The sequence below is a fragment of the Achroia grisella genome, unplaced genomic scaffold, assembly GCF_030625045.1.
Source record: "Achroia grisella isolate CSIRO2021 unplaced genomic scaffold, CSIRO_AGI_Agris_v1 utg487, whole genome shotgun sequence".
NCBI classification, from domain to species: domain Eukaryota; kingdom Metazoa; phylum Arthropoda; class Insecta; order Lepidoptera; family Pyralidae; genus Achroia; species Achroia grisella.
The window spans coordinates 465,197-708,989 of NW_026712891.1; the positions used below are offsets into that span (position 1 = coordinate 465,197).

The 243,793-nt window shown below is 32.4% G+C and overlaps 10 protein-coding genes across 14 annotated transcripts; 5 read left to right on the plus strand and 5 right to left on the minus strand.

Annotated features, from left to right (window-relative positions):
- Positions 1 to 45,732: 45,732 nt before the first annotated feature.
- LOC131845939 (cilia- and flagella-associated protein 161) lies at positions 45,733 to 55,248 on the minus strand. 2 transcript variants are annotated; one of them, XM_059195104.1, is made up of 12 exons: positions 55,137 to 55,248; positions 54,547 to 54,636; positions 53,967 to 54,039; positions 53,436 to 53,598; positions 53,183 to 53,267; positions 52,727 to 52,885; positions 52,220 to 52,309; positions 48,620 to 48,782; positions 47,958 to 48,202; positions 47,393 to 47,551; positions 46,431 to 46,520; positions 45,733 to 45,863 (listed from the first exon to the last, which is right to left on the minus strand). In XM_059195104.1, exons 1-12 carry the CDS (start codon positions 55,194 to 55,196, stop codon positions 45,771 to 45,773), a joined length of 1,470 nt encoding a protein of 489 aa, XP_059051087.1. In that variant the 5' UTR covers positions 55,197 to 55,248; the 3' UTR covers positions 45,733 to 45,770. The 2 variants fall into 2 exon arrangements, with proteins under 2 accessions (XP_059051087.1, XP_059051086.1); XM_059195103.1 differs by lacking the exons at positions 45,733 to 45,863; positions 46,431 to 46,520; positions 47,393 to 47,551; positions 47,958 to 48,202; positions 48,620 to 48,782 and adding an exon at positions 51,089 to 51,250.
- Positions 55,249 to 57,287: 2,039 nt separating this feature from the next.
- Positions 57,288 to 59,605, plus strand: LOC131845938 (cartilage-associated protein-like). Its single transcript, XM_059195102.1, has one exon. The coding sequence runs from the start codon at positions 57,871 to 57,873 to the stop codon at positions 58,960 to 58,962; it is 1,092 nt and encodes a 363-aa protein (XP_059051085.1). The 5' UTR covers positions 57,288 to 57,870; the 3' UTR covers positions 58,963 to 59,605.
- Positions 59,606 to 60,730: 1,125 nt separating this feature from the next.
- On the plus strand, positions 60,731 to 66,036 carry LOC131845937 (zinc finger protein 687b-like). Its single transcript, XM_059195100.1, has 3 exons — positions 60,731 to 60,826; positions 63,362 to 63,504; positions 64,034 to 66,036. The coding sequence occupies exons 2-3, from the start codon at positions 63,374 to 63,376 to the stop codon at positions 65,838 to 65,840; spliced, it is 1,938 nt and encodes a 645-aa protein (XP_059051083.1). The 5' UTR covers positions 60,731 to 60,826; positions 63,362 to 63,373; the 3' UTR covers positions 65,841 to 66,036.
- Positions 66,037 to 67,782: 1,746 nt separating this feature from the next.
- On the minus strand, positions 67,783 to 70,112 carry LOC131846006 (E3 ubiquitin-protein ligase RNF4-like). Of its 3 annotated transcripts, none has more exons than XM_059195204.1 (3): positions 70,085 to 70,112; positions 69,305 to 69,547; positions 67,783 to 68,550 (listed from the first exon to the last, which is right to left on the minus strand). In XM_059195204.1, the coding sequence occupies exons 2-3, from the start codon at positions 69,485 to 69,487 to the stop codon at positions 68,314 to 68,316; spliced, it is 420 nt and encodes a 139-aa protein (XP_059051187.1). In that variant the 5' UTR covers positions 69,488 to 69,547; positions 70,085 to 70,112; the 3' UTR covers positions 67,783 to 68,313. The 3 variants fall into 3 exon arrangements, with proteins under 3 accessions (XP_059051187.1, XP_059051188.1, XP_059051186.1); XM_059195205.1 differs by lacking the exon at positions 70,085 to 70,112 and adding an exon at positions 69,655 to 69,787 and having other exon boundaries at positions 67,783 to 68,547; XM_059195203.1 differs by lacking the exon at positions 70,085 to 70,112 and adding an exon at positions 69,655 to 69,787.
- A 266-nt stretch (positions 70,113 to 70,378) lies between these two features.
- On the plus strand, positions 70,379 to 84,981 carry LOC131845812 (patj homolog). Its single transcript, XM_059194936.1, has 16 exons — positions 70,379 to 70,630; positions 70,707 to 70,863; positions 71,152 to 71,324; positions 72,171 to 72,300; positions 72,779 to 72,891; positions 73,432 to 73,568; positions 73,965 to 74,113; positions 74,574 to 74,651; positions 74,983 to 75,184; positions 75,935 to 76,096; positions 76,702 to 76,847; positions 79,296 to 79,481; positions 80,682 to 80,830; positions 82,296 to 82,431; positions 82,929 to 83,095; positions 83,187 to 84,981. Exons 1-16 carry the CDS (start codon positions 70,541 to 70,543, stop codon positions 83,370 to 83,372), a joined length of 2,361 nt encoding a protein of 786 aa, XP_059050919.1. The 5' UTR covers positions 70,379 to 70,540; the 3' UTR covers positions 83,373 to 84,981.
- A 762-nt stretch (positions 84,982 to 85,743) lies between these two features.
- On the minus strand, positions 85,744 to 113,240 carry LOC131845814 (very long-chain-fatty-acid--CoA ligase bubblegum). Its single transcript, XM_059194937.1, has 16 exons — positions 113,109 to 113,240; positions 102,233 to 102,332; positions 99,175 to 99,379; positions 97,342 to 97,476; positions 96,708 to 96,909; positions 95,473 to 95,574; positions 94,546 to 94,692; positions 93,823 to 93,932; positions 92,797 to 92,937; positions 92,267 to 92,332; positions 90,452 to 90,670; positions 89,527 to 89,761; positions 88,533 to 88,673; positions 88,145 to 88,270; positions 87,233 to 87,353; positions 85,744 to 86,516 (listed from the first exon to the last, which is right to left on the minus strand). Exons 1-16 carry the CDS (start codon positions 113,109 to 113,111, stop codon positions 86,440 to 86,442), a joined length of 2,130 nt encoding a protein of 709 aa, XP_059050920.1. The 5' UTR covers positions 113,112 to 113,240; the 3' UTR covers positions 85,744 to 86,439.
- A 6,415-nt stretch (positions 113,241 to 119,655) lies between these two features.
- LOC131845913 (Golgi phosphoprotein 3 homolog sauron) lies at positions 119,656 to 126,011 on the plus strand. Its single transcript, XM_059195070.1, has 5 exons — positions 119,656 to 119,966; positions 120,064 to 120,211; positions 122,080 to 122,181; positions 122,499 to 122,674; positions 124,498 to 126,011. Exons 1-5 carry the CDS (start codon positions 119,781 to 119,783, stop codon positions 124,744 to 124,746), a joined length of 861 nt encoding a protein of 286 aa, XP_059051053.1. The 5' UTR covers positions 119,656 to 119,780; the 3' UTR covers positions 124,747 to 126,011.
- Positions 126,012 to 128,738: 2,727 nt separating this feature from the next.
- Positions 128,739 to 164,877, minus strand: LOC131845864 (C-Maf-inducing protein-like). The gene is made up of 14 exons (XM_059195006.1): positions 163,745 to 164,877; positions 147,571 to 147,798; positions 138,880 to 139,008; positions 138,143 to 138,193; positions 137,978 to 138,049; positions 137,398 to 137,487; positions 136,774 to 137,012; positions 134,733 to 134,951; positions 134,124 to 134,394; positions 133,742 to 133,840; positions 132,659 to 132,814; positions 130,795 to 130,950; positions 130,433 to 130,577; positions 128,739 to 130,058 (listed from the first exon to the last, which is right to left on the minus strand). Exons 1-14 carry the CDS (start codon positions 164,411 to 164,413, stop codon positions 129,934 to 129,936), a joined length of 2,649 nt encoding a protein of 882 aa, XP_059050989.1. The 5' UTR covers positions 164,414 to 164,877; the 3' UTR covers positions 128,739 to 129,933.
- Positions 164,878 to 167,434: 2,557 nt separating this feature from the next.
- LOC131846034 (phenoloxidase-activating factor 2-like) lies at positions 167,435 to 170,328 on the plus strand. The gene is made up of 6 exons (XM_059195244.1): positions 167,435 to 168,055; positions 168,184 to 168,336; positions 168,618 to 168,715; positions 168,937 to 169,197; positions 169,623 to 169,824; positions 170,167 to 170,328. The coding sequence occupies exons 1-6, from the start codon at positions 167,435 to 167,437 to the stop codon at positions 170,326 to 170,328; spliced, it is 1,497 nt and encodes a 498-aa protein (XP_059051227.1).
- Positions 170,329 to 170,653: 325 nt separating this feature from the next.
- Positions 170,654 to 243,572, minus strand: LOC131845966 (zinc finger protein 423 homolog). Of its 2 annotated transcripts, XM_059195138.1 has the most exons (10): positions 243,520 to 243,572; positions 240,279 to 240,341; positions 231,713 to 231,757; positions 192,133 to 192,359; positions 183,972 to 184,114; positions 182,445 to 182,652; positions 173,846 to 174,487; positions 172,804 to 173,064; positions 171,909 to 172,235; positions 170,654 to 171,689 (listed from the first exon to the last, which is right to left on the minus strand). In XM_059195138.1, the coding sequence occupies exons 1-10, from the start codon at positions 243,566 to 243,568 to the stop codon at positions 170,868 to 170,870; spliced, it is 2,787 nt and encodes a 928-aa protein (XP_059051121.1). In that variant the 5' UTR covers positions 243,569 to 243,572; the 3' UTR covers positions 170,654 to 170,867. The 2 variants fall into 2 exon arrangements, with proteins under 2 accessions (XP_059051121.1, XP_059051122.1); XM_059195139.1 differs by lacking the exons at positions 231,713 to 231,757; positions 240,279 to 240,341; positions 243,520 to 243,572 and adding an exon at positions 201,523 to 202,049.
- Between the last annotated feature and the right edge of the window lie 221 nt (positions 243,573 to 243,793).

Sequence of the window (243,793 nt, forward strand, 5' to 3'; positions counted from 1 at the left end):
TTATACTATTTTCTTTACTATTAAAAGTAATTAAAATATGTATATCGCTGCATAAATAATAAAAAAAAATAATAATAATTAAAATATGTTAATATTGTTTTCAATACAATTAAATTTATTAAAGTTCTATTGGTAAAAAATAAGCACACTCATATAGTGTGTGTTTGTGTGTATATTCTACACGTGGTATGTACCTACTGTAATGTTTTATGAAAATTAATTATTTAGTTATTATAAAAAATTAATTAACTTTCTGCCCTTATTTTGCCAATTGTGATGTACGTAAAATTTTTGTCGCATATCTTTTAATTTACTAATATTATTTTTTATTTTGTCATAGTAATAGCATATAGTCATATAAGTAAGCAATCTGATCAATAAGGCTGCTACAATGATAAAAATAATATTTATGAGTACTTGCTTACTTATTTATTTTTGAATTCGTATTAGTCGTTATACTGAGAAGTTTTGTACGTGACCTCCTTGTATTATCACCCTACATATCGTCTTTTACTATGAAACGACAATTTAAAGGTAACCAAAACAGTGTAATATCTAGTATAAGGGACATTACCTACTCCTTTTTAGAAGTACATAATATATCATAACACTCACATTATCAAACCGTTCACTGTGAATTTGCTACGGTTAATTACTACTTGGATATGACAAGATAATCATTTGCATTTGCATATTCATCTACCTATCTCTGAAAATGTCTCTGTTTGACGGTATAATATATTCATAAGTATTCAGTCATTCATAATTTGGTCTAGAATAATTTACTTCAGTACCTAACGTCAAAAATATAACCTAATGTAACTTCATAAATTACATTAAAATAAGTTAATAAAGAGCATATTGTGTTTAAAATGTTTAATAATTATACCTAAATAAGAAAATGTTTTTATATTACACGTATTAATTAATCATTATTTTGATAGGTAGGTACAATTTAATACTCGTCTCGCTTTGTTTATTAGTTGCCTACGCAAATAATCGGATTTGATTGAAATAAATCAGAGCTCACGTTTGGTTGTCTTTGTTCAAATCAAAAATCAATAGCCATACCAGCCGCAAGGAGTGCTAAAATTTTAATCCAATTAGCGCGAGCTTTTCCTCCCCTTGTAAAATATTTTACCGTCAAAATTAATTTAACAATAAATTAATCCCCTTCTTAGACTTTATCAGTGTATTGTTTTCAGAGGATATTTGTAAGATTTTTCCGGAAGTTGAAATTAAAATTGGAATAAGAGAAAGGTAACAAAGCGTGCAAACTAAGAACTGGGGAAATCCAACGGAATTTTCATTTGTATAGGCTTTTGTAGATATTTGATCTTACGTTATTTGGTTTAGAAGGATATAAATTTAAAAATATATTTTATAATTTAATAATAAGAAATATTAATATACTTACATATTTTGACATACTCCTTGTCATAATTATAAATACCCTCAATAATGCCAATCGGAAGAAATGTACGAACACAGACATCAAATAGTATACATACACATATATGTGGCCAGTGTGTCGAAGGCGATCAGAAGATTTGAGAGCACTGTACGTATAGTTTTACTCTCCCGTAAATATAGCACGTGACCTAAGCTAGGGCCTTATACGACGTTGTAAATCCAGCTATGCGAAAATTCAAATAAAGAAGCTTTATCCTGACCTCCTGATGGATTGTCAGAAATGTTAACGCTGAGGACTAACCTAGCAATTTGAAATGTTCGTTACATATTAATTGAAAGATATGAACATAAAAAAATATATCTCAATTTTTTTTATGTAATTGGATTGACAAACAGGCTGATGGAATTATATTAAAGTAAGCGGTAACCGTTTCCTATATACTGAAAGGCACCACGGACATCACGTTATCATGCAACGCCATTATGATGCGTGGCTATTCCAGAGGACCGGCAAAATGTCATGCCCTTTATATAATTTCCCTACTTAATGTCAGGCTATATACATACAACACACAATCAAAATAGTGCTTACAAAGCAAGGTACCTGATACCTTAAATAGGTGAAACTGATGTACACAATCAGACATTTTTTTTACAAAATGTTCCTTGGTAAGCGTCATAAGAATGGAAATTAAGCAACGCGAGTGAACTAGGTTAGATAAATAAAGAAAACATTTAGTCAAAGTTTTGATAAATATTACACAATAAAATTTTATTTTTAGCGAGACATAAAACAAGTGTGTGCGTAATAAAACGCGTTAAGTAGGCCTACCTTCCTTAGTGTTAATAACATTAGTGTATCTTATTACGGTCCGCGGGGACCCTACCCATGTCGTAATTTGCGCCGAGCCTAGACACACTTCAGTCATCTGATTTATGTGGGTAAATCAACAATAACTATATATATTTGTATATATAGTATAGGTACATTTAATATGTCCACGCCAGTAACAAGCTCAGTTTATCAAAGGCTGTACGGTGATTATGGACTTCAATGGAAATGACGTTTGATTTAGCTTTGTGGTATACAGTCCTCCCTCGCAGGTAGGTATACACCTGTTAAGTGTACATGTATAGATGAAACGCCCTAAGTGCCAATCTAAGGTGCCAATAGAAACTATTGATCGGCGTCATGTAACAGTAAACTTGAGAATTTAACCTTTATATGTATTAGAAACTTATTCAAGAGATTGTGCCTTGTATCAATATTCATCCGTTGGGCTATGTACTTTGGAATTGATATTGATTTATATAGTACGAATAAATATTCTTATCAACTATTAGAGCAAAAATAAAAACCACCTCGAAATTCGTTACGTATTTAGTAGAAATATGCAGAGAAATGGCAAACGAAAAGGACAACGATATTATTTTGGGTAATATATGAAACAAATAATCTGTTCTAAGTTACTGCGAGAATAAGGATTTATATATATATTAAAAACTGTAAATAGTTTCTACTACTTTTTACGTTTCTAATACTACAGAACTAGTGCATTATTTCATATGAATTTAACATATAGGTACATATTTTGAATGAGTATATTAATCTGAATTAATTTGAGACATGCCGCTAATATGTATATATTTCAGATTATCTAGTCCTCTGATCGTTGCTTCGCTATAAAATAATTATTTTAGAATTAATAGATAATAGTTTTTGAGGCCTATATTTTTCCAGAACCTATTTATATGCGTCCCTTTTAGTACCTCTAAATCAGTTAACAAAGTAAGTAATGCTCCACGTGTTAGCGTTTCACATACCTTGGCGTGTATTTTATCTGTAATTGGTATAACTCAATCAATTCGGCTTGCGACGGGGTCAACACTGTCACTTCTGTGAGGATCTCAATCACAGCCGTGCTCAGTACCTCGATTTTCCTTAACAATATTACTGGGCAACGGGCGTATCCCTTAACTTTATTACGATTTCCTTGTTTCGGGTATAACAAGCGGCAGGGGGCTCGATCCCGCCATCTAATAGGTATCTGTTTTGTTATTAATGTCCTTATACGGATCTCCAATTATCTCGTAGCGGCGCACCTCCCGGTTCAATAAACGGTACCTACTGTTTTCAATGTTTAACATTATGAGACGTTGGTGCTTAATTGATATATTTATAACACAGATTATTATCCTAACGATAGAAACATGCTAGACGATTGTCATTAAGTGAAGTACCTAAACTCTACTAACACTAAAAAGTAGCATTGCATATCTTTGTACATAAACTGTTAAGATTATTATATTATTGTATGTAACCATATTATTAAATAATTATTCTAGTACAGATAATACAGTACTCATTAGGATAATAAACTAATCACAACTGTCGTTTTGTGTCTATATTAAGTTTAAGCATATATATATGGTGTTTTATTAATACGCACTGTCTACAAGCTGCACTAAAATCTTCTTCGCCTTATAGCAGCAATAAATTACTGTTGTGAATGTTAATCCACTTTGATATCTGATAATAAATAATCTGCAAATTCGAAGACGTCAAAGGAATATTTTACAAAATATATTATATAAAAATGTTAAATTGCTAGGTGTGACGCGAACAAATGCCTTGAACGTTGTGTACCTAAGAAAGTCGTCTGCAATTTGTCTCAAGCAAAGCCTTGGTGGCTCTGATTGAAATTCTTGCCGCTCTTTCAGCCATGCGCTGTCACGTGACTGTGACGCTAACGCTACGCGTTGAGAACACCTCTCACAAGAGTCTCATTCCATTGGAACAGTTTATTTTATACTGAGGTTCTAACGGTATCTACTGTTACTTATAACTTTCTCAGCATCGGTTTAAAGCTTATTATAAATCAATGAAACAATTAATACAAAAAATTATGTAAGGGTTATAATTTTAACATTTTTTTTTAATTTGTGCATAGATTTATGAGTAGACTCGTGTGAGCTCAATATCACTTTCAATTACGAGTATGTAAAAACAATGCATACAAACTCGTACGCAAAGCAACTAGAGAATAAGACTTAAATAATATCAAATGCAAGGTAAATATAGCCCACATGTTTTTGGTTTGCCGTTTAAATTTCATTTATAATATATATATATATATATATATATATATTAGTAACGTTAAATATTTTTTAATCCAGATAAAGCGTAACTCTGAAGTTCACATTTCAGTAAATTTTTTAAAGAACCTTGCTTAGTTTTCAAAGTGTACTTATGTATTCAAACGTTTGCCTTTAGCTTTGAAGTTTACAGTCTGAAAAATATGCTTTATTCAAGTCAGTGTAATTTAACAGACTTTTTATATGTTATGCGATAATATTCGAAAATACTGAATAAATTTCGTAAAATCGTACAGCGGGATGGTTTTGTTCTTATGATTATAGATAACTTATCTATATTTAATAAAAAAAAAAATTATATTAGATATTGACTAATATCAAACATTTGTATTATATTTCATAGTTTTTTATTAAAAGAGTGTTAAATTATGTTTATTAAGAGTAAAAATATACAGATATTACAAAACTTTACAGAACATACTTTGTAGCACGTTAACAATGAAGTAGTTCGCTGCAGGTACTATACTTTACCCGCGACGAAGGGTACTGCAATCTAGTCAAAACTTGGATCGAGGTGAATAATTTATTTACTAATTAATCATTGATGTTAAGATCAGACAAACTATACCTTGTAATAAAGTTTAAGTGGATTTCATAATGAAGGATACTAATAACAATACTCTTTTAGCACGGACAGACTCTCCGTTAAATAATTACACCTGAAAAAGGTACAACACAGTAAAATATGTGATTATGAATGGCCGGCCCACATCCTACGCACATCAGACAGTCCTAAACAAGCGCAAAAAGTTTAAAAAAGATTTTTATTACCTCTGAACAGGCTCAGTAAATAGGACAGAGAAATGTAGCAACAGCACCAAATATCACGAATTATTTCCATTTGCAATGTCATATTTCCATAGAAACAAAGCGGAGTTTGCAACTGGCCAAACAGTAATAAATAATTTACAAAAGCGGTCATGTGAAAGAGAATCCCCTCTTCAGTGGGAGTAACCATGCGGTGGTTAGGTATTTGAATTGCTAATGACTTTCCCGACCGAATAACTTGGCTACGTTAACTGGTTTTGGAGACACTGGATACATTGCCACTCGTTCGTTTCATTGCCAAAGTGGTCCACCGACACCTCGCTTCAGCAGCTATGTAGCTACTAATATGTCGAATAAAGATTGGTCCTGTTAAATTAACAAGTATGTTAATAGTAGACTTGTCTTTACTTTAATTTAGAATATGTTCCATTCTAGTTGAGTTTTTGAACAATATTGACGCTATGTAATTGTGTATGAAATTTGATGTCTTCATAAAAAATATACTTTTACATTTTTAATAAATATTTTTTATTACAAATTAAAAACTAATTATGTTAACTAATAATTTCAGTTAAACGTTTTAATTAAATCAGTGTACCTATTTATATACGTCACACTGTCCAGTATGAAGAATGAATATCGGCCAAAAATAAACTAACATAAAGACGATTCATTTCGTTCGTCTACTTTGACAATATAATGCTTTCTGAATGAGACATAATTTTTAAATTAATAATGAATTTGTACTTTTAAATATAAATTTCTGAGAAATTTAAACGATGAATGACTCGCCGTGAAACATATCACATTATTGGGCACCAGATCCACTGATAATGTGTGTTAATTATATGGTTTATAATTATAATTTAAATAAAAATTGCAGAATTTTATCTATGAATTACTTAATAGTTTTCAAATTAAGTTTTTAATACATTTTAAATAAAAAATTGCTTCATTAAGCTTATAAATTTCTTAATATTTCTTAATAAATTAAGTTTTCACATATGTACATTACCAGGAGCATTATATTAATCATCAGCGGAGCGAGTTCATGCTGTTATCAAATTAATCTACCTGAATATTTATTCTATTGACAATAGAATTTTAATAATGTTCAAACTTATAATTTTAATTAATTATGGTCGAATTTCTATCACTAGGCGACCACTAGTATTTATAAAAGCTTATTACCGATATATTCACCTCATTATGGAACTCTTAGTTCTGAATAGTAGTTGATTATAATATTCGATATCTCATTAATATCCATATAAACAAGGACACGGGTCGAGCGGGTCAGCGGTGGCCACCCCATTGCTGTAATTAATTGCAAATTGTAATAATTGCCCGGAGTCTGGCTTTCTGTTGACAATTCAGCTGCGGGCAGTCTCAATTCCAACATGTACCTTTATAGAGAATACTCCATAGACTGTATACTTGCAATAATTTAATAACACACTCTCATATAATACGTAAATTTGTGTAATATTTTAGTTGGAATTGTCCTTGACAATGTGTCTCTTCGTGTAACAAAAGCCATATATATATTAGCATAGCCCTACTATACAAATTTCATATATCTAATTAATCTAAGGAGTAGGTTATAAAACTAAAAGTTATTTTTGGTTAGATTTGTTCAATGTACTTTAACCTTTACATACAATTTATACTTCCCGTAATTACTCCTCTACTTTCCGCTTATATTATCTTCTACTTTCCATATCTGTTGTAGTACCTACTTTGTAGTATACACAATAATACACATACAAACATAGTTTTATTTTTAATTAATATAGTCGTGTCTTTATCTTGACTTAAGAAAAATAGAAAATTGTCGTTATGTATACAAACCCCAATGGAAATCTAGTCGCAACGCACGAAAAGAAAATACAGAATAATAATCATTTTCTTAGTAAATGGCAGTTTGCATTACTACGATAACACTATTAAAACATTAATTGTACCCGTAAATGACCACTAACAAAGTTCTAATAGGTTGAAAGAGCAAAAACAATGTAATTTATTCGAACATTGTTTGATAATAGTAATATAATCTTATCTGTGATATTAGATATCTATACATATAAATAAAATTGGATTGAAATAACCATTTTTTACTACATGCATATGAATATAAATACGGTAAATACACCAAAATTACATTTTTTTTCCATTTTTGTCTGTCTCTCTGTTTATTCCGGCTAATCCCTGAAATGACTGGACCGATTTTGACGGGACTTATTGGCAGGTAGCTGATGTAATAAGGAGTAACTTACTTTTATTTTAGAAAAATTCTCTAGTTAACTTTTTTGTATATTCCACGCGGACGAAGTCGGCAGTACAGCTAGTATGTAATAATATTCCTCTAAATTTCTCTAAGTGAACATTTCCTTATGACATCCAGTTATCCATGTAAGACGAAACGACGAAAGTTTTGCATAGTTTTACCTTAATTAAATAAGCGGGAATTCATTAGGCTGCTGCAGTTTGATTTCAATTAGACAGAGTCAACACTGTTACCAAGTGGATGGACATAATCGATTCCTTTTCGGTCACTCTACCGGAAATTTGATCGGGTATCCATTAAACAGAAATTATGGTTTATTTGAAGTTTTTAAGTAATACAATATTGGATAATGGGTTTGCCTTCGTTATACAAGCGTCTTATTGGTTCAAATTTACAAAAGTTCTCAAAACCAATTTGATATTGCAACTAACTGGTGTTGTATGTATCAGATGGTCACATTTATAAATTAATAAATATGTACAATAATGACCTAAGCTATATTCAAAGCTTCTTCAAAATGTTACGGAAAAATAAAATACTTAAATGGTTATAAGCTATACGTATATGTATATTCTTAAAGAGGCTTCCTTAAATAAAGGTATAATTTATATAATTTTTATTGCCCACAGAAATAGTAAAATTTTATCTAAGGTCCTAAAACATGTTTTTATCTCGAGGAGTACATAGAATGTAGTGAATTTTTTCCTTGTTACTATAAGAAATTTTTATCGTGTTTCTCTTCTAATATTTTGGATGATTGAAATGTAAAGCCTTAAAAGTGTACTAAAAATAGATTGTGTCTATTAAAGAGGAAAGGAAAAGCGAGTAGATTATTTTGTTGTCACTGTATACTTAGTAGGTATGGTATACAAATGAATCCCTATTTCTATTTATATCCAACAAGCTGTCACCCGTGACTTCTTCTTCTTCATATTGCATGTATTTATATAATTTAGCTTCTAGACATAAATAGTGTGATTACAATCAACTGGTTTCTACTGGTTGTAATCTGTTTTTGTCCTAATTTATAAATAAACAAATATATATAAATATAAACCATTGCCCATGTACGTCTTCGTTATATGGTCTATATTCCTATAAAATTTTGTTAATATGCATTCATCCGTTTAGTTATGAAAAGTAACTATTTGTTACTTTTCATGTAGACAGATACACTTCCGAATTCCGACATCATAGATAAGATTACATGTAAGGATTAAATTAGTTCTTACTGTACTGTATAGCACTTTAATTCCATTATTACAATTTAAAAATCAATTGTAAAAGAATTTATTTCGTTGCAAACACAATTTGTCGTGTTAGGACTGTAAATTAAGTTGTGGCTTTCAATGGTACGTAGGTGCCTGTAACTTAACGAGTCGAGTTAAATTGCTAGTGTCAGTACCATTGCACAAAGTTAACCCAATATTTTTAGTAGCGTGATTTTAGAATTCATTGTTTACCCGCACGATAGTTAAAGGTTTAATGTGATTAAAATAGTAAAAAGCAAACACATTTAAAAAGAAGATGTAATATATCTAAAATTTATGACCAAAAAAACAGTTTTTTTCTACTGCTTACTTTCTTTTTTACAACTAAGTATTTTGTTTCCTTTATAATATATAGATTATTAAACTTTATGTTCTAGAGACTTATAAATATGAATGTACACATAAGTATAAACTTGGTTGATAGTCTTTTTTAGGGAACCACAAAGGCAAACTTAGTGGCCACCTAATAGTAAAGCAACCGTCACTTAGGTACCTGAACAACATCATGGACATCACGTCGTGATGGTCATGCTTGCAGTACCTACCCTCATATGTTGGCAATGCATGAAGGGTAGGTACTACAGGCATTATGCAGTGGCACTATGGCACTATGGAAAATTGATTCGATTGTTGTCCTCTGCAGGCCCTAATTAAAGCGTAATGTCTCTTGCTTTCAACTTTTTAACTATTTATTAGGTATATTTCATAAAATAAATATATCAGTAAGTGAATTCTATTAACCACTCGAAATATCGTATCATCAGGTGAGTACGAAACCCTTTCTCGGGCTTGGCAGTTCCAGCGGAAAATTGAATTGTAACCTTTGCTCGCTGACTAATTTAGATATGGCAACTTGTCGGCTTCACATCACCGGTAAACACGTAGCTACTAGGCAAATTTAATTTCCTGTTTTATTTATATCGTACCTGTATATAAAATTGGATACATTTGTTATACAAAAGAATTGAGAGTGGCTGTATCAAATAGAGTACATTTTCTTGTTGTTTATATTGCATTTTTCCATTTTAACAGAGAATTCCCTTGTGTATCGAAAAAATAGTTTCATCTTGCGGACGCTCTCGGTGTAAATAAGTATCCAGATACGTATCACAATGTATTGTATATATTTATACAAATTGTTAAAATGGAACAACTATTTAATATTATTTTTTATTATATGTAAATTTACCGCTTTTAATGAAACAGTTTATGTGCATACTATGTTATAATTAACAACATGGGTAGTCTAACGATTTAACACACCGTCTTACTTACTTACAAATCGCGTAAGATCGCGTTTTCAATTCCTCACACTATGCAAATTGCGATTAATAAGAATGATTGCTTATATTGGTCTTCTATTCTATTCTATCTATATTATGTACGTATTTGCAAATATATTTATATTAGTTGTCTAGTACACATAACACAAACTCTGTTTAGATTGTTATTAGATATCGCTGTGATTATTATCCAGGGTTTTTTTATTATAATTAATACAAAACCTGTCTTCCACGTTAAAAACTCGTTGGAAAAAATAATGTCCTATTGACAAATCTCGTCAATGTTTTTATTATATTAAGGTATTTTATAAAATTCTATTTGTTTATCAGGCTAATCTAAAGTATATTATATTAGTATACGTTGAATTATAGTTAGTTTGCCGGATTAAAATTTAAATTAAATTTGTATCACAAAGTACCTATCTGAAATTAAGCGTAAACTTATAATGCTGTTGTTTCATAGTAGACCCCTTAAAGATTAATTATCTACCGTTTAAAGCATCTACTAAACAAAACTCTTCGTCTATGGTTTTCTTCAAATTGTTTCCTACAAACTAAAGTACTCAATTAATTAGTCAATTGATTTCTTCAAACCATAAAAAGGATTTTTATAAACTGTTACAAATGATGATAATACCAAGATTGAAAAGGTAAATTAAAAACTCATCAGCATTCAACAACTCAGGCAGACTGTAATAATGGTATTTAGCGAGGCGAGGAATAGAGGTACAAAGCGAGTAGATGTCAGGCTCGCCGTGAAACTTATTGCAACTTGTTTACTCGCCGTCTTCGGCGCCCTTTGTTCTCCTGCAACTTTGTAGACGCCCGCGGACAGTTACTCCCTATAAATATAATTTACATTCATTACTCAAGTCAGATCGAAATAAAAGACTCAATAATGCCTTCATATTGAGGGTCTAGCAGATCTATATTTTTTTAATTAATTTGTTTTGAATTAATGGTTACAATATCAAACTACCAGAGGCAGTGTTCATTTTGAAATTTTCACAAACAGGGAAATGTATATTATAATTGCTTGTTGTGGAGAAGTAATTAATAGTACGGGCAGGATTCTGCCAGGTCCACTACAATGTGGTCTCCTGGAAATCATAGTGGTTTCTTGTGTATTCGCCATAATAGGCTGACTGACTATAATGCTCCAATGGTGCCCAGTATATACTGTAGAGTATATAGCGCAGGCGAGGGAAACCACGATGTGCAAGATTCCATCACTACACACAAAGATAAATTATATTTTTTTACCTTTATTACTAAATGTAAAAAACGTGACCTACAAATTTGTATTGGTTTATTTAGGTAGGGAATTTGGTATAAAATAATAGAAGTTAATTATTCTGCCACAATTAAGCACCGAGTTTGTATCGTTAAACCCAGGTTCTAAGCCTAAGTATGATGTTTTATATATTTTTTTTATAAAGATTTTGACAGTTATATATTTTTCCTGTTATTTTCATAAAGTTAATGTTTATCTTTAAATAAGAAATACCAGAATAAGATGTTCAGTAATTTTAGGGATTACTTTTTTACGTAAATTAGTAAATAAGAAGTGGGAGAGTTTATACTGATTTTTGAAAAGAGACACTTAGTAATGGGGTTTTGCCAAAGATAGTAACCGTTTATCATCAGATAGGCTGTATGTTCGTCTGCCATAATCGTAGTATAAAAGAAGATAGCAAAGTTAACGTAGCAATTTTGACTAAATTATCTTATACATACATAAATAAAGTATCAAAATACAAAAGGCGTGTGTTTTACTATGTTTACTCGTTTTTTATAGTTTGAATGTAGGTCCAACAGTTCTTACGGTCGTTCGCTCATAATGACTAGATCAGTACTTACATAGTCAGTACGAAATACAAAGTAAAGTTACGTAAACTTTTGAATATACATAATATTAATAAACTGGTACCTAGTCAGTATCATCAAAGCCAATGTGCGACAGTCACTTGATAATTCTGAAATACTTAAATTATCAAACAATATGAAATGGCTGACGATAAAAAACTACTCCAGTTCGACTCCATGGATATTAAATATTTTAGGTGTAAGTTGGTTACTCTCGCAATATTGTGCTGTGTGCACTAAAAAGTTATTTACTTTGAGGAATTACACTAGCAATAAAGCTGCATTTCACTTGCCAAGGGAAGTGGTCGTAAAAGTCTCTTCGCGCGACAAACTTTGTAAGTAGAAACAACAGTCTATAGGTTGACTACGTTTTATACTTTGTTTTATTACTCATAATAATACCATGAATGAAGTAATATTAGGAACTATTTCAAACAAATCAGGGGTAAATCATAGAGACAATAAAAAATAACGGGATATTTTATGTAGCTGTTAAGTGACGCAGAATCTTTTGCTAATGTATAGAAAATAGTAAAATGGCCAGCAAGCGAAGAGTAAATTTATTGCCAGCAATAAAGCTAAATCAATCGCGCTGAGGAAGAGGGATTCCGCCGGCCCTTATCGGTCAGATCTCTTACAGAGCCACGTCCCGGCCTAATTCGTATTTACAATAGCTCCCCGTGCAAACCTCCTTACTTATCTACTATTGACCGGAGTAAAAGGTTCTTTGTTAATCATTTCAGTAGATTATAGTAATTTTATCGTAATATCAGGTAAATTGCTACTAATTTAATAAGTAGATTATAAACATTAGTAATTTGTATTTAAATTGCGATATTGACCTATCATCAGTATGCCACCTACCATCACTATGCCAGTCAGTCAGTCAGTTTTGACGATAGAGTAACGCTCTTGCCAGTGCCAAACTTCGAGTTTCTAGATCTGTTTTGAAATAAATTAGCCCAGTATAGCAAAATCGTCAAAATCAGTTTTCCAGGTAGGATCTCTTTAAAAGATAGGAATATAAGTATTAAAATGACAGTTTCTTTTTTGGGCCAGTGCTAGTTTATTTGACTATGATTGTTTCAATTATTCTCCATCCGTTTATATTCAGGACAATATGTTAAATAAACAGAAAGAAAATAATATACTTTTATAAAAGTAAAGAAAACATACATAATATAAATGTATACGTACATAATAGGAAGGAATTATTGCTGAAAACAATCTTCTCAAGGCAACCTTAGTATTGGCTTTTAAAGATTGGTTCCATGCTAATAGAATAAAAATATAACATTTGTTAATTGTTGGTATTAATAGTCAATATTCTTAACTTTCTACCGAGTTGTTTTGGTGTCATAATGAAATATAAAAAAGGTTTTCAAAGTTCCAATAGTTATTGCTATTTGTGAATCTTTGCATAATAACATCACACATCTTACGTGCGCTTTTACCTGGATCTGCCATTTTTTAGATAAAAGTTAGCCTATGGCTGTCCTCATAGTACAATTCTATTTCAAGTCCTTTAATACGCTCCTTGTAGCCTTCTGTAGCCTTATAGTCCGAAAGACACATTCTTACATATACGTGTATAATATTAAGTATGAATATGAACTATATAAAGCAATCTATCTCTATTGTATTGTAATATATTAAATTAAATCTTTTATTACTCTTTAATGGACCATAAACCCTAGAAATTATGCGTACGGCTTCAGTTTTAAACAAATCTAACTGACATAGCATTTTGTTGCGGAGTAGTCACCGGATATTTAACTAATGAAGGACACTCTAGTCAATCACGCGATGTTCCTTCTCTTTAACAGAATAGCTTACCATTTAGCTAGAGAACTAGTTTTGGGATCCCTGAGGGTAACATTTTTATTTAAACCATAAAAAATATCCAAGGTATATTCTCAGTAGATTTTATAACGTATTAAAGAATCAGAGAATATAACATTTCGTAAGTAAGTTAAATTATAGCCTTACTATATAGACGCAAACGGACTCGAAGTTTTTCATTAAACCCTACCATTCCAGTTTATCTGTACTGTTTTATTCTTACGCTAAAAGTAGTTAAAACTATCATTATACTTAAAATAGCCTTGTTAAGTTTTTACTGCAGAAGTAAATAAGACGTTTCTGTATTTTTAGCATATAGTCATGTGTCTTACGTAGGAATATCAGGGAATTATAACTGCGCGAATTGATTACACAATTACTTTATTATTACAAGAATAACCACTACTGTCAAAGTTAGTATAGGCTAATTATTTAAAAGACTTTTGTCTGTTTTATTATTCAGATCCTATTAGTCGTGATAAGAAAGTCCGATTATATATAAATATTGGCTATACTTTCAATTTTACTACTAATAATAATACTTTATGTCATCAACAGTGTAAATACAAGACAATGTTCTTAAAAATTGTTTATAATCAATATCAAGATATTCGTTCTCGAAAAATCTTATTCGGCAATTGATAAATTAAATGTGGATATTTATTCAATTTTTAAACAATATATTTTATTTTTTTAGTGTATATGTACTTTAACAAATGTAGCATTGCTATTTCCTACAGGACCCAGCAGTTTTGTCACTTCTTTTAAAACATGGCCCGTCGTGCTAGTTGATAGGCTCATCGCGTCTCCATCAAGGTTCGACTTAATCAAGTGCACTCCGGAGGATCCCTCCATTACCTTAACATATTGCCTCTCCGCCTTAACTGTCCTTTTTCCGGTGAAGTAAAAGCGTGCATACGATCCAATAAAAAAGGAAAGTGGTTCATTACTGCTTATTTGATGAGATTTGTTTGGTATTATGCGCTAGCTATTAGACTACGGAGTTTTCCGAATATGAGAAGTATAATTAGTTCAAAATAAAATCAAATTAATAAATTCATTATTAGATAGGAAATAGTAATCAATTAGTAATCATTTAGATAGCTATAATGCTATCCAAATATATATATCTGGATCAGCAACTTACTAAGTATAATTCATTAAGTATGCTACTAATAATATATTATCATACAGTGATCTAATCATATAAAGTCAAGCTACAAAAAAGGAAGACAGAGTATCTTTACAAATATCTATCGAAGTCAATTACAGATAGGTACAATTCTATTTATAAACGAACAGACATGTTTACTTGTTATAACTTAATTAGTAATAAAGACCTATATTCAAGTAAAATATTCAGTGTAGCGTATTTCACGCTAATTTAATACGCTTCAGTTCACTAACAACATAATGAGTGATTCGAGTTCAAGCAGCTCAATATTAGGTTTTAATGCGATTCAATAAAAAATAATACTGTTGAAAATTAAACAAAACTCATGTTTTTTATAATTGAAATGGCAAGCAAAGTGATGATAAAACCTGAAAGAAACCTGGTGGTATTTTGTAAGCGTCGATCCGCCCGTGTAGTTTCCCTGCGTTATCTAATGTTTCAAGTGAAACACTACCTACAAAGCAGCCTGCTTGGCGACACACGCAAACAACTAACAAAGAGTACCTTAATAGAATAAAATGCACTCACTACTACATCTACAGCAGGTATTACAGTATAGTAGATAATAATATTTTGTCTATAGTTTTTGTGATTTACCGAATCTATTCTGATATAATCTTGAATGTTTAGAGACATTAACAGATATTTCATTTATATACTAAGTCTAGGTATGCTCTAAAACGAAAATATAACGTTTATATTCTATTACTTAAAAACACCTTACCATATACCTTAAATACAATAAACAAATCTATAGACAGTTTATAATTATTATTTTATCTTGTTTTATCGTGTGCCAAAACCATTTTCTTTATCAACTTCCCATTTAACTTCAACAGCATCCAATTTAATACTGGCTTTGCGAATTACTTGCGTAGAAAAAGGAAAATATTCGTAAGAGCTGCCATGGTCCGAACCGTAGGGCGGCGGAAAGCGAGAGATGGCTTTGGTAAATTAATTCCGGTAACAGCTCTTTGATCTATGCTGTATTGTTGGCTAAGATAAATAAGCAGGAGCCTCTATGTGAAGCTGCTACAGCTCGCTGCCCCATGAGACACGGGATACAGTGGCTGGGAGTCATTTTAGGCTTTTATACTTCGTAATACAGCTACGAATGCTTCTATATTTTTCTGCAATTGAAATTTTTAGATGACTTAATATTTATCAAAATACTAAGGAACTTAAAAAAGAAGTTTAAGTTTAAGAAAAGAATTTGTACATATATTCTTGCATGTGTTTTAGCTACAATTTATTTTAATGTAAAAGATTTAGAACCATCAACTGGAGATAGGCATTTATACTACTACAAACATTAATGATGTACCCAATATTAGTCGCATATTTTTATTGAATATCTTATTTTAACATCATACTCATTATTCATCATCTTATTAATCCTCTTATAATTTGTGATCTAATTAAACAATATTAATAATTAGTTTATTATGTGAACTTATATGGTGATGTCCCCTATTACACAGATGTTAAGATATTACCTTATTTTCTCTTATTATTTTTTTTAAATGACAAGAGATTTTTCGGTATTCACTTTCAATATAAACCTGATCAATTTTATCGATGATAACTGATATAAATTCATATTTCCATTCTAATATACTATAATAAAAGCGAAAGTGCATCTGTCTTTCTGTATTTTTGGTTTTCAGCTTAACACGACTGAGATTGAGCTGAGTAAATTTTGACTAATATAGAATATTTTATTCTATCATAATAGTTCTATACTTTTTGTTACTTTTGAATAAAAAATTTTTATTATTTAACCAGTTTTGTAAACAATTCCTATTTAAATTATTAAATATCCACAACATGAAACATATAAACCAAAGGAAAAGTGACACCCTATAGAAAAGAACCGTCAATTCTTACATCATTAATAGCATCAATTCAACATGCAAACACTTGTGTTACACAGCTGTCACATACCAATTTTGTCAGCACAAAAAGTAATGTGATTTACAGAGTGACGTATATGGAGCACAAGGGGTTGTGTATTAAGGAAAATAGCGTTATCACTGAGCCGATGCCTTGGGTATGCGAATAAAAAATAACAAAGTATCTGTTACACGGGGATAAGCCAGCAAACGGGCAGCATTCAATTCGCCGTCACTATCTCTACGAGCCACAAAAAGATCGGCCTAAGCTCAAAATCTTTGTTGTTTGGGAAAATCGATGTCTATCCGTTTCGCCTTCAGATTTATCCACAAGTTTTTTTAATCAGATTAGAGATATTATACTAAATAGCATACACTATATTGTTGTATTTATTAGAGGAAATACAATGATATTCGAATGACGTATCATTATTTTATATTTAATACCTCATCTGGGTATAAATATAATCATATTAGGATTTTTTAACACTAATAACCTAAGTAAATGCTGAGAAAATATTTCACGAAATTTTTACTTGAACAGTATAAAATTCGCACGAAACCACGGGCAACGATTAGTCCATAATAAATTCTAATTAAAACTTTGAAAGGTAAAATATGGATACAAAGTTCAGGACATGGAACTTCTTTGAATTACAAAATACTTAGCTTATAAGCTGAGAAAATGACGTTTCTATCAACGAGACGAGTCTGAAGTTGAATTTTGAACGTAAAGTTGAGCTCGTATAGCACCGGCACACGCGCATTTGGCGCGGGATCGTAAACACCGTCATATGCTAGCTATCAGTCATTCACCTGCTATACTCTATAAACTAGTTATACGAAACTATAAAATATCGGATCTATATAATAAAATTCTAGTTTTTCTAAATCTCGGCAATACTCGCACTATCATAACTGAGGCGATCCTATTTGGGATATACGCAATAAAGGGAAGTTCGCCGCCTGGCAGGCGCTTTCCAAAGTCATTCCAGCCTATTTGCTGGAATAGCACCGATATTCTTCCACTAAATAGGGGACCGGCCGATACGACCGTGATCCCGCATTTCATTAAGCGTTTGCAACAAAAATAAATTTGTGTATGGACATTTGTTACTGCAAAATATGGCTCTAATACGTACTTCAACTGCTAAGTTTATTACTATTTAAGTCGAAACTATAATTGACTCAAACAATAATTGCATAAAATATTTGTTGTTAAACATATTTGTATTTTTTATGCATAAAGAAAACTTAGACAACTATTTGTTAAATTACTATAAAACTACGTTTTTAATTTAAATATAAAAAGATAAAATATTGTTATGACTTCATAGTAGTATTTATAAATAAGATTAGCAGTAATTATTTTACTTATTACAAGTTTTTAAAAGCAAAGGCGGGGTGCTAGTTAGGCGGACAGTAGATATGATGGAAGTGCAGATGTAACTATGTGCATCTAACATATACCGAAGAAATTTACTAAAATAAATGTAGTGAAAACCATAACTATACAAATCAACCAAATCCATGCCGTAGTTAAAAGATGTAAACGGAAAAACACATAGATAGACACACCGTAACATAAAGTTTGATTTATATGCATATATTAAGTATTATATTATTGAAGCTAAGATAAAAATATATGATCCGTTACTACTAGCAAAATATGGATAAAAATAGACCGAATTTTATTCGTGTTCGTAGATGATGAACAAACAAACAAATCTGTAACATTTTACATATATAATACTGATCAAATTTAGCTTATATTAATTTTGTTTTTATAATACTGATAAACTATTGTGTAAATATTCAATTATTTTTTTTCATTTCAATAAATATATCAATAAAATGAAAAATACCCAGAAGATAATGTATAAACGCGAGAACGAAAATAATAGAATGAACCAGAACACAATAATAACGACCTGCGTCTACAAATACCCTATCATTTCGTATACTTAATCTCATAATAATTGAACTCAATTTCGTTGTTATTATAACAACTGGAGACCCCTATAGCGAGTCTCTTGCTTGCCATGTCTATGTAGTAAATATAATATACACGTATTTATAAAACACATTTTATGTATTAAAATAATATAGTTATTATAACTATATATGTTAATTCGCTATCTGCGGCTGCATGCAGACACTCTCGTCTGCTGATTGACTGAACTAATTTCTTTTCATGCATGTGGAACTAAATGGTAAATATTAAATCACTGAGTGATCCACATTTATAGAACTATAAAACCCACAAAAATTCCTCTGTACCACACTTTGCCCGTTTTTTCCATATTTTTCATTGCAGCTCCGTTCATATTCATCTTAGCGTAATGTTGTAACTCTAACTTCTTCTATATATCTTATAACAATAAAATAATTTTCGAAACCCGTAGTACTGAAGATTCTAAAATTGTTCAACTAAACTATCTCAGTTTAAATTAATTTATGACTATCTCAATTTTAGATTCATTCAAGAACCAAATTAATTTGAACTGTTTCTTTTAAGTTAACATTGTTAAGATTAATTATTAGTCGTTAAAGTTTGAGTACCATCTCATTACCTTAGACATAATACACTGAACTGTAAAAGAAAGAAATGTGAAAGGTGATTCGGGACGCGGTATGCAGACCGGAAAATAATCACCTCCCCACCGGAACAGGACGCTTCTCAGTCTCCAATTGAAACTACGAGTGTACTGCTCTTGTAATTCGGTAAACATTTTTTATCTAATGTTAATACTTTTGCCTTATCATATTTAGATATACTAACCAGCAATAATTGACTAACATTAATTTATAATTTATTATCGGTACTTGGTGAAATATGGCATTCGTTATACATTAAGAAATCGGTACGCAATTGAACAGTATTAATTATATCTCAAACTTATGAAATATGTATCTTTTTTCAATAATGATAATTCAATTCTTTTTTTATCACTCTCTCTACCGTGCCAGTCTACATACATATATGTATACTCGTACTTCAGTTGAGAAGAACTGGCAAAAAACTCCACAAATATATTGATTTATGATTCACGATTGGTTGACTTGAGCTTAACTTGAATTATGAAATTCCTTCATAAATAAAAATCAAATGGTTGTAATTGTTGTTGTTACAATTTTGAGTTTACTGTTTACTGTACTAGTTGTTTACTGATTTATTGTAACAACAACAATTAAAATATAACATCCTCAAATAAAGATAGGTAACTTATAAAATACTTATAAAAATCAAATTAGGTTTTGTATTTTGAATGCGCAGTATATTAAAAACCAACAACACTTACTCGCTTTTTTTTGTATTTATATAAGATGTTCTAAATGGGCATCGCCACTCTCATTACTTTAATTGCACTTGGCCTTAATTATCCAAATGTTTCCTTATAACCATTACCCCAGTTATGTAAGTATACCTACGCATTCTTTAAAATAATTAAAGTATCTCTGACTCAATTAATAATGTCTTATATAACATAACTGACAAAATAACTATTTATGTAGATCACGACTATACTAATATTATAATGTTTACAAAAAAAATTGAATATTATTTTTGGAATAAGCACATTGTCGAATGATTTCTATTACAACTTTAGTATATATAGTACAAAATTTCCTTTGATTACAAATGGTGTATACAACAATTTATTAGTAAATGTAAACAATATATTATTATATATAACGTATTAATTTTATAAGACTTACTGCAAAGAAAGATAGTCTTGTTTGAAATTCGTCTGTCATCAATTTTTAACTGAGATTACGAATAAAGTTTTATAATTATTTAATAACCATCTTTAAGATGAAAATTCCATAATATTTTCTAGCAGCTCGTCCATTAGCTAAGCTCATAACTGAAGGAGTCTCAGTAAGCGGATCAGGGAATAGGCTTATGCGTCGGATAAGACGTTGAAATGGACGCAAAACTTAATGGACGATTTTCTATTAAATAAATAAATAAACAAATACAATATATAGATTTTATTTATACATCTTAAATACTACGATATACATTAAAACAGATTGCTTCAGTTTTTACGTATAGTAATAAAAACCCACCCACGACAAAAATATTTTTTTGTTTTGTAATGACGGCAGTCATAAATTTCAACTAAAAAGTGATAGTATCTGTCAGTATGGATATATAAAGATATAATAAAGTATTGTTTATTTAAACAAAAATCACATCGAATGAATGTTTTCTATCATTTCATTTATTTCACTCGACCTCTATAACAAAATCACGGAAAATAATATCTTATGAATACATGGGGATCTACGAAGATGCGGAGATTTTTCACGGGATTTCCCTTGAGTACTCAAACACTACTTTTGCTTCATAGTTCCTTATTCTATTCCGCATAGATGTATCGTAATATCGCAGTTTATGCATTGTTTATGACAGCCACTGTTTATTCCTATAATAACTTATTAAAATGTATTATCAACTCCACTGTACTGAATTACGATAAAGTATATATATATATGTAGGTATGTCTATTCTATCCATTTTTCGTAGATATTATTACCAAACAAACATCTTTTTTTTACCTACATGTAAGAAAATCATAAAATAATAACAAGTTGCAAAATTTATACATATGTTTGTGTGTTTTCACATAAAAGAGAGAATTTAGGAAGTTTTCACAGAAGAAGTTTTTGAATCTGAATCAACATCATATAGGCTAAAGAAAGTTATATTTTTATGAATACTTTCATTACGTCTCTATATTATGACCTATAATACTTCATGCATTTATTTATTAACAAAATAATATGTAGATACTTTATTTAGTAGTATCGTTTGATTATGGGCGTAGTCTATTAATATACACAGGCATGAATTCCTTTTGAAGTACGAACTCTAAAACGAGTAAAAATACTCGGAATTTTAATCTCCATAATCTTATTGAGTCTCATTGAGTGCACGGTACACTGGATCGACGAGGCACGGGTGTGATGTAAGGAAACGTTACGTTCAAAGAAACAGGAGCTAATGAAGACGGTACGCAATAAAGTTTGTGAGACGACAGGTGCGGTGAAGGGAACTCCGACACGAGTTTCGTTTTCAATTTCACAAGAACCTGTGTGTGAGATGCGGTAGCAATGTACTTAGGTACGGAAAGCTTTAATAAGGGTTCAAGTGAACTGAGATAGCGGAACAAAGTATATGTTCCACTAACTTCGTGAAAGACGAGGCTGTGAATTCAACTGTTTATATTTTAAAATTTTCGCTTTTCTTGTATTTTTACTGCGATAATTCGTATAGTCTGTCTATTATATTACTACCGTTGCTATATTAACTATAAGTCAATCTAACAGCAGTAACTAAAACACATCTTTGCATCATTCTGTACCTATAATGTTTTAAAGGCATATGCGTGCACTCTTTCGTCTTTAATTGTATAGAACAATAATACAGGTAGAAGTATTTCATACAAATCACGAGAAGAGTAATTTAAATATAACCAGCACAATTCCTAAAAGGCAGAATATTTTTCTTTTTACAGAGTATAAAATACGTTTATTTTTATTCTACTGCTAGATGTTAAAGCATGTTCAGCCTAAGAGGGTGAATAAAAGTGACTTCTGTTATTCTTTGCAAACAAAGGTAGAAATTACGAATATATAACACGCGACTAAATATATTCTTTGCATAATATCTATAGCTGTATATGCAAAATTATAGTAAAGCAAATTATGGTCATATATTATATTTTTAATTTACTCTTCGAATAAAATCAATCCGCTTGCATTAAGATATTACTCTAATCAGGCACCACTGGAATATAATAGGATAAGGATATAGGTACATTAGTTAATTCAACCACTACTTATTACAAATTAACTATAATGGGTGTTGGGAGAACTACGTAGGAATTGACCTAATTCTAACTCTACATTGTCAGGGTCAGCAATGGATGGATTATGGTAGTGGCCTTTACCAAGGCATGGTAGGCAAGTACATATTTCATTGACATTTTTACTTTTTCATTTATAAACTTTATAATTTAATTTTTAAATAGAGAAATACTAAGTGATTTGAACGATTTATTAAAAGTAATTAATGCTACCAAAGTCAACACGACGTTAAGAGGCTTCATGTTTACCGATGCTTCCGTATTTTCTTCGATAGCAAGTAGTTCAACCTGATAGCAGTTTATTTATATACTATACTATATTATGTTCCTTTACTTCATACTTATTCCTGTTCATATTTTGTGTGGCTTCAATTAATTATCGCATGTAAATTTAACCGTACAACAGATTCCATGTTGTAACTGATTACGATATTTTATACCTATTAATTTTAATTTGTCCAACAAAACGCTAGTACCGTGTTATGTTGTCTGTGCTAGTACTTGCATGATGGTAATCCCAGATTTTATTGTGTTAATCAGATGCTTTTAATAGACTCTATGTTGTAGTCTCTTTGATAAGACTGCTTGCTGGCATAAGACGTAACTAGGACAGACAGAACAGAAGACTACAGATCGATAAGATAAATGACTAAATATTTTAAAAATTATATTTTATTATCATCCTTAAAGAAAGATCTTCTCTTTTTTATTTAATATCGACGATAATATTAATAGTCCGGACAACCATCAGATAATTCACTCTCATTCTGTTCTCACGAGTAATGAATCTCTGAACTTTGGACTTTAATATAGTACTAACATATTTAATTTTTAATTAGTTCATTCCATATTGTAGGTTCATTTCTAGCCAAATATTTAGTAACCCATAATTAAGAAATTCTAAACTTTAATTCGCAAATCCGACGTTGTTAGCATGGTACGGTAACAATACCATATTGGTGTATAAAGATAGCTGTTTCTTTTTCATTCTTTTTTTATTACATTAGCATTGAAACAATAATAAACATGTACGTACTGAAAAGGGAAAAACATTTCTGTGAAACTTTTGTAGAGGGAATTTGTGAAAGCTGACTGGGTGGCCATTAGTGCGCTCGCTAATTACTGATGTACTGCCCAAATCCAGCTACACGCAGTTCACAAGCCTATTGTTCCCCTTTCGATTGACGTTGCTGGATATACGTAAATCCCGCTGTCATGTGGGAATTACGTTCGCTATTTAAAAATATAAAAACATATTTACACAATATTGTACATATACTTTTACAATGTTACAAATCTGTGCCTCTAGCTAGAACGGATTTCATTTAAAATTACCACATTTCAGGAGAATATAAATTTTTTACTCAGCTGTTTTGGTCATTAAAATATTAGTATACGCGATTAGGCGTTTCCTAATAATTGCTGTTAAATTTTGGCACTATTTCTTATGAAATTATATTTTTTGTGCATACTGTCTAGCTAGTTACCGATAATTAATACCGTTAATTAAATAAATTCGAAGACTGTATTAGTCATTACGTGAATACGGTTTTAAGTTTATATTATGTTCAAAGGAATCCATCTATTGTGTAAAAATCAAGTAAAGGTGTAAAAATCGGAAATATATAATAGTTAAAAAAAATTACTATAACAGTCAATATTCATTTGTATAGTTATTAGTTATTCCAATGTAGTCAAAGTAATTTAATATGGAAACAAAATTTCTTCATAAATTTTGTGGCTTTCGTATTTATTCACTTTATAGTAGCCTTATCTTAGCTAGTCACGTAGTTGCACGAAGAAAATTATTTTCGTAATAATTGCTAGAGTATCGCCGGATTTTCTACGGCTTAAGTTTTCCAATTATCAAGCAGGATAATTTAGATGATATCTTATATCGCAATAGAGCAATGGTATCCAATTCAATATAATTTGAAAAGAGAATCTTCTGTACAATTCGTTATTTTTAGATTAGATTTTAATTATCTTGTTGTCTACGTAAGTTAATATTTAAATATCATATAGTATATACAATGTAATTATTACATTAATTTACCATACATATATAAAGGTACATTATAGTCGATAGTCAACACCTAATTAGTGTGATCTTGAACGGATTGTCACAAAGCATCGGTGGGGTGGAGAGGAGGCTCGTTGTATTGTTCATTTGACAGAGAAATTAGGCAGGCTTACACAAGTCAGTGGAGCGGAGACAACAAATTCACGACTCATGGTAACACTTGCGCCATATTGTACCGACGGAATCGCTGTAGAGCGCAGATGTACTAACTAGTTACTCGTTCTATTATCTAGTGAATGCATGTTGCAAGTAATACTATCACAATTGTTGTATTTATGCATAAACTATAAACAACTAGGAAAGTTTTATCAAGTTCATGAATATATATTACTTTATCCACACAACCGCAGAAAATATACCTACTATACGAGTATATATACTCCTACAGCACCATACTTTACAGATTTATATTTTCCCATCCCTGAGTGGTGATTGGTAAATAGTATGTGATAAATGGCAAAAGCTGAATAATTAAATAACCGTATGACTATCACAAAATACCGACACCCTCTGATTCAACAATTTCTTCATATATCAGCATGTACCTCATACGTAGTGAACTCATTACAGTATCTACAATAATCATAATAAATATATGTATTGTCAAGAAATGTCTTTCAAACTTTGTCGAAAGAAATGTTCCATTTGTAATATATAGAATATACTAATATAAGACTATATGTATTATACTTAATTTATTACTAATTGAAGCAGCCGAAAAAGCTAAAGCTGGCAAATACAGGAGTCTAGGCTCCATATATGATTTTGTCCCACTTGGTATCGAGATCCTTAATCCGTGGGGTCTTAGAGCTACGGAAATAGCAAAAAGGTTAGTCGACATCACAGGAAACCGAAGAGCTGGCAACTAACTCGGACAAAGAATTAGTATAGCTATTCAAAGGGGGAACTCAGTGTCTTCGGAACCTTGCCTGAAGGAACTCCTCTTAATAATATATTGTAGTTATTATATTATATTTTTTAAGGTTTTTAGTTTTAGGTTAAAAATATTGTTATATTGTATTGTGTTCTTAGGTAATAATATATAATTAATTTGGCTATATGATATAGAATACAAATTGCTATAGTGGTATTAAATTTTTTAGCTACAATAGTATAATTTTATATTTGGAAATCTTTGGAAAAATTTACTACTTTATTTCTCAAACTACGTAGTATCCTAGGAGTAGTAGACAAAATAGGATTATGTACATATTACAGAATAGAAGAATCTCTTTTCAAAATATCTAATCAAATGCTTACCTACATGTTTTTTTACCTACGTTTTCATTGTAAACTCTGTGTAAACAGGAATTAAGAGACATTGAAAAGATGTGACTGATAGTACCCGATTTACTGCCAATACCCAGAGAGAGTCGATTTCCTTTCATTGTTATCAATAAATTTTCCTCTTCTTTATTTACTGTACTCAACTTAGAATTTGGTTTTTCGTAAGTATTATGTTTTTTGTAGGTCGTTTATTTATTCAAAACAGTAAATTGTGAACCCTATTTTCTACTGTCTATCGCAATTAATCTTGTAAACAGAAGTTAGAATCTATTTCAGATAGAATTACAAATTTAATGATTCTTTTGTTGAACTCTTTAATTATTATTTTTATTATACCTACTCTATATTTTTTGTTTATACATTACTTAAGTTATTCCATTCCATATCTTTTTTTATTGCAATTTGATTTATCTTCTTACTAAAAAAGTGTACAATAAATTATTATTTAAAAAACAGATTAAGTATCTTCCTGGTTTTATGAATGTAGCTATTGATGAAAATAGCCAAAGAACTCGCGGACAGATCTAATTTTCTCGTGAAGCTTGGCCTGCCATCAATACCCCTCGCAGAGCCCAGGCCACACCCCCCATGGCACCCAATCAACCACAGAGGAAATTAAACTGCTGAATTATTAACGGACCCTATGAAATAATAATATCTCTCCTTTGCTACAATATTGTACTCAATTTATATCGTTACTGCTCAAACAGACTAGGCTCTGTACTTAAGGGAATTTCGTATTAAGTCTTAAAGGAGTTATTTTATCTACCCGATTATTACGAAATATTTATTTGGTGTTAATAAACAACATTGTAGTTACTCGCCTTGTCAGATTCCAAGTTTAATCGTTTATTTTTCAATTAGCCACTGATGAAAGTTATTCTCTTGTACCTTTAACCCTTCGGACTATTTATCACGGGTTTGTTACAAAAGTTTAGTAGAAAGAGTTTTCAGAGTGGACCCCTGTGTCGTCCCTCTTCAAGATTGATGGCTTCTCTCAGTCAACTTGCTCTATGTTGTTCACTGTTCCCATTCTTTTCGACCTCATTCTTTGTTTTAATTATAAGTTGTGAGTTTTTATGCCTCAGTCTAATTGGTACTATTATGTTTCACATGTAGATTATACGGTTTAACATGATTTTTATACCTATCTACTGACTGGGTTTAAATTATGCGTAAAAGTAAAAATTTCAATTACCTGTGGATGATGATAAGATGAGCATGCGGTCAGTTTAGTTATCCCAACATGGCATTTTCGCCAGGAATTCATTATGGTGGTCTTCATTACAGGCACCCACATTATTTAAAATCCTCACTACACAACAGGCAATATTTTTTTTAATGCATGATAATGATAATGGATGCATCTGTGTTAACGGTTTACGCTGTCATATGGTATCACGTTATCATGTGATGCTCGTGGAACCATTCATGTTCATTGACCGGAAATTCCGACTGCGGCATGACAATCATTCATTGACATTCCGGAGGACTCTGATGTCACGGAGGTCCTATAATTTCACTGTCAAGTCCTAATCTTCAACCGAAACACACAACACACTTATATAAAGCTAGTTGTTTGTAGTAGAAATATTTCACGCTGAGGTGAATATTTGACCCACCCAGATGAATTTTGCTAAATTTACCTCGGTCAAAATCGACTCTTTTTCTTCTATCTTCCATGCATAACTTAGCTGTTTATAGCGCACATAAGACTTGGGTCCTTTTTCACTTTTATATTTTCCGTGGGATAGAGTTTACAGCTGTATGAATAATGCAAATTGAAATGCATAGCATGTTTCAAAAAGACACTCTTTTGGGGTTTAATAGTGATATGGTTTACAGATTCAGAATTTTAAAATATCAATTATACTGAAGATTTTTTCTTAGGCTTACGTATCTATAATTAGTATAATTAAGTGTTTGTATATAATTAAGTATCAATTTATTTTAGACAGATACATTTATTTTATATAATATTATATATATAAATACGGCATCAGAGTTCCCAGTTATAAAGAGTTTTTATCACAATGAAATAAGCATGTTTATGTAGTGCCGCCTGTATCGTGCAGATTCTCGGCTCGTTGTTGTGATTCGTTTCGCCTCGCCGCCTCACTGTAATCCAATACTTGTCGGTTTTTATCTCCCTACTTTACCATTGTAGAAATTGCACAATTTATATGTATTGAAGAGTATTACATTAATAATTGAAAATATTTGTTATAATATACATTTTTAATAATAATCGTCACTATCCAAACATGTAATTAACAAGCAAAGAACAAACTATCTACCCTTTTTATAGTATTAGTAACATAATTAAAACCGATTTATTTTCGTATATAACAAAAATAAATTATTCATACATGAGCAAACAAAGCTAATAACAACATAGACGGCACTTATTCAAGAATATCGAATATTTAACTTGATACCAATTACTGGCAAGTGAGTAATTTGGCACACCCGACCAATGTCATTAAAGCCTCCTTTTCCAAAGTTACTAGCATACTCACAGTAATGTAATATGTACCTAACTGTAATACTACACAATACATCTGCGTAATACAGTAGATCTGTGTGTACCAAAATCAATCACTCCGTTAACAATAAAGTCCTTAGGAGCAGGAAATCCAGTAGTTATTCAAAACACGTACTATAGGCGACGTGTTGAATACACCAGGTACTCTACACGTAAGCCTTAATAAGAATATTACAGTAGGTACCCACTACGTATAAAAATATTTGCCATTAAATACATTATATATTTATAAAATAAAGTATTATTTACAATTGGCTATGCCCGCGGATATATTATTGTAAAATCATCAGCATCAGCAGCATCCCCTGTTACTTCCACCCTTCATATTTTCACATTGTACTAGTATACCACACATCCGAACCACTGTAGTATTTTTCCTATTTTTAGAACGACACTTCTTTCAAATCCATTTGTTCGTGAGTTTCAATATTACGAATCCGGTTTGTAAGCCTTAATCTACAAATTCTGTGGAATGCACGTATTTCTCCTGCATATATACTACTCTCCGTCCCTTATATACCCAACTCGTAAAAAGATATACCTACCATACAGCGAAAACTATGGGATATTGTGTTTTGTAGTTATTATGGATTTTAATTTCTTATTTAAGTATCTTTAATCAAAAGTATTAAGTACCATCTACTGATATTCAAAGTATGTGGTCTTGTACATGAGTGTACATCTAAACATATACTAATAAATTTTCTTTAGTACACACTAAAACAATATATAAATCCTAATTTAATTTGGAATAGTGACTACACAATCTGTGACCCGCTATAAACCTGACGACTTGATTAATTTAATTGCCGTCGTACCTCCACGTACACGCAATAACTAATTCGTACTATTTACTTACTCTATTCAAATATGTAATAACTTTTTACCTCATGGGACGGCTATATTAATTAACCCGTTTTTTAATATGTGTATTCAGCGTACGCTCACCTACGTTATAATAAAATTGTCTTAGTAATTACTTTATTTATTATTTGTTCTAATAATTAATCTCTATGGCAGTAAGTATTAATTTTGATATACCTACCAACAGAGACTTAAAACTTTCTAGAGGAGCATAGGTTAGATTTTGTCTCGAAAATAAAACTATATGGAATCTGGTAACACAGATTTTGATAAGATGAGTAGGTAGGTTCTATTTTCAATATATAAACATTTCGAATTATGCAAGTTTATTTGTATTTATTTATTGATTTATTATATCTACGATTGGGAAGGTATTTTGTTTATTCTACATATTGTATGTGGACAATACAATACTATATAATTTACATCCAATTCGGGTGAAATTGGGATGGGCTACTATTACATATTATAAATTTGTAATTTTCGCCTCAATATCAAAAGCCATACGTCAATACACAAATTTACTCTATAAAATAAAGCTAGATTATCCCTAAATATGTTCGAAATACTGCGTAACCTATCTGTTATATTATATTAAGTTATTATTTTAACTTAGATATTACATATACTGAAAACTTAAATCATAAACTCAACATTAGGTAAACATATTTTTATAACATAGGACACCAACTAGTACATTATTAGTGTAAGTATATACGAATTAATGTTATCTACATTAGACGTATACTGTTTATCAAGATAGACATTTTAATGCCTATTTAGTCTTTTAATATATTATTTTAAGATAAAGTTGTGTTGTGTTGTAATGTAATGTAAATTTCTTACAAATAGGTAAACCTGTAACTATTATTTCTGTGAAATTGTAATCGAATCCGTCAAACAATCGTTTTATACAGACGTCTATTCTATCACTTGTACACATGTGTCTACGCTTAGAATGTATAATTTACGAGTGTCACACATAGGCTGCAACCGAGGCTGGGGTGACATTCATCACCCCCGCACATTCGTCACCCGAACGTGCCGTAAATCGTTGCAATGATGTCACGTATTTGTTTATTTAAATTTTATCGATTCGAATCTGCTCGTTCTGCTGTCTTTGGTAGTTGTTTTAAACAGCGGGAAACAACGTACTGAGTGTATTTAAAAAAACAGGTGTCTATGTTTTAATATTAACATTTTAGTTTGTGGAAAACGAATCGGTAAAGCGCTCACTGATAATACTTTGTTTCAAAATATTGTTTGGTCCTAATGGACCAGTACCAATGCTACCATTAAGATAATATAACATTTATATTACTTATATTACTCTTTTTGCATTATAGATTTATAATTGCATAATTAATACACGACATTTCGTTCTAATAAGACATGTTTATTTCATCCAAACTATAACTTTATTATTCTGAAGCGCACTACCATTAGTGCTCTTCAGAAAAATAAAGTTAAAAAAAATCAGAAAAAATAATTATAAATTAATATTTGCACCTTCAGAAAAATTAATTTGCCTTTAGAGTTATTGAAAAGTTAGTTAAAAAATTATGAAACAGCCAATTTTTAATATTGTAACTGATAATCCTGTATAGTAAGTAGCAGTAGTATATGTAGATATGCGCTGTGGAGGCAATATTAACTTCATATTTAGTTTTGTGCTATAACCATGATAGTTATTATAGTAGTAAATCTGCTATATGTCTTTCCTACATTTTATAAATCTAATATAAGATACGTTTCGCGACCCCGTCGTAAATAATATAACCATTTCAACAAGCTCTCGGTAACACTCGCAAAAATGTGAAAATTGTGTTATTGCTCGTCTTATAACCCTAAAATGCAAATCAAATCTATTTCCCCAGTATGGGGAAATATTTACATGCGGGAAGTCTGAAATAAGCTTAGCGGAAAGTACAAAATTGGCTTGGATATGTCGATATTATTTAATGTAGCGTACCCTCGGGCTTGCTTGTTGACAGGAAAATATTTATTACAGTTTACCTCAATTGCTATACTTACTTATATATTAACAAACAGTTAGAAATTTATATGAACCATTAATGTCACTGTTTAATAAATAATAATTGAAAATTGTAATTTCATGACATATTATTTCACGTAATAAAAAAGACTATAAATATATTTGGTTTTGAAACACCATGATAGAAAAATGATCTAAATACTAAAGAAAGTGAATGTTGATAGTGTATACTGATAACGTGATCTAAAAATATAGATATAATACAGATTTAAGAATATTGATTGACAAAGGAAAATTGGGAAAAAACATCTGCATCGGTACCTCAGTCTCCCCTATTTCAGCCGCCAAGTAACTTGCTTTGTAAGCTGGGTTTCAGCTGTAAGGTGCAGATTCATTAGTGAAATTATAGGATAAGAGTGATCATATCCTAGTCCTCTGAAATGGCAGCGCATGAATCGTATCGCAGGTGTCAGATGATGAATGTTCGTAGTAGTAGCAGTTCATGGATGTATGCGATGGACCTTCAGGTGGGCCATCAGCTCGCCACTTAAATTAGGTAGAAAAAATACATATAATATAAATATAACATCACATAATTAATCTCCCAAAAATAAATAAATGAAATAAGAAATTACCATATCTTTTGAACTTCAACTAGAGGGTAAAAATTGTTACATATTTTTTAACATGATGAAAGAAGAAAATGCTAAGAACCCCCAAAATTTGTTTATAATGAAGACTTGTCGTGTCTAAGTTAATTTACATAAAAGGCATGGAAACGAATAATATCGTTGATATTGGAAAACTTGGAGGCAGTATTTTGAGCTACGTATATTGAGCTAATAACCTTCGCCAAGACATCGTTATTTGCACAGTTCCGTTAGGGTTGTCAGCACGTTCGTGCGTCAAGTAGGTATGATTAATTTGAAACGGATACATAGAGACGTGGCTGGTTTTTTCACAGGTATATTGGAATGCTTTTATGTTATCGTTTGTTAGAAAAATTACTAAATCTACATTACAAATAAATAAAAAAACTGGCGCTCAAACAATACATGGAATGGTAATATGTGATGCAGTTATTAGATATTTTTGAAACCATAATCTAAACTTAGAAATTATAGATTTATTTTTCCAAATCCAAAATAAGGTCATACACTATACAGGTATATCTATCTTATTTTATAAAGTACTCTCCAATTACTTTATGGCATACCCAAGAGTTTATTTTATGTTTAAATGTTTAAACAGCTACCAGATAATTATATGAAAATATTAATTGCTAATATATTTTATGAAACCTGATTATGATTATGGGAGTGGGAACCTAATTTCCGGTTTTCAACGTAAAGCTTCCTGTATCACAAGTATTTAAATTACTATGATACAAGTAGTAATAAGGTTGAACATATACTATTTAAATATAACAGAGAATAATCTTAATTAAAACCTAAAATATAATATACTATATGTCTATCAATAAATATATATATATATATATATATATATATATATACATATAATTTCCCAACCCTGGAGAAGTTGCCTTTTGTTGTTTACCTAGACGCATCGTCTAACCACAAATGTCTTACACAAATATATTACATTATAGATATATGCACAGTTGATCTATAGATTTATAAAATATACTATCTGTATTCACGAGCAGACCCAGCGAGGCAATAAAACATGCAGTAAAAGCTTCGTAAATACCATAACGACCAAATTGGTGCGATTAGCAAGAAAAGTCATGCATAGGATAATAGTAAATAACACCACATTATCTAAATATTTGTGCGTACCTACAAATGTTATAACAACAAGAAACCTTAAATATCTAAATGAATATATATTAAAATCGTTTTAGAGTATCGTGTTTTATTTGCTTTTGACAGTCGTCTAAAAATATTATCTGCAAATCTACTCCATTGGTGTTGCAAACTATTTTTATACCTTTTTTATTGTTTATGTTTTTTTATAATATTTTATTGTTTTTATATGACATACGTCAATTTAATACAAAAAATATTCTACAACTACAACAGTGCCGTTTTACTTTTTGCTCGTCATCTTGATCTACAGCCTTCACATTTGATCCTTCGTTGCCGTTTTAATATTTGCTATAACCATGCAAACGAGATCCAAGACGCAGCAATGTACTCGAGCAAGGGATGCTAGCGATGTATATTCAGGGTCGGATATGCCTGTCGCAGATGGGCTCAGTCGGTTACCTGTAATTGATCGTAGACGAAGCCACGTTGGCATCTGCGTCTGGCCACCCTGAACCTGTTACATCTAGTCAGTATCCCACAGTTAGCACCGAACGTACGAATATTAGTGCCGGCTCCAGATCGCGTATATCGGGGTCTCTGCAGTCATCGTCCACGGTTAGGGCACGTAGGTTGACTGCAGAGGCACAATTAGTCCGACAAAGTATGGAACGGGAGCGTGAGCAGTTCGAACGTGAACAAGAGTTCGCCATGCAGCTGGCCCAGAAAAGGTTTGAACATGAACGTAAGCTCATTCAACAGGCGAAACAAGTAGAAGAACTGGAGATGGAAGCAAACCTAGCGGCTCAGGAATCAGAGCGCCGCTCCACTCGTTTGGTTAGTCCATCACATTCTCGTACTGCGTCCTGGGTAAACGACGCACATAATACTTTTACCTGTCCAAATATAGACATCAATGAGCCCGTAATGAATGCTAAACAAAAAGATAACGCTCATTTTTTACCAGATTCAATTCCGGAGCCTAACTATGTCGATCGGAATTATGTGAGTAATTCATCTCATCATATTTCGGAACCTATCAACCGTAATATTCCGACTATATTTTCTTCTGATAATGCTAAAAATCATGAATATTTGCAATACGTTGACAACGAACTATCTTTGACATGTCAAATTACATCAAAATCGACTAATAATAATTTATTTCGATCAACGTCAAATAATGTTCGTTTCTCTAGGCAACCTACATTGAACGATAACAAAGAGTTTTCAAATACATTGCCTAAGAACTTAGAAAATAAAATGGATGTTTCAAAGACGGTGTCACACAGAATGTCACATTTTCGTTTATTCATGTGCATGAAGACCTATGAAACATCTTTACAAATCGTCGAATATTCTTCAACTGATTGCAGAATAAAAAAATTACGACGCTTTATATTAGACAGAAGCATACCAAAATTGAGACAGTTCGATAGTGAAAGCCTTAAGTTAGCCGTGTTCCATTACCAGTTCGTGAGAGATTTCGCTGATGCTATGCACTATGACTGGAAATTTGTACCACCCGATTTACCGCTAGACATATGGCCTATGCCCTCATAGATACGTAGAATGACATTGTTTTTCCCGGGCAACGATGGACTTGATCGAGTAGCTGATGTGGCCTCCAAAGGGGGCACGCTGAGAAAACCCGTGCTAGACAAAAAGACCTTACTCCATGAAGACATAATCGTGTAGCAAATTGCTACACGGGTGGGACTATGTTGGAAACTATTTTATATACCTTTTTATTGTCTATATTTTTTATAATATTATATTGTTTTTATATGACATAAGTCAATTTAATACAAAAAAATATTCTACAACTACAACGGTGCCGTTTTACTTTTTGCTCGTCATCTTGATCTCCATTCTTCACAATTGGTATTTTTTGTGCATTATTACGAGAATTCTTTGACAAAACTTACAGAAATTTCTTTTATTTTTCAATTCATAAACATAAGTATATATAGGTATATTATACCAACAGATATTATATATTTATAACTCAAAAACTGTTTTTAATTAGTACGCCCGCCATAGTTGGTATCTTTGGTGTTTGCCATTGTATTTAGGATTACAGTGTTGTAATGTCACGAACAATCGATAGTATAGGTACCCTTACCCGTTATTTAAAATGTACGTACTCTTCTATGTACAGGTAATTCAGACTTCCATAGTGATATATGTAATACAAAACTATAGTACATTTAATAAATTTTCAAATTAGATGCACACATACACTTATTTTTGTGTATTATTCATTACTAGGTTTAGTAAAAAAGGAATGTGCGCTATGTCTCTCATATATTAGTAATTTAGTTTAATTTTACTCATTCTCACTTTGTTTTGTATAATATTCTGGTATTCTGATAATGCTCCTGAATATAAATGAACTTTCCCCTTCTTCTATGAATAACATTTAGATACTAAGAGAACAATTTGCATTTATTAAACGTTGTGCAGTATTCTATGAATCTATCCACAATTCCGTTCATTAAAATGTAAGTAGGGATTTAATATACGAAGATATACTTAAATCCACAAATCCTGATTTCCTCAGAAGGTATAATACTAAATTGTAAATTCAATAAGTCATCCACATTTTTTTTATAACCAACATCTATCTCTGAAATACGCAGACGCATAATATTGGCATATAGTATCACAGCTACCACCTAAAGCTAAAATACTTGTTTGAGTAATGTTCTTTCTTTATTAACAGGTCAAAATATTGCGGTGTAAAGGAAACATGCCCGTAATGAGACCAACGAGATTATTCGTGACGTCTTCACTGGGGTGAATAAAAATACGAAGACACATTTATCATAGTCTCACGAAATAAGTTTTAAAATATGAAGTAACTAAAGTTTTATCACAAATAAGAAAATGCTACATAATTTTACTAAAACTTAACTACATAAATATAATAACTATTACTTAACATTAAATCCGTATTTTAAAAAATGAAATCGTATTCGAACTGGCAACCTAAACTTTTATTTGGTGAGATGAGGTGATTTATGAGGGTAATTATATATAGTCAATAAAGAGTATGATATATATTCTTTATTACACTTTTAAATACAAAATTTCAAATACAAGTTAGAAATTTTGTTAGCAAAGGAGGACTTATCTCTAAAAGAGATCTCTTCCAGTCAACCTAAATCAGCGTAACACGGGAAGTGGTGTGTGAACTATTGGAGACGTAAAAATTTGGAGTACATCTTGTACTACGTGTTCTTTCAGTAAGACTAAGTGAATTTTAAATAGGTATGTAGAATTTTCACGTTATTACCAACACAGGGATAAGTCGGCTGTTTTCGTGTTACAAGCAGATCTCCGGGTAATAAGTTTTAATGATGTCTGAAGTTCTTCGCAGTGTGATCACCTGCATGCAAATTATGGCGCTCCGTTACTAAGTAACCGGAGATTCTCTGTTAAAGTATTTTTTGCAAATTCTCGTTTCAACAGGGGCACTCAAATTTCTTAAAGGAAAGAGGAAGTTAAAATGTTTCTTTGCTTGAGGATAAATTAATTTTGTGTTTTTAATGCTCTGCCTTTTTAAGATTCCAAGCGACTACGTAAATGTAAGTAAAACGTGGAAGGAAATTATTTATACTTACATATACACAAAATAGCTTTTATTTAATTTTAAAATTCATAACATGAATATGTTCTGTAGCATCGCTTCTTTATTATTCATCGCTTTATAATATTTTATGTGCTTCTACAGTGGTTTATTGTAATAATCTAAAATCTACGTAGGTAATCCTTTAAACGTGCATTCCAACATCAATTGTTGATGGACATATTTATATAATTCTATTCACTTATTTACGAAATATCAGGATAACATTTGAGGTAATAACTATTTTGCTTTCTTGTATTTAATATTTATAAGGAGAATTAAATGCGCCCATGTTTCTTTGCTTTTATCAATTCTAAAATTTCAGTATTATGTTTCTTGGACGACATTGATAATAATAAAGAATTAAATTATTTTTCAAGGTCAAGGTAAGGTTAATATAATTCAACTTGAATACTTTAACTTTTAAAACTACTACTTAATTGTACAAAATTTCGAAGATATATAATACATTGCTCCAACTATTAACAATGTTCTCAGGTTCCAAAATGGCTTTTAGTATAGCTGTTCTCAAACAAATGTTATTGTGAAACTCAAAGCCATGAATTATTCACGTGGGAAAGGTCACAGAATACGACCAACTGTAACAACCACCAATTTCCAAGAAAAACTTTGTAGTTTTATTTTTAAACAATAATTTCTTATTGTGACAATTTTATTATGATATATTATATAATAAATAAAAAGAAAAAAGTATATAATTAATTCTAACAGTAATTATAAAAAACATTCCATTAGTCTCTTCCTCCTATCTTAAATGGTTTCTTATTAGTGGCACTCCATATAGGTACCTAAATATTTATAATTTTTCTATTCCAAATATATATAAATCGAAGTTCCGTCACTATTTAGCTAAAGGGAAAGTTCTATCTATATATGTACTTAAATACTACTAGTAATAAATCACTATAATAATTGTTTTTTTACATCTCCGTAAACTGTAACATAATGTTTTCTTAAATTTGGGAACTCCAACAATAATGTATACTTACTATAAATAAATATTTTATTATAATACCATCTAATATATGACAATATCTTTTTATTGTTTTCTATCTTTGGAGATATCACAAAATGGTCGGGTCAAGTTTCCTCTGAAGCAATACAATCCGAAGCTTTATAAGATAGATACAATTCTAAATCTTTAAAACCTATATATTAATATAGGTTTTATTATAATATATTTTATTTAAGAAGTGGAGAAAGAAGAAAAATATACAAACAAATGCATACATAAATTACGTATCGAAATGGTAAAAACGGTAGAATCGTTATATTCTACAAGAGATAAGGGGAAGTAGTGAGAAAGGAACAAAAAGGCGCTAAAGACCCAGGAGGGTCGGAGTAAAATACGGTTTGTTTAGAAGTGTGGACCGAAGTTAAAATAACAACACAGTTACTTGGTGCTTAGCCGAGCAACTATATCTGTAGAAACACTATAAGATTTTTGATCTTTGAACGAACAAGTATTACTGATCAATCAAATCAAAGGTCAAAGATCCTTAGGATTTTAATGTCTTTTTGGGACAATAGTACCAAACTACTCATCAGGTCATTCAGTCACAGCTATTGTAAGTATTATACTTGTTTAATAATTCCTATATATATATGACTTAAATAGGTTAAATTTTACTTTGCAGAAAGAATCGAAAATAAAAGCATGAAAGGGAGAGGGCGCATGTTAAAAAAATACGTTCTTATTGCAAAGTGTCATATTATTAAGCTTGTATTCATATGTCACTCAAAATTACAAAATAGGCAAAACGTTAAACTTGTGAATTAAATGTGTTGCTTGTATTTAACTAACAACCATCGAAAGGTGAGTATTGCTACACTGCACCTCCAAAAAAGTATTAAGAACAAAACACATTTTCCGAAAATTATGTCTTAATAACGAAATAAAACCCCCTTTTTCGATTATAATTAATATCAAAAAGTCTATATCCATTGCTTTGTTTGTGTTAATTCTGCAAATGAAATTTGTGCTCACTGAAAATTATTTTGTGAAGATGGACTTTATATACAATTGCCCGCGTTTTCGCTCGCGTTAAATTTATAGCTTATGTGTTTTTCTGATGTATAAAAAAGCTATATTACTGTAAAGTTTCTTCAAAATCCGTTCAGTAATTTTTGCATATCAATCATACATTCATCCATATTCACAAGCTTTCTCGTTTATAATATTAGTAAGATATTGAATATTAAATGCTGAACAGACAAGTCTTTATATAACTATAAATACTCCTTTGGTGAGACCACTGTTACTCAGTTCTGTAATTGCATTGCTTTAGTACTACCACAGATAAGTATCTACCATTATACCATAGGTTGGTACTAATATAATACAAATAAAAACATTTAAAAATAATATTTTGTTACGGAGTAAGTTTGTATACAATCAGTTTGTCTGGACCACATAAACAAACCCACCCACATGCTGCTAATATGCATTCAAGTACACACACATGTCAAATACATTCTTACCGCTGCTGTCCTCCACACCATCACATAACCATTATTTAACACTTATCTGCTCATAACACTACCTCCCAGACACAACATCTGCATGCATATTGAAATCTATTTCCTCTGCAAATATCTTTATCTCTATTATTTTTGTAAGATACCTACATACAACCTTATTTAAAATGATCCTATATAATGTAATAGAACAGTTGGTTTGTTTAGTAATAAAATTTAAATTTGAGTTTACTATATTTTCCATGATCCCAAGACAATATTCTTACTATACATAAAATTTAGTTACTGTTTTGATGAACTTAGACCCATGCAAGTAGGAAAATATAAGTCTGGAAAATATAATTGGCTAATATTATCTTATCTGTGCCATAACCAAATAAGAAACCTCAAGGAATATCACTTTTTAGACTATAGAAAGTCTTTTTTAAGGATTGTGTCATTCATTGTCAGTTATTATTATATTATTTAATTTGACAGGGAGTTGATCGGGAAAGTCATATACTGTTTGTCCGGAAAAAAATCATTAAAATTATAAATATGTATATTTACATATAAACATTTTATAAACCTATTTTCTTATAATACTATACTTTTTCAGTTACGCTAAAAATATTAAGACTAACTGAAAATATTTTGAAATTATTTGAAATACACAAGCTTTACTGTTTCAGCTCTTTCCATAACCATTAACTATTCTGATTCGAGATTTACGCGGTTTCGTTTTACAGGCTGTTAATAATTAAAATTGAATATAATTAATTGCTGCATAGTTTCATATTCCATTACGAGTATTTTTATTTACGTTAGTGATCTGACGTGTATTATGGATTTTAAGAGGTTTTACGAAATCAAGGAAATTATAGTAAGTGGATATTAGAAAGATCTTCGGCATATTTTTGATAAACAACATCAGTGTTACAAAAATATAAAGAAAACTTAAATATAATAATTGAACCCAAATTATCCCCTTTTAGAGTTAATTTCTTGTTCATTTATTTATTTTGCTCTATCATAAAATACTGAACGGATGTTTAAAACTACAATTGAGAAGTTTATTACACTTACTTGTAACTATATAAATCGTTTAATGTTATCTGTACACGAGAAACATAACGACCAGTCACTTATTTAAAATCACGTACAACGTAGACTTTGAAAAGAGATTGATAAATAAAATTTCTATCATCATAAAAAGTTTCATATTAAATTTGTTTTGTGTTTCACTTAAGTGCGTCCATATTTTTTTACCATATGTTCCCATTTGAACAGGAACTGCATGATTCCTCGAATATTTAACGCAGAATACAGTATACAGGAGAGACTCAAAATATTAGTGCCCTCTCTACATGCTACTCGTATGTATGGTCCAGACTAAATGAAAAACACACTATCCCACGTTTGAACAGACACGTTTACGCTTTTCAAGGTTTTCAAATAATATTTATAAAATAATGAAAAGAAATGTTGATTGTTTTATTTCTTTGTTGTACTAGGTAATATACCTACGTAAAGTCGTCAGTATATAATGTAGTTTATAATATTATTAGAAATTACTAGTTACATGTTAAAGAATTTTTTCTCTACAATAGTACCTAATTTGTGTTCAATGGGAAAACTATATACCTATATGTATATCTAGATACCTTTTGGGATATGTTATGTATAGAAAGTATATTTATAAATAACTGATACTAATTACTGTGTATATTTATATTGTTAAGGGTATTAAAATATGCATTCTTTATAAATAAAAGCTACAATAAATTACACGACCAGTGTTTGCTACAAGTTAGCACTGCGTAATAAACTTCTACGTACCTTTAGCAGTGATCCGAGCTCTGTCGCAATGATAAACCTTTGTTCTCGCAGTGACGAGTTTTTAGAATTGTTATCGAGCCTATTGTCAACGTTAATGAACAACGTTTCACGGGAAATACCGCCTGAACAGAGATAAATGGAGGGCATAGCTGGTGGTAAAATTTGTGAAAATTATATTTTGTAATTTATGGGTAAGTATCATTTTATCTTTTAAACTGTGTGTTATAGTAAACAAAGAAAAGACTCTTGATAAGAGTTTTATTTAGAGATGAGCACTTAGTTTTAAAATTTTTGAGTCTAGTACAATGAAAAACAGCCTTAATATAAGTGTGTAATGTATTGTATATAACTAGATGAACATAAAATGTTTTTTTTATATTATTGGCAATTTAAATGCCTAATAAAGTGACAGCCCACCTGATGTTCAATAAGTAGGTATACATTCCGGAGTTGTCCATTCTGGAGGTCTAGATTACATGCTATAATTTCACTTTATCTCATCTTTCAATCGAAACACACCTTACAAAGCAAGTTGCTTGGCGCTTGATATAGGTAGACAGGTACCGACACGGAGGACTTTTTAAAAATTTACCTCTGTGAAATTAATAAAAAATGTAGATATAAAAGAAAAATATAAGAAGTTACGAAATCAAATCTATAATAACACAAAATATATAATATTTAACTATCTAAAATTCGTTGGAGTATATTTTTATTAGTTAAATTACAAACTAAAGCTATTACTCCTTGTATTTACACTGAACTGTAGCGCTAATTATACCACCATAAATTGGTAACCGTATAGTGAAATGGTAACTTTGCAACACACAGGCTTGGGCGTTGTAACGAACCATATCTCACTCGTAGGGCAGATAAAGGGACCGCGCTATGGTTTCCCTTCGTCCCACATCAGACAAGAGGTTAAAGAGCTGCTCTTGTTTTGTTTTATTGCGAGTACTTAACGTATTATTCTGATAAGCACCCTCTCATCTACAGAAATAGGAACATTCTTCCATATTTACTCATATTATGCTTACTTACGTAACTTCCTATGAAAATGTTATTTGACTCTTTCGATATTATGAACTTCGACAGTCCATTCAGTACACATACACGTTGTTTTATGTGACTAGTCACTATAATAATTTTAAATTATATGTTTTCATGAGTAAGAAGATTTTTGAGGTCCGTATTTTTACTATACTATTCACTCCATACTGCTCGCTAGAGTTTACCTAGAAAATACTACCAACAAAGTTACAATTTATATAGCAAAACAAGAGCTTGTTAATAAATTCTTAGCAGCAATCTTTTTTTATGTATGTGTTTATTTTTATTTTTTCTTTTAATTTTCGTACAATTTTTAAGCACATTTTTATTCAAAGGCATTGGCAAAAAAGCTTATAACTTGTATAATGTAAATATCCATATACTAACCATCATAACCTAAACGAAAGAGCAACTCGCTACCAACCTCAAGAATTAATAAATTAGTTAAAATAAATCAAATTATAACAATATATGTCTTTCATATTATAAATTAACTATCCAAACAGAAGATATGCGGTCATGTCTGCATTCCTTAATTGTGTATTCTATATGCGTGATTTTAGAACAGACAACGTTGGAGGTAGACTAATTAAATTTTCATATCACCTCAAGCATTTTGCACAAGTAAACCAAATGAATTCGTTCATGTATGACAATTTCGAGATACAAACATTATGCGTAGATACGTAAGATACAATCGACTAGCAATTACTTACAGAGGGTAATGTTTTGTAACTATACAGTGAAGCATTCTATGAACAAAATATGAAAAACTTCAAAGTGTGAATGTGTTTGAAGTCAAAATCAATTAAAACTGATCTTTTTTTGTTATTAGTTTCTTATTGCTTAATTTTTCAATTGTTATAACATAGGATATTAATATAAACAAACGTCTTCCTAATGCCTGTTAATAAAAGTCTCGGTATTTATCTACGTATGTTATCGTTATATTAGATTAACAAACGTAAACGGGCAGTTTTTAAAAGATGTTCATAAGCGACTAAAATGTCCTACATGAATAAATTATTTTTGATTTTAATTTTATATTCTGCGAGTTGTAGTATATATTTATTGTAACAAAAAGGATGCCGTTGAGTATTTTAACTTAGTCTTATTAACTCGGAGAAATACCGTCATAGATATTTATCTACGTATACTAAAAACTGCATAAAAATATAGTAATACATTATAGCAGCATAACTATTGCACTGATAAATTGTCGAAAGAAGACGAAAATTACTTTATAAGCATCAAAAAGCGGATACCGTTTCAAAGATACTAACAGGAAAATTAATTTTCTTAAGATACCCTGAAAAAAGAATATGTGTGACAATACAGAATTATATCCACTTCTTTATCCATTTCTTTTTTGGTTGAGTTGAAGTTCGAAAATTAACAATTCAATTGAGCTCAAATTCGGTGACTACGTTTTAACTTTCCAAAGAACCGAAGATATAACTACTACCGCCATCTACCGTGTTATGAACTAACTACCAGTTTGAGGGTTTTCTACATAGCAGCTAAAATTATTGTTACTATTATGATTTTTATACAAATTTAGCACCTACAGTTAAATTTGTCAAAATGAACTCAAAAAAACAACATAAATATGCACATCGCGCGTGTATATGAGTTTGGGATAGAAATTAAGAAAATCTTCATTGGCTTAAAAAAATCAAATATATAGCGCACCTATAGGTTTATATACTTATTGAAATAAAGAAAATGTTACAAAATACAAATTTGCTTTATTCTAACAAATTAAAAATACATTGCTTGTTTCTAGGATTTATCCAAATTAAATCTAAAGATGTGGCTAAGTATCTACAACGAACATGATATGAACATATTTCTACGGAGCTACGAGCTACGGCTACGAACAGATACGTAGGTATATACTACAGAATGCAGGCCCGAGGGCTGGTTATTACGTCCTTCGATAAGCTTTATGTTTTACTATGGTTATTACGGAAATCTATTATTTTTTTATGTTATAATTTCGACGATATTTCGCTACACACGCTAATACATAATTATAAAAATATGTAGCTTTTCGGTTATACATCTTTAAAATTTCTGACAGGTTTTTAGTTTTAACATCTCCTTAGGAAATCGAATAATAGTAGAGTAATTAAAGCCACTAACATAGGTATATTACATATATAACTGTACTTGAAATCTTTCATTTTTATCATCATAGAACAAGGAGAGGTCTTTTAGACTGAATATTTTTGGCGCATTAAAACATCTGCTATAAAAATGGCAAGTATCTTATTTAGAATATTTATGGTTCATATCTGAGTAACCGTTGACCTACCAATATCTCTTTAGACAATATACTCAGAGCTATTCTATTTATTGTAAATGTTAGGTTGGTAGGTATATATGTATGTAGATATATCCACCAACACTCCAATTGGCTAAAAATCGAGTGAACATTTATTGCTGCGGAGGGAAACTGGAGAATCGGTAACGGTTCAATTCTCAAATGGAAGAGTACACAATCAATGTCTAGATGGCTAAAAGAAATATAGAATAGATTCAGCAGATTTCATTTTTAACGAAACTTCCACTATGTTGAACAGCACAATATAATCTGAAAGTCAAAGAAATTGCCTCTTTATAGGACCGATATTGTTAATCCAGTCAACTATATAGAATGTTCGAGTATAAAATGTTGAAGCGAGTTTGAGTGCAAGTAAATTCGCAATGGCCTGTCTTATACGTATGTTTTCTAATTAGGAAATAAAGTATCTAAACTATGTACATTCGTCACAGAAACCAACGTTGTGAACCTTTGTTCATTAAAAAGAGGATAAAGAACTTATTATAAAAGATTGTTCTGTTTCCTAATTAGATATTAAACAATTATATAGATAATTGCCTAATGATTATCCATGTTATTTAAGCATCTCAAACATTAAATAAATACTCTTACAGATTTGATTACACAAGAAGACCATTATGTCATAAATTATTACAGTTGTGGTAATGGAATGGAATCCTTAGGGCACAAATATAAGCCAATATCACTAAAACTTGAAAATGATATGAGACAACCATGTTTATGTAATAAAAGTACGAACAAATTGTTTCCCGTCAAAACAGTTCTATATTCCCGCTATTTTACAGCAATTCTTATAACGAAGGATATGACTTATTCATGTTCTCGAAGGTAGACGCAATAACTTCGAAACCCTTAGATCTCGAAGCGTATAATCAACGAGGCGGGACAATAACGAACGTTCCAGATCTCTTGATAACATTTTAACCTTCGTAAAATTAATTTCTAACTTTGTTTCAGAAATTAAACACTGTTCATTGATGAAATTATATAATATATATATTTATGTTTTATCTAGAAACGTATTCCGTAAACTTTTATGATATTTTGGAGCAACTATTTAGCTATCGGAATATATATTTGCCAAATATTGTTCTGCTGTTCTCTTCCGTAAACATCTAAACAGGTCTTCATAATAGGAACACAAAACTGAAATACAATTTTAATTTAACTAGATGAACTTTATATAATAAATATAAGGAGTTCTACTGTAGATATCTTTCAGTTACACAGTAATTAATAAACATTATAAAATAATAAATAAATACAGATTATTAATAAAATTTGCCATAGGTAGTTGAATGAATTTTATAATAAATTTTATCTAAATAAAGATTAGATTTCTGAAGATACACTACCTGCATAAAAATTTACTAACTACTGGTTCACTGCGTCTTTGTTATTTTTTTTTATAAAAGGTGGCCTATATTTAGCCACGTGATACTCTCCATGTCCATATCAAATTTATTAAGAGCCGTTCAACTTAGTCGTGAAAAGGTAGCAAACAGACAGACACACCACAGATATATCACATTTATAATACAGTACAAACCTTTAAGAAAATTTTTTTAATTATATAGGTAGCAGCCGCCCTTATTATCATAATATTTTTAGGTACAAAACATGTTTAAAAATAATTATTATAATTGATAATAAACGTTCATTAACATGATCAACTAATTCGGAATACAATTTCAAATTATTATGTTAAATTACTTTTCCATAGAATCCTATCGCCCAACAGCCAACGTTTATTCCTAAATTAACATTCGTCGCACAATGATTTATCACGACATCTGTGTTAACCTGAAAATAAAGACGCTCAGTTAATTAAATTCCCCCCGAATATGAATTTAATGCGTGATATTTGAGAATTTCGCCGTTTTCTTGTCGTCAGTCTGCTTTGTATTATTTAATTACGAAGATAATTTGTTTTCATCTTGACTTCAAAGAAGCTCGACATTTACAAACAAGTAACGTACTACTGCGCAGATATTTTCCTTCACATTTACCTTAATCGAAAGCAACCTTAACAGGTAAAAAAATATTATGTGAACAACAATTACACGGTTAATAAAAGAATTATATAATATAATATAACAAAATATTGACATGTTTACTCTTCAAATTTTGAAAAATTATATTACGTTAATTTTTCAAAATTTGAAGAGTAAACATGTCAAAATAAAATTATTATAAACGCGAAAGTTTGTGAGTATGGATGGTTAGATAGGATATAGTATGGACGCATAAAAATTAATGAACAGATTTTGATGAAACTTTACAGTAATATAGCTTCATCAGAATAACACAGTCGAGACGTAGCACTAAGCAGTGCTACAGCTCGACGTTTCAGTGAACATTGCAACAATGTGCCTAATAGACGTGAAATAAAGTTGAAAAGTACCTTCTTGAAAACAATATTAATTTCTTTAATATTTTTTTCTTAGGCAAAATTTTAATATAACTTTAATGACCATTTTCGCAAGAATGATATTTGAGGAAACTACGGAAATATACTTACTTACTCATAATGAACAATATTGCTTATATTGTTTATTATTTAGGTACCTATATATCCTTCTTTATAGTACTTAAAGTATCTGGCAGCTGACATTAGATATTATTACATATTATGTGTAGTCAATATGTAATAGTAATTAGAATGAAAATCTTACATTAATAGGATTCCCTTCTTGTTCAAAACGGGTAATATTAGGACTTTGAGTCGGCAACACGCGCCAACGTGTATTCGACACTGCGTGCTTACTCAGGTATAAAGGGTACATTCCGCACAGACCGGGAATCGGGTTCGGATCGTACCTTATGTACAGCGGCTGAAACACAATGCACCTTTTACCAATACCTACCTATTTTACAGTAAAAGGGCTTATTGACATGAATGGAATTTCGTTCCCTTGTAAGAAATATAGCGTGTCTCACGATGATTGGATTTCTGCCCCTTGGTCACAAATGTTGTAATTTATTAACCGTTTTGAACAGACTGGCAAAAAAGATTTTCTCAATTTGATGATATTTCTTTTCGTATAATGTTAGGTAATAAATAATTATTTTCCAAAGCCAGCTCTTCTTATATTTTGTTTTAAAGTCAATAATTAAATATTATTAATTTTAAAACAATATTTAAGTCAGATAATTTCATCATTGCTCATGCTATTATCGTTTTATTAGGCGAATAAAAAATAGTTTTAAAGATTTTAGATATTTGACAGTACTACTTACTACCTTTTTCTTGGCAGTTGAAGATAATGTTAAAAGGAACTCTTGATTATATTTGAGCGACTCGTTCTCACGGTTACAATAATCTGCACTAGTAATAATAAAGGTGCTTCTCTCTGCTGGCTGCAAGTCCGAGAAGCCCGCCAAAGAACAACCGTCCTCCAAATCTTGGGAATAATTTATATCATTCGACGATATACGTCCACCCAGAAGCAAACCTTTTCTGTCTTGATCTGGCGAGTCTGACGCTGTGTGAGTATAAGTAAAACCATTATTAACAAAAAATAGGCCATAATTTCCTGTTTTAATAAACGAATAAATGTTTAGGTACCTAGATAATAATAATTACAACTCTGGACTCTGTATAGTTTATATTATGGGTATTAGACAACTGATTACAGTAAATATATATATATGGAGGAACCCTTACCTTAAGTACACAATGCATTTATTATACATAGGTATAGGTCAGAATAGTCAAGTCACCACTCTGTACCGCAGAAACAATTCTGATGAATAATTTGTATGAATATGGAGATTGGCGACATACCTATATTGATACCTATATTTTTTGTTAATATATATGAAATGAAATTGGAATTGGTATGCAAAAGTTTAATATTAAATTTGTACTGAATATATAATACTACATCAAGAATAGATACCTGGTACATGTGGTGCTAATAAAGATATCTTAGCTCCAAACCCAATAGTACTAGAACTCTGAGTGAGTATCGTAGGTTTATTTAAGTTCTCTGACATTTTGCGAAAACGCGCCAACATCAAATCTCCTTTTTTCATTTGCTCCAAGAAAATGTTCAGTTTGTACTATAAATATAAAAGCAAGGGTTGTGGTTGTAGTAATGTATCGTTTAAGTATCGTCACATCGAGCTTTGGAAAACAACTAAATCGTCGATCTTAAAACTATAATGCTAAATTACCTTTAGCTTAAATAATTTGGTAAATTCTGAATTACTAACTAGATAACTATCTAAGCCGAGCAGAATAAACTGTAATCTAAATTATTCTCACCTCCTCCAATTTTGTCGCCTCATACCAGTTACCGAGAAGTACACGATTACAATAAACAATCTCTTTATCTTCGACCATCTTAGACATTTTATGCATTAGATTTTCTATATGAGTAAAAACCTAATAAACACATTACAATAATTCTAAAAAAAGGCGCTTTTCAGCTGATCAAATAAGTGTACACTACAATAGAAGTTTTCCAGAAATGACACGACACCGCTCGATGTCAATGTCATCATTATGTTATTTTATTTACTTTTTTTATATACCCAATATAATATTTTCCACGCAACTTATACATTTATTATTATTAAATTTATTGTCATTGGGCTATTTTATACACACTTATAGAAACAGATTGTATTACCTACCTCATAACAATCAAAGGTTAGAGCATATCCACATTAGCTGATACGATCGGTCATATTGATTATGATCTGTATCTGACACTAATCCAATATCCGGACAAATAAAATCAATGGCCTTACTGGTCTCGCGGTTTAGCACATCGCTTTGCTTCTGCTAGTTGCACCTTCGACTCCTCGAACGCATGAATATGATTGTTTGTGTCGGTCTAGATATTTAACATGTATATTATGTATTTCCAAAAAACATATATCTTTTAGTTATATTAGTTGTCTAGTACCCATTACACTAGCTATTCTTAGCCTGGAACTAGATTTCGCTGTGTAAATTGCCCTGAGATATTATTATTTTTAATATATATATAATTTACATCCCAATCATAAATCGCAGTATATGTACTACCATAACCGCTAAATATGTATCAAAATACATTAAAGCCGGACCGCTCCGTAAAAAATATTCATTATGGTTACCAAACATAAATTATTACATCCTCTTCTATCAATATCGTTTGACATTATATTAATGTACCTACGTTCGGTCAAATTGTGTCACAACTCAAAATAAAAATTATTTTTTGTATTAATCGTACTTTTGCTCCACTATAAGCCAATAAACGTTTGTTAATAAAGTATGAGGCTCAATATAAATGTAAATATATAGATATAATGTATTTTTATTTGCATTATACAATAAATGACAAAAGTTATTTTGAAATATTTATACATTTGAATATATAAATATCAGTATGACCTCCGTCAGTAGAAAATTATTAAAGTACTAATACCACTGTAAAAAAATAAGTGTTGATTGTAGAAGGGTGTGAAAATTATGGATTGCATGTATTTTTAATGGCGAATCGTCTAACAAATGAAATAAATATACTTTTTTGTTGTGAGCCTTAATACTTAAGAGATATGAAAAATAGTTTACGTCCTACTCTCAGAGCTACTGAATATACACGCAAAAAATCAATAATATTCTTATTATTAATTTTTGCGTGTTCAGACAAGCCATTTTAGAGGAGCTGTTGGTGATAAACACTGTAATACGAGAATTTTATATATTATATAGAAATATGATTTTGTTGATAATATGGATTCTATAGTCGTGACATTGTGTATTTCAATTTATTATAAATATTATTTTAAAGTCTCGCAAAATAGTAAAAATTAGGATGTATGGTTTATTCCTTCGTACATCCTTTCGCCACAATGCTATATTTCAATAACTGATGATAATAATGCAATTCATTTCAATTGCATATCTATATATATGTATCTATATATTGTATCTATATGTATCTATATATTACCAATATCAGTATCGGTTGCAATTGTGTTTTAAATTTATAAGAATGAAAATTTAATTTAGTTTAATTAGATTACGAAATTTAAAACTAGTTCCTGTTTGAACCAATTGTTAACCGATTTTAATGCCATTTAGTTTTCGTCTTACGACGAGAGAAATGCTTGCTCAGTATATAAATTTAATCCGGTGAAGCTGTAAAGGTAGCTAGCTGCAGCCAACTGTGGCATTGCGATTGTTAATAAAAAAAATGAAACATTAATAACTTATGTTAAGGACCCATAACGAGAGTCGGTACTCTAAAAATAATTTCAATCTTTCAAGGCACACAAAGAGGTCTTAAAAGGCAGGTTCTGAAATGAACGTTTACTGAAACTGAATAGGATACAAAACATTGTATTCAGAAAGTTATTAATACATTTCATAGGTACTTGTAATTAATTTCATTTTATAGTATAAAATATTGTTGTAAAAATTCTGTTGCTCAGTCCGTAGTCTTGGTTTCGACGTCACTCACCAAAGTGAAAATATTTTCAGCGGTATACCTTTTATGAATATCTATGTAGTTGCGACAAGTGATACCGCATTCCTGTAATTACAAATATATTAGTAAAATACTCTGTATATACTCTGGACACCTTATATTTCTGTACTGTTGTTTGAAAATTTGCTCTTTTATCTGTGAAGCATTCAATTTACCTACTCATTACTGCATTGTGATAGAGATAAATGAATAGTTAATTGTGAAAGGCAGTGCAAACAACCTCGACGACGGTTAAATTACGGACTACAATTAGTGCAATATATAAATTTAAGAGCAACGTTCTTGTCAGTGGAGCTCTTGCCACTTTCTACGATCTACCATCATACTCTTTAAGCCTTGATGTAACTGTCCTTTGGCCTTCCTTTCCCCCTCTTTCCTAGTGGTTCTAGAATAAGTGTAGTGGCTCCGTGATTTTTTAAAAACTATCCAATGTCTCTATAATATTAGGTACTTAAAAACTGTAACTGCTATGATCTACATATTATGTGAGTACATAATACTGAGTATAATACTCACATCCTAGATCTACCTACCAAAATACAATAAAATACATACTACTTCACGTTAGAAATAAGTAAGCCGTAAGTAATTGCCCAGGCGTGTTGTACAAAACTTTAGGTAGGTATTATAATGTAAATTAATAATATTAATATATATTATATTTCTGTACTATTTTATTATCGAAGATAATTCTGAACGCATCAGTTTATATCAATTTGACGAAAACCAAGTATCTGCAAGAGTACTTGTTAAATATAGACATATAAAGATTACTAAATTCAGTCGCTTTTTAATAACAGAACTACTCATTAAATTGTTTACAACAATATCTCTCTACTCCCTACAACGCATTACATCGTTATATACGATATGTTTAATAACAGTACATGCTGTTTGTAGTTCCTATTTAGATATTCTACAATTCCTTCCTTTGTTAAATAAAATAGTATATATAGCAAATAGTTCGCATCCGGTAAATAATTTAAGATAGCATCAGGTTTTTAGATATCTTACGGGACCAAAAAATGTTTGCATCCAATTCTGATTCATAACGCACAAACTTTTATCAGCAACGCAATTTTTCACAATGAGCTTGGCACCAGTCTGAAAAATAATGATGTAGGCAAGTAACTTTTACGTAAGATTTGTGCTTATACCTACCTACTCGTTTAGTAGGTAAAAATATTAAAAGTACTTTTCCTTTTTTACATAGTTGTAATAATTAAAATAATACGTTCTGTTATGTTACAACAGTAACAATCCTTTTATTTGCAAGTGTTTACCAACTTTGACAATCATCAATTACCTACATTATCTTTAAGTAACATAATAACGATAATATGAGTGATATTGTTAAAGCACTTAAAGCCAACATATTAGTATTTAATTTATATTGTAAACTACTGCCGCGGTATAATAAATGAACATTAGATTATAAAAATAGACATTTGTATTTTTTTATGTAATTTTATGATACAGGTATAATTTATTGAAATAATTGTGAATAATATATTTTAGAACCTTCACAGGACTTCCCAGTCGTTCCAGTCGGTCAGCGGGCAATAAAGGCATGGTAGTCCAACGACAATTGCTGTCTTTTGTGGCACTCAGCCTGATTGGCATATGGTCTGCGGGGCCGGGCGTTGCTTCCGGCGTGAATCGGACGTACAATGGAACAGCCTGCAGAAGAACACACACACAATCATCATAACAAATTACACATTACAAAAATATACAATAGGAAACTATATGGTCAACTCGTTTACTACCCTTACTAATAGAACATGTTTGATTAATTCACATGGCAAATTTTACAAATATAGTTGATGAAAATAGAAAAAAACCGTAGATTTTAATTTAATTTTACTGATTAACTAATTCACTTACTTAGATATTATAACAGTAGTAGATAATATATTAGGAAACAAAAAGAAAAAGAGACTCGTCAACCTTCATCCAAATCATTGTTTTGCTTACATCTGGATCTCCATAATTTTCAGCTCTGAGAAAGAATTCGTCTCCATAGTTCATTTTTTCACCATGAGTAGATTCGTCTTTAGTACTGAAATATTAAGAAATTTATATTATCTATTACAAATTCATAAGTAAACACTAATTGTGTTTGGCGTCATCAGTAATATATGGTATCGGCAACTTTCCTGTGTGATGGTTCTACAAAACTGTGTGATAATAAAGAAAATAATAATGAAAATACATATTATGACACAACCTGAGTATTACGAAGGTGTTTCGGCAGCATGGTGTTGTGATAGGTGAAAGAGTCATGAGGCACCCATCATTAATGTTCTGCATATAGTCTACTTGCCTCTCGCTTACCAGGCTTGACATTGCAAGCCCATACTGTGATTTACCACACGCGCTTCTTAACTTTGCTACAGTGCACGGAAACAATTGCATGAATTAATGTAGAAATTTATTAGATATAGATATTTTATATCAAGCGCGTATATTGGTATACATCTATACAAGATTAATTCTAATTTTTTTAGACATTTATTTATATTTATACTATATATATCTGTATATGTAGTATATACAGATTTTGCTCTAAATGTAGATAGTAAAACCGTGCAAGATTTTCCTAGAAACAATGTGAATATTTGAAAATTATTTTCCCTTTCGTTCAATATTATATTTACTTACATAAGATAATATAACCATATTATTACCATAGATATATTAGTTAAAATATAGATTGATTATAGGTAGATACGAGTATGTATAGTTGAACATAAACCACCTGGCATATCTGAAGCCACTAATTGAACATTAAATCCGAACAACACAAAGGTACCGCTTATTGCCAGAGGCCTCTGAAACATAATAATTCGATATTTATTTTTCAAGAATAACTACGTTATATTATAATAATTTCTAATAGAAAATAACGTTTTGTCACTTCATAATTCCTCACAAGAATATTAAAAAAACTAAAACGCGTATCAAAAGCTAAAAAGTAATATTAAGTATTTTAATGATTATTGGTCACTTTAAAATATAACTTATCTATGCTCGGTATATGCTCTGGATTATGTTTAGTACTCCCAAATGTTTGTGCTAGTTTCTCAAAAAACATGACATTTTAGTATGAAAGTCAAGCATATATGATAATAATAAAATTGAAGAATGGTAAGAGCTGATCAGAAGTATGCTTACCTCTGATCAGCTCTTACCATTTACACAACGTGATACTGTCTTCCTCGATAATATTATTGGAGTACCTACAGTTTCATAATTTCTATTTGCTTAATAACTATATGTGTGCGTTGTAAAACTTAAATAAATTATACCTATAAGAAAGAGGTAAACATTTTTTGTACCTCTTTCAGTAAATTACTGAACAATGTTCGCGACCTTTGAAGCAGCAATTCTCGCCTGTCTCGTTTCCGCAAAAAAAGTTTGAACTCGGACTGTAAATAATAAAGAGTAAAAAATCGTATATATTTTTTAATGTTTTTAATTTTACGTATATCTAAGTTCGTTTATCTTTCGCTATGTATAATGCTAAATATATGCTAATCGACCAGAAATAGTGGAGCTTGAATCTAGTGTCATTTCGTAAATCTGTACGAGAACGTAGAGATTGCTAGAGATTGGTGACCATTCTAACGTTTATTTGCTCGACTTCTAATGTCATGATATTTAGAAGTCTCTTAAGAGGTTTAAAAGAAATATATACTCACTTACTACGTTACTTACAATCTTCAAAACTTAATTAATGGTTTTTCAAATCCGATATTTCAGAGAAAAATGTATTTATACTAACAGATGAACAAACTCTTTGGCTTTGTATATTAGTAGATATGTACCTATAGTTATTACCTAGTCGACTATTCCTAAATACCTTTTAGGTAATGACCAATATTTGATTGCAGATATATACCTAGATACAATGTATAGATATACATACCTCATTTTTAAGTCTTTCTTCACTCCAGTTTCCAATCAAAACTGAATTATTATAACTCATGATAAACGATTACTAATATAAATTTAATATTCCATTTTATCTACCTCTATTTGTCAACCATAGACACCAAGTTTAGCAAAAAGATTGATATAGATATAAAATAAAAAAAAGAAACCTACTTAATCATCCATTGATTAAGAATAATATCTATATATATATATATATAGCTCAAAGGTGACTGACATAGTGATCTATCAATGCACAGCCCAAACCACTGGACGGATCAAACTGAAATTTGGCATATAGGTAAGAAAGCATTTTGATTAATTTTACCCACAAGGGAATAAAATTCTGGTACTCTAATATGTAAATTCAAATGCAAGTTCCTTTGTTATTTACCTATTTTATATACTTAGTTATCGTATATTTAGCTACAGATATTTTAAAATAGGACATTCACATGTAGACTTTGCTGAAAATCAGTGGTTTGCTCCTCGAGTGATTCACCACGTTGAGCTATGAATCATTTTGTATTTCTGTAGCACAAACATGCAGGATTACCCATATTTCATTGGTCAAAATATTCTATATAGATATATACTATCTACTTGTAATTAAACCTGAATGTGTGTGTACTAAGAGACAAATAAAAAAATCTTAGTCACTAACAATTATTTTAATTTTGTAGATTAAACTCCTATCGCTAACAAGTAATTCGCCATACTAATTATCTTCTATTTAGATAATAACAGTTATTATTAACCAATAATTACCTATTTGTAATTTGGTCTGTAACACAAGTTAAAACATACGCTGTAGTAAAAATTGCGATACTGTAAGCCCATTCAACCTGTCTCATTTCAACAGATATAGAAATTACAACAGCCTGAGCTGAATTTCGAACCTTTTGAGGTGCACTCAAACTAGTTGTATCCGTCAAGCACAAGTTTGCCTACAGTCGCTCCATAAGTCCTTTCGCGGGTTTTGAGTGCTCTTTGCCCTTTCCTCCTGCTACTTTCATCTAGTGAAAGTCCAAAGATCTGCTGTGGGCAAAAACATTATGAATAATAGTTCGAAAAAAGAAACATTACCTATATTATCTTTTTTCGTTATTTTGTACTTAAAATTAAAATCGTGAGGGCGAACTCCGACTGTTAAATTTCATGCCCAAAATTACTTAAGTTTACTTTAATTAAAATAAAACCAGATAAAAAATAATTAAAATAGATCTAAAGTTATCAAAATCTATCGCTATAATCTAAATCTTTATCTATTTTAGTATATTACAAAATACCGCTAAAAATCAGTCGGCAATGCTCCCAGTAATGTATCGATAAAGCTTTAAAAAGTTCATTTATAATAGTGATTATTTGCTCACTGCTTCTTCGCACAGTACCTAAGAACTAGAACTGAAAGACAATACTGCCAACATGACATCTCTGAATCTGAAATTCTCCTGATCTTTAATTAAATCTCTAATTGTGTATAATTATATATTATTATATCATTCAAATGGAAAAAATATTACAAAGAAAATGTGCATTAATGTAATCCATTTAATTTTTTATCAGTTACATCAAACAAATTAAAGTCAGATTTAAAGTCGTGTCGTATCAAGGCTTAAAGAATATGATGGAAGATCGTAGAAAGTGACAAGAACTCCACCAACAAAAGTATATGAATGAATGAATGAATATCTAATTTAGTTTTAATCTGGAAACACTTACCACCAAGCAGTGATACCAGGATTGTAGTTTTCCCCAATTGTGAAGGTATTTCATAGTGCTAGGGGAAACAATTTTGTAACAGGGAGAGTATTAAATAAAAGTTTATATAGCATAAGGTGGTTAGTATTGTCCAAATTGGCTTTAAAAAACCAAAAATGCAAACTTTATTCCAAAAACAAACAAAAAATTCTGATACAGCCCGCCGAAGAGCTGATTATGAGTTTCATAAACTCATTAAAGTTTAATTATACTCAAAACAAAACAAGAACACGAGGCCTTTATTCTTTACAAAAGTGTGGACAGTTTTTTATTGGCAAAATTTTTCTTAAAAAAACTACATTTCATGGCAATTAATAATGCAATGGATTCAATTAGGGGGAATACCATATAAACATCTGGCAACATTCCATTTACCCTGATGTTTACTACCGTTTATTAGTTACAATTACTGAGCAAGTAACTCCTACGGTTCCTATAATAACAGTACAATATATATAAACTTTCAATCCATTATTACTAATACAAGTAATTTCAAAATTTTAGCCGTTTCTTTCCATTGTCCCGTTTTGTTTCCTGTTGTGGTATAGTAGGCAACACAAGCCTTCTAGCAAAAAGAAAAAAAATATTTTTGATTAATTTTTGTTCTAAGTTGTTTCCTTTTTCTTTTTAAAATTTATTGTATTCGTTTTTAAATGACTGATTCGATTTAATCAAAATTTATTTGTAATTTGTTCTAACTATAAGTTCTAAATTTAATTTTAAAATAATATTATTCATAGTTATATATAGTAATAATATTGTTCATAGTTTTTATTGTCTTAAAATCTTAAATATTCTGTTTTTATTATAGTTATGTCATTTTAATATATACATATACACTATAATAAATAGCTATCAATCAGAGTATAATCGACAGCTGATATAACATTAATAAAGCAGTGTGTGTCAATAACTTCGAACAAAAAAATTACATCTCATATAGATTTTATAAAACTCAATATAAAATTATGTCTGTATATATTATTTTATTCTTCGTCATACATAAAGTAGTGTTTAGTGACAGTTATAATCTATCTTCAGTTGATGAAACATACATTAAAGGTTATCAAGCTTACTCAAAAGAACATTGGGAAGAGTGTACAGAGTGGTTTCAAGAATCCTTATATTTGTTCAAACTTTACAAGACTATTATTATCAACTGCAGAATAAAGTGTAAAAATCAGTATCAGAAACCTGTTTTAAATGACCTTCATGATGATTTAAAAACATATGAAGTACTTTTCAATAGAGGACACTGTCTATATAAGTGCCAAGAAAAAGAATTTAAAAATAATAATTTAAACAGTGATATTTCTACTACTATTTTACACAATATGCAAAACAGAAAACCATATCAGTACTTGCATGTATGTTACTATCAAACTCATGATGTCCAAAGTGCAGCATCAGCTGCTGCAACTTTTCTCGCTTTACAGCCTGACGATATTGAAATGAAGCAACATTTGCAGACTTATCTAAATAAACCAAGTGTAAAAAGAGAAGAGGTAGTGGATTTGGAAAAAGAACACTATGCTATATTATTTGACAGAGCCTTAAACTTTTATAAGCAAAGCATCTGGGATAAGACTATTGATAATCTAGAGGAAGCTATTTTAGAGTATATATTTTGGGAAGAAAACTGCAGAGTAGAATGTGAACACCAATCAAAACGTGAGGAGGAACAATCTGAACTCATTATAGTGATGTCTAATTACATAGTATCATACTTAGAGTGTCGGCAAAGTTGTCAAAATAATCTAAAGTTAATAGAATATGACTCAGGTGTGCACTTCCTGGCAGACATGTTGAACTATTTACAAATATGTTATTATCATTTAAATGATTTTAAAAAGGCTGCTAAGTCAACAGCTACATATTTAGCTTTAATGCCTGATGATGATGACATGCTACATAATAAGGAAATATATAGCACTCTAGTTCAGTCTGAGGATTTCATTGAAAATGCTGATATTATTAATTACTTAAAGCGTGATAATCAAGAAAAGGAACTTCTGAAATTGTTTGATCAAGGATACAATCACTATTATAATGGTTCCTAAACCAAAATTCTGTATACTATAGTAATCAAAATTCTGCCGATGTAGAAAATTACTTAATGTAATTCCTAAGGGAAAATTACTTAATGTAGATATAAAAAGATATACCAAAATATTATAAAAATAAAAAGCAATACACTTATGTAATAATGTAAATTTTATAAATATGTGCCTTCTCTGGAGATAATTTCAAAATTATCTGTTTAATATTTTACTGTAGTGTAATTTAACCAAAGATTACATATGTAGCTAGTATATATGCCAGTGTTGATGTACCTAATAACTTTTATTAAATAGCAAACATTGTTTTCATAACAAATTTATAGTGTCACCAGGCTGCTGTTTCTAATACTATAACAAAATTTCCATTAATTTTGTTGTCATGGAATGTGATTAGAAAATTGAAACTAATAATTTGTAATTTTTTTAAATATATTTGTATAATTTAACTAAATATTACAGACTCCAAGACTATTGTTATCAGCGATTGTAAATTTAGTGAAGATGACGTGCCATATTATATTGTCTAGGACCAAATATGCTTATTATATTTTAAGTTTCGAACAATTTTTTATTTAACGTGAAGAAGAAGATTAAGTGCCATATTATATTGTCTAAGACCAAATATGTCTAATATATTTTAAGTTTTAAACTCTTTTTTATTTAGTACCTTATTAAAAATTTGTTCTTATGTACCAAAAATAATATCCAGTGATTGTCATTACCGATTATATGAATTCCTAAAACTGCCCGCTTTGAGATGGAATTTATATCTCATAAATGGACCTATTCTATAAAGACTACTTTACTCCTTACGATCCCCCTACGTCCTATAAACCATTGTGTTCCGTTTCTAGTGGAACTGCCACAATGGTCTAAGTGCTATGAATTTATGTTAATCTACTGTGCTAGTGCCATAGCAGCATATTAACATGTACCTGCCTGACATCGATTTAAACAGCTGATATCACTGTTTCAATATCAGCCAAGTGAAAACATTGCAATGTGGCTTATGGGGCCAAGAACAATATTTATATTCAATGTCATATTAGTCTGAAATGATGATATCAAAATTTAATGATTTATGTAATCTTTAACTTTTATTGCTGATCTTAGCTACTGTAGTGTTATTACAACATTGTTTTATTTGCTCTTAGACCTCTAAAATGATATGTTCTGCTACTTAAAACTTTACTCGTATCGCCCCACAAACCAGCGCTGGTGCTTAGTATTACCATCAACAAATATTTGACAGTTTAATTTAACGACACACAACACTTTTCGGTAAGGTTGCGTTAATAATGCTTAGTATTAATACCGAATAATAGTTATACAGCAATATTATGCAAAGTATATTAGAGCTTTTTAAATGAACAATGACATTTGTTAATAACAAAATAGCACAAAAAAGAAGTCACATTTATTTTATAAAATTTTAAAACATTTTGATTTTTGACTTGACTGAACAAAGTTATGAGTACTATGCATGTATGCCTTATGTCTGTAAAATAATTATAAATTTATTACTGATAAAAAGATGGAATAGATTTCATTGATGTTTTTTACAATATCATACTGCTAATTTTAGAGAAAATAGTAACGGCTACAGAATAAAAAGTTGAAAAATAATTCACAATATTAAGAAATGAAAACAGTATTAACTCAATTTTTATTTTAATCAGTTGAAATTTATTTCTTTTATTAATGGTAACATTTATTACTTTTTTATAATGGCGATACTTTATTATTTTCACTAAAGGACGTTCTCAATTTCATTGCTGTCAAAGTGCGTGAATAACTCGTGCTAATATTTTTATATTAATACGATCAAAAGTGGACGATTATGTAGTTATTATTGCACTTATAAGTAAGTACATAATATATATATATAAATAGTGTAGAAAGCACGATATTTTATACATTAATCAAAACGAGGTGAAATTATTTTTGACCGAACTATATAGTATTGCCATATCATTATGATTTTCCATCATTGCTGGTAAATTATGATATACGAAGTTATTATATAAAGGTTTTTCTCGTCGCTAGAAATATATGGACAGTCAGTGGTGGACTATAGATTGAAGCTAGTGTTTAGTTTAAGGCTAATGTTTCCATTATAAAGTTAACCCACGTCTGTAGTCATGGTGTATTTAAATAAGTGTTCAAGTTTGAAGTTAAGTCTTACATACCTGTAGTATTATAAGTTATATGGTATATTTACATATATTTAGTACGCATGACAACTTATTCCTCAAGAAAAATAAATCCAAACTGAATTGCCTCCCTGTATTGCAACCAGCAAATTTTAAACATACGTCAGTTAATAATCGTAATTTCGTAATTAGAATGTCGTTGTCGTTATTCTTTTTTTATTATTATTTCTTAAATAATAGAACATATTTACTTAGGTAGTATTTGTTACCTTTAAAACGAGTTTTCATTATCGATAAGTATTTATAGGGAGGGTAGATCAATCCGACTGTCCAACTGTGATTGAAAATGTACTGAGCCTGAACCATGTTTCGTACTCCTAGATGTGCCCTCAGACTAAAGCCGTATCCGTTAGACAAGACTACAGCTGCTTTATAGCGTAGCCTTTTGTTTGTGGAAGCTGTATAGGCAAGCTAAGGTTCTGGTCCACGCCATTAGAATAAGACGAAGAAAGCAAATTCCCTTGAGTTTAAAATATAAACAACAAGGCTTGTAGACACTACTAAAATTAAATCTAGATAATATAACTACAGTAGATTATACACAAATTTACAGACTATGCAGCTATTTTTATCTGAAAATAATTTAATTATGTCTACATTATTATTATATTTTTGATAATTACATATGAGATATGAATAATGCGTTAAGATAATTTTAGTAAAGTGCTGGCAACTCTCAACATCCGTGAACTTTAATGCGCACACACACACTATAACATTTGAACATGTGCATCTATTCAGTTAAGTAAATTTCAAAATCTAGATTATATAACATGGAGTACATTCTAGTTAATTGCGTTAGTCTACGATCGAATTTCTGGTATAGTTAAATGTACTTTTGGTTTTAGCACTAAATTGACCGAAAGAAAATCCATTGTAAAGTAGTATAGATTAACTCTTTTGCTATTTTTAAAGTATTTTCATGTAAATTATGAATAGAATAAACACTTGTTATCTAATATCTGCACATTCGTATTATTAATCCAACTTTAAAAACATCAGTTTCTGAAGTTGGGAATTATTTTTAACTAGCAGACCCGGCCACGCGTTGCTGTGGCTAAGGTTAAATAATATTGCGACTATAAATTGTGATGTAAGCTATCCTATCTTTCAAATTAGATCAAATTGCACACCATGTGCAAGTCAAATTTGACATTGGTTCAGTAATTTAGACTTAGAGTCCATCGCGGACAAACAACGTGACACGTAATTTTTATTATGTTATGTGGTTTGCGCGTAAATTATATATGTTACTAGCTGTCCCGGCAAACGTTGTTTTGCCTTAAAATTAAAATAAAAAATTTAGGGGTGGACTACCCCTAACAATTAGGGGTATGAAAAATAGATGTTGGCCGATTCTCAGACCTACTCAATACGCTCACAAAATTTTATGAGAATGGTCAAGCCGTTTCGGAGGAGTATGGGAACGAAAACTGTGACACGAGAATTTTATATATAAGATATACTTACAACTACACAGCGCTGCATATCGCCAACAGATTTTTTACGAATGAATGTGGAGTGGTACAACCACCTCCGCCAATGTTATACGCTGGCCAGGCACTAGGGCCGCGCTGCGCCGCATACAGACGTTAAGGCAATAGGGGCGCCCGGTAAAATGTCAGCGGCAATTATTGAAATTATTTTTGTTAAACAACATGTTTGTTATAATTTAATCATCAATCAAAGTTTTCTTTTCACTGAATGATAATGTTATGCTTGCGCCTGCGCTAACGGTTTACGCTGGCGCACCAGTAGATAGAGGATGAGGTTAGGTTAGGTGGTCCACTGTAACAAATTCACCAAGAATTTATCACTATGGTTTTCAGGGGGAACTGTGTGGATGCCGTACCATGCTCTGCCGTGCTACAGTACTAACAATCCCCTTCCCCCGTCATAAATAAGTAGGAGTAGGTTTGTCTCCCAAGACAATGTTAACTGTTAACCCATTGTGCTGATATAACCAGTTTCCAGGGGCGACCGGATGGGTATCAACCTAATCCACTAATTTCCACTAGACACCCACCCTTCCCCCCCCACACCCACTTTTTTCTCCCATTGCAACTCTTTGGTACTGAATTGTAGTGCTAACCATTCTGTATATTTAGGTATATCTAATTTATAGTTGTTATCCATGTCCATTAACCCTAAAACTAGGATAATAATGTATGAAATTTTTTTTTCAGATAAAACTCAACATGGCGGATGAAACAATTGATGAGCAATATAGCATTAAAAATCTTTTATTTTACCGAGCTACCCCACATTACGCGATACCTGTACCAACAAGCGGCTATAAAACTTTTGCGTGCAATGACTGTGGTGATAGGTTATTATTATTATTATTGCTATGCTTTAGTAACATGTAGATAGATCAATAGCATAATATAGAGAAAGCTAGTAAATGAGAACCTCTTGGCCCTAGTTTACTACCCCGACTAATTAATGCGCCTCCTTGAAACATTGTAGTAACATTATTTTTAGTAGTTGTTGCTGTTAAATATAAGTACATTGGACCCCCAGTTATCCGACAAACGTTTTGCAGGGCAGTGTCGGCCCATCGAATTTGTTGAATTATAGAGTGCTGCCTAACGGTCCCTATAGTCCGGAATTTTTTACAAAAGAGTATCTTGTAATCCAACAAATTACAGATCCAGTGATAAGATTCTATGTTATATATGTATGTACGTATATGCACTCTGAAGGATATTGTCAAAAAAATATTCAGTAATAAATAATAGACTATGTAGGATTACAAGGGGGACCGGATAAGACAGATATATGAACTTTTAGATCTGATAATTCAATAGTAATATACACATTTTCATTTTTTAACCATTCTACAACTATTGTTTCAGATTTGTCTTTGAATCAAGTTATGAACAACACGTATCGCGCAAATCAGTCAAAATAACATATACTTGTCGTCAATGCAACAACGTGATGATTTTTTTCAACAGATGTAATTTACTCGCACACATAAGATCACACACATTCAAGACTGCAACAATTAATGTTAGTGATTTGATATTAGAGCCTCTACCCCAAATTTATTTTCGGATTGATTCTACCAATGTTTCGAATCAGGGTAATTCTCAACAACCTTCACAATCTGATAAAGCAAAGAAAAAAATCAACCATTCGTGTTTTGAATGCAAAACTGATATTACTGTCACAGGAGTAATGTATAAAGACAGAGGGAAACATTATATGCAGTTCACAAATGAAGTTTATACGTGTCCTGTATGTTTATTTGCAATGCCTACAATATGTGGTTTAAAAGCACATCTTCGTATACACTTGAAATCGCCACCATATTATTGTCCCGAATGTGGTATCAGTTTATCAAATAAAGCCATACACTATCCATATAATCATGACTGCGATGGTTTCAAAATGATGAGAGCTACTGCTAGATACAAATGTCTCATAGCGGGTTGTAATTTATTTCATCCCAACGCTTTCAAAGAGCACATGAAAAAAGACCATCTTAAAAAAGTATACAAGTGTCAGTTTTGTGTTGTAGCGTGCTTTAATGAGCAGACTATACGTAAACATTTAAAAACACATGCTTTGGAATGTAAAGCCTTAATATTCTATCAATGTGAAATGTGTCCTGGTAGACTAGTGCTGCACAATCAAATGGATAATCACTTGAAGACTCACGTCAATACCACTATATACCCATGTTGGGGATGCGGCGATAAGTTTAAAGATGTCTCGCATTTGCTCCAGCACCATCTGAATAATCATAATCCAACTGGAAAAGTTAGAAATGTATATTTGTCTTTTGTCCACCATAAAACCGGAGATAAAGCAGAACAAAACAAAATATTCCGCGTGGTAAAAAAATGTTCAAGATGTCAAAGAAGTTTCACATACAAATGTAAATATAAAGAAATACCAGTTCTTTCAAACGAATGTCCATACAAATGTTCTTTAGGGATCACAAATTCCGAAAGTATTGCTAAGCTAAATGAAAACATAGGAACTGAGATAAAGTGTCATATGTGTGAAAATAAAATTTCTGAAAATTGGGCAGAGATAAAAAAACATTATGCCTTTAATCACAAAGAACACAAATGTGTCGACATTAAAATAGTTTTGGAGCGCACTGATGTAGAAAAACTATTTAAAAAGAAGAAGCAAATTAAAGAACACCCAATGAAAAAGAAGCGACCTAAAAGAACAAAGATAATGATAATCACAAACAATAAAATCTCTAACGACACACCGTCAAATACTACTGTCGATATAATTGTATCCAAGGATAATACTGTTTACTCCTGCAGTAAGTGTGATTATATATCTAAAACTAAAGCATTGTTTGAAACTCATATGGTGAGTCATAGAGACCCATGTATGGCATATCAGTGTATGGAGTGTGGACAAAGTTTTGTCGTGAAACCATCGTTTTCCACTCACTTGCTAGTAGAACATGGCATTGCTAATGCAGATGAATACATAACACATAAACAATGCTATAACGAAAATGCATTAATCAAATATCAAGACAATACTGATCTCGTGAAACCATTAAATGATAATCAATGTAGAATTTGCAGAGATCAGTTTGATAATCTTGATGACTTAGAAAAACACTTTAGAGTGCATGGCATGGCATTTCTTTTGAAAAATACTACTAAAAATAATACCAATATCTAACGTTACAGATAACCTCATGTTAATATACTTCCTATTATTAAAATTGTTGTTATATACAAAGAACAAATAAAGATAGAAATAGTAACCGAATGCCATAACTGCGTTAAACTCGTACCTCGATCTGCGTGTTAGTTCGCGCGGGTTACTCATATTCTGTACTGCATTTGAGCAAAGTCACATTAATTTAATTAAAACATTTATAAACACAATATTATTTTGTTGGATATGTAGTCCAATAATTAAATTTATGAACAAATATGAGGACTTGTTGTGCGTGTTGGCAATAATTTTTAAATAGTTTCATTAGTATCTTTCTATATACTTAATTGTTCTGTGGTAATATAGGTATATTAAAGATTAAATTCTATTTTCAAATCAGTGAACTGTATCATTTCAAATAGATATTTAGATGTTTATATTGCCGCTTCGTCAGCTAGAGATTCAAATTCAAACGCAGTTTAATTATTATTTCGGCATATATAGATATGCCCAAAATTTTGTAGTCCTGTTAGTCATTCACAAGTTGTTCATGGTCATATAATATTCTGTGTAATCTTTTTTTTCTACTTTTTAACTATCATAGCAAAATTGAGATTGCTATGATAGTTAAAAAGTAGAAAAAAAGATTACACATTTTTTTCAATATATACTCCATAGACTACCTTCTTCGGTAATATCCACATAATTGAGGTAAACCAAGTAATTGTTCATGAGCTTCTAAGATTTCTGTGTTGTCTGATAGTTTCTGGTTTTGTTTAGCGTCCAATACTTATGTATTATATGTATATATGTTCTAATAGGCGACATCTGGAAAATTTCTAATGGCTTTTTGATTTCCATAAATCAATTATTATCAATAATTTTAACTTGTGCTCGAAACTAGTAATCCCATGGGATGTAAATAGACTATGTTTTATGCTGTACATGTATAACACTATTAAACAGTAGATATAATTAGATGATTTGAAGTGTAGACATATCATTACATCTCTAATAGATATTATATAAAAATTAATACTCTAAATGTGAAAGTATGTCTGTACATTTGTTTCTCACAACTTATCATCTGAACGGATATTTAAGAAATTTGAAGTAAAGACAGGATCTTTCATGAGAACACACATAACCTATCTTTTGTTTAACCGTAGTTTTGCATAGGAATAATTTTGTAAGTTTTATGCAGAGAAATACTCATTTACATAAACACAACATTATAGAAAACTTATTTATTATTATCAATAGCTTAATTATTGAAACAGGGTATTTTATTTTACAGTTCTCTTTTTAAGATTGTTATACTGTCAAATATATGGGACCATAGTTATATCAATTTGTTAATTTGTGAAACTACTGATGTTGTAATAAAGTTTTATATTGTTATGTAGCTTATAGACTAATGAGATTAATTCTAGTTTCAAGTCTGTTCATGATACCAAAATATATACATAATATATGATCCTATATATTTGATAATTTACTACTTCCAATTGTATTTAGGATTTATATATTATGATACAGATGGCTAATAAGGAAAATATGACAGTAATATTAGTGTCAATACTTACATAAATAAATGTATTAAATTCAGTTTTTTATAAACATAAGTATTCCTAAAAATAATTTACATCAGGTACCTACTGGATGCACAGGAGCATCTAGTTGCAAAACAGAGCTTGTGTATTATAGATAAATACTTCAATTGGATGTTTTCTATGTCTATTAGGTATGAATTTTCAAAAAAATAATGTTCTTAAGTATCTGTATCAATTGACTAGTATCCATAACACAAGGTCTGCTTAGTTTGGGATTAGATGTTGGTGTGAGTTGTCATCTCAGGTTATTATTATTAAATTGTAGATACATAGAAAACACCCAGAGCAATTCAATCTCTCATACTCATGAATATAAATGTTTGCATTGTGCAAGGAATCAAACCTGTGACCACTGGAAATTATGCAGTGTGCAAAACTGCATGGGCACAAAAGCTGTCAAATATAACCATACATTATATAAATGTTTGTCAATGGATTTGAAATGTTACAAAATAATTAAACATAATATTAACTTAGCTCAGATTGTGTTGTTTGAAATTCCTAAAGTTATTATGTTAATAATTTTTGCATCCAAATCAAGTCAGTTCTTCTAATCTTAATTTTGATTTTAATCTAATACAGTTTTGTACTGTTATTCCAGAATAAATTTATAACAATGTCAGTTAGTTCCTTCATTAACCATGAAATTTTAATTAATACTAATATTAATTGCATTTTCATGGCAGATCTCATAAACGAATGTCTAATTGTACTTTTGAAATACACATGATAAGATAAAGGATTCAATTTGATGCCACTGCAACAAATAACTTGAATCTTCAAGTGTAAACCGAGTGTATAGACAGGTATGAATTGTATGAAAAAATTACCATACACTAGTTGTGTCTTGAAATACTTGTCACATTTTTTGTAGTGTTAATTCAATTTAGATTTAGGTACAGAGGATGATATCCATTTGCTCCTTTCAACACTTGCCTGCAAGTAGGACACTTCTTCTCAATCTTCAGATATTGTTCCAAACATTTCAAACAAAATACATGACCACATTTTGTTGACGCTAGTGGGTTATTACCTAATTCATCCCAACAAATAGGACAAGCACTAAATTTTTTAGACTCACTATCTTGTTTTGTAGATACATTAGAAGATATACTCTTCTGAAACATAGAAACAAAAATGTATTTTTGTTTGTATTTATTGACATTGGTCTATTATATATACAGAGAACAATATGGTTACAAGTGACATGATGAGAATATATACCCAAATGTAATATGAATATGATGAATATGTATTTAAAATTAATTACAAAATTGAATTCATGTAGACTGACTTTGTTGTTTCAATAAATACTACTATTTGCAAGAGCTCAGCAAGAGACAATTACTATGCTATAAAAGACTTACATCAGGCAAGAAAAAGATAATAAGTTCATAACACTTTCAGAAATAATTTCAGAGGGTATATTCTCACTCTACCCATACAAATTGCTGAAATACATTTATAATAATTATTATGTATGGGGTTTATTTATTATTAGAGATTTTGTGTACTCAATATTACTGAGGAGGAATATTACAATTCGATTTGAATATACAATTACAAATTTATATCACTTACAACTAAAACAATGATATAATTTTATTTATTTATTTATTGCAATGTTGGGTGGAGGAAATTGTTAGTAGTAGACTTGAATGACTTCATTGTTAGAAAAGTACCCTATCACTATTTCCCTTCCCTGTGGCCCTTCCTAAAACCATTAAGAATAATATCAGTGGAATTTGCCATAATGAGATGACTGGTCTGACTCCATCATTCTCATCCGGTGATACACCACTGGTGCCATAGGTAAGTAGGTGAGAAATAATATAAAAAACTGTGTAGCTATAAAGTAAAAAATATAATTACCTTTACTTTTACTGTCGATGATGTCTTCGAAGTAGTATGTCTTCTTTTTTTGCCTTCTCTACTCACAGGGGAATTGACAAATGAATCATCAGTATCCAAGTCTATTACTACATTTGATAGAGCACAATGATCAACTAAAGTGAAAGAATCCGTTAAATCAATAAAATCATCGCCACTAGTCATTTTAGAAAAAAATATTGTGCAATATTAGTGGTATTGACAACGATTCTGATAATAATGAATCTGAAAAAAAAAACAGTTCATTATATTATACATACAAAAGAAATAAACATTAAAAAAAACTATGAAATTCAGAATAAAAAATGTATATATAAAAAGATATTTAATACCGGTAAGTATTTCAAAGTTTATTTTGTTTGTATATGAAATAAAAAAGTATAGTTAGAATGTTTAAGTCTTAATAAGGTAATTATTAAATAACATAAAAATAAATTAATAAAATAAAACACTTCATGTCGGAAAATATGTATTTTTAAATTGATTGACGTTAAACAAAACTTTTTTTTTAATCTTATCACTTGTCACTTGTCAGTACAGTGAATGAATGAGTATAATATTCATAATAAAATTAATGAATATTCATTCGTCATCAATATTTCAATCGATATTTGATAAGACTAATGAGTGTTGAGTCTATTGAGATTGATAGATTTATTTACTATTGAGTTAGGAAGCACCGCATGTTTGGTTAATGGCGACAGAAATCGTCAGAACCAAAAGAAGAAAAAATAAAGAAATAAAAAGATTACACACACATACATATCTGAATTCGAAATTTCGAAGTATGTTATAGGTTTTGAGCCTTTATTTGGTTTATTGCTATCCCTATGATATTTTATCTCTTGTCCATACTATTCTAAGTATAAGTACCATAATATAATTAAAATAGTAACTAAACTATCATCCACATTCTTACTTTGGTAAATTTGATATTTTATGGCTTTATGCCAAATTGATCAAAGCGTTATTTTACTTGTTTTCGGCGAATAGTTCTGAGGTTGGCAACTTGTAAGAACTCAGAACACTAACTATGTACAGAGTACGATACTTTGTTCACTCTTTGTGTGCTAGTTTCCAGAACCTTAATATAAATTATAAAATAAAATCACTATAGAAATTGACAAACAAAATATTTTATTCTTAATTTCCTTTTTCTATTTCAAATAAACGCAAACTTATCAAAATTTGTTTTCATTGAAGTCTCCATTTTTCATTATGCATCTCGGAGTAAATATATCAAATGCGTTACAACAACTGGAGAGTGTGAAGGCTGCTGTTGACCAAAGTGATGATCCAAAATTAAAGGTAAGTTATTTCCTTTTTGCATCCTATATCTAAATACTGGACTATGAATAATTAGTAATCTTTTTTTCCTTGACAGGCTGCCACTAATGATGACTTGAATATGCTTATCAATCTTTTGGATAGTCCCATTTTAAGAAGTATTGCTACTCTTCATGACTCCGTGGGCATGCTCGCTACTCAAGTAGCTCATCATCCGTCTATTCTTCCTGGAGACTTTGATATAACACCAGCTGGTAATATTAATTGTTTGTATAAAGTTCTATTCAAAATATGACCACCTAAATCTGTTTTATTTGCTTTGGACACAAAAATAAGACTTCCCTTGTTGTGTGTTTATTGGTATCATTACATACATACATTAATGCATCAAGCAGCAGTGGAATACCATGCATATCATTAAACGATATATATCAAAGTACTAGATGTAATTAACTATTACTATGTAAAGAAATGTATGTTTTAATAATTGGCTGTCTATACTGTTGAATTATTGCCATAACAAATTATTTTTTATTTTACAGGTGATCTTGCTTTGCAAGCAAGAAATTTATATGGAGGTCATGAAGGTGAAGAAGAACAGAGAGTTCCTCAAGTTTCTCCACCTCACAGTTTAGAATTTGGATCTAATTCTGACAATGAACGAATCTTGGGCATTGATACTGCTTCTGTTGATTCCAACATGTCTCCTAAACAGGTAAAATGTCTGCTTTAGAATCAAATAAAAAAGAATAGATTTAGTTTATGTATTACAACAATAATTACTCATAGTTATTTTGTGAGTATTCAAAAGTAAGTATGATGTATAATATACCAACAATTGAATAATAAAATCTAGTATGGTTCTTTACTAAATTGATGAATGCCAGTACTAAACTATTAATTTTTGTTTGTTTTAAACAATAGATGATAATATGTAATAGTCACATTATAATATGTTTAGACAGTTATTATTAAAAATAGTTTTTATTATTGTATAGAGACACAGTAAGGCAAACTACTATAGAGATAAAAATGTATTTATATATGTCCGACTAAAACTTAAGAATAGCTGGACAGCTATTTTGTATAATTTTGGGTTTAGAATATTTGTAGAAATCTGAGTAAGTTTCATAAGGTGATAATAAATGAAAAAATTGTAATAATAACAAGTTTATTTTCCCACATTGTTGTTGATTGTTTAATGTATATGCCTAACAGAGCAATTGCAATATAACAAAAATTTAGAAATATTGTGACTAAATATTTGTTAACACATTAATATGATGACAAATCATATAATTTGTGTCTTGGTATCTTAAATAATGCTATTTATCATTAGTATAAAGACATAGTTTAGAAGTGTGTGAGACCCAGTACAAAATTTGTCAAGTCAGCAATTCATGAAAACCTATGTATTATTTACAGTATACACAAAATAGTAGTACAATATACAATAGGCAGGCAATTCTCCTGGTGTTGCATGTGCTTATGCATTATGCATTTGTCCCCTCACCTAGGAATTTATTTATAGGAATAAAAAAATATTATAATCTTTTTACAGGTCCATGGATTACTTGAAATGACTCGTAATGATGATTCCCTTCCTTCTACATCTCACAATATAGTTGCCAGCGATTGGGCGCAGGTTGAAATAATCAACTTAGTTAATGATGGCACTGGACTTGGATTTGGTAAAATACCACATTGCAACTTTATTTTTCAAGAATAATATTGCATTTGAAACTACTTGTTTATTTACAACTCCTACATTTTTTAGAAAAAACATAGCATTATTTTGTTAATACAATAATTTAGCAATTATGCAATAGGAGCTCAGTTCAGTTAAATACATCTTATAGGATCTTAAAACTACAATATTCTGATTTCATTGTCTTGTTTAATGAAACAAATACAGTAGCTAAAGCATGTAATGTAGCAGTATATGTCAATAGCTTTTACTACTGTATTTCTACTAAATTCAGATATTACTCTATATTAATTGTATTTTCTGTAAATATGTTTCTGCTAAGATTTAGTATGAATGTTCCACTTGGAAAATTTTTATATATTGTCAATAATGAGTCAGCTAAGTGAGTGACAGATATATTTATTTCATAGATTATATTAGAAAAATTCTTAAAAATTATACATTAAAAATTATGTTTTCAGGCATAATTGGTGCTAGGACTAGTGGTGTTATAGTGAAAACTATTCTAGCTGGTGGTGTAGCCGACCGTGATGGACGTCTTAAATCTGGTGACCATATCTTACAAATTGGAGATGTGAGTATGAATTCTGAACCTATGATGTGATAAATTCCTGGTGAATCTATCACAATGGGCCAACTGACTAGACCTCATGTTTGTCTTATCCTCCACTTGTGTGCACAAGTGGAGGATGATAAGACAAACCAGCCAGCACAAACTGTTAGTACAGATGGGTGCACCATTCCATAATCATCCATAAAAAACCTGTTTCTAAACAGGCAATAAACAATGTGATTATACAACATACTGAATAAGCTAATATCATCCTGATATATGCAATAATTGATTATCATTATCATTTATGAATATTATATAGATTAATTAACATTTTTTTGATGTAATTGGAATGGAAAACAAGCTAATGGCCCACCAGATTAAGTGGTAACTGTCACCTATGTACATGAACAACACTTCAGACATTTATGATACATTTTAGAGTCTACTACTTATTTTTTTCATACATGTTTTATATGTGTGAAAAAAAATACACAGTACACAAATGTAGTATATAGTAAAAAAGAGATGAAGCTTTTAGAAAATGGATGTGATATGCAGGCACACCTGATGGAGATGGGGTCGGAGCAGGTGGCTGGAGTACTGCGCGCGTCGGGATCACGTGTGCGGCTGGTGGTGGCGAGGCCCGTCGACCCTGCCGCGCCCCATCACGCCCCTGCGCCAGTAGTGCCCGCCAGGTACCACCACTCCACACGCTATCCACGACACGCCTCTTATTGAGACGGGTCGGAAAAGGTTACTGACGGGCTGTACGCTTCGGTATCGCGCGTGTGGTTGGTGGTGGCGAGATCCGTCGACCCTGCCGCGCCCCATCACCCCCCCGCGCTTCTTGTGTCCGCCAGGTACAGGGGTGTCAGGTGCTTTTGACGGCACAAACTTTTGTTGAATTACAGCAGTCTTTTTAAAGAATCTTACTTCTTACCTTACTAATTATATCAATGCAGAAATTTGTGGAGTCTACTTGAGATTACATTAATCAACCAAATTATAGAATTTGTTATTTTCTATACTCATATCCTCAAAATATGCGTCATAAGCATCCCATCATATAATCTCTGTTGAACGTTTTTCAGATTGCTATCGGAACCTGAAGCTTTGGATCGGTATCTGTTAGATGCTGGGTTCGAACAAGTGTTTCACACGCAGCCAACGTCTCTACCTCACACCGCAACTGCATCGAGATTCGTGTTCGATCAATCGATTACTCCACCACCCGATTCCGGTATAGATTTCACATTATACTTAAAAAAAAAATGTTTGTGTTTGTTTCTTTACGAAAGTCCGAAACTTTCGTACACAAATTTCAGAGATTCAGTATAGCAGCTGCAATCTGTACTAAGTCTGTGATATTCTGATACTGTAATAAAGGTGACAAGTTACATGTCACTACTTTAGCAATATTTTTTTTTGTGATAAATAATATACTTTAGTTTATGTTTGAGATAAATATATATATTAAAAAAAATAGGATTCGTCATTGAATTTATTTCTTATAACTGGCTGAGTCTCTTTGTCCTTCTTAGTTCTTATAGTTAGTTCCTTTGACTGGTTTCAGTAAATTTCACGATTCTAATTCCCCTGGAAATAACTTTGCCATAAAGGGTTGCCAATATTACTACGACAACAGATAACATTCTTTAATAGAATTTATTCTAATATATGTTACATTTGATATACTTTAGATGCAGAATCGCCAGAAGTGGACCGGTTTACTGTGCAACTAAAGAAAGATGAGAATGGCCTAGGAATTACAATAGCGGGTAAGCTAAATACCTAATTATACATATTGCAAATAACTATGAACATGAACTTTACTTAACTTTCTTATTCACTACTTCATAATTGTAAGATACTTATACATAAGTAGTGCTGTTGTTGAGTTGTTGGCTAAACACACAATAGCGCCACGTACGTGCATTGTGCTTTTATTCAGATAGAAAGAGTTGCTAACTGTACGAGAATCCTCGTTGTATAGGTATCTCTAGGAGGCGAACAATACCTTGGCTATATTATGTATATATATTGTAGACATCAAAATACTAGCGATTTTTTAGTATATCGCTAGCGCATCATATTTTTTTATATTTACAGGATATGTATGCGAAAAAGAAGAATTGTCTGGCATATTTGTAAAATCAGTAACACCTGGTAGTGCGGCCGCTCTAAGTGGAAGAGTGCGGGTCAATGATCGCATCGTCGCTGTCGATGGCGTCTCGCTTGCTGGCAAGTCAAACCAGCGCGCTGTTGATGCACTCAAGCAGAGCGGGAATATCGTAACCTTGGAATTAGAGAGGTGAACAATTATTGTATACATTCTCAAATTTTATTTTATAAGAATTTAACAATTTATCCTACTTTTGTAGCTATAAACCATTTCGCAATCTAAAATGTTTCAAGTCACTATACACTTTCTTTTAAAACGTTATTTTTTATTCCACACATTTTACTTTACAAAGACTCGATTAAGATTTATAAACTATCAATGACTTCTATAATTATGTCTTTGCTCCATAATATGCGTCATTTTTACAACAATTAATTACATAAAGCCGCTAAAAACGCACGATAGAAGGACGCGGGAGCAGACGGAAACATTAATTGACTTCAATAACGTAATAATGTTGATATTTATTTTAAAAGATTAATCAATAGGGACTAGCCAATTTTGATTAACAATGAAAGCATTAATGAAATCCACTGCTGCAGTTATGAAATCTCTTAAGATATCTTAAGAGATTTCATAACGGCCGCTAAGCTGTTTTCATCACAACCTTTGTTGCGAGTTGTGAGGTAAAATATGGCAGTGAAATTATATTATTCAAAGATAACACTTTTTGTCCTCAAAAATGGCAATGAATGGGAAGACCACAATGGTCACAGTTAATTCTGTGATGCTCTATCACTCGTGTGTATAGACAACGGTTTATATTTCTTGTGTGCAGTCTTTCTTGTTGTCTTTTATTGCATTTAAATTGTCACTGTTTGCTGCGTTGAAGCCGTTTTGCGCGTGAGAGAACATACGTGTAAAGTATCATGTGGGCAGGTACCTGCGTGGACCGAAGTTCGAGCAGCTGCAGCAGGCGATCGCGGCCGGTGAGAGCGCAGCGGCGACCGGAGCGGCGCCGGCGCATAACCCCTTCCTACACATGCACCGCGCCGACGCGCCTACTGAACACCACATACAGATGACACACTTGCACACTACGTAAGGCTATTTTTTTTAAATTTAATATTTGCTTATGTAGGCAAAGGGGCTATCTATAAATCATGTCACATGTTAAGTAGTAACATTGTATACACAGCTGTGACTTTTAGTGAGTGTAAAATGTACTCCCATTTTCAATGTCTGAAATTAGATTGATGTAATTCATTGATGATTCCAAACGAGGTTTAATAATATTGCACAGTATTGGAAAATAAAAATAAATGTATTTGTATAATTGTCTTGCCAACACAATTTTACACAGATTCTTTTTTTTTAAATTCTTTTAGGCGAAAGTAATAAACCATATAAATTTAAGTTTATAAATCCTAGACGTATCACATACTGCTGCTTTGTCTTAAACTGGCCACGTTAATAAATTGGAAAAATATTCAATATCATAAAAAATCTTTCATCTACACCATATTATCTGTGTGTATTACACGGCGAATATATCCGACATAAGAGCAAAAATTTATTTATATAATTTGATTCATATAATAATCAAGTAAATACTTAAGGTAAAAAATATTAATACAAAAAATTTGACTCATAAGCAGCTAATATGTCCTCTATGAATAAATGATTTTTGAATTGATTTATTACAGTATAGACGGGGCTTCCCCGCCGCACAGCCCCCCACCCGCGGCCGCCGCCCCCGGGCCCGTGGCGGCGCGCCCGCACCCGCCATTCGAGATGCCGCGCACCCAGGAACAGAAGGAGGCTATCAAGCGCAAGTGGCAGGCCATACTCGGTGATTGGCTTTTATTATTTTTTGTTCTATAGCTGCTTTTTCAAATGTCGTATTTGCAAAAAAGAGAAATATGTCTGTACTAATATATAATGCTGCATAATTTGTTTTGAATAATCTTATCCACAGATCCCCAAGGGTGTACTTTGATTAGGGTAGTTAAATAAATTAAACTACTGAAACCTTTCACAGTGGTTGTTATATTGTTTTATTAATCATTATTAAAAGACTATATATATGTATTCAGAAAAAAATCTAAATAGCGAGATGTAGATAAATGTATAAATCTAAACATCGCCATCTAGTGGCACACTTAGGAACTAAAACAAACAAATGTTATTTCGTTGTATATTGTTATTCTCGTTCTATGACGCCACTTGTCAAAGGTAACCACATCGACAGGTACTGTTACCGCTTCTAAGCCGGAGATTCTCTCGGAAGTCGAGGATTTCTTCGGCGAACTGTACGCCTCACACGTATGTCGGCCTGAATCACTTGCAGTCTTGCACTCTGACTCGCCATTACACTGAGGAGATGCTCGAAATTAGTCGTGACGAGATCGTGATGGCTCTTAAACAGCTCAAAAATGGAAAAGCCCCAGGTGAAGATGGGATAACCACTGAGCTCCTGAAGGCTGGAGGTACTCCTGTACTTGCAGTACTTCAGGAACTCTTCAACTCGGTTCTCTTCACTGGGAGAACTCCACAGCCATGGAGTAGAGCCACTGTTATTTTGTTCTTCAAAAAGGGAGACAAAACCCTACTCAAGAACTATCGGCCCATATCATGGCTAAGCCATATATACAAGCTATTTTCAAGAGTCATCACGAATCGACTTGCGCGAAGGCTTGACGAGTTTCAACCCCCGGAACAGGCCGGGTTTCGAAGTGGTTATGGCACCATAGATCACATTCACACAGTTAGGCAGATTATACAGAAAACCGAAGAGTATAATCAACCTCTGTGTCTAGCCTTTGTTGAGAAAGCCTTTGACTCTATCGAGACCTGGTCTGTTCTGGAGTCTCTGCAGCGATGCCAAGTCGACTGGCGATACATCGAAGTGCTGAGATGTCTCTATAACGCTGCAACAATGACCGTCCAAGTACAAAACCAGCGGATTAAGCATATCCACCTGAAACGTGGAGTAAGACAGGGGGATGTTATATCCCCTAAGTTGTTTACAACTGCGTTGGAGGATGTTTAGAATGCTGGACTGGAAAAATTACGGCATTAATGTTAACGGCGAGAACATCTCTCACTTACAATTTGCTGACGACATTGTCATTATCATGGCTGAATCGCTGCAGGACTTACAGTAAATGCTGAACGGCCTGGCTGAGTCGTCTCAACGCATCGGTCTTCGGATGAATTTGGACAAAACCAAGATCATGGTCAATGATCGCATTCGTCCGGAACCGGTTGGCATTAATGGAGTTCCTCTCGAAGTTGTTCAGGAGTATATTTATCTAGGGCAAACGCTCCAACTAGGTAAAAACAACTTTGAGAGGGAGGCCAAGAGGCGAATACAGCTAGGCTGGGCGGCTTTTGGGAAACTTCGTCAAGTCTTCTCGTCGTCGCTACCCCAAAGCCTTAAGACCAAGGTTTATAACCAGTGCGTCTTACCCGTTATGACATACGGTGCCGAAACGTGGACACTGACGATACGACTGGTCCACCAACTCAAAGTCGCTCAACGAGCTATGGAAAGGGCTATGCTTGGAGTTTCTCTGAGGGATCAAATCTGTAACGAAGTAATTCTCCAGAGACTAAGGTCACCGACATCGCTCTTCGTATTTGCAAGTTGAAGTGGTAGTGGGCTGGTCATATCTGTCGTAGAACCGATGCTCGCTGGAGTAGGCGTGTTCTAGAATGGAGACCGCGAATTGGCAAACGTAGTGTAGGACGCCCCGCAGCTAGGTGGAGCGACGACATACGTAGGGTTGCGAGTAAAAAATGGAAGAGAAGGGCTGAAGATCGTGCTCAGTGGCGTGCCTTGGGAGAGGCCTATGTCCAGCAGTGGACTGCATTGGGCTGATTATGATGATGATGTTATCTCGTTCGATTGTACAGTTTCACTTTGTGTTCAGGAACTACTGGTTGAATTATATGTAAGTATGTGTCTCATACATTATGAGACACATATTTACATATACGTACCTACTTGGGGATTGTTTAGGATATCACCTTGTTTCCGATTATCGCGGGTTCGATTCCTCCACGGTCTAAATATTAGTATTAATGAGTATTATTGTTTGTCTTGTTTGTATGATGAATCGGTCTGCGTGTTTCCTATGTATATATATATATATGTTATTATCTGATACCCATAATAAAAGCTCTAGTTAGCTTTGTTTTAGCTTTGTGTTTTACCAGGTGGCGTTATGTGAATTGTCCAGTGTTTTTATTATTATTATCTGACTGGTAGAGTTAACGGTATCGTTTCTGGATGTAGGCCCGGAGGTGGAGATCGTGGTAGGCGTGGTGGTGCGTGGAGGCGGCGGGCTCGGCATCTCGCTAGAGGGCACTGTTGACGTGGAGGGCGGGCGTGAGGTGCGCCCCCACCACTACGTGCGCTCCGTGCTGCCCGAGGGGCCGGTGGGGCGCGCGGGCGTGCACCGGCCCGGGGACGAGCTGCTCGGTACGTACCCGCCACTACGTGCGCTCCGTGCTGCCCGAGGGGCCGGTGGGGCGCGCGGGCGTGCACCGGCCCGGGGACGAGCTGCTCGGTACGTACCCGCCACTACGTGCGCTCCGTGCTGCCCGAGGGGCCGGTGGGGCGCGCGGGCGTGCACCGGCCCGGGGTCGAGCTGCTCGGTACGTACCCGCCACTACGTGCGCTCCGTGCTGCCCGAGGGGCCGGTGGGGCGCGCGGGCGTGCACCGGCCCGGGGACGAGCTGCTCGGTACGTACCCGCCACTACGTGCGCTCCGTGCTGCCCGAGGGGCCGGTGGGGCGCGCGGGCGTGCACCGGCCCGGGGACGAGCTGCTCGGTACGTACCCGCCACTACGTGCGCTCCGTGCTGCCCGAGGGGCCGGTGGGGCGCGCGGGCGTGCACCGGCCCGGGGACGAGCTGCTCGGTACGTACCCGCCACTACGTGCGCTCCGTGCTGCCCGAGGGGCCGGTGGGGCGCGCGGGCGTGCACCGGCCCGGGGACGAGCTGCTCGGTACGTACCCGCCACTACGTGCGCTCCGTGCGGTCATCTACCGACATTGACATCGCTGTTACTCCAGTCAACTTGTGACCACGGCTAGCACAACCTAGTTGAAACGTAAATTTTGCGTGTTAAAACGAAGTTAATATAAGTAATGTATATTATACACCAAAGTTTAGAAAGTATTAGTGAGACAGTTACAGCTGGAATCAATTCATTATTGTTTTTAATCTGAAAAATGTAATGTATGTAATGTAAAAATGTAATGTCAACTCTTATCATACGTGGAAATCGCTCTGTTTGATGAGTAGAGAGAGTATTTTTATTTTGTTATATTCACTTATATTATGTCACTGTATCTCGAGTTAAATCTGACTAATACTCATTCTGCAGAATTAAAATATGTTCAGCGAAATATTATTACCAAGCATAAGGCAGTGAAATTACAAGATAAGAAGTAAGACATCTTAGTCCTCTGGAATGTCATCGCGAAGGGTGTCACAGGCGTCACATGATAACTTAATGTATGTGGTCCTGTTTGCATGCAACGATTACCACTTACCATCAGATGTGTCATCTACTTAGACAGTCCAATTACCTTACTTAGAGCAAAGAACGATTATTTAGCTATAGAAGCTTTGAACGAAAATGATGATGATGAACGTGACGTAACTCTTGGTATAGAGGTGAACGGGCACCGGCTGCTGGGCATGAACCACCTGGAGGTGGTATCGATCCTGAAGGAGCTGTCAAGCGAGGTGTGCATGGTGTGCGCCCGCCCGCGCCCGCCGCCCGCCCTCGACCTCGCGCCGCCCGCTGCCACCCTCGTCAAGGTACCACTCGTTATCACTACCACCACCACTTTCATTCTAGTATATATGCATTTATATAAGAAACTAGCTACTCGCCTTGTGTAGTTTTTATTTTTTTTAATAACACAGGGCACAAACGAGCATACGGCTCACCTGATGGTAAGTGATTACCGCCGCCCATGAGCACCCGCAACACCAGGGGAATTGCAAGTACGTTGTCGGCCTTTTAAAAAGGAATAAGCTCTTTTCTTGAAGGTTTCAATATCGTATCGGTTCGGAAATACCATTGCTGGAAGGTGATTCCACAATGTGGTTGTGCGAGGCAAAAAGTTTCTAGAAAACCGCACTGTGGAAGACCGCCATTCATCCAGATGATCAGGATGGTATTTCAGTTTCTGGCGGGTGGTACGGTGGTGAAACTCAGCAGCTGGTAATAATCCGAACAATTCCTCAGAACACTCCCCGTGATATATGCGGTAGTAAATGCACAGAGATGCAACATCTCGCCGCAAAGCCAATGGGTCCAGTCTGTCACATAGACGTTGATTACCAATGATTCTGGCTGCTCGGTTCTGAATGCGGTCAAATGGAAGTAGCTGGTATTGTGGTGCTCCCGCCCAGAGATGAGAACAGTATTCCATCTGCGGCCGGATCTGCGCCTTGTATAATTGCAAGCGATGGGCCGCCGTGAAATACCGTCTCACTAAGCACACAAAGATTTTTTGAGGGTATTTTAGCCTTGTCCGCCAAATGACCGCAAAACTGAACGTCACTGGATATATCAACGCCAAGGACCTCGAGCTAATTTTTAATACAAGTACTAATTACATTTAGTACATGTACACCCGCTTCGTATATGTATTAAACCTTCCTCGTGAATCACTCTACCTATTGCTAAAAATTGCATTAAAAACCATTGCATAGTTTAAAAGATCTAAGAGAAAAGATAGGAAAAGCGACTTCATTTTATACAACGTAAAGATAATTAAATATTGACTTTCAAATTATATTGATTATGCCTGATTAAGATTTTATAACTGTTTTAACACAGTATAAGTAGAATGCAAATATACCGAGCGAAAGGTTGTGTATCGGCGTATCAAGTGTGTGAATTCATTTTGTTATCGATGTTTTATCGCGAAAAAATTGATAATACCTCTGACTACGCCACCTGGGATAATAGTCGTGTATCTTCATTTTATTATTTTTGTCGTTCTATTAAAATAAAGAATGCGAGACTGCTTTATTTCGAGCTTGATTAACAGCTTCTGTTTATCGTTTTTACTTAATTTCATCGCTCATACAAGAAGTATGGGTAATGTAGTAAATAAATGTGACGGGTCCTCGCGTGCTACATGTCACAAATATCTTCGCAAAAGATTGCATTGTTTCGAACTGGATTTTGCGTTTCTGTTTATCGTTATTACTGAATTTTTTCATTGTTAATGTAAAAGAAAATTGAGTATAACTGTAATGGTGTCTACAGGCGAAGTCTGACGGCAGCCTGGCGGGCGCGGGCGCAGAAGAGGGCGGAGCGCTAGCGGCGGCCGGCAAGGTGCGCTCGCGCAGCCTCGAGCCGCTCACCGGCCTCGCCATGTGGTCCTCCGAACCGCAGATTATTGGTATGGGTTACCTGTGCTCTAGTAATCGCATTCGTACTGCCTCCTAACATGCTTAGGACATGTCTATTCCAATTTTTTTGGATAAGGATTAATATTACATTTATAAAAACACTTCAGCTAGTAATATATTGTTGTATAAGATATTTAATTACCATAAAAAAAATTCATAGACATAACCGTAATAGATTATGTAAAGATTATTTAGAACTTTTAAAGGAGAACATTTCTGTGATATATAGTTTCAGCGTAACTTTAACCGTTTACAGAGTACACGCATAGGAAGCACTGGAAATCTTACTTTGCTGCTCCGCTTCTATCGGTCTTAGCGTTGTGTTATATAGCACCTACCGATAGGTAGGAATAAAATTCATACACTGTTATAAAAGAATATTATTCCCGGATAATATACCTTTATAACATACCCTGAAAAAAGAAATATAGAAACTTTATTTTTATAATAGTATATAGATAAAGAACACAAATAAACATATGTACAGAATTGGTGAAGGGTGAGCGCGGGCTGGGCTTCTCGATCCTGGACTACCAGGACCCGCTGCGGCCGGCGCACACGCTGGTGGTGATCCGGTCGCTGGTGCCGGGCGGCGTCGCGCAGCAGGACGGACGCCTCATACCCGGCGATCGGCTGCTCTTTGTTAACGATCAGGTATAAACTATATATTACATTATTATCTTCTCAAATATAAAATTCTCGTGTCACAATGTTAGTTGTTATGTAATGCATCTTGTATTTCTAGAATCTGGAGGACGCGAGTCTAGAGCAAGCGGTTGCGGCGCTGAAGGGCGCGCCACGTGGCGTGGTCCGCATCGGGGTGGCGAAGCCGCTGCCGCTCGCGGACGCTCCGCCCCCGCTACCCGCCTCCGCGCCCCCCGCACGCCCCCTCGCGCCCGCCGCCCTCGCCGATCACGTGCCTGAACCGTAAAACCAGCACCAAACGAGTACCGACTGAATTCACTCCCCGCGGTTGATACATTCCTTATGGTAAATATTTTAGGAATAATACATTTATTTTCTGTAAAGAAGAATTAAAAAAAAAGAATGAAGTTGGAGAACTGTTCATTTAACTAGATGAGGGAGACAGTAGCCCAAACTAGGTTTCCCTGTACTATGCGTCTTCGGCCATTTTTCTCTATATAAGACATAAGACAATACGAGCTAGAAACTTTCTGTTATTTTTGGCATTATATTTTTACATAATGAAATCATACTACTTATATAAAGCATATGATATATTTGCCAAGTCCATTAGTGTTTTTAAATTTTTTTGAACGAAATCGTTGATGAAGATCTTTGACAACAATCTTTTCAATTAATGGAAAACTTATACTTTCCTTTTTCTTTATAGGTGTTATTTCACTAATTTAATTTTAAGAAACAAAATGATTACTTAATGATATGATGGTTTTAAAATGTATAAATTTATAAAAAATATTGTTATTAGATGAGATGAGATTTATATTGTATAATTAAAATTTATATTATATTGTATAGCACGGATTTAAAATCTTACTGACATTCCATTTCTTTCAAATATTACAGTTACCACGTAGTAACGTGCCCGGATTATTTTAATTTTAGACGTTTATTGCGAAAAGTAATGGTTAACAGTATTCATTCTGTTTCATTTGAGTAGTCGAGTCTTTTTCCTAGTTACATTTTTAAATAGAATATGTAGTCTAAAATTGGGCTTAAAATTCAGCGTTTGTCGTTATGGACCGATCGCTTGCTTTTAATACCATACTTTATTCTCACAGGATAACGGAACCTTTTTTAATCTGATAACCACTACAGTGTCTTAAAAACCGATATAATCGTAGATGCAATGGTTAGGATTTGTGGTTCATGTAAGATAAACTGTATATGTTTATGTATATGTATACTTACATGAACCACAAATCTTCAGAGACATTCTTTAATTAATATGTTATGAATATTTAGTTATGTGACATTAAAATTGTTAATAAGGTATTGCTTCTAAAGTCAAAATGCAGATAATCATTGCCTAATCACATCTAAATGGAGCAGGGTAGTGATCATAGGATACATGCTATCGACTACAATTCGATAAAATGATAGTATTACCAATATTTTAGCATAAATTATTCGAAAACACATAAGAAGTTTAATTTTAAATTTAAATATTCGGCAACTCCTATAATTATTTAAATGGATTATTCTGCGCGGTTTTCTTATAGTTCGGTGAAATCTTATAGCTATTTTTATTATAATAATAAAATAAAATGAACTTTTATATTTTTTACAGGAATATCTATCAAAGTTCGGTCAATCATATTACACATAAATTTGAGTTGTAAAACTTGTCAAAGCAAATGAGAGACAGCTTGTAGATTCCTTTAAAATAATGGTCATTGGTGCAATGTATATGTCGCATTATCAGGTGAAAACCTGTAGTTATATTAAAATATAATTAGCATTTATATTTTCAAGTTCAAATCATAACAAAGTAAAGGACAAAGTCCAATCCAAAATGACCTGAAAACGAACGTCAGAATCATTCATTAGGCAATTTTTAAGTAATTCTCCATTTCATTATTACTTTGTTTTTTATTATTTGTCTGTATTAAAATTATACTTATTAATTTACACTTGTTAAAATCAATGCTAAAATCAAAGTTAGATATCAAACACGTGCACAGTGTTTGATATCTAACTTTGATTCTATATATGTGCTATTGTTTGTATTTATTTCTTATTATTTTTTATCATTATACTCAAATAAAATACAATCAGTCATTAATTGAAAGTGGCTATTATAGAACCTTTATATGCTTAGTCTCATTCCCTGATATAAGATGTATTAAATAGTATACTATTATACTACTGATATGTTTGATGACAATTGATTGTGTTTTACCCGATGATGTATTGTTTAATTTTTAAATAAGCTAAGCTATCATATAATGCAATAGCGTACAGCTGCATTCAATTGTTATATGAAATTGCGATAAGATTACAGCTGTAATCTTCCTCAGTCACAACTTAACAAGTGTATAAACTTATCTTGATGAAATGCCAATTCCATTAAAATAGTAATTCGCTGCATAAATGTTACGGACACAGGTTGTTTGGTTCGAGTACGGTATCAGTTCGGGACACTAACTTAGGGATAATAAAGCTATACCTATAATCCTTTTTGAGACTTGACATTTTTAATACTTGGTTTATTTACTAAACAATGTTGGCATCTTTTTTAGTCTAAATAGTTTTAATGTGCATATAACTATAATATAATAGAATAAAAGGTTGTGCCAAAGGAATATATATTTGGAATATTATTACTTTTTGTCTATTATTTAAGTGATTGATTTCAGTAAAGACACTAATTTGCTTATTAAATACGCCAAGTGTAAAAAATATCGTTACCCAGAAGTAAACTTCACATTTGCGCTACGCCCCAGACAGGGATATTGTAATATTGTTATGTAAAATTTGTCAATTTGGACGATTATATCTCGATATAGTGGACTATACATCAGATACTGGTATTGATGTGAAATGTCTAGCATATCTGTAGAACGAACTACGAAAGTGAATAAAAGGAGATCTTTATGTATATAGGAATAAAGTTTTTAATAGTGTAAGTAAAAATAACGAGTATTATTTTGTATAGTTTTCAATTGTGTTATTTATTGATCAATAATATTTGCACCTATTATAAAATCATAGTACCAATTTTCTTATAATTAAATTGTGTAATATAAATAAGTTTTACTATAATTACATTACTCATTGCAATTGAATTTATTAGTTTTAAGTAAAATAAAAATATAATCCATTAATTTGTTTTTAAATTAAACAGTCAAAGCAGTTTTATAAAATTTAATTTTTACGTAACAAAAATATAAGCTATGTATACCCCTACAATTAATATGAATCACATTAAGTCCCTAATTAATTGAGCAACACAATTATTATCATAATTTATAATTTACATTCCAATTCCCTACATTCTAAAAGAATTACCTAATTTACTCTTTATAAAATCCTTCTATAATATCTTTATATTTCTCATACACCACACTCCTCTTAATTTTAAGCGTAGGCCCTGTAACAAAAATAATTTATTACTCAATGAAAATAATTCATAATATACATTATATTATTGATTTTATTACTTTTTCTTTTTGTATAGTGGATTAGATTATAGTGTAAACATTGAATATATTTTAGTCTATGATGATTATCTAAAAAAATCGTGTGCGTGGTTACCTCAGTATTTCCAATCTCAGCCGCTAAGCAGTTTGCTTTGTAAGCTGTGTTTCGTTATTAGGGTGCAGATTAGGCAGTGAAATTATAGAAGGGGCATAACAACTTAGTCCTATAGATTAGCAACGCATTAATTGTATAGTAGGTGTGACACGATAACGCGATATCCGTGGGGGGAAAGGGGATTGTTAGTAAAGTGGACTGATGATCTTATTGCTAGCAATGTACCAAGTCAGATTAACCCACGCGGTTCCCCCTGGATAAAGGCTACGGTTGCCGCTTACTAAAAGGTGAACTGTCAGTTTGCATGCCATTTCAATTATATAAAAAAATGTAGCTAAAATACAAAATATTAATTGATGGAACGGTAAATATCAATATAATATCAGAAAGTACAATGATAATTTTGGGTTTAACATAACGCCTAAAATAGTTCTTGATTTTGATTACATTGTTCCTGGCTTATTATTCTATAATGTATTCCTACTTATTAATTTCTATCAAACAATTCACTGTGTAATTAGGTATATTTTAAATGTACTATGTAAAACATACCTAATTCTCCAGATGCTAACGAGAAATCAGCAGGGAGGATAGCGAACTTCTGTATCTTTTGTGCATTAGAAATGGCGTATTTATTTGCTCGCTTGATGCCTTCTTCAATTGCTTTATGTACCTGCAAGGACAAGGAAAAGATTAAAATACCGATATATATGTCAATTATTTTTAAACTATACATTCAACACTAAGAATCAGAATCCTACTTCGCTATGCTCATTTATCTTCAAGCTACGAGTATGTATAGTAGCTGGTTTATTTCCGCTTCAGCGTACCTATATTTAAGTAATATCAATAAATTTTAGTTCTCTTTTTTCTTTAATAATTAATTATAAGCATAGTACTTTTGTTAGGCGGAGACAGGAAATGACTAGGACGTGACGCTATTATACAAAATGTATTGCAAATAGTATCTTTATCTTACATACCTATACAAAGTATAAACTGAGTGGCTGATAAAGATACTGCCGAAACTGATAAGTCTAGAGATGCAAGCATATTGGTATAGATATAAATTTAGGTAAATTATTTTAAACTGTTGTTCGATAAATGAGATATCTATCATATCACAGTCAATGAAGGACTCGAGAGAACCCTTTCGATTGACTGTTATTTTTGTTTTGTACGAATTATATAAACGGGATATTTATCTTCATATTATTTATGAGCTCCCGGTATTTAATTGGTCGACGCGAGAACAGTGACGTTTGTGACAGTGTCGAAATATCGGGAGCTTATATATATTATTTTCATGGTAAATATCCTGTTTCTATAATTGTACTATTATTTTCCTCCTATAAAATCGACTACCAATTATAATGAAATATAACATATTTGAGATTAACTGTCATGTGCCTATGTTAACTGTTGGGTATACCCTATACTTATATGATAATAGTGTGTACTCACTGCTGGATCCTTAGATTTATAAATTTCACTAATTGTGGTAGCCTGGCTGCCTAGACCAGCCACCCATTTTCTGGTTTCGCTTTCTAAATCGTCCAGAGCTGCACCTGTATCCGTGTTCAGTTTGGCCTGTTTAATGGGAAAGGAATAATCATTAGTACTTAATAACATAAGGAACTGAGGATTCTGTGGAAAAGTAGTTCAATAGTTAAAACAATATGCATAGGTGCATAATAAGATATTCTTTTATTTAAGATATTTAAATATTATGTTTTATCTTGTTAGGTAAAAAATTAAAGCCTGGAACAGCATATAAAAAACGAAATATCAACGGTACATGTATGAACTTATATTTGTACACTGCAATTGCAAGTATGACAATAAAACTTACCTTGAGCGTGACGATTATGGAGAGGAACTTGCGTTTATCGCCGATAAGCACCGCATATCCAAGATGTGGCAGCTCCGCTTGGACTATCTGCTCGATGGGCACTGGCGCTACATTTTCGCCACCGGCTGTTATTAGTAGCTCCTGTAAACAGTACGCCAAAAATGTAAGAATACACAGTTACTACTTCTTTTCTAACGTCTTTTAGGTACATAATACATATCTATTGGAACAGATGAAATAATTTGCCCTTCATAAGTACAAGGTTCTGTGTGGTAATACACTTAATTAACTATTGTGATATTAATAGAATTTCTCTTAATTGTGCATATCCATTATAAGATTAACAAGACGATCGCGTGATAATCAGCTATTGAAATGATAAGGTAATGGGTAGCTATGTGCACTTAATAAATTCATTTAATTTTTTTCAGCTCTCACTAGATGAGATTACAAATAAATTATATAGCAAGAATAGCTGAGCTTGCTCTGATGTACCTAGATAGATGCGTAATTAACATTTATAGTGTTATAATTTAATAACTATGTGGATTATAATATGTATTATACACTATATTATATATATATATATATATAGATAAATGTCTATTAAACCTTGTACTATAACCCTGACCGGAATAAAACAAGTCGAGGCCCTTCCCTGTCTGAAAAAAGGTTGGTCAATGCTATTTTATTTTATATCTTTACTGATATAATATTTTATAAACAAGTACATATTGTCAACTGTTTCAATCACGCGCTCGGATCAATTATCCGATGTGGGGCTCTTAGGCAGTTGTCAATTTTGTCTAATACTTAATTCGGCCCTGGTTATAAGTACCTATGAGAAACGTGGCTGTGAACTAGAGCCAATTTGGAATAGTTCTTGTGCTAAATTAATCATACAAATAATACATAAGAGTTACAAAACAAACGTTAAAGCTGGCTTATGGTAGTGGTACACAATTGCTCCTTGGCGGTCATCATTATGTCTTACCTTGATTCTGCCAGTGATGTACAGCAAGTTGCGGCTATCGAGCCTGCCGATATCTCCGGAGAGCAGCCAGCCTTCAGAGTCGAGGGTCTCCAGAGTCTTTTCTGGTTCGTCGAGGTACCCCATGAGAACGTGGCGACCGTTCATCATGATTTCACCGGGTCCATTGGGACTTGGCGAGCCGCCAAACTTGGTTTCTGTCCCACCTAGTACTTCCCCACTAGCATCTAGCGAAAATCTAAAGAAGTAAGACGATTCTTTGAGTAATTTGAGTAAAATTATTTAATAATTTACCATACAATTCAAAAACTCTTCACAAGTTTACATTGTTTAAAACTATATTAAGGTCGTTTTAAAATAATAAGTTATGTTACTATTCTTGTAAATGATTATTATAATAATGACCACAAAGATTTCAGTTGACCAATTGCACTAAGTTTGTTGAGATAACCAAATTAATATAATTAAATGAAATTAAAATTATTTAAGTTATTATGCTTTAGACTTTGTAATTTGTATGTTATCCTACACAATTTAATTGTTTCGGATGAATAAATAAATAAAATTTTATTTCTAGATATTATCACTAACCTTCTCTGGCTAATTCGGTATGTTTTGTACTTGTAACTTGGATAGTGCCTCTAAATTCTTTATTACGTTGAAATCTACTAGATAGGTATATACCTAATCGGTCAGTGATCGATGTGACGAAATACGTCAAAAATTGTAATTACCGAAATTTTACGTGACCAATTAAGTATCTACTCTATTATTAGTACTGATTAATGTGCACGTGCAGACAGATAAAAAGTCACAGTAATCAATAGCAGCCATGAATTTGAACAGAACCATAGACAAAATAGATTGTATAGTCATTTTATACTTAGAATTGTAATTGTATGTAAACTAATATATAACAAAATATTACCCGGGATAAATACTGAGAGTGTGCGCGCCAGCGAGCTCACTCATTCCAAAGGCTTCCATGATTGGCATATCGAGAGAGCAGAAAAATTTCTTGATGTCTGCCGATAATGGCGCTGCTGATGTTACGAATGTCGTACACTTGTCTAAGCCCAGGGTCGCATGCACCTTATTAAACACCAGTGACTTCGCCATTTTGTATCCAAATGATGTGCCCCGCTGCCTGTCGTATGTCGTAATAATCATATAAATACTGAGGATTTCTAGGTTTGGCTACTGGGAGTGGATAGGACATTCAATAAGTTTGATCCGTTTACAAGAGTTAATGACTAGGTAAGGTACACACACTAGGTAAGGTAACACTTACTACATAATTTCCTTTAATTCCAAATATCTTTTTTTTCCTATCTACACGACAAATGGATATATATATATTACTATATGTATGTTTCGTGAATGTTCTACGATATCTCCGTCAACTGAGGACCGATTCTGAAATTCCTTTTTTATTTTAAAAGAGTCTATTTTTCACTAGGGTTACCACTCGTAGGTACTATACTATATATTTCCGTATTGTATTATATATAATATTAATATTGATAAATAATGTAGTACGAAATGTAGGTACTTCATTATCATTGCTAATTCAAATATGCTTATTTATATTAACGGTAAGCTGCAACGTATGAAAATATCGATGTTGATCATTTGTCAGTTGTCACACTAAAAGTTAATAATAGAACGTGTACTACAATGGTTTTTATTTAAAAAAAAAATTATATATATATATATATATCTAATTATATATGATAGGTATTACCTAATCACCGCCAGAATAGGTATTTATGTGCCTCAATGTCCCAGTTATCAAATCCAATATTAGGTAAAATAAATATTACCTACTGATATATATGGGTACCTATTATCATACCATAGCTTTATTCATTTAGCATTATGTCATTTGATAGGACGATAAAATTACAATTTACAATACGTCTTGTTGTATTTACTTATCTAAGTACCTAGGGATAGGTATACTAGTCTATCAACAATAAAATGCGCACAAAATAAAATAGGTAATTATTTCTACTATTAACGGTGTCAATCACGCATACGGTACGCCTGATTATCGATGAATGTTATGACGACGGATATTTTATAATATTTAAGAGAAATATTAGTTTTCGAACTACGTATTATAATGCTGTTGGCCGTAGCTGGCCTTTACAGTTTTACCGAATAATAAATATTAGGTATACATATTGAATTGTAGTGTTCTTTACTTATAATATTGTTAATTGGTCTCAATACACATCGGATAGTATAGTTATTTGGATGGGTGACCGACAAATTGCAAATTGTGGATGCAATGGAGTGTGGATTTCGGAGGTTATCTTGATCAGTTTTTTCATAAGAAAAATGTGAGTAGATAAATATTAGATAGGTACTTGATGTAATTATGTAGTTAATTGTACATAGAATTCTGAAAAGTATGCAAAGGAAAATTCGTTAAGGACGTTTCATTTTCAAGGTTTATCAGAAAAACCACGTATTACCTCCTGTTGTAATCTATGTAACCTCTACAATTTAAATGTAAAACACATGCAAAACCTATATTCAAAATACAAATAAGGATATTCTATTTTGTCGACTGTCAATAGTTTCTATGAGTAAAATAGGGGCAAATAGAGGATTGCAAAACTGCAACATGCATTTTATGCTACTCAAAAACATCTGGTATACTGGATAGCTACTTGTTACTGACTACAGTACAATCGTCATGCAGTCTAGCTACGCAATCTAATTCCACATGACATACCAGTATGTCAACATTTCGAGGGTAGAGAAGTCTATAGGAAGACCCCGCATTCCGGCCGTATGAAAACTGTTGCACAAAAGATTTAATAAACGCTCAGATTCATTGCATATACAATATTTTTCAGTATGTATTTAATAATTGTAGGGTTATTATATTTATGTATGTTGTTAATAAATAGTAAATATGTTTGTATTTTTGTTTAAGTATTTGATTTGTCTTTTGTATAAAACAATAGACAAGGCAATGAAATTATAAAACAAAACATTGAAACGTAATCAGTCAGTGTTATTTAATTCCCTATTTAGTAGCTACTTATACCAATTTAATAATGTATTAGTGCTAATTTTGTTAATTTGTGTTATAAGACATAAGACAACGGGGAGCCATTTTCGCTTATTATGTTGATCGTCACATAATTGTTTTGTCCAACATACCCTTATTAACATTTTATATTAAATCAGATTTGTAAGCCTGATATCAGAAAACAAATTTCAATCTACATTTAATAGTGATATTTGTAATAAACTTACCCATCAATCCTGGCAAGGTGGTGCTTGAGACCCTTGTCTCTAGCCCAGTTTGCAATGCATCTGGTAAGGAAACCGCTGGTGGAACTTACTGCTACAATCTTCTCGTGCATCTTCTCCCACACTCTAGGTACTCCCAAAAACCTATTGGTAACGTAAGAAAGGATCAGTTATCTGTCTAGAAGGAGATATTTTTGTATTTCTATTGTTACTGGCCTGATGACTTAACTTTTGTATAATATGATAGATTATTTTTCATTCGTACGCAATCAGTTCAGCGCTGTTAGCTTAAACTCGATTTTTGTTTTTGAAAATGAGTGTTAAGCCAATTATTGACATCTAAATATTTGTAGAACACGTGTTGATTTCCATGCGGTCCCCACAGGAGACCAATTTGATTACGTACTTATTCTTTTACCTATTCTTCATTGTTCGTTGCCAGGGTACTTACTAAAAACCAATTACGCAGATGGATTTACCCTTCCATAAAAATCCACATTGGTCACCAAAAATATATCTACAGTCATACTGTAAACTGTATAACATTAAAATAACTCAGAAATTGTATATCTACTCGGTACTTGCGGAAAATTCGCAATTGACGTCAATTAGCTAACAATGAGTTAAGCTAACATTATAAATATATGTGGAAGTGAGAAATGATCTTGTACTATACCTACTAATGTAACCTGATAAAACACACACTCAGACACTCCGTTTACAAGGTAAACTAATCTATTATATTTTATAATATAAATTAGAATATATATAACAGTAGTATACGTGTAGATCACTACTCCTATTTGAAGAAATCGTTTGAGTGATGACGCACTCAAACTAATACTATTTGTATTGATTTGAGTAATCATGATAACAAATATTTGTATCGAGCGAAAATTAAACTCATGACCATCATGGTGCTACACCGCTAAACCACTGAGGCAATCACTTAGACTAAATTAAAAATAATGTTCTTACTAAATATGCTAGAATACATAGTATAATAATAATCATGATGTACGTACTTACCTAGTAGGTCTTATTTCTTTTAGGGTCTCGACTAGACTGCCTTTTAATGCGTCGGGTTGAGCGAAAAATACAGTAACGCCGTGCATTAACGTAGTATAAATGTCCACCACCTGTTAATTAAACCACTATTTCATTTCCTACTCATACATGTAGACATATTAGTTTCTATTCCTAAATATCTATATATTTTGGAACTGAAACTAGAAATTCTAGGCATGTAACTTCTAACTGCAAGAATATTTTGTCATACGTATTCAAAACATACATTCCTATCTAGTGCGAGAAACTAATAAAAACTAAAGTAGTTAACATTAAAACACACTTTGTACTTTTGATATTAATAGTTTTTTTTTGACAAGACAATTGAAATAATTGATAAAATTCCTAATAATGACATTGATGCTTAAGTATGAGTTGTATAGAAAATAGGTAAATAATAAATAAACGTATCTCGTGGTAGGTTTACTGCTACCATCTTACTTGTTCTGGTGTGAAGTACAAAATATAATATTTTTGTATTTCTACCGAAATTGTATGACAGCTGATGTATGATAACATGTAGATAATATACAGGTAGATATGACTAACATACGGTCTATAGCATAATAGTAATATTCATGGCGCTGTAACCGACAATTTTCATTTTCCATCAGGTAAACCATTACTCGAAGTGCTCTCAATATATAGTATAAAAATAAAAGTGAAGCGTGAAAATATATGTACCTGCGCAGCGACGTGGCTTAGAGGTAGGAACGAAACCAGTTTCTCGCCGACGTAGACGTCGGCCACACGTTGACCGATGGAAAAAGCGTCCCAAGTCAGGTTGTCGTGAGACAGCATTACAGCTTTTGGCGAACCCACTGTTCCCGACTGAAATATAAAATCAATTTATGAATATATGAATCAACTTAGTATGTATGTAGGTACATAGTATATTAATGATTCTAAATTATTAAACAATTCGCGTTTGGTTGTTATCGTACATTAACTTATGTTAAAATTATCTTTATATATTTGACATAGTGTAAATACTACTGATATTAACTATTTTTGTTTAACCGTCAACGTCCATCTTGACAAAGGCGTTAGTTAGCATTCTATTAGTCCATACTATTATTATATATTCGAAAGTGTGTCAGTCTATTCGTCTGCTTGTTACTTTTTTCGCCTAAACGGTTCTTAATGAAATTTGACGTGCAGATACGTACATTACATAACAAGGACGGACCGTAACCTAATGCCAATTATTGGTGTGTATGTAGGGCTCACTTCAGAACGGCTGCACCTAAATATGTATTTGGATATTTTTATTGTTTTTATAATTACTAGTGCCATGTTTGTATGAAATAAAATGTTTCTTTCAAATATCATACCAAAGAGTTAGGAATTTTGGGTAAATTTCTCTATTAAAATATTATTGACCGATTTGACAATACTGTACAGGAAAGATTTAAGTCTCATTTACTTCATTAGTACCTATAGTTGTCCAAAGCGGCATGTAATTAGTGTAAATTAAAAATAATTGTTATTCATCGCATTATCCCCTTTTAACACCGTGTAAGGTCACAAATACGGACCAGAAACTAGAGGCTTGTTCTAGGATCAAATATCAACAATTTTGAAATATATTCCATTAAATCTGTCTCTTACCGTGTATACCAGAGTGCAGCATTCATTCACAGCCATATGTTTCAGTATGTAATCTAATTGATCATCAGGTTCCTTCTTTCCGATCTCCAGAATTTGGTCCCACTGAAAATTTCGCCATTATTACATTTACATACATTCGTATTTTATTTTATTTTATTCGTTAGGAAGATATTTTGGAACCATTTTGGGCTGAAAGACCTCAGTCTGAGGTGACTTACACCATTTCCGGACCTGTCTACCGAAAACGCGAACGAAACCACGGGCACAGCTAGTATATAATATTTAGATAACATGATTTAGCTGATCTGACTATATTTCAGTAAAATATAGTAGTTTACTTGAAATTTTAATATGAATATTAAAGATTAGTAAATACTTATTATATATATATATAAATACTTATTATTATTATTAGGTATTACTATTAAAAATAGTTGTAAGTGGTAAATATGGTGGCCAGTGACCAGAGACAGTTCATAAACAATGTTTTGTTTACAAAGTGAATTAAAATATTCAACATAAATAAAATACAAATCATTGTTGGTAATTATGTTTGTAGATGATCTGTATCAATCTACATACAAACAGTAGGTACCAATATAAAGTATTTTTATCGTAATGACCACAAGTTCACGCAATATGTACCTATTTGACGGATGACGATAAAGCCCGTAGTACTATGATGATATGTCAATAAAAGATTCGGTATATTTAGCTTCACCGTTGATATTACTGGATTGTTTTCGTTACTTGCGAAAATCCCAGACGTCTTATTTTAATGTTAAAATCCATAAATAAAAATCTAACAACAATGGTGTTTTAGTATATAATAAAGGCTGGGATCTGAATAACTTTACTTAGTATTAAGAGTTTAGTTGTATCAAATAATAAGATTATATTCATTGAAATTAGTACCTACTTTATCACTTTCAGGTGATCGGTTATCGGTGTGTATTATTGAGCTGTTTGCCAGTCCGCGAGAGTTAGTATGCCATTTGCTGATCAGATGTCATTAAACAGACATACTTTGTGCTTTCAACGTTAGACGGTTGATCAGCTGATCAACATGCTATACATACTATAAATATATTTAAAAACTTTCAGATCAGTACAAACATTACGTGATTACTAATCATTGCATTGTGCTGCGATGGAAGCCGCAGCGATGAAGACAACAGTATTAATCACCATACCACAAATGCTGGAAATATGTATACAGAATTAAATATACTCACCGAAAAGAGTCCTTGTATTGAAGTATCGACAGGATTCTCCCATTGTACAATAGCTTTTAAATGGGGCAATTTGTTTCGTACAGACAGTACTTTGTCCAGCTGCTTCTTGTCCTGTACTACACAGATGTTGGCGCGAGACGTCACTAGGCAGTGGAAACAAGCTTCTGCTGAATTTGTTGTGTAGATACCCGCAGCGAAACCTCTGTATAAAAATGTTTGATGTCATATTTATATGTTCGAGTATGAAAAACTATTATGCCCCTAAACTTCAGCATAGGATTCAGTAGTTTTAGATTGACGTAGGAATAGTAATATAGCAATTTTTAACTAGTTTAAGTATAAAGCTCGCATGTTCCAAAATGAATGAATTCCTTGCATTTGTGTTGTGAAATTAAAAGAGTCTATAGAGTCAAATACTATCTTATAGATTTTATTCTGTGGCATTAAAATGGAATGACCGGTGGTCAATTTATAAAAAATCGATTATATAGTTTTATATATGGGATCAATACATTTTAATATTTCGTCCATTTTTACTAGAATTTAGACACTACTATAACCCAGATACTCTGTAATATTTATTGAAGAAACAGAAAATATTTCTATGCAAAATTCTCTTATGCTTATTACTTACCCAGCATGAATCGCTGCTAAATCAGCAATGAACCATTGTTCAGTGTTGAAACCGAGGATGCACACTGAATGATATCTTTCCAGACCAAGTTTCAGAAAGGCTTTTGCAATAATTCGGACCTTCTCTCGATATTGTCTGAATGGTAAGAGAAAAATTCACATTTAATTTAAGTAAGAAAAGTATTATTTTATTTGTTTATACTTCTGGAACGATGAACTAGTAGGTATATATTATTATGATAGTGCTTAACCGGCAAGAATTTTTCGATACCGATCACGGACTTTGCAAACTATACTGTGACGCAAGTTAGTTGCCAGGATTGAAGTTTAACCATGTATTTTAACACAATGCCTCCGATAGTTCAGTTAATTACTGATCATACAAACATTAGTATGATTACTTGTTTTATTCTGGGTGTTATTACAAAATAATTTAAACAATTCAGTTCACTAAAGTTCCATAGTATAACCAGATATAACAATCTCTCTAATATGTAATATCCACGTGTAATTTGTTGTCTATTATTATTTTATAATAAATCTACAGATAATAGAGAACATACGTCATCGAATACCGTCACACCGTTTTTGTTGAAAGACATTTTTTACTTGTTGTGACCTTGCAAATCTAAACTTTGATCGAACAAAACGCTTGTGTTCAGTGTCGTATTGTGCACAAAGAAACTTAAATGTTATAGTTGCAGTGGGAGTTATATATTTAGGTATATTGGAAGTGAAGATATGCTTGTAGGTAAGTATTATTATCATTACAATTATTTATAATTACAAAGATCAAATAAAATACAACATGTAAAAGTATTAATGCAATCCCCTAAAGTAGTTCAGAATCACATATTGATTCGATATGTTATCAATATTACATTTAGATAAAGAACAGATGAAGTACGACATGGACTTTCAACCAGAGGGTTCCGAACAAATAGTAAAATAAACATCTTTTTATTTTACAGATATATGCTACATTTGTATATGCATATAAGATATGGCATGTATGAATGTGTAATAATGGATTCTAGACGTTAATATGATTTCTTGATCGTCGTTATTATACAGGTACAAATAATAATGAACTCCCACTTTAAAATCTAGAATCTTCGAAAGTAGGAACAGGTATATTTTATATTTTTCTTTTTCATTGTAAATGCGCTGCCAGTATATAAACTAAGTATTCTCTTACAATTAGATGGGCAACATCTAATTGTAAGAGGTATATGGGTCAACTAATCATAAGTTCACAAAAAATATATAAGTGCGAGTATCCCTAAATTTTCGTCAAATATCAACTACAAGCGATACTAATCTCTATATGTATATGTACATAATGTTCATGTTTTCATTACACATTGAAAAAATAAGTACATTGACTTTTTCTTATCATAATACCGCCGGGTGCACCAAAATTTTTACACGTGATCGAAGAGCATTTACATGAAGCAAACGATTAACATGTAATAGCTACCATGATTATTAAGGATTTATTACAGAATGAAATATAGATTTTAATCATATAATTAAACCTATAGATATAAACATAGTAGAACAATTGTTAAATAGAAGCATATAGAATGGTGCACATTTGCACAAGCCTACACCAACGGTATTCACATAGGTACTGTTGGGGGACCAGTCGAGAATTATAGGATGAGGTAATAATAAATAAGTCGATCAGGTTCACCGTGACAAAATCATCCAAAACTAATATCGATGGTTTTTAGAGATCAGTTTCCAGTCCTGGTCAGTCCCTATAACTATCAAAAGTGCTTGGACTTCATAATATATACTTAAATAATTTTATAATTTACCATATACTTACGTATATGTAAGTTTATGCCATTTTCCATCTTCCTTCTTCGACGCCAAAGCTATGGCATCAGGATATCTGGCAACTGATTGATTGAGTAAGCCCGGTACTGACAGTGGTCGTTCAGAAGCTAAACCTCGAGGAGCGATCCGTAGCTTTACTGCTCCATCAGCGTATGTCGTTATATAGCTAGTTGCAGGAAGCAGCTGGTCGGGGCCTGGAAATATAACTTTCAAATAATTTAGTTGCCCCCTGCTTAATAATATAATATTAAACAAACAGTAGATCATATTAAATACATCTTCATAGCATAATAATTAAACATTTTACAGATAAAGTGTCTACATGTAAGTTTAATGTAACCAATCGGTATTTACGTGAATATGTTCGTCATTAGATCTATCGTCAAAGGTCACATCATGTTACCTAACACGTTTTTGCTAAAAAAACTCGTCATAATACTCTATTGTAGTAATATTGTTATGGGGAACCCTATCCTTAATATTATAGATCACATTAATAGTAATAAGTAGTATTTTAGAGAAACAGTCATGCCTAACACAGATGTGGTTGCAGTCAGTAGGTAGTTTTCTTACGTCAGAAGCAAAATACTACACAGTGTGTCACAAATTCGATCTACATCGAGCATTTTTTTGTTTAAAGTAATATCTGCCGATTTCTTTGTGGCGAGATCCTTTTGGCCTATATCTTATTATAATATTATTATCCTGTATCTGTATTCCTAAGTTTTTCTTTCTCATTTAGGTATTCTACTTATTATTACTCAAATTATACATTAATATTTATATTAAATATTTTTTGGAATTTGGAAGCGAAAAACATATTACCGACCCCAAATAAATGGGATAAGGAAGAAGCAGATGATGATGATTTATATTAAATATTTTTATATCGAACTTGTCAATTATAGAGTCTGCTAACTAGTCTGTAGACATCAGAATGTAAATAATATGGACCATTTCTAGTATCCTCTAGGAATGACATGAGTTTGTAGGTTACTATGTCAAGAAGCAATGTCTGTGATTCAACTTATAATACAACGTAGATAACAAAACATATCTGTTAAAGTTTGACAGTTTATAACAGACACTATCCAATTTACAATGAATAGGTTACTTATTTAGATTTACCTACTTAGATTTAAAACTGTGGATATGGATTGTAATTAGTGTTAAGTGGGTCACTCACAAGACAATCTAATATTACAAAAAATAATATAACAACATCTACAACGTACTGCGTGAGACGCTTTAAATAAATAAATATAGGGAATATTAATATCTTCTATTTTATTGTCATGAAAAAAGTCTATTTTATTATCTCATAACGGTGTTATGTCTTCGTGGTCAACGTAACACCTACTTAACATGATTCTACTGAGTAGGTATGTTTTAATCCATAGGGGCAGGGGTGAGGCTCCCGGGTTAATTTAGTTTATCGTTAAATGACGTGTTGTTACAAAACTTATCTATTACAATGTTGTACGTATAAATATATCTATACAAATAAACCTACATGTAAGTATGTTCATTGAGTCACAATAATTGGTTAAATATTCGTTTACTATGTTGCAGTGATATTGTTATAAGAGAGAGAGAGTGAGATATTTAATTAAAAGAGTATTCTTGATTGATTTCTATTCTCATTATCTAGAAATATTGGATTATGTTAAATGCTACAAATTTTTTTACATAAAAACTACAGTATTAATGATTAAATATCTTAAATCCCTAAATAATCTCTTTCAGTATATATTTATTTCATAGAAAGCAGTGTGTTAGACATTTTTTTTATTTAGATAAGATATAGTAAAACTATGGATATAACGGTAAGAATTACTCGTAATTATTTTTCATTTTATTGTACTACTTTTTCTGGTAAGAAGTACATACAAGTCATTATCTATTATAGGTAAGTAAAATGTAAGTAAGTATCTAGTATTGATCACTAATAGCAGGTTGAGACCATTGCATTCACATCACTTCGATAATTATAAAATTAATTGTTTATATGTGTATCTCTAGGTTATGAACCCAGATACCAGGAGAGAGGTTTGATGGACAATGTTGTTTTGCAGAGAATGTAGAACTCACGTAAATAACTTAATATATAACACGTTAAATAATATTATGCCAAATTAATAAATAGAAATATAAGTAAAATACTACATGAAAACTGGGTTAGCTATCAGTATCTTCTTATCATAATGTTAATTTGAAATGTATAATAAAACCAGAAATATCATCATCATCATTCATTATCTGATGTCACAAGCAGTAACAAGTACAGGCTGTACATTAGGAGTATTTTAGTGACTAGTATTTTGACATACCTAATAAAAAAAAAATTTACAAATCAGGTCACAAATGATGAAGTTCCGACGTAGTAATCAGTAAAAATATAACCGAACTGAGAAGACCACCTCCTTTTTTAACCTTGGTTAAACGTGGTTGGTTGGTTAAAAATGTTCCAATATATACCTACTATTTTAAACAAACACTGATGGATGCATTATTGATCACAAATGAATAGGTAGGTATGTGTTCAGCCCTCATTGGCTGAGCGTTACTTTATGCAGGTATAAAATGTGATAGCATCATTTACACTTAGATTAGACTGGAGTATAATGATAACCCCGCAGAAATTCAATTTTTTTTTGTGTGGTATAAGATCAGAACAACTGTACAACTTTTTATTTCGTAGATATGATTTCTCATTTAGAATAATCAACCAACAATTTTTATGATAGATACGTAATAGTAACGTAAATACATATTCCACACGAGTCATATGATTAACGATTTCTTTTAACCTCGTTAATGACCGCTCGAGGTTATAAACCTAAACCATGTCATTCACGTTAAAATGTTATTCACCCTTAATAAGTTCATATACTGATACAGTGGAATATAGTACATAGCGAGTTCTCATTTTACGTGTCACGCACTAAAAATATGTTAAACACACGAACCCTTTAAATACTAATTCATTATAAACCAAGGAACAAAATTAAATTACTAAAGGATATTTAAACTAAAATGATACTTGCCATTCATATATGAGGTCCTATTAGGAACTGGCTTGGATATATGCATTTTATGCACTTTTACTATTTCTTCTCCGTTCTCCACGGTCACTGTTGTATTATCCTATGGAAAAAATAAAAAAAAACATGAGAAACTTTAATATTTCAATCCATAGTTATCTTTTATATCTATACATATAAATAAAAGGAAAGTGTCTGATTGTAATATTGAAATAACCGTTTTTTACTACATGCATAATATGCATACGGTACATACACCGAAATAACATTTTATACTATTTTTGTCTGTCTGGCTAATCTCTGAAATGGCTGCACCAATTTTGACGGGACTTTTATTGACAGGTAGCTGGTGTAATAAGGAGTAATTTAGGCCACTTTTATTTTAGAAAAATTCTCTAATTATATATAACTATTCTAAATAAATTATTCTAAATAAATAATTCTAAATAACTTTTCTGTTAATTTTCACGCGGACGAAGTCGCGAGTCTAGCTAGTTTAATGTATGAATATAGAATGGAATGAAACAATGTTATTGTATAAAATATATACGCAAGTTTTATCATTAAAGTCACGCACGTGTTTCCGTCGTCTGCGGTTGAGACTCGCATACAGTTTTTTTTATTATTAGACACAATATACATTCACTTATAGATTGATCTGAATATTTTGTACTGCATATATAAAACCCTTACATTAAACTATTCTATATTTCTAGGTATTCCGTAGTTACGTTTAGTCATAGTCTATATTTAACAGTCCAATATTAATTCTGTGTTTATAATCAATAGTTTTGATCAAGTTTCAAGGTCCCATTTGCCAATTCTCATTACATTAGCCGTCCGTTATTTTTTGTTGTAAGCAATCCAGATACACAAGATTTTTAATTTTCTTACTCGTTTTTCTTGTGATGTATGATATAAGAATGTAAATATATTGTTTATTAAATGCTATATAGTCTGGGAAAAAGTAAAATTTTATGTAATTAGTTAATTGGTACGTCAAACATGTATGAATCAACATTGATTTTTATATTATATATATTCAGATATTATAATATATATTCAGTTTTTTATTCTGTGTACGTGTCATTGGCTGGATAGGGTTTAGCCTAGATCGGCTTTATGTAAATGTATATAGGGTTGGTTATAATCGATATACAACGTAGGAATCCAATAAATGAATTGAACAATTTTAATCAAGAAGTTTAGTCAAAATATAGAAAAGTTTCAAATTATTAAATCGATCATGTTGCCCGGTTATGTCTATAGAAAATCTTAGAGTAAACTAAACCTGTATACCTATACTTAATATGCAATCAGAATTTAATTACGTACACGCTGTCTTCAGTTATTATGGCGTTTTTATAATCATAGGCAGAAGCGTGTAGCGTGACCAGTGAATATAAATTGTGGAAAATCTAGGTTGCCGCAATACTCAATTGTCTTATTACGTAGTACCTACCTACGATGCTGCAACTCATTTCCGTTGATAGTGCCCATAATTAAGATTGCAATACTTTACATTTCTATAGGTATAATATTTGAACATCATCACTGTGAAAACATACACATGTGAGACAACTGGCGGAGAAATTAGAGTGATTCAGAGATATGTCTGTATCATTCACGTGACATGGAACGCAATCGGTTTGTTAAACTGTATTTCAGTAACGAGGTACATTTCATTAGATTTATAGTACATAATTAATAAGTTTAAGTAATAAATAAACCATATAGTGAGAATTTCAAATAAATATGAAAGTCTTAAATCTTAATAACTTGTAATATTTAAACAAGTAATTTTAATTACTATTAAATATTTTATAAAAATAGAGTATAACGTATAAAGCGTATAACAGATACAAAAACATCACTTCAATCGGCGGTCGCCGTCAAATTTTATGGCTACTATCTAAAAGAACATTAATACTCTGTACTTTGTTAGAAAAAAATAATCTGGTAAAAATCGGTTTTTAGAAATAGATATATAGGGGCCGCTACAATACGCTAATCTGAATTATCATCGCTGTGAGTCGAATGATAGTGATAAAATATAATATACGATATTGTTGATAATCGGAAAATAGCTACGATACATACTCATCACATATACATCAGTATAATTTGACATCTTTAGTGACGTCCAAATTAAATGAATTGATTAGATGGCGCGAGTAATTACATAATCCCGTAGATAATTACAAATTTCTGGATATAATATTTATTATTTTCTTTGATATATATTTTTCACCCTTACCTAATTTTTAAATTTTTAAGTACACCAAAATGTATTCGTCATAATATCCGTGTAAAAAATGACCGAACCAAATAACTATTTCTTTGGTTCGGTCATTTTTTACACGGATATTATGACGAAGAGACATCTATATTTAGAACCAGTACTTTTACTGGTATTTATATTAGAATAGTATTAGTAGGATGATTACAGAATTTTCGTGAAAATAATAATTAATATTTATGATTCGGTACAAAATATCACAGTAGGTATTCATCATCGCCAATTCATGACTAAAAATTGGGCTCCCCCACAGATTACCACATGGAACGCCTCTAAACATCTGGGTTTATGTATTCCCCAAAATATGTGAGGTCATCGGTCTATGCAATGTTCTCGCACTTTAAATGTTTTTGATGATAAACTTTATGAAAAATTTGCATTTAACTTTTTATAAGCTTTACTTATATCTTTTTTAAAGCTTTACTAGATATAGTAAGATCTTCAAAATCGTTGATAAATTGCCAACAAAAAGAGTACCTAATTTATTTGTTGTAACGTATAATTGCTGGAAAGTTTTAATTATTATTTTATTTGAAAGCATATTGTACCTACCATGTCGAAATCCCACTTAAATTAACTGCATAAATAATTTATAAATCATGTGATATGTAGTATAAATTCTATGTGGATGTCTTAGTATCTTTTAAGAAGATAACAAAATTAACATTATTCGGACAAATATAGGTATTAAAATGTAAGTAGAAAATGGAGAATTTATATTTTTACACAATATATTTATAATTTCCCTAAAAAATGGAATAGTATAACTATGTAATATTATGTTATCTGTGGTATAACAAACTAATACAGGTTCCCTTTATAAATAATGTCATATTTATTTTCTTTAGTTTAAGTAGGTATATCTAAAGTTATAAAAATAAGATATGGTTTCGTTTTTTTAATATTACTCGGCTGACAATTGTTTTATGTCTAGCCTCAATAGTAATAATACACTATTATAATTCAAGTTAGATATATCGTAGTAAGTACAAGTATTTAAATATGAATACACTTCTCTACAAACTCCGTTCTATAATTTTGGAACTACTAACTATTCATTTGGAATTTCCAAAGGTTTTGCATTCGAATATGTGGATATTGGTGTAAATAGTAAATTATTATTTTGCATACTTACACTAGTTCTACCTACATAAACGAAGTTATATTTTTCTCATGCATGCATCATTGTTATGTACAAATTTAACAATAAATTGAAACTTAATGGAAATATAAACAGATTAAAACATACTAACTTGCGTTACCTATTATCACTGCTATCACGCTTGCCGTACCCAAAAGTGAACTTGTTTTGTTATAAAACTGTGATTAGATCGTGCTGCGTAGCGCTGACGTTAATATGGATTAGTAGATTATATTTACAACGAATTGAGACGATATTAATTCTTTTGTTTTCATGTTTCTAATTATATAATAGACCGTCACGACTGTAAAATCAGGTAGAGTAATCAGAAGCATTGTTAAGTGACCACGGACGCAATGCTTGACGTTTCTCTATTTCACTTAGTATACTTTATTAAATTTTAAATTAAGTGGTAATGTTGCCTCCTAACCTCTACTATGGTATCGTCATACTTGGATCTAATCCAATGAATATTGTTTTTGTTTGATGATAATACCTGCAACATTTCAGAAATTTAAATAATCAATATTTATTGACTCTATTATCTATTTACGTAATGTATTTTAATAATACGGATTTAAATTGTATGCACATATTAAGATAAAACAATATCCTTTATAAGACTTTATTATTATGTATATTACAAAATTAATAATAGTATCAATATTTACAGATTATTTTAATATATTTGTTTTTTTACTGTTACCTAATGTTGATACAAAAATTTACTCTAGGCTTTTAATCATTATATAGGACTCGAGTTTATTGTAAAATATAATTAGTAGAACAAAACAGAGCTTAATATACCAGAAATAGACTAGTATATATATATATGTACTCAACGTGAACATACAAAAACGCTCTTCACCAAAAATAACTGTTATAATTTTGAAATTATACTCTGCCAAGTAATCTTAACATATTAGTTATTAGATAGACTGAGCTAATGATACCAGTGAATGAAATAAAAAAACACTGGTAAGTGAGGCTGAGTTAAATTTACCATAAAGCCGGTTATTATTATTATTTTCTAAAAAAAATATATTATAATCGGTTCCCAGATCACGAAGATAGCGCGAACATACACAAAAATCGGTTAAATGTAATTACACCAATAGTCATATAAACTATTTACATAATATATAAAATACCTTAATTACACATGATGAACATATGTTTAAAATAGTGTTTATATTTACATACTCGGAGGTTCTTCATATAATTTTCCTAACATATACATCGTATTAAACGATGTTGAATAAAAAATATTAACAAATACTGTATTCAGTAGGTACATAATCTTTTTAAATTAATATAGAGATTATGTAAACCTAATCCTACATAGGTAGGAACCAACCAAGTACTAGGTTTTAAAATGATAACATTTCATAATCCAAGGGTTATCAGTTAATCAAAGTGCGAAAAGTCAATAGATTCCCTAGTACTACACTATAACACTAAGTATGTTTATTTATATATACATATATCTAAATCGTTTAAAAGAGCAACAAGCAATTTTCTTAATATTTAGACGACGATCCATACACTTCAACACAACACATCTCATGAATTAAATGACGTCTGAATTAGGTAAGACAGTGGTACACACATACGCAAACGAATTTGTATAAAGTCTAATAGAGATTTTTGTAAAGCCTTTATAGCACTGCTATAGTGGGCTTCTAAAGGCTTCTTATGTTTTATGAATAAGACCGTATTAGTATAATATTGTATAAAAGATACAAAGTTAGCGTTCATAGTAGTCTATATAGTACTTATAGTGCATTATTAACGTTCACATTGTACTTTGGTTCTTTTACTCATGTTTACATTGTTTTAAGTCTAGACATAAATCTCATTGGGTTCCATCCGGAAGCACCATGCCTATGACGCCAGTCCATTGGTATATTTCCAAAGAAAGCTTGGTATAGCAACCAATAGTGCAGTATCGTCGGTAAGGTTCGTTCGACTTTTATCGGCAATGTGCGGCTAGCCTTAAGCTTGCAGTGTCAGAGACAGGCGTCTCTATGTTTGTTTCTAAGGTCAGTACTGTGGAAACCGCACTATAATCTTTGTACCTGCTTATATTATCATTTAATTAATGCTCAGATATGTATGCAGTATAGATAGAGACATTACATATCACTTCGACTTTATTCTTTTTAGTAAATTTACTATCGATTAAATATCTTTACTAAACCAACACATAATATAAAAGGATAATAATATTAGTTATTGTCTGAATACAGAAATAACTAGGTTTTTTCATATAAATATATAGTATATAGCATTATAGTTTTTTAATAGCGGAAAGAAAAATGTGTATAATTTACCCGTAAGCGATGATAATGAGTGAGGTAAATGATAAAATTAAATGTGTCTACCTTGTGTATAAAACACAATTAAATACTGATAATATTTTTTAGTTCCAACGGTAATCTTTGATACCATTTTAGTATCAGCTAATAGTCGATTAGTATGCCGACCTTCGATCATACTTGGAAATAACTTTTCAGTTTTATAATATATATGTAGTAACTACCTACTACAGTCCTAATTAGCATTATAATATTAAACTGTACCCGTTTTGTTACCGCCTGTATAATAATGTACTTATCTATTACGAAAATCTATATAGATATATTATGCAATAAATAAGAAATGCTAATCTCATCTGCTTATATAAATATTTGGTAGAGATAAGAGACATCATCGTTGAATCGAAACCAGAACAATTTTATAAACAAAGTTTACACATTATTTTCTTTGTATTTAGACGACGGGGAATGCAATGAGAAGGAATTATTTGAAAAATCATTCACCAAAAGAGTAAACAGACCTTCGTAAATAACTCCAATTTAGAAAGTAGGAACATAACACAAAATATAACAAAAAAATGTATATTGGTACCTGAATACATATTTTTGTAAAAATGAATTAATTTAAACTTTAAACTTGCGAAATTATTCCTATAAAACTTAGAGATATCGCATGTGTCAATTGTGTTGTCGTATATGCTATCTTATGCCGTAATGGACCTTTTATGTATAGATTATTATAGGAAAAAATAAGAGATTAAAGTTGTACTTTATATGATTCATATTGTCGATTCAATTTGTATTCGCCGAAGGCGCCGGTGAAACTGTATTTAGTCAGATAGTACGCGTTTCCGGACCTAGTTCTGCTTGAAACAATTCCAGCAGCCATTTTAATCTTCTGTTCTTTTACATACATTTTATACAGAAATATTTCTAAACTTCAAAAGTTTTCAAAAAACAATAAAAACAACATCATGACAATATTCATGATGTTATTTTTTTTTGTTTTGTTAAGCCTTGTTGGTTATAAACCTAACGGTCAAAAGGATCTCCTATTAGTCAAGTCAGAGGTATTATGTTAATCATAAATTTTTATAGTGATAGTAAGAATTATCTATATTACCTCATATTTTTTTATAATACCAGATACTATTATCTAAGTTTTTGACAGTGGGGTATAATGGTACCTAAATACAATTTATTTGGTTAGAAACATTAAAATATAACAAAACCCTTATTTATTATGTAAGTAATTACTAATAAATAATCTGTTAAACTATATTACCTACACCTATTTTTCTTCTTCTTCGTGTGTCAAATTATATCCGAAAAATACTGGAGAATTAATGATTATATTCAGAAATAGTGAAAATCTTAGTTAGTATATTATAGTATTCATCGATCTGTAAATAAATACTATAGACATGCCTTTTCGATATAAGACTACCATCACCAGAGTAAAGTGGTGATGTTTTTTGGAAGTAAGAAAGGTTAAATTACTAATGATAATTTATTAATTTCTTATATAGTCTGTAAGTGATATTATTGTTTACGTCTTTACTAATAAAATCCGATAAATATACTTTCAACAGCAACTAAACTTAAAATATAAATAACTTATGAATGCAACGGTATTTCCGTTGTTACAAAAGAATACATATAAGGAAAACTATAATATATAAGTCCCTATATCAAGTCATTTGAATAGCGTAGATACAAGTGTTGTTATATTATGTCGAAAGAACCATACCATGTAATGGAGCGAACGATAATGGTTTTAATCTCAATCATTATAAAACAAGTGTATTAAAATATAACCTATTAGATTAGTGTCTACAGCACTGAGTTTTAATATATTTTCCTTAAGATATTCTATTTAAAAAATATTCTATATTAGTATTATTTTTCCCTCACAATGCAAGGCCAACCATGAGCCGGTTATAGCCTTATGAAAACATGCAGAAAGGTTTTTTTACTTGATCTTAATGATGGCTTGAGTCCATTCATGGTATTTGTAATAGTGAACTATTTGTTCATGCCAAAGGAAAGGAGGTAATACCCATACTAATGTTATAAACTAGCTTCTCGCCCCGGTTTCGCCCGTATGTAGATACATGTATTATATATATAAACCTTCCTCTTGAATCACTCAATGTATTAACCATAACCGCTACAAAATCCGTTGCGTAGTTTTAAAGCTTTAAGCATACATAGGGACAGGCAGCGATAGTGACTTTGTTTTATACTATGTAATAATAATGATAATAATGACCAGAGGGAAGGTATATTATAAGATCAAGTATGCGAAGAAATCAGGTAACAAATGATGATGCTAATGTGTGTAACATTAGCATAATGTTACACACATTAGCATCATCATTTGTTACCTGATTTCTTTTCATAAAAAAAACGGGATTGAAATGAAATTTAACTTTACGATAGATTGTATTACAAGGATGGACGTACAGTATCTTTTATCTCAAAAAAGTAAACCATAGACGTCGTAAACAGCTGTACGATTATAAATTTGTCTGTTTATGCAGAAATATTATAAAAAAATATTATTCTATTTAGTAAATATATTCTAAATGAAGTTTTTAAGTGATTGGTTTCATAACGTGTATTATTTTTTAAGGCCAACAACTTTCACTGTTGGTTAAGTAATTTAGTGGAATCACATATTGATAACGAAATGTTTGGTTTGTTTAAGTTCCTGTTATTATTAATTTCCCAAGTATTTCTTATTCATAATTATCAGTAATGTAATTAAATAAACTTACAGTCATGTTTGTACAAAGAAAACAATCCTACAACGAGAGTAAAAGAGTAAAAAGAAGCGGTACATTTTAGAAAGTTCCACAAAAGAGTGAACCACCACACAATACAAATAATTGAAAGTACATGTGTAGTAAGTTTATATCTTATGCAATACAGTAAGTTTAATTCTTCAAATTGACATATGGTAAAATCCACTTTATTACAACTTGGGTGGTTTAGCAGTTAATCATAGACCCTTAGTTACGATGGTCGAAGGATCGATAATTACTATAGGATACAGTCATGTTTATATTTGTCTGGGGTTTACCATGACTATTTATGTATATAAAACAAATAATTGAAAATATCACGCCAATTATTTAATACTATAATAGTGCTTTATAATTATATATAATGTTTACAAGTAAATTGTAATACGAATGTATACCTACACTCAGAAAATCTTAGTTAACGTAGTTTTGTGAAATGTTATTATCATGATTAAGGTTTATGAGTTCTAACCGGCGTATAAATAGGTATACTAATTTCTTGGAAGTATGTTAATTTCGGCAACACGGTCAACTAACGGGTGTTTACTAACAATAACGGACAACGACTAGACTTCACTAATGTAGCATGCTGCACGCGCGCCTCAAAGTGCATGGAAAATATTGTTTACAGAATTATATTTATAGAGTAAGCAGATGATAGACAAGAAAAAGCCCGGTAATGCTAGAAGCACATGTTGGAGATTACCTACTTGAGATATATATCTACAGCGTCATATGGGAATTCACTCACATGAAAATTATCACAAAAAATGTTTATGTATATCCTATATTTACACCCATTCAGATTAGATTTTAAAACGATTTTTGGCTGTCTGTTACGCAAAGAACATTTAACAGAGAATTATAAAGTCGTACCTCTATACAACAGCTGAACCTTCTAAATCGCTTGAATTCTAAGGATAATTTTGTTTTGAATAATGAATTATACTAGGGAAATTACCGAGTCCAAAGTTACCTTAATCTTTATGGTATCTAAAGATACTTTACGGGTGTGTCAGTACAATTTGTCGTGATATCTGTAGGAAATTCAAGTTTCACACACCGGCGTTTTACTGTATGATATACAAGACAGATTGTAAACTTACATGCAATTCAAATCATATAGAAATTACTCATATGTTGGTTAACTCCAACTGTAATAAATGATTTATATAATAATGGTATGAATCCACACTAATTTACGTCTTCAAATTTATAGTTATCGGATATACACTAGCAAACAATATAATATCACTGGGATAAAAATGTATTAAATATAGGACATCGATCGTTTATCTGTGTCAATACCATTCAGCTAGGTCAAAGTTATTTAATATCGGCCTACTGAACATTCTATGCTCTTCGCAAAACTTTAACATTTATAATTATACTACCTATTTTAATTACACATGTTTAAGGTATGTATATGAAAAACTCATTGATTTCACTTTTCTGATATTATTGACTGCATCGTGGGTAGATCTGTAGATACGAAGTTTAACTTCGCCGTATTCTTTCACATTCTTTCAGGTAGGTATGCATATTCATGATTGACGTAATTTATCATGACTCATTGAATGAGTTATTTAGTGAAGCATTTTATGATTAAATGAGTATAGGTATTTTCACGCTTTAAATTAGTGTTAGATAGATATCCATCTATATAGATCACGCATTACTCATCATTAGACTGGTTGGTCTACTTATATTACAATTCTAACATATTTAACAATTAGGTAAGTATTCCGTTTTGCATTTTTAAGAGTAACGATACAAGATTGTGTATGATTTAAAATTTCAGAAACTTTGTTTTTTCAGTACCTCCTTAATTATGAATTAGCTATTTTAAATGCAACACAGCTCATAGATCACAGATTTTAATTTATATCACATTATAGAAAATGTCCTATGCAAAATTAATGTGTACAGTACGAGTTGAGCCCGATTGTAGGTCGTCACGTCACGATATTGAACGCAGCTTTCTGCGACCGAAACGACGCGACTGCGGCAGCCAACTGGCGTTTTGCCTACTCGGTACGCTTGTGTACAACAAACAGACCATGCATATTTATTATTAACCTTCCCTATTACATATATTATACGGCTTATTTTGCAATGAAATATATTAACATCAACGAGAAGAGAGAATAAATCGTACGATACAGGTATAAAGTTCAATTCACAACCTATATGACATACATGAGCCCATTTCGCGTACTTAAAGGATAATTTTACAGAAAATATATAAGAAATATTTTATCGGAATTTATATTTAGATTTTTACGTATACTTAAAAAAATATGGTGATTCTTACCATGGTTTACTCTTGCTCCTGTGCCGTTTTAAATCGGCGTTTTGTAGTCACACCCGTCACGCAGCACGTTTAGGCAAACAACCGCGCAGATCACTGGGTGCGCGACGTGTGTATCGTATACGCGCGCGCTTGTTTTCTCAGCCCCAACTGATAAAATACAGTCCTAGCTTTGGATATCAACTTGATTACCACATCGGTACCACATAGGTAGATATACAAAGATTTGGAGCGAATCCGAGTGTTAACCAAATTAATATCTTATCTTTACTTATAAATAAATTTATATTGTAACCGCATTGTTTATAGGTAATCTTATTATTTAGCGCCAAGTGTATCCGCAAACTGGGTAGGTAGGTCTTATCTGATTTCAATTATTATTTTTACATTTATAGATATTGATATATTTATACTTCTTGGATCATCCAGCAAACGGTTGCACCATTCCACTATTATTAATAAAGAAATGTGCATGATGTTTGTATTTTATATCAGAAGCATAATATTATAAGACAATAGTTCTATCTGCTAAATGTTATCCATATATCTACTTATCTAACTAATAGAAGGTCATTATTACTACATTCGTTAGTTATTATTACGTTATTAACTATGACAGATATTATTTTACATACGTATTTAATTTAACTAATACCTACAGGCAAAAGTGATATGATTTCGCGCCTTAACTGCAGTTTATTATAGATTATGATGTAGAGGTATATAGATAGGTACCTAGCGACGTTTATAGGCTATTTTTGATTGCGAAAAAGTTGTGGGGGCGAACCCCTAGTTAGGGGGTGAGGGAAGATGTATTTTTTTAATAAAACTTTTCTATAGACCAAGTTGACCTAAAATCAATAATTAGCATTATATCTATGTATACTTGATTTTTCATATTGAAAAAAAAAAACTGAGTGGATATGAAACATAATTTAGATGTTGACAAAATCAACATTCGCACCGGTGATGCCAATGGTAAAAGTTAGTAAATAATATCATTACCTATAGACTGCAACAGCTGGGCCTATTAATATTATATATTATAACTATTCAACTTTTTTTTGAGACATATAACGTTGCGCCGTCAACGTGCCTAAGTATGTGATGATGGAGACACAAATGTATTATAAACTTCATATTATCACAACCAGAGACCAATAAATAATGGAGTAGTTACAAAGCATACATTTATACTTTCTATCATGTTTATCTTGGGTCAAACAGTTCAGGAGCTTTATACGCGTTAACGCATTAGGTATTGTTGAACCCAAGATCCCAAATCATCTTTGTATACGGGTAGGTATACATTACGATAAGGTTTTATTTCTGTTTAATTAAATTCTTTGTTTATATTTTCTTCATTAGGTATTGAGAGATTATCTGTAGAGGTCCATTTGAGGAAAGTTGTTACAGTTTCTTTATTAGACAAGATTTTAGGCAAGCGCCACTAACCCACGGATACACAGTATGTTATGTATAATAATATATATAATAATACTTATCTATTAAGGCTACTCATGCAAAACTACCTCCAGTTATCACTTTTATATGATTCATCTGAAATAGATAAGGTAATGCAAAAATACATAAAACTACGTTTTTTATCTAAGTAGATTTATCACTACAATATATTGTTTTCTAAAGCTATTGCACTCCAGTAATGGACTATCAACACATTATTCTGAAAACTCATCTACTCCAATCTGACCGACAGCAAAATTTACATGTTTATAAATTTCAATCTGGTCCTACAGTAATAGAAACCCTTTGATACAAACCAATTCAAGCTCTTATAGAGTCAATTGTCAAAATTTCAAGTCCCGTATATATAATAGAATTGAATGAACGTGAGTATATAGTATAGTAGTAATAATTACTCTCTTCAAAACGAAATCGTTTTGGAGAGAGTAATTATTATTAATAGAGTAAATATTATTAATAGGTAATTGATATAGTCGAAATGTGAACACTATTACACAACTACAGTATGTGTCAATTAAATTACTTTAGCATCAACACTACCTTATAAAAATAAGTATATTTTAATAGCACATGAAGAATTTAGTAATATCCGTCTATTCTTTGTTTTCATGCCGAGTTGAATTAATTATATATACATTTTATTAGAATTACCTAAATGTTCATAAAATAGTACTACGCAATGTTATTTACATCGTATTAATTGGTAATATTTTTCGCCAGGCGTTTATTGTTATACGACAGTGCATAATACACCTAAAATGTATTATACTTATTTTGATTTATTACTTACTGTGCCTTTATATTTAGTAGTTGTATTATTCATCCGAAAGGATAAAGTTCTAGAATTTGACTTTCTTATCTACTATCTGAATCTACATTACCTACATACGAAAGAACGATGGAATTATAAATGTCATTATTTAATTTTTAATCAATTATAGATTTCATAGAAATGTAATATACCTTAATAAATAGCAAGGAAGTGTAATTGATCCTATTCCTATATTATGTACCTTATCTACTTATTACACTACTTAATATCTGCAGATTAATATTTTAAAAAAATCGATAAATATACTATGGGTACTATCTTGACGAGGGAAAAAAATCATAATTTATGTCACTTTTTTCTGTATCTTTATATTATATGCGCTATCTTTTAAATTAGGATTTCACTTATGTATTGTATGTTATTTGTTTCATTGCAATACACGAAAAAACGAATAAAAGTTCACTCCGAGTATATCCTGGGCACACACGACGCATGACTAATTTATATAGTATGATATACTAGCTGAGCCCGCGGTTTCACTCGCGTGAAATTTCAATAAAAAATATAGTTTGTGTTATTCTGATGCTTAAGCTATATTATAGAAAAGTTTCATCAAAATCCGTTCATGACAATTGTTAGTAACAACATTACAAACACAAGCAAACATACTTAAATTGGCAGAATTGTGCAAATTAGTTTACAAATACATTTGTTTAAATACAAAATGCAAATATTATTGCATGTCTCATTTCTAATGCAGAATAAAAATAGTTTTTCATTTTGTATATATGTCAAATATAGCCTCGGTGGTCTAGCGGTTTACCACATTGACTTATCCAATCCAATGGTCGCGGGTCGTTTCTTAGCTCGGTACAACATTTGTATTCATGAGTATGATTGTATCAAATATGTGTTATGTAGGTACCTATAGGTATTTATATCATTTATCTAGTACCCATAACAACACTTTGCTTAGTTTGGGTATATAATATTATCTTATCTGTGGCTTGGGACTAGACAGCGCTGTGTCAGCTTTCCTTAGTTATTATTATTATATTTAAAATAGGTATATGCTATGGCAAAGAAAAGCGTCAAATAAGGCTTTGCGGCGGTTTCAAGGCGTCATCAGTCGTGGCGATTATAAAGACTTTCGATGTTTGAAATGGCAGCGAGGCGTCGTCGCAGAGCTTATGAAGGTGTCGCGGCGCTTTTAATCGTATTGCGGCTATAGCGTCAAGAGTTCCTAAAGCCGTGTCAGCGCTTATAAAGGCGCAGTGGTGATTATAAGGTGCTGCTTTCGCGCTTATAAGCAACATCGCGATTTTATATCTCCTAGAGGCTTTTCTAAAGCAGCGCTTTTAAAAGCACCGCGGTCCTTATTAAGTTTTTTTTATTGGGTTGTTTGGGCTATTGTCAGATGATTGTAGCACTGCGACCTACATAGATCTATTATGCTCGTCCTTTTTCAAAGTTCGCTACCTAGACCCGTCAGGGACAAGAATTGAAGGATATTCTTAGGAGCGATGGTTTTTATCTCCTCGGGAAAGAGTGTAAACTTTCCAATGGAGATATTTCGTTTGTGCATGAGTGGGCTACCACCACATAGGATGTCAAGCGGCGTTTCCTCTTCAGTTTGGCAGAATCCGCAGATTCTTGTCGTGCCTAGTTTAGCCATATGCTTGTTTAATTTGCAGTGAACTGTGAGGGCCCTAGCCATCATGCATATGTTGTTTTTACTCAATAGCAGTAGTCTATTGGAGTATTTGTTCGAGTAGGATATTAGGGCTTTTGAATGTGTTAATCCTGGCATTTCTTGCCAGTGATTCAGTGCTTCTCATTTGGCTATTAATTTGAGATGTCCCAGTTTTAGGCTTTTTCATTGCCTTCGATATTTGATTGCCCGGGGACCCATCTCAGTATAATATTATTTCTGCTTCCTACTTCATTTAGTAGTAGGATACAGTTTCTAATAAGTTTAGAACGGATTTCGTTCGAGTTGAGTGCTAGTAGAGCAGCTTGACTGTCCGAATAAATGTATATGTTCTGATTGATGTAGTTAAGGTTTAGGATTACTTCCAAACATCTAATTAAGGCGTAAGTCTCTGCCTGAAAGATTGAGGCGTATTTTTCTAAGCCTATGTAGTTGCAGATTTTGGGTTTTACACCGGATATTCCATATCCTACATCATCTCCTATTTTGTACCCGTCTGTAAACCAACTAGGTCCTGCTCTGAGTGAGTCGGTGTATGGTTATTTTGCCATTCGTCTCTTCCAGATATTTCGATTTTGTAATATTGTACAAAGTTACACTCTGGTGCCATGTTGTCTTCAGGCATTCCCAGAATGGGATCACTCATTATCGAGTCTTGTATAGTTTTTATGGCCAGGGAATGCCAAGATATCCTCCTTTGAGAACTTATTCTGAGCATATTGGCTGTCGCCTTTTCCTGTATAAATAAAGGAAGGAGCGTCAAGTCCAATAATGCGTCTAGAGCTGCTCCTGGCGTGGTGCTCATGGCTCCTGTAATAATCAGACAAGCAATTCTCTGTAGGCTGTTTAGCTTGGTGGCAGCTGTGGATTGGAGGGTTTTCCGCCACCAGATTGCGCAGGCATAGGTAGTAAGTGGTCTCACCACTGCTGTGTAAAGCCATAGGGCAATTTTGGGGTTAATTCCCCATCTGGGCCCCGCTACCCGTAGCAGACGCTTATTCCCAGAGATGTTTTCGCTTATTTTGTTGTTTTTGAGTTATGTTGTCTATGTGTGTGTTCCATGTCAGTTTTTGGTCGAACGTTACGCCCAGGTACTTGACTTCTTAGGAGCACTTTAATATTCTTCCATTTACTTTAGGCATGACAAGTTTGTCAAGTTTCTTCCTTTTTGTAAACGGAACAATTACTGTTTTATCAGAATTTACTGATAGTTCATTTTCCTTACACCATTTAACTATGATGTTTAGTGCTCTTTGGATGCGGTCTGATATGGTTGTTGCACAGAACCCTCTGACCATGACTACTATATCGTCTGCGTAGCCTTGTACCTCAAATTGGTTTTTGGTCATAACATCTAAGAGCTGGTCTACCGTTAGTAGCCACAGCAGTGGCGATAAAACGCCTCCTTGAGTGCATCCCTTGATAGGTCGGATTTCTAACGTACTGTTATGAAGAGTAGTTTTAATGGTTCGATTTGAGAGCATTGCTTTGATCCATTTAATGGTGGTTTCATCCACTTTCTTGCGGATAAGTCCCTGTGAGATGGTCTCTATGGACGTATTATCAAAAGCACCCTCAATGTCGAGAAATGCACATAGAGCTATTTGTTTATCCTCAAAGGCCTTCTCGACCTTGTCGATGAGTTCGAGCAAGGCGGTCTCTGTGGAATGTCCCTTGCGGTAGGCATGTTGATTCCTGTGCAGGGGAGCATTTTCGGGGATTGTAGCTCTTTATTAAGTTAACGCGGTGCTTTTAATTGCACGGCTGACTATTAAGGCTGACAAATAGACTCGTCTACCCAGCCCTCCGTCTGCGCTTGGATGGAAAGTTGGCTATAAATATGAGTCATGGACATTACAAAATAAATTTATGTTACGTTGTGTTTCCTGGCATAGGCATAACTATCATTACTATTGGAGTTCACTTTTTTTTCAGAATTAAGTAATGTTATATTATCATTGTTTTAGGTATTTAAAAATCTTCAAAAAGTATTTTATATTTTGAAAATACAAAATAAGTTTATAAATATGGTTCTAAAAAGTATCTATCTGAAATAAAATACAAAATGTATTACAATTACATTAAAAAAATATTTAAATAAAAAATGGAAATAGGTACTTTGTATTTTGCTTTACGTTATATTTATACACTACTTATTATTATTTTTAAAATCTCATCTGCAAATAGGTAGGAAAATAAATATCCTACGCATCTTCATTATTATTACTACATATATTATCTACACATAGACGATTTAATTATTTTCTAAAGTATTTTTAAGGGACTTGACTACATTTAGAATGAATTTAAAAAAAGTAGCTTTATGGGTTCTTCCAAGGTAACTACCAAGTAGTTCGTCTAGTTTTGTGCTGCAGATGGCAGATGGCAGTACTAGTATCTGACTGTCACTAAAATTTTGTAGTAAACATTATTTGACATATTAATTATAATTTAGAATACTATTTATATTATGGTAATTTGAGTCAATCATTATTATTTTAATAAGTTATTTGAGTAGTCTTTTTTCTCTTGTTCTTCGTGTATTAAGCGTATAACGAAACGTGAGTAGTCGGCCATGTTTAGATACATCACGTCGTATAGTAAACGTCAACCATTCATTCATTTTACATTTTTCTAAAAATATCATAATATTTGGCAGTGTATATAATCAATTTGTTTTTGGTTTGGGATTTGGTTAAATGTCAATATGAATCGAACCGAAGGCTTGGTACAACGAAGAAACATTATAAAGGACAGTAATTCTGACGGAGCCTTAAAGGAAAACCACGACGATGATAAGAAAAACGATAAAAATTATGATGACGGAGATTCAAAAGAGACGAGATTGACTCTAATGGAAGAAGTATTACTTTTAGGATTAAAAGATAAGGAGGTTGGTGTCCCCGTAATTCTAATAAATACAGTACATTGTGGTAAAATTTGATTTCTAAACTACCAAAATATTTGGTGATTTAAAATGTTTATTTCAGGGTTACACTTCTTTTTGGAACGACTGTATATCCAGTGGTTTAAGAGGATGCATTTTAATAGAATTGGGTTTACGTGGACGTGTAGAGTTAGAAAGGGCAGGCATGAGAAGAAAAGGATTATTATCTAGAAAAGTCATTGTAAAATCAGGTGAGAGCATTTATTGACACAAAATTTACCTAGGTATTTTAGGTATATAAATAAAACTTGTGTATAAAAGTACCTTCACATGTGTTGTGTTTTAGATAATATAAAACTATCACCAATTTCTCAAAGTTAAAAAGAGAAAGTTAGATAACTAATTATTATATTTATAACATAATTCAGAATTGTTTGACTCTTGCGAAGTGTGTGATTTGAACTATTGGTATATATGGAGTGTAAAAAATCCTAAAATTTAGTACACTATTCAATATTTTATTCTATACTCAATTATCTTATTACTTTGTTAATATACTTTGTTTTCATAATGTAGTCATTTTCTCCATTAAATACAATTAACCTAATCCTTCCAGATCTGGTAAGAAATAGAAACTTTAGGTACAATTGGAGCTATAATACTCTTAATACATTGAAATATTTGCTACTTCTGTTAAGTGTTATACACTATCCACATATTCATTTATAAAATACCTATACCATATTTTTCTTCTACTGCAAAAGACCTAAATAACAACTATTTATGAACTTCCAAAGAATATAATTTCTCTCATATTCTTATATATTATAATAATAATTTAAAATATGTAAGTAACTATTACACTATTGTTATCTGATTTTAGTAGGTATTGTCTAGATTAAAATAAATATCTTCTTTCCATCCTCATGACAAAAAACAAAGCATGTTACCACTGAAAGTTAAGATATTAAAAATGATTCAGTATTGAAAAATAATGGCCATTTATCAGAGATGAGGCCCAGTAAATATATAATCTTTACCAGGCATCATATTGTCAAAGATTTGGACAATTACTCGATTACAAATTATATTTGAGTGACAACATACAATTATGTCACTATTAAAATTTCAACAAATATCATTATATTCTATTTCATTATTTCTAGTCAATGAATCAAAGTTTGTTTAACAAAAAGAGTTTTGTTAAACACACAAATTTTAGTAACGGCTGATTCAAATTGAATTACTTTTTACAATATTATTTTAGTTTCATTATTCTTCAATCGGAAGACTATGGGGCATATAACATCACACAATGAATAATATATAGTAATAACACTAGTGTATGACTGTATGTACATAAATTTGGCAAATATATTGTGGAAACTATAAGTTTTAAAACAAATAATTTAAAATAAAAAAAATATGATTAAAGAAATCAGTATCTCAGGTACAACACTACCTACTCCGCTACAGCTATGTAACATTATTTGAAAATTAGACATTTACCTTATATTTAAACTTTAAAAGGTCAATTGGCATTTATGTCATTATGATTGTATTTATTTCATCAAAAGATTGCCTGCAGTTACATGTGAATGTGATATGTACATACAGTGGTTCTCACCTTGAATCTATTACTTATTTGAAAATGATATGACCTTGGCCTAAAGATTCTCTGCTTTGGACATTAATACATGTTCTAAGTTTTAATCTGAGTGGTGCAAACTTTAAATTTATGACTTTTTGTTCATCCATGGGCCAGTTTTATATAAATTGTTTAGGTTTGTGGTATCTTTTATCTATCATATCTGTAAAAGAAAGCTTTTCTATTTTTTAATACTTCTGCAGACAGATTTGTTGAAAAGTGTGGTGTGGGTGACATTGTATTCTATAATGTTCATAGTGATCCTTATTTGTATATACTAATATCATCACCAGTTTCCATCAACTTCTTTTAGTTACTCTCAGTAGTATATTCAAATTTCTCTAAATGAGTAATACTAATGAAGTAATCTGGGTGTCTGTTGATTCTAAAATGTTAATAGATTTCTAGACATGGTATAATTAGAATAATACTCTTTCTTTAATTGCATTTAAACTTTATGTTTATTTTCAGATACACCACCAGTAGGTGATGTGCTTTTAGACGAGGCCTTGAAGCATATGAAAGAAACTGATCCCCCAGAGACTGTTCAAAGTTGGATAGAATATTTAAGTGGTATGTCATTCTGGACATTTTATTAGATACTCTTAAATGTCCTTAGTTTCATTAGGTATTACAAATTTTAATTTATTTTATAATTGTTCGCAACCAGATTAAAAAAGGTGCTTAATGTGTCTTTTTGTTATGTGTATATGCAACACAGTATTTCCATCCATTTTTTATTGTTCGGAACTAAATACATGATTCTTGTGTAATCAAGAGTTTTGCACTTGTGTTGATTTCGTGTCTATTTTGTATTTGATTTTTAGGAAGAAAATCTTAATTTACAGAAATTGCTATATTACGCTCAATAATAACTTAATTTATTTCAGGCGAAACTTGGAATCCTATGAAGCTAAAATATCAATTGAAAAATGTTAGAGAAAGGCTCGCTAAAAATCTTGTTGAAAAAGGTGTCCTTACAACAGAGAAACAGAATTTTCTTTTATTTGATATGACTACACATCCCCTTACTGACAATGTGGTGAAATGTCGGCTAGTTAAAAAGGTATGTATTTTTTTTTATTTAGTATAATATTAAAGATCCTGTCAAAGCAGTAGAACCAGCTTGGCGAAAAATACTGTATTTAGCCACAAAACAATGTTACAATGAACTTTCGTTTTGCTTTACATAAGTGATTTTGGAATGGGTTGCGGGTAAAAGAAATACAATTATTAATTGGGCGAATATACCACAATTTACTGTGATTTGTTTTTAAATGCACATACTTAGGTCGTAGTTTTAATCTTTAGAGGGACCTAAGTACTCCTCATCTCACAAAGGGATCGTTTTTTCGAAAAATTTGTGTAACACGCTGTACTACAGTTTATATTGTAATTATTCTTCAACAAACGAGGATCTAGAGTATCACGAATAATAATAACGGTAATGAACCTTGTCATTGTTTTTGAGTTTACCTCCGAGAATTTTTGCACTTATGTCGGTTTTATAGCTAATGCACTATAAATGTTAGATATACCTGCATTAAATTATATATTTTAGGTAATGCGCTGTTTATCTTAGTACTACTTTTTAAACGTTTGGTCATTATATTTATTTTATCATTATTCAGATAGATAAGATAAAATAATACTGTTTAGATAATGTTAACTGTACTCATTTAGTATAAATTTAACTTATATAATAAAAATATGCGGCAATTTGCATTTGTATAGCAAGACAATGTTAATAGTCGTATATAATGTTTTATATGGAAATTATACAAAAATCCATGCATTTAAGAAAAAGCAGAGGAAAGCACTTCTTCAGACCGATACTCTGGTATAAAAGATCAGTGTTATTAATTGTTCAATATTCTAATACCGACTACCGTTTTTATAACATATGCAGACATCTAGTTTAATACTCGACGTGGAATAAAAAAGAGACTCATTTTTGACACTATTTACTTGCCACTAACGGAAACTGGCTTTAGAATAATGAGGACTGTGTACATAAACTCAGAAAGATATCACCCGGTGGGAAACGCTTTCTTGGGCACTTAACTTGACAACAATGTCCATCATGTTGGTTTTTATATGTGGAATTTACAGCATTCACCATCAATTGAGTTGTCATCGAATCGGCTGTCACACAATTTAATACGACCGCATAATTATGTAATAACAATATATTATTGTTATTTATTTTCACTTTTGTAATAATATAAAATATTTTAAAGTCCATTATTTATAAATAGTACGTGACATCTAAAGCAGTATAGTCAATTTCCTTTGCAATTCGACACTTCGCACAACAATACATTCTTTATAATGATATTGATTACTACATGCCGACTACTCTCATACCAGAATTAATATTGATGCTTGCCGGAAATAATAAAGAATAAATATTTTACTTTGTATGTTGTAAAATTCGTATAATAACAATAATGAGCTTATTTTCTCACACAATGGTAACAGTTTTTCACAAATACGAAATGAGATTGAACTGTTACATTAGGGAGGCACGAGGTCTGGAAACTACATAAGAAATCTGATGAGCTTGTTTTTTTTTTTCTTTTAAAGCTTACGGTACGAGAAGCCATACTTAAATATATCACACTAGCTATTTGTTTCGATATTCTTAGCGACTTTGTCTACCTTTTTGGTATAAAAGACAGCCTATCTCATTTCTCATGATATAATCTAATCTATCTTAATGCCAAATTTCATTAAGATCAGTCTTTTAGATGTGAAAAAGTACCAAACAGACAGATTTATAATAATAGTTAAGTTGCCCTGACCCACGGGATTTTAACATCCATTCATACTACATTATGTATAATTAATTATATTATATATATTTAATTTATTATTATCTATTTATAGGTTCAGGAAGCAGCTCTGCGCCGCTCAATAACCGACGTAGCTCACGCTGATAAGCGTTCGCTGGCGTTATTGATGCTCGCCCACTCTGCGGATGTCTTAGAAAACGCATTCGCCCCATTATCTGACGACGATTACGAGTTAGCAACGCGGCGCGTCCGTGCACTCCTCGATCTAGACTTTGAAGCTGAGGCCATGAGGCCCGACGCATGCGAAATCATGTGGGCGGTATTCGCAGCGTTCACTAAATAGCGGTAAAGTGCACTATTACAATAACCAGGATTACACAAAATTAATAATCAGATGTTAATATATGGTCTGGTTTTACAATCACTAGATAGGCCAACAGTAAATTCAATCAGTTATTTAACTATGGGGTAACAATGGCAGCGACAACACTAGACAGTGAATAATAATTACGAATATGCGTTGGTAAAAATATTTTTTTACAAACATTTGCCACTAGATTTGCTAAAAATTGTCTTATTTAATCAGTATTACAATTGTCTTCGTATTTTGTTACCCATTTCTTTATGATATGTTATGTTGGATATGAGTTATAAATAAAATAGTATAATTTTTCGGAACAGAATTTTGTTAACACTTAATTTGTTTTATGTGAACTGCTACGCCTTTCGCGCCAATTTACGCCAATCGTGGTGCGTTTAGATTTTTAATATACACAGCTATTGTGTGATTTTTAACGGTTATACTATTTTTTTGTTACTGGAATACACAAAGTTTTGTATTATTATACTTTTTATGTAAATTTTTCGTTGGGTAATATTGTAAGGTTACGTCATAGTATGCTGCCTAAACTAGATTTCGTTCAAATTTGCGTATGATTTAACATGTATGAAATATAAATTTTAACAGGTTTTTATTGTGTAAACAAATTATAGTGTGCACTTGTAAATTATTTTTATTTTTTAGTTATATTACTGAAAACGGTGGAAACTATACTTGCGATTAATATGTGGTCCTTGATAGCGAAATTGTAAATCTTTATTATTATAATTATTATGTACTATGTCTTAAAATAAGGTTTGAAATTAATTTAGTTATATTTTTTTGTTAATTACAGTAATTAATAGAAATACCTGTGTAGTAATAATTAAGATAATGGTAAAAAATAATTTATTTATTATAATTTCATTGTCAGCAACATGATCATTCAGTTTGCATTATAACGAATTATGGCTAATTGATACATCAGATTCCAAATTGTCTAAAGCAGCATTCCAGATTTCAAATGTATTAAAAGTGTGATTATGTTGATGTTACATATATTTGCAACATATATTTTGATTGTATATATATATCGAACTCCCACTGTACAGCTGATAACCTTTTTTTTATTATTACATATATTTACCACCATCACCCACTTGTAGACATATTACTGTGACCCTTGTTTAGAGAAACTAACTATTGATAGCCTGCTTAATAATATTGTCGTTGCTATTGAATGGATAAATAATTATTGCCCATTAAATGGATATGGTTGATAAAAGATTAATAAAGAAAGTAAGTAATATTTTTTCATTTCTGTGTTTTAAATAGTAGGTATAAGACTAATATATAATAGTATAAATTACAGGTTATAATGACGTGACAACTTAGTCTTTCGCAATAACACCACACGAGGGGCACAGTAACATGATCACGTAATGTCCTTGGTATTGTTCATGTATATAAATGGGGGGCTATGAGCCTGATTTTATTTAATCTATTGTAATATCTTTTATTTGTCAAGTCTTTGAATACTACGTTGTAATTTTATATCGCAGTTTTTTATAGCTAGTAGCTATTAAATTAAATTTACACAAAGTTTTATTCAAGTTTATTCCGTAGTGTTTGAATAATGCCTACATAGACAGGCATCTTTTGAAAACTTGTTTTGTAGTCTTACAGTCAAATCTAGAATATCATTACAAGGATTTTTTTGTAATAAATAATTATGATTAAGATTTCAAATCAACATGATTGTATGTGCCGAAAACTGGCGTGAAATCTGTCTATTGCAAAAAGAGTCAGAAGAAGAGTCGATATCGGATCAGAAAACATATAAATTTGTATTTGCGAATAGAACGTCTTCTATTTTATGTGACTTCCATTTAATACTTACAGATATTCAAATTACTTGAAAATATAATCGCCTGATACAGATATACTGTGTAAATAACAATCAATTGGTTTATTAACCCTGTATTTACTGTTATAGTTAGACACTGTTTCTATAATTAGAATCAGATCAGAATGAACACGCGGCAATATATTTTGAGGAAAACAATAAGTTCAAATGCAACTAAAAAATGATCTGTTCTGGAAATAATTAGAGATAAATAAAATAAGAGGTATTTTTTTATTCTTGCTGTTGTGATGTACATAACAATCGACGTGTCTACATGTTGTCGAGCATATTTGATTCCAATGTAAGACATTCCGGATTAGTTTGGTTTCTTGAGTATTTTTCATCACCGGAAAGTCTATTGCAATTTAGAACCTTCAAATGGGGAACCTACCATTGTGATTAATTAAAAGTAATCAAAACACCTATATTATAAATGTACGTATCGTTTCCGTTTTTAATCATTTTAATCTTAAGGTAAAGAATTATTGATATATTATTTACGGCACGTGTTTTTCGGTTGTATTAATCACTGTCACTTTATATACCTAGCATGTACAAACACGACAACCGAGTCCATTGTATTGTATGACGAATCACATGCGATAATTTTATTAATCCGCTCTAAAGGTCTTAAATCGGAAGTGTTTTATAGGTTCCTGTTGATATATTGCATATTATGTACATTATACCTAACCTAATCTTTCTTACAAGTAATTTTAAGTAGTTTGTTTAGATAAAATCTGTAATTATAAATTTTACAGATGTCTACTTTATTTTGAGATGTTTCGAAACGATAACATTTATTAAATTTTATTTACGTATTTGATGTTTTAATCATATTGTATTGAAAATTGTTATAAATATGAATTTAGTGCTTCTTATTATTTCATTCAAATTGTATATATAATAGATATAATAAAGATACATCAAGGTAATTCAAACGTAAATTTAATTTTGTGAAATTGTATAAAAAATTAAGCTATGAGATGTATCATACACATAGTATTGAAATTACTCAAATATATACCTTAATAATGTATCCGTTGATTTTTTTATCTTGTGGGAAGTATTTATTGCAGTGACAGGTCCTTCTGATAAGATACCTGTATCAAAACTAATGAGAACTCCTCCATCCAAATGTATTGATAGATATGTAAGTTATTTATCGACTTATACACTTATATTTATTTATTATTAATACAGGACTTTATCTCTGTATCCAACGGAGGGGCGAATATTTGAAAGGGAAACTTAAAAACATGACACAAGCACATTATCGGAACAGATTCTGACGGATTCTGGAAGTAATCGAACTCATGTGTTTATATAATGTGTCAAGTGTTTATTTTCCAAGAGTTAAAGACTGATCATTCAGGCTGACCATTTTTGTTTTAAATTCTGTTTAACAAGACTGACCCTCAATAGAAGTTATTTATGGAAGATCTTATTTTTATACTACAGCACTAAATGTAGATATTACATTTAAAATACCTAAAAAAAAAAATGTTTGTATCAAATTATCTTAACTTTCACGTAATCTATTGAAATTACTGGTAACTACAATGATTCGCCGAACAAGTATGTCTACGTTTTGAACGGTTAAAGGGATAGTTTTTCAGAGTAATTGAAATAAAAGTTCCGTTTTTATCTTCAATTGATTTTATTATAAACTTGCACGCTTCACATAGTGGATAAGTCTTATACCTCTTTATGACACTAAATAATTTCAATAACATTAAATTCAGTTCTCATTACATACATGTCATAGTTGTGCAACATTTAATATTTGGTATATTGTCCAAGATTAAAATTACGATCTGAGCCTCAGAACTATCTAGAAACACAGTGCATACATACTAAGACAGGTGTAGGCACATTTCATAACTGTTGCTGTTTACCGTGGATTGACATTTTTAAATATACTTGTAACTGACTGTAATTTAAAAGAACATTCAGTAATAAATTAGGTTTTTTTTTAAATTAATATAATGAAAGTTAATGAAGTGTAACAATGAAAGTTTCTACAGTAGTGAACCAATGTAAATAAATCAACTGTTTGAAGTCTATTGCTAGATTGTATTATTATAGATATTTTTGTAATATCATAATTATGATATTACAAAAATATATATTCTAAAGGAATATTATTTCAGTAAGAAAAGAATACAAGTTACAACATTTTATGAGAGCCAAACTTTCCACAATGTTCATACACTCGAGTTGGTTCTTTTTCTCACAGCCCAAAACGTAGGTAACCTTATAAATATTCCTAAAAATAACAATACTAAAGTGTAAGCGTAGATAGTTTTAATTTAAATAACATTTATAACTACCTATCGTTTGTACATCCTATCTAAGAATATTATTAAATAAATAAATTAGTGTAATAATATAAATACATCGCTAAGCGGTGTCCATCTTAAATCTCAAACCACAATTGTTTAATCTGGTAGCTACTACTAGAATTATTACTACATGCTAAAATCATAGAGATAATTAAAAAACAAAATGAAGACTATAATAATTTTCATGATTGCTTTCTAAACGGCAAGGGAACACGTGTATGATGGTAACTTGCTAGGCCGATATATACATTTATGTAAATATAACATATTTTGTAGTAGTACCTACCAGCAAAGTAAGAAATCTCAATAAATTGCAATATTATAACTAGATTGATAAGATCTGTGTGGGATTTCCGGCATAAATAACAATAACTAAATGTTTATCGTAGTTAAATTCGATTATTTTTAGATAATTACTTACAAACTATATAAGAACACCAGAACAATCATCAACGAGCCAGTCAGATAATTCAGTATTTCAGATAATAAGAATTTTATTTATTTATAACTTATTATGTTAAAATGCTTCTCTGTTAACCAATTTCGCTATACGGATCGTGATAAATCAACGTGATGTGATGTGATAAACATTGGGTTTTTTAGGCTTAGGTATATTCTGATTTAACACTGTTTGTTTTTTTAATTTACTAATTTCAGTGCATCATGAACAACACTAACCGCCTTATTCATAAAAAAAGAAAAACCCCCAAAAACTTATTTGACTATTAATATGTTTTGTCACTATCTTTTCAATTATAATTTATACTAGAAAGAGGAATACTATATTTATTAGACCAAAGAATAGTATACCAATAATTATTTAGCGTAAACGTTTCACGTTTTTATAAATAAAGGGGTTAAATGTTTAAATATGCATTATCTATAAGAGGATTCTTTTTGAGATCGTGCGTGAACAAATTATATGCTAGAAGAGGAGATTAGCCGTATAGACGTTCGCTGTCACCACGCCTCCGTGTAGCGAATGTCGTACTCCTGCAGTTGTGGCAGCCTCTGTCGGAGTATCTGGAAAGCTTCGGCCGATAGCTTGGTACTGTTTAGATTTAGCCGTCTAAGATTCGATAAACCTGAAAAGAAAATTATGGAAATTAAATATTGCGTATTATTAGGAAAATATTATTTAAAGGTATGTACGAAATATTTTAAAGGTATATCTTGTGAAGGACTTCTTAATTAGTGAAGAGGGGTATGGTACAGATGTGTAAACTTCTCTATTAAATAATTTGCACATAGATCAACGCTGATTTTTATCCTCCACAAAATGCTCATAATATCTCTAATTATTAATTTTATAATTTATACGACTGGTTTCTCCCTACTGATGACTACGTAGATACCTACGATATTCTAGATGCCGTAATTACCAGTTACAGTTTAACTTATTTTAATAGCATATTGTTTCAGTGTTACTGTTTGTATTTCTGTTTTGTAGTGATATTACCTGATAAAGCCTCGATGCCTTTGTCCGATACAGGCGTCTCGCAGAGATTGAGAACCTGCAGACGTGGTAGGTGCTCCGCGATCAGTTGTACTCCGCTATCGCCGAATTTCGTCGCCCACAGGTTTAAATAACGGAGAGATGGCAACTGAAATTTGAAATCCATTAATGTAATGCCTTTCGCTTTACCTCTAGTCAAGTAGTATATTTTTTATAGGCGTTTATCAGTCAAATTGCCATACGTTTAGCATAGTTGTAAATCAGTTTCAACATTTTTCTAATATTTAATGTATATTGTCCAACCTAAAATTATAATGCAACTGGCATTACAGGTAACAGGTAAATTAATATATATGGGTAGTCACCTTGATGAGATGATGTGCGCAGGCGCTGGTGACGCTGGTGAATGCAAGCGAGAGGCACTCTAGATTACCGAGCGCGCCGGCGTCCAGCAGCGCCGCCACATCCGCGTCCGTCGCGCGCACCGGCAGCGCCAGCCGTCGGGGACCGCCCTCCGCTTGCTGTGGGTAGCATATTATCTATATTAATATATATACTAACGAAAAGTTTGGTTGGTTGAAATCAGTGATAGTCCACGAGACAGTGATAAATTTCTTCAATCATTTCGAAATTAGTGTATAGACTTAAGTGCTGAATAGCTCATTTAGCGAGGAAAGTTATAGGCTATGTATAATAATATAGGTAACCAATATGAATCGAGCAGCAATGAAAAATGTCGCAAAAAGAAGGAAAGAGCGAAAATGTAACGTGGAGGAAGTTGAAGCCTGAATATTATAATCCCATCAAAAACATAAATGTGAAATGATAGTCGAGTTTAATATTATGATATATGCCTTGATTGTTGACTTCTACGACAAAAGAGGTGAGATCTAAATGGGTGCCAAGTTCAACCTAAACAAGCCGTGTCTGTCAAGTTTTTTTAAATATTTTTAACACTATGTTTTCATTAGCATAGCGTTAAAATTAATTTATAAAATATTACAATTATTTTCCGTTCGTTCAGTATCGTGTTCATGCTCGGTAATCACAGAAATGACTTAACTAATTTTAATATCGTTTTTATTGATTTAAAGTGTTTCAGTATTTCTTTCTCTAACAAAAATTGATAAGTTATTGTTATCCAAATACCACTGACACAAAGTCGTGAGCTGAACTAGTTATCTATATTTTGAGCAATAATTATATAACCGGTGATCACTCCATAGTGATCGTTTTTTTTTCGGACTACTATAATATATCATGCTGTTGGCTGCAGCTGGTATTTACAGCTTCATCGGACAATAGGGGGCGAGTGTAAATGGCACTCCAAACCCGAGGAAGGGCCTATGGAGCGGCTGAAGACCAACTCCCGCCTGGCGGATACGATTAGTTTGAAGGCACCGCTAGAGGTTCGAACCTAGGCTCAGGGCGTCGTAATTTCGATCCCCGTTTGAATTGGACGGGGGATCGACCGGGGACCGGGTGTGGAGCGCTGATTGCGTGGTATGGTGTGTTTGAGGTCGTCGTCTTCGCCGGCGAGGACGATGACGTGTGTGTGTGTGTGTGTAAAAGTGTGGTCGGGACGGAATGGGTGGACCCGTAGAGATTAACTACCAGTATGCGGCCGTCGGGATCAAAAAGAGACATAGTGATCATATCTACTTTCTATTATGTAAACGGCTGCGCCCTTCAGTCGTAAAAAACATTATTTCTATCTAAGATTAATGAAGTGGAAACATTTCGTGGTCTGGCACACAAGATAAATAAAAAAAAACGATTACAAATACAAACTAGGCGAAAATATCGCGTACCACATGTAAATACATAATAGAAAAGCTACTGCGATTAAAAACAATTTTTGACCATAAAATCAAAAGAGTGTGTTATTCCTAACTCAAAGAATGGTATATTACATATAGGTATACCTACCTTCTTGGTATATTTATTGTTTATAATTATTATTCATATTTCTACTTAATGCAATGATGGTGTAAAATGCTCACAACAAATTAAATGTCCAAGAATTGGATGTCATATTCCAAGTACGTGTACCTTACTAATTTAGTGTCAACAGTTTTAATCACAAATTACTTGAATTGACGTAGTTATATTGATACTAACATGACTAGGTATTATTGCGTAAACATTTGGTCATAGGTGTGTTTACATGATCATAATTGACTCATAGAACTATAGTAAGTGGGCGGAAACACTGAATTTTATGCTTACCAATCTCTGAAGATTTTGCTGTCTTTCACATAGATCTTTATAATACTTTTGTCCGAGCTCAGTGCCTTGTAATGCTGCTATTATTTCTAATTGTGTTTGTTCTCCACTAGCAACTTCCCATTCTAACATTAGACATAATGATTCCAATGCAGATTCCTGAAATAAAAATAATTGTTAACAAATGTACATTGATCGTTGTTGTACTATTATATTGTAGTGGAATCTGTGATGTACATTTTGGTTCAATACAATTTCAATATGTATAATATTAAAAATTACCCAGATTCAACAATAACCAAACCAATAAGATAATGGTTCTTACATAGATAGGTATTCATAATTCTAGAGATTAATAGATGGCTTACCTAATCAACAGTATTTAGGTGTAATGTTGCCAACATTACACCTAAATATGCACAGATCGCATTTAGACTTCGAGTAGGGTTCATAGGGAATTCTCGAGTCGAGAATTCCCGGGAAATCGTTGGGTTTTGTTCCTGGGAAAACAAGCTCGAGAAATCAAGTACCTATATAGAAATTGAATTGTCGTTTGTTTTGTTGCGTGGCGGCGCAATAATTCAAGATATTAACGTTTTCTTTAATGTAATTTTTTTTTTATTTTACAGAAACTATTTTTATTTACATGTTTAAGGTAATTTTTTCCAATAAATAACCAGCCAAAAATGGTGCTGTCATTATAAATATAAGTCTGAATAATATTAGATCCTAACATATGAAAGTGGTATTTTGTAAGGGAGTAAGTAACCTGAAGTATTTTTTTTTCAAAATATAACAATTTAATTTAATCAATAAAAGTTTTATAATTAATTTTATAGTTAAATTTTATATTTAGTATTTAACAAAAAATGCAGTGGTTTTCCTCTCAAATGAAACCACTGAGTTTTTTGACGTTATTGGAACCAAATAATATGAGAAAACGTACGTAAATGTAAATTTCTCGACAACCCGAGAAGACCCGAGAAATTTACCTCGAGAATTCTCGAGAGCCGAGAAATTGAAAAGCTGGAGAAGTCATGAACCCTAACTTCGAGGTATAAAAATTCTTAATACGGTATAACTTACATGTTCTGTTAACGCAACTATAACGAAATCTGGTAATTGCTTGCTAAGACTCTGAAGAAAACTTTTTCTTTTACAGCAACAATGCAGAAGACTACCGATCTGAAAAATACGAAGATTATATTTTATTGTTAACATCAATTCAATAGTGTATCTAAAAGGAAAATTTGTTTAAAGTCGCCCGAGCGCCTGTGCAAGTAAGGACCTACTTTAGAAATATCATCACATATCACAGATCCTGAAGAGCTCATGGCTTCAGAAAGGGAACACAATATTAGGAATAAAAGTTCATTTCACTATTTATGTCTGTAGGAATTTAATAAGTAGTATCAAATATTCTAAAATCATTATAAGTAGTATCAAAATAAGGAGATTGGATCATTACCATAGAACCCCAAAGCTGACATAATTTTTGCTGTGGTATCGCTAATAAGGGATCCGAAGGCGCCGCAGCTTTAAGCCAGGAAGGTGGCGAGGACCTGGCAGCGCGTGCTGGCGCTACGCATGCGTGGGCGGCGCAACGTTGATCTCGCGACAGTGCGCCTAACACGTTGGCCAGCCTTTGAGCGACCCGCGGGCAGCTCATCGCTCCCACACATAAAGGCACAGGTTGCAGGACAGCACCTACTACAACTAACCAATCTTCATATTCACACCTGTAACCGAGAGACATTTGGCATTATTTTTCAATTTATATTTATGGATTATCGAGGACCCTTCTCTACCTACTTTCCTATGAATGCATGTAGTTCAGTAGGCCCTGCTCGTTTTAATATGAATTGATCTTGGGTTAAATAAGGGAATGATGCCTACGGCCACCTTTTATTATCGCACCACTCGCTATCGACAGAGAATTCACCCCACATGCTGGAACCTGGAACCACGTATGATTGTTTTCCACTATCGTAGTATAAAAAAGGTGATTTTTGAGATTGATTTGTGAGGTGGGATTGGAAGATAGGTTTAGAGCGTGCAGAAGACTGACATTACTTACATGTGTTCTAAAATATCAGCAAAACATAAAACTTCATCTTCCTTGTCGTCACATTGGTGGGGTAGAGTGGAATGGCGGTAATACTCGTCGAGTGCTGCAAGTGCAACTGCAGCAAGGTTGGGAGCGGCGCGCGGGTGCGGGCACGAAGCACGTCCTCCGTGCGTCACCTCCACGAAACGACGCACGAGAGCCGCGCCCGAGTTGTGCGCGCTCAATGCACTACTCCCCATAAAACAAAAACATATACATAAGAAGTTGATATAAGATGATAAAATAGAAAGTAGGGATGATAAAGTACAAACCTTGTATGTATACCTCTATTTGGAGTTAAATTTTGTGATCTGTGGGTTCCATTCGGTATATTAGGTATATACCTACTGATTACAGAAAAGTCAGAATATAACGACTACAAAACAATTAAATATAACCGTCTTATTGTCCCTGGCGCCTTATATTGAAACCCACTGGCTTTTGGTACTATCTATAGTACCTAGATATGTCTTACACTTCAAACACAAATAAACGCAATGCAAAAAAATGTCTATCTATGAAGTTACAGTTTTTTTTATAACTCGTTTCAATTGTTTTCATAATGGTATATAATGTATCTGTAATAAATATTTCCGGTACGAGTCTGTTCATATTCAATTAAATACCGTATGTACCGTACCTATAATAAAGTATTTACCTACTGCAAGAATCTTGTTAAAAAGGATCGACAGTGATGTCAGTAACTAAGTGACCGTTAGACCGTACTATCAAGTTATTATCATGTACACTTTGTACCCTGGGGTTTTACTTAACCTTTCAGTAGTAGAGCGTAACTTCTAACAATCAGTACATAATGATGTTGTGGCAGACGATTGATCCTGCATATTATCAGCAGACCTTAGAGTAAATATTGTGCGTCAATGCATGTTACGTATAGTACCTACCTACTTGATAAAACTGACAGTAACTACACAGCTTCAATGAGATTGCCTTATCAATAGCAATGTGATAAAATAAGAGAGTAGATACGTTATTAACGAATAGGTACTTTGAAACCAGACAAGTACTATATTAGACTAACCAGACAAATATTATATTTTATATAAAAATATACGCTTACGAAATATTACAATCAATACAAAATAAAATTTAAATGCATGTAACGTTTCCAAATAACATATGCGTGCAACTTTTGTAGTAAAAATAAAGCAAAAGCGGCGTTACGTTATGTTAATATTAATAAAACTGCTTTTTTTAATTAAAGTCATACTATATGATGCACGTTTCACCATTATTGTTAACTACTTGCGTACTTGTAAATTCCACAAGGAAAGTTGGAGGGTAAAAAATGTTTATAGGTATGAATTTAAAACCGATCATTGACGTCAATGGAGCAACATTTGGTTAGACTATGACCAAACTAATTAGTGTAATAATATCGAAATGCGACAATGAGGTTAATATGTTCTAATAATCGGTTACACGAGTGGAATAGATTTACAATGTTCTCAGAAATTAGACGTATCAACGTAATAAGATAAAATGTATACTAAGTGTGATGACACGATTTTATTATTTTTGTTATCAACCCGTGTGTACAAATGACAAATAGTTTTATTACTAAATTAGTATCTATATATACCTATATAGCGCACACCTATTTTAATGGTGTATTTTGTAGTTTATATACATAAATGTTGGGTTCTACTAATATATTGTTTTTGCCCTATGTCATAATAACGTTCTCTTAATGTCTAATATTTAAATTTATAATTTTTTGGGATTATCAAACAAATTCACAATGACAACATCCTAACGAGAAAGAAATTTGGAAAGAAAAGCTCAGCACACGACTGTAGGTTTACCTATTAATGGATAGTCCTATGTAGTATTTACATTGAATACATTAACGTATCTTTAATATGTACCAATAGCCCACAAAGTGTATGTTGTTTTGATTATATTGCCATTTAGTTTTAAAGTGTTACGGATTTAGTACTTATTTTATTATCGAGAAAAGTGAAATGTCAAAGTGTTTTAGATAACATACCTGATATAATCTTTGACTAGTTGACGAGCGTTTGGTGCTCTCGCGAAATCCACGTTTCGGGTGAGGACACGGCGGACAGGCGGAGCAAGAGCGGGTAGCGGTGCGGCTCGCGGTCTTCTTCTACATAACCGCGCCAACAAAGCACATAGTTCACCTGATGCACACCGTTCCGCTAAGAGTGGAGCAGCAACGCTTGTTGTATTCTCTGCCCATTCTTCCCAATCAGGGCTTTCTTTCTTCTACCAAATAAAAATAGACTTCATTTAAAATGAATATAAGAGTAGTTTCGATAATATTGCTTTATATTCTTGTTATGTACATACTTATTTACATTATAATGGTTAATATTAAATTTTACGATACTGTTTATATATCGAAGTCCAGTTTTAAACGACTGAAATACGAATATATAAACTTCTGTACCCTATGTTTAATAGAATGAAATTTAGTATCGTCACGATATACATTAATTTTTAATTCCGAGAATATTAAAATTAATGTTATTTCTGTAATTAAACAACGAATTATATGTACATGTGATATAGGTATGTTTAATAATATGTACCAACAATTCTGAAAATTTATCTCGTAATTGATAACAAGAGATTTTTGACAGTATCTTACCTCCGATAATAAATTTGTGAGTATCTGAAGAGGGTCCCTTGTCACACTTTCATCTTGCAACGGAGTTGTCATGACGAAATCCACCATGTTCTACAAAATATCATAATGAATTAGCATACACTATCAAAATGCATCTAGAAACAATCTTGTGATAATATTACAAGAAGGGTTTTAAAACTTTTGAAAATGTCGATAATGTAAAATCAGTGCTAAAGTGTCACTAATAGGCTTTATGACCTAAAAATGGTCCAATGCAGGTAGATATACGACACATAACAATATATGGGGAAGTATTTGTTAGGACAAGATTGTAAATTTTTATTGAATTCGATAAATAGTCTCAAACTAATCAGATAGAAATTGTATTGTGTTAGAATCGAACGTACCACTCGATGGCAAGCAATAGGGTATACGGCGGTGCGGCTGGAGCACCGGGGCCGTTATAATACGAAAACTGTAGTATACCTATTTATCTAGTTAGTAATTCTATCTTTAATTAAACCGATATTTCGTTATTAGTTTTCATACTTTAATTGCTTTTTAAAATTGATCAGATATCGTTTCTATAAAATATACCAACCTTTAATTCTTTCATTACTACTTCCTTCCTTATGGTTTTGGTGAGAAATTTCTTGTATCTAATCATATTTCTCTGTAAATAATTATTTGTATTATTATACCATAATTGTAAATTCCAATTTATATGGAATTAATAAGTAGACAAGGAAAAAATAATGATATTTACCCTCCACACAATAGAATGGTACCATTGGTCCCTGGTATATGCGTCATTTGCCTGCAAATAACAAACAAACATTACGCTTTAGGTAATTAATTAGGTATTTAATATCATAGAGTGATTATCCACCTGTGAATAAATAAGTATACTTAAATAGTAACAAAATTATAAAATTCATAAGTACTTATGTTACTATTACATTCATTTTCAGTTTCAAGAAGATTGTAGCCGATTTTATAACTGATGATTTAATAGCACGTCGCTAGATTATTTACGTATATGCTGTCTAGAGCTTGCTAAAACAAACCCACTCTTAAAACCACAAACATTGATACGTTCACATAAGATACTCAACCGCAGAAATATAAACCAGCGATTGATCCTGATATGTATAGCATTTCAAACAAACCCTATACAACATTACAATTGTTTTTATGTATCTTTATTCTTGTAGGTGTAATTAAAGCAGACTCTTATGATCACAATAAACAGTACGGCAGACAGGCTGTACTGGCACTCTATATACATGAACCGCGCTTCATATAACATTTAACTCTAAAACCATATGATACTCAATCCTCATGCGTTGTCATTCCAGACTAAGTTGTCACCTTTCAACCGAAACCGAGCTTACAAAACAAGCTGCCTGGCGATTGATATATACTATTATATATGATCAAACGATGTGTGTATACAATGTCAAGTCTCGGTAAAACAATGTATGTATGTTTACCATTTATTACCTGCAATAATAGAGATCCAAGAGACATAACTATTCTTAAACAGTATTTCCTCGCTGAATCCCATCGCGATATACAGTACACTTCTTGCATGCAGCTGTATGATAAAGCTTGCTCAAGTAAACCAGAAGGCTGTAACAATTAAAAATAACAAGGATAATAATAATAACCCTGGATAAATCACAGCGTCATTTAGTCACTTGTTATGACTTAGAGAACTGATAGTAATGCTATGTAATATTATGTTATCTGTGGTAATGCTTAAATTATTTTGTAAATACAGACATAATACAAAACAGAAAACACTAAGATTAATACAACAATCATACTCATTAATGCACATGTTTGTATCGTGCGGGAAATCGAATCCGCGTCCATAGAAGGCGGTGTGCTAACTGCGAACCACCGCACAGTAGCGGTAATAAATGCTCATATATGTATAATAATGTATATGTATGTATGATTTTATACTACGATTATACGATCAGCAAGTATTGCAATAAAGTAGTTTTGTTACCAATGGGAAGCACTGAATCGTTCATATACTAATACTCCTCATATTTAAAGTAGATAATATTTAAATCATATTTTTATTTGCGCTAAAACATATACAGATATCTACAGAAATAAAAGTACAAAAATAATGGGAACAGTTACTTTTCATTATTAAAATGTTTAGCGGAATCGAATCTGCTATATTCAGAAGGTAAAAACAGTAAGTTAATAAACTAACCGTTCCTGAACCTAGGTCGACAACCATTCAATTCATAAAAACCTCAGTTGCTAATTCAATAACAACCATTTTTTTTAGTTAGTACCTACAATCAAGTTATGGCGTCACAATAAGTAATTTTTGTTTGTTAAAATAACACAATGCGGTAAAATTCATTAATATAACCACGTAATACACATATATAGACTATTAATACTAAACTGTGCTAACAGGTGCACTCATTCGAAATTGTAGTAATTTAACGCAATTAAATAGCAATTATATATATTTGCCATTGCTTGATGTCAATTTTTAACCGAGGATAAGGAGATTTTCAATTCGTCTGTATTTTTTGTGTTTGTAGCAAGATATCTTTGCAAATTAGGAACAGATTTTGTTGATACTTTTCAATCTAGACGAGATTATTTTTTTTATTTATCCTATAATACAATAACATATTAATCCAAATGGAAGACAGGTTTTTTAAGTTACTATTATATATGATCAAACGAACTTCTAGAATGAAGTTCGATTGAATTGAATAGGTATTATCGAAAATACTTTTTTCAACTAATTTCGTCCGCTATCCTTAAATATACTTCATATACCGCATTTATGCTTAATAATAAATTTAAAACGTATGGCTGTGTATGCTTAGTGTGAAAAATGCGTTCATTGGACTGTTATATAATTAAACAGTTTAGAATAACATACCATAATAAAAAACCAAGGTCAGATTTATCAAGTCGCAAGTTACTGTTTAAAAAAACTGTTGTCTCGGTTCTCTTTGAGGAAAAAGTGCTTTTTTTCATCTAAAGGTTGTGGGTTCAATCAACTTTTTAAACATTATTCTAATGTTTGGTGTTAAAATTTTAATGGAATTCGGAAGTTATGTTTAATAATCCAGCATAACTCACGCAGTACTCATCATCTACTCATCATCTACTCCTCAAAACTCGTAACTAAGGCGTACTTACGCATCGTGGTCATTATGCATACAGTGAGTGCTCTAATTACAATGTCAATGCCAATCATTCACAGTATATTGTTAATGTGAACATTTGTAGGTAAAATATCCTCAATTGCTTTGAATTAGTAAGGGATTTTATCGAATTATTTAAGCCTATTATTATAAAGAATCCGTATCACGTGTGTATTACTTTATCAAAAAAATGCTTAACGGCATATAAAATATACACCTAACTACGTCAGAAGACTAAGGTATGTTATTTCTGTTTGCAGATTCCGGGTTGTATTTGCCTTAAATATAAATACCTATATGTTGTATTACAACTTGTTATTTTCATTCAAAGTTTACTGTCTTACAGTCTAATAGATATCTATAGATAGATACAAACTGAGAGAAGTGATTAAAACGCTCGGTGAAAAATTAAAATCCACTACTCTAAATAGTTATAGACCAGGCACGGACCAGACTTAAAAAAATATTATAGTAACAGCAAACATTAGCTAAAAGACTGAACTATTAATGACGAAACGATCATGATAAGAGTCACTGACGACTGATATTATATATTTGTTTCTCCCTCACGTACGTTTGCGTCATAATAGTATACATAAATAACGAGCTAGATCTCCTAAACACCATATGCACGAGGATGTGAGCCTCAAACATCTTTGTATATACAAATTTAGGAGATATAACCAGAATAATCTATCCTGTGCAATTGAAGCACGAAACAAACATTTTTACACTGCGTATAGTAGAAAATTGTCCGCTGTAGCTACGCTGACCGAGTGTCAGTGATACTTGTAAAAAACCGTTTACGTTATGTTTCGATCTCAATTAGAATTGTGGGCATGCCCACCGTGCCCACAACGGTATATACGCGCCTGGTATAGACTTACACGTGGCAAAAAACAAAGTGAAAAAAACCGAAATATGGAATGATATGACATGCTAACTACGTGCGTAAGTCGCTGTTACGTATTATTTATTACTTCAATATTGGTGACTATTCAACACCAGTTCGTAAAGGTCGCGTGACGCATATAAACGATTTAACTGTCATGTAAGAAATTAATAAACTATAACGCTGTTTGTGGCCAATATCATCAACTCTTTATGACCTTTGCGATACTAACAGTCGCTCCCGGAACCCGCATCTAAATATTTATTTACTTATTCTTCTTTATTGAATAAAAAACTTTTGTTCAACAGGAAGCTTAAAACCGTATGACATTCTAGCCCAGCTAACCTTTGTGGGGTAATAGCGAAAATTTAAACAATATTATCCATACATCTTATTCATCAATCATCAAACTTTTCCTTTGCCGATTTTCTGTCATGTGCTTCAATAAGGACGACTTGGTTGTGTTTTTCGTATGTGTATTCGTAAGCATGTGATAGGTGAACGATAGTCAAAGTTAGTTCCAATGTTAAAATTTTCTAAATATTGAAATAATTTTATTGATTTGTTATTGTAATTACTTTTACTACTACTTACAGTACATATTCCAAATTTTAATAGCTGCTAATTAATAATAAAATTCATCTGCTCAGCAGTATGTTTACTAAACTACTTTGACTGAAACTACATTTCTTTCTTTCATTTCCATTTACACCGATGATTAATATTATATGAACATAATTATTATGAAACCTATTGCTAAACCTGTTATTAATTCTGTTCAGTTGTTTCGACTATTGACACGTTTTAAATGTAGCTATAGCTATAATTACAGAATATTGTAAGTGTTTTCTCCAGTGAATATAACGAAAAACAACTAACTTTGCATGAGAAAAACAAATAACTTGTAATAAATACTTTTACCAAGTTGTCCATCCATCCATAACAAGCCATTAACTCTACAGTATGAGTACACGGGCCTCTCCCCTTATAAAAGAAAAATATTAACCTATTATTGCAACAATGCCTAGGTGTATTGGTATAGTTATTCTCATCTGTATATAGGTAATTTAATTTTTTTTTTATTAATAGTGAAACCAATATTTTAATGTGAAATTATAATTATATTAGTGTCATATTTTTAAAAAAAGTTTAGAGGGCTACGGTATGTTGTCTGTTACAAAATTGAAATAACGACTTAAATATTCAGAACCAAAAGTTGTTAGACTGCCTATGAAGTACTCTATGTATTTCATCCACTAATCTTAATATTTAAAAAGAAATTTATCAATCTATTCGTAGTGTGTGCGGTAACAATAGGATCTCTGGATATATTTTATTAACATAATTTATATTTAGATCATTTATAGTCATAATATAAATATTGTGAACGCAGTTAAGTGGACGAGAGAGCAGCAGTTCCTTGATACCAACGACCTTTGACTTTGCAGTGCCACTGTGACGACATTTCAGACTGCTTGATCTATGACGCACGATTTATTACAAAAATAATACTTAAATAGGTATTAACCGTAAAATGTAATGTAAGACGTCTAAAAATGAAATACGCGACAATATATCATTATATTTATAAACAGATTAACAAGAAGTAATTACTAATTAATATAATTAAATACCTGGTAATATATATTAATAATAATATATATCATGAAATGTAAGTAAATTAGACATATGTAAGTTATATGGAACAACGTTAGTATTACAAAGAAATAATCGTAATAATAATCTATAATTCGAAAATAGTTTCACCTGTAATAATTTAACAAGGTACTGTAACGAGTCTTCCAAAGTTATTTTTACAAATAATTATAAAACTCAGCTCAAAATTCTATTTGTGCAAATATTTTCACTTTTATTGTATATATTTCTCAATTGATTAATACAAATTCTGCGTATCTGAAACTCCACTGTGGGTAAAAAATGAAACGCAAAAGGAATAGATATATAAGGAAAAAAAGTATCATAAAGAGGAAAGGAAAATATTAATTTATTGTAATGATTGTAAAAATAGTACAAATGCTTGCTGGCTTGCTTAAATCATTATAACTTAGACAGTCCAAAATTAAATCCAAAGTTCACTTCTGAATCTGTAATAGTCGCAGTCGTTCTCAGATTCTAACTGTGGCGTTATCAGCATTAGGTAGGTATATATGACGTCAAAGGAGAATTGTTTTGAAGGCCAAGATCCGTTTATGCAGGTAAATGTAAACGTTAATGTTTTCTTTCTTGTGCGATTGATTATAATGCAAGTAAAGTGAACAACATCTGACAACAAAAAGATATTTTTGGGACGGCGCGGAATGAATAACTTTCAACAGTAGGGTTGTCAATTTGGGTTACAACAGTAATCTTATTTTAAAGAGTATATACTCTTAATATTGCCATGTTGGTATGTAATAAATAACTATCACAAACCAATGATAATCTCTAAAATTTACAACATTATTATATTTTAGTTTACGAAAAGAATATACCTAATAATAATAAAAAATATATGTCATTAATGAGAGCATAATACTACTAAAATCTGATGTATCTGTTAAAATGAAAGTTTTACCATATTTATTTAACGTAATGTCGTAAAGAATAAATAATATGTACTAAGCCGAAAGCATAAAATAAAACACTCACGAAAATAAACCACTTTTACCAAGAAACAAAGTTTAATTCCAAAATAATTATGTACTTTTGTAATACGATTTAATAAAATTTAAATCACGTGACCGTTTGTATAAAGTATTTATTTTAAACCTATTTTCAATTTTCCTCTTTACATCTTGAAGAAATTTATTAAGTTTCATGAATAGTTTCACAGGCTTTCCCTTTACGACAGACCCTATATTCGTCATGTCATGTGTCATGTACCTAGCGATAAATCTGAAATAATTGTGATTTTCGAAAAATGCAATATACTTCCGCGGGGATATGCACAATAGTACCTAATGAAAATTGGAAACAATTGGATACATTTACTTGCATTAACGAATAGAGAACCACTTGCAACGTATACATACACACAAGTACATTTTAATATATGTCTATTTTAATTTAAGAGACCAAAATGCAACAATTATTTAGTTTGTGCACTAAATTAACTGCAAGTGTACTTGCTGGTATAATAAAAGTATCTTTGTTAAATGTATGATCGATTTCTGATCCGAATACTCATATACCTATAATATACCTATAATAAGTAACTCATATACCTGTAATAAGTATTCACATCAAAAATCGATCATGTGTACGTAAGTCTGTAAGGCGGATAATATTTTATACGTACAATGAATAATTTATATTTATGCATGGCGTCGCATAACTACATTATAAAACTATGCTAATAAAAAGCAGTGACGCACGAATCCTCTTATCTCTGATTGACCTCGTTATAGAGTTCATGATAAAATAAAATTAAAATAACGAAGACTAATTTGGATAAATATAAACTACATATCATTGTGTTTGCGTTTACAAAGGAAGTAGATTATAGATTAGATTATAAAAGATAATGCTCTGTCTATTCAAGACGTATATAGTAGAAAAGTTATATACAGATTCAATATTTTTTTTCCAAAAACCGACTTCAAATGAACAAAATAATATGTGAGAAATATAGAAAGAAATCTGTTTGAAAAAAGGATCATCAACACCAGTTTTCTACTGTAAAGTGCGCTGTATGTTTGTACAGCGCACTTTACATTTATAAACAATCGAATTAAATACCCGAATAAATACTAAGGCAATTCTTGCATATTTCATTTTGCAGAAATGTGTAAAATGTGAATAGTGTGAATTATCCTGGTTTAATAATATTATTAGTTATATTATTATATGTGCTTACATGTCTATTATACGTACTTTTAAAATTTAGTTTTATAATCATTTTAATGGTTACATTTTTAGTGCTAACAATTATAGTACGTGTACGTAATCCGTATTTTTAAACAACATAAAATAAAATTAGCATAAGGAATTAAATGCATAAAATATGATAAGTTAGGTAAAAAGCTCCTGTACCCAGTTTATTATACAATATTAAGTATGATAACCTAATACGAACTCACAATATGTACGTAATGCAAATTTCATTTGATTGGAGTTAGAAATATATTTCATGATTGACATGACTTTCAACTTAGTTTTACCTAATTTCTGTTTACGTTAATTAGTAAATAATGTAGTATTTTTTTGTGAAAAAAATTTGTTAATTGCTAGAATAAAAAATTATTACGTGGTAAATATTTTTTTTCATTATATCAAAAATTCATATTTGTAACATTAATAGATATGCAGGGTTAAAGTGACCTGTCTTAACTGGGTATATAACTATAACGGTTAAAAAATAATAGTACATTCGACTTAATGCGTCATTGTTCATTAAAATCTTATCAGTTATCAGATTAATAGTATGCGTGAGTTATTGATAGGAATCATGAAAACAGACCATCTGGCACGTAGGTTAGGTTAAGCTTAATATGTATATATATATACCTATACTTGATTTACCTAACCGGCGCGACTGTTCATGGTACAATAATTTAGCGCAAAGATAAACATTGAAGAGACATTTTTCAATTTATATTCATAACTTATAATTATCATAATTGAATTTATTCAGGCTAAAATAGTTCGATGCTAAGACAAGAATTACGGACTGACAGCTTTTGCTGTTTACCTACTTGTATATTCATAACTTATATTTGTCATTGAATAAGTTCATGGTTAAATAATTTAATATTAGACAGACATATTTGACTATTTACATTAGTTATTATTATCGTTAATCATTGACTATGTTACAAATAAAAATAATTTTTCAATGTGTCTTCTAAAAATAGCAATTTATTTAGTTATTTACTTTCTGTAACTTCTGAATATTTTAATGCTAAATTAATGAAACAGAATAAATTTCAATTACAAGGCCACAATATAGGTATTTGTAGTATAACTAGTGCCGCCCGCAACTTTTTTCGGGATACGTCTGATTCGTAAAGTAAGTTAGGGTCAATATATATAAATTATAAATCTGTTTGTAGTTCTTCCTCTGGAACAACCACAAGATTAGTTTTCCCTACCCCTGAAAACCCTTAACAAAATTTTTTTTTAAGTACCTACGGAAGTTATCTTTTGAAATTTCAACTGCATAACTCTACACAATCTACATTTAAAATATTTTTTTTAGAATCTAGGGAATATTAGTAATCGAAAAAAATTAAATGAATTTTTTGGGGGTGGATTTTTATATCAATCTTACAGTAGAGAATATAAAATTTTATAAAACAGTAGGTAAATGTAGTCAATAATTTAAGGCTTCATGTTATAACCATATGTCTAAAATAATTGACCACTGACAGCATTCCTATCTGATGAGCGTAAATAAAATGTATCAACAATTTATGAAAAATTCTATACAATTACAACGGCAAGTGATGAGTAATCGAATTGACGTATATTTATACAGATGTTATGAAGATTACAGGCTATTTAAATATATTCAATTGTCAGTGAAAGCATTTTGTGTGATCATAAAATATTTCTGAAATTTCAACAAGATGTTACCGTACCACCTAAATAGGAATTACGTTTTTAATAGATAAATAATTATTTACGAATTTATTTATTATACCCAGCGACTTGTACGTGTGTGTACTTAAGCTATAAAAATAATATTAATAAATTTATCGCCGAAAGTTTGTAATTATAGATGAATTATTCATTTCATAAATGATCACGTAAAGTCGTGGTCGCTTACTATAGACACAATTCATCCCACACAATATTAATTATGCACAAACCTAACTGTATAATTTTTGAGGTAAATGTTTAACTTTAAATAAGAGCCTCCACTAATGTGATCATTACCTTACAAGCTCGCAATCCCTACGTTATAATGATGTGTATGATATGAGTGACGTAGACAAATGACTCCAAGTCATTGTTTTCTGAAGAAACGATAATAACATGCCTAAAATAATAGATAGGTAAGCATCTAAATTATTCGAAGCATATTATTTATATGTATACTTTTGTAAACAGGAAAATTCTGCAAGCCAATATTTTTTTATTTATATAGATAAGCTTACATTCACTTACCGTTTTAGAAACTATGTATTCTTCTTGTAAGCAGAGTACATGCGTCTCCCATCTCCTAAGAAACTTAGCAGCCAAGATTTTGACAACCACTGTTCTCGTGTGTTGAAAGCAGCATACCCTCAGGGTGCCCTCTGTCGCTAGTTTATATCGAGGGCCTGGAGGAGGGACTGGCGCCCCTGGTGTATTTTCTAAACCCACACTATCTGTACAGCATTCTGGACTCGAACCCTGTAAAATAGAATTGATTTAATAAATGGGCCGTAATTTTAACTCTAAAATTTCTAGTCTAAATGTCTCATCCAAATTATCCTCAATGGAATTTAGAATGTCAATTTCAGAAAATTGTGTTATAAATTAATAGATTGTACATTAAACACTATAATTTTATTTGCAGTTAGCTTACTCACAGTAGGTTAAACTAAGTTTATAACAGAAATTAATCGCATTTCCATCAACGTTTTCGTATTTGTCATTATATTGCAGAACCCTTTTGCATATAATTTATTATTAAATACTTTATATTGGTTTTAAATACTTGTAATGTACGATATTTTTACTTTGCAAAATCATTTTACGTCTAAAACTACAAAACAAAGAGAATTTTAGAGAAACCTTTTTTTGTAAGTCACGTAACATGATAATTTTGTATTTAATCATTAAAGTTTCATTCAAAAAATCATAAAATTTTGGCATAATGGTTGGTTAAGTTAATAAACTATGTCTTTTCACATACATTATCCAAATGTTTATGTATCTCAATATTGACAACCTTTGCTACCTAAATTTTATAGTCGTAAAAAATATATTATTTTTATTAAAACCTATGTCCATATCATGTAATTATGTTCACTTGAGATGTCAGTCAATATTGACAAAATGTATCCTATTTAAAGAAAAATAATAAATTAGACATGTTAATTAACTGCAAGATACGTCTGAGCCGATGCTTGCATCAATTGATTAACGTTACCACTTTAATTAACGTCTAACAATTAACGTTTACTACTAGTTTGACGTCAGTTACGACCTTGTACTTTAAGTTTACAAATAATGTTATTTAAAATAGATAACAATTTAAAGGTCTGTGTAAGACATATATAAATTAGATAATTGCTTTCTAATTAAGAATTTCACCCAAATAGTCAACTTTTGCATGCATAGTTAAATTGGAGACGGTTTTTTAATTGGATTACTGCCAGATGGCAAATATACGACATAAACAAGCAATAAGACAAATCAACTTAATGATTTGATTCGTTTTGTTACTTGCCTATGTCGATTTCTGACTTCTAAAGGATATCTGCATTACATTAAGATTAAGACCTAATAAATATAGAAGATTATACATTTTTGGTATCACACATGAAAACTGATTTCATCAAAACGAACCAGTACAACTATCTATCTACATTTGACCAGAACACATAGGCAGTTGGTTATTTATAATAAAAAAGCAGCGGGTAAAAAAATATAAAATTAAACTAACAAAGGGAATGTAAGTTACATAAACACCTATGTGTTTTTAAAATTCCTTTAAGGAAACATTCATCTTAGGAAAAGCAGCCACTTCAGCCATATCAGATCAGCGAAGTTTTAATTGTAAATAAAATTCTAAGACAGAATTGATCTATAGCAATAACTCATAAGCAACCCCTATTCTTTGCAATAAAATTATAAGAAGAAATGGCGACGATATAGCAAAACACATAGGTAGAGTAAAAGTCAATCCACTTTGTTAAGTCGTATTACCTACATTAAGTTTCATATAAAGACAAAAACGAGAGTACTTAAAACACATTATAACGTAGCTTAAATTTTAAGACTGGCTTCAAAAATTAAATTTATATAGTTTTAGTGTAGTTTAGATAAGAGAAAATGCTGGAATTGTACATAGTAAATGCATTTATCGTGCGTAAATACATGGTATATAAAAAATATTATCTACTACTACTATTTAGTAAACTTATGTTTCAGAGGAGATCACTAAATGGGCAAACTCAATTGTCAATCTTTTATTCATTGGAATCTTTTTGTCACTTATATACGTCAACATTTTATTTTCGATCTCATTGGTAGCAATAGGACTACCAATCCCTATTACTAATACTCCCCTCTTAGGGTTAGTGTATATAAACCTTATGTAGTTGTTACATAGGTAAACAGAGCTGTAACATTTATATACTTCTATAAAGCACCATGGATGTGTGCTCTCGGGAGAAAGTAGGCACATGCCTACGATTCCTATTTTGTTTGAATTGACGTCACACTTGATGATAATCAGCATTCATTCTCATTTTTTACATGGCTCGATGAAGTAAGTATTGCCAACATTTCACATGTTACTAGTTCCTTAGGCATGGATCGATAAATATTAGAATAATTAGTATTATCGATGTGAAATCAAATGCCTGGGTGCCTGGCCATATGCTGTTGTCGCAAGCTACGCTATGACCCACATAGTGGTCGGTGTTCTGTGACGTCACTACGAAAATTTGGGTCATGAGGGCGCGCTCTCGAGGCACTGAGACGCCAAACGCGGCCGGCTAGAGGAGATCGACCCGAATAGGTAACAAACACAGTAGGTACATAGTACAGTTTGCATTCCTAACACAAATCACGAATTAAACATTTATGACGTTTGCAAGGCGAATGGGCTAACGTAATCGTAAATAAACTGTGTATTACTATTACATTTTCTTAGTAAAGAAAAATGAAAACATGTTTACTTCGGACGATGTTAATTTCGTTTTATGACAGCAACCTGAAGAGTTTCCATTCATCCATTTAAATAGAACAATAAATTCAATATACTTCAATATTCACATCGAACATTAGAACATTCTTTGTTGTTAACTGTGGTTAATGGATAATAACATTTTATAGGTATTATAAGAACCATAATGATTTACTAAAAATAACCTTGACTATTAAGGAAGTAGATTAAAACTAATTACTTTTGAAATGTAAATAAAATTAATAAAAGACAAAGTAATTCATGTACAAACATGGTGTAAATTATGTACCTATTGTGTTAGTAGTTAGTACAAGCGCTGGTGAAGACCATTTTATTAAAATGTCCTGAAACCCATGCAAAACATTAAGTGGAATAAGACGTCACGGTTCGAGGAAAAGATCTTAACTTTTACTTATAATGAAAACGGAGGCATAGGTATATCTTACAAGTATTTTGAAGACAATCATGTTTATATGTATGTAAAGATATCAATGTTTTATGACACTGTATCTTAATAATAAAATCTGTAAAGTACCTATACAACTTAGCACGGTGGGGGGAGGGGGATGTCTTACTAATCGTACGGTCATGTTTCATCTTTATCATTCTGTTTACATTTAAACATAAATGATAAAAAGTCAGTGGCTCAGTGCTAAGCAGAACAATGAATCACAAAATAATGTGCTATCAAAATACCTACTTTATCATTAGTCAATTAAGCTTAAATATTTCATAACAACTCCGTTAATAATTTTATATGTTCCTCTATCTGTGTATTAAAGTAACAAGGTAAATATCATTTGAAGGTATTAAATTATTGTAAACATTGAAGTCAATGAATCATATAATAGTATAGGTACTTCCTTGCTCCAAAAGTATCATTTTAGTTGTATTGAATAATGTAACATGTTTTGGGAAGATATTGTGGACAACTACGGATGGTAACTAAATTATATGGTTATTTTGATAATGTATGTAAAATTGAATTTATGTCCCCTAAGACAATAACACTAACCATTCTGGTGGTCAAATTGTGGCTAATATGGAGCTAACTTGATTATATAGGTGATAGAATATTTACCTATTATTTACAGGTGATGTTTATTTACTTTAATCATATCTACTATCACTGCGGATAACAAACGCATAAAATAAATATTGATTGCTATACGCTGAACAATAAAATCTTCTTTCTTAATATGGCAGTGCATTACCCGTTTAGATTTACTCTTCACTCATTCCAATTCGCAACATTAGGGTTTGTATTCTATTGTTTTATAGTGTCTACACATTTAAATGGAATACTTCTGTATTGTACGAGTAGCTACATCATTACGAGTGCCAATAAGAATACAAGTTGAATAAATTATATGTTTAAATTGTCTTTTTAACTTCGTAACTATTATAATTACAAAAGAAATATTCGATAAGTACATATAAGCATAAGTACATAAAAGATAAACTAAATTAACCGAAATGATAATATGATAATGTATATAATAGTAATAACCCACCTATTCACAAAGCACCATCTAGTACCAAATTAAGCAGAGTTTGTAGTACTAAATACAATTTATAAATGTATGATGTACATTGAAAACACCCAAACAATCATACGTAAATACAAATCGGATCATTGGAAGCAAGGCGATTATAATATAAACACACTCTTATAGGATTCAAACAATGTGATTAGAGAAATAGAAATAATCTTTATTCAAATAAACTTAATATAAGCAATTTTGAATAGTCAAGTTTTTTTATTCTACCGCTTATTGGGAATGTAGATTCATCACAAGAAGAATAAGCAAGAAACTTGTGTGTTGCTCTTTTAAATAAATATTGATTTACTTATATTTAATTAACAACAAGGATTAGGCATGCGACAATCAACATAGAAACCGCTACGCACTTAATCTCTGTTCAATCAGATAACATTGTCAGCGCTATGAATTTTAAGTTAGATATTTTCTACAAAAACATTATTATCATTTATAAATTCTTCAATTTTATAATAAGCTTTTTTATAAAGAAAATATTTTATGACACATTTGAATTTTTTTTCTGGCAAGAGGTAAGTGGTAGCCTATAATAATCTGTATAAAAGAAAAACTGTGCTTAGTTGTTTCATTATAGGGTATATGAAGCAAGAAGAATTAACAATTTAATATACTTTAGTTAGAGTAAACGTTTGAGAGGAAATCATAATCCAGTAGTAATCAGCCTATTATAAACCACTTTTTAAAAGTTACGGGTAATAACCACTTATTATAGTGGTTATTACCCGTAACTTCGTCTGTTTCTTGAGGATAAAACATACCCTATATATGTTCTCCTGATACAATCTATCTTTGTGTCAAACCTAAAGATTAGTTCAAATGTTTAATCGTGAACGGTAACATTAACATACTCTGTTTTTTTACATCAACGGTAGCATATGTCCGTACTCTAGATACAAATTACAATTTATTTTGTCAAATCTTAATCCGTTCCGTCAAAAATTAACAAACACTTTCGGATTTGTAATATGAGTATGGATACTAAAAGCTAAAAAACAATTCCTGTTGTTATTGTGTGTAATGTTATTAAAATAAAAAATCGCATAAGATTTATTTTTTATATAAACTAAATTGCTTATCGTTTGTTCTGCTTATAGGTAAATTTTGTTTATATAGTATGTTACATACACGTTATACAAAAATAATACATAAGTATATATAACAAATACATATTATGTCCATCAATGTCTAATTGTTACTAATTCAACAGAACAACGTCAAAAGTATACAGTTTTATTTTTTGTTATCTTACGTATAAAAGTTGCTGGTTTTTCCAGGAATATTGAGCAATTAATATTTGCCTAAGATGTCAATTCTATAGGTTCGACGTCAGTTAATTTACACTCGTAGACAAATGTTTATCTTTGTGTAATATTAACGCAGACCACGATTAGGCAAATACATAAGTGGCGCTAAAAAGAAACAAAGGTGTAGACACTACATAGGTCTGTAAAAGTAACGACATTTGTCGTTACTTTTAGTATACCCGTACCTACTGGTTACTAAACCATGTGATACTAGTTACTACAGTATTGTTGCGTTCCTATTTACTTTTAATACAATTGACAGCTACTATTTATTTAGGCCGTGATTGATCTAGTTTTAAAACCACATTCTGTATAAGGGAAGGGGATTGTTAGTAATTAGACCCATAGTACACATTACTGTACTCTATAAATTCTATTACATTATTTTCTTTATAGGTCGTATGACCAGCTATAGTCCTTGGACAGCTACAATCACTAAGTAACTTTCGGTATATGCACAGCACCTGTACACTCAATAGGTACGTATATACTATTTACAACAGCGCTAGTAACCGTCTTTGTTACATCTATGGCACCATTTTATAATGCCAGCAAAGTTGCCTACTTCACTAGTTGAATTAGGATAGGGAGTACGAGTAGTCTATTTTTTTCACGTTTTTTATTTTTTACTTAGAAAGTGATAATTCATTCTTTAAGATTTAGGCCTATATCCTTCGTCGAGGTCCATTTTATTACTATACTAAAATTCTACTATATTAAAATAAAAATGGCTTAGGGATGAAAAGTTAACAAACTGATAAAGAAATTTATAATAATACTATGAAATTGAAATTTTGCTGAAAAAAGAAGGTTTATGTATAATTCAATGTGGAACTAATTTGTACCAGTTCCATGTGTATCAAGCGTTTACGATTAAATTCAATAGGCAGCCAGCGATAATACATATAGTTGAAACAATCGATATCGGCGCCACGGGATGACGCATGGTAGGCATCATGCGAGCGCGTGCTTTTACCATGTTCATTATTAAAATGAGTTCTATTTTTTATTAAACACACGCGGTAACTGTACCAAAGAAATTTTGTAGACCACAAGTTGATGCCCGAGTTAAGTTTAAATGAAACATATTTTCGGATTCGTATAAAAACATCTCGTTTTTATATTGTGACCAAAATACTATATGGAACGAAATTATGATATACGAATATAACTTTTATTAAACGAAACAAATATTTATTGCTACACGTATGTACTTAATTCATAATAAATTTAAGTTCCCTCGTCTACCAAACGCCTAATATAACATTATATTTATATAATTTATCTATTCTTTTATTTATTCAATTCATTAAGGAGACTAAAATTACCTACCACCTGTTACAAAGATAAATATAGATAGGTAAGTACAATATATCTGCATTTTTTTCTGTTAAATAATTTATACGCTATGTCCGCCCTCAACAGACAGATATAGGTATTTGGTATATTAAAATATTACAATGGATTTATAATCAAAACTTTCACAAACGTGTTTTTATAGATATATATATGATTCGGTGCCTGTAGTTTATATGTAGTATTGTAGATATATATATACCATATATACAATTGGCTCCCATTGGGCTTTCTATAAATAGATATATTATTCTATTTTGAATGTTACGGATTTCAAATTGGTCGTGTGCATAGTATGTATGTGTGTGTGTATATATATATATAAATATTTAACGACGACCCCAACATGACACGGACGCACCGATGACGTCAGAAACTTGATTTTTTATGGTAATACCATTTCTTTTTATATTTACTTAACAAAGATGTACATGAGTTAAGCCTCTCACTGACGTAAACTTACGCGCGTACTTAATAATACCATTGCCATTTATACATTCCAAGAAAGTGATATTTTTTTCAATAAATAACCGCCATAATATCAAATATGTACGGCTCGGTTACTCTGTGGGACAACTTTGAAGAGTCTTATTGGTAAGTATTGTTCCCAAAGCGTAACTTCAAAAATAAATTAATCACATCTCAATGGTTATTTGTATTTTTAAATACCTATAATTTTCATAGGTTTTTTACTTTGCTATAATTTTTTGCAGTTTTGTGTAAAGTTTCGTGCAATATGTAGCTTACAGGCATGTGTCGATTAATATCATAGTGAAGTCTGTAATAAAACTGAATACGAAACTCTCAGTATTAGCTTAGTATTACAGTTTGTTTTCCTTCATATGACAAAAACATTTACAGATATCTCAGGACAGATGACAATTCAGTAATAACATTTTTAATAGAAATATTAATAAAATAAAATATAGTAGTATATCCAGATTATCATATGCGATTGAAAATAAATAAAGAATTAAATGCAATGGTCATTTAAACCCATAAAAGTGCTTTATTTTCTTACATAATATTCTTGATTTATTACACTTCATATCTTATTCCGACTTCGTCCGCATTAAACAATACGCATACTCGTAATTAATATTATACTACAATCTTTCTGTGATAACATATCTACAGTGAGATCCGTTTAAAAAGCTGTTACGTGGTTTATAAGATATCAGCTGCGAAACAGACAGATGCGGACAGCGACTTTATTGTATACCTATTTATTTAGAGATTAGACTTGTATTAAATTGAAAACAGTCAGTGATGTAAATAGATATTGAAAATAACAAGGGTTCATATACTCCGATTCTATAGTTCATCAGGGACGTTTGCAGAAACGCGGATTGATGCTTGACGCTTTCAAGCCATAATGCACAAAAACATTGCATCCCTAAGGCATACGACTCATCGATTCAGTAATATGTATTTACTTTTCGTAAGCATATACACACATTTAATATACATAAATAAAGTAAACTAATAGTAAGTGATAACCACCATTAGATATAAACACTGTTCAAATAAATAAAGTCATCAAAATTGTTTTACTTCATGAACCAACAAATTCTTTTGCTTCAATTGGTTCTATGCTATAAATTCAGCCATTCCTGTTTTTCTACATATGTATGCCGGATTGTCCACTTCAGAGTCAGTGGACATCATTACATTATTACGGACCCAGTTCATCAGGAGGTTAACAGACATTACATATGAACTAACCTGTTCATATTTTACTAACCTAATTTATGAGTTATTTGTTAACATGATGGCAAAGTTTAAACCATGGTATCAACATTTTGTTACTACGTTAGTCAAATCAATCAATGTAAATGTAAGAATTCTCAATTCACGAAGAAATTGTGTTTATTTACACAATTGTGTTTAAATAATATTTTTGCTTCTAGGTAATATGTAGCTAATAATAATAAATTATTAGCTGAATTATGGACTTGTATCAGATGAAACACACCCAAAATAGAACAACGTAAACAAACTGGATAGAGTAGCAACATTGAGAACACATAACGAGATCCGAAACATAGTTAAATGATTTTGTTATGTCTAAAGAGTAATATTACATTTTTTTTTCAGTATTAGTATTTTAGTGTATATTCAAATGAAGAACTTTTGATGTTCATATGTGTAGTTTGCCTTTCGTTATAGCAATATGTAGTTAAGGAATGACTCAAAATAATAATAAAAAATATGAAGATCATTAATATTAATAATACTAAATAAATATTAATAATTATTATTGGAAATAATATCTAATTATTACATTTTTATTACTATCAATTACTTTGTCTATCTTTGATGTTATACTATTATAGATGGCAATCAGAAGTTTGTCCTTAGTATTCGTGAAATGGAAAACTTTCCTCGACGTAGGTCGCAATAAGAATATACTTTTTCAATATATTTGTTATATATTTAGTTAATATTAATAATATGTCTGTATTCGTTTTGATTTTGTTTAGTTTTACATGTAGGTGCACTTACAATTAGAGTAGTTTCGAATTGATATAGAGTATTCCTATAATTTTAGCATGTTCCCGAATTTAGTTTAAAAGATTACACTGAAATTCATATTATCCAATCAACTCACTATAAATATTTATTAACTACTTAACAATTCATTAACATTTACTTTCATTAATATAAATAGCATAAAATTGACATGAAGATGTTATCTGTTATGAACTAGGTGGGCGGTGTCACTAAAAATAAAAACATTAATTTTAGCTCTCTCATAAATAAGTAATAAGGTTATTAATAATATCAATAATAATATGATACGAAGTTACGAGTGTACAAAAACAAATGTCTGCGTATGTCACGGTAATGTGTCTAATAGTGACGCAGCGAACAATATTTTTTTAATTTTCATTACATATATAAAAATATATATAATGCACAATAATTATCTATCCTTATATGTTATATATCCATAGTATATCAATGAAATGAGGTTAATAAATTATAGACATGTATAAATAAATTCATTTTAAAGTTTTTGCACGCAACGAATAATAAATAAATAAAAATAGCTTTACCGTTAAACGGGATTATGAAACCTGTAAAAGATTATTCTCACTTACTTGATTTGGAAATACGGTCAGCAGTTCCATTTTTGGTTCATAAACAATACTTTGTTGTAAATATGTTGAAGCACCATCAAGAGGTTGACACGGCGACTTGTTTATCGAATTGTTCATGCAACTAGACTGAAGTTATGTTATACATTGACGTAGTATGTATATACATACACGAGGAATAGATAAAAACATACCTACATATTTATGAAACTAATTGAAATATTTATATTCATAATTAAATAATAAACGGATATAGGTACATAGCCAGTCGCAAATACAAACAATAGCATAAATAAATATTCCTACAGGTAAATTGTAGTTTGAATATAACTATAATATAGATACAAGAAAACAATTTGTTTAAACGTACTAAATTTATTTTGAGGTTTTTTACGTTAATTCAATGGATAAATAATGTGAGCCTGAAATATAATACTCTAACACTATTTAAATTAAAAAATCCCCGTGAAACTATGCATCGATAATACAAGGAAATATTAACCTATGCACATTTTAATTTGATATTTTTTTCTTCACGTAGATATGTAATAATTATAATTTATATAATTATAAATATAATTTCAATTTCCCGTTGGAAAATAAAATAATTTCTTTTTTTAAAGGCTTCCAAGTGTTAACTGCTGCGTCTTTATCTATACGTCCGCCTATCATTGCGATCTATTTCATAAACTATAATAATGATGCTAGTGGAAGTTGAAAATATAACAAAAATACTCTTTGTTATTTGAAAAAGGAATAGAAAGACGAAGCTCCAGACAAAAATATTGCTACATTATATAAAAAAAATGTTTATATATGATTTTATTACTAACCCCAGGTGGGATAAACATAATACAGTGACTGGTTAGAGAAGTCGATCGGGCTTACATTATATTAAAACTAAGTTTTAAAACAGTACTGTATTATCAATGAAAGAGGTTCACGAGGTAATATTTGAGAATTCTTGTAACAAATTCATCAAATTATAGACGATACCTATATACATGCCAACAGAAGTCCTATGAGCTCAAGCCTTAAGAATCGAGTTAAGACTACCCGCCGGTTCCATATTGGGCTTGCTTGTTTAAACCTTATATTACCTTAAAATTTTATATTTCATTAAGATATTTGGTAGTATTCAGGATAAGATTATATACATATATGCTTAAGTGATGACTGGACGGTCAACGGTATTTTTTATAGGAAACCTTCGTGTCTGTACACATACGTCAGTAATATTTTAACTACACCTAAAGTTACGTCGCAGTGACGTCATTCATTTTAGGACTACTTCCAAGACACGTCATAAACACCTCATTCACCGCCATGACGACTTATGAGTTGATTAGATTGTGTAGATTTGAACTTCCGTATTATAAATTCCCTTTAAAGATTACTATCACCGCAATATGATAAGGTACATTTTCTGTAGAATTATAATAATAAATTGAATAATAAATGTACGAGTACATATATTATTTAATAATATTTTATGTAATATTTGTTTTCTATCTTATTAGTATTATACTTTATTTCTCGCAGAATGCGTAGTATGTATAGAACAGTGTTTTTTAAAGTGTCATTAATTGATGTTTGCAGCGTATAACACATTCTGCTTGCAGTGGGACTATATGGCGCTGGATTAATTGTCCAGGGTTATTTATTTATTTATTATTATAACTTACGTCGTAACACAGTCTACTTTCATCTAAAATTTCATTAAGATCCGTTAAGTCGTTACTTGTGAAAAAACAACAATCATCAACAATATTAACATTTATATGGATTGCTCCAAATTTTGACCCCACACATATTTCATTAAACGTCTTTTCATAATATATTAATTTTAATTTATGAATTCATGTTATTGACAAATTAAATAGTAGTAACTAACTTACCTAGATGTGAGATATATTCAAATCATTACATAGCATAAAACAAAGTCGCTGTCGCTGTGTGTCCGTCCCTATATTAAATCTTTAAAACTACGCAACGGATTTTGAAGCGGTTTTTTTAAATAGATCGAGTGAGAGAGATTCTAGATGAAGGTTTATATGTATAATACATATACACCCATGAGAAGCCGGGGTGGGTAACTAGTATATTATAAGACCCAATAGTTTTATGTATAGTGTAATATATTTTGCAGATATTTTATTATTTTCGTATTGGGTCAATAATTATATAAAATATCTTATGATCGGCTGGACCAATTCGGATAATATTATGTATGTAGGGATATTTGGATGATAGTTTGAACGAGAACGTATATCTAAAACAAAACTATACTCAAATGGGTTGAAATAAGAGAAAAAAGTTTATGTAGCTGAAGTCGCGGCTTGCAGGTAACATAAGACAGGAACTAGATGGATACACAATTGTTCGCGGGGTAGTAACAACGAGGATTCTATACGTGGAGATTTTACCCAAATCTATTGAAATATTTTGCATAAATACATTAATTATTTAATTTAATTTGAATATGACGGTTCGTTATGATTTTATCTCTTAGTGTACGACACCGTAGCAAAAGTGCGCAAGTACATTCGTTGCATAACCGTTTGTAAAACTGAGCCATTACCATAATCGATTATATTAGGTATTTCAGTACTTACTGCGTACTTGCAACAGGCAATTTGTAAAATACTATTTTAGCTACGTCTTATAATAATTTTATTATGAATATTATTTCACTGATGTAGTTTTTGTATTACAATGTATTGTTTCTAGTACAGCCCCAGTGGTGCAGCTTGCGTTATTGTTTTTAGGTTGATATCCGTGCGTCTCCCTTGTATATATATATAGGGGACGATTACCACTTATACCGTCAGCTTGTTAAGCACACCAATGACATAAAATCAATCAATTTATTTTTCTCGTGACACAATCCATCTTTACAGCTTTCATAAATATCAGTTCAGCTGTTTAGTCCTGAAAAGGTAATAAACAGAGAGACAGACACTTTCGAATTTATAATGTTAGTATGAACTAAATAAATATTTATTATTGTCTGAGGTCTAAATATTTCTTACCTACGTATATAGTCATATATATATTAAGCTGTTAATCATTGCTATTAGATGATAATATTGGTTAGTTACGAAATAAGTAATTAAAATGTTAAATATTTATTGTGTGTATTAAGTATTTTGCTTTAGAAACGACTTCCAAAAGGGTAAAGTTCTTATTTATTCGGTTTCACTATCATATTTTAGATTTTGATGATTCTTGTGTTCCACAACAGAAGATTAATGTATACATAAACAACCAAGACACAAACACTGTTCTAATAAATCAAATGTTTAAATTGTATTACTTCATGTACCAACAAATGGTTTTACCCAAATGAGTTCTATGCGTTAAATTCAGCAATTCCCGTTTATTTTGTTTTATTGACTTGCCCACGTAACGGAACATAGTCTACTAGGAATATTGTATTACGGTACGAAGAATTTAAATAATCTGACTTTCGTACATGGAAAAGCAACTAATCAAGAGAAAATGATTGGCAGCGCAATGTTAATAATCGAATATTTATGAATACCAGTTAGTTACATAAAACTACAGTCGAGTTTGTTAGATAGAATTACAATTACATACTTTTGTTTAACTCCAAATATAGATAACTAGCTACTCGCACGGTTGTACATGTATTTTATATACATATAACTATAATATATGTAATATAACCTTCCCCTTGAATCACTCTATCTATTTAAAAAAACCACTTCATAATCCGTTGCGTAGTTTTAAAGATTTAAGGATACATAGGGACGGACAGACTGCGACAGCGACATTGTTTTATACTATGTAATAATAATAATAATAATGATGAGAGGGAAGGTATATTATAAGATCAAGTATGCGAAGCCAGTATATTCATGTAAGGAATCATTACCCGTTTTCATTCTCAGAATGCTGTATAAGGTGAAATACAAGAGAAGAAAAACTTTAAATTTTATCGTATATGAAGCCGATTATCCCACATACATACTATGTCACCAACACTATGGACAAGAATACCTTGTAAAGAATACGTACAGCGAAAAATCCGTCCTTCCGTTCTTAACAGTCAGTTTTTGTGTGCTACAAAATGTATACCATTTTTTTTACATCATTATACAACTCGGGATCTGATGTGCTCCGAGTAATAGTTGATTGTAAAAAACTTTGCAAACCACAATACACCATATCACTATCAACACATATATGTGAATGTTTGTACTAAAAAAATACCTACAAATGTATTGAGCTTTCTTTTCACAACTAAAAAAAGATGTTAAAAGAAATTGTACGAAATGAGACTAAAACTCTTATTCATTTGAAAAAGGAATTATTTAATAAATAAATAATGAAAATTTGCATCAAAACATATCATCTCAAAATATGTATTAGGTATAGGTAGGTACTGGGGAACTACCCTTTTGAAAAGTAAGATAAGCATATTTATTTGTTTATTATTTTTTATTTCTACCTTCTACTATTAATTAAAACTAAAATGAAAAATGTAATCTGTAACTAGGGAGATATACGCTCTAGCCTACTATTATACTGTACTAAAGTATCTATACCTTAGTACAACATTAGTATTTTGTTCTTCAAAACAATAGTCTAAGTAGATAACGTAATTATATTTGTATTGAATTTCCGGTATTAATAATTACTTATTGTATGTTTGTAATTGCACAGGATATTCGGATTAATACATACGTATCTAATATTAATCTGAATATACAACTGCGTTTATTTTCGCTTTATGCATATCTGATATCAGATACTTTATTATGTTGTAAGTACATGAGTTTATTCGAGTTTTATTTATCTTGAGAATTTAAATATCATTATCAATGTACCTATTCGTATCTATTGATCAAAATATGATTATTATTTCTGTTAATGAATCTGCCAGGCCGTACTTACGTTGAGGAAACGCGGATTGCGTCTGGAGTACTTTTACCAACCCGCATGCCTAGGCCTGAATTTTACCAGTGTACCCAATAGAAGATATATCCGAATAATCATAATAATAATCCTGGAGTAATAAGTACCACTTAATGTTATTTGACTAGTTCTGCAACGGATAGGAACAAAGAAGAGTATTCTAAATTTTAACAAGTTATGCAGAGAGCTATCACGACACCAGTGTCGTCAAACTATTATCCAATCACATTGACCTAAGGTGAATGTCCAATCATTATTATAAAACGTGATGCGCATATAGACGAATTGTTTGAATTATCGAAAATTTCGACCAGGAGTATGACGGAAACGTTGTAAAAATGTTCCGCAGCTCTATTATTTTATTTTTTTTTTTACTATACGATGAATTATTTTTATCAGTGACAAACCGAAAATGATGATAGTAGCATGTTGCTAAAAAATAATTTTAACAAATTATAAAAAGTACAATAAACAACGAAGTCGCTATTAGTGTTGTTACTTATAGTATACGTTATCTTTAAGATTACAAAAATAAAACAATAATTTATGTATTTAAAGTTATTTATATCGTATCATAAAAAGCTAGATGGAACTTTATTAATAGTTATTTATTGTACATATTCTCTTTGGCGGAATAAACGCATTATTTAGTAAAGCATTAACCAAATTCAATAAAAAAATATAATTGTTTTATAAAAGTTTGTTTGCTACTTGTACCTTGTACCTTTTGTTTCTTATCTTTGACGTAGAACCTATATGCGATACAGACAGATATACCTGCAGCCTACAGGTATATTTTAAGCAATCAAAATTTCCCGCTCACGCTAAAGGCTCGATTAAAAACATACCCCCATATTTGTAATAACTTAGAACGGCAAAGTCTAAACAGAAAACTAATTTACCATTCAATTGTTGTCTTTTTCTTTGAAGGTATTGTTTTCTTTTTTTCATTTAACAAAACACCCCAATAGTGATAAAATTAAATACGTTAATGTTTATAACATTAACTACTTACTTTCAATTAAGCATGTCTAAGGATTGTGGATCATGAATTAGTAATCCTTGTTCTAAGAGCTTCGATGAATCTACTTATCTAACAAAATAATATTTTAGTAATTTACGACCTTATCTAATACATTATCTGCTTACTACTTATAATTTTTTGTTAATACTTACAAAATACTCTGCAGAACTTTGATCTGCCAGGGATGGTGAGAGAAGACAACCAGGCGACGGTGGCGCTGTGGCTGCAGGCGGGGGCGGCGCCAGTGACAGTAATTCACCAGCTGATGCCGACATATTGCCGGCTGCAGCCAAGCTTCGTAAACGATCAGCTAAATCCGTATGACCACTATTATTTGTTTTACTAACACCTTCTTTTACATCATTTACACACAAATTGTCTATGATTCGCGGCCGACGAAGCTTCCGGGACGCTGCTTTCCAACGCCTTAGACGGCATGCGGCGTTGTTCAGTACGTCGTCAGTGTCTCGCGCCAGCGGCTGCTCCTCCTCAGACTGCGTGGCGTCATCTACATGTTCATCAATATATGGAAGAGTTGGACCAGCATTAGACTGTGAAGGTTGTTCGCCTTCATTGTCCAGAGCACTGACCACAGTACTTGAAGCTCCAAGAAAATCTCGTAGTGCGAATGCTATTATTTGATTCGGACTAAGCCCCACTGGTGCACTATTTGAGATATTCTCCGCCGAGGCATATTTCCTTTCTTCTTTTTTGTTTTTATCGTCTGTCTTTATAGCACCATTCTCATTAGAATTAAGATCTACATTTATTTTTTGGCTGTACGAAGGCATTCTGAGTGAACAGTCGATAACAAAATTCATCAACAAACAATAATCCACATTTGTATATTTATTTTTACCTACAGTTTAAAGTACATAATTGTAATTTTTACTTGAATCAAACTGGCGTATAATCTAGACAAGAATGAGTTGTTATAATAAACGCATCGCATATTTTTATCTGAATATGAGAAATTACCACTATCAAAGCCAGAAGGGACGTATCAGGTCAACTTTTTATATCTAATCGATGATTTAGGTAGCTGTAACACTAATTTTTGGCTCGATGGTTATGCACTGAACTAAAATCTATTAGCACGCCAAAGGTAGTGTATTAGAAGAAGTCGATCATTACAGGTAGCCGCGGGAACCGTCCTGATTTAATATTAAGTTGATGTACACGCACAACTAGCGTCAAATTATACGAGCAATTTGCACAAACTGAACTGAGCACTACTGTACTGGCTGGCGCTGTCATCGTGAGCTATACATATTATATTGTACGCATACGTCTCGATAGCAGTCTTCTTGTTTGTATTGACGTACATTCGGCGTGCGCAACAAGGCCTGGCCGCCTGTATACTACAACTCCCCCTAGCGTCTGGCATGTAACGCACATATTCGACATCAACAGCGCCATCTACATAACTTATATATACACACTTATCGGATTCACAGTCTGCTTCCTTCAACGCAAGTACAATTAGTAGTATTCAAGTAATATTTCAGGTGGCGGTATACAAATAATAGTAGATATTTCTATATTAAAATAAATAACACGGCTTAAACATGCCATCTCATGACAAATAGTTCCGTAATATGTTAATATTATACTACTAGTTATATTTACTGTAATATTTAAAAAGATTATTAGTAAATAACTAACCAGTATATTTGACGACCACGGTGCTAGCGGTATAGGATACCGGTTTTCATGCGATGGTCGTAGGTTTAGATTCCACGCACGTTACAAACATTTGTATTCATAAGTATGATTGTTTGTATCGATCTGAGTGTTTTCTATGTATATTAGTATTTACAAAATAATATATATCTAAGTATTTATATCAATTGTAACACAATCTCTGTTTACTATTCTGTTATGAGGGTAGATGGCGCTGTGTTAAGTGTACAGGGTAATTTATTATTATTTTTTAAAAAAGAAGATATCACAATTTATTTAATTTTACTCATATTTTCAAATAATATTTATGATTACCGCCATATTCATAGTACAGAGTCAGATGAGCAGAATGAGCCATACACGCTCATGGACTTCAACTTTGTAATTGTTTTGAAATCAATTAAATAACGAATGACTTTCTGTGAAACAATAATAAAATAAATTACAACGAAATAATATATATTGATACAATTCAACAACGAAATAAGCAGTAGTTATATATAAGCGGCATGCATTTATCCAACAAGTTATTCTTATTTTATTTTACACTAGCTACTCGCCCCGACCTCGCACGGGTGTGCATGTATTTTACATATAAACCTTCTTCTTGAATCACTCTATCTCTTAAACAAAACCGCTTCAAAATCAGTTGCGTAGTTTTAAAGATTTAGGCATACATAGGAACAGACAACGACAGCAACTTTGTTTTATACTATGTGTTTATGAAATTTGAGTCAGTGAACCAGACGACGATGGTATCCAAAAAGCCGCAATAGAAATATATTGAAAGCTTCGGTAGTTTTAGCACGGTTTAGCACAGCGCAATGGCCGGATTATAAATGTATATTATAATGTATGTATGTTACCCATAACACAAGCTCCGTTAGCTTGGGACTAGATGGTGCTGTGTAGTATAATATAATATACTAAACTATGTAAAGTCAACACTAAATAAACAGTTTTTAAATAAAACAGTAATAAAATGTATTACGTATGTAGGTATGTAACTCAAAAATTAAAAAATGCTAGTTGTCGACACCCAACAGCGAGTATCCAAGGAGTCCTGAACAAAAATAATAAATAGGAAACTATCCTATATACATAGAGCCCTAATAAAAGTAATGGTCATTGGCATCGGTTATTACAGTCATTACTGGCTCATGGACAATTTATTTACGTGAGCATACTCCCACGATTACACGTCGTTAGCGTCAATGATGATGTTTGTAGGCGAGTGACATTCGCTACAAGGACATCTTTCTTTGATTTCACTTAAAATACGAGCATTTAATTCCCTTAATCTAAAAGGAGATATACAGTTTACATTAATATAGGATGTAGCCCACTCATGCATAAACGTAATAACTCCTTTGGAAAGTTTATACTCTAACCGGAGGAGATAAAAACCATCTCTCCTGAGTATTTAGGAGAGGTTAGGTTTTATTTAATTTCAAAGATGAAACTATTGATTCTCCAGTAATAAATCTTTAAATATTGTATTTCAATTTCTTTTACGCTTCGTATTTTAGGTATGCTACACAATTATATTTTCTAGTTCAGAGAGATCCAACCCGTAATTACTTGATACCGTATAGTAATTGAATACATTAAAAATATACGTTATACTATTTATTACACTATTTTTGGTATACTTAATATTGATATATACTGATAAGTCAGAAGTTGCAAATTAAAAGAAAAGTAAAAAGTCTAAATATATTCATTAAAATATTGGAGGTAGCGGTAAATTGTGTTTAAATCTTGAAATTTATGTTCCCCTTAATTAGCGCCTAAACATATAATGATGACATAGATCGAAACCTACTAGTGGTATTAACACATTATTTCCAACTTATGAATGAGTCATTGGGAAATCATTTTACCGAAAAAACTACTTAGTATAGTTTATCGAATGAATGTGAATTCCATCATTTACTAACAGATTAGTAATTCATGTTTATTTGATTGCGACAATTTATTCCTTTGTGACCACGTGCACTACACCATGAAGGTTGCAATTATTGGGGGAATACCATAATTCGTAATACTAAGGACATATTTAATACCTGACACATCATAATCATAGATTTTTATAATAAACGCGACTGTAGATCGCACATACCATTGTCGATTCGCTGGACAACGGTCGTTCTTCTGATATGTGTCTCTGGCTTTTGACAGCATGTTTAGGGTTATTGCCTACGAATCCCACGCCAACTGTGGTAATAGTGCCGGGTGTACCAGCACCGATAGTTGTGCCTACAACGACGACGACTACCGCTGCCCCAGGTAACATAACCCCTGGGCCACCCACTCCACCTCCAACGGTATTCCCGCCAACTCCACCACCGTCAACTAACAGTACAAGCGGTCCAACAGTAACGCCGACACCGCCACCCACAACAGGTGGAGTTCTTTTACCTGTCATACTTTGTAATAACCCTGACATTATATGTATCTCTAACCCCGATGAAAATACTACAGGCCCTCTTCCAATCGATCCGAGGTTTGGCACAACTCCAGCGCCGTCAGCACCATTGCAAGTTCCACCTATAATCGGTTACAGTGCTCAGGTGCCGTCATATAATACAGCTGTCAGATTTCCGAGGCAAAGAAGAAGCGTGGAATTAACGTTAAAAGACATTTTATATAGCACACCAAACGAAGTTAGCTTAAAGCACGCAATTCACAAAAGGCAAAGTTGTCAATGTGTGGCGTCTGGTACATGTGCTGGTTCGAACACAGGCGCTGGTTTGATTGATATTAGAATTGTAACACCGGTAAGTAATAATTTTATTACATACCTATACTGCATGAATTTAAATTAGAAAATTATAGCACCTAATAAAGAGTCTAATATGCACTTAATAGTATTTTTATGGTTAACAGTATACTGTTTGTGTCATAGGGTGGAGGCGGTGGTGGACAGTGTCCAGCGGGTCAAGTATATTGCTGTGGTGCTGTAGTGTCTCAAATAGCTTGTGGAACATTACAATCAACACCACCTCTCTCCGTTACGCCGACTGCAGGACAAGCTAATTATGGAGAATATCCTTGGCAGGTATAAAAATTCTCAATAATATTATTAGTTTAATTTAACAAAGAATTTCTCTCAGATATATCTACCGCGAGCTAGCTAATTGATGCTCCGTATTATATGCTTAATTCGTGAGCAATATGTATTTTGTGGTGTCCTTGAGTGACATGTACGATCGATTGATTATTGATATCAAGCAACTTTATAAAAAGTTGTACTTTGTATAAATTTCATTTAAGTATATTTCATTGCTTGCTATTCCAATGACATATGGTAATAGAAAAATAATAACTGTCTTATTTCAGGCCATGATATTAACGAGACAAAATGACTACATAGCCGGCGGTGTTCTTATCGATCAACTGAATGTTTTGACTGTTACCCATAGATTACTACCCTACATGTAAGTAGTACTACTGTACTTAATTTGAAATATTACAAAAATTAAAGTAGCGAGACTTCATTTTATTTTGTAAATATTTAATAAAAAGAATGTCGTAACTCAACGGTATAATTTTAAAGATTATCTAAATCTGAATTTAGAAACCTAATTACGTACAACCCACATTTAAAATAAAAATCGTAGTCAAATCAAAAATTATAAAATTGCACAAATTTTAATAGTGTTTCAGGTACAGCGCCGAATGTCAAAGTACGTATGGGCGAGTGGGATGCCGCTGGAACATATGAACCTATTCCTTACCAGGAGTATGCAGTTCAAAGAGTATTCAGTCACCCTTCGTACAACCCTAATACTCTGCAGTACGATATCACTGTACTGAGATTAGCAGCACCTGTTCCGTTCACTCCTGCCGCTGGTGCTGCAACCACAATAAACAAAGCCTGTCTCCCATCTTCAGCAGCCGTTACATTTACGGGACAAAGGCATGTGATCTATTATTTGGTGACTACTGTTATAGGATTATTTGTGCTAATTCTTGAAATTCTGTTGGATAATATTCTATACTAATGAATTCGAAACTGCAACTGAAAGCCATAGTAAATATTATGAATGCAAAAGTGTGTCTGTCTGTCTAATTGTATGTTACCTCTTCAAATTAATCTACTGACCGACTCATAAAGAAAGAAGTAAGACTTATCTTGTGTTTAGCCTATTTTTTTTTAAACAAAGCAAGATATCAGTTAGCTAGTGGCTAGCTAGCTAGTGGTTCAGAGTTACTTACAACATTGTGACGTAACCAAACTCTGAAGTACTGGGTATCAAGTAACATGTTTATCGTTGACGATCTAACAAAGTCCTTCAAAAGTTCACGTTTACGAATTCTTATAGATATTTTATAACCTTTTAGATGTTGGGTAGCTGGATGGGGTAAGAATCTATTTGGAGTTCAAGGACAATATCAGCAAATATTAAAGGAAGTAGACGTTCCAATAGTGGCTCCTGCTACGTGTCAAGCGCAATTACAGGCTGCTAGACTCGGTCCGACTTACGTTCTAGATACCACTTCTTTTATATGTGCAGGGGGAGAAGCCAACAAAGATTCTTGCACAGTAAGTATTAATTTAATAAACCTTTTTATGTATAGGTACTCGTAACTAAAATAACTCGTAAATGAATCGGATATCACAACTTTTGTCCTGGATGAACTCCGACCTACTTAATTACATTTTATTAAATTTCCCCTACTGTGAGTAATTTTCCGATTTCAAAGATTAAGCTTGGCTTTTATTGCGATAACAGTTATCCTCGATATTATTTTTTATAATAAATTTTCTCTAGGGAAAACACCTGTGTAGAATACATGTAGAATGTTACCAAAGTACAATTTTTCTACCTAAGAATTGCTTGTTCGTTGTTGGTTTGTTACTTAAAAGTTGTTTTATTTTATCCAGGGCGATGGTGGCTCGGGTCTAGTATGTCCAGTGAACGGCCAATGGGTTGTAGTAGGCCTCGTGTCTTGGGGTCTAGGTTGCGCCAATACAAACGTTCCCGCTGCTTATGTGAATATCGCTGCCCTCCTACCATGGATACAGCAACAAGTAGCTACACCTTAATATAAAACAGGTTCTTTTTACAAAAAGTAGTAGTTTTATTTTCAATGTCAACCTTTTGTTGGTAAGCAAGAATTCTAACCTAAAAATCACCATCAAATTAGAACTTCTGTGCTAATAGTCTTTGGATATATTTTTTTATACCATTATGTTAGGTTCTGGTTTTTAAACGTAGAGAGAAATAAGCAGACAGAAGTTACCTTACCAAATATTATTGTCACATTTTATAAAACCTAGAATTTAAAATGGATAATTGGATTAAAATAAGTATTCATCCTGAAGCTTAACATAATAATTTATTAAGTTAACAATTTATACAAATCGCCATGTAAACTTTACAAAACATACGACTTCTAAACAATATAAATGATAAATAATTATAACATACGAATTATCTACATACAAGAGACATGGCGTTCTAAACGCAAAAACTTCAACGACATCAGTAATAATTATATAACTAACATTAGCTGGGACGTAATCTAGTATTGCAGCGGAACAAATCCCGCGTATCGGACGATAACGTTCTTGTTCAAACCCATTTAATCATCGTCGGGTTTTTCTTGCTTTACTACTGCTGGAGGCGATTCATTGACAGGTGGGGGAGGAACAGGTGCAGCTGGAGGAGGAGACGATACCTCAATATACTCGTCATTATTCCGCTCCTCCTTTACCTCAGGCTCTTGTTTCACTTCTACCGTAGTAGGGGTAGTAACCTGTGAAGATTCCGGTGGAGCTAACGCAGCCCATGCCGATGCTGCACCTCTAGCATATGCTTCATAGAAAGCCCTCTGAGCAATTTCTGCTTCTTCGAGGTGAACGAAAGCATGGTTGTCTCTCTCTGCACGGAAAAAAAATTTTAGACCGCAGCGGCCACAATCAAAAGGTCTCGGGACATCAGCGTGTTCAGGTAAGTGCCGTTGTAAACCTACAGCACTCGTGAATACTGCCCGACATAAGTAACAAGTAAAAGTATCTATACCAGCGAAAGTGTGCTCAATGAGATGCGCTTGTAGTCGAGTAGGGGAGCCGAGGGCTCGACGGCATAAACGACAATCGTGATCGGCTGGAGGCGGTGGTCGTGGCGCGGCATGACGTGCGTAGCATGCAGAACATGCACGAGCGCCCTCTCCTGATTCTCCTTCAGGCAACGCTCTAAGACATATAGCACATCTTTGTTCGTCTTCGGCGGGCCGTAAGTGAAATCTCGCGTGAAGTCGTGCTTCTGCCTCGGAAGCAAGAGTCTGCCTGCAGACGACACATGGCGCAGGCAGTGCGGGATGATGGCGCGCCATATGCGTGAGAAATGACTCTTCGGACGGTAGTCTCGCACGACACCTTGCGCACGTGTCTCCAGCCACAACCTTAAACAATTTTATAAAAAAATATTAATGTTGAAATGGCCAACAGATATTTGTTTCCTTTTTTGAGCGAATGCAATTTTGTACTTTGAACGTCTGGGACGTTCGGACGTTATTATAGGAATCAAATATAAATTGGGATATAAATAACATTATAAACAGGTGTTCCTTCCTATTATCAATAAATAAATTAAGATTAAATTATGTCTAATACTAACTTACCTTGCAATGAGTAAGTTTATGTTCAGCCAACACCCCAGCGGAGGGTAACACTTCATCACAAATGAGGCACTTGTGCCTGGCGGTGGCGGCGCCCGAGTGCGCCCGCGTGTGTGCCTCAAGCTCGGCGCGGCTGCGCGTGCGCTCGCCGCAGTACGCGCACTGCAGCGCCACTGCACCGTTCTTACGCCGTCGCTCTTCAGGAACTACGCCGGTTCCATTTGCGTTACCCTCCGGGGCTGTAGTACAGGGCGAACACTCGCCATCAATGCCTTCATTGGCGTTGTTGTTTTCTACACGTTTCACCCGCGCAATATCTCCATTTAAAGCCTAGAATAATACCATAATACTTAGTACAAATTTGAAAAGTTTTTACAAATAGATACAGATTTCAAATGTCACAAAATTATAGCTCCTACTAAAACTAGTAGTCATTACTGTACAGTGAGTGGGAAAACCACGATGTATGAGACTAGATAATATCTAGACATAACATCGACAGGAAGCTCATTTTGCAACCTTTATATTCAAATTCGAAAATTTCTCTTAAACAATATCTAAGGTTGTAAAGTATTAGAGCGTATTTCCTGTCGATTGAGTGTCATGATATTACAAATAACTTCTAGAAAAACCATCTATTACAATTGTTACGACATACATAGGAAGGAGATAAAATAGGGTTCCATCAGAATTAACTATATATCGCTTGTAAGAAGATAAGAGAGTGTATCGCCAAAATTTTAATTATATGGACCGTCCATGGAGGTCTGAACAATAATCGTCAGTATTGTGATAAAATTACAATATTGGCAAGTGAACAAACATCTGTAGTGTGCAAATTTCTCTCTAAACCTGACTATTGGGGGGATTTTATACGAATTTTGAGGACATATGGTACCTGCGGCGGCGCATGATGCGTCTGCAGATGGCGCTCGAGCAAATAGTGCACGGCGAAGGTGTGCGCACAGGCAGGTGCGGGACAGCGATAGGGTCGGTGCGCGGGCGCACGAGTGGCCCCGCATCCGCATCGCGGGGCAGCGTGCCGTGTGCGCACATGTGCCGCTGCCGCCGCCTCTGAACGCAGCGCTCCCGCGCCGCCGCCGCATGACCGGCACACCCACACCTTACTCTCACCGCTGTGTGCCACCGCGAAATGAACCTGAAGCAACATTTTCTATTAAAATATTAATAAGTACAAAACTGGGGTATTATTACTAATAAGAACTAGTAGGACCCATTGCTAGGACATTATTGCTAATATGTCAGGTCCACACGGTCCTTTCTGGAAAACGTTCATGGTAAATTTGTTACGATGGGCTAAATGACCTATTTTATGTAATTGGAAGGGCAAACATGATGGCGCGACAGCTCATCTGATGGTAAGCCATAACCGACGCCTATAATCATGAAAAGTACTACGGATTTCACGTTACCATGGGCACCTCTGATACCACCCACGTGTTACATGCCTCCTATCTTGTAATTTTACAACCTGACTTCATTCTTATACTAATCATATTTCTCAGATCCGCCGCTAGCTTATATCATTATAAGAGGCTGATGCAACATTTCTTCATCGTTCATGAAAATAACAATTAAACACAAGTGTTTTTCATCCTTTTCAGTACGGGAGTACATTGGAAGTTGAAAAGTTCAGACAACCTCCACTGTAAGCTATACTTTATTCACTATATTTACTCTTTATTATCTATGGCTTTTTTACTAATGAGAGAAGAATTCATGGCACTATCATTGCCAGACAAGCCAGACCATATGGTATTAGGTTTAATTTCCAGATTTAATTTTTTGCACCGTTATGTATGCACATGGATAGTTTTTACGACATCCTTGGGATGAAAGCAGTTCCTACTTTGTCTATATGTGGACAATCGTTATTGTCGTAAAACAAGATCTATAGTAATTTAAAAAATAAAGCTTACCTGAATAGCCGCTTTCGAATCGAAGATCTCTTTGCACAAGGCACATCGATATAAATTCTGTGAATGCATATCAAGAAGATGCTTTTGTAAATCATCTGGCGCTGAAAATGTGCGAGCGCAGCTGTGGCATGTGTATTCGCAGGAGATAGCTAGGTAATAAGATGCCAGGTGACGTTCTGAAGCCGCAGCATCGGCGAACGTTGCCCCACAGTGCAGACACGGAGCTGGACTGGACCGACTCAGCTCACCACCCTCTTCCAAGTGACCTTTTAGATGCTCCCGAAATGCTTCAAAATCAGGCAGTGCAGCACCGCACTGATTGCACAGCAGGGTATTCGGTGACAATGCTGTTTGTGGTGTACCAGATCCAGAACGCGGTCGCTTGACGGGCGGCACTGCTTCCTCTGGCGCCCGTCTACTAAGATCAGTGGGTGCTGGTTGGTCCACAGTTTGTAATGGCGTCTCGCCGTTTAACAATGCAGAATGGGCAGCACGAACATGTAATTGTAGCTGTTCCATACTGGTAAACGTATCACGAGTGCAGTATATGCAAGCTAAAAGGGTGGGCGGTGGCTGTGATGCTACTCGTCGAGGTGGAGTCATAGCTGCTGTTTCGACGCCGTGCGCATTTACCATGTGAGCCTGGATGATAAAAACAATTATAATTATTAATAAAAATTATTAATATTATAAATATAATTAAAATTAAGTAATACCTCCAATATGCAATAAACTTTAAATTAAAACTTAGTTTTCACTAAACTGCTATTCTTTACTTATTAGGAATGATAAGCATGAGTTTTACTTTTCGAATACATAGGTACTATATAAATACTTATATATACTTTTTAAATAAAACAGATGTTTATGGTATGCAAAACTGCATTAGAATTATAATTACTGTACTTGTCCCATGCTTCCAAGTGGTGCAACTATTACAACAGTCCAATCCATATATTAGGTCTAGATTGAATCATTGTTATGTAGTTATTATGTTGACATTACTAACATCCTATTCAAAAAGTATCTGCAAGTTGATATTACTTCGTTACGTGTGTATGTAGATTAAGTTAATGCTCAGAATTTTTTATAGTTAATAATGTCTGTGATAAAATACTAAAAGTGTTCACATATTAGTGCATGTAACTGTACGTACAATGTTGTACATTAAAACGCCTACAAAGTTTCACTACAAATTCAAATTCAAATTCAAAATATCTTTATTCATGTAGGTCTATTACAGACTCTTATGATATGTCAAATCTACCGTCAGTTCGGAATGATATCGAGATGAGAAGAACTGACAAGAAACTCAGCTCGTATTTTTTTCAAATAATAGTGGAACATGTTTATAATAAATATAGTTTTTAAAATTCAAATTTGGGAGAATAGAGTGACCACCAGCATATGCTATCGCAAAGAATAAAAAATTTAATCAGTGTTCACAACCTGAACAGACCAGTCCCCACAAGTAGCACCCGTTCACGAGTATGACGTATGAGCCAGCCATCATTGTACTCAACCATATTTGAGGGAGCACATCGACCCGGCCCACCACGCCGCCACAAGTTTGAACTTTATAGCGAGCATGACTGTTTCAGGTTACTCCACTACGTCAATTATATTATTTACAGCATAGGCTGTACCGATCACAGTTTTCACCCATTACAATATTAAATTTACATTATTTAATTTACAATATGTCATTACAAATTATAAAAAATCATTTATAATAAGTTTCTTTAATGTTATTACATTATCCATGTCAATGGGAAAAATTATATGCCTCATAACAAAAGTTAAAATTGTAATTAAGTCCACACATTGTAGTCATTTAAGTAGTCGTTTATTTTATAATAAGCTTTAGAGCAAAGTGTTTTTTTTACATGTATCTTAAATTTGCCTTCACTTAAATTTAAAACACTATCTGGCAATTTATTATAAAAACGTATACAATGTCCCATGAAAGATGTACTTACTTTTTTGAGACGATAACTAGGCATATTTAATTTATTTTTATTCCTTGTATTATAAGCGTGTAAGTGACTATTTTTTGGAAATAAATTTAAGTTTTTGCGTACGTACATAATATTTTCATATATATATTGACAGGGAACAGTAAGGATACCTGTTTCTTTAAAGCGTTCTCTAAGAGATTCGCGACACGGTAGATTATATATTGAACGAATTGCTCTTTTTTGTAATATAAAAATTGATTCTACATCAGCCGCTCTTCCCCACAATATAATACCATACGACATTATACTATGGAAGTAACTAAAATACACTAGTTTCGCTGTTGCAGTATCAGTCAACTGTCTAATTTTTCTGATAGCAAAAGCAGCCGAGCTTAGTCTTTTGGCTAATGTGAATATATGTGGACCCCACTGCAATTTATTATCTATTACAATACCAAGAAACGAAGTCTCATCAACAAAGTCCAAAACATGATGATTCAGACTAACAGTTGTCGTTACTTGTTTTACATTTGGTAAAGAGAATTTAACACATTTTGTTTTCATTGAATTAAGCGCTAGATTATTTGATGTAAACCAGTTTAGAACATCCTCAAGAGCAATATTTATATTATTAAAATCCTTTGTATTTCTTTTCACTTTGAAAATAAGTGATGTGTCATCAGCAAACAATACTATGTCAAGTATGTTTTGAAACTGGTATGGTAAGTCGTTTATGTAAACAAGAAAAAGAAATGGGCCAAGTATAGAACCCTGGGGTACACCCATTTTTATAAATGACCCCTTGGACTTACTTCCTTTAATGTCTACCACTTGAATTCTATCGCGCAAATATGATCCAATGAGTTCTGAGGACTTTTCTCTAATTCCATAATGTTCTAGTTTGCGTAATAATATCCTATGGTCAACGCAATCAAACGCTTTAGAGAGATCACAGAAGACACCAATGGCATCCTGTGAATCTTCCCAGGCACCGAAAATACTTTGTATTAAGTTAATGCCTGCATCAGTAGTAGACCGTCCACTCATAAATCCGAATTGCTGTTTATGAAATAAATCATGTGTATTAAAATGAGCTAACATTTGTGTAAGTAGTATCTTTTCAAAAATCTTACTAAATACTGGTAAAATTGAGATAGGTCTAAAATTTGATATATTGTCTTTGTCACCGGATTTAAATAGCGGTATTATTTTACTCACTTTCATTAGATCTGGAAAAATACCTTGATCAATGCTCATATTAAATATTTCAGTCAAATGTGAAGCAACTTCACTTATTACAGTTTTCATTACTCTAACTGACATACCCCAGATATCCTCAGTTCCTTTTAGATTGAGAGCGTTGAACGTTTTTATTACACAGGAGCAACTGATATGATGAAAAGTAAAGTCATGAACGCAAGGATTTATGGTATTTTTTAATAATGTTTCAGCTAAACTAGGTGATGAGTTTAAATTTTCCGTAGCTTTGAGAGGTATTGTTGAAAAGAAATTATCAAAAGTTTGAGCAACTAGTTCTTTATTATCAATAATAACGCCATTTTCTGCTTTTAACTCATATTCTGACTGGCACGACTTAATGTTACCTGTTTCTGTATTTATTATATTCCAGGTAGTTTTTATTTTATTTTTAGAAAACTTAATTTTATTCTTTAAATGAAGTGCCTTGGCGACCTTACATACTTTTTTGAATAACTTTGAATAATTTTTGACATATTCATCGAATATAGGATCACGCAAATAGGATCTAATATCATATAATTGATACATATTTTCCCTACTTATATTGATACCTAATGTAGACCATTCAGCGTACTTAGAATTACTGACTTTAAGTTTCTTTACTGTAAAATTTTTATCAAAATGATTTTTTATTATATTGAAAAAACGATTATATGATATATTTGGATCAATATTATCAAATATCAAAAACGGTAAACTTCCATTTAATCTGTTTTTAAAATTCTGTAATTTAAATGCTGTTGTTGGTCTGCAGAACTTATACATAATCTCATTTTTTTCATTACATGCGAATGTTGCTATTTGTCCACAATGGTCTGACGGCAATCTATTTATAATCGATTTATTTAAAATACTAAAATTACAATATATATTATCAATACATGTTGCCGTAGTGGATGTAATCCTAGTAGGTTCAAAGAAAATATGATCAAGATCAAAACTTTTAAAAAGGTTTCTAATTTTATTACTCACAGGATTATCAACAAGAAGATCAATATTGAAATCCCCACATACCAAAATAAATTTGTTACTTTTGAATGCTAACTTCAGTACATCTTCCATGGTGGACTCAAACTTTTCATAGTCTGAGTTAGGAGGCCTATACACACATATAATTATGTGTTTCTCTAATTCTGCACATGATAATTCTATAATGCATTCATTTGAAAGTGCTACAATATCTTTACGTTCTTTCCCTTTAATGTTATTTTTTAATAAAATAATTGAACCCCCTCTAATTGAAATTTGCCGTGTAAAAGTACTCAATATTTCATAATTTGGTAACTGAAATAACATGTTGGACTGTTTTAACCAATGCTCTGTGAGGCATACAATGTCAATATTAAATTTACTTATAAATAATTCTATCTCTAATTCTTTGCCAAGAAAGCCTTGAATATTTTGATGTAATAAATTTAGTTGTGATGGCTTTCTCTTTGTCTGTAACTTAAGTTTAAAGATTCTTGCACAGAAACATTAGTAAAACTACTAAAAACTGTGCAGTCAGGATAAGTACCCGTTATACTACTTATAACAGGATTGTGTATATTATGAGCTAACAAAGTAGCTATATGTCTTTTATCAAAATGTGACAAATACAAAGTATTTTTAGTCAATGTAACATTCTTTACAAAATTATTTATATCAAAACAATGAATATTGCTATTATAACAGCTCATGTTGTATATAAGAGTGTTAAGTCTAAAAATATTATTATTTCTATTCTTGGATAATGACTTTGAATAAGGTAATGTACATATAATAAATTTTTTAATTCTCATATTCGAGACAGAATTAAATAAGAATATCAAGTCATTTTTAGTGATACTTAAACTATTCCCAATGAATAACACAAGAGTTGTGTATTTAGTATAACTGTTTTGGTTATTTACCATTCTATTGACTATATAATTAAATGGGGCATTTGGCATACAATTATTTTGGATATGTTCACTCAAACAGGTATGCATAAGTGATCCTAGATTTATTCCCATGCTATCTGAATATATTACTGTGTTACTCATACATGTGTGGTTACTACTAACAATACTGGGTAGCACATTAGTTTGTTCTGTATTGATGATGGATGTCGATGTGGGTGAGGAGTAATTGCCCGACACAGTGTTGAAGTCTGAATGTTGCTGTGCTAGGTGGTCTGATGTTTCACATTCACTTTTAGAGTTAAATTCAAGCAATTCCTTCATCACAACATTATGCTTTGAAATTTGAAATTGAGCTTGTGAGTACTTGTCACTAATGGCATCCAATGATGCTTCCAGTTCTTTTATATGCAACAATAATCTTGTAGTATTCGTATCAAATTGTAGTTTATGGGTCCAGAACTCATTTTCATAATATTCTAATTGTTTTTCAAAATTTAATTCTTTTTCTTTTAATATTTTTGAGAAGGTTATTCGATTAATTTTAAAAGATTTTCTTAATTTTTTAATTTGTTTGTTTAGTTTTCTATACTTCTTACTATTTCTGTGATTAACTATAGGGTAATATAGTTGCTTGTGTTGTATAAAAGGCTTCTGTGTATTAGAGATGGAGTGGATAGTGGCAGTCTCATCACATACACTTTGTTCTATTAACTCGGCATACAGTGTCATCGTCTTTTCTGCCTCTTGGTCTCCCATTTTTGTGGTCAATGTGTTTATATTGTTATAAGCTAATGACAGTTCACATTCTAACTCATGGATGCGGTTGAGTGCACTGTCATGAGCATTCCGGCACTGGTCAAATGAGTCGACAACAGACTGTAGATGATCCCGTTCTTTTTGTAAATTTTGTAATCTACAGTCTAGTTCAGCCAAGTTTTGCTTCAATATAGAATTTTTGTGTACTATATTTGAAATTTCTATCTCTCCCTCATCTCGTTCCTGAATTAGTTTGTCACATAGTTCCTTCTTTTCTTTTAACTCCTGTAAAGCCCTCTTCAATTTCATATCCAAATCCTTACTGCGTGTCACCATTTTTACTGGAAACATAGCAAAGAAAGGATGAGTATCTCAAATATAGAATTTAGTATGGCAGATTAGGGAGTTAAAATTTAAAGACTACTTGACAATTTAATAATGTATTTATAGTTATGAATTATTATACTTATATATTAATTAATTGAGAATATACTATAGGAATTATTAGGGAGTACAGTAAAAACAAAATAAATGTAGTAAAAATACTATTATGTAGGTAGTTAGTAACGTATTTTGTTGTTTGAGACTATGATTTAAACATTTCCAATATGAATCTCTAATATTTCTAATATTACTTTACAGTCAAAAGGAGTGAAAAAGAATTGTAAAAACTAAATACTTGTTTTCCTATAAATAAAGTAAATTCCAAGGAACAAACGTTAGGATATGTGATGAATTTGTTGACAACCTTAATTATTTAGATTAACATCAAAGTATTATTATTACGAGGTAATTTATATCATTAAATAGATTACTTTAGCAAAGGTAATAAACACAATACTTCCCCGGTTTATCCAAAGATTTTCGAATTTCGCTGCCGTTGACCCCGTTTGACAAGTTGACGAACGGGCATGAATTTCAAGAATTAAATCTTGATATAATCTTCAACAAACACTGGTACTTAATAATTATCACTTATTTTATTATATTTTATAAAAATATACGATTATTTATTAGTAAAACTAAATTAAAAATCTACATGATGTAATATAAAGTTATGTCCACGGCTAACAATACTAGCACCACCAGATTTACCCAGCAACTTGAACTCACTATATCTTATATATACATAGGTGTAGAAGTATGAAACCGGAATTTTTTTGTAAAAATTGCATGTTTGTATTTTGAAAATTTTAAAAGTTATTTTATTCAAAATAGGATCCATTGGAATTTATACATTTTTCCCACCTCTTCGGCAGGTTATGAATGCCACGCCAAAAATAAAACTCTTCCTTTGAAGCAAACCAGTTGTCAAGCCATTTTCGTACATTTTCATACGAATCGAAGTGTTGCTCAGCAAGTGCATGTCCCAATGATGCGAATAGATGGTAATCAGATGGAGCCAAGTCTGGAGAATAAGCCGCATGGGCTAGTATTTCCCAATTGAACGCCTCGATCGTATCCGTGACCCGTTTTGCTGTGTGTGAGGGGGCATTATCATGAAGCAAAATTACTTTGTGTTGTCTTTTCGCATATTCCGGTCGTTTTTCAAGTATTGCTCGATTTAAATCGATCATTTGTTGTTGGTAGCGATCAGTGTTAACGGTTTCACCAGGTTTTAGTAGCTCATAATATATTATACCCTTTTGATCCCACCAAACGCATAGCATTGTTTTCTTTCCAAAACGATTTGGTCTTGCAGTGGATGTTGATGGTTCGCCTGGATTCACCCATGATTTATGACGCTTAGGATTCTGAAAATATATCCACTTTTCATCACCTGTCACTATTCGATGAAGAAATGATTTTCTTTTAAATCTGACAAGCAGCATTTGGCAAGTGGTTTTTCGATTTTCTTGCTGCCTTTCGTTCAGTTCGTGTGGTACCCATTTTCCCACTTTCTGAATCTTTCCCATAGCTTTCAGACGAAGAGATACTGCTTTTTGCGTCACATTTAATTGTTCCGCGAGGTCTTGTTGAGTTTGAGTATCGTCTTCATCCAATAAGGCTTGCAAGTCCTTGTCTTCGAACTTTTTCGGTGGTTTCCCACGCTCCTCGTTTTTCACGTCAAAATCACCACTTTTAAATTTTTTGAACCACTCAAAGCATTGAGTTTTCCCAAGCGCATGTTCACCATATGCTTCGACAAGCATTCTATGCGATTCTGCAGCAGTTTTCTTCAAATGATAGCAGAAAACCAAAGCTGTCCGCAAATCATAATTCGTAGGTACAAAACTTGACATGTTTGAGGTTATGGAAAAATATACCGGTATATGAAACTTGGGTTATTCTATGTTGACAAACTTCATCAGCTGTTAGAGGAAGAAGATGAAGCTACAGAAGCGGTCTTGTGGTCTTTAAACTGATAGCGGGCACCATCTATAGGGAAATTCCGGTTTCATACTTCTACACCGGTAAAATTCTCGTGTCACAGTTTTCGTTCCCATACTCCTCCGAAACGGCTTGACCGATTCTCATGAAATTTTTTTGAGCGTATTGAGTAGGTCTGAGAATCGGCCAACATCTATTTTTCATCCCCCTAAATGTTAGGGGTAGTCCACCCCTAATTTTTTTTTTATTTTAAGGCAACACAACGTTTGCCGGGACAGCTAGTTTTTTTTTATAAAAGTATCGAACGACAAGTAAGGTGACCTGTCTGATGTCACGATTGTATATAGACACGAATAGAATTTAAAATAGTAATACGATACATGTGACTATAAAAAGTTATTTAACAAGTACCTGGAGCAGATCTGGACGTCGGAAGGCGTCGCCGCAGCGCAAACAGCGTAATACGCGACGTCGTTCAGGTTCCCGACCCTCGCGATCACGTTTGTGGCCCTGCATGTGAGAAGTTAACGCAGCCGCCGTATTGTAACCCCGGTTACATACCGTACACTGAAACGGCTTCTGATTGTCGTGCGTTTTCATGTGGATTTTCAAATGATCACTGAAATAACAATAATAAGATTTATTATATTAGTAGCCACAAAATTGAACATTATCAAACTTTTCATCATTCGATGTCTTCTTTATACTAAAAAAACTTTAATGACGGAGAAGCCATTTACGTACATAAAAATGCGCCTCGAAAACATCAGAGAATTTAAAATTAAATGAGATAAATCGTCTTTGTGTGACCAGAGACGGCGATTTGTCATATGAGACATAAGTACCCACATAAAGCACACGAACTAAACAGAACTAACAAAGAGGCTTTTCACGCAAAGTATAGAATAGAGGCGTTCGCCCAAACACCTCCGCTAATGGCCGCGCTCGCCGTGCCGGGTTAGGTATGGGCCATTATTTCATTTTTGTGAGACCCTCGACGCCATTTGTCAGCACATCATGTCTTTTCACTCGTCGGCGGTTCGTTGGGCCGACAAATTGCGTAGAATTAGTCACGTGACCGCGGCGAGGTGACGAAAAAGGTGACGTGTCGCCTCATAGCGACGAGCGAGCTTTGTGCCCGGACGCACGGTGATCAATCTTTCTGTGTGGCTATTGTATGTGCACCTCTCCAGCATCGTCTCGAGTAGACGCTTGTTCACTTAGCCTTCGCAACAGCTACGTATTAGAGGCATTTAATATTCTCCTTGTACACACACTGAAATGGTTATAGACAACTCACATTTTTCAATTTGGTAGTCTAATATGCAGGTTAAAGCACTATTTATATATTTTTATATACGCAGCATTAGCTCTCTCCACAATATCTTATGACAGAATTTTAGTTGATTTATAATTTACTACATTAATTAAGTCTAGTGATATCAAGTAAGTAGAAACACGTGTATGTCAACATCATTAGTATCATTAAAACAAGCGGTGTGATTACAGTAAAAAAGGCGGCTTATAAAGACAGTTTTAGAAAAGTGGGAGCAATTGCAGATCTTAATAATAATAATATTAGAATTTAATTAATAATCTATCTTACAATATATTTATGATAATCTTATTTAATTAATTGACACTGGAACGTTAAAGTTGTCTTGTTTGGATGGCGAACTCTACTAGAGTTTTCGCATTAGCCATCGAATCCAATTCGGCGCTTGTCTTTTTCAGGTATGTCCCGCTAATTGCAAAACTTATTAACTATTCATCCGTATATCACTGCCATATCACTTGATATTCTTCAAACCAGAACACAACTTAAAAAAGCATGCTATTTAGTCACAGAAATAGATAAGACCTTGCAGAAAATATTGTGCTAAATCTACCCCTGTTGTTATTTATATGTACCTACTTGTACCTAATGTAAGTTCTCACCTTCTAGAGAAGGCAGCAGGACAATGTGCACAGCGATACTTGCGATCTCCAGTATGAAGTTTCACATGACGATCTCGTGAGCGTTTATGTTTGAACAGCCGCGTGCAGAATTCACAACGGAAAGGAAGTTGATCCGAATGTGTCTATGGATAAACAAAAATAAAACATATAAATAAAGTATTTATTTAAATGAAATACATATTATGATTATGTTTTACATAAAAAAATAATCTTAAAAAAATATTTAAGATTATTATTATTTTAGGGTTAAAAATGGAGAATAAAATCTATTACAACCTACTAAACAATTATATAATTATAAAATGTAGGTTAATTAAAGGAAAAAAAGGTCTTTATTTAATGCATAAGAAATACAAAATAGAATATAATAGAATTATAAATATCTTTAGTTTTAGAGATATTTTATCAAATATAATATTAGTTTTATCTAAAAATATTTGGGATTTGTCATAATAAAGGATGTTCCTAACCTAATTGATCATATTATATCAATGCAGTTTAATGGACAAAATTATTTTTTTCCACTTAAACGATATGAAATCTTAAATCTGTCTCAATATTCATATTTTCTCTTTTCAATGAAAATTGAATAAAAATAGCACAACATCATATGATGTTGTGCATATGCACAAATATACACAATCTTATGTACCTAGGTTTGTGAAATCAAAATGTGATAATCACTTTGAGCATATTCTAGTCAGTCAACTGAGATACATTACTCAGTAGAGCAGCTTAAGTTATCTACGATATGACTCGGTATGAGTAGCGATTAAAATGTGTAAGTCATACAATGATTAAACGAAATAACTTCGGATGCATTGATCAAAAAACCATCGTGAGAACGCTCCACTAACAATGGGCTCCCACTACTGGGACGACCGCGAGCCGCGTACCGATAGCCCGCATGAGCCCCCGAACTCATAGACGATCGGCATTTATGTCAATAGTAAGTAAAAAATGCCGAGACGGTAGGTCGATCGTGACATTCGAATAAGACATCAATAATATCGTGAATCGCCTGTGACTTGACGATGGATCGATCGTTGATAAGTTAATTGTTCACCCAACTATTTTTCACTCGTTTCGGTCAATAGATATTATCACAAGCATTACAAGACTACAAAGTTATTTAATTCAAGAACTTTTCCTAATAGTTAATATCCGAACGCTGTGATCACTAACTGTCTTAATTAATTGCTGCGAATAAGGTTACCGTTATGAAGTAAGATTCCAGTTTCATTATTGTAACATATCAATATAATATGTCCCTCCTTTTTATTCCCATTGTAATAGACAACTAGAAGAACAAGATATAAATACGTTGCTAAAATAGAAAATTTGTTAATAATACCTGTATGAAGCCGCCTATTCTATGTAGTTAGGATGACCGCTTATTTTCCCAAAATAGGAACTATAATAACTCTACTTTTGTTCATTTCACATAAATACGACTGAGTATCAGATGAGTGATGTTTAAGAGAAGAGTCAACTTATCTATATAGAAGATATAGAGTATGTAATAGAAGAGTCAATTTCAATATATCTGCGAAAACCTAAATAGAAATAGAAATAGACCTATGTTCAGGTCATTATAATTTCGACCCCCGTTTGATTGAAACTGGGGATTAATCGGTAGAAATAAAAGTAAAGTAAAGTAAGTAAAAGATAGAGGTAAAAGGTTTGTGCCACTCAAATCTCAGTCCAAATAGGTAAAAAAAAAACCATATTCATAAAGAATATTTTAGCTACTTAAGTATCTATATTATAAAAATCAGTATTTTATAACATAGATAAAATTTATTTTATTAATTAAGTGTTCATATAGATCGAAGCAGTGCTTAGTGCCAGTGGACGGGCCGTATGGCTCCATGAAGCCAGTGGGTGAAAGAAATAAATAGGTGAAATTATGATTATCGTGATATGATATTATCAGGCCTTCTATCGCTAAATATGAGGGATTGACGTCAATATAGTGAAGAATTAATACGTCTAAAAATGTAAAAAGAGCATAAGTGACTTCATGTAACCAAAAATAAACATTTCAATTTGTAACTTTGTCTAAAAATATTAGTTGAAATAGTAAAGTAGCAGTTCAAGTGGATTATTCATATATCTGTAGTGCATACGAAATTAGTATGCTAATGCAGCGTTTATGAATCGTCGCTGGCAGCGAGATAATGGGAGGCGTCGGCCTTCGCACCACCATGAACCGCTGTGGAGACTAGCTCAACAGCATAATAGGCTCCCAAACTGACAGGCAGTTCACGCTTTTACTAATTGACCACCTGACTCGGCACTCATTCAGGATAATACTAAACAAACGTTCCATGTGGCTTGACTTCTGGTCAATTGTAGACATTATGCTAAATATATTTTTACAAAAGTTCTATTAGTATGACAAACCAAAATGTTAATATTATATTTAGAGCGAATCGTCTATTTGTCTGCAGGCACATTTGAAGTCTAACTAAATGTACATAGAAGTCCAAATTGAAAACATCACTGATTTTAGTTGTGGTAAAATTATTAATTGAAATCGCGGATAAGAACTTATTTATTTTGCTGATATAATCAATAACTATAAATCTATTAATGTAAATGATAATAATTACAATATAACATAGGTATTACATTTATAACATAACCTATATTGTCAATATTTTTGTTTAGAAGCATTGTGGCCTAGTGTTTTACTAGCTTGATTGACATCTAAGACGCTGTGCGTTTAAATCGAACTGACACTAAAAATCTTTATGATTGATATTCCGGTGAAGAAAACACCGTATTATGTGGTATGTGGTGGTATAAGTAGTATGCTCGCCCTCTGCCACGTTACCATTACGAAAAGTCAAGTATTGCGTTCACCACAACATCGATAGTTGACAATGCCGTTTCTGGGAACAGTGATGACGATATGTTGTTATGCCATATATGTATATAAAACATATTGTATTAGAAGGTATATGATTTATATTTTTAATAATGTATGTATCTTCACACAATTTATATAATCATCACATATAATATTTACCTAACATTATTATAATAGTCCAATGCTGAAATTAGCGTCACAAGGAAAAGTCTTAGCCGACCTGTACGTATATTTGCCGCATACTAACTCTAATAATTCCTTTATGTGGAACCACCGATAAAAATGTGAAAGTGGCTTTTATACGTGTATAATACATCATACAAAATGTTAAACAGCAGTGTTGTTAGTTTAGTGAGGGTTTGCGGTCTCGTGCGCCCCCAATTACCATGGGAAGCCGTCTGCCGACGCCATTAGTGGCGCATCTCTATTTGTTAGCGCCAATGTGCCACGCCATGCCAGCAAACCTTCCGTCACCTACCTATTCCAATGATTACTATTATTATACCTTGTTATTACGGCAAGAAATGAAAAGTAATCGGTACATTGTCATTTTAACGCTATTGTATATATTACGAGAATACACGACCCACCTTATCGTATAAAATAGAATTTTTACTGCGACATAAATAAGGTAGATTTTACACGAGATAAAATTTAATAATGGTAATTGATTTTCTTTTTAAGATATGTTGCTATACGATTCTATACCTACATCAGGAAGACTTACCTACATTATTTCTATAATTCGGGCGATATCTAATATATATTTTACATTGCAAATTTTAAATATTTTAAAGTTGTTTTTACATGAAATAACAGTAACACGAACTATCTACTCTTGTAATTGTATAAATTGACACTTGTGTGTAATTGACTAAAATATTCAGATAGTATAAAAACAAAGTCGATATCAGCTCTATATTGAACAATATTCTGTGAAAATTTCGTCGTAATTCCTACAGCGACTTTTTCATATCTTAACACGCAAACAAACAATTTCGCCTCGTCACGTTATTTTGCAAATATATATTTATTATATTGCAAATTATATTTGCAATATAATGCAAAAAATTACACAATTCTATTGCCGTATTTCACATAATGTCAGAATACCTGCATATGTTTTATTGATTTATTTTTATTCTGATTGGTAAGAAAAAAGAGCAAATGTTTAAAAAATCGTACGCCAAACTTGGTTATATAATATCCACATAAAAAGAAATTTACTGTGCGAAGCCGGGGCTAGCATCTAGTATAATTTAAATCGTCATGCTTTTAATGAAGTTCTATTGCTTCCGTACATTTTGATTAGTACCTACGCGTATTGAGTGTGCACTTAGAATTTATCAGTAAATCGAATTTAATGATGCTGATTCATGTCATCCAGCCCTAACGCAATTTTTCTGTAGTAAAGATGATTATTTATTTTAATTATGGCATTTAGAACTGTCATCCAGTGTTTTAACTATATTTAAATTATCATTAGCTATCTAGAAGCATTTAAAATGTTTTTTTATATGTATATAATTTCACTAATAACAAGAGGCAAAAGTGTAGCATTGGAGAATGCCAAAGTACAAACTTAGATACCAGGTTCATATTATAAAATTGCAGACCAAATTTATGAATTAAGTAATTTTATATTCGAATTAAGTTATTAATTATGTTCAGCAGTGGACGTCTTCCGAGATGATGATATTCGATTTAACAAAAATGGTAATCACTCTGCTTCGTCTTGTGAAAGAATATATGTCGTGTCGGATGTCCTGTAAAGCATTTCATGAACCCCACTTTAAGTTTTTTTTAATTATATTACAACTAAATACAGTTTTATTATTATGCCTAATTCAATTCAAAGTGTTGCTTAGAGAGATCATAAGCTAGATAGAGGGCAATGTCTAAAGCCGGCGTGGATACGTTATTATAATAAATTATAAAAGGGGTTAAAGTAAGAAAAATGTGTTTCCTCTTGTTTCTCTGTCTGTCCCATGAACCACCGAACTCTAGATCAATGTACCCTTCCAGCCCTTGTAGAATATAAAAGAGATCTTATCTAATTAGACGAATGAATATTGAATCTTCATCAATGTCGATCAAAGCAGCAGCTTTGTGTAATAAATATCTTGGTGCTTGTCGCAAGTGATATCTAAATCGTTTGTTGTGATTAGGGTTGAGTGACGCACGAGTGTTACTGCGAAGTGCTCAAGCGGCTGGTTGGTGCAAGTCCAGGCGCAACGCATAAACTTGCCCGCGCGGCTTGTTTACTCCGCTCGCTTAATTGGAGCAATCGGCCTCCGACAGAATTAATAAATCCGATCGTCAGCATGCGATAAATCGTGCCGTCGTCCAGCCAGCGCAGCGCCCAGCCCACGCGCTTCTTTTACCGTAAAAAAATATCTAGATATGCATGTAGCTAAGCAAAACACTAATTCATAAATTGTATTCTTTTCCATTACGATAATATCTTTAGACGAAATAATATGCTTAAAAAATGCAGGTACTTTTATTGAATTCTATCTCATAAGTATTAAATTAAATATCGTAAAAAAAATCAAAAAGAAAGCGGCAGAACTAAATTCTTATTACAAGCACCTTTGGACTACGTTTGAATATTTTTTTAACAACATGGAAAAAAGTAATTTTGCTAGTCGTCTAGACTTGCTCGAGTGCAGTGCAATTTAATCGACTAAGATCTTTTTAAGTTTGTGAATTTTGTTTATGTCAACAGGCTCGTATCTCACTCTAAAATGATGAGCATCTTTGAAATAGTGAAGAAATTTCTCAAATCGGTATTCAAGTTAGTTTTCTCATAACAAAATCTCTCCGCTCTCTCCCTTTGTAATATTAGTATGGATTAATAATTTAAACTTCTACTGTTACCCTTAATGCAGATTTTTAAGCTTAAGATGGCTTGGGCATAGTTAGAGTTGAAGATACATAGTATTGGTACGTCTTGTCAACTTGTTTAACTCCCCAATACGTAAAGTGATAACAAAGGATGGCATGGTTTTAGAACGTGATAATACAATGCTCTAAGACATTACTCTCCTTTATTTTTGTTTATTACGTAGTTATATATTACAAGTTATATAGTTATTATTAAATAAAATCACGGCAGGTCATCACAATTCTTCGTGCGAGAACTCAATTTATGCTACAGTCGCCGCGGGAGCCCATCTCCTGGGTGAAGAGCAGATTTTCAACTCGTCTCATGCTGGTCACACCACGTCCCTGCACTTTGCTTATGGTCAATTGACACGCAAATAATATCGCAGAATATTATTTAAACACAAAGAATACCGTGAGAGCGTCCGAAATTATAACTTCGGTATAAAGTCAACGTGGTATGCCTTCCGCGTAATGCTCACCAAAACACATTCCAAACTAGTTTGAGGTGAACGTGATAGCCAATAAAAGCACGAAAATGGGCAACGGGCGGCTACTGAGCGTCTTTCCCAGGTGCAATAACAACGCGACATCGCTGGTTCACACAGCCAGGTGGCGGCGAGGGCCTGAGGTCAACTGCGACCCGCCACTGGCACCCGTATTCCGTTTTTGTGCAAATAACCATTTTGTCTTGACCACATACTTTTATTGTACTGAAGTTCTTTGCACATTCTAACATTCGAAATTGTTGCAGTTAATAAATCTTATCTTTAATTACACGCTTAAAAACGTTTCAACTTAAAAACTTTCAAGTAATATGGTGCTAAATAATCCTAAAATATACCACCTGTATTATTATTGAATTTAATCTTTTATTCTTATATAACCCAGCTCCCTAGATAAAACAATTTACATAGGTATACAAATGTACGTATAGTACTGTTGCAAAATCTTAAAGGAGATCGAAAGATGTGATTTTCCCATGAACGGTCAGTTCTCCGAAGTAGCCACCTCAATGATGTAACTGCTTTATCTCACTGGTAGTTACCAACATTATTATTATTAAGTACTCACCACAATAAAGATGTTCATCTTTAAGAAGAAAAAATAAAAAAAGTAGTTGGTTGCTAAATATTCTATGTACTCGTACTTACACCATGTGCAGTTGAAATATTTGACTTGGGTTATATTACATTTCAAAATTATGTTTATTAACTTTATGTATTTTTACGAGTTACTATATAGCAAAACATTTAAACCTAATCTATTAAGTATCTATATTCTAAAAGAAGAGACTGGTCGTTTATAAGAAATTCAACTTGAGTAGTATAATTCTAACTACATTTAGTTAACTCCTGTACAAGTCTACAATCGTCAACACTGTTTGTGTCTGTAGAGTGCAATGCGTGGACTCAGTAATTGATTTATTCTTATAATGATCGCCTTTCCCAAGCGCAGTACGATGATAAAGGTGTGGCTTGCCAGACTAGGGAGTTGTTATCGCGAGCCTATTTCCGGCCGTCACTGGTCTGTCGCGCGAGCAGTGCGCGATCATCGCCCGATACATTTGTCGGCAAACACCATCACCGCAACAGCCTGCATTCGCGCATGCATCGATCGATATCTCCAGAGCCGCAACGGTTGATGCAATTGCGTACCGATAATCTAATGAACCCCATACCATAGCGACGTTTTTCAATCGACGATTTCACAATTAACTACAGAGATTCCCTAAAATTCGAGGTGGCTTTTTTGTCACTTTACGTGTACGTGTAGATACGTATCCTCTCATAGGTGGATTTTGGTTTAAGCGCGGCGTTATGCAAAGTAACGTTTCTATTTATCCTATCTGAGCTAGATCTATCTCCGCGTGTCGCAATCGTAACACGGCAAGATCGGCGAAGCACAAAGGAACCGAGAGATGTACGGTCAACGTAATGGCTGCCACGTCACACAGCCCTACGAGCCGGCGCGGTGCACCGTGGCGGCTGCGATGCATATCTACGCACAGACACTGTAAATGGGTCGTTTTGGGTATCTAGTTGCTAATGAAGGCCGAGACTGCAAGGCAAAACAGGATTGTGAATTCATAGATATATGACAACTGTAATAGTAGTTTTGTCGGTGTTAGCCAACTTACTTTATGGTAATAAACATAACCCTATTATCTTGCAACGTTATGTGACCATTCAAAGGTGATTTGATGATGCCATATATCTACGGTCTTGTTTGCTTTGTTATTGCTAGTACACCAGTTTGGGTCAAATAGTTTTACGCAATTTTTTTAAATTAATATATTTTTACCACCGAAGGTCATGTTTTTTGTATTTAATAAAAAAATATTTAGATTTAATTATTAATACTTTATCGATGTCTTACCTGTTCATGTTTCTTAAGATATGAAGATCTAGGGAAAGCTTTTTCGCAGAACTGACATTGATAGGGCGTGTGCTCTGTGACACCGAGGGTGAAGGGCGGTTCTACGTCGCCGTCAGCAGCGTCGGCAGCGTCAGCCGAAGTAGGCGTGGAGACAGGTGACGGCGATGGCTCTGGCGTCGACGACGGCCACGAGCTGCCCGCCGTACTGCCTACGCTACCCAGTGCCTCTGTAAGAAATACAAATAATAAAATATACCGTTCCATACTGCTTCCAAACAGAAAACAAAATACTTAATACTGAAACATGGGCTATGGATAGTATTTTTTATGTTACTTTGGTAATAGTAGGTCTACCACTAATTTACCATAGTAGATTGCTACTATGGTACTAGTAGATACCTACTAGTAGTAACAGCTTGTCTATTACTTCTACTAAACTAAAAGACCGATAAAGCGAAGTAAAACTCTTCACTTTATCGGTCACCAGCATCAATGCAATACTCCATTTGTGTCAACTTTTAACTTACAATTGTGTTATCAAATCGATAGGAGTGCTTATTTACTTGAATAATACATGGTACACGGTGGTAATAAGTGATTTATAGCCGAGCAAGTCGTAAAAGCAAGGGTTTTAATAAAGAGCATTTCAGCACACCTATTAGAACAAAACAAGCGATATAAATTATTCATTAAATTCATTCATTCAATAGAAATTAAATTAAATATCCATCGAATATTCTTTTTGACGTACACGTCGTTTGACGTATACGTAGGCGATACAACTACAATAAACGCTTAGGTTCCATTTAATATATAATATTATCTTACCTGTGCTTTTACTAATCAAAAAGTCAACATAAATAATATGGATTCAATATACGAGTATAATTTAATTTTGCATGTCATTGTAATAGGCCCTTACATTTATTTTTACGTGTTTATTACCAACCAAGCTCGGTTTACTAAGAACAAAATATATTTTTTCATATTTGTTTATTTATTTAGATGTACTTTCAAGGGTTTTGTAAGCACCCCTTAATTAAAATATATTTTTTGTAAAATTGTACAAATCTTATTTTTTTAGAAGCAGGGCGGTGCCAACTCTTTTCAAGCTTAGTGTTAAATGCTCTGTAATTACAACCTTAGACAAACTTTTATCTATTTATGTATATGTATCATTTAACAAGCAGCAGTCATACTCGTGAATGGGTGCTGCTTGTGGAGAATGGTCTGTTCAGGTTGTGAACACAAATTAAATTTTTTCTTCTTTGCTGTAGCATATGCAGGTAGTCACTCTATTCTCCCAAATTTGAATTTTAATGACTGTGTATTATTGTAAACATGTAAAAAATTTATTTGAAAAAAATACGAGCTGAGTTTCTTGTCAGTTCTTCTCATCAAATTCAAATTCAAATTCAAAATATCTTTATTCATGTAGGTCTATTACAGACTCTTATGATATGTCAAATCTACCGTCAGTTCGGAATGATTTCGAGATGAGAAGAACTGACAAGAAACTCAGCTCGTATTTTTTTTTTTTAATGTTGTACATATTTACAATAATAATATTTCATTTAAATTCAAATTTGGGAGAATAGAGTGACCACCAGCATATGCTATATAAAAAAAAATCAAAAAAATCAAAAAATCTAATCAGTGTTCGCAACCTGAACAGACCAGTCCCCACAAGCAGCACCCGTACACGAGTATGACGGATGAGCTAGCCATCATTGCACTCAACCATATTAGAGGGAGCACATCGACCCGGCCCACCACGCCGCCACAAGTTTGAACTTTATAGCGAGCATGACTGTTTCAAGTTACTCCACTACGTCATTTATATTATTTACAGCATAAACTGTACCAATCACAGTTTTCACCCATTACAATATTTAATTTACAATATGTCATTACTAAATTTAGGATAAGTTTCTTTAGTGTTTATTACATTATCTATGTCAATGAGAAAGTTATATACCTCATAACAAATGTTAAAATAATTAAGTTCAAAGTTAAAATAAGTAAGTAATTAAGTCCACGCATTGTAGTCATTCAAGTAGTCGTTTATTTTATAATAAGCTTTAGCGCAAAGTGTATTTTTTACATGTATCTTAAATTTCCCTTCATTTAAATTCAAAACATTATCGGGCAATTTATTATAAAAACGTACACAATGTCCCATGAAAGATGTACTTACTTTTTTGAGACGAAAACTAGGCATATTTAATTTATTTTTATTCCTTGTATTAAAACCGTGTAAGTGACTATTCTTTGTAAATAAATTTAAGTTTTTACGTACGTACATTATATTTTCATATATATATTGAGAGGGAACAGTAAGGATACCTGTTTCTTTAAAGCGTTCTCTAAGGGATTCGCGACACGGTAAATTATATATTGAACGAACTGCTCTTTTTTGTAATATAATCATCACGATTTCATTCCGAACTGACGGTAGATTTGACATATCATAAGAGTATGTAATAGACTTACATGAATAAAGATATTTTGAATTTAATTTAATTTAATATATATATAAACGATCCAGAATGATCTATTACTATCGAGTCGCACCCGAGTAGACGGCAGAATAACTAAATCATATTAATTTAATTTACTTAATTTATTTTACTTACTACTGAGGGTTAGTCATAAGATAAATTATTTACTTAACTGTTTATTGCTGTTGCTATATTTTTATACTTAGTTGCCCATTTATGTTGTTTTATTAAGCTCGCGATTACTAATTACATCTTGAGTATTTTTCTTATCTCTAGTGGACACTTTCACTACTTGATGACATTTTTAATTACATCCAAATAAAATAAGTACGTAAAAAATTGTCATATCTGTTGGGCCGAACTCTGCGCAATCCAGGAATATCGTCACAAAGAGCTTTTCTGGAAACTACATAATTCGTATTAAATAACATTTGTTTGAGTCGTTTTGTAGTTTTTACACTAGTAATGTGTTAATTTCATATTTCGTTGTCAATGAAAATCTAACAAACATTGTTATCGATTTATTCAGTTTGGTACAGATTACCTACTTTTCAAAAGAACTGTATATAAATATGTTGAATTGAGATCAATATTGTAATCGATTATAGTATATATGAATATTGGAGTAGCTGAACCCAATGTTAAAACTGAATCGACCAGACTCCGAAATGGATTAACAAATTAGTGCATTAGAATATACTCATCATACAATTATTAGATTCATATATATACAACTCGAACATAAGTTAGGTAGGGTGTTTGGAAGCAAAATTGTTTGGATGAGATTTGGCATTCTTCAGGCAATGCCAAATCTCATCCAAACAATTCGGCCTCACCAATCGAAATAAATCTATCTTATTTCTGTAACATTAACTCATATTATTTACAACAGTATTATTTTTCATTTGAAAATAGAATCAATCAATTTTAAAACATAGAGTTTACTTTCTCTTGTTACTTCTATTACTTTTAGAAAGAATAATACATTTATAAGTAAGTAGATTATTTAAAAAATATTCATAAAATTTTCGCAGCATACGTTTGCCATAATTTTAATAACATGGAGTTCCTGTCTATAACATATATCCGTAATACGTCTGTAATGCTAGTTTTATGTTAGTTTACACATAAATTATTATCGAACTTTAAAGTGAACATATCAACAAAACTCTACCAAACGATTTCCTATTCTGCATAATTAACAAAAAAACACCAATTTATTTTCATACAAATGCCATTTACTTGCCAAGTTGAAGCGTAAAACAATCATAAATGACAATATTGTCGCCGTTAAATCTTCATTAAAGACATGACATGATTTTTAATTGTTTTGAGTGAAGAACACAGTTACTATCCGAATTTACATAAAAAAGCTATTTGTTATTGCAATAATTTGTATAACATAATGTATTTATTGACATACTAATGAAGTATTCAGCATTTGTTACTGACTACAATTGCTTATTATTTTCACTAAAGTACCAATCTCTTCCATTTAAGAAAAGATTCCGATTAAAGTAGCATAAAGTAGGGTATGTTATGCGGAGGAACGAGGACCATGTCTTATGGAAAGTGTATAATATGAACGTGGATGGATGTAATGGAAGGGGACGCCCTAAAAAAAGATGAATGGATTGTGTGAAAGTTGATATGAATAAAAGAAGAGTATGTTCAGATATGACGACCGATAGAGAGCAGTGGAAGAGAATGACATACTGCGCCAACCCCAAATAATGGGATAAAGGCAAGGCAATGATTCCGATTAAAGTAAGATAGGTAATTCCGTTACATATAAGGTATATTCTCAACTTAATATCCACCGTTTTCTTGTTTTTCTATTATTTCCGTTACATATAAAGCCTACCCATTCAAATAGAATTATCCAGGATAGTATATATACACAGGTGACCGCAAGGAGATCAATGTGACACATTGCTAGCAATGTGGCTATTAATACTCATTACTAACAACCCCGACTTTCAATATTTTTATGACGACGATTATCTATTCTATTCATTGTATATATACTAGTAATATCCTGGCAGTAGACCTACGGTGTAGCATTATTGGTATTCAAATAATAAAGAGCTACGACAGGGCTTTACAATGAATGTAAAATACATTAGAGTAGGCAGAGAGCTCGCTGCTGAGATACAACCATAATAAATATCGGTAAAGCTCCATATTTCGGTGTTAGGGGCGGTATATCAGCGAGAGCACCTCGGAGTGGCGTGAAATATAAACAAATTGAATGGGCCGCGATGACGAGCGTCGGTGCAAATGATGAGTAATGTAGGAGCACGGTAGAAATGCCAGCCGTCTCCAGCGCTCGCCCGACGGACTTTCCGCGGAGGTTTTAATATATTACCCTCCGTAAGTATTATCGCACTTCGTAAATTCAAATCAGAATTTCATTGGTGTCCTCGTCGTTTTTAATGTGAATGATAAAAGTGAAATTGATTCAAACAAAGAATAATGTAAATTAAAATACACGTGCACATATTTTTCGTATTTTTTATATTGCAAATCCTATTAAAATATATTAAAAGTCAAAGTTTATAAATATGTTTACATGTTTATTACTCAATTTGAACGGTTCTATGAATTTGGTAACACATTTATTTATATATTTTATTTGTTTAATTATATCATGAAACAGTATGAAAAAATATATATAATGACATAGTCTTTAAAGATTTTAAGCCTACGGACAAATCTACACGATCAAATAAAGAATGCTCTCAATTCGCCTATATTTTTGTGTTGCGCGGTATCTTAGCTAGCACTGAACAAATTTCGATTATTTTGTTGTAACTATCGATTACAAATATTTAACCTAATATTTTAATTTAATTTCCTAATAATTTAGCCAAATATTTAGTTCAAAGATACTAGGCACTGAATAAATCTTTGAACTAAAATATTAGATAGGCTAAAACCTACGCATCTGTATAAATAACATTATAATTTATTGAACGTAAACGCGTTAAAAAAGAGGAACTATTTATTTCAATCTGACTCCCTATGCCCGGACCCATGTAACGACTTCACGCTAATGGCTAAAATAATGACAAGTCAATTTAGCTGACTTAAGAAATGCTTCTATTGGATACTGCCTAAGTATAGGTACTTACCATGAAATTTGCGAAGTGTTAATGTAGATAAAAAGACTCTTTTCGTGGTGTAAAGGTTAAATTTCAATTAAAATTACTTCTGCTGTAACGAACAAAGATGGGTAAGTAAAATTTGTAGTAAAATATTACATTTACTATATTTGTAATATATGTATAAATACTGAATTTAATTGAAACAAAAAACAAATATCATTTATCTTGTTGTCTGCATATATTATAAATTTAAATTAAATGTAAATTCATAATTTAATGTCTAAAACCTACTTTCTTTTATGAATTCTGAATATATAGTATTATGTTAATCGATTACCTACTAGTGTTTTGACTATTATATACTTTAAGTGTTGTGACTTATTATATACTTTAAGTTATATAGGATCGCACATTTGCACAAATTACTCTATGTGCTTGTAGATAAATATTTGTAAAGGTTTTATAGATAAATGACACAAAATTCATGTAGAATACATAGTTTTAAGCATCATACATTCTATTGTTACATAATACATTAAAAGTGAACACAATAAATCTTCTGAAGTGTTTAAAATAAAAATCAAATTGATCCGTTAATATTTAATTTGAATTAAATTTTCCTTTTGTAATTTTATTGTTTAGAAAAAAGTAATTTTCCATACATATAAACTTCTACATATATATTGATATACTCATAGACAAGGAATAACACCGTTTGACGTATTTGTTCGTCGGTAATTATACTTTTATCTGAATGTACTTATTGTAACTGTTATTGTTTTAACAGTTAGGGGACTATTAGAATTTCAGATTTAAGTCAAGAAATTACTGATTCAAGTTAATAAGAAACTGGTGACTCTCTTTAAGGGTCTTTGCTAAATTTTGCTAATTTCAAGATTTGCAATGCAACTTTAAGTCAAGGAATTTTCTTCAACCATCTTATGAACTGTGAATACTACAAAATAAGTTTAATCTATCTCATGAGGATTGATACTCAGAAAGTAATTAATCAGTTATTTTCACCAAAGCGAGTGATTATTTTAAATGCTATTACCACAGATAACATAATATTCGATTACCATAAAACAGAGACTAAAACCATCTTGATTAAACCAGTTACAAATAAAATGAACTCCGTGGCTATAATCAGATATTTTTTTACTTCTTAGAGGTGAACTTTAAGAGGTACATAGTTATATATAGTTATATTGATATGAATGCACAATTACATTTATTGTCTCCTTGAATAACAAGTGTTGTATCAGTTGTAAGTGGTAGTTAGATGTTGGTGGTGGCCTGGGAGGATAGCGTAATTAGCACCGATTGCAGGCAATTCCTCGGGTGACGGTGGCGCCGCCAGCCGGCGGTGGTGGGCGGCGGAAGCGCACTTCCTAATTGCGCCTGAGTCGTCTGGGACACCTCGACCGGCGCCTCGGTAATCAACACCAATCACTACTTGAATATATCCTTAGATGTGACAAGTATCACAAACTCTACATGGAATAAATATGCAATTGTCATTATCATTATTATTTATCAAAAATAATGCTTATTTTTTAATTGCAAACAAATAAATAAACATAGTCGTTCACGCAGGGTTTCTTATATGACTGGAATGGTAAACTCAATGACGAACGAACTTCATAGAAATTAGTAATCGAAACCTATAATGACTAATGAACGGCACCCTGAGAAATAACACCCGATAAATGAATTTATGATATTGTCCATATTCTGTTGTCTGTTGTAAGTTAGTTACTACCATTCTATGGAGTCCCAATAATGTGTTTGTAACATGTAGCAGCAGCAGACAAGTTTATGACGGCTTCGGTGGTCTACCGCTTTACTTCCATCGGTCGCGGGTTCGATTCCTTGCATGGTGCAAACATTTGTATTCATGAGTATGATTGTTTGAATCGGTCTGGGTGTATTCTATGTATATTACGGAGAAAAATATATATTTTTCTCAGTTTACCTAGTCTTTTTTCTTATTACTACATGAATAAACTACAACATATTATGTACGTATTGATAAAAAGAAATGACATTTAAGTATTTATATCAGCTGTCTAGTCACCCATAACACAAGTTCTGCTTACCGTGGTACTAGATGGCGCTGTGTTAATTGTCCAGGGTTATTTATTATTTATTTATTTATATTCTGATACTATTTAAAGGGCACATTGCTCGCATAGATTTTATCTACATATATGCTACTTCGTTCACACCCACTCTGGATGATTAATCAACTAGTTGTTTATGACAGTTTCAGTTTCATGGACTTATTACATCCCATTTTAGCAGGATTTCTGTAAATTATTTCTAAATAGTAACGGACCGTTAAAAATAGAAACTTTATTTCTAAATTAAAATTTTATAACTTCGGTTAATCTTTCGACAAGGAATTCAGGAAAAGTATTCTTTATTTGTATTATTTCCTTATTTTTTTAAGAAATATTAACGGTATAATTTTAAATGTTACTCATCATATTGAATTATCCTATGCTAATTAATAATTTTCACAAATAGTATTAATAAATTAATTTTTGTACAAATTCAAATAGGTATACCGATAAATAATGATGTATCAAGAGCCCTATTTATTATACAGGTATGTTTTACCTAAGTACCATTAAATAATTGGTTACATATTAGTTTTCTAACTTTGGTAGTACTGGAACAAAATGGGTTGGTATCATGCGGTACTCGGAGATTTAGATGGAAAGTAATAACTGTTTATACACATAACAGTCTCATGGATTACAAAATATCCTGTTATAAGTGTGGAACTTTTTATCCGTTTACTTCTCTTGAGGACTAAGGATCAATCAAAACGCTTGGTTGCAAAGAACTTTGATGACTATATTCGAGCTCTACTACTAAAAATCTGGACGGTTGCTGGTAATGATGCTCGAAAGTATCATCTGAAAACCTTTTTAGATGATACAAAAGTACTTACGAATAATTTTCTATTTTTGATGTGTATTATACGTGACATATTTGCTCATTGTAGATTGGTTTTATTTTTCTTGTGTATAGAAAGTATAAACTCTACAAACAAGGGTCATCTCCTGTTAGATCCGTTCTAATACTTATAAAACTTTCGTAGAACTAAATTTTGTAATCTTAAATAGTGATTTATTTTTTACTAGCGACTTTATTCGCATAACTTGAAAATTATTAAATTAGCCCATTCTATTCTTCTATTTCTGGTACTAAGAGTATGCAAATTTTCATAACGTTTTGTTGAATGATTAAAGGTAACCGTGATTAAAGGACACATAAATTAACCTGCGGCTTAACATGTCAATGAGATGGTTCATTATAATTAATTTATATCTCTAATGGTAAATGTAAATAATAAATATTACTAAATGACATATACTCTACATAATATTTTTCAAAAAAATAATTTTGTCATAGTCGAGTAACTATTTAAATATTAAAAGTTATTAATTATACAACAGACTTCACAATGATGCAATTCTACATTATCATTATACTTTATGTGTATGTCGATATCCTCTTTAAACCTGACTTAAAGCAATTAAAAAATATGCGACAGTATTTGTATCGGATAATAGAAGTTTTCACACTTATACTGAATACATCAATCAAATCGTGTGTACATTTCGTAGACCTTATATTATACAAAACTTGACCATATATTTCATAGTTTTTAATTTACCAACATCAGTATTAGGTATTAATTTTGAAATGGAAAATTACCATAATACTTTTTACAAATAGACGAGACGATACTTGAATAACACTAAACTGACCTTTTATGTCGTCCGGAATTACGTCGTGATTTTCTTTGTTGGCCTGTATCTTCTCTATCAGATGCTCCAACCTGCTGCTGTTGCCTTTGAATAGCATGATCATATCGGCGGGCAGGCCCAGAACTGCCGCGACCACGGTCTGCTCGCGGTGCACCGGGCTCCTTCACTGTGACAGTTCCGCTTCGGCCGCAGATTGCCGCAGGTGCATCGGTTCAAGTTTATTTTGGAATTTTTTGCGGGCTCACTTATCGCGAGCACGAATTAATGCGCAGCGCGTGTCCGACAGGTGCCACTAATTGACGGGGTGCCTGACGCGGGCAGCCCTGTATGAGCTTGCTTCACGGCAATTATTTGGGTGCCTGCTGCCGATCGACTTAATTAACGGCTGCTTGCGACACGCATCTTTATTATTCACGTACAGGTGATAGTAATGTTTGTAACGAGAGTGTACGAGAACCGATGAGTTTGAGCTGTGGCGTGAGTTTAGACGTAGTGTTACGTAACGGTGCGGGCGTCAAGATCGGCGTATGCGGCGCGACTGTGAGCTCCGGTGGACCGGTGGAGCGGTGGGCGAGTCTGGCGCCCGGCCTGCCAGCACCTCCGCACTCGCAGCACCCTGCGCCCCGCCTGTCCGCCCCGCCCACACGACCTCCTCTAGGTACTCTTGCACCCACACCGCCTTCAAATCGTCATAAAATAATGATCATGACAGTGCTGGACGCCTATCAGAGTAATATGACACTACTCTACCTCAGAGTGACGATAATTTTTGGGAAGTTACCTAAACAGGCAAATGTTTATTTAACGCTAATAGCATACTACTACTAAAAATCTGTTTAGTAGTAGTATGCACTACTAAACAGATTTTTAAAATTTAAATTTCTGCATTTGATTTTCGCTTACTATATTAAATAATTTGTACACTCATGTAATTTGTAAATAATATTAATGGAAATACAAAAAAAATACATTTCTTTGCTACAAAGTGTCGCCTAGAGCTATGAAAATTAAAAGTTTATGAAATAGAATCACAGAAAAAATCTGTTTATTCTATTGTTCTTTATTTATCTGAAAATCTCTTAGTAGGTATAATGTAGGTTAGGACGTTAGTCAGTTATCTTAAAAAATATTCTATGTCCTAAGCTAGAATGTAACAATATCCATGTTCACTATTTCAAAAATATTAATAAAACAAACACAAACTTTCACAACTTAATATTAGCAATTAATATATACTTCGTTTCATATTTTAACAAAAGAGAACGTAATTTTAGTATCTGTTAAATAAAAGTTCAAGTACCAAAGTAATCCCCAGAGCACAATGACATAATCCATCGTCAAATTGTGTGACGGGCGTACCCACTTGATAATCAAATAGGAAACATACCAGAATACGAATAATCAAACGAATGACATGTGGATGACGCTAAAAGCTTTTCAAATTTGGAACGTAGCCGGTGTAGAGGAAAACTGACTGTTTTCCTCGTTCCACCCACGGCGTGGGCGCGGCCAATGGGCGCCGTCGACCCGCACTCCCCGCGTACCGCTACGGTACAATAAACTTAGCACACTACAGTAAACTATTTTGTCTTGCCTTTTTTGTCTCTACTTTGCATTGTGTGTTGATGTTCAGTATAATAGTTTTATAGTTATTGCCGTCTTCTGTTTATTTCTTATAGACTGACAGACACGACGGCGTAATAATAACTTTGAATAAGTTTTCACTAACTTTTCACTTACATTATGTAAGTAGGTTCATCTTTTAAAATAATTATAGATTCCATATTTTGATTAAATTACATTTTTTCACGACATGTCTTTATTAACCTGTGGTTGTGGTAAATATTTATATGAATGTATAGAGATCTATAGAACATTTCACAGTAATTATAGATGCCACCAAATGCCTTATGTGTTATTTTTAGCCCTCTTGAGAATTGTATTTAATTTTCTAGAAACCTGTGGCTGAAAAGCGTTGTGTAGCACTGATGTAGAAAATCTTTTATTTAAATTGGATCAGTCTGAGGGTTATATATCTATCTGTTTGTTGTCCATATTTCATAAGAAACTGAATACTATCTTGATCTATTTATCATTAGATCAAGATAGTGTTCAGCTTGTTATGAAATATTATTCATCAAACTTGTTTCAAGAAGTTGCTAGTTGATAGAGTTTTAGACGATTCCAAAGTCTTTTATTTATTTAATAAAATAATTCACTTAATTTTTTCTATATTAAATCTCAATTACAGGATTATAATTTTAAATGATGAATGACATTATTAGTGTGCTGTGCGCCGTTCACCCGTTGTCCGGCAATCGCTCCTCGGGGGCCGATAGATGCGGTGCGCCGTGTTGCCTTTTAGTTGTGAATATATTACGAGGATTACGTGTGACACCAAACTGCTGTAATTTTGCAGATAAACTCCGGAAATATTTGTGCATGAGTGTACCTTTGAGATTTGTTTTGTGAAACTTCTAGGCTCATGTAGGGTTTTAGCGTAGTCGTAGAGATCGCGTTGGAAAGGTCCACCACGTTCCTGTGTTGCTTCTCGGTCGGTTTCAGAAATAACGGCCTCAAATATCGACATAAATTTCATATATATTTATTCATTCAGGCTACTAATGATCCATATTATAATTACTGGTATATTACTGGGGTCGGTGTGACAGCACTCAACAACAAGTTGGGCCGAGTGGGTGCAGTACCACAGTGGTTCTAATTGGCCCTCTATGTAAGCCTCTTCTTACAGCCTTGTACTACGATGAAACTTTCATCGTCGCCAATGGCTACATAGGGTCAATGTTCAGTGCCATTTTTGGCATACTGAAGTTGTTTTGCTAGCAACGAAGACGGCAAATCTCGATGTTGTAGTTGCACCGAGGATTTTGTTGGATGTTTCCACGTTTAGCGATGCAGGAGCTCTGAGTACGGACTGCGAGGGGTGTGAGCGCACGAGAAGTGGAAAAAATATCTGTCTAGGCTACTTCAACCACTAAGCAGCTTGCTTTGTAAGCTGTATTTCTGTTGTAGGGTGTGATTTGGCAGTGAAATTACAAGATGCTTTACCCTTGACATGTCTTCTTATTCATTTTAGTCCTCCTTATTAATCTTAGTCCTCTGATATAGCAACGTATGTGGAGTATCGCGGGTGATACTGTAAGACAGAATTTTAATAGTAAGTATAATTCGTGTAATTGTGTTGTATAATTCGTGATAACCGTTGCCATTAACCATCACATTAGCTGACAGCATGTTTACATTAAAAATATACACACATTTAAATTAAAATCCTTAGAATGAAATTGTAATTAAAGTAAACGAGATGAATCGACAAAGATGCAAGATATCACTGAAAAAATAAAGGCCAATAAATACTTAATTAACCATTTGATATCAAATAAAAACTGTAGTATTAATATAAATAAAAATGATGCTTAAATAAAAATAGATATTAGCGATGAATCAGATGATGAATATACATGTTACCAATCGATCCGTGTTACAAGGATTGAGAAATTCGTACATGTATGTATTAGATAACAATTACATTTGTTAACAGTTGATGTATAGCAAGTCAAAGTAAGCGAGGCGAGCTAACAAATTAATGAACATTAAATATTCAAAACATTCACGGAGACGGGACAGGATTGACACGGAGTTGTCGGGCGCTATCCGCCAGTATGGCTGGATACAAAAGGGTTGATATTAATACTTAAGCGGCCGCACCTCATTCCTGACATGGCCGATTAGTCTGTCACTGAACCAAATCTCCAGCTCTGAATAAAGTATTATGAAAAAGTGCTCCTTATCTCGGGAGCCAGGGTCGCTACCGCGATCTACTCTGATGAGGGTTTGAAACGTATTCACTTGTTTGTTAACTTCTTTGCACATCGCACACATGGGAATGTATTTGGGATTTTTAAATTCTGAATTCAAAAAGGTGAATAACAACATATTTTTTGGTAATTTTCTATAAGTACAGCTGTGTCTGTTAAATATATTATAAATAAACATAATTCTAGTTGGTATTATGTTACTAAAAATAGTTATATAGTACTTATCTAATAATAAATATGTCCTGATCTCTAACATAATAAACACTACGTAAATAGCTTACTTAATAGTTAAATGATATATCGTTATTTTTTTGTTAACCGGTAGACTACTATAGGAGAGAAATTATATAACCAAGATATAAAATCCACATGATGTGCCATAAAGCATATCAAAACCTTCACGTTATACACAAAAAAGCGTTTTCTTTATTTTCTACTCAACTTTTACAATCGATTTTTCACATTTACTAAGTTACAAATAAAGTACCGTATCAAAATATAACCACGTAACTAATTGAAAATTTTCTTCATTTTTTATTTGATTGTAAACTTAAAACCTTGAAAACACGAAGAACCTTATTAATAGCAATCTTTTTATTAATATTTTTTTATATTTAATCCTACAAACCATAGAAACCCGAAGATATCAATAAATAATATCTGGAGTATAAACATTTCGTAATAAGGAAAGTGCGAATGAATCCCAAAGTGTCGCGGACACTTAAAGTGCTGAGACGCCTGAGGCCTGCATATTACATGAGGCGAACTGACATGCCCGGCCTTCGGTACTCCATTTCCGAATAAAGACGCTAATGTTCAACCCTTGATTTGGACGTTACAAGTTTTAGTGAATTTCACCCGATATCACATTATTAAACTTTCATTGTTAGCTTATTCATTGCCTTAACACTTTCGTTATTTTATAACGTTTCGAATTTATGCATTTATACTCGCATTTATTATTTTTTTACTAAAGAGTATTTTTTTATTTAATTTTAATTTATCGAAATTACATGCTATATATCAATCAAATTTCCTATATTAAAAATTACACAATGTTTAAATTATGGGTATATGTATTGGTGTCTGATTTATAACAAACAATTAAACATCGTATCTACCTATATTTATTTCTTCAATTATAATAATAATACGTAGTATACATAGTAGTGTCCGATAAACCGATTATCTATGCTTATAATTATGAAATTAAGTATATATATATATATATATATATATATATATATATATATATATGAAGTTTGTTTTCTTAAATAATCTCACAGGACTTCATTATCGCGACAAATAATTAACTTACCAAATTTTATACAACAGACATTAAAAAAACGGTATATCTAATTAAAAATATCTACTTTTGTTCTCCTAATTTTAGATACACGATCCATGTCACCCTTCCGTCAGATACAATAAAAATAAATATAGACATTTCGGACGGATCGCATGACGAATCTGAGATGTCAACAAACACCCAAATATTTTTTGTGGCGGGTACCTGCGCGCCCCCAGAGCACCTCCGCCGCGCACCCCATCATCCCAGGCGGCGGATGGGACACGCGTGCACGTCTGTTCGCCTCCCAATAAAACAACGGGACATAGTAGGAGCCGTCAGTCAGGTAAATTACTACGTCGCGTTGTTATTCCCTCTCATGTCAATTATTTGCGGAACTCCTTCCTACAGATCCATCTTAATTATTATTAATATAAGGGGTAAGTATAACGATGTTGATTGTAGGAAGTTTGATCAAAGACAAAAATATGTATACAAAAATATGTGTTTCATACATTTTGTTTCATTTTTTTATACTGTAATATCAGAGCAATAGCCAATATTTATGAGTATGGATGAATGTTTGTTACTATTTGAATTAAAAACGAATGAACGGATTTTGATGAAACTTTATAGTAGTATACATATCTTATAAATCAGAATAATAAATAGGCTATAAATTTTATTCATTTTGATCTATAGAGATATACAAAAAAATTAAAAATAACGAATATCATTAATTTCTATTTGTCCAAACTTACCTAATTACAGTATATTTAAAGAATAGGTAGGTACTCCTAATATCATTTAAATAAAATATAATTATACCATCTCCTTAGAATAAGTAAAGCTAAAAAAATTAACTAAAATCACCTTATATAATGGATTTTACAGGCCTGATGAGCGTAAAATGAAGGCCACACAAGACAAATAAATCGATGGGGGTGACGTTTTTGTATAGATTGCGGTAATAGATAGTGGCGATGGGGTGGTCTGCCGCATGATACTGCACCTTCATCAATATATTCTCCTTCCTTAACATAACCATTCATACTGAAGATAAATTTAGATTGTACGGAATATTATTCATTGTATTAAGGTAAAAAATAATCTATGTATGTAATATTTTACGCTTGCGCAATTACTAATGATAACATGAAATTAGGCCGCAAAAGATACGTTGGTTAGATTTTATATATATACAAAATACCCAGACCGATACAAACAATCATACTCTATAAATACAAATGTTTGTGCCGTGCAAGGAATCGAAACCGCGATCATCAGAAGTAAGGCGGTGTGCTAAACCGTTAGACTACCGAAGCCGTCAAATTATTAACTACAATGGCTTCCAATAGATCACGAGAAAGTTGTCCCGATGAATTACTTACAAAGCTTTTTCACATATTTCATTTTATCTGTATAATAATATTGGCTTACCGAAATAGTTTTACATAATAGTGACTTCAAATCGTATATTTATTAGATAGATTAAAACTTTTTGCTAACGTCCAATCATAATTTTCTCGTGACGAAACTAAACGCATTCAACCACAAATGTGCGCGATGCCATCATGGCCGTATAAATGTAAGTAATAAACACTTCTCCACAATGTGAACGTCGCTGATATCATCAAGGACCCAACGTAACGCTGACATAGCTGTGCTCCATTATTACGTATTATAATATGTTATGCTTTTAATAAATGTATCTTGTTTAAACGATGAAATGTTTTTTAATTTTGTACCTCTTTCTTTTCTTTAAAGATAGTATCTTGATGGCTATCAAGATACTACTTTTTAAAGATTACACTACATTATTACATATGTTAAGGTTATGTGTTTGATTTAGTTTGTAATATTTATTATTTATATTATTATTACAATGTTAACCAATGGTTATAAGTTTGTTTTAAGTCGATGCCAGTGCTGTGAGTAGTATTTATTCCTTATCTTCATATATGATGATATCCTTCAGGAATTCACAAAACAAAAGTAGGGTATCTATAATACCGAAGTGCTTATAGAAAATGGGCCAAGTTATATGGTTTCATTATAACCAGTCGTCTATGCCAGCCTGTATTAACGACTGGTTTCAAGTAATTATCTATTTTTCACAAAGTAAAGTGTTCATTCAATAATTTATTTTTATTGGATTGAGTATATACCTTTAATATTATTAAGCTTAAGATTCTACACGAATCAGAAAACATTCAGTCAAACATTCAGTGTGGACAAAAAAGTTAAATTCGACAGTAAAAAAAGTACGTAAATAAAATAGATAACTCGCTTCTTTGGTGAAGAATTATTATTTGTTTTTTATAATATGGACACTGTGGCATAGAGATTATTTCCTATTACGAAATGAAATATTACCTATATAAATTAATATGATAATTTTAAAGCCCTCTATGAATAATAGGGAACGAATGGTAAAAACAGTGAGTATTATGTTAACTGCGATAGTACAGGTCACGTCTGAGGGCGGCGTGAAGCGGCGATGCTATCCCAGACAGACTGTATACTCTTGCACACGTTACATATCACACGAAATGGGTCAATTAAGACGTGGGAGTGAGCTATACGTGACCGTAACGCCCGATCTCCGTAGATGATATGACGCGGTGCTACGTTTCACGCCTTTGTTTGTTATAAATGGTTACCGCTCTCACGAGTTTCCACTGGCAATTTAGATCTTAATTTTCTAAAAAAAGAATCTACTAAAATAGATATATAGGCATTTATTGCTTACTTTTAAGGAATAAATTGAAACTCAGTTTCCATTACATTACATTACATAAATAATCGATAGTATATGTAGGTGAATTAGATGCTGCTATAAAACTTCTTTTCAGTCACTTGCACATTTTTTTCTACAGACGGCCATAACAAGTTTTGTTACCTTATAATGAATACAATGACTTTTTCATTTCATATATTAGTATAGAGTCGCAACTCAAGAATTGTTCATCGTTAGTTGTCAGTAAACTCTAATTAGCTCTACTAGCTGTGCCCGCAGTTTCATCAGCATGAATTACATCAAAACCTGTTCACTAGTTCATTCATTTTACTATCCTCAAACTCAATATATACTCACAAATATGCGAGTTACTAAATTGGGAGATTTTTTTTTATTACTAATTGATTGAAAAGTTCACTAGAACACTAGTTAGAATTTAAAGATGTAAACAGGAAAAATATGAGCTACCTAAAATCTATGAGCAATATGGTAACCGTGAGAATCTCCGGCTCTAACAGTGCATCAAGTTTTAAGTTGGATGCCATGACAAAGGCTATATAGTGGGATCGGTGGAACGAAATGTAAAGCATGCTCCGCTTGGTGACGATTCCGCGTGGCCTCAGCGCCTACTACGCTAAGGTCACACCAGCGCCCGAGATTAGAGTGACCAACCGTTCCCTTTTTTATTCAATTACATTTCAGTTTTTAATTTATATAATATTTTTACAAGTGATTAGCAGTGAAAGTATATAATTTTAGTTTCTGATTACTAAATGTTGTGATATATTTTTTAAATGGTATATTAATTATATGATTCGCAATAATGCATAGACCAGTTTCACAAAATATATTATTATTCTGCAACAGATACTTTAAATTAAATTCCAATTGGATGATAGATAAAAATATTAATACAAAAACTTGACATACATAAGCAACTAAAATGATCAATAAAATGAATTATTATTTATTGAAAGTTGTACATAAGTCTCTCAATTTTCGATAGCATTGCTACTACAGTAGAATATCGAATCTGCGACAAATACAGTTGTCCCGGATGGCCATGGCGCGATCGTGATCCACAATTGCCACGGCACAGAGCTGGTCACGCAGTTTTTCTAGCACTTGGTGAGCTATGCTGTGATGGTCTGCACGACCCTGACTCCACGCCACGCTTCTCTCTTAATATTACCAACTTTTTCTTTGCAGAGATGCGGAACTAATAACAGCTTATAAAAAATAAATGTGCATAATTTACTTACTATATATGCTGTATACAATAATATACATACATTACATGTGAACTTCAGTCTTATACTTCTAGCAGAAAATCAAAAACCGTTCGCTCATAGTTCGAGTTTATTCATTTTAATTTTAGTAGGTATTCCCTCTAACGTTGAATTTAATTTATCAGATCATTATTATAATTATATTTAATATTACTTTATTTTTTCTATAAAAGGTAACATCTCGAACGAAATTAGATACGATTGGCATTGTATCTAATAGATATGAATAATAGGTAAGTATATTACAGACATCATAGTTTATGGTTGTGGTTTCTTATCATAATTAAAGTTCGTTATAAAAAATATTTACATATTAAGAATTTAGATACAAAGATATTTATTTTAACTGATTCCTTTATTACTAATTTAACTAAAATACCATATTAATTCTCTATAAAAATCACTCTTAGGTAGGTATATTAGGTATATATCTTCGTTCGATTTTCCTTCGACTTTCGTTACGATAAAAACACCTGACAAAATTCATTGGTTTCAACAAGATGTCATCAATTTGCGTGGGTGATTGCACGAAGACCCTCGGTGCGCGTGCGCAAAGCGAATCGGCACGTAGTTCCGGCGACCGCGCAGTGGCAGCCGTGGATCGGGGCAACAGTGGCCCGCGCAGGTGATGCTGCGGTCGCGCCTCGCCGCTAACACCTGCACTGTACGCTTCACGCGCACTAACCAATACCGATAAATCCTTAACTCTAATCAGATTTACAATATTTATCTATGTATAATATAATACATATATTTACAAAAAAACATGTATCCATGTATTTGTATATTGCCCATAACTAAAGCTCTGCTTAATAGTAGTCCCACTACATGGCGCTGTATGAAGTGTCCTTATATATTATTATTATATTTTATAACTATGTTAGGGAAATTAAGAATAATGAACTTATTATATTTTCGTCTTTCGCGACAAATTTACGAGACATAATTTTTAAAATTACATAATAAGTATTATATGTACTAATTAAAAATGTCTATACTAGGTGATTTAAAAATGTATCTAGATTTTTAAATCACCTAGTATAGACATTTAATTAAATAGGAATCCTAAGTTCCATTTTTTTATTGTAAGAACATAAAGCGCCGAAAGACTAAGTTTTCTTTTATTTTTTATTTATTTATTAATTATTAGAATAATATCACAGTCCATTTTTTAAGATTGATATATAAAATTATTATTGTCTATTTCACATAATTAAAGTATAATTTCACGGTAAGGAATATGTCTGATGTCATGATGACACATCTTATGCATGAAGGCGCATATAGGGACAGACATCAGGTGGAATGTCTGATTATTTGCCATTTATTGCTATTTATTATTTAATTAATTTATATCACCCTCTTACTATTTCAGTATTATGATAACTATATCTACAAGAAGCACTAGTAACTGTAAGAAAACGATAATATCTGCATAAGTGGGTCCTAAATCACTAACCCTAAGTTCGGACAGGAAGACTCGCCCTCGTCGTACGAGTGTCCGGCACCGACCCGAATGTCCGGTCCGCCGCGGCGCTGCTTGAGTTACCCACTAGATGGACTTCCGCCTTTTAACTGTTCTTACGAAAACTAACGTCTTTATTTATATTTTAACATTATCGTTGTATTCATTTGTAACGATTATGAAGTGTCCTTTTTGTATAGGTATTCAACCTACACAAAAAGGATACTTCATTAAGGACACGTTTTTGTTATATTTATATTAAACCGTCTGAATGCTGATCATAAATCATAAATAAAGGCTAAAAATATAATTATATATTGATATCAATATAGAAAAATGTATCTAATGTATTATATACTGTAAATTAAAAATGTCAAAACAAAAGTTCAGATTACGATATACACGTTACAACGTTACGTGGACGACATATAGACAAACGTGTGTAAACTAGAGAAACTGATTCCTGGTAATATGTTGACATGTGTTATTTGATTGTTACGTATATGAAGTCGAATACGTGCTAATATGTAGAATCATAAACAACCAACTTGCGCATAACGACGCGACACGCTCTCAGTGCATAGACAAACAATAACAACAATGGATGTAGAGCTGAATTGGCAGGAAACGCCGAGAAAGCCAGCTCGAAATGCTCCTCTCTAAACTATCACGCACAAAAGCAATAATAAACAAAAGACTGCAGAGTCCCGATGATTAGAGACACGAACTCAGTTTACTAACATCGTACTTATACCTATCAACAATATTTTGTATTAAGATCGATTGAACGTTAGATTATATAAGTTTAATAATATGAAATAATTAATTGAATGAATTGAATTATAATGGTTACCTACGCGTTTTCTGTGCAAGGTTATTTAAATCAAACTGACATTGATATTTCAACAGTTATGGTTAATCGATTTTCACTTAATGTTTCTACACTTCTCACTTCGTCTAGTTACACGAGTTAATCGCCATAACATGATTGCTGATTTAAATTAAGATAAAAAAAATACCGACGCAAAATACTTCATTTAACACCATCCATTTAGTGGGTCATTAATGTGGTTGAAAAAAAAACTACGGAAGCGAGTTTGATTACCACACAGAATGCATAATAGCTTTGAGTTGTTGATAGCTGTTACATTTGTATTGTTCCTGATTACCAATAAATGTAGGGGAAAAGAGATTAGTTGCGCACGCGTCGATAGAGACGTCACAGGCCAGTTTATCACCTGCCCAGTGATTATTAGGTTTGCATCCACCTGACCCGGACGCGTTGTGGTTAAGACCGAAACGTGACAACATCAAGTGATTTCTCCATACAAAGTAATGAGAGCCTACTGATTGCTTAGTCCATATTTTATTATGTATAGGTTTATTTTACGTAATTTATTGCTTATTTATAATAATAGCTTACTTAGAATAAATATTGTACCATAAAATAACAACCAACTGTAGGATATCGGTCTCTCTCTACAGGAATCTGTACTAGCTTAATATTTCGATTGCACCATTTTTACGAGTTCTTGGTAATGAAAAAGTGTGTTGAAAAATACAAGTAGGTATATGTATTACATTTATACTTCGATAGTGAAGCTACAAGTATCACTTACGGTAAAAGGGATATAGTTTTACAATTTCATTACAAAACTATGGTGGCTAATACTAGTATAATAATTAGATTAATATATCTACTTACATACCGCATTAATGAGCCGCACGACAAACTAAATAAATGACTCAATCTTAGCGAGAAACATCCCAAAATGTAACATCGAATGTAATCTTCACCACAATGAGGCTGCTTGATGAGTAATAAAGACATCAATATGCTGATTTTACAGTGAGAGGTGGAACGTGACGAGAATGTTCCACAATGGCCGCAAAACATAATACCTATCTATTTCTCTGATTATAGTTCCCATAAATTATGAATTCACTTTATCTACAAAATATTCGTCACATAACGTTTGCAAATTTATTTATCTATATCCGCCTTATTTAACAGAAAACACAATCTTAATATTATACAATCACAAGAAATATGCAAAAAGTCATATTGATAGAATTCACTTAGGTACGTGTAAAATGGGTGCAGTAAAATACTAAAAATATTGACTATATGGTAAAGTTATCACCTATATCTAATAGAGAGGACAGACTTACATATTGGAAGTAAATATAAATTTATTTAAGCATTTTGCAGATTAGCCTAGAAGAAAATTATCACTGTGATGTCTATAGGTATGCGGGGCTGCTAATCTTTTAATTACAAATTCCCAGATATAGAAAATAAAGACTTCATAGACATAAAAGCTTCTATCTATTCATAATATCTTCTTCTATCTACGGCAAGTGTTCCAAAAACATTGTTTTACATCGTATGAACATTGTATTTTTGGGTGGTCGGATGGCGGGCGCTCATTTCACGCGTTTTAGCAGCCATTACCGGAGCACTAACAGCCTTCGGCCTCCCACACCCGAATGAACACATTTTGTAACCCACGAATCAACCATGGTTTCCTCACCACACAAATAATTAGGCAAGTATATTTAGGATTTGTGGACACTATAGAATCTTTAATATTACATTAAATTGTTTAATGTATGTTAACAAATACAATTTTAGATTTTGTTCCATAAAAATTACTTCAATATTGAATAAAATTTGTAGATACGCTACCAAATATGACGCATACCGACATTGATTCCAAAAAGCAATATTAAAATAGGTGAAAAATATACAAAAAATATTTCCAAAGGAAACCTACACTAAAAAAAGGGATTTGATAAACGTTTGAATATAAGCAATAGTTTCTTAAATAAGAAGATTTTAATGACTTTGAATGAAATAGATATTGGAATTAGTTGAGACGCTCAGTAAGAAACTTCTGTCAATATGTCTGATAGTGTATAATGAGACAAGACTGTGGGTGAAGTGTGGGTGCATATGACCACATGGGTGCTCACGTGGGTGCAGTAGGCGGGACCGACCGGCCCACATCGACGCCCATCGGCGCGACTGCCACGCCCTTCGAGCTTTAGGCGCTAACTCCATTGTCCTGTCCAACTTGTACGACCAGATCAGTTCAACTTAAGTACTAAATTGACAAAAATAAACACATTAATGATTTAAACTACAAAATGTAGGTACAAAGTATCTACTAATACAAGACATTAAACTTTAAAAACTCTAGTTTGATTTCTGGGCGCACATCTTACAAAAAAGTATAAAATTTGTTATAACTTGACAAATAATCAAGTTATATCAAATGATATATTTTTTTATATGGAGGACTATGGAAAGGTGCACACGTCGATTGTAACAGTATATGGCGGGACACTAGGAGGATGGAGGATGATGGAATAAGCATGAAGTCGGATCAGACTATCGATTGGATTCCTGCGGTACATTGCTAAAAATATACCATTAGAACTATCGTCCTTATTTCCGGATGTTAATGCTCATTTTTAGCGTTACAGGTACTGTGCAGCAATGTACATTAATTACTAGTTGCTAAAAATATAGCCACTAGCCACAATACAAAATTTCTAGCCATAGAGACTCTATTGTTGTGATTTTTTTTTTGGCTTCCATGAGTGCCCTGTACATTACAATGGATACTTCCATTGCAAATTTACTCGCATCTATTTTTGCCACCTAAAAGCTACGTGTCAACCTTTCTACACTACTCTTACTGTGATTCTATATGAGACATTCACATAAAAAAATACTAAAAACAGTGTAGCTACTTTATTTCATATTTTTATATTATTATTATATTACATAATATGTTAATAAATGTAGCTACTCGGACAATATATCTGCTGTGCCTACATAATATGTTTCCAAAGATACTATATACTTTGACACATTTACGAACATGTCAATTAGTTTTGAGAATGCATCAAACTTAATCTCATTTCATTTAAACAATATATATGTCCAATATGATCAATTGCTTGTGATACTCCTGGTTGGTGGTTAGCGGTGGGTACTCCTTGAAACTATGAAATGGTTCATGTGCACGAAGAAGAAAAACAAATCAGTCAATCTAAGTCCGTTGTAAAAAACATTATATAGATACCACTCTAGCAAGTCTTTATACAACAATTATTGATACTCTGGGTGAACAGCCAATATTGAATAAATATTATGAAATTGTATTAACTTAATACACCATACTGGGATAATAAATATTATTTACGTTTTAATATCTCTACGCTGTCGGCTGTAACTATTTCACTGTCATATTATTAGGCATGTATTTATGTATGTACCTATGGTATATTTTTGTATGTATATGTATTTATGTATATTTGTAGGGATACTTATGTATAACATACACAAATAGATAATAGTATATTTATTTGTATATGTTTTATAAAAATATTATAATATTATTTCCCCTGCCAACAACTTATCTCTGCACAACTCATTGATGACTGGTAGAAAATGCTATTGAGTGTTAAGTCCGCCATATGTACTTTTTACTTATGTATGACGTGCATAAAAGTTATTTAAATAAGTAAATAAATAAATATTTTGTTTTAAATCAACCAAACTCCGATTATAAAAGTATTATTAAAGCCTGTGTAGTGTTCGAGATATCATTATAGAAAACAAAATATCTATAATTAGAATGGAGTAACTTTTTCTTGAAGTTGGACAAAAATGTAGGGCACGGTTTTCGTAAAGTATCTCTATACAAAGCAAGAATCTGAAAAACTTGTCGGAAAATCAGGTGGTGAGAAATTTCGTCAGTTTTCCGCAAGATGTCAGTGTACTATGCTTAAATATTACGGTCACACCACCCCTACATACGAACCAACCCCTCGGCTTAACTTTTCTTTACATGACGACAGAGAGCGCTGTAATACTTTATCTTATATCATACCAAACTCTACTTACACGGGCACTACTTCTCTTTTAGTAGTTTTAGTTGTTAATTAAACAATTATTATACACGGGAAATCGTAATGGATATAAATCCAAAACTCAACCATAAGCATTCATGTTATTGAAGACAAATGAAATTGGTAATCTAGAAAGAATTTTCCTTTATTTATTTATACGCGATATAGTCGTATATATATATATATATAATACATATTATAGCTTCGGTCATATAATTTAAAATTATATTGTTCTTACTGTTGCTTGAATATTACCTAATTAACATTTTACATAAACATATTTCATTAAATGGGTAGGTAGGTATATGAATTCATGTTAACATAAGTCTTAATTGATAGTTTAATTAAAATTTAAATACTTTAATATACAAATATTTATTAACGAAAGTATCTTCTGAATTCTTAAAAGATTAAATAATCTTTCAGTATTGACAATATTTATATGTTAGTAACATATAGATTGATTGTAAAGACTAGAATTAAAATCCGTTTCATTTTATTTAATAAAGTCATCGCATGCCATAGGTACACGCTGCATATTTTCGCGATTGCCTATAACACGAAACAAGAAGAAGATTAGGAACCCTCCATTTACCAGTCGGGTAAATATCAAAGAACTTTATTGAAAGAAAACGATCTATCTACTAATAAAAAAAATCTAAAATATTGATGCCAACTAGATGTGATCCGTAAAGGAAATGCCTGTAGAGTACCTAAGTTATGGAAGCCGACTCAGATTTACGATTCCATGTAGCTCTAAGCAGTAATAAAGATAACGCAATACAATTTAAATAAAGTGATTATAATCAAGTAGCTTCAGTTAGTGACGGGGCGAGCCAGCGCAAAGCGGTAGACCGTCGGCGAGATGAAGGAACACCGATATAATCGTACTCTTTGCGACACCTCGCCGCCGCGCCGCCACGCGCCTTGTATCAAATCTTTGATAAAATAGCGCTCGTCTTTCATTTCATCTCTGTACAAAATCATTCGTGGTTATGCTCTCAATAATACGCTTAATAACAAAGGTGCGAGCTGGTTTTTCTCACGCCCACGATTTCGTACCGAGGTCCTACTGCGCGGGCGATACGCAAACAATGATATCGTCACTACTTATTAAGCTGTCGACTGACTCGCAACACAGTCTGACCATCATGACGCTTACTGTGGTCCCCCTCTGTCATAATTTGATACAGTGTTTCGTCGATGTTTTTCTATTGATATTACGTTAGTTATCAAAATACCGCAATTGTCTAATATATTTTAGAAATTAATAATGTAGTCGATCTTTTTTCTACTAACTTAAATAAACTGGTTTCTTTTTTCTCTCATTCTCATTAACAACGTAATCCACTCACACTTTTTGTTGAAATAAAGTCAAGGTGATGGTGGTTATGACCATAAGCAATCTCAAACACCGCGTTTCACAAAAATTATATCGCATACACATGTTTTACGTAAGCGATGTTATAGGTATTTTTAAATTATTGTAGGACTTTTACATGTCTATTCATGTCTTTGGATAAATATTTATTTATATTTTGTAGAAATTCTATAGTTTTTTAAAGTGACTTAGAGTTAGTTGTAAAAGATATATCTAACAAAAAAAAAAAAGTGGACATCTGAAATAACTTTGGTAATTTTTCAGTTTCATAAATCACTGCCTTTCGGCTTGGTATACACTTTGCAACTAAGATAAGAGCGTAGAATTTGCAACTAATCCTTTTATAACTAGATTTATATACTATAATAACTAAACTTTGCAACTAATCCTATAGATAAGAGCGTAGAATCAACCTAGATGAATAATTGATTGATACACCCGACTGCGCTTACAGTAGATGCTGGCGACTGCTCCAACATAGGCTGATAAGGTGATCATGAGATCAAATGAAAAGCCCATCGTGGTCACCAGCAATAAACCTTGATGGTTTTCTGTAGGGATCACGTAGAGGTTCTACCTGACGTAGCTAACATTGGGATCACTTGTCCCTATTACTAACAATCTCTTTCCCGCTAACGTACAGGTCTACATGCCAACATTATTTTGAGTATGAATACAAAATTTCATTGAAAGTTAACGTTTTGTAGTAACTTCAGCGGCTAGTAACGTGAGAATGAGTACGTATGGCGCTGCACGCTGCGACACTGCCTCCGGGCAACTACAGAAAATTGTTGTTTGACTCTTTGAGCAGCAAATTAAGCACCAGTCCCTTTGTAACAATGTGGTGGTAAACATCGTCGATTTCATCTACGACACCTAAATAATATAAATTAAACGATACATTTTATATTTGATGTACAAAGTAGCAATAAAAATACACTTAGTAGATGTCACTGATTTTCAATGCAGCTGTTCCGCTGTTGAACAAACAATGTAGGTATATAATATAGCGCAGGCAAAACAAGTGACTGCTCAAGGTGAAAATCGATGTTCATCGTAATTTCACGCCATTGATGTCATTACTTTTTAACTACTTCTGTATTACTGTTCATCTGGTACAAATTTGTTGTACAAACAAGAAAGCCCTGGTCAATAGCACTGATCAAGTATTTTTGATATTTGTCTTTTGATTTTTCTATTAATTCTACAGATTAAAATATGATATGAACTTTCAAATATGTACTTAAAATAAATTGCAATCATTTTTAAAATATCCACAAAAATTTTGATTGTACTAAAATTTTTTAATTTTATTAGTAAAACTTTATCCCGCCCCGGATTAGCACGGGCCCAATATTCCATTATACTTTAGCTATTTGCTTTTATAAGAATTTGACTGCGTTGATAGGTCAGTCATTCAGTAAGGTTATTCTTTTGTTAAAACTAAGATATCTCCGAAAGTGTTGATATCAAATAATTTATAGGACAATTATATTCAAAATTAAATACATAATAAATAACTTTTGCGTCGTAAATATTAATAATAAATTGCGCCTATAGAAATATCTGCATGTGCATACTTCGATAAGCATTTCTGATTAACTTTAAAATTGACTATCTGAAACTTTGCCAAGCTTTCGTATTTGGGAGCGCGGTATCTCTGTCCATGCATAGTTAAGTGCATCTGTGTCAAGTGTCGACGCAATATTGGAACTTCCCTCGGGGTGCTGAGATTGTCGATTTAACTTCTTAACTGGACAACACCTATTGGTGCTTATCTATATACTCGTATCTATACTAATATTAGGTACATTACAGGCAACAGTTGATATTTTGTATGAGTTTGTTATGAAATGGAAATATATACCTAATTGAAATTGTAAGCAAGCGGATAGTTCTGATAGTAAGCGGTAAAATATATGAGCAGCACCACTAAAATCTCGTTATCATCTGACAAGCATAATACTTATGCGTTGTCATTCCGGAGGACTAAGATATTATGACTCCTTATCCATTAATTTCACTGCCTTATCCCTTATGTCTTACTTATGCCATTCCCTTAAAATAAAACACAGCTTACAGAGAAAACTGTTTGCCTGACTAAGTACCCACACAGACGACAAAAGTCTACCTCAGTAAATTCTTTCACCGAAAGTTATTATTATGAGGGAGTAACATGGACTGTAATCTACGTGAGTAATGTTTTATTGTCCCCGTAGAGGTAAGTATTTAATTTCTTATTTTGTGTATTTATAGAAAACGGGAACGCCTTGTGGTTCATCTGGATGAGGTTTTCACCGCTTTGTTCATGCATACATAAAAGACTCCCGCATCGAGTGTGGATGTACTCCCAGGAGAGTGTCAGGCGTCTTGAGATATTACGAGTTTAGCTTCTATGACAACTTCTCTAAAAAAGTAACCTCTTTATATTTTGCCATTTACAATGATACTACATTTTTCCGCGATTTTGCCCGTATGAAAGGTAAAAATATTCACTGAGATTTAAGAAAGCCTACATACGAGTATTTCGCCATACCATATAATACTGCATCACAGTCTCATCACCTGCATCAAATAGAGAGGAAGAAACGTCTCAAAAACTGTACCTATAAATTATTACTTGCATATGAATTTTATTACCATTACTCGAGTAGTTAAAGCAACAAAAGATAATAAACAAACTCAGTTTTGTATTGCCTGCTTCTAATAAGGAGTAAATAGACGTTAATCATTATAATACATTGGATTAGTATTAATGCTTTTCGACTACATAGATATACAATAAATGTTACCGTATACGATAACCGTTTTGTCGTCAAACCTAAACACAGTTATTAAAGCAGACAGTTATTAGCTCTACTTGATTTTACGATTTTCTTATATTTTAGTTATTCAAACTTTAATGCACAAATACAATACATAAATGTATTTTGGCGGACTTAACAATAATGTGCGTTCTCTACCAGTCGACCATAAGTCGAACTGACAAATAAGTAAGGGCGCATTATAGGTACAAACATGCCTACGTAATAACTATTCGTGAGCGTAAGTATATTAATTTAGCATCTAATTTAGTAATAAAATAAATAAATATATGTATTATACGGACAGATAAAGATAATCAAGTTTGTCTTTCTCTATCCTTATTGAGTATACAATGTGTGATCAACAAGGTGAACAATTCCCCTACAATGGTTACGCTGAATGACAACTGTAGTGCCAAAGTTTAATTGAACATGCGATGCCACACTACACTGGGGATGTCATACTGCAATGAAGCCCTAGCTCTCGGGAAAAACATAGTATTCCATCTTAGGTAACTATTCTCAATTATCCTTATTTAACCCTGGACAATTTACACACCGCTATCTTGTTCCAAGCTAATCAGAAATTTTGTTATGAATACTACAGAATTATTAGAAATAATTTAATACATTTTATTTTGTAAACTTATACATACTCGCATGCAACCATTTGTGTTATACAGCAATATCTACAATCATAAACACAAATGTTTCCATTTTAAATGTAATTACATTCTATTAAATGTACTTACATAATTCATCATATGTACTAGTATTTAAAACCGTGCCCGCATGTGGTGTGCAATGGGTGGTTTGTTGTTATCAAGTTAGACAACACTGAACCGCCCGGACCCGCCTGCTTTATATTATCTTCCTAAGATCTCAATATGCTCCAACGCATTAAGGCTCGGAACCCATTCATCCGCCACAATTCACCATAAAACAATAAGCGTACCCTTCGCTGCGCCCGAGTGAAATACTACAAAGCGAAAAAAATATCATACATTGTGCCTACGTAATTCCTTGCTAGCAAGGGCAATCGAATGCTGAAAACATTGCAATCGAATATGCGTCTATGGCAGCGGGGTAAATGGTGGCAGCACAAAGGCTACTGAGTGGTGAGGGCAGGTCGCAACCACTGCCGAAGCTAGGTGTCGGATGTCGGTCGGCCGCTCGTCGCCCACGCCGCCGCCCGCGCCGCGCCGCACCCGCGCCACCACCGCTGATACACGATACCGCCTTTTTATTTCATAATTTCTACACAATACGAACTCAGCAAAGACGTAGGGCGAAGACAATGCGCCCGGAGGTAAAAACTCTTTGGAAACCCTTTATATGGAATTTATTGTCTCAAAATAAAATCGGGTGCAAATTAAAATAAGTATAGAAACGTAGGTCAATACTGCCGCCGCCGTTTTAAACCGTTCCCTTACATTCATACACATACACTTTGATGAATGCGAATAAAAAATGAATTGATGTCTATGAAAGATAAATAAGAAGAATGGTTATTCAATTAATTTTTATCAAGAATGTTATGAAAAAAATAAAAGGTTTTTATAATATAGCTGTTTCCTGCGTCATTGTTTATGCAAAACTGTTTATATGCCCAAAAAATACGTTCTATGTTACTTTGTAAAACGGAGCGATTAAGAATTATTTCGTGATTCGTTTTACCGACTCTGATAAGATAGAAAGTACTTGCGAGTTTTTAAAAAATTAGGATTACAGTGGACTTATTTAGAAAATGTTGTTGATATCCGTTTTCTATTTTTCTTGCACCATACTAATGTACTGTTGTAATTTAGACTTTCAGCCTAATATAAGATGTGTACTACAGATCGAATATCTCTTAATAGTTTGTTATAATTAGATTTACTTATTGAATAATCCACAGAATTCAAACGTGTATCTTAAATAATTTGCCTGCTGTACCTAATAGATACTATTTGGCTATTCCCATATTAACCGAAAACAACTCGTCAGCGGTCGCTAATAAATTGTGGGTGGCTTATCGAGATTGGCGATCCGGGGTAATGTGTGTAGGGGTAATCAGATGTGCGCCTTCCAACTTTTAATTCCCTGAGACCCCAAGGGGGTACGGGAGGGGGTGAAAGTCCGGTGCCGGCGCCGATATCGCATATAAAAAGGTTGCGGATCGCTCGCTACTCGGTCCGGCGATTGGCTAGGCGGCGCCCGCTACTCCCGAGGGCCCTATACGAGAAGTGAAATGGGCCCCAGAACACCCATAAGAGAGCGACCCCGCCCGCCACGGCCGAATAATTAGGGCTCTTTGTTTAGATAGCGGCAATTTTATTTGGGAGAGAGCGGGCGCTAGGGACATCTTCGGCCATTCCAACCGCCTGATATTAATAAGAAACGTGTGTGTCTACTATCCGGTTTGGTTACACTGAAAGACATAATACAGGCGTTCGTACCACATTCACATAATCTAGGAACTGTAAATTTTAATCCAGCACCATCTTAAATAGGTGAAAATTTCGAAATATATAAAAGTAGGCGAATCTTTCCTAACTATTGATAAGGAAAGTTGTGTATAGCATGAATTATACCACCACGAAATCGTGCCAAAGAAAAGGGGAATACCGACAGTCACCAAAGCAATATCACATAAATAATGCAGCCAACCAAATTGAGATTTTGATTTGTTTTCTTCGAAACTTTTATTTGTCTTTCGAGTGAATGGCGCTAGTGATCACAATGCTGAACTGCTTTTGTCTGCTTTTAAACTTCTGTTTTGAGTCTGTGGATTAGATGAAGCGGAAAAAATTTATTGACTTAGTTCATAACATTAAATTTAATAGAGACTTGATGTCCAACCTACTTGAATTTAATAGAGACGTGATGTCCAACCGATATACCTATATAATGTAGTAAGTTTAAATAATGTTACCAATTGAAAACAAGACAACGATAATTAACGGTCTCGGTGCTCCAACTAGTAACTTCAGCATATCACCTTACTTCCAGTGGTCGCGGGTCCGAGTCCTCGCACGATACAAATATTTGTATTCGTGAGTATGACTGTTTGTATCGGTCTGTGTTTTTCTATGTATGTTATGTATGTATTTAAAAAAAAGGACCTATCTGGATATTTAAATCAGTTGTCTAGTACAAGCTCTGCTTAGCTTAGGACTAGGTGTGCTGTGTGGATAATCATAAAATGTTATTAGCATTAACAAAAAAGCAGATAGTCTACCTAGTTTGAAATTTTAGTACAAATATTAGTTATACATATTATGTACTATGTATTACTATTATATATTATGTATTATATTATGTACTTTATTTTACAAATAATAAAATACTGGAGCGGTGAAGCGTCAAATATGTGATAAGTTTACTTTAAAATATATGGATTACTTAATGTTATCAAAGTGTACATAGTAAATTATTACTAATAATAATTTAAATCCGAACTTCAATGATTTTTTATACATTATAAATCACATAAACATTATAAAAGTACATCCGAATTTATTACAGTGCATTCTTGGCAAATTTACAAAATAATCACATAGGCTCAAATTGTAAAAAACGTAGACGGACAACTAACCTATACATAACTGTAAGTTTATATTGTGTTAATTAAATAAATAAATAAATAACAAATAAATCTGTCATAATCCAAATAATAAAGAATCTTCCTAAATTCTGTACATATTCTATAAATTCTAATGTAAATTGGATTATATAATTTTTTGTTTAAAATTGTAGAATAGAAATTTAATTATAAAAAATACCGACTAGTTGAGAGGTTTTCCCATCTGTATTCGAACAGGTCCATTAAGTCTTAGGATAGTATTTAACTAATAAGTCTATGTGAAGTGGACGTCTAATAAGAGTGTGTGGAAGCCGAGTCTCCGCTCATTTCGTAGCGAGCGTGCCCCAGTCGTTCCACGGGGGCCGTCGTGCCTTTGTTTCGTCCCCGCAAACTTGCTATAAATGTTAATATGGGATCTTCTCACATTTGAATATCTATTTCTGCACGAGGCCGGTTCGTTAACGCGGCCTTGAATTTTAAATTTTATCGCCGCAACGGGAGCGCCGTAGATGAGGTGCGCGCCTACGTGATCTCCCTGAGAAAATAACAGAGGGTAACTTCTTTTTGTTTAGCTTCTTTTTTGTTCTAAAGTGAAATAGATGATCTGTAAACTCCGACAGCATTGTTGCATTAACCTTTGTCGAAAAAGGTTTACATGAACTCTTTAAATTATCTATACACATTTAGTTTTTCCTATTCATTTGTAATAATGGTATAGTTAGTAATTAATTTGCATATTATTTAGAACCCACCTTTTTTTGCATAGGAAGTTTTGCATAGGTACAAGCTTTGTGACGACTACTTATATCTCTTTTTTTTCAGTTGTTGAATATTGTCAAATATTTCAATATAAATTTTGAACGGCCAAAATCAAATTAAAAGAATACATACATAGTATACCTTTTAGAAATATATGAGATACCGAGATTTACACTACTTACGTTTATAAGTAATCAATACCAAATAAAATACATCGATCCATAATCATCATCACATTTTGCTACACATAAACTAATGTACTTTTATTACACAATGCATAAAGATTATTGGTCATATATTTATGTGTGTATGGTATATTTTTGTATATATATATATTTATTCATGTATATTCTATAAAATATTATAATATTGTTTGTACCGCCAGCAACTTATCTCTGCACAACTCATGGTTGACTGGTAGAAAATGCCATTAGGGTCCGCCATATGTACTTTTTACCTGTGTGATGACGTGCGTTAAAGTTATTTAAATAAATAAATAAAATAAATAATTGTAAAAATGTTTTATCTATCCTCGCTACATTTTAGGTAATTAGGAATCAATACATTAGAACTACTTACTGTTGACGGCCTCGGTGGATTAGCAGTTTAGCACACCGCTTTACTTCCGACGGTCATGGGTTCAATTCTTTGCACGGCACAAATATTTGAGTTTATAAGTATGATTGTTTGTAGCAGTACAAGTGTTTTCTATGTATAAATGCATATATTTACAAAAAATATATGTAAACATTTATATCACTTATCTAATGCCCATAACACAAGCTCTGTATATCTTTTTTTACACTAACGAGGTTAGCAAACATCTAGATGTATTGCTGTCCAGAGATATTATATTATTATTATTATTTAACAATTAAATAAATCACAACTAAACATATAAACATAAGTAATATTATAAATACAAGCAATTTAAATGTACCTACTAATGTTAATTAGTAATTTCCTTGTGTCTATGTTACTTAAAAGCCTGTCACCTCCGAACATGTCTTCCAAACAGGTATACGTGCAACATATCTAACTCTTGCTAAACAGATTTGTAGTGAGTAATAAATTGCCGCAACAACCTTCAGTGAATCAGCACGCAAGTAGAGGAACATTGTTCATTAACATTTAGTTTGTTAATTACTAAATTTAAATTTAGCCCAGGAAGTTACAAGTGCAGCTATATTATATATTTGAAGAAGAACTTTGCACAAAGTTATCTATTGTTGATAATATTGGCTGGAAAGATTTAGACTTCTTATATTTTGGCATAAATTCAAAATTTTGTTTGTTCAATCTTATTATCCTATAGTTAATGGTAGAAAGATTGTAATCATCAATGCTTACGATCTTTGTCACAGCACAAGCAGCTTGATCTGTTTCGGTTGAAGGCAGTGAAACAACAGGATTCAGAGGCATGACGTCTTTGTTATCCTCAATAGTAATACATGAGTAGTATACCATGATCATCACATGACGACGTGAAGTCCATGCTGCTATTATGTTACCATTTACCATCAGATAAAGCGACAATTTATTAACAATCCAATCACATAAGAAAGAAACCTTGGTAATTAGTTGTAACTTGCAATCTTTGTTTGTGTAGCTGCCTGATGTTCGTCTTTATAAAGTATATTCTCGTAATCTCGCTGAATTTAATTTAAGTTGCAAGTTGCGATTCAATATCTACCTTGATGTTATGTTATAAAACTTTCCGTTATGAAATATTTAAATTATCCAGTGAAACTGTCTAAATTGGACCGCGTGTTTGCTTCGTATACCTTTATGTGGCTTTTACTATGCGACAAATAAGACATGGTAGACAAGCACTTGTCACAAATATGTAATAATAATGTAGCTTGATGGTTAGAATTTTCCATAGGGTGTGGAAACCCATGTATCCAGTCTCCATGAAGCAGCGGTTTTCCCCGTTTTGTTTTATAGCTATGTTTGTGAGATATATCGCGATATAGATAATTATTCTGTACTAGTGTTACCGCCGAATTCGTCTGCTTTTTTAGATAAAAGATGGACAATGTCAGTGATACTAATGCATCTTCATATCAAATATATTAAGATCATAATGTAGATCAATTGCCACAGTACCTATGTGGTTCATAGTTATACGAGTTATAATTACTTAAAGCACACGACCTTTAAGTGTGAAGAAACTGAGAGCGTCGCAGCAATGAGTTTCTACCCCAATTTACAACCAAGATATTGTGAGTTCAAATCTGGCCGCTAACAACATAAAACCTTATGTTGTGTCATTGTTATATTTCTGAGTGACTTTCGGTGAAGGAAACATCGATATAAAATCACAGAAGCGGCAGTAAGCTTGCCTGCATCGGTGACGTTGGAAATAGGTACGTCAAGAGTTGTGTTCACCACAACATCGATAGTCAACATTGCCTCCTACTAACCCTTCTAAGATAATAAAGTAATAGTATATATATATGTAGGTATACGAACTTTAACTTGAGTATAGTACAGTGAGTATACTAAAATTAATAAAACCATAGTGAATATGACAATTTTCATATTCACTATGGTTTTATTCATTTTAGCCAATTAATCTCATACCCATACAGCAGCATAAACTAGTCAGACCTAATCACGATATAACATTAAGTGGTGTGGGCAAAAAGAACCTCATATTCCGCAGTCCATTAGTTTCCAAATCTGGCGTACTGACGAGCGTCGTTTCAATCCCGATCAGAAAGTTAGCCGTGAGGATTTTAATGCCCCCACCACCCTGTCTGACCCTCAATTATTGAAAATGCATTTCTGTTCGCGCCCTGTGCCCACTGCACCGCCCCACATTGCAAATGCACATTTTAAACCGAACCTGATTGCAGAGCCGTGTTCTAGCTGGCCTGAAAGTCGCGCTGTCATTTTGTTTTAGTGCTATAATTGGCTTCATTATTCCGCATCGAAATAGTTATATGTAGGTAAGCATTAATTTCGAGACTGAGAAAATTGTTTACCATCAATGACTGAAATGTCAATAGATAAAGGAAACACCGTCACAATTATAGACAAAATGAGCAAAGTCATTAAGCAAGCAAACTGTTTAAAGGATCATTATAGCATAAGTACGTCAGTATTATTATGTAATATTATGTTATCTGTGGTATTATTAATACAAAGGTATGGAGTCATCTATACTAATATTATAAAAGCTAAAGCGTGTCTATGTGTCTTTCTATCTTTACATTTCCACAACTCGTTTAGTCGTAAAAATATAAACATAGACAAACTGAACGGATCTAATAAAAAATAATATAACAATATAAGGTATTACGAAGTTGAACATAGGCTATCTTCATAATTATCATAAAGGCAAACTCTGACTATAAAAATTATCAGCGGAATTTCGGGTTTCAATGATTCTTAGGCTAAGATGGGATCTATATAATCTATACAAAATTATCATGGAACTAGTAGGTATGTATATATAATTATGTTAAAATTAAAAAAAACAATTAAAGAGTCCGTAGTGCTGTTCATGAGTATAGGCGACATTTACAGCTTACTATTAAGTCATACGGCTACGTCTATCAGTTAGACATTCCAATTACGTAAAAAACAATTTCCTACAAAAAACCAATGCAGGTAAATGTTAAATATGCGCCTAACATAAACAGTGCACTATATTTAACTAGTTTTACTGCCGTGTATCGTGTCGAAGCCTTAAGTGGAGAAGACACAAATTATCGACTACTGCAATTTTAATGAACTAAATTCTGTTTGTCACACTTTGTGGAGATTTTTCGAATCTGGCTGGCTGGCACTTCTCTAAATTAAGTCTGTTACTTAATTGATTTGAGATAACAGTTAAATATTGCCATAGTCTCCAATTAATGGAAAAATTGGAAAATAATCTAATAATTTTCGGCCACAGTATGATCTCTATATCTCTATATTTGCATGGTTTCTAATAAACTATTAAATGTCCCTATTACAAATTCACTCATTCATATGTTCACATCCAAACCAGATGTAAATAGATTAATCGTGTCTTAATAACTTACGTTCACGACTGCCATTCTAAAAATTTTAGTGAGAGATATTAGCGACTAGACGTGAAGGTATGCAATACTATACATGGCCGCATTTCGCATATTTCTGAAACCAACATGGTACACACACACACACAAGTCAACCCCCGTTTTTTGGAATAATATTGGTTTGTTACCGGAGTACTTTACTTTTCCGGAAAGTACACAAAGAGAACACTTCCAACTCAGAAACAACCCTAATTGACAACTTTTTTTTTAATTCAACCACAGACCACGCCTACATAATGATAACATACATGGCTATACATGAAATAGCTGAGTATTTTCAAATAAGAATTCTTTGTAAGAATTTTCTTTGTATTTATATGTTTAACTTTTTTTATTTTACTATGTCCAAGGAATGACAGATATCTGATACTTCTACCAAAAGGCACAACTTACTCAGTTTGTTCTTACTGTGAATATGCTAATATTTTCAGCAACATTTTTTTTTGTATTGACTTATTTTGCTACGATAAGGTCGGTTTTTTCTAGAATAATAGGTGCTGTAGTAGATTTTTTATAGAATGCTTATTTTATAGAAGGTGTATCTTAAGGCGCGCCGCCCGCTATGACTCCTATAATGAGGTTTCTCATTCTATGTGTATATTATGTATGTATAAACCCAAAAAAAATCTATGTATTTGTATCAGTTGTCTTGTAACCATAACACAAGCTCTGCTTACCGTGAGACTAGATGGCGTTGTGTTAATTATCCAAAGATATAAAAAAACTTAAACTATTAAAAAAATATAAAGCGGATATTTTTGTGTTTTAATTACTTCTTAAATTTTATACATGACATTAAAAATGACAATATTGCACCCAAATCTATTTATCACGTGAATCCAAATTCGAAACTGGTTAAAAGCATCTGTAAAGAGCTCAGTCCGGTCAACGTGTACTAAGTGACGAACGATGTACACAATTTCAGGCGTCCGTTTTAATTGTAAGTTCGGTACAGTTCAAATCCGCAATGCAATTTTAGCTTCGCATTTTCCGACGCTTTGGTCTATGCTATTATAGAAGTTCTCTTTCTAATTTACAAATTACAATACTTATAGAATTATGGTAGAACATTTTATATAAATGTATTTAAAATAATCATCTCTACTTTAAAATTAGAAAAAGTTATCGTGACAGTGTAAATAAAAAAATATGATGTACATAATAAAACTGTAGGTAATGAAACGGTGGAAAATTTTAATGAAATTATACCTAAATCGTTTCATCATAATCTTTGTTATTTTGTTACAGTAGGGCCAGTTTTTGATATATTACTGATTAAAATGACACCCATTCCTTGGCAAGGTAATCTGGTCAGATTCAAGAGAAAGTAAAATGTAAATGCACTGTAAAAACAATCATTATAAAAAGTAGGACCTAACGTCAAAATATCAAATACAATAAAAATAAACTATAACAAAGGTTACCTATGGTAATAATTGAGTATTTAAAATAAAGTCTTCTATATCTATATCAACGTTAATTGATTTAGATATAGATTAGATTTAGAAAACAGCCAGTAATTATGGTTTATTAATGGCAAACGAAACTAACAGTAGATTAAACTGACAATAGATTATTATTACGATATGACTACTATATGGTCAACGGATAATTATGTACGTTACATTAAAACATTAAGAAACATATCAATCTGCAATTCAATATTAGGAGCATAGTATATAATTCGTACATGACTGTGTGAGCCATGCGCAATACGCTTCCGCAAACTGCGTGTTTCGAGTCGTAGCCAGTTTAGTGTCGTCAGGAGGGAAACTACGATTCCTCTGAGCGGGAGTATCTGCTCCTCAACTTTATGTTCATTTTATCTTTTGCTCTGTATTGCGAAATGGGGACTTCGCCAAAGGCCCTCTAGGGCTCCGTTAACGCCGCGGCCGGCCCTACCACCTCCAACTTCCACACTTTTTACACTCTCCACTATTCAAATATTAATATGAGAGCTCTTTTTATTCCATCGTCGTCATTTAAGTTAAGTTTTATTTTTATCGCACGAGTTTATTATGAGCCGTTCTTGTTTTGTTAGGAAAGTTAATGGATAATACTCACCTGACTCGAAACTGTCCATGCTCTCCGACTTAATATCAGCCATATCTGAAAAAAGCATACGATAGTTATGTAAATACGATATGAAGTTAATACTTTTGAGTACTTTTAAAGTTGTTGTTACTTTCTTTCGGTTCGAGAGTGGTGACCGCAGCAAAGTTTGGTCGGGCCTTACAGTTAGAGCCCGAGGCGCGGTAAGGACACCGGCTGCGGTCGAACGCTCTAATCCACTTGCCACTCGTACCGAGCCACTCCGAGACACTTTTCCTCCTGTTTTAAATTTCCAATTGGAATAGGTGATTCAGTTTAAACTTTTTGTACAATATAATGTAGTTTGTCGGTAATTCTATTTAATGGTACTGTTTTGGATTTTTGTATAGTAGGTTAATAAGTAGGTTATTGAAAAATGAGACATTAAGAACATACTATTTACTATAACATCAATGAATGCATCATAATGTTTATATATTTAATATAATGTACGAGGTACACAGGTTTTTATATATTTGGCACCTAAGTTAATTTATTTTATTATAGGTATATCACATATGTATATGGTACGTACGTGTAAATTGGCGACTTTCCTTAAATGTGTGTTTTGGTGCTTTAGAATTCACTAAAATATGCCATTTGTGAGCTCGTAGACCCAAATAGGTATTGAGTTGAATCACCTCCTATGTGGGAGCCCTGCGTCCCAGAGCACTGCGCCCGCGGGACTTCGTTACCCGCTTTCGAGGCATGCAGCTGCTATCACAATACCTTCTGCCTAGCTAACGACGTTAGCTCCGTGTATAAACAAAAGAAACGTCGGAATATATTACTTTAACTAAATTAAAATTAAACTTAATATTTCATTTTAAGTTTCCAAAAGGGTCACTAATGTCTTCGACTATCAAGTTGAATTGTAGTCAGAAACTTTTTTTTATTATTTCTTATCTAATCGTTATTAGCCTTATTATTATTTTTTTTATTATAGAAAAGACAAACAAGCCTACAGCCTAATAGTAAACAGTAACCATTGCCTATACTTATATACACAGCACAGCACTACGGATATCACGTTATGACGTGTCATTCATGATATCAGTCATTCGCATTCCATAGAATATTATGTTATCTGTGATTGAACTAAGATGCCAGGATAGGAGTCCTGTAATTAAAACCAAACCTTAAAACCAAAATACAACTTACAAAGTATGAAACAGGTGAGACTGAGGTAACTATACCGGACCTTTTACAGTCTGTCTACCTCTGAAAAATACTTGATACTGCTATATACAGTGCATGAGTAACTACTCCGTATTCGTGTCTATCAAACATGTAATGATATATACACTATGATGCTCTAAGAAATATACGAAAATACGGCCAAATTACTTAGAAGACAGTAACTATCGCATATCAGTATAAATAGCACCATCATCACATACTGTACCTACCACCCACAGAAGATTTGGAACAAAGCTTATTAAATTTTTTATTGAAGTTATTAGTGTCTCGCAATAGTTTATTCCAGTCTAGAGTTTTATGTAACAGACATAATATAAACCCCACTAAGAGGAAAAACAAAAGTTCCATCGGTTGAAATTTTTGTTTGGTGTAACTAAAACAATTTTTATATTATAAACCAAATACATACTTTATAGATATAAATAATTTAACAGAATATACAAATGTCTATTTCGTTATTTTTATATTTATTTATAAAACACCCAATCGTTTTCATTCAAGTGTGATGAGTTGATTCCCATGACTCCTAAAATCAATACTAGTTCATGTGAACGTCCACGTAGAACATGATCGTAACCGAACATGGTCGTAACGGCAGCGCCTAAGTAGAACGAGATAATAGGAGGCAGCCAGTAAGTGCGTGCAACATTAATGACCGTAGGCGCCTCGCCGCTGCGATTGGATCTTGTGAATTAGTAACCTCAGCTGGGCCTGGGATGCCACCAATGCTCCTTGACATTGCCGATTTAATCTACCTGATAGCGTATTACATTAATTGACGCAAATCGTGAGCGTTTAGTATAAATAAATGGAATAACACCTTCCTAAATACTGCACTAATATGTAACTACACTGTTAGTTAACAATAGAATAATTATAGTATTATTACATAAAGAGATAATACTCAAATTTGTCGCATATATCATAAACTTTACAGTTATTATTTACCTATATCTTATTACATATTTAAAAAGACAGGTACACGAGTACGTGAATAAAGTAAGTGATTCTCGACGAATATATATTTAAAGGATTCCGTTAATTTTGTTAATAATGATAACAAAATAAAGAGAAAAAAATCTAGAAAATATAATCGGGTTATTAGCCGAGTCCAGGTGGTAGCCGTCACCGACGTACGATATTAAATACATCCCTGCGGAGTGGGCGCGGGTGGTCGGAAGGCTCTAAGGCTGCCGGTAGATTTCCCCAGGGACCACGTTAATTTTCTGCCGCCTTGAGCATAGTGCCCCCCGGGGGCGCGCTACCTTTCGCGTACCCATTCAAACTGAAGGTGTTATTCCGGCAACGCCGCGGACTGATGTCGATATGCCTCTCCCGAGGAAACTTTTCACGTAACACAGAATAAAAATAACAGAACACTCCTACGTAAATTGCTTTAAGGTTGTAGATATTTAGTTTTATTATATACATTAATATTAAAACAAGGTTACACGTGTAGAATTCATAATGAAACGCAATGATTTCTGAATAGTGTATAGGAGAGAAAATGTTATTAAAAGTTGATCGTATGCTGACCTATAACTTTGATCCCGTTACGGAGTTCACGGACAGGGCTGCAATCTACAATGCATATTTATTCAATTCAAAGTTAGTGTTTTACTTTCATATTACAAGTATACGTATTTTTTATTACATGTTATCGTTTCTTTACATGTAATAAAATCGAAAAATCATGATAAAACAAAAACTGTTTGTTTGTCTAGAGATCACAAAACGGCTGGAGGAATTAGGATAAACAATAAATTTATTTGTAGGTCAGAATATAGGCGAAATACAGAAGAGAAAAATACTAATTATTTTTATAAAAATATTCAAGCTTCAAGTTTTAATAATGACGATACTTCCTTTCATCTCCCGTTTCAACCCCTTAATCTTTTTTCGCATAAAGAATTGCCTATGTACTTTTTCAAGAACTTGACTATCTGCGTACCGAATTTCATTTAAATCGCTTCAGTCGTTTTGTTTTGGAGTAGAAAATGCGACAGACAGATTTACTTCGCATTTATAAATTTAGTAAGAATATTCTTCCACTAAATGCAAATTGTAGAAAAATCATTAAAGTCATAGTTTTGTTCCGGCCCAACGTAAATATTTACGTTCATGGTAGTCATGACATTCTGGAAAGAATATTACTTATATGATAATTTTATTTTACATACAAGTATCCGCTTTTAGTCGCCTCGTAACTAAATCAACATAGAACCCACACATCCCTATAGATCGAATAGTAAATTGTCAAAGGGTTGATCCTAGGATACACTACCTATTGCAAAAATAACATCAAAATCGGTATAGAATCGATAGAGAATAAAAATAAAAAGATTACAGAAAATAAAACAAAAATATACCCATTTCTTAAATTAAAAGAATTACTTAACATAATAATAATAATAATAATAATCGTAATATATAAAATAATCTCTTCTTTTTGAAAGATAGTGTCCTTCTATCGGGTAACACGTCAGCTATATTTTAGCAAGTTTGAGTGAATGCACAATTGTGAAGTGTGCGAGAGCTTGGAGCCTAGGGCCGGAGTCCGGGCCTCCAGAGGTTCAGTGGCAATCAGTTCGGACGCCCCCGGAGGTCGCATTAATCACGACTCGCGCCAGCCCGATAGGCCGAGTCACCACGGACGTATGACGTACGTTGTGCCTGTACGAAATCCGTCAGCTATTCTGCATGATCAACGAAATAACAATAGATAATTGGGAAAGCCAAAACTGAATTATTTAATCATTTACATAATAATAATAAAAAAACAAAGAACAATAAAATAAAATAAAGAAATGATAATAATATCTGAGTACAATTAGGTTACGGGTACTAGACAACCGATATTTTTTTTTGTAAATACAATGTATATATATAATAGATATATAGAAAACACCCAAACTTGAATACAAATTCTTTTTGGACTACTGTGATGCTGGTCGCAGCTGGCCTTTACAGCTTCACCGGACGATAGGGGGCGAATGCAGATGGCACTCCAAACCCACGAAAGGACTCATGGAGCGGCTGAACACTAAGGATGAATACAAATGTTTGTACCAAGCCAGTAATAGAACCCGCGCCCACGCGCGATCGGGAGTTCAGGCAGTTTGCTAAACCGCTGGACCACCGAGGCCATCGACGTAACATTTATACTACCGACGTAAGTATTCGGGGAAAAACATGTTGTCGACCATAATCATTTGCGCCGTGACGTCCAACGATGATATGATTTTTTTTTTCCTCTTGACATATGTAAAACAATTTACTACGGGTGCTGTTTACAATTTTTTGTCCAAATCCATTAAACCGAATAACAATTTACTCTATGAGCAGACAATAAGATGGCTCATAGCCCACTTATTTTCCCTTCTAAAGTTAACGCAATCTGTTGCAAAAGAAAGTAAAACCTCATACCAACCCTCCTGACCAGGGTTGCGTCCCAAGCCTCATATTCTCTTCATACTATTAGAGAAATCTCGTAATGTCCTATTCGTTACTAATAGAAATTGGTATTTATAGATATTTTACTCGAATAAAGTACAGAATCCTGTGGAAAATATAATAGTGCTAACATTTCAGCCAGTGTTCAATTTGTAACACCAATTACATCATCACCAATTTTGTCTATGATATGTAGTTATAATATCCACTATTGTTCATTACTTTAAGTGAATATGTAGACGGCTACGACGTCTAGTGATTTAGCACACCCTCTTACTTCCAATGGTCGCGGATGCGATGAGTATGATTGTTTGTATCGGTCTGGGTGTTTTCTATGTATTGTCCTGAGATTATAGATATAGATTATATAATAGAATATATGGAACAATATTGACTATTTTCCAGTTGCACCTCTGTATCCTCTTATAAAATTCTGTCTGTATACAACTCTGTCTGTCAACATTATGTATTTCACGATTATGTATGTAATCATAACATTTCACATTTTTCATCTATGTACAGAAAACACGTAAAGTCTAAACGGATCGTTTGTTACATTATTATAATCTTGTAATAAAACTATGAAATCAAATTTAAATGCAATACAAATAAGTTTCATTTTCGTCTTTTCCAGTTACAATCATTGTTACTAAAAGCAAACACTCTTATGCTGCACGATATTGAGAGTGTGCGTGAGCGGGTCGTAGAAAATTCCCACGGGATGGAAAGAAGTGTGGCCGACCGAAGTAACGCCACCTGGGACCGCGGGTGTTCCAGAGGGTGGGGGAAGAGCATAAGACAAGAATCGGCAATAGTCGATAGACATTACTTTATGATCTTGAATACAAGATACTAACTTTTACCTGAAATTATTTAGTTTCTGTAGATATTATATTAAATCCCTGGAGTAAACAAGAAACACTTTTAGTAATTAAGCATTGAAACAGCGATGGCCTCAGGTCGCGGGTCATCCCCAGTGGCAGCTGATAATATCTAAATGCCTAATGGCTGCTGGGTCTGTGACGAATGTATCGGGCTGGCCGCCCCCCGCACGCCTCCCGCCGTGCCTCTCCACTATGTGATAATTCCAAACGCTGCGGCCGCGCCACCTGGGATCTACCAGGGCCGGACTATGAACACAGCTTTTGAATTTCTCATCACAACATAATATGATAAATTTTGTATATATCTTAATTTTGCTACAATAAATACAGTTTTTTTCGATGTATATGCATTTTCATAATGAATAACTGCAACTGCATATTAGAATATATACTTACAATCTAAACTACTTATAAACGAGTACCTACAAATTACGTAATGTACATATATCCTCGGTTTGTTGACAGTAGTCTCCAGTAGGTAGATTATTTATCCTGTTGTTACATATGTTTGTTAGCGAAATTTTGTAAGAGCATTTATTTATTAATTTTATTCAATACGTCGTCACTGTATACCCATTCAATAATAAGTAGTTACCAGTGGACTACCAAAGAGAAATTATGCATTCGGCATTTTTCCTATTTTATAAGAATTATAACGGAAACAGATATAGATCAATCTGTAACCGATACATTTTTTTTATTTATTTACCCAATACACATTTTATATTTTTATAGATCGGAACGAATTTAATTAATTTTATTCCGTTAGTATGTGTCTTTGTTAACCAAAATGAATGTAGCTTTTTAGATTATGCATTATTCATTATTCATTTCATGATTGGTCTGACTGCAGAATTTTGGATCAGCCTCGTTAGAAGAAGGTCATAGCCCTATTTATTCTAGAACACTTCGTACATACGTTAGGATACCCTATATTATGAAAACTCAGAGAGGTGGGGAGAACAGGACGAATAACAAAACATATATACTTAAAGTAATATCACAATTACATAAAATTTATCAAATTATTTGCATGTAATAATCTAATTAACTTGATTTCTTTGATGTTTCTTAAATGTCGACTTCATTGTATGCTATAGACCGTTCTTTAAGGATCTATTCTTACATAATCTTAACTATACTTAACTCTCTATATCACCGAAAATGAAACAAAACCGATTTGATAATTTTCCAATGTATATATTTATGTACGCTATATAGAGATAACTAAAGTGAATGGTTGGTTGGCACGAATTTTGGGCCAAGTTCTCGAACAATGTGCGATTGTAATGTAACTATCGACAACATTGAGGCATGTAGCGCGGGCGGCGCGGCGTGTCGGTAGGCACGCGCTTCCACACCGCGCGGAATTCTGAATGCACCCCCGTTTGGTGGCCGGTCGTCGATCGAACATCGGCATTTAATTACCCACGTGCCAACTCGAAAGGCGATCCTCAGCCCGACCAACATTACTCGCATTGTTGTTCGCTTAAGTTGACAGAATAACTTACAAATGTTTAGCATTAACGTGCTGAAGTATTCACCAAATTAAACCGCAACTTGTGTCGAAATATTTAAACGACATCCACATGTCTGCTATGCTCAAATATTTTGTGAAATGTACTAACGTATTAAATAGAAAATAATATTAAAAAGTTATGTGAGCGAGTGCGGTCCCTGTGGTATGGTCCCACGGGAGCGAGCCCGCGCGCCCAACTTCGGGCTCAGCGGCGGCGGCGCCCCCCTGCGCGCGCCACCCTCGCCCCCGCAGAGAATACATTTGCGCAACACTCGTGTTGGCCTAACAGCGACTGCGACAACGGGAGCCACTCACTATGAAAAATTACTCATTTTCCAATATTACACACTATTTAAAGGAGACAGCTAGAGTCCTTTGTGCGAAACAAAGCGTTCTTTGAGTTTATATCCGTCCATGAAAACACCCGTACTGTTGGCGATAGGCGATAAAGCATTCACAATAAAATGCGAACAATAAGTAATTCACTTATAATTCTGAGGGTGCCGTAGGGAAAAGGAGGCTTTGTCTCTTGCTTAAGCCTACTTATTATTTCAATATATTATCCGATTGTTGAATTCGCATGTTGGTAGGTACAGGTATTTTGAGCATGTGAACATATTTTATGAGTGTACGTGATGAACTCAAAGTCCGATCTCTTTAAAGAAAAACAAAAGAACAATATTTAAATGAATGTGACAGGCAACTACAACTTTATAAGTTGTTTTTTTTTTTATATTTCTCAAATGTTAATTTTATATAGCGTAGTTAGTTACATTGACATTTCGTGATACAGTCCACCATCTAGTTAGATGGTTAAAATTTATTGATTTAATATTATAATAAAATATAATATTTTAAACTGGTCAAACTGTAGCTTCCAGCTACATAATATAAAAGTATGTAACGTTACTGCTGAATATAACTCGAGAGACATAAAATTATTCAGAGTCGTATATTTAGTTACTCTTTCAAAAACTCGCTAAGTCATAAAAGATAAAGTGAGGCACCGTCGGCTGATGATGGTCCATGGCAGCCAATTTATTTATAATCTCGGGTGCAGAATTGGCTACGAATTAGCATGTAAATATTTGAGGTCCAAGGAGCCTGGCGGAGATTTATCGCGAACGGCGTGAGATAAGCGAGGACAGGGTCGTAAAGCACGGCGGCGCGCGCCCGCGCCCGTCATGGCCGCACTACACCCTTTGGCGAAGTTGTAAAAAGAGCATTAAACCACAGTAAAAACGCATCACCAGCGTGGGCGATGTCGGAGACGGCTCGTTATTTTAGTGGCCTCCTTATGAATTTCAATGAAGATGTCTACATAATGAGACGCGCTCTCAACTTCAAAAACGCCATTAATCGCACTCCCTTATCCTAATAATTCCGTTGTTAGAACTTTCATAAAATAACTTTTACTTTTATCTATACCTAAATAATTCTTTAGAACTAGTTAACGGCAAATTTAAACATTGAAGCTGCTTACCAGCCGTGTCTTCAGTCTCGCAGACCTCAGATATATTCCGATTCTCGTTCACACCATTAGCACCTGCAAACAAAAGAAACCTAAATAAATACTTCATTGTTTATATTTTTTAATAAATAACATATATACCCACACACATAACATTAGTAAGTAGTAATAACTTGATATATAATATGTATTATATAATTACAGTATATCTACTAAAACCAGCAAACAAACCCGAATATGTTTATGTAAAAACCAACCACTACATGGAAAATGTTACACCTAAACATTGAATTTTGATAAATTTAAATATTTCCTTTGTGTTTTTAATGTAAATCAGTGCTACAAATTTATTAAAGAATAGATAAAACAGAATATCAACCCCTCGCATTCACTTCGATTTTGTCACTTGGGGCCATATAATGTATATGAAGACGCTGCGACAGTAAGATGATAATGTAAATGCAACGAACTCGGCTGTTTTTTTTCTCCTTCCTTAAGACAATACGCTTGAGAACGAATGTCTTTCATAAATAACGTATGGCAAGATGTTTAAAACATTTTAATCCTTTGCGAATACTGAAAGAAATGAAGCATGAAAATATTTCATGATTTTCTCAACCAAATTTAATCTGAGCACTGCAAGCGAATACAGAGAAATTGTATACATACCATTATGTCTGTAAAGGCGGGAGCAAATGGTTTCTTGTTTTATATACCTGATGCAATGGTTATGAGTAAACTCATATTTGCAAATAAACTTTTACGGTGAAATTATAGTATTTGTTACTAATTAAACATTTCTATTTATTTTAAATATTTAATTGTGAAAGTACTTGGATTTTGTCTGTCGAATTAGTAAGTAAAAGCAGCGTTAAAGTAAAAGCAATAGAAACTATAATTCTGATATCCCAGATCCTACTTAATTTGGTTTCAAATCGACCCAATTGTAAATTAGTATCATTACAATAACATTATTGCATCCACAATATCGCTAAAACCGAGTGTGAATGAGTTATCCCCTATATAATAAATATTATTTTTAAACCAAATGTTCTCAAAAGTTAATATTAGAATAATAAATATGAAAAAAGAAATCAATATTACATTTATATCTATTTTCATATTCTAAATTATTTAATGAATCTATATTAATTTGAGTAAAATGTACTATTTTTATTTATAATTAATTAACAAATCACGATCAATATTAGAAACATTATAAACCGCTTTTCAGAATTATTTCTAATATAATAAGTAATTTAATATTAGCGTGTAACAGGAGATGTATTTCCTTTTCAATACAAATTAGAGGTCTTCTGTAATGGCAAGCGTATTGTACACGACGCACATCTTTAGATATTGTATTTATGTTATGTTTGTAGTTTTAAATACATACCTATTCCTATAGTTCTTGCCATTATCGTTTCTTAAATGTAATCTTTACATACAGTGACCATATTTTTCTTTATAAAATTAATATATATACAGACCCGAAAATCACCGTTAAAACGCATTGTGGGTCAAAATCATTGTTTTCACGTTTTGCAGCAGAGATCTACTAGCTACCATCAATGTGTGAAGTATATTAACGGCTAATCTAACGATAGATGAGGTAGTAGCGTTTCCGTACGACCGCCCGTCCACTGCGTGGCCACCGCCCGCCTAGTAAATGGTGGACAGTCGCAAATTCCTCTGACAGTTGATTAAGTGCTGGGTGCCAGAACGGTACGACCGCGATTAAATCAATTTTCATTAATTATAGGCTTTAAACTATAAACTATACGTTGGCGTATATTGTGCATGGAACACTTTTTTGTTTAAAATCAACATTCCCCCCTCCCCAGAAGAGACTTAGAAAAGTGTAAATTAAAATATAATGAATTTAGTAGATTTTATGTTGGTACATTTTAAATTAATTTCCTGCAAAAGCGATATACCTACCATTAAAAGGAGAAGGATATTTTTTTTCAAATTATATTTTTAAAATTCATGTAATACTTAGATGTATTAGGTACATGTACTATAACAAAATATAAAAATAAAATCATATAGTGTAATTGTAGTTATTTTCTACAATACATAATTTGTGCCGGCTCGTTCTTACTAAATGTCATTTGCAGCACATTCCGATTCGTAATACCACTGCCTGTCAAACGCACGTTGACTTCACTCTAGTGTCATCTACACTGCAGGCTGTTTATGCAGCACGCACCCATTGCCTTGACTGCCGCCTCCCTCATACGTCATCCTTTATCTAGGACTCTATGTCATTGTCAGCTGGCTGACCGAATATGCTAATGCTAACGCAGAGGGCAGACATTGTTACATATATACCAATTTTACAGACCATATAACAAAAATCTTGAACAGACGTCCATTTAATGTTAATGTGACGTCTTTGATGAATAAATGTATGGAAGTCTAATTATATGTGCAGGAGAAATTAATTGAAATACTTGAGTAACATAATTGTGAAAATTATGATTTCTCTACATTATAGGTATTATTACATATAACATCTCTCAGTCCAGTGGTAACACATTAGTTGCTCTGCTTAAATTATTTGGCAGTTTTGATAAACAGTCCTAGGGAAAGTGTAAGTGCTTCCAGATTATCGTTGCCTTCTCAATCGTACATAAAACATTATTTAAGGAGTTTGTGAAGATACCAAACCAAATTTATCATTTCAGTTCAAATCCATTGATAAATCAATAGATACATTTCACAATAATTTGTATTAGAATATTTATATAACATATACTCACTAGTAATTATAACCTGAAATGAGGTAGTGCTTGTCCACTTCTATTAAGTAATATAATACTATATGTTGGGAGTTAATTGCATGATTCATTACTATGTTATAATTATAAATTATTCTATCCATAAAAGTATTTGAATGATTGGATAATTGTATTATTTATCAATTATTACAATGAAAATGATATCAACTTGGTTGTCAACACACCACGTTGGTTATGTAACTACCCTTATTTATTTTTGATTTCAGTCAATATTTATTCATGTATTACATATTCTTGCTAAACAATCTGGAAACCTACCTCAATTGCATATACATACCCTCTACCATATATAAGTTTATACAAGTTTTTACGAGGTAAAGAAGGTTGAGAAATTGTACAATATAATTACAAGATAAGAGGCATGTCAGTTAGTTTACCAATTAAATTACATACAAAAACTATTTTAATATAGGTACAATTTTAACTCCAAGAAGGTATTAGAGTATTACCTTCTAAAGTCTCAGCCACCAGTCCATCCGATATATCAAATTTATCCATTTTGTCTTCATCAGCACCATCGTGAAGTTCTTCATCAGTTTCTTTGTCCAGCTCGTCTTCAGCGTCAGTTTTGCTAGGTCGATCTTCCTCGTTCCATTCATCTTCTTCCGCTGTGAGCAAAATAATACTTAGTTTTATTTCCATTTCTCTTGAATAAACTCATATTAGAATAAGAATTTTAAAATACCAATTGTAATGACAATATTGTGGAGGATTTTCCTAAAT

Excerpts from the sequence above, each read along its gene's own strand:
- LOC131846006 (XM_059195204.1), bottom strand. The coding sequence starts at position 69,487 with ATGACTAGTGGCGATGATTTTATTGATTTAACGGATTCTTTCACTTTA. Across the intron at positions 68,551-69,304 it reads CATCGACAGTAAAAGTAAAG|AAGAGTATATCTTCTAATGT; the intron begins GTAATTATATTT and ends TCTATGTTTCAG.
- LOC131845966 (XM_059195138.1), bottom strand. The coding sequence starts at position 243,568 with ATGGATAAATTTGATATATCGGATGGACTGGTGGCTGAGACTTTAGAA. Across the intron at positions 240,342-243,519 it reads GGTGGCTGAGACTTTAGAAG|GTGCTAATGGTGTGAACGAG; the intron begins GTAATACTCTAA and ends TTTTGTTTGCAG. Across the intron at positions 171,690-171,908 it reads ATAAACTTACTCATTGCAAG|GTTGTGGCTGGAGACACGTG; the intron begins GTAAGTTAGTAT and ends AAATTGTTTAAG.
- LOC131845864 (XM_059195006.1), bottom strand. The coding sequence starts at position 164,413 with ATGAATTTTGTTATCGACTGTTCACTCAGAATGCCTTCGTACAGCCAA. Across the intron at positions 137,013-137,397 it reads TCACAAATTTATTATCGGAG|AAGAAAGAAAGCCCTGATTG; the intron begins GTAAGATACTGT and ends TTTATTTGGTAG. Across the intron at positions 130,951-132,658 it reads AGCAAAATCTTCAGAGATTG|CAAGCGGAGGGCGGTCCCCG; the intron begins GTAAGCATAAAA and ends TGCTACCCACAG.
- LOC131845939 (XM_059195104.1), bottom strand. The coding sequence starts at position 55,196 with ATGAGTTATAATAATTCAGTTTTGATTGGAAACTGGAGTGAAGAAAGA. Across the intron at positions 52,886-53,182 it reads AAAATTATGGAGATCCAGAT|GCTGTTCCATTGTACGTCCG; the intron begins GTAAGCAAAACA and ends GTTCTTCTGCAG. Across the intron at positions 47,552-47,957 it reads CAACTGCCAAGAAAAAGGTA|CCGCTGTACATAAGGTACGA; the intron begins GTAAGTAGTACT and ends ATTGTGTTTCAG.
- LOC131845814 (XM_059194937.1), bottom strand. Across the intron at positions 99,380-102,232 it reads TAGGACCTCATATATGAATG|GCCCCGACCAGCTGCTTCCT; the intron begins GCAAGTATCATT and ends TTATATTTCCAG. Across the intron at positions 88,271-88,532 it reads CCATAATCGTCACGCTCAAG|GCCAAACTGAACACGGATAC; the intron begins GTAAGTTTTATT and ends CCCATTAAACAG.
- LOC131845913 (XM_059195070.1), top strand. The coding sequence starts at position 119,781 with ATGAATCGAACCGAAGGCTTGGTACAACGAAGAAACATTATAAAGGAC. Across the intron at positions 120,212-122,079 it reads AAAAGTCATTGTAAAATCAG|ATACACCACCAGTAGGTGAT; the intron begins GTGAGAGCATTT and ends GTTTATTTTCAG. Across the intron at positions 122,675-124,497 it reads AATGTCGGCTAGTTAAAAAG|GTTCAGGAAGCAGCTCTGCG; the intron begins GTATGTATTTTT and ends ATCTATTTATAG.
- LOC131845812 (XM_059194936.1), top strand. The coding sequence starts at position 70,541 with ATGCATCTCGGAGTAAATATATCAAATGCGTTACAACAACTGGAGAGT. Across the intron at positions 75,185-75,934 it reads GTAACCTTGGAATTAGAGAG|GTACCTGCGTGGACCGAAGT; the intron begins GTGAACAATTAT and ends TCATGTGGGCAG. Across the intron at positions 79,482-80,681 it reads GCCCGGGGACGAGCTGCTCG|AGGTGAACGGGCACCGGCTG; the intron begins GTACGTACCCGC and ends CTCTTGGTATAG.
- LOC131845938 (XM_059195102.1), top strand. The coding sequence starts at position 57,871 with ATGTCTGTATATATTATTTTATTCTTCGTCATACATAAAGTAGTGTTT.
- LOC131846034 (XM_059195244.1), top strand. The coding sequence starts at position 167,435 with ATGTGTCTCTGGCTTTTGACAGCATGTTTAGGGTTATTGCCTACGAAT. Across the intron at positions 169,198-169,622 it reads GTTACATTTACGGGACAAAG|ATGTTGGGTAGCTGGATGGG; the intron begins GCATGTGATCTA and ends ATAACCTTTTAG. Across the intron at positions 169,825-170,166 it reads CCAACAAAGATTCTTGCACA|GGCGATGGTGGCTCGGGTCT; the intron begins GTAAGTATTAAT and ends TATTTTATCCAG.
- LOC131845937 (XM_059195100.1), top strand. The coding sequence starts at position 63,374 with ATGGCGGATGAAACAATTGATGAGCAATATAGCATTAAAAATCTTTTA. Across the intron at positions 63,505-64,033 it reads TGCAATGACTGTGGTGATAG|ATTTGTCTTTGAATCAAGTT; the intron begins GTTATTATTATT and ends CTATTGTTTCAG.